The following is a 255,006-nucleotide window of genomic DNA, read 5'->3' as shown; positions in this document are numbered from 1 at the left end:
CTCCTTCTGCACTGTAGGATTCTACGATTTAGTCTGTTTTGTCTTCTCCATACAATTGTTTAGGCATCACAACAGATACATTCTTCAACCCACCTGGAACCATGCCGCATCCCAGGGAAGATGAAAATCCAGGACAAATTTGGAAATTAAATCCGACCCAGCTGGGCGATCAGAACTAGTTCAGGTGATCTGCCCAGCTCTGACTTCTGTGTGGCACCCACCTCTTGTAAGAGGTAAGGTCCATTCCAACCAATAAGAAGTCTCACAACACCAGGTTAAAGTCCAACAGGTTTATTTGGAATCACGAGCTTTCAGAGCGCTGCTCCTTCATCAGGTGAGTGGAGAGGTAGGTTCTCAAACATGGTATATATAGACAAAGGTACAATTGCAAGATAATTACAGATTGGAATGTGAAGAATGGTTGGAATGTGAGTCTTTACAGGTAATCAAGTCTTTACAGGTACAGACAGTGTGAGTGGAGAGAGGGTTAAGCACAGGTTAAAGAGGTGTGAATTGTCTCAAACCAGGACAGTTAGTGAGATTTTGCAAGTCCAGGCCAAATGGTGGGGGTTACAGAGAGTGTGACATGAACCCAAGATCCCGGTTGAGGCCGTCCTCATGCGTACGGAACTTGGCCATCAGCGATTCTGCGTTGTGTGTCTTGAAGGCCGCCTTGGAGAACGCTTACCCGAAGATCGGAGGCTGAATGCCCCGTGACCGCTGACGTGTTCCCCGACAGGAAGGGAACTATCCTGCCTGGTTAGAAACAGGTCCGACTAGAAACAGGCCCAGCTCTCACTTACTGGAATTGAGCGAATTGATGCTCTGGTGGTTCGCCGCTCTCTGGGTGGCGCTGTGGTTAGCACGGCTGCCTCACAGCACCAGGGACCCAGGTTCGATTCCAGCCTCGGGTGACTGTCCGTGTGGACCACTAGACCTGCAGATACCATCAGCTCCCCACATCACAGCTACAGACGGAAGAGGCAAAGGTGAAAACACAGTAAACATTGAAGCCACTGGGCTATTTCTGACAGTAACATGGACATCTGTATTCAAAAACAGAAAATGCTGGAAAGTCTCAGCGGGTCTGACAGCATCTGTGGAGAGAAAATAAAGCCAACGTTTCGAGTCTGGATGACTCTTCGTCAGAGCTAAGAGCAAAGAGAATCAGAAGAGAGTTATACTGTGAGGGTGGGGGGGCTGTGCTGTAATTGGACAAAGGGAATGTAACTGAGGATGATAAAGGCTGAGAAAGGTGCTAAAAGTGTCCATTAAGTGATCAGAATGTGTGAATGGCAGAACAGAGGTACAGATGGTTAAGGCAGTTACCCTGAAAGGGGGGAGGAGGGGGGGAGATGGGGCAAAATGGAGAGCGGGAATGGAGAAGTGAAAAAATGGAAGTGAGAAAGAGGGATAATAAAACAATGCATGAATGAGATGGAAAGAAGAAACAAAGTGAAAGGAAATAAATGGAAATGGGATCATAGAGAGTCACAGAAAGGTTTACAGCGTGGAAACAGGCCCTTCGGCCCAACCTGTCCATGCCACCCCGTTTTTACCACTAAGCTAGTCCCAATTGCCCGCATTGGGCCCATATCCCTCTATACCCATCTTACCCATGTAACTGTCCAAATGCTTTTTAAAAGACAAAATTGTACCCGCCTCTACTACTACCTCTGGCAGCTTGTTCCAAACACTCATCACCCTCTGTGTGAAACAATTGCCCCTCTGGACCCTTTTGTATCTCTCCCCTCTCACCTTAAACCTATGCCGTCTAGTTTTAGACTCCCCTACCTTTAGGAAAATATGTTGACTATCTACCCTATCCACGTCCCTTATTATTTTACAGACTTCTATAAGATCACCCCTAAGTCTCCTACGCTCCAGAGAAAAAAGTCCCAGTCTATCCAGCCTCTCCTTATAACTCAATCCATCAAGTCCCCGGTAGCATCCTGGTAAATCTTTTCTGCACTCTTTCCATTTTCTAGGGTGAAGGCGGAGGAGAGAGTTCATGTTCTGTATCTTAGTGCCTTAAGATATAGCCACTGACACATTTCACAGGGAACGAGCAATGATTTAAGAACACTTCAGTAGAAACATTTAATTGTGATGAATGGTGAGCATTCTAATCATTACCGGGCAATTAGGGATGGGCAATAAATGCGAGCCTTGTCAGTGCGACCCACATCTCAAGAACGAAATGAATAAAAACTTAATTAATCTAATTGTTGCTTTCATTCATTGCTACGATTTGTCATCACGATTGGAAACAACTTTAACAACTCAGTTCGCATTTACAAGCTATAATGTGAGTGCAAACTTGCTTTTCAATCTGGATTCAACTGCTGGTTTCATTGTAATATTGATACAGACTTGAGGCCTTAGGAGTTTACAGCACAAAGGTTTCTTCATCCCATTGTGCCTGTGCTTCCTCTGTACTAAAGAGTTCCAAACTAATCCAGCCACCTAGACCCCTCTTCAAAAGAGTTCATCACCAAATTCTTACACTCAATAAACAGTGGCACAGTGGTTAGCACTGCTGCCTCATAGCGCCAGGGACCCGGGTTCAATTCCGACCTTGGGTAACTGTCTGTGTGGAGTCTGCATGTTCTCCCTGTGTCTGCATGGGTTTCCTCCCACAGTCCAAAGCTGTGCAGGTTAGGTGGATTGGTCATGCTAAATTGCCCCTTAGTGTCCCAGGATGTGTGGGTCAGGGAGATTAGCTATCCTAATTTGCTCCTTCGTGTCCCAGGATGTGTCAATTAGAGGGATTAGCCAAGCTAATTTGCCCCTTCGTGTCCCAGGGTGTGTGGGTCAGGGAGATTAGCTATGCTAATTTGCCCTTTACTGTCCCAGGGTATGTCGGTTATGGGGATAGGGCTTGGGTAGGACGCTCTGTCAAAGAGTTGGTGCAGAATCGATGGGCTGAATGGCCACTTTAGGGATTCTATGGTTCCTTGAGTATCAGAAAGTAATGTGTTTGTTGTAAAGTGCTTTAGGATCTCGGGAGGACAGAAAGGCCAGTTTGTAAATGTAATTTTTTTTGCCTAATCCATTTACACCTTGTTAGCCAATTTCTTAATGGACATCTCAAAAAGTCTGCATTGGTCCTCATTGCGATAAAGCACAGGCCAGCCTTGCCTGTGGAGACCCTGGGGATTGGCGATATTGTCCTGGACGCTGTGTGAGGGAAAACCCAGGAGAAATATCACAGGCGCATTAAAAAGAGCATTTTATATTTTCACCTTCTTTGAACTCTTTTGTTTAGTTACAGAAATATTTGAGTCGAGAAAAACATTTGTTTGATCATACAAAGATGTGCGAGTTAGGTGGATTGACCGTGCTAAATTGACCCCAGTGTCAGGGGGATTAGCAGGGTAAATGTGTGGGGTTATGGGAATAGGGCCTGGGTGGGATTGTGGTCGGTGCAGACTCGATGGGCCAAATGGCCTCCTTCTGCACTGTACAGATTCTATGATTCTATACCCAGCTGCTGGTCTTATAATAAGGCTTCCAGGAATGTGTCCATCCAGAGACGGCAACCCTATATCCCACTGTATAAGTTCCTTCAGGAATACCCAAGGACCTTGAAGGAGGCGCTGATGGAGTCTTGGTTCCCACAGCCCAGCATAAGGCAGAGATTACTGGAAATGAAGGGTGGCTTTAAGGTGTCACTTTAAGTTTAAGTTAAGGTTATTTATTAGTATCACAAGTAGGCTTACTTACACTGCAATGAAGTTATTGTGAAAATCCCCTAGTCGCCACACTCTGGTGCCTGTTCGGGTAACACTGAGGGAGAATTGAGCATGGCCAACGCACCTAACCAGCACATCTTTCGGACTGTGGGAGGAAACCGGAGCATCCGGAGGAAACCCACGCAGACACGGTGAGAATGTGCAGACTCTGCATTGACAGTGACCCAAGCCGGGAATCGAACCCGGGTCCCTGGCGCTGTGAGACAGCAGTGCTAAGCACTGTGCCACTTTACATAGGAGTGATAGATTCCAAACATGCCAGAAGAGTTGGCAATCACCATTGTAAGTGTGTTGAGTTCCGGAAACACTGACAACCAGGACTTGTAACAAACAGTAGTTGATTCAGGAGCTGAGCGGCTATTTCATGTTTGTACTCGGCCCACGTTTCCGAGGGGGACTCCCACGCTCCTGCCATGTGACCCTTCTTGAGAACTGACTAGGTTGCTGATGGCAGAGGAAGGTTGCTGTGGTTTTGATCTTCAATATAGATCCTGATCCACTTGTGCTGCATCCTTTGCCATACGCAGGGAGGCAATGGCCTAGTGGTATTATCGCTAGACTATTAACCCAGAAACTCGGCTAACGTTCTCGGGACCCGGGTTCGAATCCCGCCACAGCAGATGGTGGGAATTTGAATTCATTAAAGTAAATCTGGAATTAAGAATCTACTGATGATTATGAAACCATTGCCGCTTGTCAGAAAAACCCATCTGGTTCACTTTAGGGAAGGAAATCTGCTGTCCTTACTTGGCCTGGCCTACATGTGACTCCAGAGCCACAGCAATGTGGTTGATTCTCAACTGCCCTCTGAAATGGCCTAGCAACCCACTCAGTTCAAGGGCACTAAGGGATGGGCAATCGATGCTGGCCCAGCCAGCGATGCCCATGTCCCACGAATTAATAGAAAAAAAAGACAAGTTGTTGAGTTCTCAGTGTGCTCCTGAACCGTGAAAACTTCTGTTTCAACCGCCTGGTACCTCTGCTTCTTTTCTCCGACTGCTCATTCAGCATGTGGAAACTAATGACCGCAACGTTAAATCTTTCTCTCTCAGATGATTTGATTTATTATTGTCACATGTATTAGTATAGAGAGAAAAGCATTGTTTCTTGCGCGCTATACAGACAAAGCATACCATTCATAGAGAAGGAAAGGAGAGAGTGCAGAATATAGTGTTACAGTCATAGCTAGGGTGTAGAGAAAGATCAACTTAATGCAAGGCAAGCCCATTCAAAAGCGTGACAGCAGCAGGGAAGAAGCTGTTCTTGAGTCGGTTGGTACGTGACCTCAGACTTTTATATCTTTTTCCCAATGGAAGAAGGTGGAAGAGAGAATGTCCAGGGTGCGTGGGGTCCTTAATTATGCTGGTCACTTCTCCGAGGCAGCGGAAAGTGTAATCAGAGTCAATGGATGGGAGGCTGGCTTGCGTGATGGATTGGGCTATATCCATGACCTTTTGTAGTTCCTTGCAGTCTTGGGCAGAGCAGGAGCCATACCAAGCTGTGATACAACCCGAAAGAATGCTTTCTATGATGCATCTGTAAAAATTGGAGAGAATCGTAGCTGACATGCCAAATTTCCTTAGCCTTCTGAGAAAGTAGAGGCATTGGTGGGCTTTCTTAACTATAGTGTCGGCATGGAGGGACCAGGACAAGTTGTTGGTGATCTGGACGCCTAAAAACTTGAAGCTCTCGACCCTTTCTACTTCGTCCCCGTTGATGTAGACAGGGGCATGTTCTCCTTTACGCTTCCTTAAGTCGATGACAATCTCCTTCGTTTTGTTGACATTGAGGGAGAGATTATTGTTGCCGCACCAGTTCACCAGATTCTCTATCTCATTCCTGTGCTCGGTCTTGACATGGTTTGAGATCTGACCCACCATGGTGGTGTCAGCAGCAAACGTGAAATTCAAGTTGGAGGGGAATTTGGCCACAGTCATAGGTGTGTAAGGAGTATAGTAGGGGGCTGAGGACACAGCCTTGTGGGACACCGGTGTTGATGATGATCGTGGAGGTGGTGTTGTTGCCTATCCTTACTGACTGTGGTCCAGCAGTAGGGCTGCTACCACTGCGCTACAAGGCCTCTTAGAGGCCTACCTTAAAACAACAGCAGCAGTGAGCCATTGACTTAGTGATAGCTCTCCCACCTCCCTGCTTTTCAAATGGAGACTGGAGCTGTAGCTCTGAGTTCTGGCTTAAGGCCTGGAAGGACACAAAGATCTGGTGGGTGTAGATGGCAGCCTCCCCCTCCCACCCCAACTGTTGAAGTGAGAGTTGATAAAAACCTCTCACCATGCAGGATTAACAGCCCTAACAACTGCCACATCATAGTCTGTCTATAGAGTCTAAATCCTTCCTCTACATCACACTCTCTCCAAGCTGTAGAGTGTGAAGATACAACTAGATAAACATACACCAGTCAAGTGTCACCACGGGAGAGCATTTCCTGTTAAATAAACAGGAGCCGCCATTTTTGGTAGCCCTTTTAAAGATTACATTTCTATGTAGAAGACTTGACTATCATTGTACTCTCTGTGATGGTCATTTTGGGCTGCACGGTGGCACAGTGGTTAGCACTGCTGTCTCACAGCGTCAGGGACCCAGGTTCGATTCCTGGCTTGGGTCACTGTCTGTGCGGAGTCTACACATTCTCCCCATGTCTGCGTGGGCTGCCTCCGGGTGCTCCAGTTTCCCCTCTCAGTCCGGAAGACGTGCTGGTTAGGTGCATTAGCTGTGCTAAATTCTCCCTCAGTGTAGCCGAACAGGCGCCGGACTGCGGCAACTAGAGGATTTTCACAGTAAGTTAACCGCAGTGTTAATGTAAGCCTACTTGTCACACTGATAAATAAATTAAACTTAAAAAACTAATCTTTGGAAATGTTTGCAATGTTCTTTCAATTACTTTATAACTAAACTATTCTGTTTTGCAACAAAAAGATTACATTTCTATTCAACCTTCAAAATGCATGTTCTCTACCTTCAATGATACATTGGGTTAATGCCGTGGTGTTACGTGCAGCACGGAACCACATCGTCACAGGCTTGATCCCTTGTCTTTGCTGAGTAAACCGGGGCAAAGATTATATGTTAACAATGATAAGGTAGAGGGGAGAAAAGTATTCATTACAGGCTCTCCAATGATGTGTGTTGGAAAGTACACATACAGGGTCATGAAGTGACATCATGATAGTTCCTCCCCATTCATTACCACTCTCTCCAAGGTAACAACGTACTGATATTTGGTTTAAACTAAAGTATTAGTATTCAGACTACATAATTTTCTTTTTAAAAACAGAAATCACATTGTACGTTGCACAACCTGCTCCCATTGACAATCAAACTGGTTATTTTAACGTATAAAAATTCAACTTAACCAATGTTTTGGTTAGAAGTCTCAAAGACTTTAAATAAACCATTAGCACAAGCTCTAATACAATTCAAAACATTTAGCCACTACCAGTATAAAAGCAAATTACTGCGGATGCTGGAATCGGAAACCAAAAAACGCTGAAAAATCTCAGCAGGTCTGGCAGCATCTGTAAGCAGAGAAAAGAGCTGACGTTTCAAGTCCACATGACCTTTTGTCAAAGCTTTGACTGGTAGCCACTCCCAGTACCTGGCTGTATAGTGCTGCTTGGAAACAAAGCCTATAAACACTGCTTGGTATTCCAAGAGCTTTGCTGGCCAATTTGGCCATCACAATGGATCTACATATTTGGTTAATTTGCTCTGTATTTCATGTCCTCCGGCATTCTCGCAATTCCCTCACCCAACCTACATACAAGAGCCTAAACATTAATCCCTTCATAAAACCCACACTAGAACCTGTCGCTGTTACAAGACTCCTTCTGATATATACAGGTGGACTACACTGATGCAGAACTGCTGATAAGTGATAGTCCATTCCCCCATCTAGTCTTCCAATGTTCAGGGGCGGCATGGTGGCAAAAGTGGTTAGCACTACTGCCTCACAGCGCCAGGGATCTGGGTTCGATTCCCGGCTTGGGTCACTGTCTGTGCGAAGTTTGCACGTTCTCCCCATGTCTGTGTGGGTTTCCTCTGGGTGCTCCATCTTTGGATGATAGCTGGATTGACCATGCTAAATTGCCCCTTTGTGTCAGGGGGACTCGCTAGGGTCAATGTATGGGGTTACGGGGATAGGGCCTGGGTGAGATTGTGGTCACTACAGACTTGATGGGTCAAATGGCCTCCTCCTGCACTGTAGGGTTCTATGATTCTCACCTGGGTGATGGCCATCAATCCCACCTTCCAATCAGATTTCTAATATTCCCTCCTAAGCGATGGTCTATTCCTCTTTACTTTTCATCTGGTTTTAATAGAACATAGAACAGTACAGCACAGAACAGGCCCTTCGGCCCACGATGTTGTGCCGAGCTTTAACTGAAACCAAGATCAAGCTATCCCACTCCCTATCATCCTGGTGTGCTCCATGTGCCTATCCAATAACCGCTTAAATGTTCCTAAAGTGTCTGACTCCACTATCACTGCAGGCAGTCCATTCCACACTCCAACCACTCTCTGCGTAAAGAACCTACCTCTGATATCCTTCCTGTATCTCCCACCACGAACCCTATATTTATGCCCCCTTGTAATAGCTCCATCCACCCGAGGAAATAGTCTTTGAACGTTCACTCTATCTATCCCCTTCATCATTTTATAAACCTCTATTAAGTCTCCCCTCAGCCTCCTCCGCTCCAGAGAGAACAGCCCTAGCTCCCGCAACCTTTCCTCATAAGACCTACCCTCCAAACCAGGCAGCATCCTGGTATATCTCCTCTGCACTCTTTCCAGCGCTTCCACATCCTTCCTATATAGTGAGGTGACCAGAACTGCACACAATACTCCAAATGTGGTCTCACCAAGGTCCTGTACAGTTGCAGCATAACCCCACGGCTCTTAAACTCCAACCCCCTGTTAATAAAAGCTAACACACTATAGGCCTTCTTCACAGCTCTATCCACTTGAGTGGCAACCTTTAGAGATCTGTGGATATGAACCCCAAGATCTCTCTGTTCCTCCACAGTCTTCAGAACCCTACCTTTGACCCTGTAATCCACATTTTAATTAGTCCTATCAAAATGAATCACCTCACATTTATCAGGGTTAAACTCCATTTGCCATTTTTCAGCCCAGCTTTGCATCCTATCTATGTCTCTTTGCAGCCTACAACAGCCCTCCACCTCATCCACTACTCCACCAATCTTGGTGTCATCAGCAAATTTACTGATTCACCCTTCAGCCCCCTACTCCAAGTCATTAATAAAAATCACAAAGAGCAGAGGACCAAGCACTGATCCCTGCGGCACTCCGCTAGCAACCTGCCTCCAATCCGAAAATTTTCCATCGACCACCACCCTGTTTTCGATCAGACAGCCAGTGTTCTCACCCAGAGCCACAGATGTATTTGTGCATCATCCAGTACTTCACCATCAACTCCACTTCACCCATTCACCCAGCCGCCATACCGGTACTTCACAGCTAACTCTAGATAGCACACATTTGCAGCCACCACACTGCAGCCTTATTTAGTCTACACATTTTTCAGGAGTCATTGGCTCCTGCGTTGATTCATAGAATCCCTACAGTGCAGGCGGCGATTTGGCCCATCAAGTCTGCACTGACTCTCCGACACAGCATCCCACCCAGGCCCTCCCCTGCTCTATCCCCATAACCCCACACATTTATCCCGCTAATCCCCCTAACCTACACACCTTTGGACTGCATGCAGACATGGGGAGAACGTGCAAACTCCACACAGTCACCCAAGGCTGGACTCTTTCACCCTGGTGTGTAGAGGGGCACATAAAAGATCCATGGCATATTCTAAGAGCAGGGGTGTTCTCTGGTCAATATTTATCTCTCAACTCCACAACAAACAGATTTTCTGGTCATTATCACATCGCCGCTTGTGGAAGCTTGCTGTGTGTTAATTGGCTGCCATATTTCCTACAACAGTTGGCTACATTTCATTGGGTGTAAATCAGTTTAGCAGTCATGATAAGCACTCTATAAATAGAAGTATTTGCAGAAATCTTGCCGACCCATTTAAAGCTACATTGACTGAAACCATGTAACACAGCACAATCAAAGGATCAAGACTAAAACTTCATAGAATCTCTACAGTGCAGGAGGCCATTGGGCCCAGAGTCTGCACCTACAACAATCCTACCTCAGCCCTATCCCCGTAACCCCACATATTTACCCCGCTAATCTCTCTAACCTATGCATCCCGGGATACTAAGGGGCAATTTAGCATGGCCAATGCACCTAACCCGCACATCTTTGGACTGTGGGAGAAAACCAGAGCACCCGGAGGAAACCCATGCAGATACGGGGAGAATGTGCAAACTCCACACAGACAGCGATCCAAGCCGGGAATCGAACCCAGGTCCCTGGAGCTGTGAGGCAGCAGTGCTAACCACTGCGCCACCCTGAAACGAAGATAAGCGCAGACAAAATTCATCCGTTTCCAAAATCCTTCCCTCCTTTAGGCCCTTGTATTAACACATTATTTCCCAAGGGAGAAGAATGTGTGCCTGGAACTCTGCACTTGCCAATTTGAGGGACTTCTAGAGCGATAGAATTTTCTAGAATGTACTCCGCCCACTGGGCAACGAATACCTTGAATCCCTTTCCTCAACACTACTGCAATCCCAAGGTTGTTAAAACCCCAAATAATATGGAAGGGGGGGGGCGGGGGAACCCCACTGAGAACATGTGGAAAACAATCAGGTCAGGCAAAACCTGAATGAAAGGTCGATTTGAACCTACTGCCCTCTCTCCGCGCTGCTGCCTGACCTTGGGTTCCCCAGCATTTTCTGTTTCGATTTCACATTTCCAATATCTGTAGGTCTGAGAGAGTAAAAGAAAATGGGACCTTTGCAGCTAAACCCAATCCTATCACCAATTTGCTTCCCCAAAGCAAGATTCAAGTTGTGTAGCATTTTTCACCTGCTAAAGCATTTTACAACCAACATGTTACTTTTGAAGGAATTATTGCTGCAAATTTGCAGATCACAACGTTTCAACAATTGTAAATGAATGAATGATACCACGTACTTTTGAGGTTTAGGTTGCGAGAGAGAATGTTGGCCAGGACAATTCCTAGCTCCTTTTCAAATAGCATCATGAGCTCCCTCAGTTTAATATCTAAACATGAAAGATGGCACTTCTGACATTGTAGAACTCCCTGGCCATTTACTGCACTGAAGTGCTAAGGTCTACAAGTAGGGTTGGAATGCAAAACTTTCTGATCTTCCAGCGAAGCCAAGCCAACACTTTGCTTATAAAGGTCACTGGAAAACAATCTTGTGTAATTAATACAGTGCAGGAGGCGGCCAGTCAGCCCATCAAACCTGCACCAACAATCCCACCCAGGCCCTATCCCTGTAACGCCGCGCATTTACCCTGCTAATCTGCCTGACACTAAAGGGCAATTTAGCGTGGTCAATCAACCTAACCCACACATCTTCTCCCCGTAGGAGAAAACTGGAGCACCCGGAGGAAACCCACGCAGACACGGGGAGAACGTGCAAATTCCACACCGACAGTCACCCGAGGCCGGAATTGAACCCAGGTCCCAGGGCGCTGTGAGGCAGCAGTGCTAACCACTGCGCCACCATTGTTTCCACCGATCTGTTCAAATTTTATACAACTCGGACCCACTAAAATTAAACATGAACGGCACATGAAAAGTCAGAAAATTGCCAAGTTAAAGGACATCACACACTGTAGACAATAAATCAGAATCATCAATCCATTAATATTCCAGGACAATTTTATTTCTGGCTTCTTAATGTACATTTTTATAGGCCATATTAAAAAGGCTGCTACATAACAAGTGAATGTGTCTGCAACCTGATTTTGTAGAGTATGCATGCCATTATACACAAATGAGAGGTAGAAACACTGTATTAAAGACCTAATAGTACAAATATTTTATAAATAAAAACAGTCTTCGGAATTAATGGAATCGCTTACAGATAAATAAAAGTACACATTAGATCTTCTCAAAATAAAGCGTTGTGGGTGGGGTGGGGAATAGAACGGTTTTCATGAACAAGTCAAATTCATCGCTAGGTGGGACATATTGCAAATACACTGTTTCTGGGACATTAAACATGATTGTTATGAAGGATTTAGTTCAATATTCAAGTATTCAAGCAGCTGAGTAACAAAACAAGGTAAAAAATAAAAATAAATGCTCAAGGGTGGAAAAAAAGTATTTACCAACTCCGGAAAGAAGCTGTCCAGAGAATCCAGGGTTTGGGGGCAAACCTGGTCGTAAATGCCAACGGTAAAATCTGTTCTGCTGGGCATCTAACTTCATTGTACAAACCAGTTGGGTGGGCAATTTCTTTTTTGGGTTAATACAAAAGGGACGGGGGGGGGATGAAGAAAAAAAGAACATGACTGCTGATTCTTAACCCATGTGTACCAACGGAAGTATCGGCTTCCGTTAAATGCATATTTCACTCCAAATTACCACCCGCAATTGTCATTTGATTTTAAAATTACAAAAATAAGATTTCCGGTTGAATACTCTTTCAAGCTCACAAATGCCATTGTTGGTTGCAAACCTCCACCAGCCAGTGGGAGGACCCAAACCGTTCAATGTGATCACACACAGTATAAAAATGGATCATTGTGCTTCTCCACTTGGTATACACAGATTTACATAGATGCGTAACATCATAGAATCCCCACAGTGCAGAAGGAGGCCATTCAGCCCATCAAGTCCGCACCGACCACAATCCCACCCAGGCCCTATCCCCATAAGCCCACGTATTAACCCTGCTAATCCCCACCTGACACTCGCGTCAATTTAGCATGGCCAATCAACCTAACCCGCACATCTTTGGACGGTGGGAGGAAACTGGAGCACCTGGAGGAAACCCACGCAGACACGGGGAGAATGTGCAAACTCCACACAGACACAGTGACCTGAGCCCGGAATTGAACCCGGGTCCCTGGCACTGTGAGGCAGCAGTGCTAATCACTGTGCCACCGTGCTGTCCCAATATATGTATATAATACACATACAGGACTGGAAATGAATCTTAAGATTCTTTAGCTTATATGCCAGTGACAAAAATGCCCTTCAGAAGCATAACTGGGGCTTCAAGACAGTCCGAACCATTTTTTTTTTCCTGTTGTCTAGTTCTCAGAGTCCTGATAATTGGTTTTTTCCACCCCTGAAAATACTAAATGTTACATTAGTCTGCACAACAGGTTCTCAATCTACAGGAAAGATGCTTTATTTCCATAATACTGTCCGAACAAACAGCATCGTTAGCAATATTATCAGGCCAGTGGCACAGTCACACTTATCACATGCACAACATAAAGTCAGCCCAAAAATATTGTTTAAAAGTCAGCAATCACTGGCAAAGAGAGAGAAAAAAATACTAGTTTCATTATATACAGACAGTTGCTCTATACGAACTACTCAAGTATTTAATAAGTAAAAAAAAATGGAAAGGCTTGTAATTAATACAGGCTTTTTTTTTGCAGTCTTTTTAGTTAAAGTGTCAAGCACTCTGTGCTTCTTGCTCCAAAAGCACACTTTTTTAAAATGTCTTTTGTTGAATGCATTGGAGCTTAACCTACTTTGACAGTTTTCCTTTTCCTATTTCTTCAATGCAGCTTTTAAGCTGTGCCGTTTTACAAGGAGTTCTGCGTAACATTACTGTTATCAAAGCTGTTCAAAGAATTGTAATAGTGCAATCAGAAGTGGTTGTCTGTTGGAGCAAAGTCTTTGTGGTTTCTGCGACTCCCGTGTGAGGAGCTTCTAAATTAAAAAAAACACGAAAAATGAGAAAATCCCCCTCTCTGTCCATCCAAAGTGATGCCCGGATTCCCTTCTGGTTGACAAGGTCATCGAGGTGGGCTGTAGACATCCCCTCTTGTCTCGTTGTGAACTTCCCATCCACATAAAGTGCTTAACTCCTCCATGATGATCAGTTTTCTGTGGGTTGATATGTATGTGATGCAGTCGATGATACAAGGCTATGCATGCCTTGGACTGGCTGTACGAGGGTCCTGGTAAAACTCAAAACTGCCGTGAGTAACTGTGGCTCATTCATCACACTATTAGTGTCTTTAAAATGAAAACTTAACAGTTTGACTTGGAGAAAGACAACTTTGTTAATTTGCCACAGCACTGTACTGTATATACACAACAAGGTCATCAGACCTTGGACTCCTTTGTAACCCACTTTTGTCTGAATGTAGGTTTCTAAGTACCCAGTGAGTTCTGTGACAAAAATAGAGGACAGGCTTCAGTTTTACTCTCGTGCTTGTGTTAACACACTCCAGTGATAAAGCGGCTTTGGAAGCCAAATGTAGTGAATCTGCCCCACAACTTTACCTCTTTGAGGTAAATTGAAATGAAAGATAATGCTACATCGTTGAGAGGATTTTCCAGAAATATAATCTATATTTATACATAAACGTCCTTTCTTTTGAAACAAGAACTCCTCTTTGGTAACTCTTCGAAAAAAAAAACAAACGTTCCTCACTTCGTGGGCTGGCGTGCGTGGTGAACACAAAAATAACTCCAGAATGAACAGTTTTCCAAAAATCAAGAGGGGAAGAAAAAAAAGGAAAAAGGCAACTCCAAGACTCTAGGACTTGATCCAGGAAGGGTGGTGGTCCCCGCTCTGCTGCTAGTGGTCCATTTCAGAAGGCTAGTTTTCATACAGAGCCACGGTGCCATGGCACAGTGCAGAGAGTCTGCGTTCAATGCTGGTCTTATCTGCAAAACAAGTAAAAGCATGTGTTCATTTTGTCAGCTGATCCTCGTGGAATTCCAAACCATGCACAATCCACCTTCATTTTTCACAATACCATCAGTGACATTGTTCACTCATCATGTGCACTCACCCCTCGTTAGTAGCATGTTTATCATAGAATCCCTACAGTACAGAAGGAGGCCATTTGGCCCATCGAGTTTACACCGACCACAATCCCACCCTGGCCCTATCCCCATAAACCCCACCTATTTACCCTGCTCACCCCAGACACTAAGGGTAAAGTTAACACAGCCAAGAAACCTAATCTGCATGTCTTTGGACTGTGGGAGGAAACCCACGCAGACACGGGGAGAACGTGGAAACTCCACATAGACAGTGACCCAAGGCTAGAATTGAACCCGCGTCCCTGGAGCTGTGAGGCAGCAGTGCGAACCGCTGTGCCGCCCATGTTCTCCTGGGCTTGGATGGCTCCCCATCAGCCCTCATATAGCACATCGCGGCAACCCAAGATAAAAATCAGGTAGTTCCTTCCCTTCAATAATACTCCTTGGCACGCTAGTGAGGAGTAGGAGAGGGCATCAAATACCAGCTTGGTTGTGGCAGCAAGTTCAAAAGTTCAACCTTTCTCTTCAAAATATTTAAATATTCAAACACATTTAAATATATAATTTCACTTTCCAACTGATGTGGGGGTCCTCTGAAGAAAAATACTCCCATTACTTTGTTGTCCCCAATACTCAACAAATCAAACTGCTTAACCAAATGGGACTCAAAATACAAACTGAACTAAAAGTAGATTTAGAGTATGTCATTAAATTGTGGAAATTTAAATATTCACCTACAATGCATCCACTATTCTTTAACAACAAGGCAACTGCTTACATCCCAATTAAACTTCATTAAAAATTATAATTGTCTCTGTGCTACTTAGGAAAGTGAACTTCCCAAACTGTTCAGTTTGTTTCCATTTCTCCCCTGTAAAACCTCCCGGGGAGATGACAGAGTGTGCTCGAAAATGTAGGTACTGAAGGTGCTTTTAAAGGTGGGATGAAATGTCGGGGAGGTGGGGAATGGAGGGATTTGCAAATAAGGATGCTTTGGGGTGACAGTGGTTAGCACTGCTGCCTCTCAGTGCCAGGGACCCGGGTTCAATTCCAGCCTCCGGTGACTGTATGCAGTTAGCATATTCTCTTCATGTCTGTGTGGGTTTCCTCCGGGTGCTCCGGTTTCCTCCCACAGTCCAAAGATGTGCGGGTTAGGTTGATTGGCCTTGCTAAATTAACCTTAAGTGTCAGGGGGATTAGCAGGGTAAATATGAAGGGTTACGGGAATCGGGTCTGGGTGGAATTGTGGTCAGTGCAGACTCGAGGGGCCGAATGGCCTCCTTCTGCACTGTAGGGATTCTATGATTGTGTTGAATTTGTCACAACAAAGCACTACTTTACCATTGCACCATCCCACAAAACTGCTGAGATCAATTGGTCCCAACATCTGTATTGTCAGCCTGGCTGAGAGCAGCTAACAGTGACATAACTTGGGGATCAAACCTACAATCTTCCTAGTTTGCATGGTTCAGCTTCCATAGCCTGGCCTGCTTACCAATTGTAGAGGCCCTTGATTAGCTTTCTAAAAGGAAGCTTTCATTTAAAGAAAATATTGCAAATATATGGGTAAACAGATGGGCGCGAGCCCAACATTGCGGGTGTGCCAAGCATTTGCATTTTTTCAGAACTGGCTTTCTTATTCCTCATTCCCCTGGCTGTGTTCTTTTTATCCTTACATTTGTGGATGTTGTCAATATCAGCAGGATCTTGCAGAGTCTTTGTCAAGCCTTCCAGCAACAATGCTGCTTTGTGGTACCGGTATGTGATGTCTTCTGTTTGCTGGAACATTTCATCAAGTGCAGCTGACTGCACCTACAGACACAACAACGGCATTAGCACAAACAATTGGCAACTCAAATGTTCAACATGCAGGGGGCTACACCTAGAAACACACTTTCCTTAATTGAATTACTCGTTGCTGCTAACTTTACATGAAATATTATATGTGAAACTGGAAAGTATCCAGTAAGTAATCAAACATATTTAACTGATCTGAAAAACTGATTTACCCTCCTTTTATATCACATTGAACCAGTCCAAAATGGTGGACAGAGTTTATTCTCAGACCTCTAGAAATGCGCCATTGAGACATGAAAAGCAGTTCACTACCTTCCTAATTCCTAGCTCAGCTGACATAGAGGCACTAGCTCCAGTTTGGTCCTTCTTCCACTACAATCCAGGATCGTTAGCACATTGCGTGGCGAGTTTCTGGTTCAGGGTGGTCCATACCACCAGGCCTCTCCGTACTCTTAACGGGAACAACTATTCATCCAGCATCACAAAATATAACTACACGCTAACCAATGCACTGTCCAATGAAAGTCAGTACCAATAAGACAGCAATGCGAATGTCTGGCTCATCACTATCTCTCCCCATCCCAACCCAAGAAAATCTTCTAATTTTCAAGTAACTAAAACTGATTTCAGTGAAGGATTGAAATTTAAAGTTGTCCTTTTAATATTTTCTTTTTACCTCCACTGGGTGGAATGGACAGATAATATATAGGCTGTGCAACAATAGCCATACTATCCAAGATCACTAAATACAAAGTATACATATAATTACCACCATGAAAGTTGTCCAATGATGCAAAATCTATATTGAAAATGTTATGCTTGCATTTCCTGTTGTCAACTTCTCCCGTACTAAATTCAATGACAACATTTATAATGCAAACTAATTATATAAACCAGCCATGGTGTAATTAAATCCACCTTTTAGTTTGGTCTCTCCGAGCACTGAAAAACAGCTCTTACGCTTCCCAAATTGCTGTCAGCTCTTATACTTCCCAAACTGCTGTAAGGTCAGGTTATCTCATTTAGGTTAGTTTCATTTAGTTTAGAAAAAAAATAAAGACAGATGCACAATTAAAAATTGAGCCTGATCTCCCTACCTTCAACCCTGCTTCACCTGAAGACTACATTTGATCTTGACTCAGTGGGCAATATAAACAAAATGAAGGAGATAGTCATGGACTGCAGGAAGCGTAAAGGAGAACATGCTCCTGTCTACATCAATGGGGACAAAGTAGAAATGGTCGAGAGCTTCAGGTTTTTAGGTGTCCAGATCACCAACCTGTCTTGGTCCCCCCCATGCCGACACGATAGTTAAGAATGCCCAGCAACGCCTCTACTTTCTCAGAAGACTAAGGAAATTTGGTATGTCTGCTAAAACTCTCACCAACTTTTACAGTTGCACCATAGAAAGCATTCTTTCTGGTTGTATCACAGCTTGGTATGGGCTCCTGCTCTGCTCAAGACTGCAAGAAGGTACATAGGGTCGTGAATGAAGCCCAATCCATCACTCAAACCAGCCTCCCACCTGCTGACGCTGTCTATACTTCCCGCTGCCTCGGAAAAGCAGCCAACATAATTAAGGACCCCACGCATCCCGGACATTCTCTCTTCCATCTTCTTCCGTCGGGAAAAAGATACAAAAGTCTGAGGACACGTACCAACCGACTCAAGAACAGCTTCTTCCCTGCTGCTGTCAGACTTTTGAATGGACCTACCTCGCATTAAGTTGATCTTTCTCTACACCCTACCAATGACTGTAACACTACATTCTGCTTCTTTCCTTCTCTATGAACGGTATGCTTTGTCTGTATAGCGTGCAAAAAACAATACTTTTCACTGCATACTAATACATGTGACAATAATAAATCAAATTAAAAGAGATATCAGCTGGTCATTAAAATAAACTGATCATGCTATCTTTAGCTACTCATCCTTACCACACCACTGATACTTCACAAAAATCAAATTAGACTTTCCTTCCATCCAAATACCCCTCAGAAACCTAGAAACATGTAATAGTAGTTACCATTTCCACAGCATAGCTATAAATCAGCTTTTCTGCAGTAACACTGTTGATTTCATCCACAAATCTCTGCTTATCGGAGAAGAAGCGATTCAATTTCTCAGTAAGTTTCTTGCAGAAGGAGATGCAACACTTGTAGCGATCGTTCAAGTTTTTAACAACTGTAAAAGAGAAGGAAGGAGGATTATTGGGCCATTCCTAGTACTCGCTTGTCTTATTCTGAACTTCAGACTAATATTACATTTTAAAATGGGACACAAAAGGCTGGGAAGGATGGCCACCCGAGGGTCAACTGACTTTTGTGGATTGGAATCATCCCTCCCATCTCAACAGGAACAAAAAGCAAAGCCCTTCCCGGAAACCGACCAAAAGAGTTTCATCAGACTGAATGGGTCATTCCAAAACAAAGACAGGGTCAAGGGACGCAAGCACATAAATAGCTATGTTTTCGTGAGCTCTGCCGCTATCTATCCTTTAATTCTTTCACTTATGGGGCTCACAGAGCCCATACTTACCTAATCTGGGAGTGAGAACTCCATATCATGTCCCTGAAAGATTTCTGGTTAAACATTGGTGACGAGAAATATTAAGAAAACCATCGATAAGAGAGAGCACTCAGAAGTAACTGAGGTGGAGTCTGTTCCTCAACGTGGCGACTTAGGGTACGAACAGGAATTCAATCGGGCACTTTCAAAGGCATTTCAGCTGATGAGAAATTCGGTCTATTAACGCAGGATATCAGTGCTCATGCTACAGAACTGCACAATATTGGTAAAAGCTTGATGAAGTGGAAGAGAAAATCCTTACTGTCGAAAATGAAACTTCCTCGATTGAGGCCTGCTGCTTACAATGGAAAAACAGTCCCATGGTATGACAGAATTCCTGGACGATCTGGAGAACAGAGGCCAGAGGAAAGGTGTCCACGTTGTTGGTTTACCAGAAGGAGCTGAGAATAAGTTCCCTAGTTAAATTCCTTGAGAGTTAGTTAGCACATTTTCTTTGTATTAAATTAGAGAGGGCACATTGTATCCTGTCTGAGGCCTCGGAACAATTGGCGACCCTGGCCCGCAATTGTGCGTTTTCATAACTTCAGAGATCACCAGAGTGTTGGAGGCAGCTCGACGTAATAGGGTCTTGCTCAATCATGGAGCATGGGTCTCTTTCTCCCAAGATTTCTCAACGGCGATACAAGAGGTGCAATGGCTTTGATGAAGTTACAGAATGGCTGAAGGCTGTCGGAATGCAATACATCCTACCATATCCTCCTGCACTAAGGATGACATTCAACAATTCTATAAAGATGGTCGACAATCCAGCTAAAGCCATGGCCTTTGTGAACTCCATGGAAGGCAACAATCTGGAGTACCAATCTGCTGTTCATTGTGAATTTTGGACTCTATGCCTTGTCAGTATAAATCTTTCCGAATTGTGTTATTTATCATGCTGACAGGGGTGATCTAGGAATCGAGTATTACAGAGAGTTCTTTATCCTGAAGAGTATCAGGGACTTCCATTTGTTTTTAATGGAAAGCATGTCTCAGCATGCTCCTCTAGTTAAGGAATGCACCATGCAGGTTGTATGGCACTAGGGCTGCATTACAAACATCTGTCTTTTCTTCTTATCCGTGTGCCTATAATGTTGGTATACGCTTTATGGTCTCCTTTGCTCTAATCATGATAAATATAGTAGCGTCACTGCTGAGAAGTGGGCAAGTGGCTTAACAGGAGAGGTTAGAATGCAGAAAGGGCATTTATTGAGAGGAAAGGTTCCTTGGTTAAATGGAAAGTTTGTAGGTATAGCCGTATGGTTTCTCACATTTGGTGAGGAATACCTCCTTAGAACAAAGACTTGGCATATTATTTTCTTTTGGGGTTAAAGAATCGTTAACTGGTTCTTGCAAGAGTACAGACAGGTCTTAGGTTCTAGAGAAATACTTTATAATGTGTCAATAACGCCTCTGGTGTTGTTGGGGATGTGGGAGGAACGTCTTGGTATATGCCTGAGTGGGACGTGAAAATCTCTGGCTGGTAAGCCTTTTTTTCCCTTTGTGTCAATATCCTATACGGCCTCTGGCTAAAAAAGCAATGACAGAAATGTTGCTCCTGGAATGTGCAGGGGAAAAAACTATTATCTACTATTAAAAATTTAAAATATTTCTCATTTGGATGACAAGTGTGCTCCCTTGTTACCTTTTGAGCAACTATGCCAACAATTTGATATTGCAGGTGTCCTATTTGTTAGTGTCCCTTTAATTGCATATTGTTAGTGTCCCTTTAAGAAAGTTTTTTTTTAAATCATGCTCACAGCCTTGGGTGATGTCATTGCTGGAAGGAGGAAAAACAAAAGTGTGCTAGTCAGGTGACAAAAGTCATTTTTATTTTTGTTTTGGCTGCAGTGTTAGAGGCAGTCTTAGAAGCAAGGGGGAAAAGAAGTCTCTTTCTCTCTCACTTTTGCTTTGAAATTTTTACCAATTAGCTGATAGAAAGGCTTGTTGCCATGCTGCAGTAAAGAGTCTGTGTTTTTGGCCTTTTGGGGAGCTAATGACTTCAAGCTGCCCTAAGTTTCAAGATCATTTGAAATCAGCATACAACCCAGGGACTGGATTCTGGGATTATGTGAGCTTTAGCCTGTGCTGTAATAAATCTGTTTAGGAACATCTGATATAATATTATATACATACATTTTTTTTAAGGGTTATACGTCAGTGGTTGTTTTGTTTCTTGTTTGTAATTGATAAAAGTTCTTGTTAATTTTCTTACTATACATGTTGCCTATATTCTTAAATAAACGTCGAGATAAAAATTCCCTAGTGGGTCACTTGAATCATACCTGAAGCGAAACATCTCATGTTTATCCTAGCCAAATTCAAAATGCAAAACTTATGATTCAGGTGGGCTTTGTAAAACACTTGAGTTTCTGACCTGAACCATAACACAAAATACTCATTTTTCGGGAATCTACAACTCAGACTCTATCCTTAATAAGACATCCTTGCATCTTGACGCCAACATCCCTCCAGTGGGAAAAATCCTGATATCCACAGAACCCAAGCAATTTAATCAGCAAATTTTATGACACTTCATGTTCCAGATCCTGTGTGAATATACTAGAGACTCTACGGTCTTGGGGGGGGAAAAGACCTCTCAGTGAATATTGATGAGGAGACTTGGGCAATATATGGGAAAACGCCAACCGAATCTCAGAATGAAGGCGGCTCAGCTTAAAATATTACACCTTCTGCATATTACACCAAGCTTATGACACATGATTGACCCTACCACATCCTCACTGTGCCAAAAGTGCAAAGTAGTTTGGGGCAAATACACACATTGCATTTTGTCCTGTGTCAAAATTAAATCCTACTGGTCTGGCATACTTAAAGAGCTTGAGAAGATATTTGATACGGCCTTAGAATTTGATCTTTTGTTTTTAATTCTAGGGCTCCCAGATAGAAAGACAAGGATGTACGTACTATATATACTCTGATCCTGGATTAGCAATAAATCTCCTTCAGTTCAGAATTGACATATCATGGAATGTATCCCAATGGAATTCCTAACCTGTATACTCCAGTGCAAATCGGATGCATTCTGAAAAGGATGGGGCCCCAATGGGTTCCGTAACGTCTGACTTGCTTCCACAAATTTTTCCATAAGCTATGTAACACTGCTTTTAACAAGGTGTATGAGAGGGTGTGCACCATTTTGCCATGTTTCCACGACTGTATCCTTTTTCCCCTTTCCTCACATTTGTCCTTTCAATTTTCTTTGCATAAATGGAAGCGCAGGGTATAACGTACAAGATGAATCAACCATGTTGATGTCCTCCTGTCTTTTTCTGTATTCATAGATGGAGAAATGATCATAGAATCCCTACAGTACAGAAGAAGGCCATTCAGCCCATCGAGTCTGTACCGACCATGATCCCACCCAGACCCTATGCCCATAAACCCACACATTTAGCCTGCTAATCCCCCGACACTAGGGTCAATTTAGCATGGACAATCCACCTAACCTGCACATCTTTATCATGCTGTACTGTCCCAGTTTTGAGGGTATGTTGCGTTATTTGCAAAAATGGAAAAAACACTAAATAATAAAGTTTTTTAAAAAGACACCGACTCGAATGTGCAGAGGTGCTAACGCACAACGTATAATCAACATTAACACCACTCTTGTTATTCAAAAAAGACTTTGAACTAGTGAAAAATCACGTGATGGGACAGTCATTTTTTTTAAAAATCTGCTTTTAAAACTCAAAAGCTTTTAATGGAGCGGCACAGTGGTTGGCACTGCTGTCTCTCAGCGCCAGGGACCTGGTTCGATCTCCGGCTTGGGTCACAGTCTGTGCGGAGTCTGTACATTCGCTCTGTGTCTGCGTGGATTTCCTCCGGGTGCTCCGGTTTTCTCCCTCAGTCCAAAGATGTGCGGGTAAGGTGGATTGGCCATGCTAAATTTCCCCTTTATGTTAGGGGACTGGCTAAGGTAAATGCATGGGGTTGTGGCGATAGGGCCTGGGTGGGACTGTGGTCAGTGCAGACTCAATGGGCCAAATGGCCTCCTTCTGCACTGTAGGATCCTATGATTCCTTAGACAGTTCCAGCAAAAAGGCATCAGAAGCACCAGTTTCAGCCAGTCTCTGTACCAGGCTCAAACTAAGCTGCGACACATCAAGCAGCCGAAGTACGTACCCTCCCCTAGTTTAAAGCTCACCTGAGAACAAATCTCAATAGAATTTCGACCACAAGAAACGTCACAGCCTGATGAGATTGGTTTGCTTTACATGAGCCTCGCTTCAACTTAAAAGCATCAAAACCATCCAAGAAACCACAAGCCTGCCACATGACAGACCAGAAATTGTATCAGAGACAATTTTGTCTAGGTGGTAAAGGTCACAGGCTCGGCAGGTGCTGTGAGGAGGCTTACTGAGTTTCTGTAGTGCATACACTGCTGCCAGTTGAGAAAGAGAATGTTTAAAGCAGTGGATGGAGCGCCAATCGAGTGGGCTTCTTTGTCCTGGATGCTGCCATGTTTCTTGTATTTTGCTGGAACTGTACTCACCCAGGCAAGTGGAGAGTATTCCACCAGACACCTGACTTGGGCCTTGTAGATGGTTATTAATTGTAGCCAACAAAGACATTTCCTCAATTTTATGACATTTGAGGCTGACGGAATTAGCGTACATGAAAATCTGCAATGTTTGTAAGTGATGATCCGCCGAGCTATAAGGTTTCAGTTAATCATGCTCATGAGAATTGGCCTTGTGTAAAAACGGCAATACGTTTTGCTGCATGCTTCTTTTTGCAGAAAGGTGGAGCGCATTGGGAATTAACATTTTTTTTGCATCAATTACAATTGCAAACACTGCAAGGTCAAATGAAACGCAGGGGACTGAATACAGAGCTTGTACTATGCTACAAACACTCAATGCCATAAATAGCTTGCAAATAAAGCAGGTTATTTAACTTGGATGATACAACTGGTCTGAAAGATAGGTATCAAATTGTACAGCATCAAGATAAACTATACATTGGAAGGGGCCCTCCCCCTCCCGAATACAATAGATGAGAGCTGCAATTTGCAGCCATTTCCACTCTGAAGCCTTCAATTTAACTTTGTGCTCATTAATGTGTGAAAATATTTTTCTCTTCCTCCAACTTTAACACTGATCCAATGCCTTTGGAGCCAGTACACTTTCATAGGAAAGGGCTTCAGTACCTTGCTTAACGGCTGTAGATGGGTTCAGCTTGCCCGACTTGACCTGGTCTTTTGCAAGGTGCAAAGAGGATGCCAAGAGCTGCGCGCCTTTCATGTAAAGCACAAGCTGCTCCACTTGTCTGTAAAATAAACACAGGGTTAAGTATTCCATCAAATGTCAGAATCAGCCAACAAATATCTGAAATGTCCCAGCTCCCACTATTCAGGAAGAAAAAGGTGGGCCGTGCAAAACAGCAGTATCCAGACAGGATGAAGCCTTGATCACCATTAGAATCATAGAAACCCTACACTGGAGGAGGCGGCCATTCGGCCCATCGAGTCTGCACCGACAACAATCCCACCCTAACCCCACAACCCCACACATTTACCCCGCTAATCCCTCTAACCTGCACATCCTGGGACACTAAGGGGCAATTTAGTATGGCCAATCAACCTAACATGCACATCTTTGGACTTAATACTTCAGCTCCCCAATAAGGTCACATTTTGGTTCTCGCATACAGCACACTGCCGTGAACTACCTTGCTTCCTGATCGTAGTCCAGCCAGTGGTAGACATTTTCCACACTGGCAAAAAAGGAAACTCCAGGGATTTGCTCACTCGCGACACTCCTTTGAATCACTTAGCAACTGATCAGAGTGGCAGTACCCTGGGAACTGGCTGCTCTTTCAGGTAGAGAGTGGTGCAAGAGAATGGAAAGCAGCACGTTTTTGGATGGGGGGGGACGGGGTACATTTCAGGTTTCATTCACCCTTTTCTGAGATGAGGAATGACTTGATTGTTCCAAATCACTCAAGATTTACACAGCACCATTGGACAGAAGTCACAACTTTATTCAGCAATGCCATTCCATGAACAGACAAGCAAGAAATGCCAGGAGGATCACAAGAGCTGCATTTTACTTGTCACTCAAAAGCACCATCAACAAACTGGAACAAAATATACATTGTACGACACACAAACAAGAGCTGCAGTCACCTACTTTGTGCACTGTTATCAGAAGGTACAGAACCATGCAAGCGGCTGAGTGATATAAAATGTTTCTTAAATACACTGCAAAGGCAGACACCTATGGCAGTGAATTGGGTGCTTTTAATTAAAATAAATTCAGGATAACATGTTTTGATTGACAAGATATCCAGGTTTTTGAGCAGCTCCACACAGCAAATTTGGTGACCCCCCCCCCCCCCCCCCCGACCATCATCCTTCTTCACAATCCCGCTTGTACAAAAAAATGTGAATAACTACAAGTACTAACCCCCACTCCTTGCTGAGGCGACTGATCTGGTCAACCACTACACTCTCCTGGATTTGGTAGAGGGAAGCAGCAGAGGTCCCCAGGTCCAAACTACCTCCTTTCATCACTGCAATGTCCATAATGCATTCTGCAAACGTCAGCATTGTGTTCAAGTGGCGCAAGGTATCCGTATGCTCTCTCTACAATCAGATAGACAGAAGGAAAAGTTACTTTAGTTTCTGAATTTTTATTTGAAACATGCTCAAGCCAAACTGTAATTAAGCTAACTGGAACTGATCAATTTCACTTAAATGAGCCAATGAATAAAAGCCATTAGGTCCTGATTTTAAATATCTTCGAGTTCTCGGACCCAAGGCAGATCCTTCGTGGCTATGTGCCAAACCAGAGCAAGATATCATGATTTTTTACTCCAGATACGGAAAGGAGGCAAAAGGTCTTCTAGCAGAATGAGTAGCGTCCCTGCCTCTGAGCCAGAAGCCCCAAGACTCGATGGCCACAGCAACTGCTTCATCAATGACCTTTCTTCCCTAATAAGGTCAGAAGTGGGGATGTTTGTTGATGATTGCACAACGTTCAGTACCATTCAGACTCCTCAGATACTTAAGTAGTCCATGTCCAAACGCAGCAAGTTCTGGATAGTATCCAGGCTTGGGCTGACAAACAGCAAGTAACATTTGCAACACACAAGTGCCAGGCAATGACCATCAACAAGAGAAAGTCTAACCACTACCCCATGACATTCAATGGCATTACCATCACTGAATCCCCCGCTATCAACATCCCGGGCATTACCATTGACCAGAAACTGAGCTCAACTAAGCATACAAATACTGTGACTACAAGAGCAGATCAGAGGCTTGCAATCCTGCTCTGAGTAACTCACCTCTTGACTCCCCAAAGCCTGTCCACTGTCTGCAAGGCACAAGTCAGGTGTCTGATGGAATACTCTCCATCCACATGCCTGGATGAGTGCAGCTGTGAATGTCAGTACATGAATTCACAGGGAGGAAGGGTTTAACGAAGAATGGGACATTGTTGGTCTTAGAGAATAGAGGGCAAGGTCAGTAGAGATGGATGTGAAAGTTACTTGGCACAGCAGCTGAAGGGGGAAAGCGGTGAGAATACTTCAATGAGAAACTTGGTGTGGGGCAGTAGAGAATGAGGATTTAAAGGATGAGTGGAATGAGACGAGGTGCTTAAAAATGGAGATGATACCGGGGAGAGATTTGGTAATAAGGGCTACATTGTCATCATGGCAGTTTAAAGCAGGGCAAGTGGTGGAAGGTATAGCCAAAGCGGTCAATAATACTTTATGGTCACCCAAAATAATGTGCGCGCTTTACATCTGAAGCTTGATAAATGTTGGCAACAAGGATACTTTAACAATTCAACACTTCAGAAACTGTGGTTTATAAAACCGGAAAGAAAAGAATAATTTTACGTCAAGATATTTTCACTGGCTTCCCAAGTCAAGACCATTTAAATACCAGTGACAGACTGAAGAACTGGTGACGAGTAACATGCACCATGTTGAGGAAAAGTTCTAGCTCCTAATATAGGAGCTGTTCCTTTGTTTAAATCAATTGTTCTCTTTCAACCCCCCACAGAAGTAAGTGAAGCAACAGCAGCTGATATGTGCCAAATGCCACATTCACAAAATGTCACGTGATGAGCAGACTCTGGGAGACTGGAGAACAGATTTGTTGTTTCTGGTAAACAAACTACTCAAGTCTCTCAAGCATTCAGTTGTACAACCAAGTCAAATATTATCTGTTTAAATAACCTCCACTAAACAATAGAAAATCTTCCACTCCAGTTAAAAACTTGCTTTCCGTCAGCTGCAGAGAAGAAAGATTTAAAAACCACAAAACAATCCAGAAAGCAACAGTGTGCTGCACTGTCTCCTTCCTTCCTATTGCTAGCAACGTGCACTCTTTCAAAGCATACAACTATAAATATAACTTTAGGCTGTTTCCTGTTATGGTGCATAAGAAAATAACAGCTAGAGAAACAGACTTTGTAACTGCTGTGGCTCCTCTTACGGCGCCAATGAGACAAGAGACCAAAAAGCCTCGCGTTTGTCTCAACAGTTGCAAAAGTCACAACAAACGGGAATCTGTGGAAGGTGTCAACATTGACCGTGAAATTTACATAGCGAAGATCTGTTGACAATTTCAGGAGCCCCATAATTATGCACCCTGGTTCGACAGTAGAAATTCCTCATCACTCAAGCAGCACTCTTGCGTACCGTGGTCCCAGATATGGTGCTTGGAGGTAAACAGGATGTCACTGCATGCGGTGTTGTTTAGGTGCAAAACAGCTGTGTTTTTTTGCTGAGCCTCTGGGGGCAGTAACGCGTCAGGTATCATTACACTCAGTGCCATCAACAGCAGAGACAAGAATCTTTCCTACTTTCACAGGGACAAAGTATAACTGCATGGGCCAGCACCAAGTTTTTCTACTCGCTGTTATGTATAACACCTTTGGCAACCTTTCGACAAACGGACTGTCCAATTGTGGAATTCATATCTCCCCTGTATTAGATAATCCAGAGCATAAAGAATTATGAACAATAAAACAGAACCGTTTTGCAAAGCATTTCCATAATTAGAGGGAGGTCAAACAGCAAACACCAGAATTTGTGGTGTTTGAACAATATAGAGTGAAGCACATGGAAAATTACACACAGTTCAAGGATTTTTCAGGATGATAGGGTTTTGCCAGTAACTTTCCTTTGTGAACACTGCACTGTACCCTTGGGCTTCAGAAGGTTGTCCAGGAATGGTAGGAAACCAGGCTTGAATTCCAGAGATACAAATATTGATACTGTACTAACATTTGGGATCAGAGAGATTTGCCCCACTAGAAATCAACTAGGTGAGACAGTAAGGCAAGCGGTAGGTCCAATGTCTGTGGAGGGATTCGAATTGATGGCCAGATCTCATGTTTTCTTGCATTCTAAAATTCAATATCAAGTTACATTCATTTTTACCAATAGTTCAGGAACCTCGGAAAAACAGAACAGTCCTTTCTTCGTGATTTGTAACTTCTTTGCAGTAGAAAATCTCATTGCATTTTTCACTGCAAAGTTAAACTGAACATATCATCTTTACTTGGATTCAATTATTGGGCAGGAACTGAAAATGCACTGACATTTAATATGAATGTATATAATTGAGGGAATACATGCCCAGACTTGCAGGTTGGTGACCCCGGTTTACCATTCACTAGAGTGAGTAGCACGTGTTTTAACTTCAATTCAAACCACTATGTGAGCTCACCTCCATTAACGTCTCTTCTGGCAGTTCAGGAGCTTCAAACGTGATAAATCCTTCTAAACTGGGAGGCGAGGTACCAAACGTCATGTACTTCAAACTTGAAGGAGCTTCCGCTCCAGGAGGCGAGGTGCCCATGTAAGCACCTGGCGGGGAGCCCATGCAAATTCGTCCACTATTAGAGCAGAGAGATCCAAGTGGGCTGTTTGAGCCAACTGCAAAGAAGGAGACCAAGGTTAAGCAGAAGGAATCAATGTCCCTCAAGGACATTTTACCCGTAGCTATGGAATAGCTGGAAACACGCTGTGGTTAAAATTATGTAACTTCCAAAATAGAAGAATTTCAGGCTCTTAACTTTGTGATAGAAGTATTTAAAAAGTAAACTTATTCAGTTTTATTAATGTCGTTTCAAAATACATCATAAAAGCAGATCGATTTTCAATTGGCATTGTGACATTGTAATGACTTTGTAGTCATTACAAATAATTGATAAATCCTGTTGGGTAACGTCTCATGGATAATCACACCTTTGAAGTTAACTCTCCTCCCGAAACCAGCTGACCACCTCCCCCAGGTAACCTGTGACTCAGTGTGAAAGGCTACAGGCTGACTAAAGTCACGTTATAATTTTAATTTTGTCAGCAGTCAAGTCTTACCTGACATTGTCCTTGTTCTGGTGACCATGTGACTGCTATGGGGAGGGGTGACACTACTTGGTGGTGAACCTACAGTGAACACCACAGTCCTTGGGCTCACTCCTATCACCATGGCAGGGGAACCCACTGTCAAACCAGAAGCACCTGCTGGAGCTGGGCAGAAAGAAAAATAAATCATGCAAACAGGAAGAAATAGTGCAAAATGTGCAGACTGCAAAATGCACCTCAATAGGACAGACAAAAACCACAGAATTTGCTCACACTTTGTGCACTATTTCAACTCTGTACTAAATTAAAAATGTATGAACTGGCTGGTTTCGAGTACGGTTGTACTGATGTTGTGCGCTATATAATGGCATGAGGCAAGCACATTTCAAACCTTTCCTACAACATGAGCTTTGATGGCGGCTTGGCCATCAGGGAGGGGTGACAATCAGAGGCAAGATATCTCAGGCAGAGAAGGAAAAGAAAACAAGTTCAATTAAGCTGCTGCAGGGCACCTCGATTGTGGAATATTGGCTACAGAATGCCCATCCTTCTGGGTTACAATTATACACTGGGGCTGGGAGAATGGATCAGAATACAAAGCAGAGGTGAAATACTGTCATTTTGAGCATCAGATATATGCAACAATACATGTTTGACCAATTCAATTATTCACAATAATATAGACATGCCTTTGCTCCTCCATCCCTTACTGCCTTCCCTCTCCTTCAGGAGTTAACTTGCACTCGCAGGTTCTGGGGGAGAGGAGGTGGGGGGGGGGGGGGGGGGGGGCGGATGGACTGCAGCTCTCCAATACCTTGCTCATTTAGTCATTTGTACACCCATGTGTGGGGGGCTGGGCAGTGAATGCCCACAGGTAAATTACTGTGGACGTGAAACCACAGCTGAGCCTAAAGATGTCCACACCCCAGTATCCACACTCGAGCAGTAACCACCAACATTCCCAGCCCACCCTGCCACACCGACTCCCAACCATTCCCACCCCTGTCTCCACCAACATCCAATGTTTTTCATATTTATCTTTGAAAAACCTGCAGCAGGAAAATGGAGGGAAACAAACCCAGGGTTTGAACAGGCGGCTCCAGGATGGCACCATTGGGAATATGGGGAAGGTCACTTGATTGTCCTTTACATGGAGAATATTGCTAAGCATACAGAGATGAAAAGACTTAAAAAATAACAAAGGAGCGAACTGATGGCAAAGTTCTTATGAAAGTCTTGATCTAGTTTTGAGTGGAGTAGGTACAGGATAATAAAATGAATACTAAGTACCAGATACAAATTTGAAGTAACTAGCATGCGGACAGAACTGAAGTGGTGTCCTCAAAACAGTATTGGCATGCAACCTGCAGTTTCCTTTACCTGTGTCCATGGGCCGTTCGGTATTGAGACTATCTGTGCTGCCTTGATAGGTCTGCCCTCCAAACGTGGTCTTTATCACCTGATCTGATAACCTTCCTGTGCTTACAGATCTGTAAAAAGATTAAAATCTTATTTTGTATGCCTCAACAAAGGCCGTTATAAAAAATAGTTACTGAAGCCAACATTACAAACACATTAAGTGTTTTTTCATAAATTTTACAGAAAGAAAAATCTTGCATTTGTAGAGCATCTATTAGAACCTCAATGTTTCAAACAGCTTTCCAAACAATAAAGTATTATAGTAATGAAAGAAATGTGAATTTAGCAGCTAATCTGCACACAGCAAAACCCTCCAAGCAGTCATATGACACGATACATTGTTTTACTGATGTTGTTTGAGGGCTAAATATTGCCCCAGGGAAACAGGGAAAACTCCTCTGCTCTTCTTTGAATTGTGCTATGGGATAACGGGTGACACAGTAACACAGTGGTTAGCACTGCCGCCTCAATGCCAGGGACCCGGGTTCAATTTCAGCCTTGGGCAACAGTCTGGGTTCGATTCCCGGCTTGGGTTACTGACTGTGTGGTGTCTGCACATTCTCCCGGTGTCTGCGTGGATTTCCTCTGGGTGCTCCAGTTTCCCCCTCAAAGTCCAAAGACGTGTAGGTTCCATAGAAATCATAGAAACCCTACAGTGCAGGAAGAGGTCATTCGGCCCATCGAGTCTGCACCGACCACAATCCCACCCAGGCCCTACCCCCATATCCCTACATATTTTTACCCGCTAATCCCTCTAATCTACAAACCTCAGGACACTAAGGGGCAATTTTACAACGGCCAATCAACCTAACCCGCACATCTTTGGACTGTGGGAGGAAACCGGAGCACCCGGAGGAAACCCACGCAGACACGAGGAGAATGCGCAAACTCCACACAGGCAGTGACCCAAGCCGGGAATCGAACCCAGGTCCCTGGAGCTGTGAAGCAGCAGTGCTAACCACTGTGCTACCGTGCCGCTTGGGTGGATTGGCCATGCTAAATTGCCCCTTAATGTCCAAAGATGTGCAAGCTATGTGGATTAGCCATGGTAAAAGCGTGGGTTACATGGATAGGGAAGGAGGGGCCTGGATGGGTGCTCTTTTGGAGAGTCAGTGTAGACACAATGAGCCAAATGGCCTCTTTCTGCACAGCATTAATGTAAGCCTTACATGCGACTAATAAATAAACTTTAACTTTAAATGGCCTCTTTCTGCACTAATCAGAATTCTATGATTGTTTACATTTAACCATGAGCAGATACTGCCTCGGCTTTACGCATCATCTGAGAGAAAGCATTTTTGACAGTACAGCATTCTCTCAGCACTGAGGAATCCACAGTCTTCTAACTTAGAGTTCACACTCTTGATTCCAAGACAAGGCTGACATCACAATTGAACTGAAGAATATAGCACTGCCATGTGTACTGGTATTGTGCATTCTTAAGTCAGATGCAGCCCAGCCCAGACGTAGAATAAAGCTCACTCTGATCTTCACTAAGAGATGCAAATCATCCCAGTCAACTCGGCCAGTAGCTCAAAGCAAAGTTATCTTTCTGCCCAGGAAATGTATTTAACCTTTTTTGTTAATACAACTAATTTATTAATCTGGATCGCAATGTTATCAAAGAACAAAGCAAATGGTACCTGCCAAAAGTGGTTTTATTCTCTTCAGAAGCTGCACACTTAGCACTTGCTTGCGGATAATGATAGGTGCAGAATTCCCTAGCCTCCAGCATGGCTTTGGATTGCATTGGTGGACTCTCAGTCAATCCTTGCTGCGCAGCCAAGGCAAGCAGGTTGGAAGATGCTTGCGTTTTAGGCAGCTTGAGAGGAGCAGTGGTCTATAATAACACAAACGTGATAAATTTCAATTCATCTGAAGTGCAATCATGTCCTTTTCTCAACCCTCCCAAAATAAAGTCAAGGAGTATTTCCATTGGGTGGAAGTAATTCGTATCAATACCACATATTTACATACCTTCGTTGGCGATCCAATGATGGTGGGCAACGGAGTTTTATGCAGCCAATCTGAACTCCGTGGAGATGTTCCCATGTGCTTTGTGGGGGAAGTACCAAGGCTGACTGGTCTGCTAGGCTGCGGAGAGTGGCTACATCCATACCCTGCTGATGAAGGACAGACTGGGTCTGAATGCTGCTTACGCAGTTTCTGCTTGCTCTGGTAGATGTCACTAAGAGTTGGGGTATTCTGGAGTCTGGCACCCAGAAAGTGAGACTGAGGAGAAGGTGAACCTGGAAACAGTAAAAATTTGGCATTAATCTCTCAGTGAGGAAAAGAAATATCAACACAAACCTCTACTAATATAGCATTTGCAAAACTATAAACCACATTCCTTCCTTTGAATCAAATGCACTCTGCTATGGCTACACTCATTCTGCTGCAGATCATAATCTTAGAATCCTACAGTGCAGAAGGAAGCCATTCGGTCCATCAGGTCTGCACCGACCACAATCCCACCTGGGCTCTATCCCCACAACCCCATGCATTTACCCTAGCTAATCCCCCTGACACTAAGGGGCAACTTAGTATGGCCAATTCACCTAACCCCTACTTCTTTGGACTATGGGAGAGAACCCACGCAGACACGGGGACTACGTGCAGACTCCACACAGACAGTGACACAAGCCGGGAATTGAACCCGGGTCCCTGGCGCTGAGAGGCAGCAGTGTTAACCACTGGGCCACCATGCCACCCATAATATATCCTTTAATCACAATTGTCATGGAGAAATATCAGTAAAAACAGTGATATGTTTATCAATAACTGAGCAGTTTCTTGAATTTGTCTATATATCAGAAAGCTCAGGCAAAATAAAATATTTGGTGCAAATGATACAAACAGGAATAGATTATAATCAGCTATACGAAAGAAGTAAATATCACTAAATAATACTATACACAAATAAAGAGATAAATGGTGTGGTTAAGCATGGTTATTTATTAGCTGCTATTTGAAAGAAAAGGACAATCATTCAGGCAGATATTATAACAGCATGGTACTGAATAAAGTCCTGGTATCCTGATCAACATTTCTTCTTCAATCAAGATTAAAACACATTTGCCTACACAACAGTCATTACACTTTGCAACACATCCTGTTAAAACTCTAGAAATGTTTTGATGTGAAAGGTGTCATGCAAATAGGGGTGATCTTTAGATTCTATCTAAATTGTATTCAAGAGGCGGCTGGATATAGCACTTAGGGCAAATGGGACCAAAGGTTATGGGGAAAAAGCAGGATTAGGCTATTGAGTTGGATGATCAGCCATGATCGGAATGGATGGCGGAGCAGGCTCGAAGGGCCGAATGGCCTCCTCCTGCTCCTATCTTCTATGTTTCTATGCAAGGCTTATTCTGCAAATCTGCCTCTTCAAAATTCATGAGAACTCCTTTCACCATGAACTATTTTAAATTGGATAGCAGTAATCACACACTTGATTTAGAAAGTGACGTCATAAACCTTTTTTTAAAAGCCCCTACAAAGCCATTATTTCAGCACCTCAACCCTTTATGAAACATTCCCATGGTACACCCATTTCCTAAAAAAGATTTAAGGAATAATGACTACACAGTCTAACAGCCAGGCTGATTGTTTTAAAAAAGAATGCACTGGAGGTTACATTCTTTGTTTGCCTTGACCACAAATTACTCTGACTTCATAGTCATTTTAAGTTATTTCAAATAGGGAAAACAAAAATAATTGCCCAAACATAGTTACAAATTGAGCAAATTACTTTTCCCCTAAAAAAACTGATGGCAAAAAAATGGTTTATTTCATACACTGGGTACATCATAAAACTTTCTATACCGCGCAACAATTGTTTTTAATGCGATGACTAAAAAATCTAAAGTTATCAGATGAAATTTTATATTGAACCAGATAAGGAAATATTAGGAAACCAGGTACGATCATACGAACATAGGAATAGGCCATTTCAGCCCATCGAGGTTTTAAGGAATGTTATAAAAAGAGGTGAGAGGTGGAGAAACAAAGAGAAAATTCCCTCAGAACCTAGACAGTTGAAGGTATGAATGTGAAATGGACAGCACATCTTTCAGTATCTTAAATTTTAAAAAAATCCAAGTGTGCAAAAACCAACTGCATTATCTGCCTGCCTTTATGCCAAAATGCTTTCAGTTAGACTTTTGCCAGATTCCACCAATGGTTTATAGTACGTGTTGCCTGTATAAGCTTGTCATGCTGCACTCTGACATCGAATGGCTTTGCATCCAGTCTGTAAACATCCGCACAGAACTTCTGAAAATTCAGGACTTCGCACTTTCACCTTGTTTGAATTTCATCCCTAAAGCAAATAGTCAGCAACAGGCAGAAACTTGCTTCAATATCCTTTTCACTTGATAATGTACATTCCCCTGGGACAACAGGAATGAGAGATTTTGACTCCTGCTTCCCATAACGCTCACCTGATGGGGTTCTGGACCTTGAATCGTGTCCTGGAGGCAAACCACAGCAGCAATGACTAAGTTGTTCAGGGATAGTCCCAACTGCAGAAACATGAAATAGTTAACAATTTTGCATTCAGACAATTTCAAAGTCAATTCATTTTATCATTACCACAGCTCCACTGGGGCAGCACGGTGGCACAGTGGTTAGCACTGCTGCTTCAGAGCTCCAGGAACACGGGTTCAATTCCCGGCTGGGGTCACTGTCTGTGTGGAGTTTGCATGTTCTCCCCGTGTCTGTGTGGGTTTCCTCTGGGTGCTCCGGTTTCCTCCCACAGTCCAAAGAGGGGCAGGTTAGGTTGATTGGCCACGCTAAATTGACCCCAAGTGTCAGGGGAACTAACAGGGTAAATACATGGGGTTATGGGGATAGGCCCTGGGTGAGATTGTCTTCGCTGCAGGCTCGATGGGCCGAATGGCCTCCTCCTGCACTGCAGGGATTCTAACAGCAAAAACTTTCATAAATATATCGCGAATGGTAAAAGTGGATCAAATAAATACTGATACAGGCAAGTCTATAATAGTGGACCTGTTATTTTGATACCTTGCATCATTTTTAAAGTGAAGGAAAGGACAAAATATCAATGACAAAAGAGAATTTAAAAATAAATCAAGAATTTAGTAAATTTATTACAATTTTATTTTAAATAGTATTGGAGAAAATGGGATTGAAAAAAGACATAGCTCCAATACCTGATAGTGTCCATCCCAAGGTATGAAAGGGTGTGTGATGGAATTTTGACTGCATTAGTGATAATCAAAACTCCCAATTCCAACACTTTCGCCATGCTACAATTGTACAGAACTTTGGTGAGCTGTGTACAGTTTTGGTCTCCATGTTTAGGGAGAGATGTACTTGCATTGGACACAGTGCAGCAGAGGTTCACTAGACTAGGCTGGTTCCTGCAATAAGAGGGCTGTCTTATGATGAGAGGCCACACAGACTGGGCCTATACCCTCTGGAGTGGAGAAGAATTAAAGGTAATTTCATTGAAGGGTATCAGATGTTGAAGGGGTTTGACAGGGTAGACACAGGGATCGTTTCCCTTGGCTGGGAAATCTGGAGCACCAGGGCACAGAGGCCAAATATTTAAGACTGAGATGAAATGAAACTTCTTCACTGAAAGGGGAGGGAACTTTTGAAATTTTCTACCCCAGAGTTGGATGCTCCATTGTTAAGTATATTTAAGGCTGTGGTATACAGATTGTGTCTCTCTTGAGGAATGAAGGGATATGAGAAGCAGGCAGGAAAGTGGAGTGCAGGCCAAAGATAGCCATGACTACATCGAAAGGTGGAGCAAGCTCAAAGGGCCTTATGATCTTGTATTTCTTTTGTTCTTAAGTCTGGAAAATTGCAAATGTCATTAATTATTTAAGCAGAGAGGGAAAGAGAAACCAAAGAACTAGAAATGTCAATTTAACAAGTTACGAGAATCGATCAGAGACAGTGACTGAGAACTTGAACAGTCATCTGGAACTATAATCTGTTGATTGAGAATCAGTATGGATTTGTGATGGATAGATCATGTTTGAGAAATCAGGAAGCACTTTCTCACACAAATCTCGCTATCCATCAGGCTGGAAAAAACTGGGCCAATTTAAATCAAGATGAACAGATGTTTGTTCAGTGAGGCCATCAGGGGACATGGTGCAAAGACAAGCCAATGAAGTTGAGGTACAGATCTGTCATCATCTAAAAGAACATCGAACAGGATCTCGGAGCTGAAAAGATGACCCCAGTTCAATGCTTTGTGATGTGACATATTATTGCAGGGCAAGCGTTGCTTTTTACATAGTTTGTGGTACAAGTTATATATATTAACAACTGGGAGAGAAAAATCCTGAATTCATTGCAGTTACATACCCAGAGGTGAAGGAGAGTAAGGCCGGGAGGATCCAGTGGAGAGTCTGCGGCCTGGATTTTGTGGTGCATCTGCTGCAATTGGTGACCCAGACGCTGGCTTAATAAAACCTACTGGGCTCGTGTTCGATCTCTTCACCATTCCAGATCTGAAAAGTTCATAAAGGAAACAATGAGCACAGAACAACTTGCATTTATATAGCACCTGTCATTAAATATCACAAGGCTCTTCAAAGGAGTATAATGAAATAAAATTCAATACTGAGCTACATAAGGAGATATTAGGACAGCTGACCAGAAGCATGGACAGAGGGAGATTTTAAGAAGTATCTTAAAGCATGAAAAAAGTAGAAGTTGGGGGGTGGGCACGCGGAGGGGAGGCACGCGGAGGGGACTCCAGAGCTTAGGACCTGGGCAATTGAACATACGGCTGCCAACAGTGGAGAAATTAAAGTCAGGATGTGCAAGAGGCTAGAGTTGGAGGAACACGAATTTCAAAAAGTTGGAGGTGGTTACAGACAGAGAGAGACCACATAGGGAATAGAGAATGGATGGGAATTTTAAAGGTAGCAACTATTCCTAAGGCTGTATTCCACACATGTTCAAAGCCGTTAGGTATCTCATTAGGGAGATTGTCTTTATGGGCGAGTTTAGAAAATACATGTCAGCATCACAGTTCAGCCTACTGCAGTCCTTCCCCGTTTATAGAAATACAGTTAGAATCATAGAATCCCAACAGAACAGAAGGAGGCCATTCAGCCCACTGAGCCTGCACCAACAGAGCATCTCACCCAGGCCCCATTCCCATAACCCCACAAATTTAATCCACCTAACCTACACATCTTGGGACACTAAGGAGCAATTTAGCATGGCCAATCAACCTAACCTGCACATCTTTGGAGCATGGGAAACCGGAGCACCTGAAAGAAACCCACGCAGACACGGGGAAAACATGCAGACTTCACACAGACAGTGACCCAAGGCCGGAATTGAACCCGGTCCCTGGTGCTGTGAGGCTGTAGTGCTAACCACTGCGCCACCCCGTTTGCAGAATTACAGTTTATAGCAAGAAATACTGGAGAGCAATAAACAAACCAAGTCCAAACTAATTTTCTACATTATAGCTATGGAGCATTGAACTCCACTGCCATTACTACACAAGATGCAATAACTTTGCACAGATCATGGATCGAATCTTCCCGGAGGGGAACTTTCTAGCCCATCTGTCCAAGTTTTCCTTTGGTGCCATTCCAATAACTCTGAACCCTATTTTGTTGCTAAAAAATTCCCTCAACTCCTACTCAACATCAAATAATATTTTTATCTCACCACTCATGCCATATATTTAGCACTCTTTTAGTTAAAGTCTTTCTTTTCTTGCAATCATCTTTTCAGTACATTAATGCTAACAGATGATTTGATTGATTTGATTAGTGGTTAGCACGTTGATTTGTCCTAATTTCGTCTCACATTTTAGTAGTTGATGATTACTTCTAGTATGGACATGTGAAAACCATCCTCAAAACTGTCCTCCAGGTGGCATAACATACAAGCTGCACTGTTAAGACCATTTCCAATCACTAAGGTTTACTGCTGCTGGGTGTAAGAGTGACTTTTCCCACAATGGTGGCTTGCGGATACAAATCTGCCCTACTTTACATGAAAATTTGTTGCAATTAATTTTCACTCTTATATTAGGCGTGTTTTGCCTTTTCTCTGGGCCTTCTGTGACAGACACCAATTTCTGTCTAAAGGATGGATGAAATGGCTGGGAATTCAATATATGTGGAGAAATTTCAAGTGGACAGAAACTACTCCATTGCATAGAAAATTCAAGTCTGTTAATCTGTGCAAGAGTTATGAGCACAAATCATTGAGGATAGCAGGGCAGATTGAGAAACTGGTTAAAAAAGGGATACTTGATCGGTATGGGTGGCACAGTGGCCAGAACTGCTGCCTCACAGCGCCAGGGATCCGGGTTCGATTCCCGACTTGGGTCACTGTGTGGAGTTTGCACATTCTCCCCGTGTCTGTGTGGGTTTCCTCAAGGTGCTCCGGTTTCCCCTCACTCCAAAGGTGTGCAGTTTAGGTGGATTAGCCATGCTAAATTGACCCTTTGTGTACCAAGATATGTATGTTAGAATAATTAGCCTGCCTAAATGTGTGTGCACAGTAAGAAGTTTAACAACACCAGGTTAAAGTCCAACAGGTTTATTTGGTAGCAAAAGCCACACAAGCTTTCGAGGCTCTGAGCCCCTTCTTCAGGTGAGTGGGAATTCTGTTCACAAACAGAACTTATAAGACACAGACTCAATTTACATGAATAATGGTTGGAATGCGAATACTTACAACTAATCCAGTCTTTAAGAAACAAAACAATGGGAGTGGAGAGAGCATCAAGACAGGCTAAAAAGATGTGTATTGTCTCCAGACAAGACAGCCAGTGAAACTCTGCAGGTCCACGCAACTGTGGGAGTTACAAATAGTGTGACATAAATTCTGATTCTAGGATCGCATGATAAAGACTCAGGAGGAAAAAAGCAGAAATATTTATGTGAAATAGTGTGACATAAACCCAATATCCCGGTTGAGGCCGTCCTTGTGTGTGCGGAACCTGGCTGTCTTGTCTGGAGACAATACACATCTTTTTAGCCTGTCTTGATGCTCTCTCCACTCCCATTGTTTTGTTTCTTAAAGACTGGATTAGTTGTAAGTATTCGCATTCCAACCATTATTCATGTAAATTGAGTCTGTGTCTTATAAGTTCTGTTTGTGAACAGAATTCCCACTCACCTGAAGAAGGGGCTCAGAGCCTCGAAAGCTTGTGTGGCTTTTGCTACCAAATAAACCTGTTGGACTTTAACCTGGTGTTGTTAAACTTCTTACTGTGTTTACCCCAGTCCAACGCCGGCATCTCCACATCATAAATGTGTGTGCACAGTAAGAAGTTTAACAACACCAGGTTAAAGTCCAAAAGGTTTATTTGGTAGCAAACGCCACAAGCTTTCGGAGCCTTAAGCCCCTTCTTCAGGTGAGTTCACTCACCTGAAGAAGGGGCTTAAGGCTTCTAAAGCTTGTGGCTTTTGCTACCAAATAAACCTGTTGGACTTTAACCTGGTGTTGTTAAACTTCTTACTGTGTTTACCCCAGTCCAACGCCGGCATCTCCACATCATAAGTGTGTGGGGTCAGGGAAGAGGGCCTGGGGAAGATACTCTGTCAGAGTTGGTTCAGACCTGTTGGGCTGAATGGCCTTCTGTACTGTAGAGATTTTATGGTTCAAAGATAATTAGCAATGGGCAACAAATGCAAAATTTCATGCAATCTTCATTATTCCAATGGCCCATTTTTCAGCGCTTTGTGAAACCTGCGTAGTACGCAGTCATGTTCTAAGCTGCAGGAAGTGCATTTACTCCCACTAAAGAGTGACCAATTACAAATCTCAAAGGAGGTTCAAATGCTGCATCCGGCTAACATGTTTGAATTGGAGAAAGTCTCGAATCTAGCAGGCACACCTCTGGAAGAGGTAATATACCAGAATCTTACAAAAAAAACTGGAGACTGTATACCTGCTATAAAAAAGTTGTGTCTATAAGAACATACATGTGCAATGATTGCACAGTAGCTCCACTGTTAACTAGCCAATTCAGGCTAGCCATGTAGCATCAATTACTTGACCAGCATGGGCAGATTCCAAACCTGAGGCAGAAACCAGTCAGAAAATCCCCCTCAGAACCCAACATCCCTTCCACTGGGACATTTCGGAAAAAGACAAAAATTGCGTTATAAAATAGCTCAGCCTGTTCACATGCCCTGCTTCCCATCTAATTACTTGACTTGAAGCCTTGCCAGCTTTCAACCCATTCACCCCCATGACTCAATTCCAGGAAGGTCACCAATTCATTCAACATATTTCAGTTGATAGTACAGTGATCTGCAAGCTCCAAATAAGGAGTGGATGCCTTCAACAGCAACTCAGTCCCAGTTCAACATCTGAACCAGCAAGAACACAAAAGTACTTCACACATCCCCAAATTATACAAGTCCGTGCATCAGCTTGAAATGTTGTTCCCGTTACCCTGATACAACAGTGCAGGCAATAAGAGCAAAGTCACACAGATCCTCGGGTCAAAATAACGCAGAAATCTCTCAGGCTACAGTAGTATTCTCTGAATTGAAGCGTTGGTGCATATTGAACCATTTCATTTATGATGCAGCATGAGTTAATGCATCAGCAAACATTCCATCAACTGGAATAAAGCCTTAGCATTTAGCAAATCTTATAATTGTGCCTTGTTTTGAAACTGGGGCTGAATGCAGCTGGCAAACCTTCCCTATCTAACCAAAATATGTCAAGACTATTAAATCATGACATTTAATGTTATTAAAGATGTTCATTCAGGGACTGATTAAGTGGAAGAAGAATATACGGTTACTCGGCTTAAGCCGCACCCACATCATACTAGAACACAGTATTGAAAATCATACACACAACACTGCAGGTTAGGTACTACAGTAGGCACCACAGCACTAGGTTAGGTAGAAATCTAGAAATTTAAAGAACTATTGATAAGAAGTTTGGAAAGGAAGATGGAACAGTTGTGAAAATGCTATCATAGTCTTTAAACAGTTAAAATTCTTACAAGTGGGTTCTCATGACATACTAAAGCACACCGAATGCAAATAAACATACCTGGGTGACCCATAGGGATTAGTGTCATGGCTGGAAGTGACATGCAGGTTCTGCTCAATCCGCTGGTAGTTTCGAATCTGTGTCGGGACAGGAATCGGAGCCGACTCAGTGCGAGGAGAGACTGGAGGTGGACACTGCCTGAAGTCAAAACACACAACAGCTGGCCATGAAGCAGGAGTTCCAACTCCTCGACGTATCTGCACCATTATCTGGCTACTACATTATGAGGTATTTAAAAATATCTGGAGCAGCTGCTACGAGATATCAACCTAGGCTAGCAGGAACGAACGACAGCTATGTTTCTCTCTTGTAAACAATGCTCCACTTGAAATATGACTACCGATTGCACAAAACTCCCATGAACTTCCTTTCAACTTTGTCTGGATGAACCACGTAATGAAGTCCAACTTTAACGAAAAAGAGTGGGCGTCAACGAGATTGGAAGCTCTGCGCTAAATTTGAAACATTTACACAACCCTCCCTCTTCCCCCATCCAGCTTCATCAGATTACACAAACCCTAGAAGTTCCAAGAAAACAAATACAGAGAACGTCATTGGGAACGTCGTGTTCCAAGGCAGTACCAAATGGTATACCAGAATGAAAAGGTGACGAATCAACATCACAACGGAAAATTGAAGCCAGCAACGCAGTTCAAGGCAAATACAGTTTGTAGCAGGGGCGCTTCTGAGAGGCAGCAGCTTAGGTTGACAAACATGTCACAGACTGAATGACGACGCTCAGCTCCTCGCATTCGGTTAAACTTAATGACACCTGCAAAAATACCCCTGCTACAAGTCTCATTTGCCCTCTTCTTGGCATGGAGAGATCCTTCTCAATTGACTTTTCAAGGACTTGATGAAAACACTAACTGCAGCCAAAAGAACAGTTTAAAAAAAAAGTTCAAGTTAACTCTTCAACAGCCAAATAGAAAGACTGACAAAATTGTTTGTATATCCAGAGTGCAAATGATAAACGATTGCTTCAAATCATTATGTAAGAAGTCTCACAATATCAGGTTAAAGTCCAACAGGTTTATTTTGAATCACGAGCTTTCGGAGCACTGCTCCTTCATCAGGAGGAGCAGCGCTCCGAAAGCTTGTGATTCCAAATAAACCTGTTGGACTTTAACCTGGCGTTGGGAGACTTCTTACTGTACCCACCCCAGTCCAACACCGGCATCTTCAGATCATTCTGAACCATCTGTATCTTTACCAACTCAGTTGGTCGTGGGTCCCTCCCCCACACCACCATAAATTGTGCAGTCTTAAATTTTTCAAACGATGCTGAAATGAAGTCCTTTCTATTTCTTAAATTCTGTTCGTAACATTTAGTGTAGAGAATACTGTGACCAGCTCTTATAGAACATCCTGCTTACCAAATAACAATCACACAGCTGTCAAGCTGGGGCAGGCAGAAAAGGCAAAATCATAATTATTTCAACTTCTCCACTTTTTTGACACCTAGATGATGAAGGGCAGCATAGGCATGCTGCATATAACTACAGCTCCAGCCAAGAAAAAATGAATCACCAGAGAATAGGGGTCGGAGAGAACAGAAAAAGAGGAATCAATCGGTGGCTGGCATCCATGTAGTATTTCACAGTTCCCACAAAAAAAAACAAATTAAAAAGAGTAAGATATACACTTTAAATGACTCTTTTGGAAGGAGAGATGTGCATGAGTAATTCCACCTAGCAACAAGCATGAAAACAAATGGACCATGTTTATGCATTTTGTTGAAGTCATAGTGGCAGGCAAAGTAAATCCACGTAGTTAAAATAGTTTTCTCTATAAATCCACCCCAAATAATTCTCTATAAATCCACCCCAAGACCACTCTTTGGCTGAGAAGGGTAGTATTCTGCCAAGCATAAATCTGGAGTCACATATCACAGGCCACATGCCTCTGTAACATCTCAGCTAACTAGAAATTAATTGCATACGACAAGAGCCATGTCCTGGCACCTTATACATGCACACCATGCCAGAGCTGTGTATAACAAAACAAAGTGAGAAGCAGCATTTATATTATGCTGAACAAATCGGCAAGAGCAAGTTATTTATCAAAAGGTATGCGCAGAATGGTTAAAGAAGAAGCCTTTGAAAACTGGGATCCTCATGTTGTAACCAGTGGGCTGTGGAAACTCAATCATTGAAAGCATGCTCAAGACAGAAATCAGTAGATTTCTGAACACTAAAGAGATGAAGGGATCTGGAGGTAGCACAGAAAAATGGCATTGAGGTAGTGATTAGTCGTGATCATAGAACCATAAACAGAACCACAGAGCCCCTACAGTGCAGAAAGAGGCTATTTGGCCCATTGAATCTCCACCGACTCTCCAAAAGAGCATCTTACCAAGTCCACCCCTACCTCCCCCTCGCCCCATCCCCGTAACCCCATGCATTCACCATGGCTTATCCATCTAACCTACACATCTTTGGACCGTGGGAAGAAACTGACGCAGACACGGGGAGAACGTGCAAACTTGACACAGTGACCCAAGATCGGAATCGAATCCGGGTCCCGAGCGCTGAGGCAGCAATGCTAACAATTGTGCCACCCCAACTAAATGTTAACCACTGTGCCAACCTTTTTGAATGATGGAGCAAGCTCAATGGGCCAATTGGCTTGCTCCTATGCATCAATTAAATGCCAGATAAAAAAGCAAATCTTCCAAGTTCAATCCCTAATCTTTTGAGTCTGTGCTCTATTAGCAGGTGGCAACAATGGTGGAGACAAAATTTGCCACAGCATACCTGGACATTTCTTGGTTGAAAGGACAAAGAAATCAGACTCCATTCCTGCCACTGACTCCGACTACAGAGTATGCACGTGAACTCTGGATAATAACTGACACCCTCCACATTCAACAAACATACATTTAAAGAACGGTCATTTGGGTAGAGTACTTGGAGCTCAGCCAGTGCCCATGAAACTGTAACCAAGCAGTAAGCAGCACTTCTAGAAAAAGGAGAACAGGAAAAACCAAGTCTTGAAAAACATCAGAATCTAATTAGAGCCAAGTAAAACAGGATTCAACTCTGAACAGATATCTGGAGGTGCAATAAAGGAGATTAGTTCAACTGAACAGTTATTTTATTTAAATCATAGTCTTGAAAAACAGACTGCACAACTTCCCTTCCCGAGACAGACCTTTGTAAATGGAAGCTACAGCTTCTCCTCGCAACAGAGACTGAAGCTGGGTTGATTCTAGGGATGTCAATACCTTATGCAAATGGCCATGCTTTACTGGTCTAGACACTGAGGGCGGGATTTTACGGCCTGGCTTGGGCTGGATCGTAAAATTCCGCCCGGGACTAACAGATTCCGTTCTGGGAACTTCGCCCACCCCTTCAGCCTGAATGTCATTTGACAGAATTGGGCAAAATTCGATCTTCAGTTTACATCCACATCAGAAGGTTATTGCACAGTGATCTCCAATAGGGACACTTGCTGTTTTTAACATCCCAAAACTGGAACAGCTACAGAGTTAAAGCTTTTCTAAAATGGAACTTTGTTGAGATTTGGGTTGATGCTCTTCCCCTGTTACGGTCAACAAAAATTTTCCTAACTGAGATTAGTCAATTTCTATTTGGTCAGGGTCTCGAGGGAAATGAAGCAAAGGTTAGTAAAATGAAGTGAAGATACAAATCGGGCATGATTTTATTGAATCAAAGAACAGACTTGAGAGACTGACCAGCTTACTCATGATCCTACTAATATTCCTATGCAAGAGCAATGGCGCTGAAATGTAGCACCCTCACTACAAACCTAACTTTAATTCCTTTTGTTTACAAACATATGCCAATGGATTGCATTTCTACTTCCATAACTGCAGTTCTGAATAAAGCAACGGCATAAGAATGATTGCTACTTAATATAACTATGAAAATTCATTCATGCTGTTCGGTCTGTCCAAAAACCTAAAACTCCTCTGATTACATTTAGCAGTTTTATTCAAAACAAACCAGTGAATCAGTTTTACTGCTCGTGAGTTAAGGTCACCAGGTGTTTATTCTACAGAAACCACTGACCACTCCCTAAGACAAAACAAAGGTGAATAAAATTTGCAATAGAATCACAGAATTGTTACAGTACAGGAGATGGTCATTTGGCCCATTGTCTGCACCAGCTCCCCAAGTGAGCATTTCATTTGTCATTTCTCCTGCCCTTTCCCTCTGCACAAGCAAATTGAGTTTAAGTTTATTTCTTAGTGTCACAAATAGGCTTACATTAACGCTGCAATTAAGTTACTGTGAAAATCCCCCAGTCGCCACACTGCAGCATCTGTTCGGGTACACTTGGGGAGAATTTAGCATGGCCAATGCGCCCTAACCAGCACGTCTTTCAGACTGTGGGAGGAAACCGCAGCACCCGGAGGAAACCCACACAGACGCGGGGAGAAAGTGCAGACTCTGTACAGACAGTGATCCAAGCCGGGAATCGAATCCAGGTCCCTGGCGCTGTGAGGCAGCAGTGCTAAGCACTGTGCCGCTTGCTGTAATCATCATCAAATTCCCTCTTGAATGCCTCGATTGAACTTGCCTCCACCACACACTCGGAGAGCATTCCTGTCCCTAACCACTTGCTGTGTGAATTTGTTCTTTGCTCACATCACTGCACTTTTTGCCAATTCCTTTAAATCTGAACCACCTCATTCTCGATCTTTTCACGAGGAGGAACAGTTTCCCCATACCTACTCTGGCTAGGCCCCTCATGATTTTGAGCACCTCGGTCAAATCTCTTCCTAGCCTTTTCTTCTCCAAGGGAAACAGTCCCTACTTCTCCAAACTATCTCTAAGTTTCTCATCCCTGGAATCATTTTTTTCAACCTCTTCTGCATTCTCGCCAATCCATAGTTGGCTGGGGTGAACACATTCCTTAATAATAGACTTGGGCTCAGCTGTGCAGTAAACAGGGGTCTAATGATGATCCAGTAAAAATAAACTGCTCTGTTTGTAAGCTATAATGGTTAATGCCATTGGCAGAAGTCTGTGACAAAAGAGCAAAATATAAAATCCAAATTGCTGGGGTAGACAGCAATGTAAACAAACTTGCTTGGATTCTTTTCCTACTTAAATGTTCTTCAAAACCTTTCATCATTCTCTGGCCAAAATGGTGGGTATTCCTCTTTCTCCCAGATCTCTCCACTGCTCTGCAAGCAGCTGCTATGAGAGGTGTAGGCGCAGTGCAGTTCATTCACCCACTGATTTCTTTTTCCCCACCCTTTTTATAAGGAAGCACCTTTTGTTTGGCACCTTCCCAACAACTTGGCCATAAACTGGCAACTCACCGCTATGAACATGTATCCCATTACTCCGTGGCTTACTGCGTTGATACACCAACCCATTGCGCCACAGGGGTGCGGTTCCAGTGGATTCTTAAGGAAAAACTGCATTATCTTACATACTGCACAAAAATCCACAACAGTCAGCATCGTCTCAATCTTCAACTGTAATTTCTCAGCAGCAGAAATGTACATTGTGTACATATCTGAAAAAATGTCAGCTAACCGATACTACTGAACAGAGCACTGGAGCAGTTTCCCCCCTTCAATTAAATTAGAATTTTTGCATTGCAGGGAAAGGAAGTAACTTGAAATTCTATCCTTCACAGCCTTCGAACTAACATTTCACTTGCAAATGAATACTTATCAATATGCACTACATAAAATCACCTACAAGACTGCAACACCGATTTTCTTTCACCATTCAGCCCCCATCCCTTCTGTAGTGAAGTGCCATGTGCACCTGTAGATCTCCAGTATCTCTATTAAATGGCTATTCCACTACAGTTATCAAAGGCAGGCTACTAACTGTGGGAGGTATAATAATTCACAGCAACATCCACACACACAGAGAACAAGGGGACTTTGGCTGAATTATAGCGCCGAGTGGATGCCCCAGATGTCAGCCAGGCACAGGCCAAGAATAAAAACTAGACCTTTCTGATCTGAACCACACCAGCTGGTGGATCTAACCATTGAGCCAGCCAGGAAGTTGAAGCAAAACTCACTTGCATTAATTTAGTAAAATTAAATGTTTATAGGTAGAAACAAAGTCCAGACATGTGTTGACCTCTCCAAGAAATTTTCTGCACTCCAGATACTTGCTGTATTGTCAGTTACCCGGCTAGGCTGCAACTAACATGTTTGACACAGGCCAATACCACTAATACAACAATTCAAATAACTTTGTAGTTGGAATTTAAATACCTTTGATAATATTTCACCAACTTCAGGTCACATCCTCATACTTGATGAGCAGAGGAAAGCTAACTTGGAAATGCAAAACTTCCACACAACTCATATACAGTTCCTGACAGGTCAAACAAAGCAGCAAGATACTTTCGCCAGAGAAATGTCCATGCCTCATTAATAACTCTGTTAAGTCCCATTAATAATACTGTTTTAAGAATTGAGGAAACTGAAGTAATCAATAGGATATTTAATCCTGAGGTGAGAGTGAGAGTAGCTGCCTTTGAGATAAAAGCAGAATTTGACAGAACCTGATATCAAGAAGCTCCAACAAAACTGGAGTCAACAGGAATTGGGGGAAAACTCTCCACTGTTGGGAGTCATGCATAGCATGAAGTAAGACTGTTGTGGTTGTTGGTCAGTCATCTCAACTCCTGGACATCACTGCAGGAGTTCCTCAGCGTAGTGCTCCCAGCTATAAGAGGTCAGAGGCTCAGAATCTTGTGGCTAGTAACTCACCTCCTGACTCCCCAAAGCCTGTCCACCATCTCCAAGGCACAAGTCAGGAGTATGACAGAATACTCTCCACTGGCTTGGATGAGTGCAGCTCCAATCATGTTCAAGAACCTTCACATTATCAAGGACAAAGTAGTCTGCTTGACTGGCATCTCATCCACACACATTCACTCCCTCCACCACTGGCACAGTGGTAGTAGTGTGTACCACCTACAAGATGCACTGCAGGAACTCAAAGCACCTTAGGCAACACCTTTCAAATCCACGACCACTACCGTCTAAGACAAGGACAACAGACACATGGGAACACCAACACCTGGAAGTTCCCTCCCAAACACTCATCATCCTAACTTGGAGCTAAATCGCCATTCCTTCAGTGTCACTAGGTCAAAATCCTGGAACTTATTCCCCAACAGCATTCTGGATGTACCTACACCACACAGACTGTAGTGGTTCAAGGCAGCAGCTCACCACCATCTTCTCTACGTAAATAAGGTTGTGCAATAAATCTTACCAGTGATACCCACAGCCCACGGTGAATAAAAAAACTGGACCACTCAAGTTGATGGTACTGTTGCATGCTAAAGGTGTCATCCTTAAAGCTCAGTGTTTTGATTCAGGTAAAATTAAAAGATTGGTTGTACTATTTGAAGAGCTGTCAGTTTACTGATGTCTTGATCAACATTTCCAACTGCAACCAACATCATAAACAGATTATCTGTTTTTCATCTCACTTGCCAGTTTTGACAACTCACAGCTGAGGGTGCAGAAGCCGCAATTGGTCACTCCACAGTGACTTCATTTCAAATGTAATTAAGCGGTTGTGAGGCTTTGGGACATCCTGAATATGTGATCAAACACGATATAAATTCAGATTCATTCTGCAACAGGACAGCTGCTTATTTTGGTGCAAGATGATAAAATTACCTGAGCTCCAAAATGCTCAAAGAAAACCCGTTGTGGAAAAGGCGAAATTAATGTTGGATTTTAAGGCAGCCACTGGATTACAAGGCTGAGATAAATCCAAAATGAATGCAAAGATTTTTGAAGGACTACAGATAGCACCAGTCAGTAGGAGTAAACACACCTTGCTTTACAAATAGGTGCATTTTTTTTTAAACAAAAATTTCACTACTCATACGTTATCTAACATAATAAAATGCCCCATGGAGTTTCACAGAGCATTATAAAACAGAATGAGACTGAATTAAATAAGGCGATATTACATCACATGACCATAAACTTGGCCGAAGTAGTAGGTTTTAAAGGCAAGCCCCATAGCAACAAAGCGAGGTAAAGAGGAGGAGAGGTGCTTGACGGAATTCCAGAACTTAAGGGCTTAGATATGTGAAGGCATGGCCACCAGTGGATATATGATTTAAAACAGGATGCTTGTTTTTAAATAAGTAGTTTGATATAATTATTCTGGATTTGGTGCAAATCCAAAGGTCTGGGATTTTTGTAGGCAGTGGCTATCCACAGGTGGATACAACATAATACAAGTGTGAGGCTTTGAAGGATTAAAGAGTTAGCATTTAGGAATTCCAAGCGAAAAAGTACCAAGAGTTTAAGAAATGCACAAAACTCAAGGACATGGAACTCAGTAGAAATGACTTCCCCCTCTCAAAACTCCCGACAATTACATGGAAAACAAAATATGAAGTCCCACAGAGCACTATTTGCGCCCCACAAGTCAGCTAAATTAGCAGCATGCTCTGGCCAGCACCATGAAACAAAAAAAGCATGCCCCAAATGCTCTATTTACACAATATTTATTTGACAATGACATGGATAAAAACAGCAACAGGTTTTACTGGTACAACAGATTAACAGAAACACTCATTTTGGTGGCATCCCAGAGGATTTTGTAAATCTTGACTCTTACACCAGAAGATTCCATTTCTTTTCTCAAAGGTGTATTAATTTCCCCCACAAAAATTGAGAGTCAAAAAGTGTTCTGATCTGAAAAACTAACAGTTTAAACAATTTTTTAAAAATATAAATCAGTCAACCCTCAGGTTTTAATAATACCTGTGCACAAATGTCAAACATTTTGGTTCCTCCCCGGTCTTGTCTCAAATGACTTCAAGGTGGCTCTCTAACAGATAATTAAAATACTGGGGGGAGTTTCTGCTTGTTTTGTGGACAGATTTCTGTACAAGTTGGCTGAACTAGTGCCAAAACTTGGTAAATTAAAAACATTGGTGAATCATGCCCAGAAGCACTTACACTCATATTTTCCACAATCTTCTTTGTTGGTTCACAATTTAATTTGGCCCAATCAGGCCCAGGTTGCATTAATTGGCCACACCAAAGTCAAAATTGAGAGATTTGCCAGTTTCATTGGTTTGGGAAGGCTTTTCAAATTCCATTTTCTTGGACACATGTTTTAAATATTTTTAATGTGGAAAAAATAACCTTTTAAATGGTTATGTATTTTTTTTAAAAGACATTTTCAATCATCTTAAAATCAGGTTACCCAGAGGGAGGACTGGACACCCACATTAATATACCGTCACTAGGTTACCATTCTTTAATGCATAAGAATACTCTTTTTTAAAAACGGAAAAGAAACAGTTGTGTTTAATTACACTGCCTGATCGGGCTTGTTCACAAAATATTTTACATTTGTAAATATGCAAATAAATTTTATTGGGAAGTTGAAAACAGGAAAATTTCAAGCGCAGTGTGTGTAATTACTCGATTTTGTCCAAAGCAGAAACTCTACCCCCGATGCTTATTCCTTTGTAAACTCTACATGAAGGTCCTACCTGTTGGCCGAGCTAGAAGAGCTTGACCTGGATGAGGCTGAGGAAGGTCTCTGCAGAGCTGCTGAGCCCCCAGAAGAGGTTAAAGGTGACTGCCTGATAAGTTGGTGGAGACAGAAAAATCGAAGATGCTGATTTAATTCTCTATTTTGAATCTAGTGTTTGTCCTGTGAATCTTTTTGAGTGTTTCAGCCTCAAGGCTCATACCCCCAACACATCCTCCTTCTGGCCGACTGAGATTAAACATCTGCCGTGAACTTTTCCTCAGGTCTTTCTTCGGAATACAATGTTAGAATACTGAATTTTATTTTGCCACTGAGTTACATATCTTTCACAGGAGCAAAGTCAATAGTCAACAAAAATTTGAACTTTGGTAGTGAATGGATTTCTGCTTTTTCTAGTCTCCATAGCTTGGACCATTATTTGCTCCTCAGCAGTTAAAAACTTTCAAAATATATTTCCTAAAATGTTTATTATTCAGCCATTGATGCCTAAATTATTAAAAGACTGGAAGGAACTTGGAAACTGGTATGAATAACAAATGTTACTGAATATTTATTGTACTGAGATGCCACGCTGCATTCTAATCTTTGCAAGAATTCAGCATACGTTTTTGTATTTTAACAATATTGCTTTACTCGAGTGAAGAATATGTTTAGACATCCACAGTTTACACAAGAACACACATTAGGGTGCCATGCAAAGCAACATAGAGGTACGTTTATTACAGAGCAAGATGCACTCCTGTTTATCTTCCAAGACTGCAAATCCTGGTAAAGAAATACATCTCACAAGGAGGCTAAAGTAACCGTCGTGTGCATGCCTGACAATCCCCAACATCACATTTTATCAAGTGAGCAAATGTTGAATTATGAAATTGTAACTCAATATAGTGAAATATTTTTATTGCATGAAGTGTTTGCAGACTTATTATACAAACATAAGCTCAGATACTGATTTAGGCATTGGATAACACAGCCCAAAGTAAAGAAAGCCTTTGGCCCAACCCACCTATACAGCTATATGTTGTTTTGTGAGCTCCAATTTTCCTCACACCACCCAATCACACACTTGATATTCCAAAAAGCACAAAAGCCTGAAAATTACTGCTACAAATATTAATAGAAAAGTATTTATACAGCATTCCCCTTTGTATGGTTTTATTGAAAAGATCAAATCAGGTTTTGCAAATGGGTGAACACCTTTGTTAAAACAACAAAGTGCAAGATCCCACATTTAACTGGCACTGCTGTTATTTCTACACGCAAGTTCCCTGTCCTATCCCTTCTGGGGAAAGGGAATCAAACAAGCTATTAATCCCCAATTCTCAATCAATGTTGATTCAACTCCCTTTAAAGCCCATTCCAAATCGGCAACATTCTCTGCGAGTTCACATTTCCACCACCCTGGGAGTGGGGGCAAAGGGACAAATCATAGTTTACAGCTTTTCTCAAATATGGTGAATTTTGAACTTGTGCCCCTTCTAATCCTTAAATCACGAAGTAACAAACTTAATCGACTGCAACTGGTTTTACCTGCAGTTTTAAAATAAAGTCTTTCTATATGCATCCTGTTCCTGACATCTATTCCAATGAATGTAGCATTATTCCAAATCATTCCTCCATCACTTTTGAACAATCACAAACAACAGAATTTTAGTTGATTTGTACGTACCCTCCACACATCAAAAATTCACTGGAAGCTCGTCTGCCAACCGTTCCCAATGGCATGTCATCTGCACAAAGTTTTAGAACAAACTTAGAAGAATAAACTTTGTCAGATACACCAAACTCTTTCCATTTGAATACAATGGTTCAGGGTAGCTAAATGTTTACATGTTTCGATTCAAGTGAGTGATAACTTTGAAAGAAGAGTTGGACCTTTAAAAAAACTATGCAATTATGTAAACAATACATCTGATAGGTACTTTGATTCTCTGGGTTACAACACAAAGCTTTGTGATAGATTATGGGAGTGTAATTAATTAGGAACAAATAGCAAATCCAGTTTTAAACTCAAAGTAGCTGTTGAAAAAGACCGAGTTTGAGCCAATTCAGCCTATTACAGCTTCAGCATTTGCCACAGAGGGAGTGCAGTGGAGGTTCACTAGGCTGATACGGGGTTGATGGAACTGTCCTATGAGGAGAGGTAGGTTCAACTGGGCCTGTACTCACTGGAATTTGGAAGGTGGAGAGGAGATCTGACTGAAAGGTATAAAATTCTAACAGGATGGGCCAGACTAGATGCAGGGTGGATGTTTTCCCCTGGTTGAGGAATCTAGAACCAGGGGTCACATTCTCAGGATACCGGGCAGACCATTTAGGACTGAGATTAGGAAAGATTTCTTCACTCAAAGGGTAATAAACCTGTGTAATTCTCTACCACAGGAGGAAGTGGTGGCCAAGTCATTGAATGTATTCAAGAAAGAGACAAATGATTTTTTAGATTTTATTGATATCAAGGGATATGGGGAGGAATATGGCCTTGAGATAGTGGATCAGCCATGGTCTGATTGAATGGCGGAGCAGGATCGAAGAGCTAAATGGGCTACTCCTGCTCCTAGTTTCCATACCGCGCAGTTTTCAAGCCCTCATAGCCTATGTTGCAACAGTGCAGTCAAGCTGCTTCTGGAATCCTCAGGTTTTTTTCCCCCTATGTGTAGGTAGATATAATGGCAAACTTGAATATTTGAAGCAAAGAGCAGCTGCTTACATGACTGATCTGAAGAGATGCTATGCGGAACTAGAACAAAGTCATCTGTGTCACATGAAGAGTTCTTACTGCCACTGCTGGCAGAGTCTTTGGAAACCTGTAGATAGTTAGGTGGACCCAGAGGTGGGGAAGGCAGAGTGTCCTCCTGTATACGTTGCATATCTGGTAATGACTGGAAAAAAAGGTTATATTTTAATAACCATATCAGAAGGTAAGGTTATATTTTGTCTTTACATTCATGGAGCTGCATTAATAAAATTATAAATTAGAGCTTATTCTGTTATTTTGCAAGGTTTCATGAACACAAAACAGTTTAATATTTATGTTTGCTTAAAATATTACCCTTCAGAGGATCGAGATTGTATATTTACTATACCACAGGAGAAGACTGGACTGGTCTATTTTCTCTGCTATTTTTAATTCCTCCATTCACCACATCACAACCATAATTTAGGATGGGCTCTGAAAGGTGTATTAAGGTAAAGTTATATTAAGGATGCCAAAAAGAGACCAAAACACAACCACTATTTTGATGATGAGCCAGGAAGGTATCTCCAGCATTTGGGCCAATACTTATCCCTCAACCAATATCATATTATCTGGTCATTATCATATTGCTGTTTGTAGGAGTTTGCTGCATACAAATTAGCTGCCTCTTTGCCTGCATTACAACAGCGACTACACTTCAAAAAATACTTTATTAGCTGCAAAGCACATTGAAACGTCCAGTGCTTTACAAATCCAAGTCATTTTTTGGTTTCTTGAAGTGCATTTTTATTGCGGAAAAGCAGTATTTGGTCCCAATCATACATGACCTTTACAGTCTGTCACTGCCTGATTTGACGAGTTGGGCACCATGTCACACTAAACTCAAGACCACACAGCACACCAACTTTAGAAGGAAGAATTTACTTTCATTTGGCCACAAAGCCAAACATCCCATGTCAAAAGATGGTGCCCTATTATCACAGAGGGTTGGCACAGCAACTATATTATTGATCACCTACCGTTTTCAAGTTAAGTTATCTAGTCATATTTAGTAGCTACAGCAAAACACTAAAGATTACATGCTTAAAGATGATCCAAGGGCTTGGGAAGCCAGGTAACAATGAACCAGAAGTGAGAGTTGCGATTTTAGAATTGTTGCTATCAAACAGTGTCTCAGTTCTTCATGGAAAAATGCACAAAATTCCAATTCAAAGTTTAGAAATATTTGTCACAAAGCACCAGGAAATCTCAATCTGGACTACTACTCTTGATCTGAAATACATATATCAGAACAAGCTGTGATTACGTGATTGGACTATAATTTAAATCGACATGGGTGGCATGCAAGAGAAAATGCCATCATTCCAACTGTGCTATCCAAACTTTGGGAAGCTGGCTTTCACCGAAGAGAAGAAAAAGGTTGGTTTGGTGCACAACATGTAGCCAATTGTATGGGTGCTTGGCTTACAAGAACACTGACAAAATAAAGCAGAGATCAGGTTACATACAGGAATGTATAAAACAAATAGTTATATGTGTTGGTTTATTCTACAGCTAGCTGATACAAAACAAATGCAAACTTAGCTGGAATGCAAATTTAATTGGCACAATGCAAATTGGAGTTATTTGGGCTATGAAAACAGTATCAAGCTAATTTCCCCACAAAAAAATTAAGAGCATGTGTGTAAGTCAAGGTTAACAATTGTTCCAGAATATCTTTCTATTAAATGGATATTCTTTGAATGGAAATGAAAATTAGCCTTGCTAATCTAAAACTGGTGTAAAAATTGGGTTTCTAAGACTAAATGTTGAGTCAAAAAAAATAGTGGGTCAACTTTTATGAACAATATTTACTCTCGCCCATCATCTTGTGATCAGAGTTGCCAGGTATATGACTGTTCCCAGAGTCAGTGCAAAAGGAGCCAAAAGTATTTTTATTACATTTTTATTTACAAATAATAAGCTCCCTTGAGACAGAGATAAATGTCATTTATACAAATTCATATAATTTCACTCAGGTTTATCCACAGTTCAGAAAGAGGAGTGCAGGAGAGCATGCACTGATTAAAATGCATAAAAAATTACCCTCGTCTTCAAAACCAAATAAAGTGCCTCAATCGGTATCTTGAACGGCATCAGATGGATCATCTACATCATTTTCAACAACAATCATATCATCACTGGCCATAGCGTTCCGCAAATAATCATCTTCATGTGCCATCAATTCACTGGATATCCCTCTTACATGACTTGACGACAATTTCCTTTCTGATTTCATCCCAGGCCTCTACAACCTATTCACTGGATTACTAACGTTGGGGCCTGCATGCTGCCACCTTAATGAAGGTCTTTCCTTCTGGTCATCCAGTCATTCCACTTTCTTCTCATGCTATCCTTGAAGGGCTTCTTTAGCAAAACATCCAATGGCTTATGGTTAGACCACTGGCAATCACGGCAACATCACTGTTTTGCAATCCAACTTCAGCAACATCATCAACAAGGTGGAATCTGAACATATCCCAGATTATTGAAATCACAGAAACCCTACAGTGCAGAAAGAGGCCATCTGGCCCATCGAGTCTGCACCGACCACGATCCCACCCAGGCCCTACCCCCATATCCCTACCCATTTACCCGCTAATCCCTCTAACCTACGCATCTCAGGACACTAAGGGGCAATTTTAGCATGGCCAATCAACCTAACCCGCACATCTTTGGACTGTGGGAGGAAACCGGAGCACCCAGAGGAAACCCACGCAGACACAAGGAGAATGTGCAAACTCCACACAGACAATGACCCAAGCCGGGAATCAAACGCAGGTCCCTGGAGCTGTGAAGCAGCAGTGCTAACCACTGTGCTACCGTGCACAGTGAGGACCTTTTTCTTTATATAATCCCCTTCATCGGAAACTCCAAACTTTCCTCTGCCATATTTTCAAGCCACCTTTGTCTACCCATCCTTTATCATGAACATGGATGACTATTCTCCTCGTGTCTGCGTGGGTTTTCTCCGGGTGCTCCGGTTTCCTCCCACAGTCCAAAGATGTGCGGGTTAGGTTGATTGGCCAGGTTAAAAATTGCCCCTTAGAGTCCTGGGATGCGTAGGTTAGGGGGATTAGCGGGTAAAATATGTGGGGGTCGGGCCTGGGTGGGATTGTGGTCGGTGCAGACTCGATGGGCCGAATGGCCTCCTTCTGCGCTGTATGATTTCTATGATTTCTATGATTCCTGTTTTGGGAGGAATTTTCTCTTTAATATCACATTTGGCTTAAGCTCTGTCCCATCAGACATGCACAACAGCACAATGGTGAATCTGCTCTTTTCATGAGCTGCTGTCTTCACAAACACTGTTTGCTCTCCAACTTTGCTCACCATTTTACTGGATAGCACGTCAAAATGAACACGAGTCTTATCCATGTTTCCAAATACAGGCCAATGCGTATCCATTTTTTTGTCAATGTTTGATTATAAACTGCTGAAATGCAATAATCCTGTCATCAAGTTCTGCGGAGAGACGCTGTGAAATCTTCGTCCATTATCGCAGTACAAAATACAATGCCTTATTTTAGGAACATAAGAAATAGGAACACGAGTAGGACATTCAGGTTTTCAAGACTGCTCCGCTATTCAATAAGATCTTGGCTGATCTTCTACCGCAAATAAGAACATAAGAAATAGCAGCAGGAAATGAGAAATAGCAGTTTTCTTGTTATTTCAGGGCAAAGATTCGGATAGATCTTCGAGAAACTGAGTCCATTCTGATCATTTGCACTGATATATTTTGCAACTTTGTCTTCCAAATGTGGCTACATGCTAGGCTTTTCTCTGTGCATCTATTCTTAGGCTTTATTCTTATCCTTGCAAGCTGTGTAGCGAGCTTCCTCCAATCTCTCATCACTCCCTTGAATTCTCTAGCTACTGCACAATTATTTGTCTGCCCTGCGACTCAACGACTTCAAGTATGAACTGAGGCGTGTATCCCTTTGTTCCTTCTTGATAGCGTGCTGCCATATTAGAGGATGGGCTTGCCAGGAACACAGTGCCCACCAGTGAGGCGGTAGCCTTGATTTGTTGATGTGCACAGACATGAGAAATTGAATAGTCACATTAAGTAGTGTGCTATTCTATGATTCTACAAGGAAGTCTGCACCAGGCTAAGCTTGACTTCAGCAGCGAGTAGGTGGAAAGTACAAAGAGCTTGGATTTTTTGGCTAAAGGTCAGGGTCGATTTGGTTTAGATAGGATGGATAGTGATAGCCTTTTTCCTCTGATGGAGAAATCCAGCACGAGGGGGCATGGCTTTAAATTGAGGGGGGGTAGTTATAGAACCGATGTCAGGGGTAGGTTCTTTACCCAGAGGGTGGTGAGGGATTGGAATGCCCTGCCAGCATCAGTAGTAAATGCGCCTAGTTTGGGGGCGTTTAAGAGATCCGTAGATAGGTTCATGGACGAAAAGAAATTGCTTTAGGTTGGAGGGTCACAGTTTTTTTTTTTAACTGGTCGGTGCAACATCGTGGGCCGAAGGGCCTGTTCTGCGCTGTAATGTTCTATGTTCTATGTTCTACACAAGATTGACCATTACGTGAGTGTATATGGTGAATATAAAATATATTCAAGCAAGTCATCTTTACAGCAGTTTCAAGTCATTCACTTACCAATGGTTATCTATTAATGGAACGAGTGATAGTCAGATTCATTCATCATTGACATAATGGCAGAATTTTAGGCAGAGGTTATGCGGAATGAATAATGCATCAATAAAATAAACTACTTACAGGAGGAGAGGCAAAATGACAAGATGGAGAGCTGCCACAAGAGCTACCAGAAACGGAACCAGGGCACGTGGGTACAGGCACAGGACACGCTGCAGATGTAATCGTTCCAATCCATTAGGTTTAAGTACTAGATTTCATTATGACTTTACATTAGAACACCCAATTTAATTGATCAAATGCATTTCAAGCGCACTCCCTATCGTTCAACTCTGTCCCGATTTAAACAGGGCATGATGAGATGGCAGAATATAAAGAATGAAAGGGCAATTTCCATAAGAGCACATTTCCACTTCCTTTGAGGCCATTGTGCAGAGAGGTAGAGTGAATCTTGAACAAAAATGTCAGCAGTGAGAATGACACTAACTACAAGCTGCCATTTTAAGCTTGCAGCAGAAAAATACCACCCAAATCACAGAAATTATCTTTGTGAAATAATGCCTATTGTCAGCTTCAGCCTCTCCCAATCTGACGTTAATTTTGCTGTTTCCTCTGATAGGTAATTTACAATACGCTGGGAATATTCATAGAGTCATATAGTGCAGAAGAGGCCCTTCAACCCACTGAGTCTGCACTGACACGGGTAAAACACCTGAACTCCCACCTAATCCCATTTACCAGCACTTGGCCCATAGCCTTGAATGTTATTATGCACCAAGTGCTCATCCAGGTACTTTTTAAAGGATGTGAGGCAGCCCACCTCTACCACCATCCCAGGCAATGCATTCCAGACCGTCACCACCTTCTGGGTAACATGTTCTTCCTCTCACCCCCCTAAACCTCCTGCCCCTCACCTTGTATCTATGTCCCCTCATGATTGACCCTTCAACTAGGGGGGAACAGCTGCTCCTTATCCACTCTGTCCATGCCCCTCATACTTTTGTACACCTCAATCAGGTCACCCCTCAGTCTTCCCTGCTCCAACGAAAACAATACAAGCCTACCCAACCTCTCTTCATAACTTAAATGTTCCATCCCAGGCAGCATCCTGGTGAATCTCCTCTGCACCCCCTCCAGTGCAATCACATCCTCCCTATAATGCGGCAACCAGAACCGCACACAGTACTCCAGCTGTGGCCTCACCAAAGTTCTATACAAATATTAGTTAATAAAACAATACTAGCAGCAGAAGCTATAGCTAAAAAGCTTTGTTTAACTTTCCTGTGCTACCTAAGAATTTATTTGTCCAACTGCCTTCAGACTCTAAGGACTGCTAATAAGTATGCTCATTTTGGAGAGTAACTTCCGAGTACAATGCAATTTTAGGTGTCAAAATGAACACGTCATCCAATATATAATTTTATTGGCTCAAAAAATTCAGCTCAAGAGAACGGCTCAAACCAGTGAAAACCCTTTATTTTAAATGGCTGTTCCCACCACTGAAATATGCAATGACGGTCAATAGGAGACCACCAACAGACAACAATAAATTGGCAAAGGCCACAAATATCTTTCACGATACTCCTCAGACTAAAATCACATGCCAAACAAATGAACTGCAGATGGTTACTAGCATGAATACAACGCATACAAATTGCATCTGCCTCCCTTCCCCCAAACCACACCCTTCCCAAAAGCTCCTCACTAAACAGCCAGGAGAGCGCGAGGCCTTTGTGTGGTCGCGATCTATCATGATTGATGGGCATGCAGAGTGAGAGGAACAATGTTATGATCTGCACAACTGAATGCAAAAATAGATTAAAGAAACAGCTTGAAGGAAATAGGAGGGGTTGTGGCAGGGGAAAGTTTTACGACCATTTCCAACAAAGTGAGCTGGATTAAACTCAATAATAGCCATTTGAGATTAAGTATGATGCTCAATAAATACACGTTGTTAATTTTCATTGAAATATATTGAAAGAACATCCATGTGAACATCACACTCAAGAAAGAACCCAAGTATAAACATTTGACGGAGGCCACTGCACTGCTTTAGCTGCGCAGCGGGCCGGGAGACTCAAGCGTAGACCATTTAGCAGGCTTCCCGCTGGACCCCACGGCCTCTGCGAGTCTCCGGCCGCCGGATTTCCAGCGCCATCAGCTCCACACCGATTTCGGCATAAATTATTACAATGAAGATCTGCACATAATTAGCAGGCATGATGTGGAGATGCCGGCGTTGGACTGGGGTAAACACAGTAAGAAGTTTAACAACACCAGGTTAAAGTCCAACAGGTTTATTTGGTAGCAAAAGCCACACAAGCTTTCGAGGCTCTAAGCCCCTTCTTCAGGTGAGTGGGAATTCTGTTCACAAACAGAACTTATAAAGACACAGACTCAATTTACATGAATAATGGTTGGAATGCGAATACTAACAACTAATCCAGTCTTTAAGAAACAAAACAATGGGAGTGGAGAGAGCATCAAGACAGGCTAAAAAGATGTGTATTGTCTCCAGACAAGACAGCCAGTGAAACTCTGCAGGTCCACGCAACTGTGGGAGTTACAAATAGTGTGACATGAACCCAATATCCCGGTTGAGGCCGTCCTTGTGTGTGCGGAACTTGGCTATCAGTTTCTGCTCAGCGACTCTGCGCTGTCGTGTGTCGCGAAGGCCGCCTTGGAGAACGCTTACCCGAATATCAGAGGCCGAATGCCCGTGACCCGAGGCATGGTACATTGGGGAAACTATGCAGACGCTGCGACAACGGATGAATGAACACCGCTCGACAATCACCAGGCAAGACTGTTCTCTTCCTGTTGGGGAGCACTTCAGCGGTCACGGGCATTCGGCCTCTGATATTCGGGTAAGCGTTCTCCAAGGCGGCCTTCGCGACACACGACAGCGCAGAGTCGCTGAGCAGAAACTGATAGCCAAGTTCCGCACACACAAGGACGGCCTCAACCGGGATATTGGGTTCATGTCACACTATTTGTAACTCCCACAGTTGCGTGGACCTGCAGAGTTTCACTGGCTGTCTTGTCTGGAGACAATACACATCTTTTTAGCCTGTCTTGATGCTCTCTCCACTCCCATTGTTTTGTTTCTTAAAGACTGGATTAGTTGTAAGTATTCGCATTCCAACCATTATTCATGTAAATTGAGTCTGTGTCTTTATAAGTTCTGTTTGTGAACAGAATTCCCACTCACCTGAAGAAGGGGCTTAGAGCCTCGAAAGCTTGTGTGGCTTTTGCTACCAAATAAACCTGTTGGACTTTAACCTGGTGTTGTTAAACTTCTTACATAATTAGCAGGCCCAGGACTGAAATTTCTTCCTCTCCCTCCGGCCAGGAGTGTTTCACTCCAGCAGGGTTCATAGTAGCTCCCGATTAACGGGGAGCTGGCAACCCGACCCCGCTGGAGTGAAGGGGCGGGGGGGGCGGGCAATCACTCTGGGCATTGCTAGCTTGGCACTTCCCAAAGGGCAAAGTGGCAATGCCCATGGGGCACTGACACTGCCCACCAGGCATCAGGCATGGGGGCAGAGCCTCTTTGGGGGATGGGGTGAGTGAGTGAGATCATTGGGGGAGCGGGGGGAGGATACAAAGATATGTAGAGGGACAGGTAGTGTTGAGGAAGTGGGGAGGCTGCAGAATGACTTGGACAGGCTAGGAGAGAGGGCAAGTAAGTGGCAGATAGGATACAATGTGAAAAAGTGTGTGGTTATGTACTTTGGTAGGAAGAATAGAGGCGTAGACTATTTTCTAAATGGGGAATGGCTTCGGAAACCTGACACACAAAGGGACTTGGGAGTCCTGATTCAGGACTCTAAGGTGCAGGTTCAGTTGGTAATCAGGAAGGCAAATTCAACGTTAGCGTTCATTGCTAAAGGGCTAGAATACAAGAGCAGGGATGCTGAGGCTGTATACGTCTCTGGTCAGACCCCATTTGGAATAATGTAAGCAGTTTTGGATCCCATACCCAAGGAAGGATGCGCTGCCCTTTCGAGGGGGTCCAGAGGAGGTTCACAAGAATGATCCCAGGAATGAAGGGCTTGCCACATGAGCAGTTGTTGAGGAGTCTGGGTCTATACTCAATGGAGTTTAGAAGGCTGAGGGGGGGATCTAATTGAAATTTACAGAATACCGAGAGGCCTAGATAGAGTGGACTTGGAGAGGGTGTTTCCACTAGTGGGAGAGACTAGAATTCGAGGCCACAACTCAGAGTGAAAGGATGCTCCTTTAAAACTGAGATGGAGGAATTTCTTCAGCCAGAGGGTGGTGAATCTGTGCAACTCATTGCCAGAGGGCTGTGGAGGCCAGGTCATTGAGTGACTTTAAGACAGAGATAGATAGGTTCTTGATTAATAAGGGGATCAAGGGTTACAGGGAGAAGGCAGGAGAATGGGCATGAGAATCATATCAGCCATGATTGAGTGGCGGAACAGACTCAATAGGCCGAATGGCCTAATTCTGCTCCTACATCTTATGGTCTCCCATCCACTGACACTTCCTACTGCCTCGAAAAAGCAACCAGCATAATCAAGGACCCCACGCACCCCGGACATACACTCTTCCACTTTCCGACAGGAAAAAGATAAAATGTCTGAGGGCACATACCAACCAACTCAATCATAGAATCATGGAAACCCTATCGTGCAGGGGGCCATTCAGCCCATCGAATCTGCACTAACAACAATCCCACCTAGGCCTTATCCCTGTAACCCCACATATTTACCCCACTAATCCCTTTAACCTACACACCCCGGGACCTTAAGGGGCAATTTAGAATGGCCAATGCATCTAACCCATACATCTTTGGACTGTGAGGGGAAACCGGAGTACCCAGAGGAAACCCACACGGACCCATGCAGTCTCCGCACAGCCAGTGACCCAAGCCGGGAATCGAACCCAAGTCCCTGGAGCTGTGAGGCAGCAGTGCTAACCACTGTGCCACCCCAAGAACAGCTTCTCCTCTGCTGCCATCAGACTTTTGAATGGACCTACCTTGCATTAAGTTGATATTGCTCTACACCCTAGCTATGACTGTAACACTACATTCTGCACTCTCTCCTTTCCTTCTCTATGAACGGTATGCTTTGTCTGTATAGCGCGCATGAAACAATTTCCCAATACATGTGACAATAATAAATCAAATAGAACTCAAAGGGAGATGTTAATCATTAACATTCTCTGCCTTATAAATCAAAACAATTTGCATCAATTCCCCCCACAATTTAGAGATGACCACTCACAAATAATAAAACAAAACCACTGACTTACATTTTTTGACTGACAATGTTTGATCCATGAAAGGATGGTTAAAGAATGTTTCTGCAAAACAAAAATTCCTTTTGTTTTAGTCTTTGAAACTCACGGTGATTGAGAGCTGCCTCTGAGTCCTTATCAGCAAGATTTCAATGAGCAAATATTAAAAGCTACAAACATATTTTCCAGCGAAACATTTTAAACTCCACATTTAATATTCATACGAATATCCGCAGCACCATTTACAACACAACTGGTGATTGGAGACAAATCAAATCACCAGTTGGGATTAAGTATGCAGTCCAAAGTATACTGCTAATTTCTACAGTACAGAAATCACAAGAACACCCACTTGAACCATGAAATTAGACTCAATTAACACATGTATGAGCTCTAGCATTGGAAGGCATTAGCTTTCCCCTATGGGATTAATTTGTCGACCAGAATCAGTTTCTCACGGAATGTGATACAATACAGAATAAAAGAACGCGAGGAAAGCAGAGACACAGGACAAGAGAGTGCGAGGATCTAGGTCTTCTCATGCATGAATCGCAAAAACCTAGCAAGTAGGTCCAACAAGTAGTTAAGGTGGCAAACAGCATTTTGGCCTTTATTGTAAAGAGGTTGGAGTTTAGAAATAGGGAGGTTTTGTTCTAATTGTACAGGGTGTTGGTGAGACGTCACCTGGAATACTCCATGTTGTTTTGTTCCTCTTACCTTAAAAAGGATAGTCATATTGGAGGCAGTCCAAAGGAGATTCACCAGGCTAATTCCTGGGATAAGAGGGTTGTCCTATCAAGATAGACTAAATAACCTGGGTCTGTATTCCTTGGAGTTTAGAAGAGTGAGAGGTGACCTTATTCAAACATATAAGATCTTGAAGGGGCTTGACAGGGTAGATGGAGAGATGTTTGCACTAGTGGGAGAGTCTCAAACAAGGGGACATAGCTACAAGATAAAAAGCCAGTCATTTAAAACTGAGGTGTACAGAAATGTTTTCTTGCAGAGGGTGGCGAATCTCTGGAATTGTCTGCCCAAAGAGTGGTGGAGGCTGAATCTTTAGAAGTATTTGAAGTGGAGATGGATAAATATTTGATAGATCGAGGAATAGAGGGCTATGGGGAAATGGCACAGAAAAGGAGTTGAGCTTGGCATTGATCAGCCATGATCATACTGAATGGTGGGGCAGGCTAAAGGGCCTGATGGCCTACCCCTGCTTCTATCACTTGTGTACTTGTGTGGTGGGCCCCTTCTCTGTGTGGCCTAAGTGGGCCTGTAAGCAGGTTGCCATTTTAGGATGGGCCTTTCCTACCTCAAATGAAGAAAATTCAGGATATAGGTAGAAACTGTGCTCCTTCGCAATGATATGTACATCACAACAATAGTGCATGAACTCTAATTTAACCATCTATCACAGATTAACATAATACAATGATCTGCATCTTCAACATCGAAAGGTGTTCCAGCCTCCTTAAAACCTACCTTTGACCAAGTTTTTGTTCACCTGTTCTAATGCATACTTATGTGGCTTGATGCTCCTTGTTAAAGCTCTGTGAAGCAGCTTAACAAGCCTTACCATGATAAATTAAATAAAGTAAAGTTGCTACTGTTAGGAGAGGTGACCAAAGGCTTAGGCAAACAGCTAACGTTTAAGGAGCATCTAAAAAAGCAGAAAAGTTTAGGAGGGAATTCTTTAGGATCTAGGAAACTGAAGGCATGGCTGCCAGAGCTGGAGTAGTGACCACTGGGTATGCACAATAGATAAGTATTGAAGGAGCGTAGAGATCTTGGGAAGGAGAGTGATTATAAATATAGGAGGAATCTGAAAACAAGCACAATAGCTTTAAAAAGCGAGCCATTGCTGGACCAAGAGCCAATGTAGGCCAGCAAACAGAGGAACAATCAGTGAATGGGATTTTGCAGGAGTTGGGATATCAGCGTCACTGCTTCGGATGAGTTCAAGTTCACAGAGAGTGCAAGGTCAGCCAGAAGAGCATTAGAACAGTCAACCTATGGCAAGTCATGTTGCAGCTATATAAAATTTTGGTTATTTGGAGTATTACGTGCAGTTCTGGTCACCAGACTACCAGAAAGACATGGAAGCTTTGGAGAGAGTGCAAAGGTGGTTCACCTGGATGTTGCCTGGTCTCGAGGGCATTGGCTATGAGGAGAGGTTAAATAAATTAGGGTTGTTCTCAGTGGAAAGGCAGAAGCTAAGGAGAGACCAGATAGAGGTCGACAAAATTATGAGGCAGAGACAGGGTGGATTGTCAGAGGTTTTCTCCAGGGTGGAAGTGTCAGTTACAAGGGTGCACAGGTTCAAGGTGAGAGGGGGAAAGTTTAAGGGAGATGTGCAAGGGACGTTTTTCACATGGAGTGGTGGGTGCCTGGAAAGCACTGCTAGGAAAGGTGGTGGAAGCAGGCACATTAGCAACATTTGAGAGGCATCTGGATGGGTACATGAGTAGGAAGGAAATAGAGGGATACGGACCGAGTAAGGGCAGAAAGCTTTGTTTTTAGTTTAGTTAGAGCATCATGATTGGCACAGGCTTGGAGGGCCGAAGGGCCTGTTCCTGTGCTGCACTTTTCTTTGTTCTTTGAAACAAACACATGGATGAGTGTTTGAGCAACAGATCAGCTGAGGCAAAGGTGGTTAGAGGTAAATACAGCAACAAAGTGAATGACTGAGATCAGCTGGTTCTAAAACTTATTAAAGGATATGAAATAAGAAAACTAAAAACTAAAACCAGCAACTCACCAAAATCCATTCTGTCCTTCTGGTTTCTTTGAAGCAAACCAAGCAATAGGCCACCCAGGTGACTAGAAGTTTCACTTGGGATGCTGTTTGATAGATAAATCACCATCATCAGTAGAAAATAAAGGGAGGCAGTAATGCAAGACCAAATAACAAAATTAAGCAAGTTGTGCCTTAATACTTGAGTGAGAAAAAGTAATGCTGTCACTGAAGCTCATCACACATGGAGTTGCACCATATTCGTTGGCGCATCTGCCCCATCGATTAGTTAATAATTCTGAAGCTTCTTCTCCCCATATTTACCAAGCACACTTGATAATAACATCAGCACATTAAACAATGCAATAATTTCCTATTTAAAGCGGTCAGCAAAGGCTGTTGGGATTGAAACTTTTGCTTTTGGCATCAATGGTCTTATGTAAATTCCACATGGGAAGGCTGCCTTTCTACAGCAGAGAACTGTCTACAATTTAGCAAGTTCGTCTGGAAAGGTCTCAAGGGTAGATGATGTGTGAAATAGGGAAAGTTCAACTTCTTAGTCAGAGTTGAGGCTTTTTAAGCGTTTGAAAGGGTTTTTATTCTGCCTGCAATAAATGCTGTAACAAATCCATTAGCACTCAGCAATGACATGACCAAAATGGCAGTGTTCAGTTTCCCAGCTCCACAAGTTCAAAGAATTAAGGTGCTTAAAAGCACAATAATGCAGTGGCAAAGCAGTGGTATACTCCTACTCACACTAAATAAGAGTGTAAGTGTAAATTTGCTCGACAGTACAGAGTAAATCTCAAAACAAAATTAACAGCAGAAACTGCTCAAAATATGGTAATCAAAAAATTCCGTTCTTGAGGCAGAGTCTTTCACTTTTGGGGCAGTTCAGACTGAATTCTATAATCTGTGCAACAGTCCTGGACATAATTCAAAGAAGAAAATTACAGCACAGGAACAGGCCCTTCGGCCCTCCAAGCCTGCACAGACCATGCTACCCAACTTAACTAAAACCCTTCCGGGGACCATATCCCTCTATTCCCATCCTATTCATGTTTTTGTTAAGACGCCCTTTAAAAGTCACTACCGTATCCGCTTCCACTACCTCCCCCGGCAACGAGTTCCAGGCACCCACCACCATCTGTGTAAAAACTCTGCCTCGTACATTTCCTTTAAACCTTGCCTTAAACCTGTGCCCACTAGTAATTGACTCTTCCACCCTGGGAAAAAGCTTCTGACTATCCACTCTGTCCATGCCCCTCAATCTTGTAGACTTCTATCAGGCTGTCCCTCAACCTCCGTCGTTCCAGTGAGAACAAACCAAGTTTCTCCAACTCTCCTCATAGCTAATGCCCTCCATACCAGGCAGCACCCTGGTAAATCTTTTCTGTACCCTCTCCAAAGACTCCACATCTTTCTGGTAGTGTGGCGAACAGAATTGAACACTATTCCTCTAAAATTGTACCAAGTCCCAGCACTGAAACAGGTGGCAGTAAAGCTTTGTGGGCACAAGTTTTCCAGAATCTATTACGCATATTCCCACATGTGAAAACAGCTTCACACCTCAGAGAATGACCACAACACATCTAAAAATAAAACTGAAATAAATTTGACCCAGGAATAAATAGGTAATCACTTACTTAGGCACTAAGGTCTTGTTCTTCTCATAGAAGAGCCGCAAATCTTGTGGGCTGTTGGCCTACAACAGAAAGACATTTTAAATGCAAAATAGGTGTTGGTTCAGTTACTCGAGAGAACAATAACCATTCCGAACTTGCCCTGGTTGGTGTAAGCATCAAGTAATTTGCTACATATTTCAAATTCTATATTTTAAAACACTGAACTGTTGAGCAGAGATTGCAGAATAGTTAGTCATTAGTTGAAGGTGACCTAATTCTGATGTCATAATAAGCTGACGAATGTTAATCGGCTTAATACTGCAGTGTGTGAAAATAAAACATATTATTCCCTTTTGTGTTTTGTGTGCGCATGCATGGACGGCATGGCAGCAATATTCAATCCTTCTAACTGATCCGGAGGGATTTATTGATCGTGGGCATGCACATTCCTGAAGGTATCGCATGCAATCCATGTTATCCAGAATTCAAAATTAAGGTGGCCCTTAGAAAAATTGCTTTCATCGTAGAAGAGAGAGCTCTTCAAAGGAGGAAATTTAGAAAATCAAGCTTCACATAAGCAGTGTACACTAATGCCATTAAAATGTTATTCCTGCTCTCAATCCCTGCAAGGCATTCCCAGCTAATGAAGTCCATGTGTAAGGTTGATTGCCAAAATTTTGATCCACTTGTTTATCTGCCAACTTAGCAACTGTGATGTTAGCAAGATGAGTTTCAATATATTTTAACCTCTACCACCCCCAATTCAAACACCTTTTTCTCACAGGACAAAGCCTTATTGCAAGATGTCACATCATTACATGGTGATTCACATGGATGCACAAAACTACATAATGAACTTTTGTCTTTATACCCATGCCTACCATATTGCTGTACCATAAGTGCAAGTGTAAAACTTGGGTATTCTTGGTTACTTGATGTCCATTATCTCTAAGTTGGTGGCAGGTGGTCCTTTTTATCATAGCAGATAATGGGATTTCTACAGCACTTCAGACAAACTACTGCACCACTTGAAACAAATACAAACTATCTCAGAACATTCAAAGGTAACATCCTATAAATGCATCTTTCTCTCAATGTACCTGGAAAGGAGGCTTGCCAACAAGACACTGAAATATTACAGTGCCTATACTCCAGAGGTCTGCCTTGGCGTCATAATGTTGTGACATAATGACCTCGGGTGCCTGAAACACAAATAAATATAAATAGTACCATGGAGTGAAGGGTCAATAAATCTTATCGCACTCTCCATTTTAGTTTTAATTACGTATTCTCTTAAATGCATGGTGTAATTTTACAACCTCAAATTATTTTTAATACCAAAACAAGAAAACAAAACATTTTCCTTCTGGAAGTGACTGTGCAAATTCTTCTTTGGCTCCTTGAGTGGCCAATCCAATTTCATCATCAATCACCTGCTTAAGAGTGACCTGTCATTTCCCCAATCATACGATTACCATCTCCATCATGACAGCCTGTCTCTATTGACAACAATATTCAGGTTCTGTGCTACCAAGCCACAATAAACTAAAATTTGTACTTTATGTACAATAAAAATAGATTAATACTGTGCATTAGGTATAAAAGTTTTACAACACTTGCCAGCTTAAAGATCTCTGTATCTTGCATGCTCCGGGGCAAGCACTATACTATGCAATACAGAACTATCAGTACTCAAGTGAAGTAAAATTCTGCACAGTTTTACAGTGGACATGGTGTGAATAGCATGGTAATAATTTCCTACATGACTATTTTGCATCAAGGTGTGCCACATTTCCACTCCCACCTCCATTCAAATTTCAGGAATGGTGTGAAAAAACAAACAGATAGATATCTCAAAATCCCTTAAACCAACTGTCCAACAAAAACACTTCCTTCAGAAGCTACATTCAAACCCAAAAACATCATTCCCACCACTGCACTCACCAGCTATTTGCTTCCATCTCCAAATTTTCTCACCTACTCTTTAGAATGGTTAGTGCACAGGAGGCCATTGAGCGTGAGCTGTTCAGATAATTATCCAATTCCCTTTTGTAAGCTATGATTCAATCTGCCTCCCCTTACGTTCTCAGGCAGCACATTCCAGATCCAAACAATTCACTGCGTAAAAATGATTTTCCCTCGATCTTTTGCCGTGCACCTTGAATTTGTGTTTTTTTTTAAAAATAGAACCATAGAATCCCTACAGTGCAGGAAGCCATTTGGCCCATTGAATCTGCACCTTACTCTCCAACAGAGCATCTTACCCAGGCCCACCTACCATCTTATCTCTGTAACCCCACATATTTACCTCACTAATCCCCCCAATCTATACACCTTTGGACACTAAGGGGCAATTTTAGCATGACCAATCCACCTAACCCGCACATCTTTGGACTGTGGGAGGAAACCAGAGCACCCAGAAGAAACGCACGCAGACAGGGGGAGAATGTGCAAACTCCACACAGTCACCCAAGGCCGGAATTGAACCCGGGTCTCTGGCACTGTGCAGCAGCAGCGCTAACCACTGTGCCACCATGCTGCCCAAATTAATGTCCTCTGGTTCTTAATATCACATTTAAGCTCACTGAATCAATTCCTTTGCGCACAGCAACCAAGTCAAAAAGTCCATATAACAATCCCCAAAAGTAACTTCATACAGGATTGGGTGGGATTTTCCAGCCATGCTCGCCCCAAAACCAGAAAATTCCGTCCAAAGTCAATGGACCTTTCCACGGTCCGCCCCTCGCCTGCTCCAATTCATGCGGCAGTCGGAACGGGAAAATTCACCCCATTATATCTCGTGTACTCCTGCTCCTCACTCCCACTCCTCCCTCTCATAACCTCAGTAAACACAGGTTATATTCTTGCAACAGGGAGAGGAAATATGATGAAGCAGGACACAGAAAAAACAATGAGTGACATCAAAATGCAGCATTGTAATGGATTTTTACTGATCAAGTTGAATTTGTTAATTATATATTTATCCCTCCTCATTCTCTTGTTACAAGTGTCCAAACATACCACACCATTGTCTAGTCAAGAAGGTAGACAGCCAGTCACTGATGTTATTCAGCTTTGAACTGCCCCCTTATAATGGATGTAATTTGTCTCCCCCGCTCATCCATCACAGGTTCTGAACCACAAATCTGGATCATAACATCCTGTGACTGCCCAAATTGAATTTCCTACTATCTGAAAGGGTGGTGGAGGGTTGGGACAACATACAAGTCGTACCATACAAGTACAAATTGAAGAAACAAGTACATATAATTACTCAATTGTAAAAACAGTGCTGTACAAGTTATGCAACATTTTCAGAACAATCTACATCCCATTTAGTAGACAAGCTGATACATTACTCACCATGTACATGGGCGACCCACAAAGAGTGGCAGCCATCATATTACTCTGTAAATACCGAGCAAAGCCAAAGTCAGCTGCAAGACAATAACAAAGAAATGCTTTCAATAAGTTGATTGCAATATCTGACTAAAGAAAACGCATAAAGGAAATTTTGCAATTATATAGCTTCTGAGCATGTCTAAATGTTTTAAAGCTTTTACGATGCAGCGAATCACTGAATTAGCGGATTACTATGTAGTCACATATTGAAGCCATTTTGCACTACTAAAGCAGCAGGGAATGCTGTAAAGGTTCTTACTGTGTCTCACAGTTGTAACTGAAGCAAAGCACCATCATAAACTTGTAATTTCATGAGATAACATGGCTGATTTGCAATGAAACCTTCTCAGTAACTGAAAAGGATCAGATTCAAGAAACTGGAATGAAATGACAAACCTACATACAAGATGAAAGGTTAAAACTTAATTAGAATGTTTGCAATATGTCTGGGCAATTAGCTCAAAGGGCATTTTTCCATGATTAACTAAACTGGGAGATGGTTTAAGATATTTCGTCTGAGAGTGCTGAGGGATAAAAAGGTAAAGGTGTATTGTAAAGTTCATGCATTTGTATTGAGTGGCTATGGTGAGCTTAGATTTACTAGTAAATAGGTTGGGTTTAAAATCTGCATTAAACAGGTAGAGACTTGATTTTTCAGCTGCTGAATTTCAACAGGGATGTTCCAAAATGACACGGGGCTTTTAAAGCTTACAAAGGTATATTAAATTTTACTGACCCAAAAGTGGAAGCAAAATACGAAACATGAAAAATTCTTATATTTAGTACCGTGAATTCAAAGAGGTGCTCAAAGACAATGAAATTGGAGAGGAAAGGGCAAAAAGATATTTAAGTGAAGAGGTTTAGCGGAGTTGAGAACTTTGTGACCAGATCTTTGCTAGGAAAAGTTGCAAAAGTTGCAAATTAGAATCAGCCACACAGTTAAACCAGTAAAATTAGTTTCAGAATAGAGTCTGTTTCTGAATCTCTCTTTTGGATTTCCACATCACAGTGGAGGTATTTGAGAAGCCATGTGATATGCCTTTGTTAAGGTGACAGCAGTTCTTTGCCTTGGAAAATACTACTGGATTTTTATGACTAAAAATCAAGGGGTGTTGCTGCCAAGCAGACAGTTTATGGTATTCTGATCAAATGGATTTTCTTTTTGGGGGGTGGGGGTGGGGCGCAAGAGCAGTTCTGCAAGACTGTTTTAACTGCAACTTTAATTTTATGTGCTTTAAGTTTTGTTCTTGTTTTTTTTTAATTCTAAAGGTGTTACTGATATTCTACACTTTTGGGATCAGTAACTTTCCCTCCTAGTTTTCAAAACCCAAAACTAAAGGTTATGATCAGGGAGACAGGTTTCCCTCTAGGATTTGGCTTGCTCAGCAAATAACACTTGCTGTGTCATAACAGGCAGCATCCACAAAATTACATATTTAAGGAGCATTAATCAAATCTGTGCAGGAGTTGAGAGGCTCTTTAAGAAACTTGCTCTTGGACAACGATAATGGAGTCAACCAGATAAAAGACAAATTTTGAGGAAAAAAGGAATCGATAATACTGAAAATACACAAGTTCAACAGTCTTAAATTACAGGTTACACATCGTAATTTGAAGTCCTGGAGTATTTATTTTCATTTACGCAGTATGGACTGAATTATTCTGTTTACCAAATAATTGCAACAAATGAAGCATGACGGTTAAAGAGTGTGATGCCTCTGTCTATATCTGAAGCACACTCATATTTGCCTTTCAGCAAAGTTGTAAATAGTCTCTATGTACCAGGAATTACTCAACCCAGATGGAAATTCTTGGAACTTCCCAGGAGAAGGTGTAGTGCCAGTAATAAAAAAAAAGCCTTGTGTCAAGTTTCTCAGAGAGCAGTCCTAAAATAAACACATTATGCCACGTGAATTCGCTATTGCCAATTCAGGTGTCAGTGCATCTGTTGTCATTTTGTAAGTTCTTTGATATAAATGAAAACTCGCCTTCTCTCCTGATGGTCCTAGTCCTGATGTGGAGATGCCGGTGTTGGACTGGGGTAAACACAGTAAGAAGTTTAACAACACCAGGTTAAAGTCCAACAGGTTTATTTGGTAGCAAAAGCCACACAAGCTTTCGGAGCTCCAAGCCCCTTCTTCAGGTGAGCCCTTACAGAGGATGAATTCCTCTAGTGCCAGTTTTTAGCCCAGGAAGAATTTGTCATGTGAGAATCTGGACCGCGAGTGTTGGAAAGTTGTTCAACTATCATAGCCAAGCAACTCTGCAGTCACCAGACACCCACGCACTCTCTAGCAAGAGTCACTGGATACCAATCATGCCTACTTTCCCTGGACCAGTAGCATTGAGGAACACTGAAGCACATGACTGCTGTTTGTGCCCATTTCCTTTCAAAGCAATTCAAAGTAGTTCAGCCCTTTAAAGTGTTTCAGACATGTCGTAAAATATTTAATTCTGTCCTCTAACTCAGCATAAAGAGTGAATTGAACACAAGACTTTGCTGGACTCTGATCTTACCGAAAGCTTCACACTGCGGCAAATGATCCATTTTTGACCTTTGAATCTAACAATTCTAGCCACACAGCTCAGGCAATTCTGTTCAGTTTAAGCTTTTGATTCTTATTTGTTCCTTTATGCCAATTACATGGTTTAGTAAGAGCTGTTCCCTCATTGGAAATACCAGAATCTGCTGAAATCAGCAGTTTGAGATGAGTGCAAATTAATAGGGACATCTGTGTAAAAACAGTACCATCTCCAACTTTTCAAAAGGATGGGGCTCATCCTTTGTAATGTTCTGCACAAGACTGACTTTGCTCAAGAGAACAACACTCTTAACTTTACCTATTTTGACACGAATGCCATTCATATTAGATTTTTTCCGGCTGACGTAAGACAGTAGAATATTCTGTGGTTTCAGATCCCGGTGGATTATTCCTTTGTTGTGAAGGATTCGCATGGCAGCTGCGATCTGCTGGAGAAAGACTCTAATGGTGTCTTCGCTAAGGGTCCCTTTGGCTATTCAGAACACAAAAAAATGTTACCGGTACTTCAAAATCTGGGATATAATGTTCTAACGGAAACTTCTGATGTCAGAGGCTATATATGACTGCAAGACTATTTCCAATTAACTAGATTTTTGAAATTAAAATTAAAAAGAGCCAATCTCAAAGTAAAAGCTGCAGACATAGGAAAATTGAAAGAAAATAGTGAATGTTAAAAACACTTGAGCCAGGCAGCATCAGTATGAAGATCAGCGTTAATGATTTGGGTACATCATCACACATTGCATTTGATGAAGGTCCCATTATCAAAACCATTAATCCACCTGCTCTCTTCATAAATGATGCCGGATCTGCTCAGTACTCCCAGTATTTTCAGTTTTTGACTAACAATGTTTCATCCTGCTCATTTACGAGATGCACTTTGTACAGAGCAACATCAAGGAACATTTGTTCAGATCCAAACATCAAAGCATTCCTGACAATCAATATAATTGCAAAGCTGTGGAGAGAATACTGTTTACTTCTCCAGAGTTAAGACTTCAGCATGAAAAACTCCTTTGCCCCCAAAACGATTACAATATTTTGATTACATGCTCATCTGAATGACAAAACATTCTGATCCAATACTGATGCAAGGCAAATCACTTTCTGATTTAAAGCACAGGATCAGTTATAAACAGCAAGATGCACCCACTGAAGACAATGTTATTTTCCAGCTTGAGATTTGGGAGAAGTGGGAAGTCACGTATTAATTACCCTGTAGCTTTATAAGAGGAATTTCAAGAACAAATGCATACTACTGTTGTGGTATTCTGAAGTACCAGTTTTTCCAATACTCGGGCCATAATCTTGAATTTGCTGAATTGAAATCTGAAAAGACTTTCTCAATGCTTGTGCGAAAGTTACTGTTCAGCAATTATTATACAAATATTTTCAGAGCATTCAACTTTTCCTCAATCTCCTTATATCCACGAAATTTCCACAAAGGCTTTTCTGTTGCAGATTCTGTTTAATACACAGTAACAGATACCATGCCCTGGTCTGCCAACGCTGTAGCAAAGTGAAGAGTTAAGTATAAATCAGGCAGCATGAACAATAATGCAAAACTGAATATTTTCAGTTAAGCAAATATATTCAGGCATCTGAAACATTAGAATCCAACAATGCGCATGATTAAATTGCAGCTGATCAATACGAGGGTCTACAACTGAATTCAGCTCGAGTTGTTCCAACATAAATGGGCTCTGCTCACTTTTAACTGTGCTGAATCCTGATATTAATAGCAAGACTGGGAGAACAGAATATTTCAAACAAACTTAAAGTACAATACAAATGTCCAAGGAATATCCGAGCAGTATTTTGCAGCACAGAAATTGACAAAGTTACCGATACCCTAGTCTCAAATTTTCAATTTACAATTCCAAAGTCTCAGTAAACAAGCAGATGTATTTAAGCAGGGAAGTGCTGAATTGGCCTCTTTCATATTGATGAGGCCAGCAGTCACTCTTGCATCAGAGTTTTGACTATTAATCCTCTGAACAATATTTACTCTCAGAACTACAGCTAACATCAACTGTAATGAAGAATATTTTAACATACCTTGCAGATAATCTGCCAGGTCACCTCCATTGCAGTACTATGAAGTGGAAGGAAAACAAAAATCAGCATAATATTTAAGTTTAAAATACTACGTTTATTACTCTCTCATTAAAGGAAATAAACTGTGCATCATCTCTCAAATCTAACCAAGAAAGTGAAACAAGCACAACTCCAGAGTACTCATTAACTTCACTTATTTACCAGGGGGCCACCCCAAAGCACTGCCAAATCATGTAGTCACTAAATATTCAGTGTGTTGCATTCCTTCTGTCTGAAGATTGGTCAGTCTAGTTGTGCGGCCAAAAAATGGCTGTTTCATGAAAAATATGAAAGATGAAAGGTGATAGACCAAAGGTGACGGTCAAACAAAGCTTCCGGTGATGTTAAGTAGCTGCGTTTGAATATCTTTAGTTCAGAAAATAGTTAAAGCGCAGAAGTGCAATTCCAAATAGAAAACACTGTTGAACTTAGATCAAAGTATCAGTGAAATTAAATATCATAGCAGTACAAATGCTGAGGGCTAAAAAGATGTAAAGGTTTTGCACGCCTGGAAGCAAACTGCAGTTGGTAGCAGATTACTCGGATAATAAAAAGCGCAAAATTAAAGATACCCAAAAGAATTTAAAGATAGCAATTTATAAAAACTGCACGAACTATCAGTTAAATTAACTTCCACCCACACTTCCCTAAAATCAGACAATAAGATTTCCCTCCTCAGACTCCTGTTATCACTGTCAGCAGGCACTTACAATGCACGGAGACTACCAACTCAGTGACATGCAGGCACAAACCAAGACATCAGCACAGTCACAGAGCAGTTGCTGATAGTGCTGGGGATTGTTAGAGGATAGATTGGAGACTTGGGCCCAGAAATGGCAGATGGAATTTAATCCAGACAAATGCACGGTGATGCATTTTGGAGGATCAAATTTCGGTGTGAATTATACTGTAAATGGCAGAACCCTTAGGAACATTAACATATGGAGGGAGCTGGGTGTGCAGGTCCACACTTCCCCAAAAGTGGCGACAGGTAACCAAAGTGATTAAGGAGGCATATGGCATGCTCGCCTTCATCAGCCGGAGCATTGAGTACAAGAGTTGGAAAATCATGTTGCAGGTTTACAAAACATTGGTTAGGCCGCATTTGAAGTATTGTATACAGTTCTGACCGTCACACTACCAGAAGGATTTGGAAACTTTGGAGAGAGTGCAAAGAAAGTTCACCAGGATGTTGCCTGGTCTCGAGGGCGTTGGCTATGAGAAGAGGTTGAATAAACTAGGATTGTTTTCACTGGAAAGATGGAGGCTGAGGGGAGACCTGATAGAGGTCTACAAATTTATGAGGGGCATAGACAGGATGGACAGTCAGAGGCTTTTTCCTAGGGTGGAAGTGTCATTCACAAGGGGCACAGGTTCAAGATGAGAGGGGGAAAGTTTAAAGGAGATGTGCGAGGGAAGTTTTTCGCACAGTGGAGGATGCCTGAAACGCGCTGCCAGAGGTGGTGGTGGAACATTAGCAACATTCAAGAGGCATCTGGATTGGGTACATGAATAGGGAGAAAATAGAGGGATATGGTCCAAGTAAGAGCAGGTGGTTTTGTTTTTAAGTTTAGTTAAGGCATCATGATTGGCACGGGTTTGGAGGGCCGAAGGGCCTGTTCCTGTGCTGTACCTTTCTTCGTTGCTTTTTTGCATTGACCAATGTTCACTTTAAAATTTACTTGTGCATGGTTTCTTCAAATGTTTTGTAATGTGATCTTACGCACATTTTTTAATCAAACAATGATACCCTTCAAGCTGCTGTGCAGCCATGCCACTTAGTGGGAACAATGTTGACCGTACCAATTAAAATAAATCTGTTCTTGGAAATTATCTAAATTCATACTTGCAGATCTTACATTTTACTCAAGTACCAAGATGGTCAGCCCCTGATTTATTCTTGGCATTTATTGTTTCTACTAATTTAAAATGGATTGGTATATGATCATAAGCTTATGGGAGCAGACATAGGCCATTCAGCCCATCGAGATTGTGGCCGATGATCCATTTTCCCGCCTTATCCCCAAAACCCTCTATTCCACTACTGATTAAAAATCTGTCTATATATTCCTTGGTCATAACAGAAATAAAGTGTTTGAGCCTGCACACCAACATGAATTATAGAATCCTACAGTGCAGAAGGAGGCCATTTGGCCCATCGCGTCTGCACCAACCACAATCTTACATAGGCCCTATTCCCATAGCCCCATGCATTTACCCTAGCTAGTCCCCCTGACACCAAGGGACAATTTAGCATGGCCAATCCACCTAACCCGCACATATTTGGACTGTGGGAGGAAACCGGAGCACCCGGAGGAAACCCACGCAGACACGGGGAGAATGTGCAAATTCCACGCATTCAATGACCCAAACTGGGAATCAAACCTGGGTCCCTGGCGCTGTGAATCTTATTTTCTCCTCCCAGCATAATCACCTGCAGTCAGATGAACAAGCAGGTGAGTTGCTCCCAGATCTCTGCCAATATTACTGAATCAGGCAATGGGGTCACAGTGATTCCCCCTCCTCTGCTTCGGTTATCACTGTCAGGAAGCACTTACAATGCAATGGAGGCCGACATCTCAGTAACATGGATGGAAGTAATTCCCGTTTCTCCGTCTGATAGGGCAATACAATGCGGTTCTCTAACACACATCACAACAACAGAGACATATCATTTTAGGGTTGCCGACATTAACAACTATTGTTCAATCAGTTGGCTAATCCTGAAAACCCTTTATTGGATGGTTGAGACCTTAGGTGACAAAACTGGACAACCAGAATCAAGATGCCAAACATATCCAAGTGGATAACTCGTATCCATTCAGCTGATCAGTTGGGTGAGGTTGTAGTGATCAGTTTTATCAATTACAAGAGATCTATGACTATAAAACGTGAATGTTCCATCACACTGCATACAGAATGAACAATATCTGAATATACAATAAAAGCATCCTTCATGCTTACCTCCATCACTAAGTGGACAGAGTTGGGAGTCTCCTAGAATGGAAAAAAAAATGAATTACTCACTTCTGTTAAGAATCATTTTATAAAAATAGAAATAATACCTGAAGGGATGAAAAATACTGACTTGCCTAGAAACATGTTGCACTGAAATGCATTCTGCAGAAAAACAGCTTACTTCAGCTGAGAAAGTATTTCAGATTGAAAGCTGTGCATTTCTTCGGCCAATTAATCTTAGAAGCACTTCTACACAATAATTAAGTTGAGCACCAGCAATAATAGGTCAGAGCAACTAAGGGCATGTATTGCTTGTTTGACTTTGCACGTCTAGGTTTATTATTGAGTGTGTAGCAGGCTGCTGAAAGTACGAGGTGATAATCTCTCCAGCTGTATGTCCCAGCCTCTAGTCTTGAATGTATTACTGCTGATTTCCCACCCCCTTAATTCCATCAGAGACCAACCTTGCGAGTCTGCTTGCTGGAGGTCTCCCCGAAACTACTTCAGCGCTCTACTTCATTCTCTGCCTTCAAAACTCTCCTGAAAAGTCAGTTTTTCTACTCACTTGTTCTCTGCCACACAAAACTCTTTCTTTCCCTGATCAGTATCAACCTCAGATTGTCAAGTGCTCTGACAGTTTGAGAATTGCATGCGACTGCCAATGTTTTCACAGAGCCCAGTCAAAAGTAGAAACTATAGAAAAATCTGACCCAAATCACTCAATTCTCAAAAATGAATGGCAGAATCTGAAGATAAAAATAAAATACCTGTTAGTTAAAATGTTCTCCTTAGCTATTTAATTTACAGCAACATTTACAATACCAAGCTGAAGAATGATGGTCACAAACTGACTGATGAATACTGAAGCATGGTTTATTCATTCATTTTGCTCCACTAGCAACTATTTAAATCTTGTCACTTTGGTCAATACCAATTCTATTAGACTGTAAATAAAGGCAGACTTCAGTGATAACCGGTCTCAGATATAGTAAAAATTCAGGATTGTCCTATGGAGTGGTGAAATGCAAGTCGATGTGCCCCATACCAAGCTCTGATACAACCAGAAAGAATGCTTTCTATGGTGCATCTGTAAAAGTTGGTGAGAGTTGGAGCTAACATGCCAAATTTCCTTAGTCTTTTGAGAAAGTAGAGGCGCAAAACTCTGCTGTTGCTCTGCTCGAGCTGCTGCTCAACACATTTTGCTTCTGGACAGCCATAAATTGGGACAATAGACGATGTGGAATAGTTTAATATTAAAGCATCTCAAATATTTAGCCAGAACTATTCATTCCGGACAGTTTGAATGGCCAAGGATAGGGAAATTTTGTTTATCCAAGAGCTAACTAATTTAAAACTCAAGAGCTGAAATTTGTATCAGGTTCAGGGTACAAACCTGGACTCCGTTATAAAAATAAGTGCTGCTAACCTTACTGTGAAACTTGGTCACATTTACATGTTTGCATAGCAAGAGCACATTTTTTTCAGATCACAAGCATTATTGGCTTACAGTTGAGCCTCGCACTGAGAAGTGGGCAAAGTACCAACAAAAGCAGCTGGCAACCAACTATAAATATCACTTCCAGCAGTGTGCATGCACGTGATTAGTCAGAAGGCAGATTGTGCAGAGCTTTTCCCAGTATTGAAACAGATTCCATTCATAGCAATTACCTGCATACAGTACACCTACATTATTCATTTGTGTGTATATATTTGTCTTTTTAAAGTCTGTCACCAATTTGAATTTCCATTCACACACCCCCTGATGGATGCGTAAGAAACAACAAATAAATAAAATACCTGAACCACACTTCTCTAACAAAATGACAGCAGGTGAACAAAAACAGATGTGGAATATATTGAAATAAAAGACAAATCAACTTGTCAAAACAGCAACAAAAACAAAGTTTACAAAGTCAAGCGATATTAAGCAAGCCTCAGGCACAGAGGAACCCAAGAAAAATGGAATTCAATGAAGGGGAAAGGGAAATCCTTCCAGTAGCTGAAATCTTAACTGACACCAAGGAAGATGGCTGCCAGATACCAATCATTGCAGGCCAGGACATTGCTGCAGGAGTCTCTCAGGGAGGCGGCCTTGATCCAACATCTTCAGCTATTTCATAAGGTCAGGAATGAGGCCGTTCTCTGACAATTCCAGTGTTCAGTTTCATTCATAACTACTCCATTGATGAAGCAAAGCAAAGCAACCTACTGCAGAACCTTGTCAACATCCAAGCTGAGGCTGACAGATACGTAACAACTGGATCACACAGGTGCCAGGTAATAGTCACAGGAACATTGGATCACCTGAAATAACAGAAATGGCAATCATCTTTTCCCAAATCTCAATGGAATCACCATTGAGACATACTCAACTATCAAAGTCTTTGGGTTTGCCAATGATCAAACGGTTAGAATGTACCAGCTTAATGCATTGGTGACAACAGAGTAGGGAAGACATCATCCTTGACCTAGTTTATCTCCTGACATTTAAAAACTATTGATCTCATATCAAATGCTGCATGCAGCTTGGTATTTTTGAGAGGCATGAATATGTCCCACAAAGCACATATAAAATGTTGTCACATTTACTTTTTTGGCTATGCATCCCATGGGTTTAAATTATGGGCAGTCACCCCATTCTGCTAAAACCATGAGTCAGTTGCCAGATGGACTGTAAATTACAGCCCAGGACAACTGATCCTTGTTTCCCCTTTTTCCCACCTCCCAACAGGATATACAATAAACTGTGTGCTATCATACAATACCAACTAGAATTCTCTACTGACTGGAATTTCTGATGTTCACCTAACACAAATCGTTACCTTACCAACTGGAAGCAATTGCCTGGAACTTGTGCATATACTTTGTATTTTAATGTACTGTTGAGAATTGAAAGAAAAAGAATATTGTTCTTTCTTTACTTCCTGAGTACTTCCAAATTAGTTCACGTATTGTGGTGTATTCCATTGGTAAATGGAAGTCTCCATTAACCGGCATTTTGGATTAACCAGCCCCACCCATTCCCCTCGCAAGCCGGAAAGTAAAGATTTTACTGTATTATGGTCATGAGGAGGAGCTTATTTTACCACTTTCTGGTACTAAACCAGGCTGAACTATGCTATGCAATCTCCACTGTCATCCACACAGAGTTTTCATGTGCGTCAACTGCATAACACTTAGTCAACAATGCTTTGGAAATAATTTCTCAGAGTAACACAACACAAACTTTAGAACAATGTCATCCAAGTAATCCTGAGCCAACAAGTTTCCTGCTTTTCCTTCAATTCCATTGGTGAACATTTTTCCTCTCTCTCCAAAAGCACCAACTGCTGAAGTACAATTCCAAAGATGCCAGCTCCCTTTTGTCTCTCCCAACCAGCCACTCTTAATGACAGCACTTAGACAGGCCACAGGCAAAATATTCCAATTGGAGCAGAGAGTGACAGTGAAACTCATGGTCCACACTGAGCACTGATCATAGCTGGTTTATTTTTATAATGTGGAGATGCCGGCGTTGGACTGGGGTGAACACAGTAAGAGTTTTAACAACACCAGGTTAAAGTCCAACAGGTTTATTTGGTAGCAAACACCATTAGCTTTCGGAGCGCTGCTCCTTCGTCAGATGGAGTGGAAATGTGCTCTCAAACAGGGCACAGAGACACAAAAATCAAGTTACAGAATACTGATTAGAATGCGAATCCCTACAACCAGCCAGATCTTAAAGATACAGACAATGTGGGTGGAGGGAGCATTAAGCACAGGTTAAAGAGATGTGTATTGTCTCCAGACAGGACAGCCTGCAAGTCCAGGAGGCAAGCTGTGGGGGTTACTGATAATGTGACATAAATCCAACATCCCGGTTTAGGCCATCCTCATGTGTGCGGAACTTGGCTATCAGTTTCTGCTCAGCGACTCCTAAACCGGGATGTTGGATTTATGTCACATTGTCAGTAACCCCCACAGCTTGCCTCCTGGACTTGCAGGCTGTCCTGTCTGGAGACAATACACATCTCTTTAACCTGTGCTTAATGCTCCCTCCACCCACATTGTCTGTATCTTTAAGATCTGGCTGGCTGTAGGGATTCGCATTCTAATCAGTATTCTGTAACTTGATTTTTGTGTCTCTGCCCTGTTTGAGAGCACATTTCCACTCCATCTGACGAAGGAGCAGCGCTCCGAAAGCTAATGGTGTTTGCTACCAAATAAACCTGTTGGACTTTAACCTGGTGTTATTTTTATAAACCAGGAGCACAGGAATTTCTTTTCATAGCATTCCACGCTCAATGGAGGCCCCTTAGATTATCACACTCCCTGTTCATAAACAAGAGACTTGCATTTATATATAGCACTTTTCATGATCACTGCCAGATGTCTCAAAGCACTTTATAACCAACGACGTACTTTGAAGAGTAGTCATTAAAGTTCTGTAGGAAACGCAGCAGCCAATTTGCACACAGCAAGCTCATAACTAGCAGTGTGAAACGCAAAACCTATTTTTTTGTGATAGTGGAGGGATAAATATTGGCTGGGATACCATGGATAACTCCCCCTACTCTTCTCTGAACTATGTCCACTTGACAGGCCAGATGGGTATCTTTGTCTAATGTGTCATCCAAAAAACAGCATCACCAACCCAGCATTCTTTCCATACTTCACTGGCATGGCAGAGCCTTGATTTTTGCGCTCAGGTCCTAGAATGGGGCTTAAACCTGGAACAATGTGACTCCAAGCTGCTTCAAATTGAATCATGGCTGACAATTGAATCGAATGCTAGAGGTGGAGGAAAACACATATTTGCAACCAAGGCGGCTATAAGTCAACCTGTAAACTGTCAGGATCAAGACCTATTGGAAGAGGTGTCCTTAGCACAAAATAAGTCATGTGGAAATGGGAACTATGAAATGGAATAGCATGTGGAACTGTGACCTATAAAAAGGGCAAGCAAACACCACTGCTGAATAATGTACGAAAACAAAGTGGCACATTAGAACATTCAGATGTGAATTATTCCTCTGAGTTAGAAGCAGTTTTTATTCCATATTTAGCCTGACTGGTGGACTGGCACTGCGGCCCATCAGTGGCTTTTGTTTTTATAGCAACACTTGTTTCTGCTATAGGCACAGTAGAATCCAGAAGTGTCAGCAGACTTGCACTGTTTCTCTATTCTGTATCACCTAACAGATCATAAACATTTCATTCCATTTTATCTTTCATCCACAGAGTCTAAGTTCTTGTTCTAAATAGCTTAATTACAAGTGCAATACACCTTGTGATGACCTCATGCAGGTAGCTAGTAGCATCTTTTGTCATTTACTTTTTGACAATTAGGAATCATGTCTGTGGCAATATAGTGAACTAAATGGAGCAAAAAACAAATCACATTTGTCAGTTACAGCTTGCAGGCTGTCCTGCATTTGGAGTCAAAAAAAGTGTTGAAAAAGTATCCTTGGACACAATAGTTCAGAAGCATGTGATTTAAGTTGTTTATGTCAGATTCAAGCCAATTGCTCCTTTTAGTTTATATACTGCTCTGCCATTGCGTACATCTTCCAAGAAAAACACATCAGTCTTTCTTGTGCAGAAAAATACTGCAGGGCAACAGAGAGAGAATTAAATAATGAAACAGGTGCTCTCAAACAGTGCTAGGACTTGGATAATATATTTACTACCTAAAGGTACATAACCTTGGGTTTCAGGGATCTTTCATAAGTACTCAGTGATGAACAGTTTGTATCAAACACTTGCCTTTTAATAAACTTTACACCCAAGCTAGGGCAGGACACTATTTATTTCCTCAACACATGACCCAGTTGTCAGTTGCAAACTATTTATTTCTTAGGTGTTTGCAGGGGACTTTAACATTGAAGCAAAATGCTAATCATAGTTCCCTATGCTTCTGTCAATTCAAACTACACAGAAGAACAATAGGGCTGTATTCAACAGAAAGTGCCCAGGCCCAAAATTGTCATTGCTGATTTCCAAATAGTTTCACAACTGTACAATTACCACCAAAAAATACAACATTATGAACCATAGAGAAGTGCTAGGTAATAACTTGGAATAAAAATGGATTGACATTTTGCCAGCTTATACATATATACCTCGTCTTCACTCTGACTTGAAACATTGGCTCTATTCTCGAGGATTTTCACAGTAATTTCATTGCGGTGTTAATGTAAGCCTACTTGTGACACAAATAAATAAACTTTTTAAAAAAACTTAAACTATTCTCTCTCCATATATGCTGTCAGGCCTACTAAGATTTTCCAACATTTTCTGTTTCTGTTTGTGGTAAACATGTGTTCAGTTATTTCACTCGCATGTACAATCTAGCCTCAAGTTTGTCAATCCAGTCCAAAGTTTTCTTCTATGCTTCCTGAATAAAACAGCATCCCTCACACATCTTTTTCTGCTTCTTTGACAAGTCCTATTTTATACAATTGCTGTGCTTTCGGCCTTGGGTTACACGTTAACTAATCTTTTACTGATAATTTGCTACTGTCCCCCATGGTTATTTATCTACTAATTTTATAAGTGGAAAGGAACACTGAACCCATTCCTCCAATCCATCTTTGGTTTACAACTCAGCTGCATTTTTGAAGAGTGTTTTGATGCAAGGAAAATATGGTGTTTTTTTGATACAACTCATTATGGTCATGTGATTATCATGGTCCAATAACATGAGACTTTCCAATCACACTGTGCCCACTCAAGAGGGTCACACAGTGGCACACTGCTGCCTCACAGCACCAGGGACCCAGGTTCAATTCTGGTCTTGGGTGACTGTCTGTGCATTCTCCGTGTCTGTGTGGGTTTCCTCTGGGTGCTCCAGTTTCCTCCCACACTCCAAAGATGTGCAGGTTAGGTGGACTGGCTATACCAAGTTGTCCCTTAGTGTCAGGGGGATCAGCAGGGTAAATATGTGGCATTATGGGGAAAGGGTCTAAGTGGAATTGTTGCTGGTACAGGCTTGATGGGCCAAATGGTCTCCTTCTGTGCTGTAGGGATTCTATGATTCTAGGTCAAATGGTTACTGTTGGCCAGTGGGACTTCTAGAATGTGACTGATATTTGGAAAATTTACATCAAGTTGAAAGGCCAATGAGGTTGCTTGAAAAGGATCCTCAGCATTTTTGGAAAATGTCAAAACAAGAAACAATAACCATAAAACACAAGGTCACGGTTGTCACTTTATGACGCACAATATCTACAATAATCTTCTATAATGATGCAAGTAACCAAGGAAGGTCAAGATTACTTATTCTGCATTCATATAATCAATACCAAAATTAGAACATTAGTCCATCAATGCATAAATACCAAAAGGGTTCATTTGAACATGCTAAGTGGACATGCACGCAAAGTATTTTGAGTTCTGATGAAATATTATTGACCTGAAAAGTTGACTGTTTCTCTCTCCACTGATATTGCCAAGCCTGCTGAGTGTTTCCAGCATTTTCTGTTTATATTATATTGCAATGTAGTTGTTGGTGTATTTCCATTCATTGCTTGCAATATCACTTGGACCCTGTATGGTATCTAACTTTTTTGCTGTTTAGGTAGAACCCAAACCTGTCCTGCTACCATGTTATCTCAAAGGATAAATGACTTGTGCCCAGGGCTCATTCAACAACGCTGATATTGTTTAAGTGAAGGTTCACTTGTTAAAAAATTTTCCTCTATCTCTGGCTGTTCAGCTGAAGCTTGGCACCCAGCACAAGAGCAACCCGACCTCAGTTTATAATTCGATGCATCAGGATAAAGTATATCCTCTTGAAATACTCTTGCGAGCCTCAACTAACTAGACTTAACAAGGGGAGTAAGCAATCTAAGGCAATGTGCATGTGAAAGAGAAGAAAACATGCAAAACTGCTGCCAGAACATTTTGTTCTTGCCCATTAGTTAAGGTGCAGCTAGAGGTCGAGATGCAACCTTCCCATTACTATTCTATCTGGCCACATGACTGATTACAGCACAAAGCTCAAGTCCGTAAACATTAAATGAACAGCGTCATGGCTGGGAATATTCAGGCACAATTAATGGAAAGCCTCACAGAGCAATAAGGATTTCTACTGCCATTCTAGCACAGCTTTGTACAATATATAGCACAATAGCTGATGCAGTGCAATTATTGCACGCTTTTCTTCATTTTTCTTATCAATGCAAAGACAAAAACAATTCACGTTAATGCTAAGCATTGGAAAGACTTAATGCTATGTTATAATTCTCAGCCTTCCACCATGACAATTATCAGTCTCTTTTTTTTAAAAAAAGCAGCAAGTTTTTCCCTCCCAATCATTCACATTTGGGATATCGGAGAATAAGCTGATAGATGCAAATGTACTTTTTGGAAATCCTTCAACCATATGCAACTTTCTCTGAACCTCAAAACTCTCCAGTTGACTGCAGTAGAAAACAAAAGATTCAGAAAACAAATCATAAGAATTATATTGGAAGTTACTATCATATTAGCAATTTAAAATATTAAAAAGTGAAGTATTCAAGGTTTCCATTCTCTGGCAGTGAAGTTGGGACAGTAAGAGTTTTAACAACACCAGGTTAAAGTCCAACAGGTTTATTTGGTAGCAAATGGCATTAGCTTTCGGAGCGCTGCTCCTTCTTGCCACCTCCCCATCTGACGAAGGAGCAGCGCTCCAAAAGCTAATGCCATTTGCTACCAAATAAACCTGTTGGACTTTAACCTGCCTGGTGTTGTTAAAACTCTTATTGTGTTTACCCCAGTCCAACACCAGTATCTCCACACCGTGAAGTTGGGATTCAGAGTCCCACAAAAAGAGAACCTAAATACAACATTATCTTCAACCAGCAAGCATTTTCACTGATAAAATAGTTTTGTTATACTTTTCCCGGGTATAAAACACAATGCCTTAAGTTCTAACATCTGGTGCTGGTTAGGTGCATTGACCTGAACAGGCACCGGAGTGTGGCGACTAGGGAAATTTCACAGTAACTTCATTGCAGTATTAATGTATGCCTTACTAGTGACTAATAAATACATTTTAACTTTATCTGGAACATCATTTTTTTGTCTACTTCAAATTTAAAGTTCATACTCCTTAAATATTACTTCATTTCAAATTACATAGGAAGATAGGAATTAGGAGCAGAAGTAGGCAAATTCAGCTCTTCGAGCCTGCTCCGCCATTCAATCAGATCATGGCTGATCTCTCCCTGGTCTCAATTCCACCTCCCCATCTGTTCCCCATATCCCCCTAAACTTTATTAGAAATATATCTTACAATTCATTAATCCATGCACTCGCCCCACATGAATTTCAGCAAATGCATGTATCTTTTAATCAACACATCTTTTTCCATTTCCAAACTGCCACACTGAAACAATCAATAAATGTAGTGAAACACCACAGAAAGCATATTTGCTTGTTTAATCACTGTAGTACCTTGTTAATATTCCAATCTAGTACTCTCTAAAACTATAAAAAACATCAAATCTGCAGTCATCAAGAAAACAATTCCTTGCTGACACGAAATGTTCTTTTTATTTGAACATTAGCCTAGAACAAAGCAACTTCAATATCAGAACATAATATCTACAGGGATTAAAAGCTGCCAATTTAAAACCCAAATCCTTTGTTTTACTTTGAAGCACTAAAAATCAATCAAAATATGTTCAGGAAAATGCATTCTATACAGAGGGAAAAAAATGATTGAAAACTGTCGGAGCAATTTTCTAATTAAAACTGCATGATTTGCAGCATTGAGGAAAATAGTGAAATCTACTTTCTGCACAATTCTCCAATGACATCCTCAGTGGCTTCGACCATGAGCCTGGGTGGGATTGTCATCAGTGCAGGCTTGATGGGCCAAATGGCCTCTTTCTGCAATGTAGGGATTCTATAGTATTTCAATCCACTCATTCCCGTGCTTAATATTGGGAAGTCTGAAACCTTGGATTTCAGCTCAAACCACAAACTCCATAAGCTAACCAGACTCAATTTCTTTCCCTGGCCACTGTGTCAAGTTAAATCGGATTATGTTCTAATTCTCAGTCTTGTACCATGACAATTATCAGTCCATTATATAAAAAGCAGCAAGACGAAGTTTTATTCCCCCCGCCCCGCCTCCCTCCAATCGTTCACAATTGGGGAGTCTGAGAATAAGCTGGGTATTCCATTCCGTCAAATCAGAAAATGAACTCCTAACCCCATAATCTCTCCATCACAATTTCACTTTTGTACTATTGTCCATAATCATCTTTATCTCAGCCCACATTCCAATAAAACCCTTCATGCATGCTGTCATCAAACTAGATTAATCCAACACTGGTTGGACTGGATTTCTTTACTGCACAAACTTCGGTTCTTCCAAAATTCTCCTGTATGTATCACATACCACACCAAGTCCTGCTTTACCCCTCAAATCTGCCCTCAGTCATCTACATTAGCGCCAAGCAAACTCAGCCCCTTGCCCACATACCTCAAGTGTCAACATTTTCATCCCGGTGTTGAAATCTACCCATTGCTTTACTGATCCTCATCTCTAACCTCACCAAGCCCTACACCCCCACCCTTTGCTTGCTGACTCAGTGCCTGATATCTTTTCCCTCACGCCACCACGATTGCCTCAGGATGTTTTTATGTTAAGTGTTACATCTAAATGAAATTTGATGATGCTTGTGGTGCTACCCCAGGCCATAAATCACCGCTAACAAACATGTCTGTTCTTTTACAATCATACCAGCATTATTTTAAATTTATCCTTAAAATCCTACAGCCAACCACAAGGTAAGGCAAAATCCAGGCTATGCAACAATTTACCAAATAAAAAAGCCTACAAAAAATTACATAGCTTGTAGAATGAAAATGAGTTATTACCTGCAGAATGTGGAGCTATGACTTGCAAATGGCTGTTCAAACCAGCAACTCTTGATTCAATTACCTGAATAATTCACTGGAACGATTGCCCAACTATCTGTTGGCACCACAGGCAGCAGAATAATGCACATTCCTGGTCATATCTTGACTATACAATGTACATGCATAAAATATTGTTTACAGCAGATTTCAATATTGAAGGAAACCGATGAACAAGTCACCTCTATTGTTTGAATTGTGCATATTCTAATAACTAAATGCCAGAGTTTGAATTTGACTAAAATTTACAATGAGGTCAGAAATGAAGTTAGAGCGCTAACAACAAACACACTTTAAAAGGACACTGTGTCCTTTCAGTAATTGTTTTATTAAAATTAAAATCCACTCACTGGTAAAGCAAAGTCTAAATCCTGAGCTTTCTCCAAGAGTAAGAAGTTTAGCAACACCAGGTTAAAGTCCAACAGGTTTATTTGGTAGCAAAAGCCACAAGTTTTCGGAGCCTTAAGCTCCTTCTTCAGGTCTTTTTCACCTGAAGAAGGAGCTTAAGGGCTCCGAAAGCTTGTGGTTTTTGCTACCAAATAAACCTGTTGGACTTTAACCTGGTGTTGCTAAGCTTCTTACTGTGTTTACCCCAGTCCAACGCCGGCATCTCCACATCTTTCTCCAAGAGGCCATGATGAACAAATTGTAACTTGACAAACAACATTGCGGGAAGTTTGCTTAATTTGGGAGATTCCAGAGGACTGGAAATGGGCCAAGGAACACCACACCATTTAAAAAATAAGTTGAGAAATATAACTGGAAATTAGTTTAACATTAGTTGCACAGAAAATAAAGTTTAACAACTGACAAAGCAATGACTCACAAAAGGGATATCTACTTTATTTATCAAAGGTTTTCTGAAACTATTACCAATGTTGCGCAGCTGACACTTGAATTTTCAAAGTTTCTGACAAGGTCCCACATGCGTGATTAATAACAAGGTCACAAAGCGAGAAGATCAGAGAATATAAAATTGAGGTAGAACAGGAAACAGAAGGCATCTATAATGGAGAGGCTCAAGCGAAGGCGAGGCTGCGCACAGGTTAATTTTGTGACTCTTGCTTTTTGATGTGCGATTGTAAGGGAAATTTTCAAGTTTGCAGAGGATGCCAACATAAAAGTAACTAAAGAGCATAAACGTAACTATGCATTGCTGAAAAAAAAGACGTCAAAGCTTATTGTCTTGGCCTCTCACTCATCAGGTCATTTCGCAATACCGTTACAAGGGGAAAACAACAATTTGTACTGCATGAGAGGAGAGTGCTAACTGTTGGCAAGTGGACTCTTATTGGAAAAGGTTTTCACCAATACTCAAGTTGTATATTGCCAAACGACTAAAGATAGCTATGCTCAGAAGGAGCAGAGTTATATTTATGTCAGCAGTTCCCCAAATTGTGGTTTTTACCTCAATTGGGGTCAGGGAAAAAGCAAATGGAGTTGAGAGCTCTCCCTCATCTGAGACTATGCCCCACATTGGCACAAAGGGCCAGGCAGTGTCCAGTGCAGTCCTTGCCCTGCCCATCTCTCGGTTTCTCTCTCCAGGCCTTGGGTTCCACCCGTGGCCACTTCAGAGTCTTGATTTCAAGATTTTCAACCTGCTCTGTTGCTGTTCCCTGACCAAGGTCAATGAGCCGGAGCAACTTAGATGAAGTACATAAAATAATATTTTTACAAAGTACTTTAAAAACGTAGTTTCCTTATATGATAATGTGTATATCTACAGCTCCCACCTTGAACCCAATGGCAGAGAAAATAAAGTTTAACAATGGATGCAGAAAATGAAGATCTGCTTTATTCAGAAATTTATGGCTGAACTGCGGCTCTGTCTGAGCCCAAGCCTGTCACTGGGCTCTAACATCAGCTACCTCAAGATTTTCAACCTGCTCTTTCGCTGCTCCCTGGCCAAGGTCGATGAGCCGGAGCAGCTTAGATGAAGGACATAAATAACATTTTTATAAAGTACTTTAAAAATGTGGCTCTCTTATTTATATGATTACGTGTATATCTACAGTAAGCAAACTTTAATAATTCTATACTGCATGTTACTATGCTGCTTTATTGTTGGCATGTGGGATCGCATTAATTTTCAAGTGCTAAAATGGAGTCACACTGGAGAGTAGTTTGGGAACTATAGTGCTGTTTTAGGTCATAAATTATAGCTACAATGTGAAGTATAAAACAATTAGAAATGAGAGAAAGGAGTCAAAAACAGGCAGTATTGTACAAAAAAATTGATACTGCATCAAGTTTTAGAAGCATCCCCAAAGAGCTTCAGATGGAAGGAATTTTATTGTGCAATTACTGTTAGAGGTCAGTATGGCAGCTATTTTGTACGCAGCAACATGGTCTCAAAACAATAATGGCACCAATTAAGTCATTTGTTTTTAGTGGTGTTAAGGGAGAAGTATTGGAATCGCCAGAAAACCAAGAGAACTTTCTTTTCTATAAACTTTAATATGCACCTTTAAGCACCCGATTAAGCAAATGGAGCCACAATTTTTCACTGACTTGTTCAATTCAGCATTTCCGCAGTACTATACAAAGCATCAAACTCAACTTTGTTCTCAAGGCTGCTGAAGTGAATAGAATAAATGGGTTCAAACTGTGGTGACATAAACTTGGAGAACAGATTCAGGGGCATGCTGAGAAGATATATAGACCGAGATCAAATGGCCTTTCTTAAAAAAAAATTATACTGCATATGAAAAGCTTAATGTACTGTTTGGAAAACATTTCAGGCAAGTTCAATTCTTCAACACTCGTAAGGCAACAGAATGACTACTGGGACATGAATTTTCAGACACCATTAAATAAATTGTGGCAATCAATTCACAGTCCCATGATATAAAACAGCAATTAGATGGTAGTCACATTTAAGTGACTGCTACAACTCTCAATGAGACCTGAAAACAAATATCTGCTTGTGATCTACAATCGCACAATGCGACAGCTTTCACAGAAAGCACCAGCTCTTCTGAAAGGACCAGAATTTTTGTACAAGGCTGGGATCACACCACCGCAATATGAATACATTCTACTTTATATAAGCCTCATACTCATCATTATTTGATTTGTTTTGGCTAGCATGCCAACACGTTAGAAAGCACATAGGAAATTTACCTGAACATCCACCTGAAGAAAAGCGACACCTAGGAAGGGAGAACTGACACAAGGGCCAGGTCCCAAAATTTAAAACAGCATCCAACTCGCACTCTAGTTTGCAAATGATCCCAAAGTGGGAGGGACTGCCACTTTTTCACTGTCATTTAGTATAGAACTTGAGTATCGCTGAAAATAAAATCCACTGGTCAACCAGTCAACATTCTTATACGGCATAAATTTGCTGATTTCACTTGTATTATATTCTTGCAAATATCCTGAGTGCAAAAAGCTTTCACAAAAAAATCTTATTTCTCAGCAGTTTCGAATTGCGTGGGAATGAGGCTCTTACTTTTGACAAAGGGCTGAATGTGCAGTTGAATCAATGAACATAAGATTTAATACAGATATCTCCCTTTAGGCTTGAAGCCTGTTGTCTGATAACAAAATTTGATAACTAGAAACAGGTTGCTAAAATTGATAACCATCAGAATAGTTTAGGGAGCTAAGTTAAAAATGCCAACTGTCACAATGTTGACAAATGCAAAATCAGGAGATGGTTAAATGGTAATAAGTGATAATATAAGTTAAATAGAATTGTTTTACAATCCAAGACACAGATAGATTCAGGGTGCTGGTTAATATATCCAATGAAGCTTCGAGCACAGTGCATTTCAACAATGTCAAACTCGATAGCCACAGCACTGCCTTCAAGAACTGATTTGACGTTTATGCAGTAGGTGGTCATACTACAGTGCTGTGTTCAACTCATAGTTGGATCATGGGAAATTAATCTAGGCAATTGGAAGCTTGCAATAAAAGAACAATTAAACTTAGCTAATAATGGACACCTGAGTTACAAGGAGCGGCCATTGCAGATGGGAATTAGGTCTGTTCCAACTAAAGTGTTCAAGATTCTAAAGGATTGCACATGAATCCAAGCAGTGCTCTGAAACTTTAACTCAGGTGCTATTTTTGGCTCAGCAGCCCTGCTGCATAGACAGAAATTTCAATTCAATACAGGTAAAAATCTAAAACACTGCTACACTTAAAATAAACTGTACATGTCAAAAGTATGTAATGCCTCCTTAGAATTAAAGTGATTAGTGGTGAAAAGCAAAACTAAAACTGACTGGTATCAACTGGAACTGGGACTTCCATCATCTGGGAAATTACAGCAACAACACTTAACAAATGTCTTAGCTCTGGTGATAAGTAATTGACCTGAAACAGTGACCCTGTTTCTCTCATCACAGATTCTGCTCTGGTCTGCTGAGTGTTTTCAGCATTTTTATTTTCTTTGGATCTTTTTAAAAATTGGACTCCATTCTTAAAGTTATAAAGCCAATGCACAGATTGGACCAGGAAAGCCCACAATCCATCTCCTTGCTTGCTCCTATTAGATGTACAGAAAATCTTGGATTCAGATTGAATCCAATTCATGATCCTCACAAGTGAGAGACATATAAGATCCAAGCTGACAAAAGGCCTGGCACCCGATCATGGGCTTTATTTGGCCCTTGATGTTACACCTCTTCCAAAAGAGGGTGGTTTTCAAATTTCAAATGGTTCCCAAGCAATTAGTCATAATCATGCACTTCTAGGGTCTCCTGAGCTAATTTCCAAAGCCAATGTCAGCTCGTCAGAGGAAAACAATGGGAGAACTAATTTATATGTTTGAAAAATAACATTCTGGTAACAGAACAAGTTTAGTAATCTCATGAAATCCCTTCAGACTCTCCAGAACCCAGGGACCCAGTTTGAAAATCTGTGTACCAAAATACAAAATTTGAGTTAACACAAACTCACAACTATGCAAGTTCTTTCAGAGTTCAAGCACGTTTACACTCAGAATTCTGCACAAACTGGTTGGTTTTCACTTGCCAGGATGACCTGTCTGCCACATCAATGCAAAATAATCAATATTTTGAAAAAAGAATGTTGGAAAACAAAATTTATTTCTGATATAGTTCTAGTTCTTGTTTAAAGTCTGCAAGGATGTGCAAATGTAATAAAACAAAACTAAGAAAAATACAGCCATTGCTTGGGACAAAATTCCTTTAAAAATCAACTCTCGCCATACCTGAAGCGTGAGCTTGTTCAATTACACAAATTCTCCGGTATTACACTGATGGCAACATGTTTGAAAAATATTACAACAGTAAATTGGCAACAATATATACATGTGTTATACCAACTCTGCTGCTGCACGATAATGAAATGCCCAACAAACTCAGAATATCTGTAGCATCAAACCATCTGTGAATTTAATTTTGCAAATTGGAAGAAACAGATTTTTAACTCATTTTGTTACAGAGTTGCGTAGCTGAGCAACATCTGTGCCTTAAAATTTATGAGCTCATGTTACACTGCGCATAAACAAAAGCTTAGAAAAGTGAAAAGGTTTTCCATACATTTTATTTTACCCAAAACTATACAAGATGAGTAATAAATCCACTAGCTTTCTGCTCATTGTCTGATCAAGATAACATGGAGAGATTGTGATAACAAATCAAGGATCCAGACAACTGCAACTTCCAACAACAGTAGCCTTTAACTGATGTCAGCATCCGCTTTCGGCCACTACCCCACAGGGGAACCTGAGCAGTGGCTTTAAAAGAACAGGCTAGCAGCTAAACATTACTACATTACTCCAAATCTCAGACTACCTACAAGATCTGCCTATATGTATTAAAAATAGTTTTACAACCAGTGCACACTTTGTGGAAGACACAATGTTTTGTTTTACTTCCCCACCATTCCATCTGTCCTCGTTGTTTCTGTTGAATGATTTCTTTTATTTTCCGAGGCTTCAACAAGTCGAATGCTGAACCTAACTTTCTCTTCATCATTAGTGATGCAGGAGATGTTAGTCATTGAATGAGCGGTATTCCTATACATTAGTAGGAATTGATTAAGGCATTTGTTCAGTGAACCTTGTTCCCTGGTTGCTTTCAATGCACGTTTCACGATTTGAACGAAACATTCTGCTCGCCCATTCATAGCAGGTTGGTACGGTGCAGACCTAGTATGTTGAACACCACTCTCAAGAAACTTTTCAATTTTTGAAATACAAGTTGAGCTCATTGTCATTTACCAATTGCTCAGGGAATCCAAACCTATTAAAGACTTCTCCTAACCTCGTGATCATCTTTCTCTGGCACTTTGAATAAGCATCAACCGTTATTAGGTATGTTCTGCAAAAGGTTGAGAGACGTTGACTTGGAGCTGTTGCCAAGTCCCTTCCGACCATTCCCTAGGATGCAGCAGTGTTAACTGTGGCAAATTACGTACCTTTGCACATGAAAAACATGTTCCAGCTTTCTCTTCAATCTATACATCCAATCCAGGCCACCAGAAATAACTCCTCACTATTTCTTTCATGCTCACAATTCCGCAATGGTCCTTGTACAAAACACTCATTTTATCAATGGTGGCAGAATGATCACTGAGCCCCAAAAGACGACATCCTGAATGTAGAGACGGCTCCAATTTCTGGTGGAGTACAGTTTCAAGTCAGATGTTCATAGAATCTTTACAGTACAGAAAGAGGCCATTTGGCCCAGCGAGTCTGTACCAACCACAATCCACCCAGGCCCTATTCCCGTAACCCCACACATTTACCCTGCTAATACCCCTGACATTAAGAGGCAATTAACCATGGCCAATCAACCAAACCCGCACATCTTTGGATTGTAGGAGGAAACCGGAGCACCTGGAGGAAACCCACGCAGACATGGGGAGAAAGTGCAAACTCCACACAGACAATGACCTGAAGCCTGAATTTAACCTGGGTCCCCGGCGCTGTGAGGCAGCAGTGCTAACTACTGCGCCACCGTGCCGCCCCATGTTCTGAGGTCTTGCCTTGTAGCACTACATCCATTACTTCAGCGAGTATCAGATCACTAAGTGTACTTCTTCACTTGTCCACCTTCTCAAAGTAGAAGATGCTTCTGCTCGTGTAATCTGCCGAACTACTTGCTAGTGGTAATCGTGAAAGTCCATCTGCATTACAATGGAGACTTGAATGCTGATACTTGATGGAACAAGTATGTGCAAACAAAAGCAGAGCCCATCTCTGCAATCTACTTGCAGCAAGTGATGGAATTCCTGTGTGGGTCCAAAAAATTGTTGTTAATACACAATGGTCTATCAACAGTGTAAAGCTTCTTCCGTACAGGAATTGATGGAATCTCTTTACTCCAAAGATAATCCTTAAAGCCTCATTTTCGATTTCGGCGTAGTTACTTTCAGCTTTGCTCAATTTTGCAGAGGCAATGAGTCTTTCTTCACCCGACGGCACAATGTGGGATACCACCATTCCAACATCATAAGGAGAAGCATCACACACCAACTGTAGGGGTAGGATAGAACCGAAATGCTAAGGACTTCAGATCTGAGCAAAGCTTCTTTGGTTTGCACGAAAACATTACTGCATTGATCAAATGCTACCACTTCTTGTTTTGGCACAACAGGTTATGCAATGGTTTTTCAATGGTTACCAAATTTGAAAAATCTTCCGTAGTAATTCAACAATCCTAGGAAGTATCGTAACTGGTTAATATTCTGAGGTGCTGGCGCCTCTATGACAGCTTTAACCTTTGAAGGAGATTTGTGAAGGCCTATGGCATCAATCACATGTTCCAAATACTCCAGAGGACAAAAAACTCACTTGTCCTTGCGGACTCTCAGTTCATAGTCTTCCAATCTCTGAAGAGTGACATCCAAATTCTGAAGATGCTCCTCTTTGTCTTTTCCAGTGACCAGGATGTCTTCCAGATAGCATTGGACTCCACTTAGTCCACTCAGGATTTGGTCCATGACTCTTTGAAACAATGCTGGAGCTAATGTGATATCAAATGGTAATCTTCGGTAATGAAACAAACCTTCATGTGTCACTATTGTCAGAAGTTCCTGTGACTTCTGGTCATTATTCATTTGAAAGTATGCTTGGTTTAGGTTGATTTTGTTAAAACGCCAATCCCACAAACAGGTCATCAATGTGAGGTAATGGGTATTGTTCTGCACACAGCACTGGATTAAGGGTGGCTTTGATGCCTCCACAAATCTGTACGGATCCATCCTTTTTGTTGACTGGTACTATTGGTGTAGTCTAGTCATTAATTCCTAGACTCCTGTCTTCACAAGTCGTTCCAAGTCAGCCTCCACTTTCAGCTTGATAGCATAGGGTTCTGACCGTATCGTCAAGAATTTGGCTTGGCTTCCTTCTTTAATCCTCAATTTAACTGTGATATATTTCATACTCCCCAGTTTTCCATCAAACACAGCCGTATGCTTCTTTAGAATTTTTGTAAGGCCTGATTCTTTATTAGTCATCAGGTTGACTTTGGCCAAGTTCAGTCAAATCTTTTCTAACCATGTTTAACCCATCAATGCTGGATAATTACCCTTTACTATATGCAGAGACAAATCTGCTGTTTGCCCATTAAGTTGCACAGCTATTTCAATGCAGCTCTTCAGTGGAACTACTTCACCCATGTATGTCTTCAACACTATTCAACATGGCTTACAAGGGAAATCAAATTCAAGGAAGAAGCATGCAAATTGGCAAGAAAAAGCAATAGGCCTGGGTTGGCATGGTGGCACAATAGTTAGCACTGCTGCCTCACAGCACCAGGGACCCGGGTTCGATTCCCAGTTTGGGTCACTGTTTGTGTGGAATTTGCATATTCTCCCCGGGTCTGCGTGGGTTTCCTCCAGGTGCTCCCGTTTCCTCCCACAGTTCAAAGATGTGCGGTTAGGTGGATTGGCCATGGTAAATTGCCCCTTAGTGTCAGGGGAACTAGCAAGGGGAAATGCATGGGGTTATGGGGATAGGGCCTGGGTGGATTTGTGGTTGGTGCAGACTCGATGGGCCGAATGGCCTCCTTCTGCACTGTAGGGATTCTATGATTGGGAACAGTTTAAAATTCAGCAAAAGAGGACCAAGGGATTAAGAAGGGAAAAATTGAGTATGAAAGTAAGCTAGTGGGGTACATAAAAACTGACTGTAAAAGTTTCTATAGATATGTAAAAAGAAAAAGATTGACAAAACCGAATGTAGGCCCCTTACAGTCAGAAACAGGAGAATTCATAATGGGAAATAAAGATAAAAGCAAATTACTGCGGATGCTGAAACCAAAGAGAAAATGCTGGAAAACCTCAGCAGGTCTGGCAGCATCTGTAAGGAGAGAAAAGAGCTGATGTTTCGAGTCCAGATGACCCTTGGTCAAAGCTTTGACAAAGGGTCATCTGGACATGAAACATCGGCTCTTTTCTCTCCTTACAGATGGGAAATAAAGAAATGGCTGCGGAATTAAATTTGTACTTTGCTTCAGTCTTCACAAAGGAAGACATGAATAATGTACCAGAAGTGTTGAGCGAAACATGTTTTAGTGAGGTGCTGAAAGAAACCAGCATTAGTAAAGAAATAGTTTTGGGGAAATTAATGGGATTGAAGGTGGATAAATCTCTGGGTCCTGATAATCTTAAGGAAGTGGCCCTGGAAATAATAGATCCATTGGTGGTTATTTTCCAAAATTCTTTGGACTCTGGAATAGTTCCTACAAATTGGAGGGTAGCTAATGTAAGCCCACTATGCAAAAAGGGAGATAGAGAGAAAATAGGGAACTATAGACCAGTGACCCTAACGTCGGTACTGGGGAAGTTGCTAGAGCTGATCAACAATTTCATAACTCGGCATTTGGAAGGCAGTGGTATAATCAGAAAAAGTCAGCATGGATTGATAAAAGGGAAATCATGCTTGATGAATCTATTGGAATTCTTTGAGAACGTAACCAATAGAATTGACCGAGGAGAACCAGTGGATGCGGTTTAGACTTTTAGAAGGCTTTCGACAAAGTCTCACATAACAGACTACTATGTAAAGTCAAAGCATATGAGATTGCAGGTAATGTCTTGAGCTGGATAGAAAGCTGGTTAGCAGATAGGAAGCAAAGAGTTGGCATAAATGGGTATTTTTCTGATTGGCAGTCAGTAACTAGTGGGGTTCCGCAGGGAACTGTGCGAAGACCCCAACTGTTCACATTATATATTAATGATTTCAAAGAGGGAACCAAATGTACTCTCTCCAAATTTGCAGGTGATACAAAATTGTGAGCTACGAAGAGGATGCAGAGGTGCTTCAGCGTGATTTAGACAGGCTGAATGTGTGGGCATTGCATGGCAGATGCAGTATAATGTGGATAAATGTGAGATTATCCACTTTGGCAGCAATAATAGGAAGACAGATTATTACTTGAATGGGTGTAAATTGAAGAGAGGTGGATACTCAACGAGACCTTAGAGTCCTTGTGCATCAGTCACTGAAAGCACGCAGGTGCAGCAGGCAGAAAAGGAGGCAAATGGTATGTTGGCCTTCATCGCAAGAGGATTTGAGTATAGGAATAGGGATGTTTTGCTGCAATTGTATAGAATGTTGGTGAGGCCACACCTGGACTGTTGTGTGCAGTTTTGGTGTTCTTATCTGAGAAGGATGTCCTTGCTATAGAGGGAGTGCAGCAAAGGTTTACCAGGCTGATTCCTGGGATGGCAGGTTCAGCATATGATAAGACTAAATCGGTTAGGATTATATTCACTGGACTTTAGAAGAGTGAGGGAGTTCACGTAGAAACTTATAAAATTCTAACAGGATTAGACAGGGTAGATTCAGAAAGAATGTTCCCAACGGTGGGGGAGTCCAGAACTAGGGGTAATAGTTTGAGGATAAGGGATAAACCTTTTAGAACTGAAGTGAGGTGAAACTTCTTCACCCAGAGAGTGGTGAATCTGTGGAATACACTGCCACAGAATGTAGTTGAGGCCAAAATGTTGTTTGATTTCAAGAATAAATTAGATATAGCTCTTGGGACTAAAGAGATCAAGGGATACAGGGGGAAGGGGCGGGGGGGTGGATCAGGATATTGAATTCGATGATCAGCCATGATCAAAATGAATGGCGGAGCAGGCTCGAAGGGCCGAATGGCCTACTCCTGCTTCTCATTTCTATGTTTCTATTCTTGAAGCTTCCAAGGGAATATGTCTGGTTTTTCCTCAGTCTTCTTCACCAGCGAAACTGCTGCCCCAGTGTCGACTTCCATCCTTATTGGCTGTCCATTCAGCAAAGGAGTAACCCAGAATGTATTCGCAGCACCAAGAATGGCAAGCACACTCAGTGATAATTCACCAAAGGCTTCAGTGAATAGCATGCTTGCAGAATCTCTACAAGTGCAAGTTTTAGTGCCTGGCATCTCCAATTGCACTAAACTACTGAGGAGATTGAATGTTCCTCCCGGCCCCCATCATGCTCAGGAAAGTGGGAACTCTAATATCTTCTGCTATTTTGTTTGCCTGCACAAAATAGTTAAAACGCTCAGCATAGCAGCCCCATAGCTCCACATTTTCATCAAAGGGTCCCATGGCGCCAAAAGCTCCCACCATTTTCTTCCTAATGGAGGTCCCCTGTATGCACACTTTGCAATGTGTTTTCAGCAGCTACCTTGCTTTTCCTGTTTAAGGAAGGCAACAATCCAAGCTTCAGCCTCTTTTTTTTTTTAAAAAGCATCCCCAGCTCTATAAATGCTCTGGAGAGGATTGTTACTCCTGCCCACCTTGCCTGAGATGTCTGCAGCACATGACAGCTTTTCCTCCAAATCTTCTTTTCCGATTTTTCATAAGCAGGTGCCAAAGCCCTCGTCACCAGGTTTTGTGTTTTATTGTGGTACTGACGCCTAGGAAATACGGAGGGTTAAAAACTAACAGTTTTATTTACAAGGTGTGTCATTACAGGCTGCTTCTTCACTCAGACACTTCCCTGCGCTAGTGACCTGTAACGTCACTTCCAGTGACGACATGCACAGATTAATACACAGCGTTTACTGCACCTACCGAGACTCAATATAAATACATAACAGTAAAGACTTTCAGTCATTCCATGCTTGTTATTAATACCTTTTGAAAATCTGGTCTCTGCAATGCTTGGTAGTTTTGCATAGCTACTGAAACTACTCCCACCCCATACACAGCCCAAGCTGGATAGCTCAGGCGAGAGACCACTCCATTTAAACAACTAAACAACAAAAGACCATGCTCTAGACGCACAGACTACCCATGATCAATGTCACAGAGGTCAGCTGGAATTTAATTTAAAAATGGAATCCTCTCAATTAGATTAGTGCTTTGGAATAATTCCCATTATTTTCTATTTCACATGCAGCATGGTGAGTTTATTTCCTCAACATCCTCTTCTTGGAAAATACAAGGCTTCCAGCATGAACTGGGGGGGGGGGGGGGGGGGGGGGGCACACAGAGACTTGCACAGATCAAGCTGAAGCACAGTTTAATGGATCAACTACAAAAAAAGGCTACCGCAATTTTTATTTTGTTCCCACACTGAAGATTAACATCTTGGACTGCATATGTGTCAGAGCCTGAGAACCAAGCAAGCATGGGAGAATGCTGAAATTCCTGCCTTCTAAAAAAACCACATCAGCAATTTTGTTCTGGCAACCAGCATGAAGTTCGATTTTTGCAAACAGGCTGGAGCTGAGAGAATGAAAACAATAAACGCTTCTGTAATTTTCCTACCAAATGCCCTTAAAAATGGTACTTCCAGCTAACGAAGAAAGGTTTATGTAATTACGTTTTACTTAATTCCCTTCATATCCTGACTAATTCCTGCTGTCAAGACAAGACTCCTCCGCAGCCAATTTTATACCTTGTATTAGCTGCTCAACAGCAGGTACTCTTCTGGCCCATTTGTAAACATCTCTGTCTGTTGTCAGATGCAGCACTCTGCTGTGAAAATCTTCACCCAGCAACCCAGTGGGGAAACTGCAGTTTTTGGCATCAAAGAGTGGGCAACTTCACAAGCAAAATATGTTCATAAGTTCATAAGATACAGAAGCAGAATTAGGCCATTGGGCCCATCAAGTCTGCTCCGCCATTCGATCATGGCTCATATCCTCCTCATCCCCATTACCCTTCAACATATTACCAATTAAAAATCTGTCTAACTCCTCCTTAAATGTACTCACTATCCCAGCATCCACCGCACTTTGGGGTAGCGAATTCCATAGATTCACAACCCTTTGGGAGAAGTAGTTTCTCCTCAACTCTGTTTTAAATTTGCTATCTCTTACCCTAAGGTCTATGACCTCTCGTCCTAGAATGTCCCACAAGAGGAAGCTTTCGCTCCACGTCTACTTTATCCAAAATTTATACATAAACTATCTTTCACCACTAGATTGAAAAAGCATACAAAACAGCGCTAAGCACAATACTGATGGGAATAACACCAGAAAATGCCAGAAAAACTCAGCTGGTCTGACAGCATCTGTGGAGAGGGAATAGAACCAATGCATCTGCAGCATTTTGCCTTTACAATACTGATGGGCATTGTTTAGATTTGCTCTTCAGTTTCTTAGAACTGCCCATTGTTCAAAGAATTGCTCTCTGCTGCTGTTCTCATGCTAATCGCAACAATTTACCATCTCTTGCAATGTTGATGACATCCAGATTTAGCACTTAACACCAAACCGGCAAACCTAGTTCAGGTAACCTGTTCCTTCTGATTTTTGACAGTTACCTGAACTCCCGGATAAGTATTTGCATACAGTAACATCTGAAATAGCTGATCCTAGGTTCTTGCATTCAAGCATTCAATCTAACCAGACAGAAGAGATTCAAACAAACTGCCCATCTCAAATACTGAGAAAGCCTCGAGTCTCTCTTTCCTTGTAGTAATGGAGGCAATTTAAACCATGCCTCTCCGCATATTCAATGCATACAAAATAAAGTTATTAACTCAAAATCTTTTTTTCATTTGTGCAGTTTTACAGTTTTTCATGCTAAAAGTTTTTAGGTGTCTAGATCACCAACAACCTGTCCTGGTCCCCCCATGCCGACACTATAGTTAAGAAAGCCCACCAACGCCTCTACTTTCTCAGAACACTAAGGAAATTTGGCATGTCAGCTATGACTCTCACCAACTTTTACAGATGCACCATAGAAAGCATTCTTTCTGGTTGTATCACAGCTTGGTATGGCGCCTGCTCTGCCCAAGACTACAAGAAACTACAAAAGGTCATGAATGTAGCCCAATCCATCACGCAAACCACCCTCCCATCCCATCCATCTACACTTCCTGCTGCCCCGGAAAAGCAGCCAGCATAATTAAGGACCCCACGCACCCTGGATTCTCTCTTCCACCTTCCTGTGTCAGGAAAAAGATGTAAAAGTCTGAGGTCACGTACCAACCGACTCAAGAATAGCTTCTTCCCTACTGCCAGACTTTTGAATGGACCCACCTCAAACTAAGTTGATCTTTCTCTACACCCTAGCTATGACTGTAACACTACATTCTGCACTCCTTTCCTTCTCTATGAACGGTATGCTTCATCTATATTGTGCACAAAAAACAATACTTTTCACTGTATACTAATACATGTGACAATAATAAATCAAATCAAAAACAAAGGATGTCCAACAATCTTGATATTACATCAGAAGCACATTAAGTTAGCTAATAGTCCATAATACTGATCTAATTGCTATCTAAACCAAATCCTCCCAACTTCTAATTATATTCCACCTTCCTTATTGAAATACATTTTAAAATGTTGCAAAAATATCAGCCCAACCCGGAGAGTGTTTTTGCTGTACAGGATTGGTCACATGGGAGTGGTTGCAAAATATATAGATCTAGCCCCAGATTAAATTAATGTCTAGTTTCCTTGTAAAAATAAGGTAATATATCACAAGCAACTGTGCAAACATGTATAACGCCAGTGGCCCTATCCAGTATCAGCAGACATAGGCCAGAATTCTGCAATGTTGTACTACTACCAACGCGAACGGAGAATGTGGCACTCAACCAAATTGCTATTCACAGCAGCAGGACCGGAGAATTCCAGCCGCGGATGAGGTCAGGGAATCCTGCCCATGGTATTCAACATGAATTGCCTTGACTCGTTATGCCAAGTGCTGCAAAAAATAAACATGTCATGCTGATGCAGCACAAGGTTTCTTTGCGGCTATTGTTAAAGCACTTAATTATTGGGACACAGCATCCAGCATTGTACCTAATCAAAAATACTTTGCCCTGGAAGTGTGAAAAGATAATGATGTGGCAAGCTAGGTGAATGACAGGGCCTAAAGTGCTTTTCCTTAACTAATTAGATTTAAGGATTAAGAAATAAACAGCAGGGGAACTGAGGAGGTAAGCGAATTACAAGAGAGGATTTCAATGTCAAATCATGTCCCGAGAGAGAAACAGAGAGAAGGAAAGATTGGATAAAAAGAGAAAAATGAAAGGAATTCACGTCAAGATTGCACTCTTAATTCAAAAAACAGAAAATGCTGGCGAAACTGAGCAGGTCTGACAGCACCTGTGGAGTCAATACAGCCAACGTTTCGAGCCTAGATGACCCTAAAGTTTCTCCATCATTTTCAGTTTTTGTCTCAGATTCCAGCATCCGCAGTATTTTGCCTTAATCTTAGTATTGCACTGTTGACTTTTTGGGCCAGAGGTTGATTGACAGGTTGACTGATCAGTAATTATCACATCTTCAAAATGGGCACCTACTCTTAATTAGCAGACAATTTTGTGTCCTGAGTTTAACAGGTACAAATGTACAAATGCAGCAATTCATGAAACTCACCAGGAGACTAAGGGACAGACACTTTCCGTGAAAATTATGTTAGAGCAGCACAAATCGTCTAGCAACCCAAGGCATAAGCAATTAATAGGCTCTTCATTCCTCAATAAGTTGCTGACAATTTGCTCATTAATAATGGGATGTGTTGTTCACGTGGTTATTTTCTTCAGCAAATAATATGGAATACATCCTAAAGTAGAAGTTCAGCACAATTTACAAAGAATACACTGAAATTCAAGAAATGTTTTATAACTAGGATAGATTGAGGTAAATTCAGGGTTAATGGTCAAAGTTATCAGACAAAATATAATTAGACTGAGAAATCGCATACAAATCATCTGCTAAAGCATCTGGTACTTCCATGACTCCATGCTCTGGTGGCAAAACACTGACGCAATGAATCTTGTTAACGTTACACATTAAAACACGAAACCACCATTAACAAAGGAAAATATTCCTTAAAAAAATTTGGAATACAAAACATTTCTCTTCTGTCATGTTCGTAAGATATGAAAGAGATCATTAAACTGTTTAAAACAAACACTTCTTTCCACTCATTTAAAATTGGCTTTGCTGGACCAAAAGCATGGCTGCTGCAGGTCAGGGTGGAACCTTCCAACAGTAATCACAGGACAAAACAACTCTCATCCTTATAGAATCTCACATCATCGTATGGACTGACTGCAATCAACATGACAAATTAGCAGCAATCTGAGGCCACAGCCTAGACTTGTAACAAAGATAGGACCATGAAACTAGTTATACCCGAGGATGCACAAATAGCCACTATCCATCTCCTACAGAACAATGGATTTTGACCAGAAACATAGAAATTGATTGTTAACCTGAAACTCTCTCATTACTAGGCAACACCACATGGACCAAGCTCCTTTGACCTTTGTAAAGTTTTTGGTCTCCCAGAGCAGTAGGCTGTGTTACCATCCAGCCTGCCAACACCAGAGCAGGACTCCAGGCTGACAACAAAGCCTGCCTCAACATCTAAAGCCTGGGTCTCTGAAAGATTCCTGCCATCACCTGCAGAGTGGACCAAGTTTCTGTACAACAACCTCATCCTGCTGCGTCAGCTTTCAGCTGAACCTGCCTGAAATTTAACTCCTATATGAAGGAGTCCTTGGGTTTTTTTTAATTTCAAGTTATTCCTAGTTGTAAAATTATTTTCTTTCCCATCTCCTTCTTGTCTGTTTGTGTGTGTATATGCAGTTGTGACGACCATCCCCAGATTATAATGCATCAATAAACAATACCTCTCAATTAACCCTAAAGAGAGATTGCTGAGAGTCACTTCAAAATTGACTTCACCACAAGAGGGTTTGGGGAACCACAGCACAGTCTATTTCAAAATCAAAACACCTCTGTCTATGGATAGACAGTGAAAAAAAATTTAGTTCAGTTTGCCTCTCTCCCCTGTCCATAACACCTGCCCCTAAGTAATAAGTTAAAGTTGTAAAATCAAATTAACCCATGCCCCAAAGAGACAGATGCAATCGTTCTTAGGTACACTTACAATAATTAATTTATATTTTTAACTAGGTTTGAGTGGAAATGATGGCTATAATAAATTATCTTTGAAAGGTTATTTATTACTGTAATTGACAACAATAAGCCAGCCAGAGTGATATCAAGTTTCTTACCTGAACATCATAAAGTGCTACGATGTTCTCATGTTGAAGCTCCTAAAATCAAAAGTGCAGAATTTGTAAATTAAGTAATGTATAGGGGAAAACACTAAAGTTCTTCCTCCCTTTCGTTATCATAAGAGCAAGTTAGAATCTTAAGTCCTTTTTTTCCCTCAAAAAAGGTATTCATTTCTTCATCAATCAAACACTACTGAATATATGTAATAGCCACATTCCAAGCATCTGTGAACAAATCATTCGCCAAAACTTTAGCAACCAGAGGTGTACAACACATTAATTTGACAATAATCAGAGGGTAGTCTGTATTTCTGGTGCTGCACCCCACTCTTTCAAAAAGAAGCCAATTAAAGAGCTCAGAATTCAGTAGGCCTCAACATAGAAAATCATTCTCATTAAGAACATTAGCAAAGTCAGGCAGAGAAATATAACTAGATTAATATTTACATTACATCAATGTGGCGCTGCAAGCTAAAAATAATGCATGAAAAACTATACAAAAGGAATCTTTTCTTTTGAAGTAGGGAACCTGGAAAATTGGCATATTACAACTAGTCAAAACGGTTGAACTTCTGAGAATGTTGACTTCTCAATGTCTATTAACGCAGCTTTGTAAACACTTTATCCAGAGTGCAACAAGAGGTGGTGGTGCTGATGGAAACATAGGAATTTGACCGATATAATCTACATCAAATGTAGTTGTTCAAGCTAACTTCCTTACATCAGAAGGATTACCAAACGGAATTGATCAAAGGTGAGCAGCATTCATCTGCTACTTCCACATCTACTTCTGCAGTGTTTCATAGGAATAAATAACTTAGCCTCAAAATCTCTAGTTCCCAATAATAATTGGATTCAATATTGCAACAAAGCAATGCCCATTCAATGACAGTGGCAAAGAGTAAAAACACAAGTAGGCGATTGCACAAATTGAGCACCCATATTTTCAGTGCAATGAATGTTCTATTTCTGTTTATTACAGGTAATTTGGCAAGTATTTTGGAAAACAACAAAGATTACTTTAGATCTACAGGATTATCCTAAGAATGTTTTAAATGGGGTGCACCACATAAGGAATGCAGGAAGGGAACTGAAAGGGAAAAACAAAATCTAAGTGCTGCTGCCAGGTGTAAATTATATTGGCATTAAATATAACCCACTTTCACGTGCCAGCAATGTTCAAAGAATTAAACTGGCCAATTGACAATATAAATAAAACACATCACTAAATGTCACTGGCATATTTAGAAATTACATCATACCACATGGTCCATCATTACTCAATCAATTTGAATCCAGTGTCAGAACTTGGGAGTGTGAGGAGACTTTTAAAATCAGTAACCAAACTGTAACATAGAATATCATAGGGTCCCTACAGCGTGGAAAGAGGTCATTCAGCCCATCAAGTTTGCACCAACCACAATCCCACCCAGGTCCTATTCCCATAACCCCACATATTTACCCTGCAAATTCCATAACACTAGGGTCAATTTAGCCAATCAACCTAACCAGCACATCTTTGGGCTGTGTATCTCTGCGGTGAAGAAAACTCCTCTATGGGCTACTGCTATTTATTGTGTTTGTGTGTTCATACTGACTCAGGAGCTGTCTCATGACCACTTTTGAGACGAAGGTCCTGGAGACTAGTGCTTCTTAATATTATTGAGCCTTGACTTTAGATCATTGAGTCTGCGCTGACTCTCTGACAGACCAATAGGGGTGGCTCGGTGGCACAATGACTAGCACTGCTGCATCACAGCGCCAGCGGTCCGAGTTCGATTCCTGGTTTGGGTCACTGTCTGTGTGGAGTCTGCACATTCTCCCTGTGTCTGCGTGGGTTTCCTCCGGGTGCTCTGGTTTTTTCCCACAATCCAAAAAATGTGCTGGTTAGGTGCATTGGCCGTGCTAAATTCTCCCTCAGTGTACCCAAACAGGCGCCAGAGTGTGGCGCCTAGGGGATTTTCACAGTAACTTCACTGCAGTGTTAATGTAAGCCTACTTGTGACACTAATAAATAAACTTTCAGCTTTAGAGGGCAGTGGCAATGTGGAACTTGCTGCCACAGGAAGGATCTGAGGCAAATATCACTTTTCTTTTGTCTCAATGGGATGTGGGTGTCTCTGGCTGGGCCCATCCCTAATTGTCCCTGAACTGAGTGACTTGCTGGACCATTTCAGAGGGCAGTTGGGAGTCAACCACATTGCTGTGGCTCTGGAATCACATGTAGGCCAGACCAGGTAAGGACGGCAGATTTCCTTCCCTGAGTGACATTCATTCATAGAGGGGTTTTTCAGTCAATCAATGATAGTTGTCATGGTTACCATTACTCGGGTTAGCTTTTCAGTTCCAGATTTATTAACTGGATTTAAATTCCACCAGCTGCTGTGGTGGGATTTAAACTCATGAAATTCTGGGGCTCTGGATTACCAATCCAGTGACATTAGCACAGTGCCATATCAACCCCTAACCATAAATACATTTAAGGAGAAAGTAGAGAAAGACGTAAAGGGGGAAGGAATTGATTGATTTGCTGATGGGGTGAGATGAAATAGGATGGGAGGAGGTTTGAGTGCAGCATAAACACCATCATGGAGCAGCTGGGCTGAATGGCCTGTTTCTGTGCTGTAACTTCTATCAAATTCTATGTAAAAACTGGCTGCCACACAGTAAGGTGTGTGATAGAAGTGACTAATAAATAAAACTTTAATCTTACCCAGGCACTATCCCCATAACCCCACATATTTACCCCACTAATCCCGCTAACCCACACATCTTTGAACACTAAGGGGCAATTTAGCATGGCCAATCCATGGAGGAAACCCATACAGACACGGGGAGAATGTGCAGACTCCGCACAGACAGTGACCCAAGCCAGGAGTTGAACCCGGGCCCCTGGCGCTGTGCGGCAGCAGTGCTATCCACTGTGCCACTGTGGATGGGCAAACAAGAGCCACTTACTTGAATGGCTATTTTCAGTGGTAAAAATCAACATCCATGACAATTTCTCACCTTTTATTTCATCTAGTGATAATTCAAAGAAACACTGTACCTTTAATATTTTGATTTCTTTCCCAAGCAGGATTTGCGACTTGGACAGATTTTTCTTGTTTATGCATTTCACAGCTACTTCCCAATCTGGTTTCTAAGGAAAGATAAACAAGGTCATTTACAAGTGCAGATGAGGGGTTAAACTTAAAGTTGCAAAACAGCATCTCGGAAAAGGTGTGGCAGAAGTAGCGTTACGAGATGCAGATATTGTTTTCTTCACTGAGATGCATATAACTTAGATCCAACCATACAGCATTAATGGTGTGCAATTGGATTTCACTGAATGCATGACAAAACCTGCTATCACCCTCCTGGGCTGCTGGCAGTATTTAAACACTGAACACATAATGGAAGAGGGTGTGGCTCTTTGAGCATGGCAATATCTTAACGCCAAAACAAAAATACATTTAATATTTTTGTTTATTCCAGGAATTCAAAGAATGAACACCGACAGGTTGCAGTCTATAGTATCATAAAATCATAGAATCCCTGCAGTACAGAAGGCGGCCATTCAGCCCATTGATCCTGCACCAACAACAATTCCACCCAGGCCTCATCCCGTGTATTTACCCTGCTAATCCCCCTGACAGTAAGGGGCAATTTAGCAAGGCCAATCACCCTATCCCACACATTTTTGGAGTGTGGAAAGAAACCAAAGCAGAAGAAATCCATGCAGACATGGGGAGAATGCACTAACTCCTCACAGAGTCACCCGAGGTCAGAATTGAACCCAAGTCCCTGGCGCTGCGTGCTAATCACTATGCTACCGTGCCGCCCTAATATGGAAATTTTATGCAATGTAGCACTTTTACAGAAAAGTTATTTTCAATGCTGAAAAATCTGCTACAGCCCATCAGTTCCCTTTCTTTCCTCCTCCCATTTTCACATTTATTTATATTCAGACTTATTCTTCAGTTTTCTGTGCACTTCATCAACCATTAGGTGGTGATTAACCCCAACTCTCAGTATGGCATTATGCACAAGGGGTCTGGGCACTTTTTCTCCCTTCTGCAACTAAGCGCTTGATCTCTTTTCAATGCCTTCCAATTTTAGCTGTGCAAAGAAATTAACAAAACGTTATTTGTTATTCATGTGTATATAACTAATCTTTTAAAAGACATTCAAATTAAATATCAGTTTATGATTAATGTGCAGACATTACTTGTTTAAACTGTTGTAATAAGCACACTTGCTCTCTTCCCTATCAAAAGCCAATTAACCTTTTACATAATTTTGCAAGGAACTCAAAGTCTAATACAGTATAATTAAGACTGTAAAACTGGAAGACATTTTTAAAAATTATTTCATGGTTTGAGAGCATCGCTGGCAAGGCCAGCATTTATTGCCCATCCGTAACTGCCCTTAAGGTGGTGGCGGTGAACTGCCTTCTTGAACCGCTACAGTCAATATGGGTGTAGGTACGCTCACGGTGCTGGTAAGGAGGCAGTTCTAGGCTTTTGAACCAGTGACAGTCAAGGAACGATGATATATTTCCAAGCCAGGATGGTGAGTGGCTTGGATAGGAACTTCCAGACAGTGGTATTCTCATGAATCTACTGCCCTTGTCCTTTTAAACAGTAGAGGTTGTGGGACTGAAAGGTGCTGTCTAAGGAACTTTGGTGAGTTGCTGTACTGCATCATGTAGTTAGATGGTACACACACTGCTGCTACTGTGCGCCGATGATGGAGGCAGTGAATGTTTGTGGACAGGGTGCCAATCAAGCGGACTGCTTTGCCCAAAATGGTGTCAAGCTTCTGGAGTGTTGTTGGAACTGCATTCATCCAGACAAGGGAGAGTATTACAGCACACTCCTGACTTGTGCCTTGTAGGGGGCGGCACAATGGCACAGTGGTTAGCACTGCTGCATCACAGCACCAGGGACCCAAGTTCAATTCCCGGCTTGGGTCACAGTCTGTGCGGAGACTGCGCGTTCTTCCCGTGTCTGCGTGGGTTTCCTCCGGGTGCTCCGGTTTCCTCCCACAGTCCAAAAGACATGCTGGTTAGGTACACTGGCCATGCTAAATTCTCCCTCAGTGTACCCGAACAGGTGCCAGAGTGTGGCAACTAGGGGATTTTCACAGATCTCATTGCTAATTTAAGTGTTTGATTTCAGTGTTAATGTAAGCCTACTTGTGATTAATAGATAAACTTTAACTTTTTAGATGGTGGGCAGGCTTTGGGGATTCCTAGCCTTTGACCTGCTCTTGAAGCCAAAATAGTTATATGGCTAGTCCAATTCAGTTTCTGGTCAATGGTCACACCAAGGGATAGAAATGAAAATGTCAGACTCAGTGCTTCACGTTAAAGAAACTTTACAGAAATCTACTGGATAAACTTTAACTAGATGAAGATTACACTACTATGATTGTAGGTTATCACTAAAATCAATTCATTGATCGAATAGTCCCACTGGACATCAACGTCAACAAAACGAAGGAGATTGTCATCGACTTCAAGAAGCATAAAGGAGAACATGCCCCTGTCTACATCAATGGGGACGAAGTGGAAAGGGTCGAGAGCTTCAAGTTTTTAGGTGTCCAGATCACCAACAACCTGTCCTGGTCCCCCCATGCTGACATTATAATTAAGAAAGCCCACCAATGCCTCTACTTTCTCAGAAGACTCAGGAAATTTGACATGTCAGCTACAACTCTCATCAACTTTTACAGATGCACCATAGAAAGCATTCTTTCTGGTTGTATCACAGCTTGGTATGGCTCCTGCTCTGCCCAAGACCGCAAGGAACTACAAAAGGTTGTGAACGTAGCACAATCCACCATACAAACCAGCTTTCCATCCATTGACTCTGTCTCCACTTCCCGCTGCCTTGGCAAAGCAGCCAGCATAATTGAGGACCTCACGTACCCCGGACATTCTCTCTTCCACCTTCTTCCGTCGGGAAAAAGATACAAAAGTCTGAGGTCGCATACCAAACGACTCAAGAACAGTTTTTTCCCTCCTACCATCAGACTTTTGAATGGACCTACCTCTACACCCTAGCTATGACTGTAACACTACATTCTGCACTCTCTCCTTTCCTTCTCTATGTCTGCACAGTGCGCAAGAAACCATACTTTTCACTGTACGTTAATACACGTGACAATAAATCAAATTAGGCTTTTACTTAATCAAGTGTTTTTAACAGACAAGCGTTAATGACGAACACAGTTTTTTCTCAGATATTTCTAAGCACTTCACAGGAATATCATCAAACAGAATTTGACACCAACTTTCAAAGAAGTCTCATATCGGACTCGAAACACTAACTTTGTTTCCCTCTCCACAAATGTTGCCAGACCTGAAGTTTTTCAGCACTTTGTTTTTATTTCGGATCTACAGACGCAGTATTTTGCTTTTATTAAAAGTTGACACCAGGCCACATAAGGAAAAGGTAGGTTTCATAAAGGAGAGAGGGGAGAGACAGAGATATAGGGAAGGAATTCCAGAGCCCAGAGTCAAGGCAGTCGAAGACACGGTCACCAAATTTGCAATGATTACTAGTAGAGATATGCAAGAGGCTAGAACTGTAGGAGCTCACATATATGGGAGGGTTGTGGGACTGGAAGCTACAGACATCAGGAGTGACGACACAGAGGCATTTGAAAATAAAATTGAGAATTCTAAAAATCGGTGTGTTGTGGACTGGAAACTAGGTCAGTGAGCACAGGGTGATAGGTATGTGGGACTGTGTGCAAGTTAGACCAAGTTTTGGACAAGTTCAAATTTGAGAAGGATGGAAATGGGACGGTGGCCAAGAAAGTATTAGAATCGTAGGGTTGAGTTAAAAAAAGGCATGAATAGGAGATCCAACCGTAGAAGAGCTGAGGTATAGTTGGTGACGGGTATTACTGTATTGGAAGTAGGCGCTATTGTTGGAGCAAGGTACTTTGGAAGTTTACCTCAGCCAAATAAGATGCCAATGTTATGAACAGTCTAGTTCAGTTTCCAACTGTGGTGAGAGAGAGAAATTAATTTATTCAGAATCAACTACAAGCACCCCCATGGTTTGCTGTAACACAAGTTCAATGGAATTATGCTTTTGCTGTACTGGAAATATCACACCTATCGTTCATGTTGTTGTAAATTTGAAACACTAACACTGCTACAAGGCAGCCAGTTGATCTGTCTTGCTTCCAGCAATGCAATCTTAAGTAAGTTGTTCGAAGCCAGAAAGAGCTACGGGGTTCAAGAAACAAACGTGGCAAATCTGCACTCAAAATCAGACGACAAGGAGTGCAAACCTACCCATTCACATCATCATGAATCAACTAACTTGGTAAGTGTACTCTGGGACACAGTAGTTGTTTCCCCCCCCCCCCCTAGCACCCAACTACCACCACCAAAAAAGAAACCCCTCAATTTATCATCAAGAATCAAGGCTGACATCTCAATGCAGCACTGAGGAAACATTGCACTGCTGTCTTTCGGGTGAGATGTTTAAACCAAGGCTCCAACTGCCTGCACGGGTGGATGTAAAAAATCCCAAGACACTATTTCAAAGAAGAGTAGGGGATTTATTCCCTGTGTCCTGGCAAACATTTATCCTTCAGTCAGCATCACAAAGCAGATTCTCTCATCATTACCACATTGCTGATAGTGGGAGTTTAAATTAGTTGCCTGATTCCCCACATTCCAATAGCAACTACATTTCAAAAAGTACTTTACTGGTTGTAAAACACTCAAGATGTCTGGTGGTCATGAAAAGCGCAAGATAAATGCAAATCTTTCTTTTTTTTTAAGATACCTCTTTACAGCATGATGCGCTATTCAAACACGAGGCTTGAAGCTCAGTAAATGAAAGGCTTTTATTTACTGTAACGAAGCTACCAGAACTTATATACACTATCCCAGACTGAAGGGGTCCCGGCCAGAGCAGGGACTCTTATACCTCTCCCAGGAGGCGGAGCCCGACTGGGATGTGCCACAACACTACAGTACACAGGTGTAACAACCCCACCCTAACCCCAACAGCAACAATAGCACAACCCAACAGTAACATATGTACATCCTTGTAGTACTGGCCAGCCCCTGGCTCAGCACTATCCAGTGGGAACCAACGATGGTTCACCACACAGCAGTATTCCATGTTTCGGAGGAAAGCAAAACACAACAAACCACAATCAGTTTCAGACAAGAACAAAGCAGCCCATCATACAACACTGACGATGTCTAACAAAGGCTCAAACCTCTATCTAAAATATTTCAAATGCAATTTCAAGATTGCTTATTACATCACTGTAACATTTCCACTCTCACATTATAATCTTCAGAGATTTCCCATTAGTGTTAAACTGAATGTGATTTAGAGTCAGAGATATTTAGTTACTCTCTCAAGTAACTGATTGAGCCTCCTAAAGTACGAATCGTGCAACCAACAGAACCATTTTCATCTCTATGTGCCTGGAGGTTAAAATATTGCACAACCCAAATCCCATGAATGGGTTCAATTCAATTCAATGGAAATTGGCTGGCATTGTTCTTTCTTTCCTGAAAGCCATGTCTGAAACCAAAATAAGATACTTTTCCTATGACAGTCTGCATGGGTTAACATGAAAACTGCAATACACAACATATTCATTCAACAACACTGCTAGTGACTAGAAATGAAGACAGGAGAATGTAATTCTGATGTCGCAGGAAATGCTTTGAAGACCATAACCTGCAGGCAATTACATCACATTTAATTAGGAAAAAGTAAAATCACATTGAGAGTTGCATAAACTCAAATCTTCATTATTCTGAAGCAGGAATGAACATGCACTAGTCTGCTTTCAAATTTAGACACAATAGAAATGTGACCTAACCAATTAGGTTCAAAACCTGTTCGTGCTGAACAGTTAGATATATATCAAAACTCTAAACCCAGGAAGAAAAGTAGAATATTATTTAAATGAAGCGAGACTGCAGAATGCTGCAGTATAAAGGGATTTTGGACATCAGCATGGAGGTACAGTCAGTAATTTGGATGGCAAACTGAATGTTGGTCTTTATTGCAAGAGGAATGGAGTACAAAAGTAGGGAAGTTTTACTACAACTGTACAGGGCAAAATCAAACCTAGAGCACCGTGTACAGTTTTAATTATCTTATTTACAGAGAGACATTATTGCTTTGGAAGCAATTCAGAGAAGGTTCACTAGGCTGATTTCTGTGATGATGAAAGGTTGAGCAGGTTGTGCTATACTCATTGGAGTTAGTGGTGATCTTACTGAAACATAAAAGATTCTAAGGGGACTTGACAGAGTGGATTCCAAGAGGCTGTTTACCCTATTGGGGTTTGCAGAACTAAGGAATTCAGTTCCATAATGAAGGGGCCTCCTATTTAAGATGGAGGGAAAATTGTTTCTCACCGAGGGTAGTTATTTGGAATTCTTGTCCCCTGCAAGAACTGGAAACTGGATTGTTTAATATATTCAAGTGTGTTGACAGATTTTTGATTGAGAAGGGAGCCAAAGGGAGCAAGGAGAAAAGTAGCCAAGGCCACAATCAAATCAGCCATGATCTACTAAATGGCAGAGCAGGTTTGAGGGGCTGAATGGACTGTCCCTGCTCCTATTTCTTATATCCTTAAAAACAGAAAATGTTGGAAACACATGGCAAGCCAGACAGTGTCTGTGGAGAGAACCAGTGTGCAAATTCTTCTGTTGTGGACCCTCCCTCAAAATAGTTTTGACTAAGGGTCCATATCCAAAATGTTTTAATTCATTTACTGTTTAATTCATCCATTTGGTCCAAAAGACTCTGCCAGACTTGCTATGCATTTCCTACTTTACAATGTTGACTGCACTTCAAAAATAATTTGAGATATCCTGAGGTTTGGAACGGTGCTATATAAAAAAACTAATATTTTTCTAACACTGGTTGCTTTTTAAAAATGTTTAATCTCTATTTCAATGCTGCAAGTCACTCACAAATCCAACAGCATCAACAGAAAGAATGAACCGGTATTTACAGAACACAATCTTGCTTACATGGTAGAGTATGCCCTAAAGCTCCTCACAACCAATGGATTGCTTCTGAAGTGGAGTGACTGTTTATAGTCAAAAGGTGATGCTGACTTGCATACCAACTCCCAAAGGCCACAAAGAGATGGAGAATTAGTTTATCTTCCTTTGGTGATATTAATTACTAAGTGTTGGCCAGGACACTTGGAGAACTTTCTCCTCTTCTAAAGGCACTTTAAGGATCTATTACATCTATCGGCGGCACTATGGCACAGTGGTTGGCACTGCTGTCTCAGTGCCAGGGCCCGGGTTCGATTCCCGGCTTGGGTCACTGTGTGCGCAGAGTTTGCACATTCTCCGTGTCTGCGTGGGTTTCCTCTGGATGCTTCGGTTTCCGCTCACAGTCTGAAAGACGTGCTGGTTAGGTGCATTGACCTCGAACAGGTGCAGTAGTGTGGCAACTCGGGGAATTTCACAGTAACTTCATTGCAGTGTTAATGTAAGCCTCCTTGTGACTAATAAATAAACTTTACTTTTATCTGAGCAACCTAATAGACAGGACTTTGGTTTACAGTCTTAATTGAAAAGACAGTAACCCACTTCCTCAATTCAGCAATATGTTAAACTAGATTAGGTATTCAAGCCCCGTGGTACCCTCATATCTTCTCACTTGGAGGCAAAAATGTAACTAAATGGGTCAAACTGATAAAGCACTCTAGTGATTATAGCTTTTACACATTTTGATAAAGGACATAATTCAAGACATCCATGTCCAAAAGAAGAGAAAACAAGCCAATTTTAATTGCAAATGTAAGTAGGCTCAATTCTTTTAGTAATTGAAACTGTTCAGGCTCAAAAAATTGCAGATTTGATACTCTGGATGCATTGTCAGTTGATCATAACACTGAAAACTGTCAAAAGTTTCGAAAAAGATTAAACATTTGAGAATAAATGTAGGCATATTTGATTGAATCAAAAAAATGATCTACTTTTAACAAGTCATACACACAAACACTCAACCAGCCTGCTTCCTAAAGTTATTCTTATTCAGAGTGGCCAAAAATAGTGGAGAAACAAGTGATTGGGAAAAATTTAAGAAACAACAAAGAGAGACTAAGAAAGCGATAAAGAAAGGAAGGATAGACTATGAAGCTAGGCTAGCAATTAATATAAAAAATGATAGTAAAAGTTTTTATAAATATATAAAAAGGAATAGAGTGGCTAGAGTGAATGTTGGACCCTTGGAGGACGAGAGGGGGGAGTTAATAGTGGGAAATGAGGATATGGCTGAGTCTTTAAATAAGTTTTTTGTGTCGGTCTTCACGGTGGAGGACACAAATAGTTTGCCAAATATTAACGATAGAGGGTTGGCAGCAGGAGAAATACTTAATACAATTAATGTTACCAGAGAGGCAGTGCTGGGTAGACTAATGGGACTGAAGGTGGATAAGTCCCCGGGTCCGGATGGAATGCATCCCAGGGTATTGAAAGAAATGTCAGAGGTAATAGTGGATGCGTTAGTGATTATTTATCAAAACTCGTTGCATTCTGGGGTAGTGCCGGTTGATTGGAAAACGGCTAATGTTACGCCGCTGTTTAAAAAAGGAAGGAGACAAAAGGCGGGTAACTATAGGCCGGTCAGCTTAACGTCTGTAGTAGGGAAAATGCTGGAATCCATTATTAAAGAGGAGATAGCAGGGCATCTGGATAGAAATGGTTCGATCAATCAGACGCAGCATGGATTCATGAGGGGAAAGTCGTGCTTGACGAACATGTTGGATTTTTATGAAGATGTGACTAGGGCGGTTGATGGAGGAGAACCGGTGGATGCGGTGTTTTTGGATTTCCAAAAGGCGTTTGATAAGGTGCCCCATAAAAGGCTACTGAAGAAGATTAGGGCACACGGAGTTGGGGTAGTGTGTTAAAGTGGATTGGGGACTGGCTATCCGACAGGAAGCAAAGAGTCGGAATAAATGGGTGTTTTTCCGGTTGGAGGAAGGTAACTAGTGGCGTGCCGCAGGGATCGGTACTCGGGCCGCAACTATTTACCATTTATATAGATGATCTGGAGGAGGGGACGGAGTGTAGGGTAACGAAGTTTGCAGACGACACAAAGATAAGTGGAAAAGTGAATCGTGTGGAGGACGGAGAAGATCTGCAGAGAGATTTGGACAGGCTGAGTGAGTGGGCGAGGATATGGCAAATGGAGTATAACGTTGAGAAATGCGAGGTTATACACTTTGGAGGAAATAATAACAAATGGGATTACTATCTCAATGGAAACAAATTAAAACATGCTACCGTGCAAAGGGACCTGGGGGTCCTTGTGCATGAGACGCAAAAGCCCAGTCTGCAGGTACAACAGGTGATCAAGAAGGCAAATGGGATGTTGGCCTATATTGCGAAGGGGATAGAATATAAAAGCAGGGATGTCTTGATGCACCTGTACAGGGCATTGGTGAGGCCGCAGCTGGAATACTGTGTGCAGTATTGGTCCCCTTATATGAGGAAGGATATATTGGCATTGGAGGGAGTGCAGAGAAGGTTCACCAGGTTGATACCGGAGATGAGGGGTTTGGATTATGAGGAGAGGCTGAGGAGATTGGGTTTGTACTCGTTGGAGTTTAGAAGGATGAGGGGGGATCTTATGGAGACTTATAAGATAATGCGGGGGCTGGATAGGGTGGAGGCGGAGAGATTCTTTCCACTTAGTAAGGAAGTTAAAACTAGAGGACACAGCCTCAAAATAAAGGGGGGTCGGTTTAAGACAGAGTTGAGGAGGAACTTCTTCTCCCAGAGGGTGGTGAATCTCTGGAATTCTCTGCCCACTGAGGTGGTGGAGGCTACCTCGCTGAATATGTTTAAAGCGCGGATGGATTCCTGATCGGTAAGGGAATTAAGGGTTATGGGGATCAGGCGGGTAAGTGGTACTGATCCACGTCAGATCAGCCATGATCTTATTGAATGGCGGGGCAGGCTCGAGGGGCTAGATGGCCTACTCCTGCTCCTATTTCTTATGTTCTTATGTTCTTATTCAACCAATAGCTGCAGCTGGGTAAGAGGACATTCCAGGCTTGCTCCTTTCCTTCTTGGTGAATCTGTCCTATAATTTCTCTCCCATCTCCTAACCATCTTTCGACCGGATTCTTATTGATCCTTATTGAAACCTTCAATAAGGTTTAGAATGTGGAATTTCCAAACCCGAGGCTTCATATTAGAGTCCTGCTTATATTCAAATTGTCTTGATTGTGTTATTTCCTCCAGCTTTTAACAAGGTTGTTTGATGAACACTGTGCTCAAAAGATGGGGCCAGTTCCATCTCTCAGAGTCACAGCTCAATGAGGGAACATCATTAGCGTTGGCAAAGGTGGCAAGAAATAGCATCAAATCATGGGCTGACAAAACCAAGAGCGAGCTCAGGGAAAAGGAAAATGTTAAAAATTAAATCATATGGTCAGAAGTGGAAGGAGTGATTATGTCAGTCCTACATAGCCTGAGTTCAATTAAAAGTTCAGGGGAGGCAATGGCCTAACGGTATTGTTAGACTAATAATCCAGAAACTCAGCTAATGCTCTGGCGACCCAGGTTCAAATCCTGCCACGGCAGATGGTGGAATTTGAATTCAATTAAATATATCTGGAATTAAGAATCTACTGATGACCACGAAACCATTGTCAATTGTCAGAAAAACCCATCTGGTTCACTAATATCCTTTAAGGAAGGAAATCTGCCGTCCTTACCTGGTCTGACCTACACGTGACTCCAGAGCTACAGCAATGTGGTTGACTCTCAATTTGCCCTTGGACAACTGGGGATGGGCAATAATTGCTGGCCAGCCAGCGATGCCCATGTCCCACGAATGAATAAAAAAACAAGAAGTGGAATATAAAGTGGAAAAAAATGACAAGAGCTTTAAAATCAAAGCAACAGACTAAAACGGAAGTGGATTTTCCAGCCCTATAGGATCTCAGCACGTTGAGAAAGGAAAGATGCTGCAGAATGATGCATCTTACATAGTGATAAATGTTCTGTTCCCTGAAAGATACAACCAATGCTCCAACGGTCAAATTAAGAGGAAATTAACCAGTTACAACTTGGTGTCATGGAATACTGTGACTAATGTTCTGATTTTCTGCAATAGTATTTTATATACTCATTAACCTACCATGGCACCGCTCAAACAAAAACATTGAAAAATGTCTCAACTTTTGCCTCATCTTCTTTTGTCTTCCTCTCCGCCCACTTATGTTCCATTCTTTATACGAACCTCCCATTCTCTGACACTGGGGAGATGTGCACAGCAGGCTCAGTTGAGTCATCTTTGATTTATTCTCCTAGGTGAGAAAGTGCTGTCCTTGAGATGTAGATATGATTAATTTACTATGTGGTTGATGAGGACAAAGTATCTTAACGATGTGGCACAGTACATACATTCAGGCTAATCAGCAAATTAGACCAGACTTTCTTTCTGCTGGATACCAGAGACAAGAAAGAAACTTCTTAAAATGCAGCCAAAAATCTGATTGAAATATGGTTACTAGAACACTAAGCTTCAATAAGCTGAGTGGTTTCACTTTTCCTGACTTTTTCCATGTTATTGATTCATTGTGCGTTGGAGCAGCACTTGAATTATACCACAAATGGAGATGCTATCATTCAGCTTATCCAAAATCTCATCTGTAATGATTAATTTGTTGACTGATATAAAAGCACAGTACAGCTAGTTTACTGTAATTTAAACTAGTATAATATATTAAGTTTTAACAATGCTGTGAAATAGTTTACCATTATTTACCACAACAAAGCTCGTGCTAAATCAGTGTTGGGAATCAGCCAGTTGTGGATGGTAAATATTGAATATTGCACAGGAGAGCACAATAATGCCAGACTGACCTTCGGGTGACACCCTCTCCAGACTCTGCTTAAAATCACCGATTTCAGCAAATTCATTAGCAGTACACAAAATCCATGTCCAAAGTGGCTGTCCAATGTCACCAGAACAGAGGAGGATGGATAACCTTCACTTCTGGCACAGTGGATCCTGTTCCAAATTCTTCCTCATCTGCTCCAGTTACATGCCTGATCACCACAAATGTGACTTCAGCACTTCCTAACAGAGGCTGCTCACTGATGCAGCTCAACTTCCTCGACTGACAAGAGCACCAGGGACCCAGGTTCAATTCCAGCCTCGGGTCACTGTCTGTGTGGAGTCTGCACGTTCTCCCAGTGTCTGCGTGGGTTTCCTCCGGGTGCTCCGGTTTCTCCCCACAGTCCAAAGATGTGCGGGTTAGATTGATTGGTCATGCAAAATTGCTCCATAGTGTCAGGGGGATTAGCAGGGTAAATGGGGTAACGTGGAGAGGGCCAGGTGAGATTGTTGTCGGTGCAGACTCGATGGGTCGAATGGCCTCCTTCTGCACTGTAGGGATTCTATGGCTACAGCATTCCAGGGCTCTACTGCAAGATGCATTGACAAACTACATGTTACTGAAACTATTCCCTTAGAAAATAGCAACGTTTAGAGAAGTTAACTTTGGAAAAATAATTATACATGCACACAACTGAGAGGAGAATTAAGTTATACCGCAGAGACTACAACGGAAGACTCCAATACTCTTTCCTTTGCCCACCAAATTGATCTTGCAACTGAACTGTACCATCGACAGATCATAAATAAGCAAATCTTCCCATGCTATTGGAAATCTGAATCCCACCAGATCGTTTACACAGCACTCAAAAGGGTAATTGGACTCAACAGTATTCAGTTCCGTAGAGCAACATTTTCAAAGCAAAAAGCCATTATCCAGGAAAACTAAGCAGTGTGTTAGTGGTTACACAAGTATCAAGAACATCATGGTGAGAATCAGCATTGTTGATTATTGATCCAAAATAACAAGAACCAACTATGGTTAAACCAAGATCAATTACTTTTGCGTCAGATTTTCGCCTCTGGCACAAATCCAAGAAGAAAAAAGTTATGACATTTGCGCTGTATTTTGTGCAGTTACTGAAACAAAGGAGCAAAAAAATCAGACTGCAGCAGGAATTCAGTTCCAAGCCAAATCTCCAATTATTCCAACCCTGATTAACAAGGGTGGATGACAATACGTAAAAGAAAGCCATTTCACGAATGGAAGGCCTCACTTTGATTTGCAACAAAGTGAATCCCTTTATTGCCCTTTGAACGGATGTACAATCTTTAAAACATGCACCAGGAATCATATGGCACGATTCTGCAGGTGCCTCTTCAAACATCAGGTTGGCTCAGCAGACAGCACACTATCTAGGAATTCTATGAAAAAGGTTGTGGACTCCACGTCAGGAATCAGATATATGCTTGAGTCAAGCTGACATCTGAGTGCAGTATTGAGAGAGTGCTGCACTGTCAGGGGTATTGAGTCTTGGAAATATCCCAAGTTAAGGCTCCATCCATCTGGTCTGATGGTTTAGGTGGGCACAAAAGAACCCTAAAACAATGAATCAGAACAGAATTCTACCAAGATCCAGGCAAAACAATATTCAATCACCTAACTTGCTGTTTGTATTGTGCATACATTGACTGCACTCATAAATGTGATGCATTTTCATCAGGTGACAGATCCCATACGCATACCCTGCGAGTCATTAGACAGGCCCGCAACTCATGGGATCATTCCTTACGGAACATGTCAAAATAATGTTAATTTTCCTTATATTTTATAATCATCACTCTGTTGAAACCTTTCAATCAAGTCTCCCTTTAAAATAGAAATGAATCTGGACAAAGCTAAGTGACATGACAATTGTGGTACACCAATTATTTTACAACAGGGGCGAAAGTACAGATTATGCAATTTCTCAGATCTAGTCCTGCCCAAACAAAGAAAAATTCAAAGATGTGATATCCTAAACTATTCTTAGATCCTTAACACAGATTTGGGGAGGCAATGGTCTATTGTATATTATATTCTCGACTATTAACCCAGAAACTCAGCTAATGTTCTGGGGACCCGGGTTCGAATCTCCCCACGGCAGATGGTGGAATTTGAATTCAATAAAAAAATCTGGAATCTACTGATGACCATGAAACCACTGTCAATTATCAGAAAAAACCCATCTGGTTCACTAATGTCCTTTAGGGAAGGAAACCTGTCGTCCTTAGCTGGTCTGGCCTACATGTGACTCCAGAGCCACAGCAACGTGGTTGACTCTCAACTGCCCTCGGGCAACTTGGGATGGGCAATCAACGCTGGCCAGCCAGCGACGCCCAAGTCCCACGAATGAATAAAAAAAGTAACATTAGTGGATCTCTGCTTATGAGTCTTTTATTGAGGAATGGACATTAGTGATGAAACAAATCAAAAATTGGAAAAATTGGATCTCCAATAACTTGAATGGATAAACCCATCATTTGTGTAGCTAGATGGGCCATAAAGATCCCAGCATCAGTCCATGATCTGTACTAGATAGATAAGATGTGGAGATGCCAGCGTTGGACTGGGGTAAACACAGTAAGAGTTTTAACAACACTAGGCTAAAGTCCAACAGGTTTATTTGGTAGCAAATGCCATTAGCTTTCGGAGCGCTGCTCCTTTGTCTGCTCTCAAACAGGGCATACAGAGACACAAAATCACGGTTAAACCGGGATCTTGGGTTTATGTCACACTATCAGTAACCCCCACAGCTTGCCTCCCGGACTTGCAGAATCTCACTGGCTGTCCTGTCTGGAGACAATACACATCTCTTTAACCTGTGCTTAATGCTCCCTCCACTCACATTGTCCGTATCTTTAAGACCTGGTTGGCTGTAGAGATTCGCATTCTAATCAGCATTCTGTAACTTGATTTTGTGCCTCTGTGCCCTGTTTGAGAGCAGATTTTCCACTCCATCTGACAAAGGAGCAACGCTCCGAAAGCTAATGGCATTTGCTACCAAATAAACCTGTTGGACTTTAACCTGTTGTTAAAACAGAGCAGCACTGGGAACACTAACTGAACACAGATTTCTGGGTTGAGAGAACACAGTGACAGTAAAAAACTGATAAAATTGTTGATTTTTGTCCTGTAAAAGATTTCCACATGGATAGGTCTGGTCTTGATTGTGACTGCTGTCCATGATCAAGGTATCCAGTCACTATCCACTATTAAGGGCAATGTAAGAATGATTATTCGTTGAGATACCAGGAGGTTACGAGTGCAGTGCACCCCCCAACATAAAATGACCACCTTCAGGAGGAGTCACTAATATAAAAAGGCAAAAATAAATTTTAAAAATCATACTCACTAGTCATTAATCAAATGGTAGGTCAACAAATTAGCAAAGCTCAGCATGAACTTCTGAATGTCACTCGATCTATTTATGCTTTGTAGCAAAGCAGGATTTTTGCTCCTTGCTGAAGCCGGCTTCCACAAATACCAGGTACCCTCTTGTACCTCCCTCATGCCCATGTGTGATCCATAATAGCAAGGGCATCAATAGGGACAATGTAACTTTACTCAATGCTTCCCTTTTTCAACCAACGTTCACATATATACATTACAGCAACACATTTCAGACTCATGAACACAACCCAGACAGAAACCAGTTTGCACGTCACTGACAGTATTCAATGGGGCAAGGTTGGATGCAGGGTGGGACGGTCACAGTTCCTGTCACATGCTAACGCTGATTCCTGTATGGTAAGACAGCCAGAAAACAGTGATCAAGTTCACTGGATCGACCCTGAAATCATCTCTGTGAAAATGAATAGGCTACATCCTCTGGAAAGGTACAACATGTCCAACTACAATCCAACTGATCCACAACCATCAATGTCAAGAGACTTTGTATTTAACCATGAATTACCTCTCCAATTTTGCTTCTGGATTATCAAGTTATGCATTGCTATACACCCAAGTGGAAATTTTCACCCAGCTTTAGCGACCTGTCACATCTACTGAGCCTTATACACATTGCACCACTCGAGAGTAGATACAGGTAAAAGATAACTCCAAAACATAAGATCATGCCAGCAAAAAATAGAGTTAACAACAATCAACTGGCAGAGCAAGTTGCAGCAATCATGAGTGACTGTAATCTACTTGCATTTCAAAGCTGCATTTATTACAATTTAGCGCTGTACGTTAAAGCTGTATCGTAACTTAGCGCTGTACATTAAAACTCTAGGTAGCGGGTGGCATGGTGGCATAGTGTTAGCACTGCTGCCTCACAGCGCCAGGAACCCAGGTTCGATTCCTGGCTTGGGTGACTGTCTGTGCGGAGTCTGCATGCTCTCCCCATGTCTGCGTAGGTTGCCTCCCACAGTCTGAAAGACATGCTGGTTAGGTGCATTGACCCAAACAGGCGCCGGAGCGTGGCGACTAGGAGAATTTCACAGTAACTTCATTGCAGTGTTAATGTAAGCCTTACTTGTGATTAATAAACTTAAAAAGCTATAGTGTAACTTAGCACTGTACATTAAACTATAACGTAGCGCAGTGCATTAAAACTATAACGTAACTTAGCACAGTACATTAAAACTATAACGTAACTTAGCGCAGTACATTAAAACTATAATGTAACAGCACAGTACATTAAAACTATAACATAACAGCACAGTACATTAAAACTATAACGTAACAGCACAGTACATTAAAACTATAATGTAACAGCACAGTACACTAAAACTATAATGTAACTTAGTGCAGTACATTAAAACTATAATGTAACTTAGCGCAGTGCATTAACTATAACGTAACTTAGCGCAGTACATTAAAACTATAATGTAACTTAGCGCAGTACATTAAAACTATAACGTAACAGCACAGTACATTAAAACTATAACATAACAGCACAGTACATTAAAACTATAACGTAACAGCACAGTACATTAAAACTATAACGTAACAGCACAGTACATTAAAACTATAACGTAACAGCACAGTACATTAAAACTATAACGTAACTTAGCGCAGTACATTAAAACTATAACGTAACAGCACAGTACATTAAAACTATAACGTAACAGCACAGTACATTAAAACTATAACGTAACTTAGCGCAGTACATTAAAACTATAACGTAACAGCACAGTACATTAAAACTATAACGTAACAGCACAGTACATTAAAACTATAACGTAACAGCACAGTACATTAAAACTATAATGTAACTTAGCGCAGTACATTAAAACTATAACATAACAGCACAGTACATTAAAACTATAACGTAACAGCACAGTACATTAAAACTATAATGTAACTTAGCGCAGTACATTAAAACTATAACTAACAGCACAGTACATTAAAACTATAATGTAACTTAGCGCAGTACATTAAAACTATAACGTAACAGCACAGTACATTAAAACTATAACGTAACTTAGCGCAGTACATTAAAACTATAACGTAACTTAGGGCCTGATGGAATCTATCCAAGGCTGCTCAGGGAGACGAGAGGTGAAATAGTTGGGCCTCTGACGCAAATCTTTGTCTCGTCACTGGACACAGGTGAGGTCCCAGAGGATTGGAGGATAGCCAATGTGGTCCCGTTATTTAAGAAGGGTAGGAAGGATAACCCGGGTAATTATAGGCCGGTGAGCTTGACGTCCGTGGTGGGGAAGTTGTTGGAGAAGATTCTTAAAGATAGGATGTATGCGCATTTAGAAAGGAATAAACTCATTAACGATAGTCAACATGGTTTTGTGAGAGGGAGGTCATGCCTCACGAACCTGGTGGTGTTTTTTGAAGAAGTGACCAAAATGGTTGACGAAGGAAGGGCCGTGGATGTTGTCTATATGGACTTTAGTAAAGCGTTTGATAAAGTCCCTCATGGTAGGCTAGTGAAAAAGGTTGGATCCCATGGGATAAAGGGGGAGGTGGCTAGATGGGTGGAGAACTGGCTTGGTCATAGAAGACAGAGGGTGGTAGTGGAAGGGTCTTTTTCCGACTGGAGGCCTGTGACTAGTGGTGTACCGCAGGGCTCTGTATTGGGACCTCTGCTGTTTGTGATTTATATAAATGATCTGGAAGAAGGAGTAACTGGGGTGATCAGTAAGTTTGCGGACGACACAAAACTGGCAGGACTTGCAGATAGTGAGGAACATTGTCAGAGGCTACAGAAGGATATAGATAGGCTGGAAATTTGGGCAAGGAAATGGCAGATGGAGTTCAATCCTGATAAATGCGAAGTGATGCATTTTGGTGGGAATAATGTAGGGAGGAGCTACACGATAAATGGAAGAACCATAAAGGGTGTAGAGACGCAGAGGGACCTGGGTGTGCAAGTCCACAGATCTTTGAAGGTGACGTCACAGGTGGAGAAGGTGGTGAAGAAGGCAGTGAAGAAGGCATATGGCATGCTTGCCTTTATAGGACGGGGCATAGAGTATAAAAGTTGGGGTCTGATGTTGCAGATGTATAGAACGTTGGTTCGGCCGCATTTGGAATACTGCGTCCAGTTCTGGTCGCCACACTACCAGAAGGACGTGGAGGCTTTGGAGAGAGTACAGAGGAGGTTTACCAGGATGTTGCCTGGTATGGAGGGGCTTGGTTATGAGGAGAGATTGGGGAAACTGGGGTTGTTCTCCTTGGAAAGACAGAGGATGAGGGGAGACTTAATAGAGGTGTATAAAATTATGAAAGGCATAGATAGGGTGAACGGTGGGAAGCTTTTCCCCGGGTCGGTGGTGATGTTCACGAGGGGTCATAGGTTCAAGGTGAAGGGGGGGAGGTTTAACACAGATATCAGAAGGACATATTTCACACAGAGGGTCGTGGGGGCCTGGAATGTGTTGCCGGGCAAGGTGGTGGAGGCGGACACACTGGGAACGTTTAAGACTTATCTAGACAGCTATATGAACGGAGTGGGAATGGAGGGATACAAAAGAGTGGTCTAGTTTGGACCAGGGAGCGGCGCGGGCTAACTGTTCCTGGTTTCTCGTTTCAAGGCTTCATTCTACGATCATCTTGCTGGTGCCAGTACAGAGTGAGACTGCGGATAGTTGGGAACCTGTCTCGGGGGCAGGGAATTCATATGGTGTTCGTGGAAGTGGAAATGACTAGGGTTGGGAAGCATTTTCCGATCGGGGCCATTGTGATCTCCTGGACTCGTTTCGATCGCCTCAGGGGGTCGGAGAGGAATTTCCCAGATTTTTTTTTCCCCATATTGGCCCTGGGGTTTTTCACTCTGGGTTTTCGCCTCTCCCTGAAGATCACATGGTCTGGAATGGGGGGGTGGGGGTAAGTTAATAGGTTGTAATGAACAAAGCATCGTAGCTGTGAGGGACAGCTCGGTGGATAGGATATTGGTATGTAGATAGGCTGGAAAATTGGGCGGGGATCCTGGATTCAGGATTCAATCCTGGACCGGGGAGCGGCGCGGGCTTGGAGGGCCGAAGGGCCTGTTCCTGTGCTGTATTGTTCTTTGTTCTTTGTAACTTAGCGCAGTACATTAAAACTATAACGTAACTTAGTGCAGTACAATAAACCTATAACGTAACTTAGCGCAGTACATTAAAGCTATAACGTAACTTAGCGCAGTACAATAAACCTATAACGTAACTTAGCGCAGTACATTAAAGCTATAACGTAACTTAGCGCAGTACATTAAAGCTATAACGTAACTTAGCGCAGTGCATTAACTATAACGTAACTTAGCGCAGTGTATCAAAACTATAACGTAACTTAGTGTATTAATACTATAACGTAACAGCGCAGTACATTAAAACTGGAACGTAACAGCGCAGTACAATAAAACTATAACGTAACTTAGCGCAGTACATTAAAACTATAACATAACTTCGTGCAGTGCATCAAAACTATAACGTAACTTAGTGTATTAATACTATAACGTAACAGCGCAGTACATTAAAACTAGAACGTAATTTAGCGCAGTACAATAAAACTATAACTTAGCACTGTACATTAAACTATAACTTAGTGCTGTACATTAAAGCTGTAGCACAACTTAGAGCAGTACATTAAAACTATAACATAACTTAGTGCTGTACATTAACACTATCCTAACTTAGTTGTACATTAAAACAGCACAATTCAGTATTTGACATTAACGCTTTATCTTAGCTTAGCACTGCATTTATTAAAATTCTCTACAAGCTGGTCTAGAAAAACTGTGCGTGAGAAGCATTAGCAGAAGAACCCAAAAGTTTGCACACAAGGTGACAATTCAAAAAGCAAGGCTGGCAACTTTTTTGAAAAAAAGACATGCTTGCAAAACATTCCCAAAACATTGAGACAATCCCGTGGCCGGCTCATTACCTTCCTGTGGCGGCCTTTAAAGACCACAGCAAAGGCTCCGTGTCCGATCAGGTCCTTCCTGTTGTACTCGAAATCCCCCACCACCTCCATGGCCAGCCAGTGCAGAGAGACAGAGAGGGAGTGAGGGACAGAGGGAGGGAGTGAGGGACAGAGGGAGGGAGTGAGGGACAGAGACAGGGAGGGGGACTGAGGGAGAGAAGGACAGAGGGATTGACAGGGGACACAGAGGGAAGGAGTATTGAGGAGGACAGAGGAATTGAGGGACACAGAGAGGGAGTGAAGGGCTATGAGGACCCAGGGAAAGCGCTGAGTGAAGAGGCGGAGGACGGAGCTGTCGCCGGCAGTGTTTCTTCCTCCCTCAGAGAATCATTCGCAGGACGAAAGCCGGTGACGGCCAGCAGCTGTGAAGAAGCAGCAGCAGCTCTCCCACCATAATCCCACTCCACTGGAGCCTGGTCCCTGCGCATACTTAGCAATTCTATATATATATATATATATCATATATATCAATGTAAAAGCGGGTGGAGTGTTTTTTTTTAATCCCCACTCTCTCTTGTTGCTACGGAGATTGGCGCGGCGTTTTTATTGTTTCTTTTGTCATGGTCGCTGGTGGTTTGTTGTGAATGTGGAAGCCGCTCTCTCTCGCCCTTCCCCGCCCCCCAACCCGCTCTCCACCGCTGCCGACCCAACTAAGCGCAGCCGCCGCCGCAGCGCGCTTTATATAGTGCCGCGGCACCCCACCCCAACCTCAGCGTCTCCCTCCGCCCCCGCCAAAGAGGGCACCCCTTCTCCCCCCTCTTTCAGCGATTGGAGTCCACCTGCCCCTCATCTTCCTGTCACCAATTGGGCAAATACGAGGGCTGGCTACTCGTTTCTCCCAGTCTGGGATGGGGAAAGGGTCGCAGTTGGAAGATGAGTCTTCCTGTCTCCCCCCCCCCCCCCCCCGGATTCCCCAACGGTTTTTATTTTTCTCTCTCCCTCCGCCAGTCCCTGTTCACCCTCCCAAATCCCTCCGCCAGGTTTGTTTACATGGCGCGCTCCGGCCGTGCCCCTCCGCCGCCTACAACATAGTTCACCCCCTTCTGGAGCAGAAACAAGGCAAGGGCAGGAGAAGGGGCTCTTAACATCCCTTTCACTTGATGCATTGGCAAACTTGTTTTACTCAGCAGGTCGCTGCAGATGGGGCTGCAGCAGAGCTGAGGCAGAATAAAGCTGTTCATGTGACTTATTGCAGCTTTGCAATGGTTTGTTTTTGCAGAAAGAGCTGGCCTTGTGCATCATTTCCGGCCCTTATGTAAGCCTGGGGTTTGATTGACAGGACTTAAAGGGCCAGCACCATCCCCACTGGGGCTATGGCTCCCCCCCCCCCCCCCCCCCTCCGCACTGGCCAAAGGAAAAGGACACCTGCCCTCACTCAATGCACCTCATACCTCTCATTCCTCAGCAACATGGAAACAGAGGAAACTTATAGCACAGAAGGAGGTCCATTGGGTCCTCTGAGTTCCTGCCAGCCCAAAAAACCTCTCCCACTTTCCACCCCTGATCCATCAGTTATAACACTTAAACAACTTATATTTTCATAGCACCTTCGATCCTGACAGGGTGGCACAGTGCTTAGCACCGCTGCCTCACAGCGCCAGGGGACCCAGGTTCAATTCCATCCTTGGGTGACGGTCTGTGTGGTGTTTGCACATTCTCCCCGTGTCTGCATGGGTTTCCTCCAGATGCTCCGGTTTCCTCCCACAGTACAAAGATGTTGCTTCTTCTTCACAGCCGCTGCTCCACACTCCAACGACTTGCTGAGTAAAACAAGTTTGCCAATGCATCAAGTGAAAGAGATGTTAAGACCATAAGACATAGGAGCAGAATTAGGCCACTCGGCCCATCGAGTCTGCTCCGCCATTCAATCATGGCTGATATTTTTCTCATCCCCATTTTCCTGCCTTTTCCCCATAACCCCAATCTCCTTATTAATGAAGAACCTATCTATCTCTGTCTTAAAGACACTCAATGACCTGGCCTCCACAGCCTTCTGCGGCAAAGAGTTCCACAGATTCACCACTCTCTGGCTGAAGAAATTCCTCCTCATCTCTGTTTTAAAAGATTGTCCCTTTAGCCTGAGGTTGTGCCCTCTGGTTCTAGTTTTTCCTACTAGTGAAAACATCTTTCATTGCAGTGTTAATGTAAACCTTACTTCTGACTAATAAATAAACTTTATTTTTTTTTCCTTACAATGCTGAAGGAGGCCATTTGGCCCATCGAGCCTGCACCGACAAGAATCCCACCCAGGTCCTATCCCCGTAACCCTACCTATTTAATCCCCCTGACACTAAGTGGCAATTTAGCATGGCCAATCAACCTAACCCACACATCTTTGAAGTGTGGGAGGAAACCGGAGCACCCGGAGGAAACCCAAACAGACACGGGGACAACGTGCAAACTCCACACAGACAGTCATCCAAGGCTGAATCGAACCTGGATCCCTGGTGCTGTGAGGGAGCAGTGCCAACCTGCCGCCAACATAGTGAGGTATCCCAAGGTGCCTCACAGCAGCAGTGTCAAACAAAATATGATAAGAAGCTGAGTAAGAATTAACCAAAGAGGAAGGGTTTTAAGAAGTGTCAGAAATGAACAAAGCAAGGTAGCATTGTGGGGAGGTGTAGGGAAGTAATTCCAGAGCTAAGATGAGGGTGTTGCTGGCCATGCAGCATTTATTGCCCATTCCTGAATGCTGTTGAGAAGGTGGTGGTAAGCTGCTTGGCTGCCACTTGCCCCTTGGCCTGGAGGACCAGAGAGTTGGCAAGAGCATGTGGAAGCTGAATGTCAAACTGTTGACCCCAGAAAGCACTGAGGAATTCAAAAGGGAGGCAACAAAGGTTGGAGAACCGTGAAACCCCTCATGGATCCTGACATGCTCCCAGCCAGAAGCATGCTCTCGTACACTTCCAGCAGGTCCGGGTCAAACCAGTCCCACAGAGTCGAATGCAACTCAGCCAGTAAGTCATGGCTTCCGGGAGTTTTACTCTTCTCAAAGGACTTGGAGGCCTTAGTCAAGTCTATGTGTCCCTGACACACAGATGGGAGGCAACAAAAGCAAACATCAAGAGGATTTTCATCCTCAAAGGTATTCAGAAGATGAGAGAGAGAGACCGATGGAGGGGGGAAATGTCCCAACCTCAGAAAAACTTGCAGAATCTGCTCCAGCTGTAGTCGATGTCAAGGAGGACCTCCAGGAGGTGAAGGGCCAGCGAACCTCGCTCTTTGTTATGGAGGCTTCCAAGATCAGCTTCCGGTCCAGAGTCCATTCCGCGCAGCAGGATGAGATGTGTTTGTGTTTCTTCTTACAAAAGGTGCAGAGGAGGGAGCTCGGTGATCAGCAGCCTGAAGGAAGAAGATGGCTTAGTCTGACATTTTGAGGATCCTTTTATCCGGACTGTATGATGTGAAGCTCACAGACAGTTCGGCCTCCCCAGTCCTTTCTGTCTTCTATCACGGAGGTCTTAGAGGACAGCGAGCAGGGGAACCTGGCCAAACCGATATGCCTGGATGACTTGGCTAAGGTCCTCAAGTCCTTTGAGAAGAGTAAAACTCCCGGAAGCCATGACTTACTGGCTGAGTTGTATTCGACTCTGTGGGACTGGTTCCACCCGGACCTGCTGGAAGTGTACGAGAGTATGCTTCTGGCTGGGAGCATGTCAGGATCCATGAGGAAAGACATCATCTATGATTCTATGATTACCCTTTTCTACAAGCAGAAGGAGGAAAGGGAAGAAATTAGAAATTGGTGTCCCATTTCACTGCTGAATGTGGACTATAAAATTCTGCCCAAGGACATGCATTTGGAATACTGCGTCCAGTTCTGGTCGCCACACTACCAGAAGGACGTGGAGGCTTTGGAGAGAGTGCAGAGGAGGTTTACCAGGATGTTGCCTGGTATGGAGGGGCTTAGTTATGAGGAGAGATTGGGGAAACTGGGGTTGTTCTCCCTGGAAAGACGGAGGATGAGGGGAGACTTAATAGAGGTGTATAAAATTATGAAAGGCATAGATAGGGTGAACGGTGGGAAGCTTTTCCCCAGGTCGGTGGTGACGTTCACGAGGGGTCATAGGTTCAAGGTGAAGGGGGGGAGGTTTAACACAGATATCAGAAGGACATATTTTACACAGAGGGTGGTGGGGGCCTGGAATGCGCTGCCAGGCAAGGTGGTGGAGGCGGGCACACTGGGAACGTTTAAGACTTATCTAGACAGCCACATGAACGGAGTGGGAATGGAGGGATACAAAAGAATGGTCTAGTTTGGACCAGGGAGCGGCAAGGGCTTGGAGGGCCGAAGGGCCTGTTCCTGTGCTGTATTGTTCTTTGTTCTCTTTGTTCTATCTCCAATCAGGTCAGGTTTGTCCCTGAGTCGGTGATCCACCCGGACCAGACCTGCTCTGTTCCCGGCAGGAGGATGTCTGATAGCTTCGCGCTACTCTGGGATACGTTTACCTATGTGCAGGACGGGGGTGTGGACACCTGCCTTATCAGGCTGGACCAGGAGAAGGCTTTTGACAGAATATTGCACACCTACGTGTTGGATCTGCTCTCCAAAATGGGCACGGTAAGAAGTCTCACAACACCAGGTTAAAGTCCAACAGGTTTATTTGGAATCACAAGCATTTGGAGTGAACCCTCTCGTGACTCACCTGATGAAGGAGCAGCGCTTCGAAAGCTCGTGATTCCAATTAAACCTGTTGGACTTTAACCTGGTGTTGGGAGACTTCTTACTGTGCCACGCCCCAGTCCCACGCCCGCATCTCCACCTCCAAAATGGGGTTTGGGTAGAGAATCCACAATTGGATCCAACTGCTCTACACAAACTTCAGTAATGCAGTTTCAATCAATGGGTGCAAATCTGAAAGCTTTCCAATTAAATCTGGAGTCAAGCAGGGCTGCCCTCTCTCTCCTGTCCTTTCTGTGTGTTGTACAGAATCTTTGCTGAGTATATCAGGAAGGATTCAGGCATAAGTCGTGTGTTGATCCCAGGCAGCGGAGGTACTCAGGTCAAAGTCTCTCTGTACACGGACAACATCGCTGTTCAAACTGGCCTTGGGTGCCAAGGTAAATCATGGCAAGAGCAAGACCAGGTTCTTTGGGAACTGGATGGACCAATGCTTAGTCCCCTTTACTGTCAGGTCAGACAGCCTGAGGGTACTGGGGATATAGTTTGGAAGGATCAGGGCACGCATTAGAAGCTGGAAAGAGCGAGTAGGTATAATGAACCAAAAGCTGGGTATGTGGGAGCAACGCTCCCTCTCCATTGCAAGTAAAAACCTGGTCATCAGATGTGAGGCATTCTCGGTGTTGCTGCATGTGGCACAGGTCTGGCTCATTCCTCACTCCTGCACTATGGCAATCACCTGAGACATTTTCCACTACATCTGGGGGTCAAAGATGGAGCGTGTTTGTAAGGACGCAAAATGCGCAAACCTCTGAATAAAGTGGGAAAAACATGCCCAGCATCGTCCTAATCCTGATAGCCACCTTTATGTGTGGCTGCACCAAGCTGTGCGTAGATCCTCGGTACAGAAACACCAAGTGTCAGTACGTACTGAGGCTGTACCTGTCCCCTGTGTTGTGAAGGATGGGTCTGGCTACACTGCCACAAAACGCTCCAAGTAATTGGACTGTGCTGTACCACCTGTCCCTCACGGATAAATTTATGCAGAAAAACACTTTTGACCACAAGTCCCATCAGGCAGTGATCTGCGCATAATGGCCTCGAGGCCCTACGGGAAAAGGAGTTGGTGGATCCTGTCGGATGGTTCCCTGATCAGACTGTTAGAGACATTTGGCAGAATGCCTGACCACCAGAACGTTCAAACAAACACCAAGGCCTAGCTTGGCTGGTGGCGAGAAAGGCCCTCCCCATCAGATCCGTCCTACACAGCCAGAGTCTCACCTCATCTGCATGTTGCCCTCGAGGTGGCTGTGGTGGGGAAGATATCATTGTCTACCTCCTTTTGGAATGTGCCTTTGCAAAGAAGGTCTGGAGAGAGATGAGGTGGTTTTTGTCACGCTTCATCTCAAGGACTCTGTGCTGTTTGGACTGTTCCCAGAGACGTACTCTGAGACAGACATCAGATGTTGCTGGAGGATCATCAGCTTGGTGAAAGACACTCTTTGGTTTGCCTGTAACTTGTTAGTCTTCCAGTGCAAGGAGTTGTCCTGACTGAGTGTTGCAGACTGGCACATTCCAAAGCCCAGGACTACATGCTGAGGGACGCACTAAAGCTTGGGGCAGCAGTCGCAGTGGCGCAATGGGGAAGGTCGCTGTTTAAGACCTTTCATGATGTGGAGATGCCGGCGTTGGACTGGGGTAAACATAGTAAGAAGTCTCACAACACCAAGTTAAAGTCCAACAGGTTTATTTGGCAGCACAAGCTTTCGGAGCGCTGTCCCTTCATTAGGTGAGTGGGAGTTGTGTTCACAAACAGGGCATATAAAGACACAAACTCAATTTACAAAATAATGGTTGGAATGCGAGTCTTTACAGGTAATCAAGTCTTAAAGGTACAGACAATGTGAGTGGAGAGAGAGAGTTAAGCACAGGTTAAAGAGATGTGTATTGTCTCCAGCCGGGACAGTTGGTGAGATTTTGCAAGCCCAGGCAAGTCGTGGGGGTTACAGATAGTGTGACATGAACCCAAGATCCCGGTTGAGGCAGTGCTCGTGTGTGCGGAACTTGGCTATCAGTCTCTGCTCAGTGATTCTGCCTTGTCGTGTGTCATGAAGGCTGCCTTGGAGAACACATACCCGAAGATCAGAGGCTGAATGCCCGTGACAACGCAGAATCGCTGAGCAGAAACTGATAGCCAAGTTCCGCACACATGAGGACGACCTCAACCGGGATCTTGGTTTCATGTCACACTATCTGTAACCCCCACGACTTGCCTGGGCTTGCAAAATCTCACCAACTGTCCTGTCTGGGGACAATACACATCTCTTTAACCTGTGCTTAACTCTCTCTCTCCACTCACATTGTCTGTACCTTTAAGACTTGATTACCTGTAAAGACTCGCATTCCAACCATTATCTTGTAAATTGAGTTTGTGTCTTTCTATGACCTGTTTGTGAACAGAACTCCCACTCACCTGATGAAGGGGCAGTGCTGCCAAATAAACCTGTTGGACTTTAACCTGGTGTTGTGAGACTTCTTACTAAGACTTTTCAGCCATAGTGAACCGAGGGGAGCAGAGTCCTCTCGGGTTGAATGACTCACTGAAAGCATTCAGTGTATATTACATGTAATGATGTGGAGATGCCAGTGTTGGACTGGGGTAAACACAGTAAGAAGTTTAACAACACCAGGTTAAAGTCCAACAGGTTTATTTGGTAGCAAATGCCACACAAGCTTTCGGAGCTCCAAGCCCCTTCTTCAGGTGAGTGAATCCTGTCCTCGCGTCCTCACCTGAAGAAGGGGCTTAGAGCTCCGAAAGCTTGTGTGGCTTTTGCTACCAAATAAACCTGTTGGACTTTAACCTGGTGTTGTTAAACTTCTTACTGTATTACATGTAACCCAGTTGTGATGAAGCACCTCAGAGTACAATTTGTTCTATATGGACAATCTCTAAACACCTTTGCACCATTTGGAAATGTCTGTAATGTTTCTTTGACTGTTTTGAAGCGTCTCAGAGTGTCACACGATATATGTAAAGAACCTAAATATCATCGCACTTTGTGTGACGGCCATTTTGGAATGTTCTTTCAGATATTCAATAAATGAACTATATTTTTGCAAACGAAAGGTGATGGTGAGCTGCTTCCTGGCCTTTTGGCTAAGATCAAACCCAAGATGGGGTGCGATGCCTTATCTTCTCACCGTGGATCTTGCTTGTCTCTCTTGTGGGGACACATGAATTGGATTCAGTTTGAATTTAGTTTTTGGAGCAAGCAAGGAGATGGATTCAAGTCTGTCCAGTCCATTCTGAGCATTGGCTTTGTAACTTCATGGGGTAAACATTTTTTTTTAAATCAAAAAAAAAGTGATGGTCGTGCGCTGCCTTCTTGAAGTCCTATGGTCCATATGGTGTAGGTACACCTACAGTGCTGTTAGGGAGGGGAGATCCAGGACTTGGACCCAGCGACAGTGAAGGAACATCGATGTATTTCCAAATCAGGACGGCGGATGGCTTAAACCACCAGGATGTTGATAGTAGGGGTTTCAGCGATGGTAATGCCATCTAATGTGGAATTGGGGGTGGCACGGTGGCACAGTGGTTGGCACTACTGCCTCACAGCACCAGGGGCCTGGGCTCGATTCCTGGCTTGGATCACTGTCTGTGTGGAGTCTGCACGTTCGCCCCATTTCTGTGTGGGTTTCCTCCGGGTGCTCCGGTCTCCTCCCACACTCCAAAAATGTGCTGGTTAGGGTGCATTGGCTGTGCTAAATTCCCCCTGGCGCTGGAGTGCAGCGACTAGGGGATTTTCACAGTAACTTCATTGCAGTGTTAACATAAGCCTACCTGTGACACTAATAAATAAACTGAACTAAAAAATAGAATGTCAAGGGGTGGTGGTTAGATTCTCTCATTGCCAGTTTATTGTCAGGTCATTGCTTGGTCAAGCCAGTGGACATAACAAACGATTTTACCTTGCTGCCTCACAGTGCCAGGGACCCGGCTTCAATTCCCAGCTTGGGTCACTGTCTGTGCGGAGTCTGCACGGCACGTTCTCCCCGTGTCTGCATGGGTTTCCTCTGGGTGCTCTGGTTTCCTCCCACATTCCGAAAGACATGCTGTTAGGTGCATTGACCCGAACAGGCGCCGGAGTGGCGACTAGGGCATTTTCACAGTAATGTCATTACAGTGTTAATGTAAGCCTTACTTGTGACTAATAAACTTTACTTCCATCCCGTAACAGACCATCTCCTTTGTTCTTCTTACGTTCCTGGCTTAAAAACTCTTACATTTCTTTCTTCAGTTGTTGGCCTGAAACGTTAACTCTTCTTTCTCTTCACAGAAAGCAGCTGACCTGCTGAGCTTTTCCAGCTGTTTTTGTTAGACAGAATTTGTCCACAGCATTTAATCCTAGCAATGTGTTACAGCTTATAATTTGGGGGCGGCACGGTGGCACAATGGTTAGCACTGCTCCCTCACAGCGCCAGGGGCCCGGGTTCGATTCCTGCCTCGGGTCACTGTGTGTGTGGAGTTTGCACGTTCTCCCCACATCTACGTGGGTTTCCTCCCACAGTCCCGAAAGATGTGCGGGTTAGGTTGATTGGCCATGATTTAAGGTGAGAGGGGAGAGATACAAAAGTGTCCAGAGGGACAATTTTTTCACAGAGTGTCTGGAACGAGCTGCCAGAAGTAGTAGTAGAGGCGGGTACAATTTTGTCTTCTAAAAAGCGTTTAGACAGTTACATGGGTAAGATGGGTATAGAGGGATATGGGCCAAATGCAGGCAATTGAGACTAGCTTCGGGGTTGAAAAAAAAAAGAGCAGGTTGGGCCGAAGGGCCTGTTTCCATGCTGTAAACCTCTGTGACTCTTTGATAAATTGCCCCTTAGCGTCAGGGGGACTAGGAGGGTAAATATGTGGGGTTATGGGGATAGGACCTGGGTGGGATTGTTTCAGTGCCGGCTCGATGGGCCAAATGGCCTCCTTCTGCACTGTAGATTCTATAACTGTGATAATTCAATCCAACCCAATAGTTTGTTTAATGTGAGTTTTTTCTTTGTAAATGAAAGTGTTGACCGCTTGGCTTTGTACTGTCCAGATAATGTTGCCGTGAGTCTTCTGAAGACAACAACTTTTTTTTTAAACATCACAAGGTAATTTAATAGGGGGGAAAACTTTCAGCCTAACTCAGTCTCGCAGAATAACAACCGTGTCATTCTATTGCAATATGATTCATGTGTTTACAATGAAGGACAAACACATGAGACAGTGAGGCTGAGACAGTTGATTTATGCCCCTTATCTGAGAAAATAAGCTACCTCCAAGTAGTCTATTGGTTGTCAACTACTTTGAGTGATCTTAAGGGGTACCAGTCAACAGTTCTCTGCCACAATATTCCCTAAAGTGAGATTAGTGTCAAAAATTAATAGAACCTGTGCTATTTTGCCACAGCTCCTTGCACTCCACAGCTGCGATGGCAGGGGTCACAACTCTGCCTTGTTAACAGGAGGATGAAGCCGGAGAGAGAAAAATATGGCCGAGAAAGGAGAGGCATTATAGATTTCCCTACCAACCGCACAGTGGTTAGCACTGCTGCCTCACAGCGCCAGGGACCCGGGTTCAATTCCAGTCTTGGGTAAATATCTGTGTGGAGTTTACATGTTCTCCCCGTGTCTGCGTGGGTTTCATAGAATCCCCACAGTGCAGGAGGCTATTCAGCCCTTCGAGCCTGCACCGACAACAATCCCATCCAGGCCCTATTCCCGTAACCCCACATATTTACCCTACTTTTCCCCCTGACACTAAGGGGCCAATCCACCTAACCTGCACATCTTTGGGACTGTGGGAGGAAACCGGAGCAGCCAGAGGAAACCCATTCAGACACGGGGAGAATGTGCAAACTCCACACAGTCGCCCAAAACCAGTGGTGAACCCGGGTCCCTGGCACTGTGAGGCAGCAGTGCTAACCACTGTGCCACCCAACATGAAGGATTTTAGCTTGGATCTTTTATTTATTGATTTGTGGGACATGGGCGCCGCTGGCTGGGCCAGCATTTATTGCCCATCCCTAGTTGCCCTTGAACTGAATGGCTTGCTAGGCCATTTCAGAGGGCAGTTAAGAGTCAACCACATTGCTGTGGCCCTGGAGTCACATGTAGGCCATGTGAGGATGGTAAGGATGGCAGATTTTCTTCCCTAAAGGGCATTAGTGAACCAGATGGGTTTTTCCAACAATCAACAATGGTTTCATGGTCATCAGTAGATTCTTATTTCCAGATTTCTTTTAAATTCAATTCAAATTCCACCATCTGCCGTGGCGGGATTCGAACCCGGGTCCCCAGAACATTAGCTGAGTTTCTGGATTAATAGTCTAGCAACAATACCACTAGGTGATTGTCTCCCTGTTTCCTCCGGGTGCTCCAGTTTGCCCCCGCAGTCTGAGGATGTGCCAGTTAGGTTGATTGGCTATGCTAAATTGTCCCAGGATGTGTAGATTAGTGGGATTTTGGGGAGTAAATAAGTGGGGTTACAGGGATAAGGCTTGGGTGGGATTCTCTGTTGGAGAGTCAGTGCAGACCCGATGGACTGAATGGCCTCCTTCTGCACTGCAGGGATTCTATGAACATCAGTCGGGCAACTGCCACCTGCCAGAGCTAACAGCTCACAATTCCAACAGAGAAGGCCCAGAATATTCCGGAAGACACAAAACCTGGTTGTAGTTGAGAGAGTGACTAAATTCTATTTTGTTAATGAGCAGGAATTGTATTTATTTGAATAGCATACCAGTAGAATCTTGTTTTATTTGGGAATAGTTAATAGTTAGAAGGGATTTATTCAGTTTGTTAATAGTTTAGTTAATTTGCTCACTGTTAATTAGATAAATAAATTGTTAGGTTGATTTCAGAGAGTCAGGGAGTTATTTTGATTTAACCACTCGAAGTTACTGAAGAGCAGGTCACACCACTTCACACACACCTTTTACAGATTATAGAGTGAGGGACTCCTCTTTGGGGGTTTCGGGGTTAGTTCTGAGAGGGGGGGGATCAACCTCTGCTTTATAACACTACAGAATTACATATAACACTATTTGCTACCAAATAAACCTGTTGGACTTTAACCTGGTGTTGTGAGACTTCTTACTGTGCTTACCCCAGTCCAACGCCGGCATCTCCACATCATTATAACACTACAGCAGCGAATACACATCGTAAAGTGCTTCATTACCTGTGGAGTGCTTTTGGGATACCCTGAAGTCATGAAGGGTGCCTTATATATATATATACACACACACACACAAGTCTTTCTTTTACTGCACTTGTGCCCGACAAGGCCTCATGACCTTCTGTATAAAAAGAGTTGCTCCTGCTCTCTACCCTACACTGTCTGCAATTCTCCTGACTGTGCAAGAGACAAAAAGCGGGAAATTTTAAAAATCTGTAAATGCAACATTTACCGCCAAGCTGAGGAAGTCAGTGTGCATATATATCAGCCACCAACAAAACTGCAAGTGTACAAGACAAGGTAAATGAACTTTTTTATTTATTCTTTCATGGAGTGTAGACATCGCTGGCAAGGTCAACATTTGTTGCCCGTCCCCAATTGCCCTTGAACTGAGTGGCTTGCTTGGCCATTTCACAGAGAGGTTAACAAGTAAACCACATTGCTGTGGGTCTGGATTCACATGTAGGCCAGATCAGGCAAGGACAAATCGCCTTCCCTTGAGGACATTAGTGAAGCAGGTGGGATTTTCCAACAATTGACAATGGTTTCATAGTCTCCATCATCAGGATGAATCTTCAGTTCCAGGTTTTTTTTATGAATCGGATTAAAATTTCACCAGCTGGTGGGATTTGAACCCATGTCCTCGGAGCATTAGCTGGGGCCTCTGAATTACTTAGCTGGTGATATGACCATTGGCTCCCCCTGTAGGGTAGGTAGAATTGCATAAAGTCCACACTATAGAAACAGGCCATTCAGTCCAACAGGTCTGTCCCAAGGTTTGTGCTGCACTCAAGCCTCCTGTCAGAAAACTCACTCATCTGCACATCCTTCAATTCCCCTTCATCTATTTATCTAGCTTCCTCTGAAAAAACACCAACTTTCTTACTACCACTAGGAGTGGTTGAGAGTGAGTTCTACCTTCTAACCATTCTAACCAAGTGCCTCCTGAATTCACTGAATTTATCAGTGCCTATTGATGATCTGCCCGCATCCAAATCAGAAACAGTAGATTGGTTCTAGCCGGCTTGGGTTTTTGAAAGAATCCTACAGCGCAGAAGGACACCATTCAGCCCATCGAGTCTGCACCGACAACAATCCCACCCAGGCCCCATCCCCATAATCCTACCTATTTACGCTGCTAGTCCCTTGACACTAAGGGTCAATTTAGCATGGTCAATCCACCTAACCCACACATCTCTGGAGTGTGGGAGGAAACTGGAGCACCCGGAGGAAACCCATGCAGACACGGGGAGAACGTACAAACTCCACACAGGCAGTGACCCAAGGCAAGAATTGAACCCGGGTCCCTGGCGCTGTGAGACAGCACTGCTAACCACTGTGCCACCATGTCGCCCAGATTTTAACAATGTTAAAGGCATGAACAAAAGAACAAAGAACAAAAAACAATACAGCACAGGAACAGGCATGACACAAAATCAACTCGTTGTTCTCATACACGATGGCACAGTGGTTAGCACTGCTGCCTCACAGTGCCAGGGAGTCGGGTTCGATTCCCGGCTTGGGTCACTGTCTGTGCAGAGTCTGCACGTTCTCCCCGTGTCTGCATGGGTTTCCTCCGGGTGCTCCGGTTTCCTCCCACAGTCTGAAAGCCGCGCTGGTTAGGTGCATTGACCGTGCTAAATTCTCCCTCAGTGTACCCGAACAGGCACTGGAGTGTGGCGACTGGGGGATTTTCACAGTAACTTCACTGCAGTGTTAATGTAAGCCCACTTGTGACACGAATAAATAAACTTTAAAAACTTTGTAGGAAAAAAAAGCGATAACGAGAGGGAGATGGGGAATTCAAAGTTACAGATTCCTGGGAATAGGGACCATGTTGTGATGAATCTGGACGAGTAAGTTGATATTTTAGCTATCACATACAATGACCTTTATTAAAATACGGAATCACAATGCAGCAGACCATGCTTTGTGTTTTGTCACCTCTTGTATGTACAAAGATTTCTGGCTGATTATCACGATGAGATAACGGGGCTGTCACAAGGCAGGAAACTCCAGAAATCACAAGCAAGATCTCCTTTCTGAAGACAATGGATAAAACTGTGGCATTCTGACACCACACACACCCACGTCCCATACAATTAAAAAGACTTTAAGGTTTATTCGGTCGCTCCAAAAGTGACGCCAATCCTTTACTGAACGTTTCCTGTGGTGATGGATATGGTCGGCAGAGGTGAATCCCAGGGAAAAAAAAACCAGGGATCTCTTCAAAACGGTTCTGCATTCTCACCACCTCCAGCTGAAAAACACAAGCAAGCTTTGCTTAACATATATTGACAATTGCCTTAAATACTGCCCCAGGTTTGTATCCTTTGGTGTCCCCAACCAAAGGGGTAGATTTGATTTATTATTGTCACATGTATTAGTATACAGTGAAAAGTATTGTTTCTCGCGCGCTATTACAGAAGAAGCAGACTGTTCATAGAGAAGGAAAGTAGACAGTGCAGAATGTAGTGTTACCGTCATAGCTAGGGTGTAGAGAAAGATCAACTTAATGCAAGGTAGGTCCATTCAAAGGTCTGACAGCAGCAGGGAAGAAGATGTTCTTCAGTCGGTTTTTTACGTGATTTCAGACTTTTGTATCTTTTTCCCGATGGAAGAAGGTGGAAGAGAGAATGTCCGGGGTGCGTGGGGTCCTTGATTATGTTGGCTGCTTTGCCGAGGCAGCGGGAAGTGTAGACAGATTCAATGGATGGGAGGCTGGTTTGAGTGATGGATTGGGCTACATTCACGACCCTATAGTTCCTTGCGGTCTTGGGCAGAGCAGGAGCCCATACCAAGCTGTGTATCAACCGGAAAGAATGCTTTCTATGGTGCATCTGTAGATGTTGGTGCACGAACTGCCCCAAAGTGTCATCAGATAGTGCTGCCATAGGCTGGGTAATAAGAGGTATGCAGTGCACCTAACTTTGACCGTTATATCTACTGATCTTCCCCATATGGTAGTAATCACATACTGTGCTGCTGTGCACTCAAAATCTAAAACATTGCAATTATTTCCTTGCTCTGTCCCTTCTTCCAAATACTAATCTCGCACTTTTCACTCAACCTATTGTCACCTCTCACATGATTATTTTATCATGTTAACTTCAAACAAGACTTGGGCTACAAACTTCACTAGTTTTGTTTAAAATATATGTTATTAGACAGAGGTGGAGAGAGACAAAGAGAGGGAAAAGAAGGGTGGGGGCGCAAGGCGGGGCGGGGGCACGGAGGTGCGAGGGGGGAGGGGAAGGGGAGGGCAGGGAGGGGGAGGGGGAGGGCAGTGAGGGGGAGGGGAAGGGGCGAGAGGGGGCGAGGGGGGGCGAGGGCGAGAGGGGGCGAGGGCGAGAGGGGGCGAGGGCGAGAGGGGGCGAGGGCGAGAGGGGGCGAGGGCGAGAGGGGGCGAGGGCGAGAGGGGGCGAGGGCGAGAGGGGGCGAGGGCGAGAGGGGGCGAGGGCGAGAGGGGGCGAGGGCGAGAGGGGGCGAGGGCGAGAGGGGGCGAGGGCGAGAGGGGGCGAGGGCGAGAGGGGGCGAGGGCGAGAGGGGGCGAGGGCGAGAGGGGGCGAGGGCGAGAGGGGGCGAGGGCGAGAGGGGGCGAGGGCGAGAGGGGGCGAGGGCGAGAGGGGGCGAGGGCGAGAGGGGGCGAGGGCGAGAGGGGGCGAGGGCGAGAGGGGGCGAGGGCGAGAGGGGGCGAGGGCGAGAGGGGGCGAGGGCGAGAGGGGGCGAGGGCGAGAGGGGGCGAGGGCGAGAGGGGGCGAGGGCGAGAGGGGGCGAGGGCGAGAGGGGGCGAGGGCGAGAGGGGGCGAGGGCGAGAGGGGGCGAGGGCGAGAGGGGGCGAGGGCGAGAGGGGGCGAGGGCGAGAGGGGGCGAGGGCGAGAGGGGGCGAGGGCGAGAGGGGGCGAGGGCGAGAGGGGGCGAGGGCGAGAGGGGGCGAGGGCGAGAGGGGGCGAGGGCGAGAGGGGGCGAGGGCGAGAGGGGGCGAGGGCGAGAGGGGGCGAGGGCGAGAGGGGGCGAGGGCGAGAGGGGGCGAGGGCGAGAGGGGGCGAGGGCGAGAGGGGGCGAGGGCGAGAGGGGGCGAGGGCGAGAGGGGGCGAGGGCGAGAGGGGGCGAGGGCGAGAGGGGGCGAGAGGGGGCGAGGGGGCGAGGGGGCGAGAGGGGGCGAGAGGCGAGAGGGGGCGAGAGGGGGCGAGGGGGCGAGAGGGGGCGAGGGGGCGAGAGGGGGCGAGAGGGGCGAGGGGGCGAGAGGGGGCGAGGGGGCGAGAGGGGGCGAGAGGGGGCGAGGGGGCGAGAGGGGGCGAGGGGGCGAGAGGGGGCGAGAGGGGGCGAGAGGGGGCGAGGGGGCGAGAGGGGGCGAGGGGGCGAGAGGGGGCGAGGGGGCGAGAGGGGGCGAGGGGGCGAGAGGGGGCGAGGGCGAGAGGGGGCGAGGGCGAGAGGGGGCGAGGGCGAGAGGGGGCGAGGGCGAGAGGGGGCGAGGGCGAGAGGGGGCGAGGGCGAGAGGGGGCGAGGGCGAGAGGGGGCGAGGGCGAGAGGGGGCGAGGGCGAGAGGGGGCGAGGGCGAGAGGGGGCGAGGGCGAGAGGGGGCGAGGGCGAGAGGGGGCGAGGGCGAGAGGGGGCGAGGGCGAGAGGGGGGGAGAGCGAGAGGGGGGAGAGCGAGAGGGGGGAGAGCGAGAGGGGGGGAGAGCGAGAGGGGGGGAGAGCGAGAGGGGGGGAGAGCGAGAGGGGGGGAGAGCGAGAGGGGGGGAGAGCGAGAGGGGGGGAGAGCGAGAGGGGGGGAGAGCGAGAGGGGGGGAGAGCGAGAGGGGGGGAGAGCGAGAGGGGGGGAGAGCGAGAGGGGGGGAGAGCGAGAGGGGGGGAGAGCGAGAGGGGGGAGAGCGAGAGGGGGGGAGAGCGAGAGGGGGGGAGAGCGAGAGGGGGGGAGAGCGAGAGGGGGGGAGAGCGAGAGGGGGGGAGAGCGAGAGGGGGGGAGAGCGAGAGGGGGGGAGAGCGAGAGGGGGGAGAGCGAGAGGGGGGGAGAGCGAGAGGGGGGGAGAGCGAGAGGGGGGGAGAGCGAGAGGGGGGAGAGCGAGAGGGGGGGAGAGCGAGAGGGGGGGAGAGCGAGAGGGGGGGAGAGCGAGAGGGGGGGAGAGCGAGAGGAGGGGAGAGCGAGAGGGGGGAGAGCGAGAGGGGGGAGAGCGAGAGGGGGGGAGAGCGAGGGGGGAGCGAGAGGGGGGGAGAGCGAGAGGGGGGGAGAGGAGGAGCGAGAGGGGGGGGGGAGAGCGAGAGGGGGGGAGAGCGAGAGGGGGGGAGAGCGAGAGGGGGGAGAGCGAGAGGGGGGGAGAGCGAGAGGGGGGGAGAGCGAGAGGGGGGGAGAGCGAGAGGGGGGGAGAGCGAGAGGGGGGGAGAGCGAGAGGGGGGGAGAGCGAGAGGGGGGGAGAGCGAGAGGGGGGAGAGCGAGAGGGGGGGAGAGCGAGAGGGGGGGAGAGCGAGAGGGGGGGAGAGCGAGAGGGGGGGAGAGCGAGAGGGGGGGAGAGCGAGAGGGGGGGAGAGCGAGAGGGGGGGAGAGCGAGAGGGGGGAGAGCGAGAGGGGGGGAGAGCGAGAGGGGGGGAGAGCGAGAGGGGGGGAGAGCGAGAGGGGGGGAGAGCGAGAGGGGGGGAGAGCGAGAGGGGGGGAGAGCGAGAGGGGGGGAGAGCGAGAGGGGGGGAGAGCGAGAGGGGGGGAGAGCGAGAGGGGGGGAGAGCGAGAGGGGGGGAGAGCGAGAGGGGGGGAGAGCGAGAGGGGGGGAGAGCGAGAGGGGGGGAGAGCGAGAGGGGGGGAGAGCGAGAGGGAGGGAGAGCGAGAGGGGGGGAGAGCGAGAGGGGGGGAGAGCGAGAGGGGGGGAGAGCGAGAGGGGGGGGAGAGCGAGAGGGGGGGGAGAGCGAGAGGGGGGGGAGAGCGAGAGGGGTGGGGGGAGAGCGAGAGGGGGGGGAGAGCGAGAGGGGGGGGAGAGCGAGAGGGGGGGGGGAGAGCGAGAGGGGGGGGAGAGCGAGGGGGGGGGAGAGCGAGAGGGGGGGGAGAGCGAGAGGGGGGGGAGAGCGAGAGGGGGGGAGAGCGAGAGGGGGGGAGAGAGCGAGAGGGGGGGAGAGAGCGAGAGGGGGGGGAGAGCGAGAGGGGGGGGAGAGCGAGAGGGGGGGGAGAGCGAGAGGGGGGGGAGAGCGAGAGGGGGGGGAGAGCGAGAGGGGGGGAGAGCGAGAGGGGGGAGAGCGAGAGGGGGGGAGAGCGAGAGGGGGGGGAGAGCGAGAGGGGGGGAGAGCGAGAGGGGGGAGAGCGAGAGGGGGGAGAGCGAGAGGGGGGGGAGAGCGAGAGGGGGGGAGAGCGAGAGGGGGAGAAAGTGAGGGGGAGAAAGTGAGGGAGTAAAAGAGAATGAGCAAGAGAGACTGAAAAAAAGAGAAAGAGCGAATGAGAGACAGCCATCAGAACAGAATTTAATGCTACCTGACTTGCTGAGTGTTTCCATAGTAACGATCTAGAAATAACTTTCAGCTCCTCATGTCATTGCTGTGATTAGGGGGACTTTGAAAAGTTACAGAATTACATCAGTGCTTTTACAAATTTAAATAAAATAGCATTTGAAAAGTTTGGAGAAAGTTTCGCTCAAGTTCCAGTTTCTCGCCCTTTCTCAATCCAACAATCCCACCTCCTTTCCCAACTTACATTCTCAGGACTTTGTCCTTTCCACCACTGGCGACTCTTTGTCCATCAGGACTCCAATCTACAGCGTAAACCTGCAAGTGTAGAACAAGGACATATTTATTTTCTGAAACAGGTGGTTATCGTACAGACCCACAACCTTCAACCCATCAGCCAAGCGGCTGCAGTTTGCCAGGTTAATTACAAATGGTTCTGGCATCTATCAAACTGGCACAGAATGGAATCCCTAGAAATATATTCAGAATCCTTTCTGAAAACAGGCTTTCCGAAATCAGTAAATTGATAGAGATAGAATCATAAAATCCCGACAATGCGGAAGAGGCCATTCAACCCATTGAGTCTTCACCGACTCTCTGATAATCATATCTAAGCCCTCACCTCGGCCTATCCCCATAACCCCAAACATTTACCATGGCCAATCTTGCTAACCTACACATCTCGGGACACTAAGGGGGCAACTTAGCATGGCCAATCCACCCAACCTGCACATCTTTGGAGTGTGGGAGGAAGCCGGAGCACCCAGGGGAAACCCACGCAGACATGGGGAGAACATGGAAACTCCACACAGACATGATGTGGAGACGCCAGCATTGGACTGGGGTGGGCACAGTAAGAAGTCTCACCACACCAGGTTAAAGTCCAACAGGTTTATTTGGTAGTACGAGCTTTCGGAGCGCTGCTCCTTCATCAGGTGAGTCCTCGGGTGAGCAGGAGTGCTCTGAAAGCTCGTGCTACCAAATAAACCTGTTGGGCTTTAACCTGGTGTGGTGAGACTTCTTACTGTGCCCACAGACTGGCACCCGAAGCCAGAATTGAACCTGGGTCCCTGGCGCCGTGAGGCAGCAGTGATAGCCACTGTGCCAGTGTGCCACCCATAAAATTCCCTGGAAAGCTACAGATAATTCAATTCACCCAAGGATTATAGGGTAGGAGAGCTCCGATAACATTCTAATCATGACTTCAAAGAACATAAGAACATAAGAAATAGGAGCAGGAGTAGGCCATCTAGCCCCTCGAGCCTGCCCCGCTATTCAATAAGATCATGGCTGATCTGAAGTGAATCAGTTCCACTTACCCGCCTGATCCCCATAACCCTTAATTCCCTTACCGATCAGAAATCCATCTATCCGTGACTTAAACATATTCAACGAGGTAGCCTCCACCACTTCAATGGGCAGAGAATTCCAGAGATTCACCACCCTCTGAGAGAAGAAGTTCCTCCTCAACTCTGTCCTAAACTGACCCCCCTTTATTTTGAGGCTGTGCCCTCTAGTTCTGGTTTCCTTTCCAAGTGGAAAGAATCTCTCCACTTCTACCCTATCCAGCCCCTTCATTATCTTATAGGTCTCTATAAGATCAAAAGATTGAACAGTTTCCAGTCTTTCTCAATGAGAATGACAGTTTAATGATCATTTTTGGACTGACTGTGTCAGAGGCTCACACTGCTTGAGGGCTTTGGTTCAAAGTACCTTAAACTATTTCACTGATGGGCAGAGGGAGCGACTTGTATCAGGGATGTGAATTCAGGCACAGTTACCAAAAGGTGTCACCTCGACATGTTTAAAAACATGTGGTCATTTCAAATAGCAACCTCCACTTATTTATTTTACTATTCGCTCACGGGATGTGGGCATCACTGGCTACACCAGCATTTATTGCCCATCTCTTGTTGTCATCGAGAAGGTGGGGGTGAGCTGCCTTCTTGAACCCACAGTAGTCCCTGAGGTGTAGGTACATCCACAGTGCTGTTAGGCAGGGAGTTCCAGGATTTTGACCCAACAACAGTGAAGGAACGGCGATGATGTTCGAGATCAGGATGAAGTTTAAAGTTTATTTATTAGTGTCACAAGTAGACTTATATTAACACTGCAATGAAGTTACTGTGAAAAGCCCCTAGTCGCCATACTCCAGCACCTGTTCGGGTACACTGAGGGAGAATTTAGCACGGCCAATGCATCTAACCAGCATGTCTTTCGGACTGTGGGAGGAAACCAGAGCACCTGGAGGAAACCCACGCAGACATGGGGAGAATGTGCAAACTCCGCACAGTGACCCAAGCCGGGAATTAAACCCGGGTCCCTGGCACTGAGAGGCAGCAGTGCTAGGCACAGTGACTTGGGAGGTGGTAGTGTTCCCAAGTGCGTGTTTCCCTTGTCCTTCTAGGTGGCAGAGGTTGTGGATTTGGAAAGAGCTGTGGGAGGAGGTTTGATGAGCCACTGCAGTGGGTCTTGTAGATGGTGCAGACTGATGCCACTGATGATGTGTGTGTGTGTGTGTGTGTCTGTATGTCTGTGTGTGTGTCTCTCTATGTGTGTGTACGAGTTGATGAGATGCCAATCTTCTCTAGCATAGGAAAACTTCCCAAGGTGCAGGAGTCACCACCAAACAAAATTCCATTCCGCGTCATCTAAGGAAATACCAGGACAGATGACCCAAAACTTGGCGAAAAAAATAGGTTTTTAAGTAGCATCTTATAGGAAGCCAGAGAGTTAAGGCAGAGATGTTTAGGGAGGGAATCCCAGAGTCTAGGGCATACCATGGCCACCGACTGTGGAATGATTAAAATTGGGGATATGCACGAGGCGAGGATTGGGCCAGTCACTATTAAACCCAACAGGGAACTCGGGGGAAGCATTTTTTAAACTCGGAAAGTAGTTAGAATGTGGAACTATGTACCAGAAGGAATGGTGGAAGAGAACTGCAGGGATGCATTTAAAGGGAATCTAAGTACAAGACTGAGAAAGGAATAGGATATGTTGCTGGGATGAGCTGAAGTAAAGTGGGTGGAAGGTATTTTTTTCCATTCATTCATGGAATATAGGTGTTGCTGGCTAGACCAGCATTTATTGCCCATCCCTAATTGCCTTTGAAAAGGTGGTGGTGAGCTGCCTTCTTTAAACCGCTGAAATTCCTGAGGTGTAGGTACACCCACAGTGCTGTTAGGGTGAGAACTCCAGGAGTTTGACCCAGTGAAGGAATGATGATGTATTTCCAAGTCAAGATGGTGAGTGACTTGGAGGGGAGCTTATAGATGGTGGTGGTGTTCCCAGGTATCTGTTCATATGGGAGATAAACTCAGGCGTAGACCAGTTGAACCAAACAGACTTTTACAGCACAGAAACAAGCTATATGATACAGAGCTGCCATGGTTAACGTAACAGAAAATCAGACTCAATGGGGCCAATAATCAACATCCATTCCAATTTTTAAACCCATTCAATTCTTTTGCTGTCTTGTTACCAACTGGACAGAAGTTTTTTTTTCAACTCCTGTCCACACATCGTTTCAGTTTAACGGGGAACGTATTTCCTGCTCAGGGAAGATGTCTCACCTCATCCGCATGACCAGGAAGATCGACGGACAATTTCCGGGTCTTCACATCCCACACCTTCAACGTGCTGTCACTGCTGCCACTTACCAGCAGCCTGCTGTCCGCTGACCATGCAATCTGGTACACCGCTGACACGTGACCTCGGAGAGAGGCCAGGTATCTGGAAACAAACAGAAGACTGGGTTTTATTTAAATCAAATGGGAAATGGCATTGGGTGGCACGGTGGTTAGCACTGCTGCCTCACAGCGCCAGGGACCCGGGTTCAATTCCCGGCCTTGGGTCACTGTCTGTGTGGAGTTTGCACGTTCTCCCCATGTCTGCGTGGGTTTCCTCCAGGTGCTCCGGTTTCCTCCCACAGTCTGAAAGATGTGCGGGTTAGGTTCATTGGCCATTCCAAATTGCCCCTTAGTATCCCAGGACGTGTAGGTTAGAGGGATTAGCGACGTAAATATGTGGGGTGACAGGGGTAGGGTCTGGGTGGGATTGTCAGTGCAGACTCGATGGACCGAATGGCCTTCTTCTACACTGTATGGATTCTATGCTTTCTATGAAAGCAGTAATCTGGATAATTAACCATTTCAAATAACTGTTTCCTGGGGGCCAACAACAAAATCCTGCACCTATAACTCCAGAGCCACAGCAATGGGCGGCATAGTGGCACAGTGGTTAGCACTGCGACCTCCCGAGTTCAATTCCTGCCTCAGGTGACTGTCTGTGTGGAGTTTGCATGTTCTCCCCGTGTCTGTGTGGGTTTCCTCTGGGTGCTCTGGTTTCCTCCCACATTCATGATGTGGAGATGCCGGCGTTGGACTGGGGTAAACACAGCAAGAAGTTTAACAACACCAGGTTAAAGTCCAACAGGTTTATTTGGTAGCAAAAGCCACGTGAGGTGGCTTTTGCTACCAAATAAACCTGTTGGACTTTAACCTGGTGTTGTTAAACTTCTTGCTGTGTTTCTCCCACAGCCTAAGGATGTGCAGGTTAGCTGGATTGGCCATGCTAAATTGCCCCTTAGTGTCCCAAGATGTGTAGGTTAGGGGGATCAGCGGGGTAAATGTGTGGGGGTTACAGTGATAGGGTGGGGGAGAGGTCCTGGGTAAGATACTCTGTCAGAGAGTTGGTGCAGAGTTGATGGGCTGAATGGCCTCCTGCACTGTAAGGATTCTACAATTCTAGTTAACTCTCAATTGCCCTCGAGCAACTAGAGATGGGCAATAAATGTTGGCCAGCCAGCGACGCCCATGTCCCATAAACAAATTTTTAAAAAGTGGGCGTTATTGGCTGGGCCAGCATTTATTGCCTATCCCTAATTGCCCTCCATTTCAGGTGGCTGTGGCTCTGGAGTCAAATATAGGCCAGACCGGGTAAGAATGGCAGATTTCCTTCCCTGAAGGACATTAGTGAACCAGATGGGTTTCTCTGACAATCGACAATGGTTCCATGGTCATCAGTAGATTCTTAATTCCAGATATTTTTTTTATTGAATTCAAATTTCACCATCTGCTGTGGTGGGATTCGAAGCCGGGTATCCCAGAATATTATCCTGGGCCTCTGGATTACTAGCCCAATGACAATATCACGAGGCCACTGCCTCCCCTAGAGGGACACTTTCCAAGGCATTTCACAAGAGCCATTATCAAAAAGAAATTGAAAGCCACAGATAGAAATAGGACAAGCTTGGTCAAAGCGATAGGTTTTAAGGAGTGTTTTAAAGGAGAGAGAGACAGAAGGAGAAGTGTAGAGAGAATTCTAGAGCTTAAGGCCTCAGCAACTGAAGGCAGGGCTGACAATAGTAGAGTGATGAAAATCAGTTATGCACAAGGGGCCAGAATTTGGAGGAGCACAGAGATTCAAGGGAGTTGCTGAACTAACTACAGAGTACAGCTAGCTCTCTCAGTCCTGCCCCTCAATCTCAGTCAAGCCCCGGAATGAACTTTTCACTTACAAGTCACTCTCATTGAATCATTGAATCCCTACAGAGCAGAATGAGGCCATTTGGCCCATCGAGTCTGCACCGACCACAATCCCATCCAAGCCCTATCCCCATGCATTTATCCTAGCTAGCCCCCCCTGACACCAAGGGTCAGTTTATCATAGCCAATTCACCTAACCCGCACATCTTTAGATAGTGGGAGGAAACCAGGGCACCCGGAGGAAACCCATGCAGACTCCACACAGACAGTGACCCAAGCCAGGAATTGAACCCAGGTCCCTGGCATTGTGAGGCAGCTAACCACTGTGCCACCATGTGACCCATGATCTTTCTGAGTTAGTCTGTGTTGGGGGAAGAGCAGTTTTGAACTTTGGGCCGACAGACAATAAGCTTGGATCTGGATTTGAATCAATATCTGAATCGCTGAAGTGATTCTGTGCCAAACCGACCCATCCAATTTAACCCTCACCCATCACTTCGTTGTTTCTGGAGTCTTGCTGTGCGTAATTTGGCTGCCACTTTTCCTGCAATCGTATTTTTATATTCATTATGTGGGACATGGGCGTCGCTGGCTGACCAGCACTTACTGCCCATCCCTGGTTGCCCGAGGGCAGTTGAAAGTCAACCACATTGCTGTGGCTCTGGAGTCACATGTAGGCCAGACCGGGTAAGGACGGCAGATTTCCTTTCCTAAAGGACATTAGTGAACCAGATGTAGTTTTTCTGACACTGAGGAAGGAAATATGACTGTGGAAGCAAGTCTTGGTAAATACCTTGTCCAACACCAAGAGAGAAATGGAAAGCACTGAAGGTGGATAGGGGGAGAGAGACATATGGAAATCCTGTCTTCAGGGTAGGCATTCCGGGAAGAGAAGTGGCAGTGAGTTAAACTCTAGATAAAAGCAAATTACTGCGGATGCTGGAATCTGAAGCCAAAAGAGAAAATGCTGGAAAATCTCAGCAGGTCTGGCAGCATCTGTAAGGAGAGAAAAGAGCTGACGTTTCGAGTCCAGATGACCCTTTGTCAAAGCCGAAGGACTCGGAACATCAGCTCTTTTCTCTCCTTAAAGATGCTGCCAGACCTGCTGAGATTTTCCAGCATTTTCTCTTTGGTTTTTTCCAACAATTGATAATGGTTTCATGGTCATCTGTAGATTCTTAATTCCAGATATTTTTTATTGAATTGAAATTCCACCATCTGCCGTGGCGGGATTTGAACTCAGATCCCCAGAACATTAGCTGAGTTTCTGGATTAATAGTCTCACAATAATACCACTAGGCCATAGTGACAACATTTCAATATGTATTTAACTTTGCTGAGAAGGGCAGTGTGATAACATGAGGTGGTGAAAGGCGCTATAGGAATGCCTTTCCTTTCTGCAAGTTGAGAACCTTACTTGCCAGTCCTGCTGTCCCAAAGTTTCACCGATTTGTCGAACGACGCACTGGCAATAAGCCGAGTGTCGGGGGAGAAGCAGACTTCGTTTATCAGAGCTTGGTGGCCCGTCAGCCGTGCCAGAGGTTTCTTATCCTCTGCGGGAGTCCAGAGGAAAAGCGTGAAGTCGTCCGACCCTGAAACCAGCCTCTCCTGCCCCTGAGCCTGAAGAGAGGGAAAGGAAGAGAAGATGTTAGGGTCAGTATGGCGACAGGGGCATCAATAACATTAAGTCAGTCCTGAAATGGACTCTGACCGTACCCCACCCTGACCGTACCCCACCCTGACCGTACCCCACCCTGACCGTACCCCACCCTGACCGTACCCCACCCTGACCGTACCCCACCCTGACCGTACCCCACCCTGACCGTACCCCACCCTGACTGTAGCCACCTTCGATACCACACGCTCTCCCACACTGCAGAATATAAAAGCCTGATGGATGCTGCTCTAATGTCGCTGCCACAAAACACGCCAGCCCGGGTCTCTGGCAGTTCAGTAACTTTCCAAACCTCCCTACAATGAGACACCCAGCCTTCAGCTGCTGTGCTGCCTGATGGCTGGGATCACACTGTCCCAGAGGCAAGAGGGGAAGGAGCTGTGGAAGGCCAGTCCTTTCCCGCACCACACAGAACAGCAAAGCCCAACATTGTGACAGATCATTCACGTGGGATGGAGGAAGTTGCATTCATATAGCACCTTTCACAACCTCAGGACATTCCAAAGAGCTTCACAGTCAATGAAGTCCTTTTGAAGTGTACCCACTGATTTAAAACGTAGCAATATACAAACATGATTGGGCCATTTGGCCCCTCAAGCTGGTCTGTCACTCATTTAGACCATAGCTGACCGGTATCTTAATCCCAATCCTACCTTTGAGCCACAATCTTTTATAACCTTACTTATTAAAACTCATGGGCGGCACGGTGACACAGTGGGTTAGCACTGCTGCCTCACAGCGCCAGGGACCCGGGTTCGACTCCCGGCTTGGCTCACTGTCAGTGTGGAGTCTGCACATTCTCCCCGTGTCTGCATGGGTTTCCTCCCACAGTCTAAAGATGTGCGGGTTAAGTGGATTGGCCATGCTAAATTGCCCCTTAGTGTCAGGGGGACGAGCTAGGGTAAATACATGGGGTTATGGGGATAGGGTCTGGGTGGGATTGTAGTCGGTGCAGACTCGATGGGCCGAATGGCCTCCTTTGGCACTGTAGGGATTCCATGATTCATGAATTAAAAAATTAGATTGACACAGTGTCTATTAGGGAAAACAATTCCACATTGCCACAGGTCATAGTGTGACAAAGTGTTTTCTGATCACAAATGGTCAGGCTCAAATTTTAATCTTAATCTCCCATCAGAGAATAAACCAAGTATATGCAATCTGACCTAATAATTTCAACTCTTTACAACCTGGTATCATTCCGCAATATGGTTGACTCTCAACTTTCCTCAGGGATGGACAGTTAATGCTGGCTCAGCCAGTGACGCCCACATCTATGAATGAATATTTTTAAAAATTCTTATCGAAGTCACGGATTGTCTCCACCCTTGTAAGCAGCGAGTTTCAGCTCATTACCACACGCTATGTAAACGTGTACACTAATGGATATATTAAAGAATAGAGGTCCCATTACAGATCCCTGGGAAACATCCAGAATAAGAGTTTTAACAACACCAGGTTAAAGTCCAACAGGTTTATTTGGTAGCAAATGGCATTAGCTTTCGGAGCGCTGCTCCTTCGTCAGATGGAGTGGAAATCTGCAGATATCCACTCCATCTGACGAAGGAGCAGCACTCCGAAAGCTAATGGCTTTTGCTACCAAATAAACCTGTTGGACTTTAACCTGGTGTTGTTAAAACTCTTACTGTGTTCACCCCAGTCCAACGCCGGCATCTCCACATCAAAACATCCAGAACCCAGGCTAAAGGGACAATCTTTTAAAACAGATGAGGAGGAATTTCTTCAGCCAAAGAGGAACAGTTGAGGACTCTGGGTCTGTACTCGTTGGAGTTTAGAAGGATGGGGGGCGGGGGGGTGGGATCTTATTGAAACTTACAGGATACTGCGAGGCCTGGATAGAGTGGACGTGGAGAGGATGTTTCCACTAGTAGGAAAAACTAGAACCAGAGGGCACAACCTCAGGCTAAAGGGACGGTCCTTTAAAACAGAGATGAGGAGGAATTTCTTCAGCCAGAGAGTGGTGAATCTGTGGAACTCTTTGCCGCAGAAGGCTGTGGAGGCCGGGTCATTGAGTGTCTTTAAGACAGAAATAGAATGGTTCTTGATTAATAAGGAGATCAGGGGTTATGGGGAAAAGGCAGGAGAATGGGGATGAGAAAAATATCAGCCATGATTGAATGGCGGAGCAGACTCGATGGGCCGAGTGGCCTAATTCTGTTCCTAAAGTTTATTTATTTGTCACGAGTAGGCTTACATTAACACTGCAATTAAGTTACTGTGAAAATCCCCCAGTTGCCAATGCACCTAACCCGCACATCTGCGGGAGGAAACCGGAGCACCCGGAGGAAACCCACGCAGACATGGAGAGAATGTGCAGACTCCACACAGACTGTGACCCAAGCCGGGAATCGAACCCAGGTCCCTGGAGCTGTGAGGCAGCAATGCTAACCACCGTGCCACCGATGTCTTCTGGCCTTAAGTCACATCCCACTAATTAGGGTGCGTTCCCTTTAAGCTCGCACTGTTGTTTCCTATCTCCCGGCCAATTACCAACCCACGTCACCAGGTTGCTTCCAGAACCTTTCATTTTTCTGTGAACCTCTCCAGCTTAACCTTATCGAGTGTAAATTAAATGTCAGGCCACCTACAGCAGCTCTTAGAAATCAATAGCTTTGAACTTTCATTCCGCTCCCTTACCCTGGTTTGCTCATATCTCTGCAAAGCTTTTTGCTTCAGTTCCTCCACTGAAAAATAAACCAATGAGGAGAGAATGAGAATGAGAGAGACTGGCAGTTTCACCAATAGACCTTTACCCGGTTGTCGGCCACACACTGAGCAACTCGCAGCTCCTCGAATTAATTTAAATATATTTTAACTGTGCTAACACGCGAGAAACAGACCTTTATTTGCACTGTTTCCTAGTTCCCCACATGACGTGAGCAAGCTGGGCTATATTTAGAACATGTTGTGAAACGGGGAAGAGGCGCCAGCTACTTATACAAGGCACTGCAGGCTTAACAACAACAGTATGCATTTACCATTGGGTAGAATAGAATGATGGAATCCCTACAGTGCAGCAGAGGCCATTCAGCCCATCAAGTTCGCAATGACTCTCTGACACAGTATCTTGCCCAGGCCCTTCCCCATCCCTGTAACCGCACACATTTATCATGCAATAATAGGGTGGCACGGTGGCACAGTGTTTAGCACTGCTGCCTCACAGCGCCAGGGACCCGGGTTAAATTCCGGCCTCGGGTCACTGTCGGTGTGGCGTCTGCACATTCTCCCCGTGTCTGCGTGGGTTTCCTCCGGGTGCTCCGGTTTCCTCCCACACGCCAAAGATGTGCGGGTTAGGTTGACTGGCCATGCTAAATTGACCGTAGTGTCAGGGGGATTAGCAGGATAAATATGTGGGATTGCGGGAATAGGGCCTGGGTGGGATTGTGGTCGGTGCAGACTCGACGGGCCGAATGGCCACCTTCTGCATTGTAGGGATTCTGTGAATCTAATCCATCTAACCTACACACCTTGGAACACTAAGGAGCAATTTAGCATGGCCAATCCACCAAACCTGCACATCTTTGGAGTGTGGGAGGAAAGCGGAGCACCCGGAGGAAACCCACGCAGACACAGGGAGAACGTGCAGACTCCGCACAGACAGTGACCCAAGCTGGGAATTGAACCCGGGTCCCTGGCGCTGTGAGGCAGCAGTGCTAACCACTGTGCCACCGTGCCACTCCAATCTGGCTCCTTGACTGTCATGAGGCATTTCATGGCTGCGTTATCAAACAGAATTTGACACTGGGCACTTAAGGATTGCTAACCAAAAGCTGATAGGTTTTAAGAGTAGAAGAGCAAGATGGAGAGATGTCGGGAGGGAAATCCAAGGTTCAGACCTTGGGAAGCTGAAGACTTGGACACCAATGGTGGAGCAATGAAAAGTGAAGGAGCACAGAGATCTCAGACAGTTGCACAGCTAGACGAAGTGATAGAGGTTAGGGACAGGCGAGGTCCAGGGTAGGATTTGAACATGAGGATAAACATTTTTAAATCAAGGTGTTGCCAGACCCGTAGCGTATGAAGGTCTGCAAGCACCTGGGGGATGCATGAAGAACTAAGAGCTTTGAGGAGCTCAGGTTTATGGAGTGAGCAAGCTGGGAGGCCAACGAGGAGAGATTTCACCTTGCTACGTCAGAACTATCGAGCAGGCAGCACAAGCTCTCTCTGGGATAAGGGAGTCAGATTTACAGCGAGCATACCTGTAGCCCCCTCGATCCCACATGGATATACAGAGGGACACCGGAAAAGGTGGAAAAGCAGTTTACATGGACAACTCCAGACCTGAGAATGTGTAGCAATGTTCAGCACCATTTGCAACTTCTCAGATGCTGAAGCAGTCCATGTGCAAATGATTCAGAACTTGGACAATATCCAGGCTTGGCTGACATTCACGCCACACAAGTATCAGGCAATGACCATCTCCAACAAGAGAGAATGTAACTATCGTCCGATTCCGCTCTTAGGTGACTGTGTGGAGTTTGTATGTTCTCCCCGTGTCTGCGTGGGTTTAGAATGCCTACAGCACAGAAGAGAGCCATTAGGCCCACCGAGTCTGTACCACCTACAATTCCACCCAGGCCCTATTCCTGCAACCCCACACATTTACCCTGCTAATCCCCTTGACACTACGGTCAATTTAGCATGGCCAATGAACCTAACACGCATATCTTTGGGTTTCCTCCAGGTGCTCTGGTTTCCCCCCTCCACAGTCCAAAGGCTTGGTGGATTGGCCATGTTAAATTGCCCCTGAGTGTCCAAAAATGTGTAGGTTAGGTGGATTAGCCATGGTAAATGCACGGGGTTAAGCCTGGGTCAGATGCTCTTTTGGAGAGCTGATGCAGAATCGATGGGCCGAGTGGCCTCCTTCTACACCGTAGGGATTCTATGGTTTTATGGGCATTTAATGGCATTACCATCACTGAATCCCCCACCATCAACATCTAGGGGTTACCATGGACCATCATAGATCATAGAAACCCTACAGTGCAGAAGGAGGCCATTCGGCCCATCGAGTCTGCACCGACCACAATCCCACCCAGGCCCTACCCGCTAATCCCTTTTTTTTTTACCCGCTAATCCCTCTAACCTACGCATCCCAGGACTCTAAGGGGCAATTTTTAACCTGGCCAATCAACCTAACCCGCACATCTTTGGACCAGAAACAGAACTGCACTAGCCATATAAATACAGTGCCGACCAGAGTAGATCAAAAGCTAGGAATCTTGCGGCGAGTAACTCACCTCCCGAATCCCCAAAATCTGTCCACCATCTGCACGGCACAAGTCATAGAATCCCTACAGTGCAGGAGGCCATTCAGCCCATCGAGGCAGCAGAATGGGGTGATTGAATACTCTCCACTTGCCTGGATAAGTGCAGCTCCAATAACACCCAAGAAACTTGACACCATTCAGGACAAAGCAGCCTGCTTGACTGACATCCTATCCACAAACATCCACTCCACCCATCATTGGCAGACAGTGGCAGCAGAGTGTACCATCTATAAGATGTACTGCAGGAACTAACCAAGGCTCCTTAGGCAGCACCTGTAAATGTGAGGTCATCCATTTTCATAGGAATAACAGCAAAATGGATTATTATTTAAATGGTAAAACATTGCAGCATGCTGCTGTGCAGAGGGACCTGAGTGTCCTTGTGCAGGAATCTCAAGGAGTTGGTTTGCAGGTGCAGCAGGTAATTAAGGCGGCAAATGGAATTTTGTCCTTCATTGCTAGAGGGATGGAGTTTAAAAACAGTGAGATTATGTTGCAGCTGTATAAGGTGCTGGTGAGGCTACACCTGGAGTACTGTGTACAGTTTTGGTCTCCTTACTTGAGAAAGGATATACTGGCACTGGAGGGGGTGCAGAGGAGATTCACTAGGTTGATTCCGGAGTTGAGAGGGTTGGCTTATGAGGAGAGACTGAGTAGATTGGGGCTATACTCATTGGAATTCAGAAGAATGAGGGGAGATCTTATAGAACAATATAAGATTATGAAGAGAATAGATAAGATAGAAGCAGGGAAGTTGTTTCCGCTGGCGGGTGAAACTAGAACTAGGGGACATAGCCTCAAAATAAGGGGTAATTTAACATGGCCAAAATTCCTTCATGGGATGTGAGTGTCGCTGAGCAAGGCTGGGTCTCTTTTCTACAGAAAAATGAAGGTTTGAAGAGTGACCTCTGAGAGGTCTTTCTAATCACGAAAGAATTTCGTATTGTAGACATAGAGAAGATCCGTCCACTCATGGTTAAGAAGAAAAGTAAAGGCATAAACATAAAATAGGCTACAATAAGTCCAACAGACTCAAAAGATTGTAGGTTTAAGCCCTACTCTCCAGCCTTGAGCACCGAGGCTGAGACATCAGTGCAGTTGTAAACCGTCAGACACGTTTAGGAGGCAGCTCCAGATCCTCGACTGACTCACCTGTCCTTGACGATTCTAGAGAGTAACAGTTTTAACAACACCAGATTGAGAATTTTATTCCTTTTCTAGAGAGTGCAGGACATGTGAACACAAAGCGAAATCCCTCCATGGTGGAATGGTGGGAGGGAGTAAAAGGAGCAGCTTGTCTTTTGGCGTAAATTTGAAGACAAACATTGGTTAAGGAAACACGGGAAGGAAAGGCAACGCGATTACCCACAAGAATCATTCCTGTCCTGGGGAACCACTGTGGCTTCAGCTGGTTCGAAAGCTCCGGTTCGCAGTACGTAGTCGGTGCTGAGTGCCATCGTATTGACCCAGTGTGCATGACCCTGGAGTGTTCTACACATGACCCCCTGAAAATAGACCATACAAACAGTTACCAAACTGTCCTCAGTATATTCCTCATGGAAACAAAAAAAAATAATGACTAAGACATTAATATACAGTGCAGTACATTCACAAGGTCATGTGTGTAATCTAAAATACATTATGTACATGAACACAGTCTGTACACAAACTTTTTCCATACACCATTTTAACACACAACACTCTGATCCGCAACTGTTGACACACAAATAGATGGAGCATTTTGAGAATGGTCGTTAATGACATTAAAGAACCCAGGTTGTTGCCAATGAGAATGTATCTAAGGAAATTCACCTCAGAGTGAATGCAGTCAGGTAAAACTGACCTAATAAAAGCCTTTAAGAGGCTTTTGATAGGATCGACGCTGTAGCCATTTACAGGACACCCAAAGCTAGAGAACAAAAGTAGAAGATAGTAACCAAACAATGCAAAGAGGAATTGCTTTGTCCAGGTGGCATGGTGGTTAGCACTGCTGCCTCACAGCGCCAGGGACCCGGGTTCAATTCCCGGCTCGGGTCACTGTCTGAGTGGAGTCTGCACGTTCTCCCCATGTCTGTGTGGGTTTCCTCCGGGTGCTCTGGTTTCCTCCCACAGTCTGAAAGACGTGCTGGTTAGGTGCATTGGCCGTGCTAAATTCTCCCTCAGTGTACCCAAACAGGCGCCAGAGTGTGGCGCCTAGGGGATTTTCACAGTAACTTCACTGCAGTGTTAATGTAAGCCTACTTGTGACACTAATAAATAAACTTTCAGCTTTAGAGGGCAGTGGCAATGTGGAACTTACTGCCACAGGAAGGATCTGAGGCAAATATCACTTTTCTTTTGTCTCAATGGGATGTGGGTGTCTCTGGCTGGGCCCATCCCTAATTGTCCCTGAACTGAGTGGCTTGCTGGACCATTTCAGAGGGCAGTTGGGAGTCAACCACATTGCTGTGGCTCTGGAATCACATGTAGGCCAGACCGGGTAAGGACGGCAGATTTCCTTCCCTGAGTGACATTCATTCACAGAGGGGTTTTTCGGTCAATCAATGATAGTTGTCATGGTTACCATTACTCGGGCTAGCTTTTCAGTTCCAGATTTATTAACTGGATTTAAATTCCACCAGCTGCTGTGGTGGGATTTAAACTCATGAAATTCTGGGGCTCTGGATTACCAATCCAGTGACATTAGCACAGTGCCATATCAACCCCTAACCATAAATACATTCAAGGAGAAAGTAGAGAAAGACGTAAAGGGGGAAGGAATTGATTGATTTGCTGATGGGGTGAGATGAAATAGGATGGGAGGAGGTTTGAGTGCAGCATAAACACCATCATGGAGCAGCTGGGCTGAATGGCCTGTTTCTGTGCTGTAACTTCTATCTAATTCTATGTAAAAACTGGCTGCCACACAGTAAGGTCCCAGTATTTCTGGATCCCCTCTCACTTCCCTTAAAATGCTGACTTGTACACATTAAAATGGCCATGACTTTGAAAGTCTGATTCCGTCCCTTCCAGTGGTTTACTGCCACTCCTTATTGCTGCACAGGTTATGCTGCAGGACCCCAATGCTTCCAGTCGATAGCTTATTCTCATATTGAACTCTGGCAATTGTACAATGCGTCACCAGCCGCCAGCAGGCGCGCACACACAGACGCACGCGCACACACAGACGCACGCACACACAGAGACAGGCACACACAGACGCGCGCGCACACACAGACAAAGACACACAGACAGGCGCACACAGACAGGCGCACACAGACAGGCGCACACAGACAGGCGCACACAGACAGGCGCACACAGACAGGCGCACACAGACAGGCGCACACAGACAGACGCACACAGACAGACGCACACAGACAGACGCACACAGACAGACGCACACAGACAGACGCACACAGACAGACGCACACAGACAGACGCACACAGACAGACGCACACAGACAGACGCACACAGACAGACGCACACAGACAGACGCACACAGACAGACGCACACAGACAGACGCACACAGACAGACGCACACAGACAGACGCACACAGACAGACGCACACAGACAGACGCACACAGACAGACGCACACAGACAGACGCACACAGACAGACGCACACAGACAGACGCACACAGACAGACGCACACAGACAGACGCACACAGACAGACGCACACAGACAGACGCACACAGACAGACGCACACAGACAGACGCACACAGACAGACACACACAGACAGACACACACAGACAGACACACACAGACAGACACACACAGACAGACACACACAGACAGACACACACAGACAGACAGACACACACAGACAGACAGACACACACAGACAGACACACACAGACAGACAGACACACACAGACAGACAGACACACACAGACAGACAGACAGACACAGACAGACAGACAGACACACAGACAGACACACACAGACAGACACACACAGACAGACACACACAGACAGACACACACAGACAGACACACACAGACAGACACACACAGACAGACACACACAGACAGACACACACAGACAGACACACACAGACAGACACACACAGACAGACACACACAGACAGACACACACAGACAGACACACACAGACAGACACACACAGACAGACACACACAGACAGACACACACAGACAGACACACACAGACAGACACACACAGACAGACACACACAGACAGACACACACAGACAGGCACACACAGACAGACAGGCACACACAGACAGACAGGCACACACAGACAGACAGGCACACACAGACAGACAGGCACACACAGACAGACAGGCACACACAGACAGACAGGCACACACAGACAGACAGGCACACACAGACAGACAGGCACACACACACACACAGACACACACCGACAGGGTGTCCCACTGTTCAGAGTTGCCGCTTTAAAAAGTAAACCCACTCACATCTTGGGCCCGCCACACTTTTATTGTCCGGTCCTGCGACGAGGAAAAGATGAGACCGTCACCACCCCATTTCACACAGGTCACTGACTGTGTGTGCCCGGTCAGGATCTTATCGCAACGTCCCAGCACCGTGTCCCATATCCGGACACTGCCGTCTTTCGATGCACTGGCCAGGTAACGGCACTGCGGATTTCTAGACACGCGGGAGAAAAAAGATTAAAGAACCAAATTCCAACCGGAGACAAATAAACATTCCTCGCGGTGAATGAGAAAGAGGAAGTTCAGGGCTCTCAGCATTGGGCACACCGTGACTTTATCCCATTCTGAAGACCAATCCACTCTGACCACAGAGTGGCACAGTGGTTAGCACTGCTGCTTCACAGCGCCAGGGACCCGGGTTCAATTCCCAGCTTGGGTCACTGTCTGTGTGGAGTCTGCACGTTCTCCCCGTGTCTGCGTGGGTTTCCTCCGGGTGCTCCGGTTTCCTCCCACAGTCCGAGACATGTGCTGGTTAGGGTGCATTGGCCGTGCTAAATTTTCCCTCAGTGTAACCCGAACAGGCGCCGGAGTGTGGCGACGAGGGGATGTTCACAGTAACTTCATTGCGGTGTTAATGTAAGCCTACTTGTGACACTAATAAATAAACTTTACTTTACTTTATATTCAATTCCCGCCTTGGGTCACTGTCTGTGCGGAGTCTGCACATTCTCCCCATGTCTGCGTGGGTTTCCCCTGGGTGTTCCGGTTTCCTCCCACAGTCCAAAGATGTGCGGGTTAGAGGATTAGTGGGGTACATATGCGGGGTTACGGGGATAGAGCCTGGGTGGGATTCTCTGTCGGAGAGTCAGTGCAGGCCCGATGGGCCGAATGGCCTCCTTCTGCACTATAGGGATTCTATGTTCTATATAATGAAGACACTTCTAGGCAATGTCTGGTAATAATAGAATATAAGATGTGGGATAGGATTGAATCCCACTTTGAATGCTCAAAAAAACAGGCCATGAACACAGGTCAGTGAAGCACTGATAGATAAACCATCAATAACTCTCCCCACAGAGTGCTCTGTATCCTCCATTAGTTCCCACCCACTTTCTGCTCCCACTGTATAATGCATTATCCCTGACGCACAACAGCAGATGGAAGGCAAGGAATCTCTTCCCAAAATCCCTGCTTCTCGGAAGCAATTGTTAATGTCATATCAATATCACTGTGGAGGGAAACGGGACATGGTTATGAATTGTCTTTGAGCACAAAAAGGGGAGGAGGCGTCCAGGATCTCATCACCCCCGGAATGATATTTTAGTTTGATTTTGTACATTTTCTTCTGAAATTTTGATTTTTGTTAATTTGTTTTGCATTTACCCAGCTAATCTCCTCAACCTACACATCTTGGGACACCAAGGGGCAATTTAGCATGGCCAATCCACCTAACCTACACATTTTTTTGGGGGGTTGGGGGCTGACACCCTCCTTCATTAGTTGAATTTATTGACTTTAGATTGATGCTAGAGTATAAATAGGGGAGGGGCTATCCGCCCCGTCCATTAGTTAATTCGCTTTGACCATTTGTTTTATGGGGATGGCTGGGACACTGGGTTGAGTGGGAGGAGAGCCATGAGACTGAACAAGTCAATAAACACTCTCGATAAAGAAAAGCTCCATGCCTTGGCTTCAGCTTCACCAACCAGCTTGGCTCCTATTAACAGCAGTCACCCACTTTGGGGTGGCATGGCAGCACAGTGGTTAGTACTGCTGTCTCACAGCGCCAGGGACCCAGGTTCAATTCCGGCCTCCGGTCAGTGTATCTGTGGAGTCTGCACGTTCTCCCCATGTCTGCACGGGTTTCTTCCAGATGCTCCGGTTTCCTCACACAGTCCAAAGATGTGCGGGTTAGGTCATTCTAAATTTTCCCTTGGCGTCCCAAGATGTGTAGGTTAGGTGGATTGGCCAGGCTAAATTGCCTCTCGGTGTCTCAAGGTGTGTAGGTTAGGGGGATTGGCAGGTAAATGCATGGGGTTTTGGGGATAGGGTGAGTGGTGGGCCTGTGTAAGATGGCCTGTGATGATGGGCTGAATGGCCTCCTTCTGCACTGTCAGGATCCTATGGTCCACTCAAAGTTTCAGTTGATCTCACTGTCACCTGAGTCAGAAGGACTTTGAGCACAGGAGTCTGTGCTGTCGTTCCCAGTGCAGCACCAAGGGAATGTCACTGAGTCTCAGTGCCGAACACTGTCTGCAGAAGATCCACTGGTCCCGCTGGCTACTCAAATTAAAACCCTTGCTAACAGGACGACTACATTTGGTTGTTGGCCAGGAAATGTTATGAATTATTCACTCACATATGCAGCGGTTCCCAGCAGAGATACGTAATCCACTTCGAGTGCCCTGCCAGGACCTTTCCCATTTGCTTGCCAGTGCTGGGGTCCCACAGGAATATCTGAAATTAAACAGGCAAAGTGCAACTTTACCCAGAGGCAAGAAAGAAAGTCCATGCACTTGTCGACGCTTCCAAAACTGACCTGCCATTAATCTCTCCCCAGACTCCAGTTTGTGTATTCAGGCCAGACTCGACAAGTCAACACGCTTTCCTGAGACAAGCAAGGTGCTCGGGTGAAACGTGAAAGGTGGCGGCAGTTTGTTAAAATGCATAACCTTTCTTTTTCAATCTTCTTATTTTAACAGCATTTTCTCCGCCTGCCATTGCTATTGAAATGGCAAACGGCAGTTTGAGAGTAAATGGTTAATTAATGACCAGAAAAAATATAGCCACGCACTGACAGCTTGATAAATATTCAGCTTCTTCCCTGCTGCCATCAGACTTCTGAACGGACCGACCTTATATTAAGCTGATCTTTCTCGACACCCCAGCTATGACAGTAACAGCACAATCTGCACCCTCTCCTTTCCTTCTCATAGAATAGAATCATTCCTACAGTGCACAAGGAGGCCATTCAGCCCATCGAGTCTGCGCCAACAGAGCATCTCACACAGGCCCATCCCCGCAACCCACATATTTACCCTGCTAATCCCCCTAACCTGCACATCTTGGGACACTAAGAGGCAATTTAGCATGGCCCATCAACCTAACCTACACATCTTTCGGCTGTGGGAGGAATCCGGAGCACCCGGAGGAAACACACGCAGACACGGGGAGAACTCCACACAGTCACCCGAGGTCGGAATCGGACCCGGGTCCCTGGCGCTGTGAGGCAGCAGTGCTAACCACTGTGCCACCATGCCATCCTAAAACTATGTACGGTATGCTTTGTCTGTATAGCGCACAAGAAACAATATTTTTCGCTATATCCCAATATATGTGACAATAATAAATCAAATCAAATATAGACAAACCTTGAAGAGGAGTTTTTTTTCAATGGATTAAATACCTGACTATTCTTGCACCCAGAAGCCAACTTCTTCCCATCTGGGGACCAGGATATGCTCAATACCCAGTGCCGGTGACCTGAGGAAAAGAAATTACAACTTCTTTCAGGCAGGTTAACTCCCGACTCCTCCGCCGCCTTTGATTTATTAACGAAAAACACACATTACTCAATGATCTCATTCACGGTAATTTTTTGAGGATTTTTTTTGGTTAGTTAATGGTGGCAAGGGCCCGATCTCATTTCGCTCGCTGCTATAAACATTCCGTCAATTAAAGCGAGACAGATAATCAGAGAGTAGGCACAGAAACGGAGGGAGTTAAGAGGAAGCTTAATTTGCAATTGCTCAGAGCAGGACCATAAAGACCTTGAAATGAGGCTTTTCAAAGAGTGGTGTGGACAGGATTAACCCTGTCCACCATTTTAAATAGGTTGATGCCCCCATTACAAAGCAGTGGAATTAGATACACATAATGAGTAGCAATGTTCAAAGAAGCCCGACCCAACATTATTACATCTTTTCATGGTTATTAACTGATGGCAGAACAGAGAGCCAAGCCAGTCGTAGAATCCCTACAGCGCAGGAGGAGGACATTCGGCCCATCGAGATTGCACCGACAACAATCCCACCCAAACCCTCTCTCCCCATATATCCCCACGTATTTACCCTAGCTAGTCCCCCTGACACTAAGGGAAAATTGAGCATGGCCAATCAACCTAACCCGCACATCTTTGGACTGTGGGAGGAAACTGGAGGAAACCCACGCAGACACGGGGAGAAGGTGCAAACACCACATCCGCAGTTACCCGAGTCCAGAATTGAACCCAGGTCCCTGGTGCTGTGAGGCGGCAGTGCTAACCACTGTGCCACCTACCCAATGTGCCACTGTGCCGCCCACCCACTGTGCCACTGTGCCACACAGTGGGTGGCAGTGTTGAACATAAAGAAGAACTTGCATTTACAAAGCACCTTCCATGACCTCAGAATGTCTCAAAATGCTTTAGGACAACACGGTACTATTTTTTTTTGTGTTGTGGCTGTTGCTTTGTAGGAAGCACAGCATCGAATTTGTGCACAGCAAGATCCCACACAAAAAAATGACCAGGTAACGTTTTGGAGTTTCTGTACAGAACTGCCACTAGGTTTGGGCGACTACTCAAGGGTTACAATTCCCTTGTTGTTTGGGTGCTGGTGGAGGGATAAACATTGGCCAGAACACCGTCGATATCTCCCCTATTCTTCTTCGCAATAACTCTGTGGGATTCACCAGAGGGCGCAGATGGGGCCTCCGTTTAACATCTCATCTGAAAGGCAGCGCTGGCAATGCAGCACACCCTCAGTACTGCACTCTGAGGTGTCGGCCTGGATAATGCCTCAAGTCTCCAGAGTGGGTCTTAAACCCACAGCCTCCTGACCAACTCACTTGAGTCACACTTAACACAGCGCAGAGTAAATAGGACCAAAGATCACAGGGCGGCACAGTGGTTAGCACTGCTGCCTCACAGCGCCAGGGGTCCGGGTTCAATCCCGGCCCTGAGTGCCTGTCTGTGTGGAGTTTTCCTCGTTCTCCCCGCGTCTGCGTGGGTTTCCTCCGGTTTCCTCCCACAGCCCAAAGATGTGCGGGTTAGGTGGATTGGCCGTGCTAAATTGCCCCTTAGTGTCAGGGGGATTAGCAGGGAAAAATGTGGGGTTACGGGGATAGGGCCTGCGTGGGATTGTTGTCGGTGCAGGGCTCGATGGGCTGAATGGCCTCCTTCTGCACTGTAGGGATTCTGTGATCACCAGAAGAACTCTGATTTTTCTCTTTTTAGCGGTGGGGGTGAGTATTGTGACTCATTGCGGAGTCTGCGCTGGGAGATGGGACTCTCTCTGTTTCCCCTGCATCGTACACGCCCAATAAGGACACAGGATGGCTTCACGCCAAGTTCACTTTCTCTCCACTGTGCCCACAGTCCCAACTGGAGAAACAGCACCACCTGCTGCCTGTGGCATGGCATTTTTCTAACTCCTCTCACCTGCTGAAGGCAAAGCATTAAGGATTTCTATTATTAAAAAAGAACTTGTGTTTATATAGCAATGTTCACAGCCCCAGGACAATAAACCCACAACCTTCTAACTCAGAGGCCAAGAGTGCGAGGAACCCACTGAGTCACAGTTCAAAGTTTTTAAAATTTATTAGTCACAAGTAAGGCTTACATTAACACTGCAATGAAGTTACTGTGAAAATCCCCTAGTCGCCACACTCCGGCACCTGTTCGGGTACACTGAGGGAGAATTTAGCACGGCCAATGCACCCTAACCAACACGTCTTTCGGACTGTGGGAGGAAACCGGAGCACCCGGAGGAAACCCATGCAGGCACGGGGAGAATGTGCAGACTCCGCACAGTCACCCAAGCTGGGAATCGAACTCAGGTCCCTGGTGCTGAGAGGCAGCAGTGCTATCACCGTGCCACCGTGCCTCACATGAAGTTATGGGGAATTATTAAGATTGTAGGGCGTGTGTGTTTGTGGAAGATTCAAAAAGACAAAATCAAAATGTGCAGGTTAACATACAAAGTTAGCAGCAAAACAATAAACATTGTCATGGACAAATGTACGAAGGAAGACTCTGAAAACTAACTGAATAAAAGGGGCTGGGAGGCCATTAGTTTGGGTTCTGAAAGGAGAGAGAGACTTGAATCCAGAACCTTCTGATACAGGCGTGCCAACAACTGACCCAGGCTGGCAAATTAATTAACAAATTAATTCAATATCCTTTGGTCTCACCCCCCAGTATGAAATTGAATTTATATCACAAGTAGGCTTACATTAACACTGCAATGAAGTTACTGTGAAAATCCCCGAGTGGCCACACATTACACCTGTTCGGGTATAGAATCATGAAATCCCTACAGTACAGGAGGCCATTCGGCCCATCAAGCCTGCACCAACAACAATCCCACCCAAGACCTATCCCTGCAACCCCACTTATTTAGCCTGCTAATCCCCCTGACACTCAGGGGCAATTTAGCACGGCCAATGCAGCTAACCAACACGTCTTTTTGGACTGTGGGAGGAAACCGGAGCACCCGGAGGAAACCCACGCAGACACGGGGAGAACGTGCAGACGCCACACAATGACCCAAGCCAGGAATCGAACCTGGGTCTCTGGCACTGTGAGGCAGCAGTGCTAACCACTGTGCTGCCACGATTCAAAAGTATATTTTTGTATTCATTCGTGGGACATGGGCGTCGCTGGCTAGGCCAGCATTTATTGCCCATCCCTAGTTGCCCTTGAGAAGCTGCTGGGGAGCTGCCTTCTTGATTCGCTGCAATCCATATTCTGTGGGTTGACCCACAATGCCGTTAGGGAGGGAATTCCAGGATTCTGACCCAGCGACTGTGAAGGAATGGCGATATATTTCCAAGTCAGGACGGTGAGGGGCTTGGAGGGGAAATATGCTCGCAAAGACAAGGCCGGAGAGAAGGCCGGTCACCTTCCCGGGAAACGCTGTGTGTGCATCAGGATCCTAAAGCAGGAAGGGAATGGGATTGGTGGCAGGAGGAAGGATAATATTGAAATGTTCAAAGTGAACTTGCCTTTAGCTGTAAAGTGAGGGGTTTCCGTCGACAGATCCCAGAACCGTACCGTGGTGTCTCCTGATCCACTTGCGAGATACCTTTAACAGCAGAGTTACTGGGTCAATACTGCACACAATCCCACCCTATCCCCATGACGCTACACATTTACCCTGCTAAAGAGACAATTCAGCATGGCCAATCAACCTAGCCCGCACATGTTTGGAGTGTGGGAGGAAACTGGAGCATCCGGAGGAAACCCACGCAGATGTTTTGAGTGTGGGAGGAAACTGGAGCATCCGGAGGAAACCCACGCAGACACGGGGAGAATGTGCGAACTCCACACAGACAGTGACCCAAGCTGGGAATCGAACCCAGGTCCCTGGTGCTGTGAGGCAGCAGTGCTAACCACTGTGCCACCGTGCCCGCCCCATTTGTTTGAAATCATGCCAGGGGATTTTTTACATCCACTTGAGTCGGTGCATAACGCCCTGGTTTCTCATCAACCCATCTGAAACACCGCATTCAACAGTGCAGCACTCCCTCAGTATTCCACCGCAGTGTCAGGCTTCATTCTGGGGTGCTTAAGTCCTGGAGTGAGGCTTGACCCAGGAACCTTGTGACTCTCAACTGAGCCTAAACTGACATCAAAGGGAGAGACTGGAATAATCTTTCAGGAGTTTTTTTTCTTTGAGAGACTTGCCTTCCAGTGGGGCTGAAGGCCACAGAAATGACAGCCTCCGTGTGGCCTTCCAATGAGCTGGTACAACGTGTCACAGCCCGCACGCGAAACACTGCCTGCGGCTGATAAATAATGTCGATCACATTTTCCGTTTCCACCTTCTGCTCCTGCAGCGCCTTCTCCAGCGAGGTGACAATTTCCGTCTCGTTCACGTAGAAGGCCAAAGGCAGGGGATCATCCTGAAAATAACAGACCAGAAATAAGGATGATAACAGGATGACCAAATACATGAAGGAGGAGGGAATAGAGAGATACGGACCGAGTGAGGGCAGAAGGATCTTTATTTTGTTTAGTTGGGGCGTCATGATCGGCACAGGCTTGGAGGGACGAACGGCCTGTTCCTGTGCTGTACTTTTCTTTGTTCTAAACCTAAGGCTGCATTTATGTAGCACCTCTCAGGGCATCCCAAAGTGCTTTGTAGCTAATTAAGTACTTTTGTGGTCACGGTTGCATTGTAGGAAACCTGGCAGTTAATTTGCAGGCAGCCAGATCTCACAACCAACAGTGTGACTATGACTAAATAATCTATTTTTAGTGATTGTTGGATAAATATTAGCCAAAACACCAGGGATAAATCCCCTGCTGTTGTTCAAACTAGTGCAATGCTTCACATCAAACTAACGAGAGGGACGGCACAGTGGTTAGCACTGCTGCCTCACAGCGCCAGGGACCCGGGTTCGATTCCCAGCTTGGATCACTGTCTGTGTGGAGTTTGCACCTTCTCCCCGTGTCTGCGTGGGTTTACTCCGGGTGCCCCGGTTTTCTCCGAAAGACGTGCTGGTTAGGTGCATTGGCTGTGCTAAATTCTCTCTGAGTGGACCCGAACAGGCACCGGAGTGTGGCCACTTGGGGATTTTCACAGTAACTTCATTGCAGTGTTAATGTAAGCGTTACTTGCGACTAATAAATAAACTATAAAAAAAGAAAGAGCTTTGGTTTAATGCCTCATGCGAAAGACTCCCTCAGCACTGCATTAGAACAGAGATCTTAGAGGCAGCTGTCGGCCATTCAGCCCATCAACCCTGCTCCGCCATTCAATAAGATCATGGCTGAGGGGGTTGTGGTCTCCCCCCCATAACCCTTGACCCTCTCGTCCATTAAAAATCTCTCTAACTCAGCCTTGAATAAATTCAATGGCCCAGCCTTCACCACTCTCTGAGGAAGAGAATTCCCAACACTCAGCCCCAAGAGAAAAAATTCTCCTCGTCTCAGTCTTAAAAGGTAGACCTCTAAGTGTCCTCTGGTACTAGTCTTTTCCCAGTAAGAGTTTTAGCAACACCAGGTTAAAGTCCAACAGGTTTATTTGGTATTATTTGGTTTATTAGGGCGGCACGGTAGTACAGTGGTTAGCACTGCTGCTTCACAGCTCCAGGGACCTGGGTTCGATTCCCGGCTTGGGTCACTGTCTGTGTGGAGTTTGCACATTCTCCTCGTGTCTGCGTGGGTTTCCTCCGGGTGCTCCGGTTTCCTCCCAAAGATGTGCGGGTTAGGTTAATTGGCCATGCTAAATTGCCCCTTAGTGTCCCGGGATGCGTAGGCTAGAGGGATTAGCGGATAAATATGTAGGGATGTGGGGATCGGGCCTGGGTGGGATCTTGGTCGGTGCAGACTCGATGGGCCGAATGGCCTCTTTCTGCACTGTAGGGTTTCTATGATCTATGATGGTAGCAAATGCCATTAGCTTTCGGAGCGCTGCTCCTTCGTCAGATGGAGTGGAAATCTGCTCTCAAACAGGGAACAGAGACACAAAATCAAGTTACAGAATACTGATTAGAATGCGAATCTCTACAGCCAACCAGGTCTTAAAGATACAAACAATGTGAGTGGAGGGAGCATTAAGCACAGGTTAAAGAGATGTGTATTGTCTGCAGACAGGACAGCCAGTGAGATTCTGCAAGTCCAGGAGTCAAGCTGTGGGGGTTACCGATATTGTGACATAAACCCAAGATCCTGGTTTAAGGTTTATGTCCTTAATTTAGAGTCCTTAGAGTCGAGAAAAAGACACAAAAGTCTGAGGTCACGTAGCAACCAACTCAAAAACAGCTTCTTCCCTGCTGCCATCAGACTTTTGAATGGACCTACCTTGCATTAAGTTGATCTTTCTCTACACCCTAGCTATGACTGTAACACTACATTCTGCACTCTCTCATTTCCTTCTCTATGAACGGTATGCTTTGTCTGTATAGCTTTCACTGTATCCCAATACATATGATAATAATAAATCAAATCAAATCAAAAAGTATTTCAGAGAACTGGAACCCCAGGAGGAGGAGGTTTCAGGAAGCCAGCAAGTCTCATGGTACAGTGGGGTAGTCGCCACCTCTGTCTGGGTCAGAGGTTCTGGGTTCAAGTCCCACTCTGGGACTCCTCCAGGTACCATGCCCCCAGAGGGTGTTGGTGGCCAGGGGTTTCCATTGCATTGCTCCATGGTTATGGAAGATTAGGAAGTTAAAAGGATCATTCTAAACATAGAAACATAGAAGATAGGAGCAGGAGGAGGCCCTTCGAGCCTGCTCCGCCATTCATCACCATCATGGCTGATCATCCAACTCAATAGCCTAATCCTGCTTTCTCCCCATAACCTTTGATCCCGTTCGCCCCAAGTGCTATATCCAGCCGCCTCTTGAATACATTCAATGTTTTGACATCAACTACTTCCTGTGGTAATGAATTCCACAGACTCACCACTCTTTGGGTGAAGAAATGACTCCTCACCTCCGTCCTAAATGGTCTACCCCGAATCCTCAGACTGTGACTCCTGGTTCTGGACCCCCCACCATCAGGAACATCCTTCCTGCATCTACCCTGTCTAGTGTGGAGAGTGAACAGAGAGGAAGCGACAGAGCGGCTTAGGAAGGAAATGGATTCCAGACCCTCATGTTCTCTTCTAGAAAGCAAGGTGAAGGGTAGAACTTGACTCTGATCTTTACACACTTTATAGACACTTATTTACAGAGATACACATTACAAACATACGCCTCCTAAACCCAACAAGCACAGTTTCAGTTTGCTCCCATATATAGGAAAACAAATGAATCCCCAATTAAAGTACCACCAAAACACGGTGGCACAGTGGTTAGCACGGCTGCCTCACAGCGCCAAGGATCCGGGTTCAATTCCGGCCTTGGGTCACTGTCCGCGTGGGTTTCCTCCGGGTGTTCCGGTTTCCTCCCACACTCCAAAGATGTGTGGGTTAGATGGATTGGCCATGGTAAGTTGTCCCTTAGTGTCCCAAGATGTGTAGGTTAGTGGATTAGCCATGGGAAATTTATAGGGTTGCAGGAATAGGCCGGGGGAGAGGGCCAGGGTAAAATCCTCTTTCAGAGAGTCGGTGCAGACTCAATCGGCCAAGTGGCCTCCTTCTACACTGTAGCGATTCTAAATGAGTTAAATACTCAATTAAGAAACATAGAATCCCTACAATGCAGAAGTGCATCTTACCATGGCTACACATCTTTGGACATGAAGGGGCAATTTAGCATGGCCAAACCACCTAACAATTATAGAATCATAGAATCCTTACAGAGCCGAAGGAAGCCACTGGGCCCATCAAACCTGCACTGACAACAATCCCACCCAGGCCCTATCACCATAACCCCACATATTTACCCTGCTAGTCACCCTGACACAAAGGGGCAATTTAACATGGCCAATCAACCTAACCCGCACATCTCTGGAATTACTGTACAACTAACACTTTGGGTCTAGATGGCTGAAGGCCCAGCCACCAATGGTGATGTGACGAGTGGGGAGATGTATAAAGTGCCTCGGTACCCTGTGTGTGTGACTGCATCAAAATATGAGATGGTTTTACCTTGGGCAACAGGACGTTGCACACAAGCTGTAACTTGTCGGGTGTAATGTCAACCGGGACATCAAAAGGTGTGCCCAAGATTTCGCCGCCCTCATCCTTGAACTGTATCAGCAGCCGCTGGCTGTCCTCCTTCATCGCTGGACGCTGCATAAGAGCTGGAAAAGAGAGCGGGAGAGAGGCTGATCCAATATCCAAACTCCTGAAACCAGCACCACACTATTTCCAAAAACACATCAAATAAACACTCTCCAAAACAGGAAAGTTAATATCTGGCAAGTAGAGTTTTGCTTTGTTGTCATGAGTAAAGCAATCTGCTTACCCGATTCTTCCCAATAATCCTTCATCTACATCGATTATTAATAATAAACCTTGAGAATACACACAATGCCTGCTCAATACGTTGTAGTTACAACCTCTGCTTACATCACCAATCAACAATGAAACTCCCAATGTGTTTAGAATGGAACTCCTATTAGTGAAAATAAGAAACTGAACTGGACTAGCCGTATAAATGCTGTGGTTACAAGAGCAGGTCAAAGCTAGTAACTCAGCTCCTCATAAAGCCTGTCCACCATCTACAAGGCACAAGTCAGGAGTGTGATGGAATGTTGCCCATTTACCTGGATGGGTGCAGCTCCAACAATATGTCAGCTACGACTCTCACCAACTTTTACAGATGCACCATAGAAAGCATTCTTTCAGGTTGTATCACAGCTTGGTATGGCTCCTGCTCTGCCCAAGACAGCAAGAAACTACAAAAGGTCGTGAACGTAGCCCAATCCATCACGCAAACCAGCCTCCCATCCATTGACTCTGTCTACACTTCCCACTGCCTCAGCAAAGCAGCCAGCATAATTAAGGACCCCACGCACCCCGGACATTCTCTCTTCCACCTTCTTCCATCGGGAAAAAGATACAAAAGTCTGAGGTCACGTACCAACCAATTCAAGAACAGCTTTTCCCCTGCTGCTGCCAGACTTTTGAATGGATTTACCTTGCATTAAGTTGATCTTTCTCTACCCCCTAGTTATGACTGTAACACTAAACAATACTTTTCACTGTATGTTCATACATGTGACAATAATAAATCAAATCAAACCAAGATGCCTGATACCATCCAGGACAAAGCAGCCCACTGGATTGCCACCCCTTCCACAAACATTCAATCCCTCCACCACTGATGAACAGTGGCAGCAGTGTGTACCATCTACAAGATGCAACTGCAGGCTCCCGCCGAGACACTCACCATTCTTAGTTGGAAAGATATCACTGTCTCTGAGTCTAAATTTTGGAATTTCCTCCCTAACAGCACTGTGGGTGTACCCACACCTCAGGGTCTGCAGCTGTTCAGGACGGCAGCTCACCACCACCTCTCTCTGTGGAAAACAATATTCACCAAAACATTTTTTTCTCCCAAAGGAAGGGGAGATTGTTCAGAATGAGTTAACAGGCCTTCCAATTAAGCCCTAATTTGATGTCAATTATTCGATAGAAGTCACTGACATACAAAGGGGCCACAGGTGGCACTGGGTGTCGGTGGAGAATTATGTGTGAAGTTGGATGAGCAGAGTCACAGTGAACATAAGGAGAAAATCAACAAGGAAAAAAAACCCCAGGGACTAATACCTAGAGCACTATTAAATAGAGAGATGCTGTGCCATGCACCCCACCGCACCCCCACGCCATCCCTTCCCCTAATCAGTGGGTATCAACTCTTGTCAGAAGGTTATAGGTTCAAGATCCGCCCCAGAGCCTTGGGCACAGAATCTAGGCTGACACTCTCAGTGCAATATTGAAAGGCTGCTGCACTGTCAGAGGTACCAACTTTCAGCCAAGACATTAAACCAATGCCCGATCTACTCCCTCAAGGAAAGGACCCAGCTGCTGAAGGATAACAGGGACTTCTCCCCAATGTTCTGGCCAATATCTGTCCTTCAGCCAACATCACTTAGAAAGAGTATCTGGTCACTCATTGCAATCTGTGGAATCTTGCTGTGCGTGGACTGCCTGACATATTTCCCACATTATAACGGTGACTACTGTCATCGTGTCAATGAATTTCAAAGCCTGTGCGATGCCGAGCATGTCGATTGACAGATCAAAGTGCTCCTTTGGTTGTTTCTAACAGGCGGAATACAGATCGTATTCAACCAGCCCACGCCTACAAAATGCAAATCAAAATGTCCAGTTAGCTGGGATTTGGCAATTGGGCAGCACTTGCTGGACAATCCTGAGTGTGCTGATAACTACACTAACAACCAATTTTAGATATTCAAACTTGTAACATGGCTCATTTGCATAGTCTAGAAGCGACACACATTCAGACACAGGGAGCCATACTCTGCAAACAAAAGGAAAACGTTCAAGCATTGTGCCTTTTCTGAATTGCTCGAAAAGCCTATAATTCCCGGCTGCTTTCTCCAAGCACCGCCACTTTTAAAAACTTCATTCGTGGGACATGGGTGTCAGTGGCTGGCCAGCATTTATTGCCCATCTCTAATTGCCCGAGGGCAGTTGAGAGTCAACCACATTGCTGTATCTCTGGAGTCACATGCAGACCAGACCGGGTAAGAACAGCAGATTTCCTTCCCGAAAGGACATTAGTGAACCAGATGGGTTTTCCCGACAATCGACAATGGTTCCATGGTCATCAGTAGATTCTTAATTCCAGATATTTTTTATTGAATTCAAATTCCACCATCTGCCGTGGCGGGATTCGAACCCACGTCCCCAGAACATTAGCTGAGTTTCTGGCTTAATAGTCTAGCGATAATACCACTGGACCATCACCTCCTCTAACTAATCAAAATTGGTTTGCAAAACAATCAGCACACTCTCCTCCCACAGTATAAATTGTTTTGATCATTTGAAATTTGATATTCTCACATTTGTCCTGATGAGTGCAAGACGAAAAGCTTCAGGAGCATGTCTCTTTTCAGCAATAATAGGGACTACTCCTCATAGGTACGTCACCGGTCAAATAGAGCATCCTGAGGCTGTGATTTATACACGCAAGCTCCTTCTTCAACCAAGTGATTTACTTCTTCAGTGTCCAAGAGTTAATTGAATGAGATGCTAACACATTCTGAACATAGAATCATACAGGGCAGAAAAGGTTCTTCAACCCATCGGTTCTGCACCACCACGCGAGAAACACCTGACGCCACACAACAGAGAATCTGGTGAACTGGTGCAGCAACAATAATCTCTCCCTCAATGTCAACAAAACGAAGGAGATTGTCATCGACTTCAGGAAGCGTAAAAGAGAACATACCCGTCTACATTAATGGGGGTGAAGTAGAAAGGGTCGAGAGCTTCAAGTTTTTAGGTGCCCAGATCACCAACAACCTGTCTGGTCCTCCCCATGCCGACACTATAGTTAAGAAAGCCCACCAAAGCCTCTACTTTCTCAGGAGACTAAGGAAATTTGGCATGTCCGCTACAACTCTCACCAACTTTTACAGATGCGTCATAGAAAGCATTCTTTCAGGTTGTATCACAGCTTGGTGTGGCTCCTGCTCTGCCCAAGACCCCAGGAAACTACAAAGGTCATGAATAAAGCCCAATCCATCACTCAAACCAGCCTCCCATCCATTGACTCTGTCTACACTTCCCGCTGCCTCGGAAAGGCAGCCAGCATAATTCCCTGCGCACCCCGGACATTCTCTCTTCCGCCTTCTTCCATTGGGAAAAAGATACAAAAGTCTGAGGTCACGTACCAACCGACTCAAGAACAGCTTCTTCCCTGCTGCTGTCAGACTTTTCAATGGACCTACCTCGCAATAAGTTGATCTTTCTCTATACCCTAGCTATGACTGTAACACTACATTCTGCACTCTCTCCTTTCCTTCTCTATGAGCGGTATGCTTTGTCAGTATAGCACGCAAGGAACAATACTTTTCACTGTATGTTAATATTTTGGCAATAATAAATCAAATCAAAATCCTATCTATCAGCACTAGGCCCATAGCCATGAATGTTATGATGTACCAAGTGCTCATCCATTAAAGGATATGGGGCAACCCGCCTCTATCACCCTCCCAGGCAGCACATTCCAGATCGTCACCACCCTCTGGGTGAAAAAGGTTTTCCTCCCAACCCCCCTGAACCTCCTGCAGATGGACACTTCTGTGCTTTTTTTTATTGATTCATTCATGGAGTGATCGTCATCACTGGCATTTTATTGCCTTTCTCTAACTGCCCTCTTGGACTGTTGCAGTCCCTGGGGTGTAGGTGCACCCACCATGCTGTTAGGAAAGGAGTTCCAGGATTTTGACCCAGCGACGGCAAAGGAACGGCCGATATATTTCCACATCACCAGATCAAAATCCTGGAACACCCTCCCAACAGCACAGTGGGTGCAGCTACACCAGATGGACCGCAGAGATTCAAGACGGCAGCTCACCACCAGCTTCTCCAGGGTAATTAGGAATGGCCAATGAATGTTGGTCGAGCCAGTAACACCCACATCCCGTGCAAGGGCAACAGTGGTTAGCACTGCTGCCTCGCTACACCGGGAACCGAGGTTTAATTCCCAGCTTGGGTGACTGTGCGGAGATTGCATGTTCTCCCTGTGTCTGCGTGGGTTTCCTCCGGGTGCTCCGGTTTCCTCCCACAGTCCAAAAGATGTGCTGGTTAGGTGCTTTGGCCATGCTAAATTCTCCCTCAGTGTACCTGAACAGGTGCCAGAGTGTGGCGACTAGGGGAATTTCACAGTTACTTCATTGCAGTGTTAATGTAAGCCTTACTTGTGACAATAATAAATAAACTCTAAACCATCACCTCCAGGACAATTAGTAATGGGCAATAGTTGATCGAGCCACCAATGCCTGCATCCCATGAATTTTTTTTTCAAGTACCTGAAGGGGAGTGGGGGGGGGGGCAATTGCAGTCCTGCGACCCTTGTGCACCATCATCCTCAGAAGAGTTTTTTAAAAGTTTATTTATTAGCGTCATAAGCAGGCTTACATTAACACTGCAATGAAGTTACTGTGAAAATCCCTTAGTCGCCACACTCTGGCGCCTGTTCGGGTACACGGAGGGAGAATTTAGCACAGTCAATGCACCTAACCAGCACGTCTTTCGGACTGTGGGAGGAAACTGGCGCAACTGTACGAAACCCACGCAGACACGGGGAGAATGTGCAAACTCCACACAGACACTCTCTCATTTCCTTCTCTATGAACGGTATGCTTTGCCTGTATTGCGCGCAAGAAACAATACTTTCCACTGTATGATGATACATGTGACAATAATAAATCAAATCAAATCAAATGAGTGACCCAATCGAACCTGGGTCCCTGGCGCTGTGAGGCAGCGGTGTTAACCACTGGGCCACTGTAGCCAGTGATGCCTCCATCCCATGAAATTAATTTTATAAAAATGTCTAAAGGGTGGGGGGGGGGGGGGGTAACTGCAGTCTTGCATCTCCCTTGTGTATCCTCACCCTCAGAGGAGAGAGGATTGAGGGGGGTTTGAAAGAAGGGCAAGGCAGCAATACTGGGATTGGTGTGGGGATGGGGATTGTTACTGTATCAGAATGTGGCAACAGTAACAATTCAGATCGTTACAGTCACAGCGTTCCAAAGCCAGCAGCAGCTGAGAAGCCGAGACCATGGCAGAGTCCAGAGGAAGGGCTCTCTGACAGAGATACACTGAGGAGACCATTTAAAACACTGCCAATATTAAAGGAGATATTTCTCCCTCCCCAGCCCCTTGCTTACTAACCCGGGAATCCGGCAGCCGCGGGGATCTGGGGCTTGGAAACTCTCGCTGTCCCCCGGAGCGCGAATTGCTCTTTAAACTTTAGCAGCAGCAGCAGCACATGGAGTAACTGTGTCTCCCCCTCCACACCGAGCTGACAGGGGCAGAAAGAGTCTCCCCCACACCCTCAGCCCGCCAGCAAAGTGCACCCTCAGCGCCCCCAATGCCTGGGAGGACCAAGCAGCAGGAAGAGGCTTTCAATTACATTTTAGCTCTTACTCTTGAAAAAAAACATTCTTTAACATCCCCTGCAAGAGCCAAAAATTGATTTTCTTGAAGCAAAATCTCTTAACAATGTGTTTGTTTTGTTCACCTGTCCATCCTGTGCTAACTGGTCTATATTAGCTCCCAGTTAAATAATGTCTCCGTTTGAAAATTATTCTTTCTAAATCCTTCTATGGTCTCATGCCTCCTTCTGTCTGTAACCCCCCTCCAGCCCCACTCCCCCATGTCTGTAACCCCCTCCAGACGTCACCTCCCTATGTCTGTAATCCCCTCCAGCCCCACTCGTCCCTATGTCTGGGGGTGGCATTGTGGCACAGTGGTTAGCACTGCTGCCTCACAGCACCAGGGACCCGGGCTTGATTCCTGGCTTGGGTCACTGCCTGTGCGGAGTCTGTATGTTCTCCCCTTGTCTGCAAGGGTTTCCTCCGGGCGCTCCGGTTTCCTCCCACTGTCCGAAACATATGCTGGTTAGGTGCAATGGCCATGCTAAATTCTCCCTCAGTGTACCCGAACAGGCGCCGGAGTGTGGCGACTAGGGGATTTTCACAGTAACTTCATTGCAGTGTTAATGTAAACCTACTTGTGACACTAATAAATAAACTTTAAAACTTTAAACTTTAATCTCCTCCAGCCGTTCCCTCCCTTTGTCTGTAATCTCCTCCAGCCCCAGCACTCCACTGTCTGTAATCTCCTCCAGTCCACTAACTCCCTCCCCACCCCCCACCCAACGTATCTACACTCATCTAATTCTGGCGTCTTGCCAGAATTGTAAATGGGCGACATAGTGGTGTAGTGGTTAGCACTGCTGCCTCACAGTCCTAGGGATGCGGGTTTGATTGCAGCCTTGGGTGACTGTGTAGAGTTTGTGGGTTTCCTCCGGGTGGTCCGGTTTCCTCCCACAGTTCGAAAGACATACTGGTTAGGTGCATTGGCCATGCTCAATTGCCCCTTAGTCATCCCAAGATGTGTTGCTTGAGTTGATTAGTCATGGTAAATGTGCAGGGTTACAGGGACAGGAAGGGTGGGGTGGGTGGGCCTGAGTAAGATGGTCTTTCGGAGAGTCGGTGCAGACTAGATGGGCCGAATGGCTTGCTTCTGCACTGTCGGGATTCTATGATAATAGCTCCTCCGTTGGTGACTCTGTCTTCAGGCACGAAACTCTGGAATTTATTCCCTGCTACATTTCTCTGCCTCTCCACCTCTCTTTCCTCCATCAAAACATTCCTTTAAACCTACCTCTTTGACCGATCTTCAGGTCATCTGCCCTAGTATTGCCCCTGCGTGACTCGGTGTCACATTTTACATCGGAACATTCCTGCAAAGTGCCTTGGGATATTTCATTATGTTAAAGGTGCTATATAAACGTAAACTGTTGTTGGTGACCATCTTAAAAGTGTATGAGTCAAATGACTAGTCCTGCTCCTATTTGATTTGATTTGATTTATTATTGTCACACGTATTAACATACAGTGAAAAGTATTGTTTCTTGCGCGCTATACAGACAAAGCATACTGTTCATAGAGAAGGAAACGAGCGAGTGCAGAATGTAGTGTTACAGTCATAGCTAGGGTGTAGTGAAAAATCAACTTAATGCAAGGTAGGTCCATTCAAAAGTCTGACAGCAGCAGGGAAGAAGCTGTTCTTGAGTCAGTTGGTACATGACATCAGACTTTTGTATCTTTTTCCCGAAGGAAGAAGGTGGAAGAGAGTATGTCCGGGGTGTGTGGGGTCCTTAATTATGCTGGCTGCTTTGCCAAGGCAGCAGGAAGTGTAGACAGAGTCAATGGATGGGAGGCTAGTTTGCGTGATGGATACATTCACGACATTTTGTAGTTCCTTGCGGCCTTGGGCAGAGCAGGAGCCATACCAAGCATACAGCCAGAAAGAATGCTTTCTATGGTGCATCTGTAAAAGTTGGCGAGAGTCGTGGCTGACATGCCAAATTTCCTTAGTCTTCTGAGAAAGTAGAGGCGCTGGTGCGCTTTCTTAACCATAGTGTCGGCATGGGGGGACCAGGACAGGTTGTTGGTGATCTGGACACCTAAAAACTTGAAGCTCTCAACCCTTTCTACTTCGTCCCCTTTGTTCTCCTTTACGCTTCCTGAAGTCGATGACAATCTCCTTCATTTTGTTGACATTGAGGGAGAGATTACTGTTGCCGCATCATAATTCATGGGTTCCAGTGTTCAGGCAACACAGAGGAGTGGGAGGTGTATAAAAACATAGAGGATAGGAGCAGGAGGAGGCCATTCAGCCCTTCGAGCCTGCTCCGCCATTCATCACCATCATGGCTGATCATCCAACTCAGTAGCCTAATCCTGCTTTCTCCCCATAACCTCTGATCCCGTTCGCCCCAAGTGCTATATCCAGCCGCCTCTTGAATACATTCAATATTTTGGCATCAACTACTTCCTGTGGTAATGAATTCCACAGGCTCACCACTCTTTGGGTGAAGAAATGTCTCCTCACCTCCGTCCTAAATGGTCTACCCCGAATCCTCTGACTGTGACCCCTGGTTCTGGACACCCCCACCATCAGGAACATCCTCCCTGCATCTACCCTGTCTAGTCCAAAGTGTAAGTGTACATTTATATAAATGTACATGTACATTCTAAGTGTACACCTGTCACCCTGTATTCAGCAAATCTTCCAGAGCACAGGAGAAGGCCATTCAGCCCCTTGTGCCAGTGTCAGCTCCATGAAAGAGCTCTGCAATGACTCCACCTCTCCTCCCCTGTGTAATTGGAGCCAGTCAGTGGGTAGGCAATGCAACCTTCAAACTCTGCTTGACAACCAATGTGCCAAAGCCCCTTGTTTCCACTGCACTCTCTATTTACTCAGTTGCAGGGCTTTGGCTACAGATTGCTCCATAGAATAACAGACGCATAATTGCACACGTCCACCTTGTGAAGGATTGCTGTACGCTGAAATTGGTAGTGAAGGGAGCAACCAAGGTTTAACTTGTTCACCTTGTATCAGCCTGGGAGTTGCATGACACAATGATATTGGAGCTATTGATTAATTGCAACAATCAATCTCTATCAATTAGCCGACAACAGACTCAGAATGAAGGAAAGTCCCAGCGGTGGAGGGCCAAAATCTTGTGTTCCGAAAATAATCGATCAAATTTGCATTTCAATGCATCAGAACGAGCTGCCTCCACTGTGTCCTGAGGGGGTTTGTTCCATAGTTTGTCCACTCACTCAGTCAAGTGTTGATTCTGCAGATCTGCTTTGAGTTTGCACCACCCTTTCTCACCCTCAGCCCCTCCTCACACACACCCTGCTACCTCCTACTGTGTCCTTTAGCTCCACTGTTCCAGGTTCCCTGCCATTTATGTCCCAGTTGTACGACACATCCACTTTAATGATGACACTAATTAAGAGTGTTCCTGTTTAATGACAGTATTTATCACAGACACAAGATGGAGGCTGGGAACGCTACTTTTCCATTGGCTTGAGGCGGAGATTTTGGCGTTGGACTGGGGTAGGCACAGTAAGAAGTCTCACAATGCCAGGTTTAGGACAGTGGGCAGCACGGTGGCACAGTGGTTAGCACTGCTGCCTCACAGCACCAGGGACCCGGGTTCAATTCCCAGCTTGGGTCACTGTCTGTACAGAGTTTACACATTCTCCCCATGTTTGCATGGGTTTCCTTTGGGTGCTCCAGATTCTTCCCACAGTCCAAAGATGTGCTGGTTAGGGTGCATTGGCCGTGCTAAATTCTCCCTCAGTGTACTCGAACAGGCGCCGGAGTGTGGCGACTAGGGGGATTTTCACAGTAACTTCGGGTCCCAGGGACTTGGGAAATTCACCAAATTTGAGGCGATGGCCTAGTGGTATTATCGTTAGACTATTAATCCAGAAACTCAGCTAATGTTCTGGGGACCCGGATTTGAATCCCACCATGGCAGGTGGTGGAATTTGAATTCACTTCAAAATATCTGGAATTAAGAATCTACTGATGACCATGAAACCATTGTCAATTGTCGGAAAGACCCATCTGGTTCACTGATGCCCTTTAGGGAAGGAAATCTGCCATCCTTACCCGGTCTGGCCTACATGTGACTCCAGAGCCACAGCAATGTAGTTGACTCTCAACTGCCCTCGGGCAACTAGGGATGGGCAATAAATGCTGGCCAGCCAGCGATGCCCATGTCCCACAAATTAATAAGATAAAATAAAAAATTCCCTTTGAGTTGGAACCCTGATCATTCACTGAAGCCAATAGAAAAAGCAGTCCAGCTCAGAAAACAATTACCTAAGGTTACCAACTCGCCCGCATTCTCCTGAGGTCTCCAGAAATTGAAGCTTAGCCTTCTAGACACCATCAGCAGCTCAGGAGAATCATTAGATCAGTTCTGTCAGCTTTGGCTCAAGGGATAACACTCTCACCTTTAAATCAGAATGAAAGGTCTGACACTGGGAAGTTCCGAAGAACAAAGGGACCTTGGCGTGTTTGTCCATAGATCTCTGAAGGTGGAAAGGCAGGTTAATAGGGTGGTGAAAAAAGCATACGGCACACTCAACTTCATCAGTCGGGGTATAGATTACAAAAGCAGAGAGGTCATGAAAGAGTTGTCTAGAACTTTAGTGAGCCCATAGCTGGAGTATTGTGTGCAGTTCTGGTCGCCACATTATAGAAAGGACGTGAATGCACTGGAGGGGGTGCAGATGGGATTCACCAGGATGCTGCCTGGGATGGAACATCTAAGTTACAAAGAGAGCTTGGATAGGCTTGGGTTGTTTTCCCTGGAGCAGAGAAGACTGAGGGGTGACCTGATCGAGGTGTACAAGATTATGAGGGGTATGGATAGGGTGGATAAGGAGCAGCTGTTCCCCTTAGTTGAAGGATCAGTCACGAGGGGACACAGGTTAAAAATGAGGGGTGGGAGGTTTAGGCGGATTTGAGGAAAAACCTTTTAACTCAGAGGATGGTGAGGGTCTGGAATGCGCTGCTTGGGAGGGTGGTGGAGGCGGGATGCCTCACATCCTTTAAAAAGTACCTGGATGAATACTTGGCACCCCATAACATTCAAGGCTATGGGCCAAGTGCTGGCAAGTGGGATTAGGTGGGCAGGTCAGGGCCTTTCATGTATCAGTGCAGACTTGATGGGCCGAAGGACCTCTTCTGCACTGTGGTATTCTATGATTCTGTGATTGTAGATTTAAGTCCCACTCGAGGACCTAAATACAAAAGTTCAGGCTGGTGTGATGCTGGGCCACTATCAGAGGTGCTGTTTGCTGATACTCTGGTGTGATGCTGTGGGAGTGCTGCACAGCCAGAGGATCTGTTTGCTGCTACTCTGGTGTGATTCTGTGGGAGAGCTGCACTGTCAGGGGTGCTGTTTGCTGATACTCTGGTGTGATTCTGTGGGAGTGCTGCACTGTCAGAGGTGCTGTTTGCTGATACTCTGATGTGATTCTGTGGGAGTGCTGCACTGTCAGAGGTGCTGTTTGCTGATACTCTGATGTGATTCTGTGGGAGTGCTGCACTGTCAGAGGATCTGTTTGCTGCTACTCTGGTGTGATTCTGTGGGAGTGCTGCACTGTCAGAGGTGCTGTTTGCTGATACTCTGATGTGATTCTGTGGGAGTGCTGCACTGCCAGAGGTGCTATCTTTTCCATAAGATATTTAAACTAATGCCCCATCTGCTCACTCAGTTCGAGATACAAGACCCCATTCTTCTACCTTGTAGAAAAGCAGGAGAGCGTTCCCCAGTGATCTGATCAATTCCTCATTCCACATCACAGAAACAAATTAAATGATTATGACCACAATGTTGTTCGTGGGATCTTGCTGTGCGCAAATTGTCTGCTCTGTTTCCTACATCATAACAGTGACTACATTTCAAAAATTACTTCATGGACGTTTATTGCCCGTCCCTAATTGGCCCTGAGAAGGTGGTGACGATCCATCCTCTTAAAACGCTGCAGTCCATGTGGTGTAGGTACATCCACAGTGCTGTTAGGGAGAGAGTTCAAGGATTTTGACCCATAGAAACCTACAGTGCAGAAGGAGGCCACTCGGTCCATCGAGTCTGCACCGACCACAATCCTACCCAGGTCCTATCCCCATAATCCCAAGCATTTACCCGAGCTAGTCTCCCCTGACACAAAGGGGCAATTTAGCATGGCCAATGCATCTAACCAGCATAGTCCAAAGATGTGCAGGTTAAGTTGATTGGCCATGCTGAATTGACTCTAGTTTCAGGGGGATTAGCAGGGTAAATATTTGAGGTTACGGGAATAGGGATTGTGATTGGTGTAGACGTGATGGGCCGAATGGCCTCCTTCTGCACTGTAGGATTCTATAATTCCATGGATTCTCTCTTTGGGACTGTGGGGGGAAACTGGAGCACTTGGAGGAAACACACACAGACACAGGGAGAACGTGCAAACTCCACACAGACAGTGACCCAAGCTGGGAATCGAACCCGGGTCCCTGGTGCTGTGAGGCAGCAGTGCTAACCACTGTGCCTCCACCCAGTGACAGTGAAGAAATGGTGATTAATAAGGGGATCAGGGGTTATGGGGAAAAGGCAGGAGAATGGGGATGAGAATAATATTAGCCATGATTGAATGGCGGAGCAGACTCGATGGGCCGAGTGGCCTAATTCTGCTTCTGTGGGCTGAATGGCCGACAGCTGTCTCTAAGACCTCTGTTCCAATGCAGTGCTGAGAGAATCTTTCGCACGAGGCATGAAACAAAAGCTCTTTGTTTTTTTAAAGTTTATTTATTATTGTCACAAGTTAGGCTTACATTAACACTGCAATGGAGTCACTGTGAAAATCCCCTCGTCGCCACACTCCGGCGCCTGTTTGGGTACACTGAGGGAGAATTTAACATGGCCAATGCACCTCACCAGGATGTCTTTCGGACTGTGGGAGGAAACCGGAGCACCCGGAGGAAACCCACGCAGACACGGGGAGAACGTGCAAACTCCGCACAGACAGTGACCCGAGGCCGGAACTGAACCTGCGTCCCTGATGCCGTGTTTAAGTTTTAAGTTTTTTTATTAGTGTCACAAGTAGGCTTACATTATTTGATTTGATTTATTATTGTCACACGTATTAACATACAGTGAAAAGTATTGTTTCTTGTGTGCTATACAGACAAAGCATACCGTTCATAGAGAAGGAAAGGAGAGAGTGCAGAATGTAGTGTTACAGTCATAGCTAGGCGCAGAGAAAGCTCAACTTAATGAGAGGTAGGTCCATTCAAAAGTCTGATAGCAGCAGGGAAGAAGATGTTCTTGAGTCGGTTGTTATGTGACCTCAGTCTTTTGTATCTTTTTCCCGATGGAAGAAGGTGGAAGAGAGAATGTCTGGGGTACGTGGGGTCCTTGATTATGCTGGCTTCTTTGCCAAGGCAGTGGGAAGTGCAGACAGAGTCATTGGATGGGAGGCTGGTTTGCGTGATGGATACATTCACGACATTTTGTAGTTCCTTACAGCGTTGGGCAGAGCAGGAGCCAGAGCAAGCTGTGATACAACCAGAAAGAATGCTTGCTATGGTGCATCTATAAAAGTTGGTGAGAGTCGTAGCTGACATGCCAAATTTCCTCAGTCTTCTGAGAAAGTAGAGGTGTTGGTGGGCTTTCTGAACTATAGTGTCAGCATGGGGGGACCAGGACAGGTTGTTGGTGATCTGAACCCTAAAACCTTGAAGCTCTCGACCCTTTCTACTTCGTCCCCGTTGATGTAGACAGGGGCATGTTCTCCTTTACGCTTCCTGAAGTCGATGACAATCTCCTTCATTTTGTTGACATTGAGGGAGAGATTATTGTTGCCGCACCAGTTCACCAGATTCTCTATCTCATTCCTGTGCTCGGTCTCGTCATTGTTTGAGATCCGACCCACCACGGTGGTGTCATCAGCAAACGTGAAAATCGAATTGGAGGGGAATTTGGCCGCACAGCCATAGGTGTATAAGGAGTATAGTCGGGGGTTGAGAACACAGCCTTGTGGGGCATCGGTGCTGAGGATGATCGTGAAGGAGATGTTGTTGCCTATCCTTACTGATTGTGGTCTGTGAGTTAGGAAGTTCAGGATCCAATCGCAGGGGGAGGTGCCGAGGCCCAGGCCACAAAGTTTGGAGATGAATTTTGTGGGAATAATAGTGTTGAAGGCTGAGCTGTGGTCAATAAATAGGAGTCTGACATAGGTGTCCTTGTAATCTAGGTGTTCCAGGGTTGAGTGCAGGGCCAGGGAGATGACGTCTGCTGTGGCCCTGTTGTGGCGATAGGCGAACTGTAGTGGATCCAGGTAGTGCGGGAGGCTGGAATTGATTTGTGCCATGACTAACCTTTCGAAGCACTTCATAATGATGAATGTCAGAGCCACCGGCCGATAGTCATTAAGGCACGCTGCTTGTTTTTTCTTAGGTACTGGGAAGATGGTTGTCTTCTTGAAGCAGATAGGGACCTCAGGTTGTTATAAAGAGAGGCGAATACCCCCGCCAGCTGATCCGCGCAGGATCTGAGTGCACGTCCGGGTACCCCATCCGGGCCAGTCACTTTCCGTAGGTTGACCTTCGAGAAAGCTGCTCTGACATCTGCAATGCTGACCTCAGATACAGGTTCGTCCAGGGCTTCCAGGATGGAGGGCGTGCTCTCGCTGACCTCTTGCTCAAAATGGGCGTAGAATGCATTGATCTCATCAGGGAGGGGTGCGTTGGAGCTGGCGATTTTACATGCCTTCATCTTGTAGCCTGTTATGTCTTGCAGACCTTGCCATAGTCGGTGGGGGTCGGTGTGGCTAGCCTGGGACTCTAGCTTGGTCTGTGAAGTCGGGAATGGGTTAATGAACTTTGTCACACTTAAGCATTAAGACCCGAACTCTGTGATTTCGTTGAGAACACTGCAGAGTTCATGTTTTTGTCAGAGTTCGGTGTTTTTCATGTCTGTGCCAGATAAGAGGCACAGCTATTCTTGTTGTCTCCACTGTTATTCAGAAATGCGATTAACCCAGCTCGAAATAAGCTGAACAGTCTCCATTTTCATGTACCTTTGTTTAACACGATGGAGTTGACATGTATGCCTTCTGTGATTGTATAACCATAGATTCATATATATATATATATTCATCATACATTATTCATCTTATCCTGATATAAAGTATTATACAAACCTGTATGTATATTAGTTAACTTGTTTGTGCAAAACCTGTGATGTTGTTTCAAGGATATAAATGACGAACAATCGTGGCCTTGGAGATCGAACAAACTACGCAGAGGAAGATACTGCTAATACAACAAGAATCTCACCATGAACAATGACAGACATCTTAGAGAATTGCAATGTAATGAGGGCGGGGCCCGGGACATATATAAACTCTGTTCTTACTTGTGTTCGATGAGAAGGCTGGGGGTCCACTGTTAGGAACCTCACTTCTCCCACAATTGTGAAAATAAACCTGCATTTTGATCCACTAATAGTGTCAGAGGTTTTTTACCTACAACAATTGGGGGCTCGTCCGGGATAATCTGTTTACGGTCCGGTCGAATGGCCACATCCGGGACACCGGAATAGATTATCGAACTTTAAATAGAGTGGGTCAAAATGCAGTGGGTAATCATCTGTGATAAGAGTGTGTGATGTTCAGACGTGAGTGAGATAGAGACTGTCTGAGTGATCGCCGGGGTTTGAAGGAAAAGCCTTCATGTGTAAGAGTTAGAAGGAAAAGCCTTCTGAGGAGAAGCCGGCTTAAACAAATATATAGTATAAGCGGTGGTACGGAGGGATCTGATCACCCCTTACAGGTATCACCAGACTCCGATAAGAGCGACCTGGGAGAGGGAGAGCGAGAAGGGAGAATAAGTCACTCCAGGTGGTGAGTATAAACCTATCAGTGTTACGGCGGCACAAAGACAGCGGGGACCCCCTGGGTACCTGATAAATGAATTTTTGATTAAGAGGGACAGACTCATAAAACAGATGATAAAAGGGGGATGGGATTTAGACCATCCACTAGTCCAATAACGAAAGTGGTTGGAAAAGGAAAAGCTTTGAGACACCTTATATCCCAGGGGGCAAAAGAAATGCCATTGGACAGGAAAACAGCCATACAGCAAATGCCAAGACCAGTAACCGACCAAGGGGTAAGGAAGGTTTTGGGGTTGTTTAATTACAGCCGCAACTTTATACCAGAATTCGCAAGGCTCGCCGAACCAATACAAAGGCTAGTAAAAGGGGGGAAACCCGCTCTAGAAGTTATAGAATGGGGATCAGAACAGGGAAAGGCATATAGTAAACTAAAAGTAGAACTATTGAAGGCTCCAGGACTTGGACTGCCCGACGCTAGTAAAGATTTTCATATCTATTGTAATAACGAAGGGGGGTTTTATTCGGCAGTAGTCACACAGGTCCATGGGGACAAGCAGCGACCCGTGGGTTATTATTCCACAGCGGAGGGCCCCGTATTAACCGGGTTACCCAGATGTATAGCCGCACTAGATTGCGCGGCATGGGCAGTAAAGGTCAGCGAGCCCATCATAATGACGGGGAATATTGTTTCACACACCAAACATACCTTGGTGGAAATGCTGAACACAGGAAAATTGCGGTCTGTCTCAAACATGAGAAGGGTGAAGTGGGAGGCAGTGCTTCTCCCACCCACTAAGTCCATCACCATTGTATGAGACATGGGAATGAACCCCGCAGAAGGAATGTTAGGTGAAGGGTCTCCCCACTCATGTGGGGATGTAGACGAAGAGGTAGAGGAGAGTAGAATAAAAGATGTGCCCCTGGAGGCACCAGATTTGGTCCTGTTTGTGGATGGATCACGGAAATATGCAGATGTAGGCCCATTACGGGACAGGATTAGACGATATGTATTAGAGTTAAGCTCCCAATTAAAAGATATGCGGAAAACAGTACGGGACAAACAAATAGTGATAGATGAGCACAATAAACTAGAACAGACCCCGGAGGTACCCCCGGCGGGCAGCAAGGTTATGGTAAAAACACTACCAGGAAAACCTGGATTTGCCCCCAAATGGAAAGGCCCCTATGAGGTCATTATCAGTGGAGACACCTGTGCCTGCATAGATATGCAAGGTAGGGGTGTCTGGAAGCATTGGACTCAGTTAAAGGAATACACCAATTGCCGCAACAAAACAGTTAAAAGGGGAATAAAGGGTTAAAAGAAAACAAGCAGGCTATGAATCTCTCTCTCTCACTCGAGGGAGAGAGAAAGAGAGATGTAAGATGTAATTGCGATCGAGAGCCTCATGTGGTGGAATGGGGTATAGCAGATCAATGCGAGTTTAATAAATTACGTTCCCCAGTAAATTTTACGATAATGCATCGGACAGAGATTTGGGGAATGTGGGAATAATAGCATTAGATTACATCTGAAGAGTGGTAAGGAGAGTTAGCCACTTAAGCACACAGTAGATTCGATCTTGCATCTGCCTGTGTAAAGATAATTATTTTAGTAGGGATATTTAAAAGTGATAAAATAAATGGATTATTTGGATCAGGCTTTTGTTAAATTTGAAAATGTATTTTTGATAGAACTGACAATGAAAAGATAAATAGAAAGAATTATTCCTGCGTATTTGAAATGATGATTAATCACTTGTTTATGTTCCTCTGAGTTATAAGACTTGCAGTAATTTTAAGATATAGTCAAAATTTAACAGAGAAGGGAGTTGCATAAGGCAGAATGGGAGTGTGTGTGTCATACTGGGAATTATTATACTGCCATAATGCATTCTAATTAAAATGGGTTACATGGATCAACCATGAAACTGTATTAAATGACAGACGGGCTAAAAGGGAGTGCCCGCCTATAAATACCAAATTGACAAATCAATATAATTAGAGATGAGGGAAATAATTCAGTGGAATAAATGAGATAAGAAAATTCTGGGGAAGTATTTGTTACAAGCGGTTAAAGATTAAAGTGATAAGATTTCTTGAATTTACTTCTGTTTTGAGTTGAATTACAGTTTGGAAGGCAGCAGCATAAAAGCGACTGTTAATCAAGGGTCTGTATTCTTAAATGTTTTACTTCCATCCCAGTTTAAGATGTTAAGTCTGAATAAATGTTGGAAGCTTCCATGTGTATCTGTGTGTTTAACAACGTGATTGCGTGAATGTTTTGTAGTTTGTCGTTTTAATGTTGAGAAAGGAGTTAGACCGTGGAAGGACCATGTGCTCTTTCCGTGTCTTGAAGTTGAAATTATAAGAGTGTAGTTGAGAAGTTAAAAAAATAATAAGTAATTTTGTGAAAAATAGAAAAGCAGGAACAAAAGAATGAGGTGAATATACTGTCTATGAGTCAGTTTAAAGTCTATCAAATCAATGAATCGTAGTTCCGATGATCCCAAGTTACAGCAGGAGATTAAATCAGTTAAAACCTCAGTTGTTAATACAAATAAAGATGTTGTCCTTGAGTATTTTTAATTTGCATTTGATGCCAACCATTGAAAACCATGAATTATTGGAACTTGTGTTGCGAGTTAGTTACCGATGTGAAATTCAAGACTTGTGTGATGTTCCGATAACATGCAACAAATTACATCATTTAAATCATCTAACATTGATGATAGTTCTGATAGTGTAACTAGTTAAAATTATATACTGCCGTTGGAATTGTGCCATCTATTGTTCAAGGTTTTCCAAATCTAAGAACACTGTGTGGTGAACCATAGATGGTTACCACTATGGGTACTTGTACATATGTTACTCTTGTTGCTGTTGGGGTTAGGGTTGGGGTGTTCCACCTGTTAGCATTGTTCTGTGGTACACTCCGTTTGGCTCTGCCTTCTTACAGGAGTATAAAGGTCACTGCTACTTCCTAGTAGCCCTTAGTCTGGGATAGTATTGTTAAGCAGTGTGCTCTATTCTTGTTGTGAATAAAAGCCTTTATTCCCGGGTACGACCTTGTCTCCCGTGTGAATCAATCGCGCCTCACACTGCAAAGCTTAAAACCTAGGAAGCAAACCAAAACATTTCTAATCAAGTAACTCCTGTTATTGTTATATGTATTGTGCTTGTTATTGTTCTAAAAGTGCAAGGAATTCTGATCTGGAGCTCAGTTTAAAAATGGAAACAAATTAATTTAAAAATTAAATTAAGAGGGTTTTGAGATGCCTGATATAATATATATTGTGTATTGATAAAAACATAAGTCTGTGAAAAAAAAGGCTAGTTATTCCAAACATGTAACCATTCTTTGCCATAATTTGTAATAGCTTGCACAATTAATATTAACATGACAGGAAGTGAAACCGGATTACTTAAGAGAGAGAGAGAGTAAAAGAGTTGGAGACTGGCTTTGCAGCCAGACTCAAAAATCTTGCAGCATTCGACTGCACACAACAAACGGCTTATTCGGTTATCTGTGTTTTTAAAGAGCTGTGTATGGCAGCATAAACTATTGGCATCGATGACCACGAAACACTGGTGTTTACCTTATGAGACAATCTGTCGATAGAAGAATCATTTCTGCTTAAACATTGCACTTTCAAATGTGGACAAACAAAATGATCAAATTAGATATAATGTAAGAATACATCATACAAAGATCGGAGTTGTATGGTATGTGATTTAAATGATAAAAGCGATGCCTTTTGATAGAATGTCCGGCTGCAGCCAGTGCAAAGTGTTGTGTGATTCGCACCAAGCCAACTGAAGGGTCTGTTTACTTCTTCAGAATAAACTCGACTGATCTGAAGTAAATATGCCTTTCTTTAAGCTTTCAAAATAACGGTTATTTTAGAGAAAGGAGAGAGGGAAAGCAGCCAAAAACCAGCCTGAGATTGAACAAAACAAAACATCTGTTTCTAAAGCATAACTAAATTAGATATTATTATTACATACAAGCAGTCTCCAGCTACATCAACAACTTGGCCATGAGAAAGTTTGTTTACCTTACATTGTACTATCAGAGAATGCAGCTAAGTTTCTAAGTTGGACTCAGGATTCCAAGCTGATGAGGCCAAATTAGCTTCAATTAACTTAAAGCATAGCACAATTAATTACATTGGGCAAAAACACTTTGCACTGGCGAAGGCCATACAGACATCGGGAAAAAAAAAACGTGGATGAAGGTATTGCCCACCATACTAAATGAGATTAAGGGTTGCTACAAACCAAACAACCGGATTAACCCCTTATGAGCTAATGACAGGCCAGACGATGCAATTACCAAAAAGCATCATAACAGGTGGGACCGATGTTGGTCCACTCAAAGATAAAATCAGGAGATATGTTTTGGAACTAAGCACCCAACTAAAAGGGATGCGCAAATTGGTAAAAGACAATCAGGAAATAAGAGATGCAGAGAGAGAGCTTGAAATGCTCCCTGACAGTCCCAACAGTGGGATTTCCTAGTAAAAATATTACCTCACAAATCAGGGCTTGTACAAGAATGAAATGAGCCGTATGAAGTTATAATTAGTGGAGATATCTGTGCCTGTATATACTCAGTTGAATATGCTGAAATTAATTGGAAAAATATGTGATATACTCCAATTGCAGATATAAACAAACAACAACTGACCTCCAAGCAAGCCGAACGGGTTCGCGGGTTCGCGGTGTTGCGCGTGGGCGATATAGCCTTTGGACCATTGTATAACGGTCGCGCGGGATATTAGTCAGTGATAAGATGCTTCTCATGCTGATACTCACGACCCTGGCCCTGTTAGCCATAGCAGGAGAATATAAATTGAATTATGAGGAGTTAGGGATGAAGCACAGTGATCATCTCTGTAACGGTGACTCTGTCTATTGTATGAACACCTTAGTGTATATGTCTTATCTGTATGCATCACAATCGAATCTGAGCAAGTGCTGGGTCTGTTCACACATTCCCACGCACGGAGGGAAGGGAGGAATTCCCTTATTTCCTATCCCTTTATCAGCTCCAGAAGTAATTGAATGGGTTTTAAATCAGAATGGAACCCAGAAAGGGACATGGAAACTGACATTTAAAACCCCATCGGGTACCACAATGCAGGGTATCAGCAACAGTGATGTTGTTTCAAGGCTAGGGGGCGGAGGGTGCACTTTATCGTCCTTTAAGAAGAATTACCAGCCCAGCTACGACAGATCAGGATCCCCACCCTACTTTGTTGTGAAAAATAAACAGAGGGGATCTATCTGCCTGATAAGAAATGGAACCATACCTCTTGGCCGTAGCTACTGTATACAGCAGGTTGATATCACTGATGACGCTGAGGCCATGATACAGGTCACAATCCAGTGCCCCATAGCCACCGTCCCGGTTAGCCTCTCCGCGGCTTATGTAAGCGAGGTGACTGCATATAATGGTACCTATTTTGTCTGTGGAAACAATGCCTATCCGTGGCTTCCCTGGAATTGGACAGGATCGTGTTATTTGACACATGTGGTGCCTTATATTCACCATTACACTGACTTATGGGACCACCCGAGATACACCTGCTTAGGGCTAAGCGAGCCATTAGTGAGACAGAACGATTCTTCATGATAGCCTACCCATTTTTTGGGACGGCAAAGGCAGCACAGGAACTTATACAGATGGCCTCAACCCTAGAGAAAATTGCAAATGAGACTAAAAATGGGTTCGAGGAGGTGAGCACGGCCATCTCTGAAATGTCAGCAGAGGTCGTAGCTATTCGAACTATGGCGTTGCAGAACTGATTGGAACTTGATTATGTGCGAGCCTCCCAAGGTGGAACATGTGCCATAGTTGGCTCGAAATGCTGTACGTATATTCCCGAAGCTTCGGAGAATATAACTCGCTTAGCAGATCATATTAAACAAGTAGCAAAAGCAATACAGGAAGAAGGGAACCAATATCATGATTATAACCCTCCGGGCTGGCTGGGGCAATAGTTCGGGTCGTGGGGTTCATACCTGATGCATGGATTGATTGTATTAATTGTAATTGTAATTACTTGCTGTGTTTGTATGGCATTATTGAACGCCTGTTGCAAAACAGTAACAGCGCGGATTATGCCGGGCGCAAGAGTACAGGCGGAGGGGGCAGACCTCCCGACTAAGGAGCTGGGCCCATTCCCCGATAACATGTGGTTCTAAGTTGGTCATAGGTGCCATGTTTGGACCTGGCATCCGACCAAAAGGGGGGAGTGAAGTCGTGAATGGGTTAATGAACTTTGTCACACTTAAGCATTAAGACCCGAACTCTGTGATTTTGTTGAGAACACTGCAGAGTTCATGTTTTTGTCAGAGTTCGGTGTTTTTCATGTCTGTGCCAGATAAGAGGAACAGCTATTCTTGTTATTAAGAAATGTGATTAACCCAGCTCGAAATAAGCTAAACAGTCTCCATTTTCATGTACCTTTGTTTAACACGATGGAGTTGACATGTATGCCTTCTGTGATTGTATAACCATAGATTCATATATATATATTCATCATACGTTATTCATCTTATCCTGATATAAAGTATTATACAAACCTGTATGTATATTAGATAACTTGTTTGTGCAAAACCTGTGATGTTGTTTCAAGGATATAAATGACGAACAATCGTGGCCTTGGAGATCGAACAAACTACGCAGAGGAAGATACTGCTAATACAACAAGAATCTCACCATGAACAATGACAGACATCTTAGAGAATTGCAATGTAATGAGGGCGGGGCCCGGGACATATATAAACTCCATTCTTACTTGTGTTCGATGAGAAGGCTGGGGGTCCACTGTTAGGAGCCTCACTTCTCCCACAATTGTGAAAATAAACATTCATTTTGAACCACTAATAGTGTCAGAGGTTTTTTACCTACAACAGTCTGAAACTGTCTTTTGGCATCTTTGATGGATCTCCTTAGATCTTATCTGGCTTTCTTGTATAGGTCAGTATCGCCTGACTTGAACACCTCATACCTGAACTTCAGCAAGCAGTGGATATCCCTGATCATCCATGATTTCCGGTTGGGGAACACACGGATTTGCTTCTTTGGCACACAGATTAACACTGCAATGAAGTTACTGTGAAAATCCCCTAGTCACCGCACTCCGGATGCCTGTTCAGGTACACTGAGGGAGAATTTACACGGCCAGCACATCTTTCGGACTGTGGGAGGAAATCGGACCACCCGGAGGAAACCCATGCAGACATGGGGAGAATATGCAGACTCCAGACAGACAGGAACTCAAGCTGGGAATTGAACCCGGGTCCCTCATGCTGTGATTTGATTTGATTTATTATTGTCACATGAATTAACAGACAGTGAAAAGTATTGTTTCTTGTGCGCTATACAGACAAAACATACTGTTCATAGAGAAGGAAACGAGGGAGTACAGAATGTAGTGTTACAGTCCAGCTCGGGTGTAGAGAAAGATCAACTTAATGCAAGGAAAGTCCATTCAAAAGTCTGACAGCAGCAGGGAAGAAGCTGTTCTTGAGTCGGTTGGTACATGGCCTCAGACTTTGGTATCTTTTTCCTGAAGGAAGAAGGTGGAAGAGAGAATGTCCGGGGTGCATGGGGTCCTTAATTATGCTACACTACATTCTGCACTCTCTCCTTTCCTTCTCTATGAATGGTATGCTTTGTCTGTATAGCGCGCAAAAAACAATACTTTTCACTGTATGTTAATACATGTGACAATAATAAATCAAATCAAATCAAATCAAATAATGTAAGCCTACTTGTGGCAATAATAAATAAACTTAAAACTTAAAACACGGCGTCAGGGACTCAGGTTCAATTCCAGCCTCGGGTCATTGTCTGTGCGGAGTCTGCACATTCTCCCCGTGACTGCGTGGGTTTCGTCCGGGTGTTCCGGTTTCCTACCACAGTCCAAAAGATGTGCTGGTTAGGGTGCATTGGCCATGCTAAATTCTCCCTCAGTGTACCCGAACAGGCACCGGAGCGTGGGGACTGGGGGATTTTCACAGTAACTTCATTGTTGTGTTAATGTAAGTCTACTTGTGACTCTAATAAATAAACTTTAACTTTGAACATAGGGGAGAAGGAAAGGAGAGGGTGCAGAATATAGTGTTACAGTCTTAGCCAAGGTGTAGAGAAAGATCAGTTTAATATTAGTTGGTACATTCAAAAGTCTGACAGCAGCAGGGAAGAAGCTGTTCTTGAGTCGGTTGGTACGTGACCTCAGACTCTTGTATCTTTTTCCTGAAGGAAGAAGGTGGAAGAGAGAATGTCCGGGGTGCGTGGAGTCCTTAATTATGCTGGCTGCTTTGCCGAGGCAGCGGGAAGTGTAGACAGAGTCAATGGATGGGAGGCTGGTTTGTGTGATGGATTGGGGCAGCAATGCTAACCACTGTGCCACCCCAAATCTGCATCAAAGCTGCTATCACGGAAATAGAAATGGAAAAATGACAGAGGGTGTATAAATGGAAGGAGGACACTGGGAAATATCAAGATAAGCACAAACAAATTCATTTCCTATTCACCAGCCTTTACCATGCTAATACCAAGGAACACACCACTATTGCACAAATGCAAACCATTCAGTTATAAAGCAGAGACACTCTCCAAAAATACTTTTCTCATCTTAGCATTGTTTAACAAATTCATTTTATAACTGAGATAAGCAATGTTTTATTCCAGCAATTTATCTTCTTTGTTGGAGAGCTTATTGCTTCTCCATTCACCCCCTAATCTTTTCACTGAACTCTTGACTTCTCCAGTCACGAAAATAACGCGGCAATTATTCCTTGTGTCAAAACGTAATTTAATGCATCACCAGTGATTAGAATCTTGTTTTACATCAGTTCCTCAGTGAACTTCTTTCACCCATATAACAAAGTCTTCCTGACCAGAATCTCGCTGACGCACGGGCCCAGGCTCACGTTGATCTGCATTCGTAGAAAGAATCATAGAATCCCTACAGTGCAGAAGAAGGCCATTTGGCCCATCGAGTCTGCACCGACCACGATCCCACCCAGACCCTATTCCCGTAACCCCACATATTTACGCTACTAGTCCCCCTGACACTAAGGGTCAATTTAGCATGGTCAATCAACCTAACCCGCACATCTTTGGATTGTGGGAGGTAAACCGGAGCACTGTCTGTGTGGAGTTTGCACGTTCTCCCCGTGTCTGCGTGGGTTTCCTCCGGGTGCTCCGGTTTCCTGCCACAGTCTGAAAGACGTGCTGGTTAGGGTGCATTGACCCGAACAGGCGCCGGAATGTGGCGACTAGGAGAATTTCACAGTAACTTCATTGCAGGGTTAATGTAAACCTTACTTGTGACTAATAAATGAACTTGAAAGCCGGGAATCGAACCCCGATCCCTGGCACTGTGAAGCAGCAGTGCTAACCACTGTGCCACAGTGCCGCCCATTGAGACATTCTGTTAAAGAGAGTCACACTATATTCCACTGCTCAGACCTACACTGTGAAAGGTAGGATCGAACACGTCTAGTGTATGGCATTGTTCTGCCCTGAACCACAATGACATTGTGGTTCAGGGCAGAACAAGATAAGGTGGCTTTTCGATCATGTGTGGCATCACAGCCAAGGACAACACAGTCAATGTCCCCCACACATAACGCACGCATCACTCAACACTACACAGGAGCATTGACATTGGATATCTTTTCAGTTTAGGGTTGGGATCAGCCGCACTTTCCCTGCCATCAACGTGACTGAAGAGCAAAGGTGCTGAATACACAGAGTGTCAGTGCCACAGGAAAGGAGATGATTCAGCTCCCGGCGTAGGACCCCCAGCCACAGTAATATTTATAACAGGAATTACACCAGAAAAAATAAAATGCCGGCTCTCCTAAGATGTCAATCCCATTCTGGAAACGTGTGGTTCTCAATTTATCACCAAGTCCCAACAAATTCCAAACTCATGTTATCAGTTTCAGATTGGAGGAATGGGAACCCAAGGCAACACAGCCCCCCGGGTACGGAGCAGCTTTCAGTATCTCATCTAAATAGCCATTCTTCATGAGATTAGACAGGAGGCTCCGCCTTCTCAACCTTGCCCCCTCGCCTGAGGTGTGGTGACCCTCGGGTTAAATCACCACCAGTCAGCTCTCCCCCTCAAAGAGGACAGCAGCCTACGGTCATCCAGGACAAGTAGTTTGACCCATGAGGGAGGGGTGGGAGATGGAAATGTCCAAGTCTCATTGAGTGACATTTCTAGTAACAGTCCACGTAGTTTATCAAGAAAGGAAACTGGAGCAGATTTCTTCACTCTCTGGCTCGCTCAAAGGGCAATTGTACCTCAGAATCCCTACAGCGCAGGAGGAGGCCATTCAGCCCATCGAGCCTGCACCAACAACAATCCCACCCAGGCCCTATCACCGTAATCTCACAGATTTACACTGCTAATTCCCCTGACACTAAGGGGCAATTTATCATGGCCAATCAACTTGACCCGCAGATTGTCGCACTGTGGGAGGAAACCCACGCAGACACGGGGAGAATGTGCAGACTCCACTCAGACAGGGACCAAGGCCGGGAATTGAACCCGGGTCCCTCGCGCTGTGAGGCAGCAGTGCTAACCACTGTGCCACCGTGCTACCAGTCACCCTGGCAGTGTTCAGATAACTCAAATGCAAGCCGGTGACCTTCCTAGGCTGCCACACTTTTCACCTGCATTTCCTTCACACACCAACCCATTCAGTTTCTGAGCAAGATGTAATTACCTTCAATTAGTTCAGTCCCAGTTCTTCTTACCCACTCCCCAAACCAGAGAGAAAATAACTGATTGCAAACACCCAATGGCACAAAGCGTTGGCTCTCCATTCACCAGAATAACTCTGTAGCTGCCCATCTTATCAACCGCGCTGCCTTTGATGCCCTGGTCATCAGTAACTTCTGCTCTCTGTCATCCTGGCTGTTTCCCTGGCATGACTCCCATTAAATATTCCAGTCAGCAGTCTCGGGGGAGGATCAGACAATCACGTTGCCAGCGACAACAGCATTGACAGAATCCTAGAACAATGGTAGATGCACAATCGACAGTCAGACACACACCTCCTTCCCAATTTCCCTTCCGCTACGGCTTGACATTCGGTTAAGGCAAGAAACCTAGACAGGTTATAAGACCATAAGGTATAGGAGCAGAGGTCGGCCATTTGGCCCATCGAATCTGCTCTGCTATTCGATCATGGCTGATATATTTCTCACCCCCATTCTCTTGCTTTTTCCCCCCACAACCTTCTGTCCCCTCACCAATCACGAAGCTCTCTCTATCTTAAATACATAGAACATAGAACATAGAACATAGAACATTACAGCGCAGAACAGGCCCTTCGGCCCACGATGTTGCACCGACCAGTTAAAAAAAAAAAAACTGTGACCCTCCAACCTAAACCAATTTCTTTTCGTCCATGAACCTATCTACGGATCTCTTAAACGCCCCCAAACTAGGCGCATTTACTACTGATGCTGGCAGGGCATTCCAATCCCTCACCACCCTCTGGGTAAAGAACCTACCCCTGACATCGGTTCTATAACTACCCCCCCTCAATTTAAAGCCATGCCCCCTCGTGCTGGATTTCTCCATCAGAGGAAAAAGGCTATCACTATCCACCCTATCTAAACCTCTAATCATCTTATATGTTTCAATAAGATCCCCTCTTAGCCGCCGCCTTTCCAGCGAAAACAATCCCAAATCCCTCAGCCTCTCCTCATAGGATCTCCCCTCCATACCAGGCAACATCCTGGTAAACCTCCTCTGCACCCTCTCCAAAGCCTCCACATCCTTCCTGTAATGTGGGGACCAGAACTGCACACAGTACTCCAAGTGCGGCCGCACCAGAGTTGTGTACAGTTGCAACATAACGCTACGACTCCTAAATTCAATCCCCCTACCAATAAACGCCAAGACACCATATGCCTTCTTAACAACCTTATCTACTTGATTCCCAACTTTCAGGGATCTATGCACACATACACCTAGATCCCTCTGCTCCTCCACACTATTCAAAGTCCTCCCGTTAGCCCTATACTCAACACATCTGTTATTCCTACCAAAGTGAATTACCTCACACTTCTCCGCATTAAACTCCATCCGCCACCTCTCGGCCCAACTTTGCAACCTGTCTAAGTCTTCCTGCAGACTACGACACCCTTCCTCACTGTCTACCACACCACCGACTTTGGTGTCATCAGCAAATTTGCTAATCCACCCAACTATACCCTCATCCAGATCATTAATAAATATTACAAACAGCAGTGGCCCCAAAACAGATCCCTGAGGTACACCACTTGTAACCGCACTCCATGATGAATATTTACTATCAACCACCACCCTCTGTTTCCTATCCGCTAGCCAATTCCTGATCCAATTTCCTAGATCACCCCCAATCCCATACATCTGCATTTTCTGCAGAAGCCTACCATGGTGAACCTTATCAAACGCCTTACTAAAATCCATATATACCACGTCCACTGCCTTGCCCCCATCCACCTCCTTGGTCACTTTCTCAAAAAACTCAATAAGGTTAGTAAGGCACGACCTACCTGCCACAAAACCATGCTGACTATCACCTATCAATTCATTACTCTCCAAATAACTATAAATCCTATCCCTTATAATTTTTTCCAACATCTTGCCGACAACAGAAGTGAGACTCACCGGTCTATAATTCCCGGGGAAGTCTCTGTTCCCCTTCTTAAACAATGGGACAACATTCGCTAACCTCCAATCTTCTGGTACTATACCAGAGGCCAACGACGACCTGAAGATCAGAGCCAGAGGCTCTGCAATCACTTCTCTTGCCTCCCAGAGAATCCTTGGATAAATCCCATCCGGACCAGGGGATTTATCTATTTTCAGACCCTCCAGAATATCCTGCACATCCTCCTTATCAACTGTAATACTGTCTATTCTACTCCCTTGCAACCCAGTGTCCTCCTCAGCTATATTCATGTCCCCTTGCGTGAACACCGAAGAGAAATATTGGTTCAATGCTTCACCAATCTCCTCCGGTTCCACACATAACTTCCCTCTGCCATCTATAACTGGCCCTAAACTTGCCCTAACCAACCTTCTGTTCTTGACATACCTATAGAACGCCTTAGGATTCTCTTTAACCCTATCCGCCAAAGTCTTCTCATGTCCCCTTTTAGCCCTTCTAAGCTCGCTCTTCAACTCCCTCTTAGCCAATCTAAAGCTTTCTAGTGCACTACCCGAGTGCTCACGTCTCATCCGAACATAAGCCTCCTTTTTCTTTTTAACCAACAAAGAAACTTTTTTGGTGCACCACGGTTCCCTAGCCCTACCAATTCCTCCTTGCCTGACAGGGACATACCTATCACAGACTCGCAGTAGCTGCTCCTTGAAAAAACTCCACATGTCGGACGTTCCCAGTCCCTGTAATCTCCTAGTCCAACCTATGTTTCCTAATTCTCTCCTAATAGCCTCATAATTACCCTTCCCCCAGCTAAAACCACTGGCCCGAGGTTCATGCCTATCCCTTTCCATCACTAAGGTGAACGTAACCGAATTGTGGTCACTATCACCAAAATGCACACCAACTTCCAAGTCTAGCACCTGGTCTGGCTCATTTCCCAGCACCAGATCCAATATAGCCTCACCTCTAGTTGGCCTGTCTACATACTGAGTCAAAAAACCTTCCTGCACGCTTTGAACAAAAACTGACCCCTCTAACGAGCTAGAGCTATAACAATTCCAGTCAATATTAGTCAAGTTAAAATCCCCCATAACAATTGCCCTATTACTTTCACTCCTAAGCAGGATTGACTCCGCAATCCTTTCCTCAACCTCTCTAGAACTTTTAGGAGGTCTATAAAAGACTCCCAACAGGGTGACCTCTCCTCTCCTATTTCTAATCTCCGCCCATACTACCTCAACAGATAAGTCCTCATCAAACCTCCTCTCTGACACTGTGATACAATCTCTGACCAATAATGCTACCCCTCCCCCTCTTCTACCTCCTTCCCTACTTCGACTAAAACATTTGAACCCCGGGACCTGCAGCATCCATTCCTGCCCCTGCTCTATCCATGTCTCTGAAATAGCCACAACATCGAAGTCCCAGGTACTGATCCACGCTGCAAGTTCACCCACTTTATTGCGAATACTCCTGGCATTGAAGTATACACATTTCAAACCCTGCTCCACCCCACCTCTGCAATGCCGTGCATTGCAGTCCCCATCCATGCATCCCTCACTTTCAGCCCCACTACTCAGGATCCCTCCCCCCCCCCGAATCAGTTTAAACCTCCCTGCATGGCCTTAGCAAATTTACCCCCCAGGATATTGGTCCCCTTCTGATTAAGGTGTAGACCATCCTTCTCATAGAGGTCACACCTTCCCCAGTACGAGCCCCAATTGCTTAAGTACCTGAACCCCTCCCTCCTGCACCATCCCCTCAGCCATGAATTCAAACCTTCCCTCTCCTTATTCCTCTCTAAACTATCCCGTGGTACAGGCAAGAGTCCAGAGATAACCACTCTGTCAGTCTTGGCCTTTAGTTTCCACCCCAACTCCATAAATCCCTGCCTAATATCCCCTTCCCCTATCCTCCCTATGTCGTGTGTCCCCACATGTACAATAACTTGTGGTTTATCTCCCTCCCCCCTAAGAGTCCTGAATACCCTGTCAGACACATCCCGGACCCCAGCCCCTGGTAGGCAACACACCAACCCTGAGTCCCTACCTTTAGTTCCGACCCTCCTATCTGTCCCCTTAATTGTGGAGTCCCCAATCACAAGGCCCAGTCTTTTACAGCCCCTAACCACCTGAGCTTTCTCACTCGGCTCACCCCCAGAGATCTGCTCTCTATGCTCAGTTGATTCCTCCTCAACTGTAGCCTCCAGCACCGAAAACCTATTATGGAGGGGAACCGCCCCAGGGGATTGTCTTCCCGATTGCTTCTTACCCCTCCTCCTGGCATTGACCCAAGCCTCATTTCTAGGAGTTACTATTTCTCTATAACTCCTATCAACTTCCACCTCCGCCTCCCGAATTATGCGGAGTTCCTCTACCTCCCCCTCCAGCTCCTTTACACGCTCCTCCAGAAGCTGCAATCTAATGCACTTCTTACAACTAAAATCTCCTGAAACACTACTGGATTTCCTCACCACATACATCCCACAGGAGATGCAGCATACTGCCTGAACTGCCATCCCTGAAGCCATTACCAGCAAGAAAAAAAGAAAACAAAAAACTTCCCCACACTTCCCCAACTGTCACTCTCCACTGCAGCCCGAGCAGCACTCCCTCACTGAGACACCAACTGTCACACTCTACTGCAGCCCGAGCAGCACTCCCTCACTGAGACAGCAACTGTCACACTCTACTGCAGCCCGAGCAGCACTCCCACAGTGAGACACCAACTGTCACACTCTACTGCAGCCCGAGCAGCACTCCCTCACTGAGACACCAACTGTCACACTCAGTGACCTGGCCTCCAGAGCCTTCTGTGGCAATGAATTCCATAGATTCACCACCCTCTGGCTGAAGAAATTCCTCCTCATCTTGGTTCCATAGGGTCATCCCTTTATTCTGAGGCTGTGCCCTCAGATCCGAGTCTCTCTGACTAATGGAGACACCTTCCCACATCCACTCTATCCAGGCCTCTCAGTATTCTGTAAATTTCAATGAGATCCCCCATCATTGACCAGATAGAATTTCCCAGGTTAGAGAGGGCCGGAAGAGTTGTGAACGCCCACAGCTCCTTCCCATTGTACAGGACTAACCAGCCAATGGGTTGGTGTGAAGATGGTTAAGCCTATGGAAGGAGTATTGGTTTTGCTGTCAGTCAGGCTGTTAACCAGTCGCAGATCCTTCCACGAACACACTCTGTTGTTCAGGGTGCGATGGAACCAAATTAACACTCCAGACTGGAGAGCAAGTAACTGAAATACTTTTAGCAGCGGAGGGAAACATGTCCAATTATCATCGCCACCCAGGGAAGATTGCGAAGGGGTTTGTGCAACCTGGCTGGACGCGTGTCAAGATGTGGTGATGCCGGCGTTGGACTGGGGTAAACACAGTAAGAAGTTTAACAACACCAGGTTAAAGTCCATAAACCTGTTGAACTTTAACCTGGTGTTGTTAAACTTCTTACTGAAGGAACAAGCACAGGAGCGGAGGCAGTGATGGAGGAAGAACAGAATGTAACATCGGTCCCCACTATTCAGGCTTAGACTCCTTCACATTTTGTAATACATCGCAGAGATATTTAATTGGAGGAAACTGAAATATCATAACGCCAACTTTGTAAAAATTATGGGGTTACGGTTTGAGAGACAAAAAAAAACTTCCAACTGGCCACAACACCTGCAATTTCAAGACGACCAAAGGAATGTCAGAACCCTCTGATCAATTGCACATGTTCTACCCTATTAATTGTTCTGTTTTGCCTGCTATTGAGTGTGAATGCAAACACTTTAGGATATTTTATCCGAGTGAGCTTTCAAAACAATAAAACTAATTCCTTACTTGTTAAGTCAAGAGGTCTGGTTCGCTTATTTCTTTATGTAGCTTTGCAAGCACATAAAGAAGGGATGAGGGATTCCTTACCGCTCTAGACATGGTCATGACAGCTACCTGAGATTACAATTGCTACTACCATGGACATGTAGAGTCACAACCTCATGGCCATGTCAATGCCCACACCACAATGCTGCGTTGCTGTTTCTTGCGTGGCCATGAATTGCCCTTCCGAGAGATGTTTGCTCGTTACATCAGGGAAGTGTGTGTGATGCCCTCGATTTCCCATTGCCTGGTGATGATGGGAGGGCAGCACGGGAGCACAGTGGTTAGCACTGCTGCCTCACAGCGCCAGGGACTTGGGTTCGATTCCCAGCTTGGGTCACTGTCTGTGTGGAGTTTGGAGTTTGCACATTCTCCCCGTGTCTGCATGGGTTTCCTCTAGGTGTTCTGATTTCCTCCCACATTCTGAAATGCGTGCTGGTTAGGTGCATTAATCTGGTTCTGGAGTGTGGCGACTAGGGGAATTTCACAGTAACTTCATTGCAGTGTTAATGTAAGCCTTACTTGTGACTAATAAACTTTTTCTTCGTTGCCATCCAATCACTGGTGTCGTAGTTTTCTTGCAGCAGATGGGAGGCGATGGCCTAGTGGTATTATCGCTAGACTATTCATCCGGAAACTCAGCTGATGTTCTGGGGACTGGGTTCGAATCCTGCCATGGCAGCTGGTGGAATTTGAATTAAATTTTTTTAAAATCTGGAATTAAGAATCTACTGATGACCACGAAACCATTGCGATTGTTGGAAAAACCCATCTGGTTCACTCATGTCCTTTAGGGAAGGAAATCTGCCATCCTTGCCTGGTCTGGCCTACATATGACTCCAGAGCCACAGCAATGTGGTTGACTCTCAACTGCCCACAGGCAACCACTGCTGGCCAGCCAGCGATGCCCATGTCCCACGAATGAATAAAACAGACCAACCTCGGCTGCCTCTACCCTCAGGATCGGGAACACCTTGGAGCACGTGCCCGACTCCTCATCCAGCAGGCTGATGTCAATCAGTGGAGTCATGGGATTCCAGAGTCAGCACCCAGGACCACCTTCCTCAATCAATAACCAGGAGGAGAAGGAGCATCACCAAGCAAAGCCGAGGAGACGGTGCAAAGTACAGCAGACTGGGTAAAGCAGTGAAGGAGAGATAAACAAGGATGGATAGAGTTAAAAAGGCAGAGAGACACAAGCAGCGGCAAATTGGAACAACTCCAAGACACTGTACAGGAGCTGCCTGTGTGCAAGGAGCAACACCACGGTACCAATCGTGGGCAAGGATGGCAATTCTGGGCGTTGACTTTGGGATCCCATGACAACACTGATTGACGGACCTGAACTTTGCAGGTGACATCACCATGCTGGCCGAGAAATTGGGCATGTTCTCCAAGATATTCCCAACCCCGAGGGCAGTGACACGCATTTTGATTTATTAATGTCACATGCATTAACATACAGTGAAAAGCATTGTTTCTTGTACGTTTATACAGACAAAGCATATCATTCAGACAAGGAAACTAGAGAGAGTGCAGAATGTAAAAGAGTTAGAATGAAGTTTTAGAAGCATAGAACGAGAGTAAAAGATAGAATTAGAGGGTATGCTGGGCACAGCTTGCAAGAAGTTGCCTTGCCCCGACGCCATCAGACCCTCCCACCATCACCAGGCAACGGAACATTTGAGGGCACGGGCCACTTCCCCTATTGACCAACGAGCAGTGGGAGGCGAGGTGGGTGGAACACTCGGATCCTCGCTCCCTGTTCAAGTTCAATATAAAGGGAAAGACTCTTAGTACGGTAGAGGATCAGAAGGACTTGGGGTCCGAGTCCATAGGACTCTGAAATCGGCCCCGCAGGTGGAGGAAGTGGTTAAGAAGGCATATGGTGTGCTGGCCTTTATCAATCGAAGGATTGAGTTTAGAAGTCCGGGGATAATGATGCAGCTATATAAGACCCTCGTCAGACCCCACTTGGAGAACTGTGCTCTGTTCTGGTCGCCTCACTATAGGAAGGATGTGGAAAAGATTGAAAGGGTGCAGAGGAGATTTACAAGGATGTTGCCTGGATTGAGTGGCATGCCTTATGAGGATAGGCTGAGGGAGCTCGGTCTTTTCTCCTTGGAGAGACGAAGGATGAGAGCAGACCTAATAGAGGTGTATAAGATGTTGAGAGGCATAGATCGGGTGGACTCTCAGAGGCTTTTTCCCAGGGTGGAAATGTCTGCTACGAGAGGACACAGGTTTAAGGTGCTGGGGAGTAGGTACAGGGGAGATGTTAGGGGTAAGTTTTTCACACAGAGGGTGGTGGGCGAGTGGAATTGGCTGCCGTCAGGGGTGATGGAGGCAAACTAAATAGGGTCTTTTAAGAGACTCCTGGATGAGTACATGAAGATTAATAGGATGGAGAGTTATAGGTAGGTCTAGAAGGTAGGGATGTGTTCGGCACAACTTGTGGGCCGAAGGGCCTGTTTGTGCTGTAGTTTTTCTATGTTATGCCCCCCAGTAACAGCTACATCCACCCGAGGAAATAGTCTCTGAACGTCCGCTCTATTTATCCCCCTCATCATCTTATAAACCTCTATTAAGTCGCCTCTCAACCTCCTCCGCTCTATGTGCCTATCCAATAACTGCTTGAAAGTTCCTAAAGTGTCCGACTCCACTATCACAGCCGGCAGTCCATTCCACACCCCAACCACTCTCTGAGTAAAGAACCTACCTTGGACATCCCTCCTATATCTCCCACCATGAACCCTATAGTTATGCCCCCTAGTAACAGCTACATCCACCCGAGGAAATAGTCTGTGAACATCCACTCTATCCCCCTCATCATCTTATAAACCTCTATTAAGTCGCTTCTCAACCTCCTCCGCTCTAAAGAGAAAAGCCCTAGCTCTCTCAACCTTTCCTCAAAAGACCTACCCTCCAAACCAGGCAGCATCCTGGTAAATCTCCTCTGCACTCTTTCCAGCGCTTCCACATCCTTCTTATAGTGAGGTGACCAGAACTGCACACAATATTCCAAATGTGCTCTCACCAAGGTCCTGTACAGTTGCAGCATAACCCCAAGGCTCTTAAACTCAAACCCCCTGTTAATAAACGCTAACACACTCTAGGTCTCCTTCACGGCTCTATCCACTTGAGTGGCAACCTTCAGAAATGTTGGGAAATAAACTGATGAGCAACAGTTTATGATGTTGACTGCGAGAAGATTTTGCTGTGGAAACAACAGAGATTCAACAAGATTGGGAATGTTCAACAGCCAGTTAGATTCTACGGTGAAGAATTGCTAATTGACAGCTCTTATCAGTGAGGACAATCATATAATGTTCATGTCACGGTACATTAGAACAAAAGGACACGATTACAGGAGATCAAAGAACAGATACCATAAAGTTAATGATAGAATGAAGGAAGAATCTTTGTTTCATTCCAAGTGATAGTGGAATGAGGAGCTAAACGCTGGATCTTAAAGGTCAAACGAGGCACATGAAATCCATAGAATCCCGACAGTGCGGAAGGAGTGCCATTCAGCCCATCAAGTCTGCACCGACTACCCCACACATTTACCGTGGCTAATCCCCCAAATCTACACATCTTTGGGATTAGGTGGGCGTGTCAGGGCGTTTCATGCGTTGGTGCAGACTCGAAGGGCCGAAGGGCCTCCGCTACACTGTAGTACTCTATGATTCTGAGATCCCTCTTGCATAGTTCATACTCCACAAAGTCCAAGGGGAGATCTATTAATGACGCCCCCTTTCCCTCGTGGCCACTATTAATAGTGGGATTCGATCCCATATTCCCAGAGTATTAGCCTGGGCAGCTGGATTACTCGTGCAGTGATAATACCACTAAAACACCGTCAGCAACTAACGGCAGCAGTAGGAACAGAAACGTGTTTCATCTGATAATTAAACTTTATATAATGATGAATTGTAACATACCCTCTGGTTCTCCCAGCCTGTGGCACACAACAATGCTTTGCTTATCGTGATTCATGTCCTCCCCTACTGCCAGCTGAGAGCTACGTAAACCCCTAGGAATGGCAAATCCAGACCGGCGTCAGGACAAGTTCTCTCCAGCCCACTGGACAATCAAAACTAACTCAGGTGGATCACCCTGATAAAATGTTACAATATTTAAGTTTATTTATTAGTGTCACAGGTAGGCTTACATTAACACTGCAATGAAGTTACTGTGAAAATCCCTGAGTTGCCACACTCCAGCGCCTGTTCGGGTACACTGAGGAAGAATTTAACATGGCCAATGCACCTAACCGGCATGTCTTTCGGACTGTGGGTGGAAACCGGAGCACCTGGAGGAAACCCACGCAGACACGGGGAGAACGTGCAAACTCCGCACAGGCAGTGATCCAAGCCGGGAATCGAACCCAGGTCCCTGGTGCTGTGAGGCAGCAATGCTAACCACTGTGCCACCCTCTGGGAGAGGTGATCTCTGCTCCTGCCATAAACAGGTTAGCTCACGCAGGAAGGGATTTAGAGAATCAGCAGTGAAAGTACACAGGGGAAGTCTGTTCTAGAAAGTCACTATTCTCCCAAAAAAAAAATCGCATCCTGACGTCTAATCCACATCTGGTTTTGCCTAACTCAAAACTGTGGCCCCACCACCGCCAATCTATTTTGTCGAAACAAACTGTCCACACCAGTACACTTACTCCTGTCATCAAATCACCCCCGAGTCTATATTTCCCTAAAATGGAGCACAAAATGAAAGGAAAAGAACCCAATTTAGCAAAGGATGGCACAGTGGTTAGCACTGCCGCCTCGCTGCACCAGCGACCGGCGTTCGAAACACAGCTTGCGTCACTGTCTGTGTGGAGTTCGCACATTCTCCCCGTGTCTGCGTGGGTTTCCTCCGGGTGCTCCAGTTTCCTCCCACAGTCCCAAAGACGTGCTGGGTAGATGCATTGGGCCATGCTGAATTCTCCCTCAGTGTACCTGAACAGGCACCACAGTGTGGCAACTTGGAGATTTTCACGATAACTTCATTGCAGTGTTTGTAAGCCTACTTGTCACACTAATAAATAAAAACTTAAACACTTATCTCCTTCTTTGGGATACTCCTGCTCCTGTTTCTTATGTTCTTATGTCTCTCCACAGGCGCTGCTGAATCCCCTACCCCAGGGATTTCTATTCTCATTTGCGAACCCCTGCTGTATTCTATATCACTCTTTTTGAAAGATGTATTTTCGCTCGGTTTGTTAATAAGGAAAGCACGGAAACAAGAATTGTGGAATGTGATCCCGTTTTGAGTTGCCCCGTGGTTTGTCCCTCTCGGGCTGCCGCTGTCCTGTTGTTGGTTACTAGTCTAGCCCAGGCCAGGCCATTTAAAACAGCAACAAGTAGCGGCACCAAGCCGGAGATCAGCTGGAGTGATTGTAGCGAGCGAAGTCCAGAGTGACAGAGCTACAGCAGCGCTCCCTGGGGACTGAGCGCTGTACAGGTACTCACAGAGACACTGCTCTCTCTCTCTGTGTCTCACTGACTGAACAAGTTCTGCTGTTCCTTTCCAGAACTGTAAGTGACCTCTCTATTTCTCTCTCTTTATCCAGCCGCAGTCTCTAATTACTGGGAAAGGTCTAAGTGTCATTTTATAGCCTGCCCGGGGGAAAGATGCTGTGTTCCTGTGGGTAAGATGGGTATAAAGGGATGTGCGTAATTGGGACTAGCTTATTGGCTATTTAAGAAAAAAGGGTGGCATGGACAAAAGTTTTGACAAAGGGTCATCTGGACACGAAACGTCAGCTCTTTTCTCTCCTTACAGATGCTGCCAGACCTGCTGAGATTTTCCAGCATTTGGTCTTTTGGCGGCATGGACAAATTGGGCTGAAGGGCCTGGTTCCATGCTGCAAACCTCTATGACTTGTGTTCCTCACTGAGGACTTGTCCTGGGTTGTATGTAAACCACCCCCACCTGATGCAAACCCGTCTTCCTCTCATGCCCAAACCTCGGATACCCGATAAGCTTGTCGAGACATTCTGACGGTCAGATATCACAGGTGCCAGAAGTTTACCATGAACTTTCTTGAGAGCAGCCAGACTGTGGTATCTCTGCAATCTGTGCGGAATGGGGAAGGAAAATCCTCCATGGGCTACTCCTACTTTTTGTGTTTGTGTGTTCATACTGACTCAGCAGCTATCTCGTGACTACTTTTGAAATGAAGGTCCTGGAGACTAGTGTTTCTTGTTGAGCCTTGATTTTTTTTTAGATCATTGAGTCGGCATCAACTCTCTGACAGAGTATTAGGGGTGGCACAGTGGTTAGCACTGCTCCCTCACAGCACCGGGGACCTGAGTTTGTTTCTGGTTTGGGTCACTGCCCATGTGGAGTTTGCACATTCTCCCTGTGTCTGTGTGGGTTTCCGCCGGGTGCTCCGGTTTCCTCCCACACTCCAAAAAAAATGTGGTTAGGTTCATTGGCCATGCTAAATTCTCCCTTTGTGTACCCGAAAAGGTACCAGAGTGTGGCGACTGGGGGATTTTCACAGTAGTTTAATTGCAGTGTTAATGTGAGCCTACTTGTGATTAACAAATAAAACTTTAATCTTACCCAGACACTATCCCTGTAACCCCACGCATTCATCCCACTAATCCCCCTAACCCATACATCTTTGAACATTAAGGGGCAATTTAGTATGGCCGATCCACCTAACCTACACATCTTTGGAGTGTGGGAGGAAACCAGAGCACCTGGAGGAAACCCACGTAGACACGGGGAGAACGTGCAAACTCCACACAGTCACCCAATGCAGGAATCGAACCTGGGTCCCTGACGCTGTGAAGCAGCAGTGCTAACCACTGTGCCACCCTTTCCAGTAGTATCTACTGTTAGATTTTACAAAAAAACTTACTGTTCTCCCCCTGCTCTGTGTCTCTCAAGCTCCTCAAACATAACCTCTTTTGCCTAGGTTTTAAAATTCTCAATCTTGCATTCAAATCCCTGGGCTCTCCTTAAATCTCTGCTGCTGTTCCTACAGTTACCTTGATCCTAAACTTTGGGATTCCCTTCCTGAAGATCTCCTTTTTAAGATTTTTCTTAAGACCTCATTCTTTGACCAAATGCTTGGGCACCGGTCTTAATATCTGCTTGGGTGGTTCAGTATCAAATTTAATTTGACTGTTAATGCTTGTGAAGCATTTTGAGACACTTATACTTTTGTTAAAGGTTGCCGTCTAACTCCACGTTATGAGTGTAATTTGTTTAAAGTTGTTAAGTGGGCTTACATTAATGAAGTCACTGTGAAAATCCCCTAGTCGCCACACTCCGGCGCCTGTTCGGGTACACTGAGGGAGAATTTAGCATGGCCAATGCACCTAACAGCACGTCTTTCGGACTGTGGGAGGGAACCGGAGCACCCGGAGGAAACCCACGCAGACACGGGAAGAACGTGCAGACTCCGCACAGACAGTGACCCGAGCCGGGAATCGAACCCGGGTCCCTGGCGCTGTGAGGCAGCAGTGCTAACCACTGTGTCATGGTGGAACCATAAAGAAGGAGATAAGTGTTTAAGTTTTTATTTATTAGTGTGACAAGTAGGCTTACAAACACTGCAATGAAGTTACTGTGAAAATCTCCTAGTCGCCACACTGCGGCGCCTGTTCGGGTACACTGAGGGAGAATTCAGCAGGGCCAATGCACCCTAAATTTCACGTCTTTGGGACTGTGGGTGGAAACCGGAGTACCCGGAGGAAACCCACGCAGACACGGGGAGAATGTGCGAACTCCACACAGACAGCGACCCAAGCTGCGTTTTGAACCCGGGTCCCTGGTGCAGCGAGGCAGCAGTGCTAACCACTGTGCCATCCTTTGCTAAATTGGGTCCTTTTCCTTTCATTTTGTGCTCCATTTTAGGGAAATATAGACTCGGGGGTGATTTGATGACAGGAGTAAGTGTACTGGTGTGGACAGTTTGTTTCGACAAAATAGATTGGCAGTGGTGGGGCCACAGTTTTGAGTTAGGCAAAACCAGATGTGGATTAGACGTCAGGGTGTGATTTTTTTGGGGGAGAATAGTGACTTTCTAGAACAGACTTCCCCCTGTGTACTTTCACTGCTGATTCTCTAAATCCCTTCCTGCGTGAGCTAACCTGTTTATGGCAGGAGCAGAGATCACCTCTCCCAGAGGGTGGCACAGTGGTTAGCATTGCTGCCTCACAGCACCAGGGACCTGGATTCGATTCCCGGCTTGGATCACTGCCTGTGTGGAGTTTGCACATTCTCCCCGTGTCTGCGTGGGTTTCCTCCGGGTACTCCGGTTTCCACCCACAGTTCAAAAGATGTGCTGGTTAGGGTGCATTGGCTACGTTAAATTCTTCCTCAGTGTACCCGAACAGGCGCTGGAGTGTGGCGACTCAGGGATTTTCACAGTAACTTCATTGCAGTGTTAATGTAAGCCTACCTGTGACACTAATAAATAAACTTAAATATTGTAACATTTTATCAGGGTGATCCACCTGAGTTAGTTTTGATTGTCCAGTGGGCTGGAGAGAACTTGTCCTGACGCCGGTCTGGATTTGCCATTCCTTGGGGTTTACATAGCTCTCAGCTGGCAGTAGGGGAGGACATGAATCACGATAAGCAAAGCATTGTTGTGTGCCACAGGCTGGGAGAACCAGAGGGTATGTTACAATTCATCATTATATAAAGTTTAATTATCAGATGAAACATGTTTCTGTTCCTACTGCTGCCGTTAGTTGCTGACGGTGTTTTAGTGGTATTATCACTGCACGAGTAATCCAGCTGCCCAGGCTAATACTCAGGGAACATGGGATTGAACCCCACTATTAATAGTGGCCACGAGGGAAAGGGGGCGTCATTAATAGATCTCCCCGTGGACTTTGTGGAGTACGAACTATGCAAGAGGGATCTCAGAATCATAGAGTACTACAGCGTAGCGGAGGCCCTTCGGCCCATCGACTCTGCACCAATGCATGAAACGCCCTGACACACCCACCTAATCCCAAAGATGTGTAGATTTGGGGGATTAGCCACGGTAAATGTGTGGGGTAGTCAGTGCAGACTTGATGGGCCGAATGTCGGGATTCTATGGATTTCATGTGCCTCGTTTGACCTTTAAGATCCAGTGTTTAGCTCCTCATTCCACTATCACTTGGAATGAAACAAAGATTCTTCCTTCATTCTATCATTAACTTTATGGTATCTGTTCTTTGATCTCCTGTAATCGTGTCCTTTTGTTCTAATGTACCGTGACATGAACATTATATGATTGTCCTCACTGATAAGAGCTGTCAATTAGCAATTCTTCACCGTAGAATCTAACTGGCTGTTGAACATTCCCAATCTTGTTGAATCTCTGTTGTTTCCACAGCAAAATCTTCTCGCAGTCAACATCATAAACTGTTGCTCATCAGTTTATTTCCCAACATTTCTGAAGGTTGCCACTCAAGTGGATCGAGCCGTGAAGGAGACCTAGAGTGTGTTAGCGTTTATTAACAGGGGGTTTGAGTTTAAGAGCCTTGGGGTTATGCTGCAACTGTACAGGACCTTGGTGAGAGCACATTTGGAATATTGTGTGCAGTTCTGGTCACCTCACTATAAGAAGGATGTGGAAGCGCTGGAAAGAGTGCAGAGGAGATTTACCAGGATGCTGCCTGGTTTGGAGGGTAGGTCTTTTGAGGAAAGGTTGAGAGAGCTAGGGCTTTTCTCTTTAGAGCGGAGGAGGTTGAGAAGCGACTTAATAGAGGTTTATAAGATGATGAGGGGGATAGAGTGGATGTTCAGAGACTATTTCCTAGGGTGGATGTAGCTGTTACTAGGGGGCATAACTATAGGGTTCATGGTGGGAGATATAGGAGGGATGTCCGAGGTAGATTCTTTACTCAGTGGTTGGGGTGTGGAATGGACTGCCGGCTGTGATAGTGGAGTCGGACACTTTAGGAACTTTCAAGCAGTTATTGGATAGGCACATGGAGCACACCAGAATGATGGGGAGTGGGATAGCTTGATCTTGGTTTCGGACAAAGCTCGGTACAACATCGAGGGCCTGTACTGTGCTGTACTGTTCTATGTTCTAACAGACATCACAAATGACTCATCAGGTGCTTTGGTTGGGTGTAGAACTTGCATTGCATCCCAAAACCACCCAAACCTTACTAAGGACCGCATTTATAGATAGTCATTAATGCAATGACGCTTATTCTATTCCAAACCCTGTATGCTGTGACTTGGGGGTATTACATCTGGGTCAGAAATGTCAAATAACTAATCCACACTTTTTATAAGCCTTTCTTGTTTTTATCTTATTCAGCCAAGCATGAGGAAGAGGCTGGCTTGCGTGCATTCACGCACAGACAGAGGAGCAGGCACCCCACTCTCATGTACATTTTCTTCAGCTTATAGGCTGAGCTTACTCCTTTGTCCAGTATTTTTAATTCCCCTCCTCCCGCTCTCTTTAACCTTGTCCTTCTATTCCACCAAGTTGCTTCTCGTTTTATATCCACTAGCATCTGGGCTACACAACCGTCGGCGTGTACTAATACAGACTGACTTATTTTACCCATAATATCCTGCCTGTGTCAGCAGTTTTTGTCATGATTTTCATGCTAAAACTAACCTCATAGTGTGTATATTTTCCAGGTTTACAGATATTCATTTGCGCCTGGTTTTCTTTTTCTCCCACTCGCCCAAAGAGCCTGGAAACTGGGAGGAAGAGAGTGCACAAGGAAGAAACCTGGTTCACACGACTGGGGGGAAAAGGGTCTTTCCATTATCCTTGGTTTTATATCCGTGGTGTCTATACTAGTCTTGGTGCAGCAACTCAAGTTGCCATACAAGATTTTAAGATGCTAAAATACCAGCGCGGGGCGTCACGTTGGCAGAGTGGTTCGCACTGCTGCCTCACAGCACCAAGGACCCGGGTTCAATTCCCAGCTCGGGTCACTGTCTGTGTGGAGTCTGCCCATTCTCCCCGTGTCTACGTTGGTTTCCTCCGGGTGCTCCCGTTTCCTCCCACAGTCCGAAAGACGTGCTGGTTAGGTACATTGGCCATGCTAAATTCTCCCTCCGTGTACCCGAACAGGCGCTGGAGTGTGGCGACTAGGGGATTTTCACAGTAACTTCATTGCACTGTTAATGTAAGCCTACTTGTGATTAAAATTAACTTTACTGCTCTGGGATGTTGTACCGTCCCACAATGCACCAGAGTGACTGCTGATAGATGCTGGCGGAAGCCCTCTTGAAATGATTGAAGTTAATAATGAGTGGTTTCTGGTACTCTGGTCTTTGCTCTGATGTACCTGAGTGTAGAGGTTTGCTCATGGCATGATCTGCTGCCCCAGAAATCTGCCTGTCCTTTATGAATGAGTCAGTCTATTCCTGTTTTCGGTCCGTTGAGGAGCACTGTGTACCTTTTTATGTCCCTCCACTTAATGGCTGTTGTTGAGTTTCCCTTTCTTTAGTAGCTTGACAGTGACCCCGCACCATCGGGGATGTCCTCTGCGCTCCAGATCTTGTTGGTCAGGACCTTGAGCTCTGTTGTGACTGTGTCTGTGCCGTGTTTCATGCTGGCACCTCATTGATCCCAGGTGCCTTGTCGTTCTTCAGACTCTTGTTGGCTCCTTGGATCTCTGGCCTGGTCACTCCTCCCAGGTTGACGTTCAGCTGCTGCAATGCACTCATTGAACTTGAACAGGGAGCGAGGATCCGAGTGTTCCACCCACCTCGCCTCCCACTGCTCGTTGGTCAATAGGGGAAGTGGCCCGTGCCCTCAAATGTTCCGTTGCCTGGTGATGGTGGGAGGGTCTGATGGCGTCGGGGCAAGGCAACTTCTTGCAAGCTGTGCCCAGCATACCCTCTAATTCTATCTTTTACTCTCGTTCTATGCTTCTAAAACTTCATTCTAACTCTTTTACATTCTGCACTCTCTCTAGTTTCCTTGTCTGAATGATATGCTTTGTCTGTATAAACGTACAAGAAACAATGCTTTTCACTGTATGTTAATGCATGTGACATTAATAAATCAAAATGCGTGTCACTGCCCTCGGGGTTGGGAATATCTTGGAGAACATGCCCAATTTCTCGGCCAGCATGGTGATGTCACCTGCAAAGTTCAGGTCCGTCAATCAGTGTTGTCATGGGATCCCAAAGTCAACGCCCAGAATTGCCATCCTTGCCCACGATTGGTACCGTGGTGTTGCTCCTTGCACACAGGCAGCTCCTGTACAGTGTCTTGGAGTTGTTCCAATTTGCCGCTGCTTGTGTCTCTCTGCCTTTTTAACTCTATCCATCCTTGTTTATCTCTCCTTCACTGCTTTACCCAGTCTGCTGTACTTTGCACCGTCTCCTCGGCTTTGCTTGGTGATGCTCCTTCTCCTCCTGGTTATTGATTGAGGAAGGTGGTCCTGGGTGCTGACTCTGGAATCCCATGACTCCACTGATTGACATCAGCCTGCTGGATGAGGAGTCGGGCACATACTCCAAGGTGTTCCCGATCCTGAGGGTAGAGGCAGCCGAGGTTGGTCTGTTTTATTCATTCGTGGGACATGGGCATCGCTGGCTGGCCAGCAGTGGTTGCCTGTGGGCAGTTGAGAGTCAACCACATTGCTGTGGCTCTGGAGTCATATGTAGGCCAGACCAGGCAAGGATGGCAGATTTCCTTCCCTAAAGGACATGAGTGAGCCAGATGGGTTTTTCCAACAATCGCAATGGTTTCGTGGTCATCAGTAGATTCTTAATTCCAGATTTTAAAAAAATTTAATTCAAATTCCACCATCTGCCATGGCAGGATTCGAACCCAGTCCCCAGAACATCAGCTGAGTTTCCGGATGAATAGTCTAGCGATAATACCACTAGGCCATCACCTCCCATCTGCTGCAAGAAAACTATGACACCAGTGATTGGATGGCAACAAAGAAAAAGTTTATTAGTCACAAGTAAGGCTTACATTAACACTGCAATGAAGTTACTGTGAAATTCCCCTAGTCGCCACACTCCGGAGCCAGATTAATGCACCTAACCAGCATGTCTTTCAGAATGTGGGAGGAAATCAGAACACCTAGAGGAAACCCATGCAGACACGGGGAGAACGTGCAAACTCCAAACTCCACACAGACAGTGACCCAAGCTGGGAATCAAACCCAAGTCCCTGGCGCTGTGAGGCAGCAGTGCTAACCACTGTACTCCCGTGCTGCCCTCCCATCATCACCAGGCAATGGGAAATCGAGGGCATCACACACACTTCCCTGACCTAACAAGCAAATATCTCTTGGAAGGGCAATTCATGGCCACGCAAGAAACAGCAACGCAGCATTGTGGTGTGGGCATTGACATGGCCATGAGGTTGTGACTCTACATGTCCATGGTAGTAGCAATTGTAATCTCAGGTAGCTGTCATGACCATGTCTAGAGCGGTAAGGAATCCCTCTTTCCCGCTCCTGGGGTTGAGTTTGAATTTTTAAAAGTTCAGTTCTATGTTATGTGCTTGCAAAGCTACATAAAGAAATAAGCGAACCAGACCTCTTGACTTAACAAGTAAGGAGTTAGTTTTATTGTTTTGAAAGCTCACTCGGATAAAATATCCTAAAGTGTTTGCATTCACACTCAATAGCAGGCAAAACAGAACAATTAATAGGGTAGAACATGTGCAATTGATCAGAGGGTTCTGACATTCCTTTGGTCGTCTTGAAATTGCAGGTGTTGTGGCCAGTTGGAAGTTTTTTTTTGTCTCTCAAACCGTAACCCCATAATTTTTACAAAGTTGGCGTTATGATATTTCAGTTTCCTCCAATTAAATATCTCTGCGATGTATAACAAAATGTGAAGGAGTCTAAGCCTGAATAGTGGGGACCGATGTTACATTCTGTTCTTCCTCCATCACTGCCTCCGCTCCTGTGCTTGTTCCTTCAGTAAGAAGTTTAACAACACCAGGTTAAAGTTCAACAGGTTTATGGACTTTAACCTGGTGTTGTTAAACTTCTTACTGTGTTTACCCCAGTCCAACACCGGCATCTCCACATCTTGTTTCTTCACCCAGAAATCTCCCTCTTCACACCCAACTCTGTAAACCTGACTCCGGTTTCCAGTCTGCTCACTCCTCCTGGACCCCCCACAACACGTTCCCAGTTTTAAAAATAAGAGCAAATGACGGCAGATGCTGGAATCTGAAACCAAAAGGGAAAACGCTGGAAAATTTCAGCAAGTCTGGCAGCTTCTGTAAGGAGAGAAAAGAGCTGACGTTTCAAGTCCAGAATTCCCAGCTTTATCTTCGTCATTTCATTGAGAACAATCTCTGAGCCTGGAATTATATTGAGTTCAGTTCCTTCAGACGAAGGAATCGGGTTAGAGCTGAAACGTTAACCTCGTGTCAGTTACAGATACTGACTGATCCAATGTGCGTTTCCTGTTTTGGTGACAGGACCCTCCCAAATCTGCCGCTGACTTTACTGCTTTATAACATGACTCAGCCGAACCTACTCCACCCATTCATATCGGTCGGCCACCTCCTGAATCACCAAAATAACACCCAAATACACAGCATTCCCTCTGTTTGTTTATTTTTACATTATGGCACTCCCAAATGTGCTTGAAGAAACTTAGTGTAATCACTCAGGAGTCAGCTGGAAAGGAACGGTGCCCCATTGCACAAAGTAAAACAAAACCCCCACAAGCCTGTAGTGAACGCTATCGGGTCCCAACCAGGATGTTACAATAATGGACCCGCTCAAGGGCCTGCTTTATAAAGGGCTCGGGATATGAGTTCCACCTGGTAAGGTAATTACCAATCACCCAGGGAGCTCGTATTCTGAGTCCTACTGGGAGGTGAGTCAGGGATTTCCCCCCCCCCATGTAAGTCCTGGGGTTTATCACACTGACCATTGCTTTGTCTTCCTTGGCAGGGGTTGTCGCATCATGGACCAGATCAATCTCGTTGTATCCGGTGCGAGAGACGCCTACAATCAGGGGAAAACCCGGTCTCTGGAATTCCGCATTCAGCAGCTGAAGGCATTGGAGAGAATGATCACAGAGAGAAAGGAAGAGTTCTCACTGGCGCTCAAAAAGGACTTGCACAAGGTTTGAAACCGCTCTTGACACGCGTTCAGCCAGGTTGCACAAACCCCTTCGCAATCTCCCCTGGATGGCGATGATAATTGGACATGTTTCCATTCACTGCTAAAAGTATTTCAGTTACTTGCTCTCCAGTCTGGAGTGTTAATTTGGTTCCATCGCACCCTGAACAACAGAGTGTGTTAGTGGAAGGATCTGCGACTGGTTAACAGCCTGACTGACAGCAAAACCAATACTCCTTCCATAGGCTTAACCATCTTCACACCAACCCATTGGCTGGTTAGTCCTGTACAATGGGAAGGAGTTGTGGGCGTTCACAACTCTTCCGGCCCTCTCTAACCTGGGAAATTCTATCTGGTCAATGATGGGGCATCTCATTGAAATTTACAGAATACTGAGAGACCTGGATAGAGTGGACGTGGGAAGGTGTTTCCATTAGTCAGAGAGACTGGGATCTGAGGGCACAGCCTCAGAATAAAGGGATGACCCTATGGAACCAAGATGAGGAGGAATTTCTTCAGCCAGAGGGTGGTGAATCTATGGAATTCATTGCCACAGAAGGCTCTGGAGGCCAGGTCACTGAGTGTATTTAAGATGGAGAGAGGTTCATGATTGGTGAGGGGATAGAAGGTTGTGGGGGAAAAAGCAAGAGAATGGGGGTGAGAAATATATCAGCCATGATCGAATAGCAGAGCGGACTCAATGGGCCAAATGGCCTACTTCTGCTCCTATATCTTATGGTCTTATAACCTGTCCAGGTTTCTTGCCTTAACCGAATGTCAAGCCGTAGGGGAAGGGAAAGTGGGAAGGAGGTGTGTGTCTGTCTGTCGATTGTGCATCTACCATTGTTCTAGGATTCTGTCAGTGCTGTTGTATCTGGCAACGTGATTGTCTGATCCTCCCCCGAGACTGCTGACTGGAATATTTAATGGGAGTCATGCCAGGGAAACAGCCAGGATGACAGAGAGCAGAAGTTACTGACGACCAGGGCATCAAAGGCAGCGCGGTTGATAAGATGGGCAGCTACAGAGTTATTCTGGTGAATGGAGAGCCAACGCTTTGTGCCATTGGGTGTTTGCAATCAGTTGTTTTTCTCTCGGGTTTGGGGAGTGGGTAAGAAGAACTGGGACTGAACTAATTGAAGGTAATTACATCTTGCTCAGAAACTGAATGGGTCGGGGTGTGGAGGGAATGCAGGTGAAAAGTGTGGCAGCCCAGGAAGGTCACTGGCTTGCATTTGAGTTATCTGAACACTGCCAGGGTGACTGGCACAGTGGTTAGCACTGCTGCCTCACAGCGCCAGGGACCCGGGTTCGATTCCCGGCTTGGGTCCCTGTCTGAGTGGAGTCTGCACATTCTCCCCGTGTCTGCGTGGGTTTCCTCCCACAGTGCGACAATCTGCGGGTCAAGTTGATTGGCCATGATAAATTGCCCCTTAGTGTCAGGGGAATTAGCAGTGTAAATCTGTGAGATTACGGTGATAGGGCCTGGGTGGGATTGTTGTTGGTGCAGGCTCGATGGGCTGAATGGCCTCCTCCTGCGCTGTAGGGATTCTGAGGTACAATTGCCCTTTGAGCGAGCCAGAGAGTGAAGAAATCTGCTCCAGTTTCCTTTCTTGATAAACTACGTGGACTGTTACTAGAAATGTCACTCAATGAGACTTGGACATTTCCATCTCCCTCCCCTCCCTCATGGGTCAAACTACTTGTCCTGGATGACCGTAGGCTGCTGTCCTCTTGGAGGGGGAGAGCTGACTGGTGGTGATTTAACCCGAGGGTCACCACACCTCAGGCAAGGTTGAGAAGGCGGAGCCTCCTGTTTAATCTCATGAAGAATGGCTATTTAGATGAGATACTGAAAGCTGCTCCGTACCTGGGGGGCTGTGTTGCCTTGGGTTCCCATTCCTCCAATCTGAAACTGATAACATGAGTTTGGAATTTGTTGGGACTTGGTGATAAATTGAGAACCACACGTTTCCAGAATGGGATTGACATCTTAGGAGAGCCGGCATTTTATTTTTTCTGGTGTAATTCCTGTTATAAATATTACTGTGGCTGGGGGTCCTACGCCGGGAGCTGAATCATCTCCTTTCCTGTGGCACTGACACTCTGTGTATTCAGCACCTTTGCTCTTCAGTCACGTTGATGGCAGGGAAAGTGCGGCTGATCCCAACCCTAAACTGAAAAGATATCCAATGTCAATGCTCCTGTGTAGTGTTGAGTGATGCGTGCGTTATGTGTGGGGGACGTTGACTGTGTTGTCCTCGGCTGTGAAGCCACACATGATCGAAAAGTCCCCTTGGGCGGCCAGGCCCTTTCTTTTAAAATGGTCGCCGCAGAACAATACCCGATTCACCAGGGAGGGAGGAAATGGATAAGGGGGAGGCTGTGAATGGGAGAGATCCTTAAAAACATTTTTCTTTCTTTTTGAATTTGCAGAATGCATTTGCTGTGGAGGTCTTTGAAATGACAGGCATTCGGAATGAATTGACTTTGGCTATAAGCAAACTGCCCGAATGGACCGCCCCAGAGCACGTGTCCAAGAACATGATGACGTTAATGGACACTGTCTATATCCATCGAGAACCTCTGGGAGTGGTTCTGATCATTGGGGCCTTGAACTATCCATTGGCCCTTCTGATCCAGCCTTTAGTTGGAGCAATTGCAGCAGGTAAGCTCTGGCTTCATCACTTCCCAATCTCTGTCAGAAAGATCAAATGATAATCAGTGAATTATAGAATCCCGAGAGTGCAGAAGGAGGCCATTTGACCCATCGAGTCTGCACCGATCACAATCCCACCCAGGTCCTATCCCTGTAATCCCATGTGGGTTGTGGTTCATTTTTATTTTGATTGCTTACTTCCTTATGATTTTCCCAGTTATCTATCTCTGCTGGATTTGATTTGATTTATTATTGTCATATATATTAGCATACAGTGAAAAGTATTGTTTCTTGCAAACTATACAGACAGAGCATACCATTCATAGAGAAGGAAAGGTTTATTTGGTAGCAAACGCCACTAGCTTTCGGAGCGCTGCTCCTTCGTCAGATGGAGTGGAAATCTGACGAAGGAGAAGCGCTCCGAAAGCTAGTGGCGTTTGCTACCAAATAAACCTGTTGGGCTTTAACCTGGTGTTGTTAGACTCCTTACTGTGTTTACCCCAGTCCAACGCCGGCATCTTCACATCATACACAAGCTTGCCCAGCAATCCAGAGGACTGCAGGAGTGTTGCACTGTCAAAGATGCTGCACTTTGACTGAGATATTGAACCAGCTTGCACTGGATGTTGAAGGTCACAATAAAACAGGGGTATAAGAACATAAAAAATTTAGAGTGGGAGTGGGCCATTCAGCCCCTTGAACCTGTTCCGCCTTTCAGCTGGATCATGGCTTTCTTGATTTGATTTATTGTCACCTGTACTCACAGTGAAAAGTATTGTTTCTTGCGCGCTATGCAGACAAAATGTACCGTTCATAGAGAAGGAAAGGAGAGAGTGCAGAATGTAGTGTTACAGTCATAGCTAGGGTGCAGAGAAAGATCAACTTAATGTGAGTTAGGTCCATTCAAAAGTCTGACAGCAGCAGGGAAGAAGCTGTTCTTGAGTCGGTTGCTACGTGACCTTAGACTTTTGTATCTTTTTCCCGCCAGAAAAAGGTGGAAGAGAGAATGTCCGGGGTGCGTGGGGTCCTTAATTATGCTGTCTGCTTTGTTGAGGCAGTGGGAAGTGTAGACAGAGTCAATGGATGGGAGGCTGGTTTGCGTGACGGATTGGGCTGCATTCATGACCCATTGTAGTTTCTTGCGGTCTTGGGCAGAGCAGGAGCCATACCAAGCTGTGATACAACCAGAAAGGACGCTTTCTCTGGTGCATCTGTAAAAGTTGGAGAGAGTCGTAGCTGACATGCCAAATTTCCTTAGTCTCCTGAGAAAGTAGAGGCGTTGGTGGGCTTTCTTAACTATAGTGTCGGCATGGGGGGACCAGGACAGGTTGTTGGTGATCTGGACAGCTAAAAACCTGAAGCTCTTGACCCTTTCTACTTCATCCCCAATGATGTAGACAGGGGCAGGCTCTCCTCTATGCTTCCTGAAGTCGATGACAATCTCCTTCGTTTTGTTGACATTGAGGGAGAGATTATTGTTGCTGCACCAGTTCACCAGATTCTCTATCTCATTCCTGTACTCTGCCTCGTCATTATTTGAGATCCGACCCACTATGGTGGTGTCACCAGCAAACTTGAAAATCGGGTTGGAGGTATGATTGTGGGGAATTGGAGCTGAGTCTGGCCTTGCCCTCCCTCTGAACTTGTGTTCATCACCCTGCACACAGTGGAGGCTTGGATAGTGATCAGGAGCCCAGAGGCTGGCTGATTTTTCTTCTTCCCTCCTCTCTCTCCAGCCCAACGACACTGGGATTGGCTGGATTCCAAACTGCTCCTTGGACACAGGAGAGTGAGTGGTGGAGCAAGAAATCCATGTATGCCTCAGCAATCCGTATTGCAGCAAATGAAGGCATCAGATCAGCCCGGCCAGAAACTCCAAGGAGTTTTATGAAGTTAGACTCAACCCTAAGTTTTACACGTTGATTTTGGCATGGGTGAGCCATTGGTGTTCCACTCCGGCTGTGATTCAACTGACCCACTGGGAAACTTTTATCAAACAAACTTTATTTAAGAACACGGTTAAAATCTAATAAAAATTAGCGTAAGTTTGACCATTTACATGAATCAACCACGATATAATATCAACCTTAACAGTTAGGGCAGCACAGTTGGTTACTACTGCTGCCTCACAGTGCCAGGGACCCGGGTTCAATTCCAGCCTCAGGTCACTGTCTGTGTGGAGTTTGCACCTTCTCCCCGTGTCTGCGTGGGTTTCCTCCGGGTGCTCCGGTTTCCTCCCACTGTCAGAATGACGTGCTGGTTAGGTTGATTGGCCATGTTAAATTGCCCCTTAGTGCCAGGGGGATTAACAGGAGAAATATGTGGGGTTATGAGAATAGGGCCTGGGTGGGATTGTGGTCGGCGCAGACTCGATGGGCCAAATGGCCTCCTTCTGCACTGTTGGCATTCTAGTTCACTATGATGTTCCGAGTCAAACAACACCCCATAAACAGACTTGGCACAAAATAACTAGTACGTTTAAAACTTATTTATTAGTGTCACAAGTAGGCTTACATTAACACTGCAATGAAATTACTGTGAAAATCCCCCAGTCGCCACACTCTGGCGCCTGTTCGGGTTACACGGAGGGAGAATTCAGCACGGCCAATTCACCCTAACCAGCACGTCTTTCAGATTGTGGGAGGAAACCGGAGCGTCCGAAGCAACCCATGGGGAGAACGTGCAGACTCCGCGCAGACAGTGACCCAAGCTGGGAATCGAACCCGGGTCCCTGGAGGTGTGAGGCAGCAGTGCTAACCACTGTGCCACCGTGCCACCCCAGTGCTTGCGTGTTGCTGGATTTTACAGCTTTTCATCACCTGCTGCAAATTGGTCCTTTGACACGTAGGATGAAAACTCTGAGGCTTTCCAGTCCTGGAACTCTCAGCACACCTCTGGAGGGACAGAGACAGACACTGCCTGCCTCCACCAGCTTCTAGCTAGCAACTTACAGGCAGCAGAATTTCCAACTCTTCGAGAGGGAAATGGGAAACAATGTTTTCTGTCGCAAGTTCAAATAACTTCTGAACAAAATGAAACTAAAACCTTGGGGTGGAATCTTCCCATCCCACCCGCCACGGGAATCGTACCGGGCGGGATATGGACCATGCAAAGGCGCAACTGGAAAATTCTGCCCTTGGACTTTTCTGTGGGAAAAAAACTGTTCCCCAGGCAGTACCTGATCTTTCAATCAATCCCAAAGGATCATTAAAACCCCAGGATGTCGTACATTATGTTGCCTCGGTAACAATTAGAGGTTGCCGCTTACCGACATTTCAGCAACAATGGGCGTCACGGTGGCACAGTGGGTTAGCACTGCTGCCTCACAGCACCAGGGACCCGGGTTCAATTCCCGGCTTGCGTCACTGTCTGTGTGGAGTTGCACATTTCCCCCCATATCTGCATGGGTTTCCTCTCACACTCCAAAGATGTGCGGGTTAGGTTGATTGGTCATGATAAATTGACCCAAGTGTTGGGGGATTAGCAGGGTAAATATGAGGGGTTACGGGAATAGGAGCTGGATGGGATTGTGGTCGGTGCAGACTCAATGGGCTGAATGGCCTCCTTCTGCACCGTAGGGATTCTATGAATCGAGCAGGGCTTGTCTGAAATAACTGCACAGTGTTACAGTTCAGGTCAGAAACTCAAGTGTTCTATGGAGCCGCCTAAATCTTAAGTTTTGGCTCTTAATTTGGTTAGGATAAGCCTGAGATGTTTCACTTCAGGTTTGATTCAAGTGACCCACTAGGGAGCTTTTAGCAAACAGTTTATTTAAGAATATAGTCAACATGTATAGTAAGAAAATTAGCACGAACCTTTTCAATTATAAACAAGGAACAAACAGTCATGATGATGTATAACCCTTAACCATGCTATCTACAATGTTCCAATCAAACCAACCTCCATAAACAACCCTTTAAACAGGTTCAATACAGCAAAGTCTACTGCTCACGTGATAATGGAAATTGGGTCCTTTGGTTGAAGTTTGCAGTTGAAAGTAGACTAAGATTGTGATGCTTGCTAAGAGAATTAAGCCTCAAGATTCCATGGGTTTTGTATGAACAAAACATAACTTTACAAGATCAGAAAGATAAAGCCATCTACTATGGGCCGGATTCTCCGACCTCACTCGCAGGCAGGATTCTCCAGTCCCACCGCAGTGAATGAAGATTTGCCTGAGTGTCAAACTCTCTGATCTCGCTGGCAGTGGGGGACGGGGTGTCCCATGTCGGAGAATTCCGGCCAAAATCTATCTTCTTAACCCTGAATGTTAGAGGATATGTGGTACATGTGAATTTATAGACAAACTTTGTGGTTGAGAACACACCACCCTGCACAATAACTGGTAGACGCAACCAAGACAGATTCCATGGATTTCACAACAATCCCAAAAACTATATCGTCTGTTGGGTCTTGGAGTTTTCAATGGCAAGGGAAGTCAGTCTTTCATGACATCTGTTTATCTTGGTAAGTACAGAAGGGAGAAAGGAATAAAAGGAAACTGATAGATTTGGATGAGGTCTGGTTGGAAGGACGCCCACATGGAACACACCAGCATGGATATATTGGCCCGAATGTTCTGTTCCGGTGCTGTATTTTCTACATAATACTTTGCCGGTTGCCAGTAATTACTTTTGTTTTACAATCCCGTTCTCAGGGAATGCCGTTGTCCTGAAGCCGTCTGAAGTGAGTTGGAATACGGCCCAATTACTGGCGGAACTCCTCCCTCAGTACTTGGACAAGGTGAGTGCAGACTGGGGGGAGGGGCATTACAGTGATGGGAACACGTCAAGAAAACCGATTCGACACTGAGGACTGTTGTGTTATTGGCTTAGATACTGTGCAAGGCACCAATCACTCATAAGGGATTGGGTAAACACGTGTGGGTTCATTCAGTAAGGGGCGGCACGGTGGCACAGTGATTAGTGCTGCTGCCTCAAAGTGCCAGAGACCCGGGTTCAATTCTGGCCTTGGGTGACTGTCTGTGTGGAGTTTGTACATTCTCCCCGTGTTTGCGTGGGTTTCCTCTGGGTGCTCTGGTTTTCTCCCACAGTCCTAAGATCTGCAGGTTAGGTGGATTGGCCATGCTAAATTACCCCTTCGTGCCAGCAGATGGGTAAATAAGGTGGATTACCCGTGGTAAACGCATGGGGTTACGGGGATAGGGCAGAGGGGAGGGTCAGGGTGGGATGCTCTTTTGGAATGTTGGTGCAGACTCGATGGGCCGAATGGCCTCTTTCTGCACTGCAGGGATTCTATGATTAGTTCGATGAGAACAGTTATACTTATGTAAGGAGCTAGAAGATATCAAAACCGTGCTTCTTTTATTCTAATCATATCAGCAAATTGAGGGATAAGTTAAAAGGCAGCTCCTCAAATAGATACTGTATCAAAGTAAACGGAATCCCTAATTAAAACTGAAACATCAAAACAAAGTGTGATTAAAGGGGTCGATAATATACCCAGTCCCCATGGTGCCCGCTGGGCGTGGAAGGCCTCGATCATGCCAGCGGATGCTGTCTGTTCCCTTTCCGGGAACACCCGGTTGTGAACATAGCGGGGCTGACAGTCGGGACTGTTGGTTCTGACCGTGAAGATGTGGATTCTTGAGCTGTGCCTCCCTGACGACCGCCGCTATTCCGGATGGGGGGAAAAGCTGCGGCTCAAAGCAACCGCGCTTCGGACTTTTATCGAGTCCTGGTAAAAGACAGGCAATGCCAAGAAGGAATTACAAAGATTCCTCTGGTCTAAAAACAGGAGCTGCACGTCATAATTCAGGCCATGCACCTGGTGGAAGAAATACATCGGCAAGGCACACCGTCTAGGAGGGGGAATCAATGTAAAGGTATCGCTGCAGGGTCTGAAGGCAGAAGGTCACAATCTGGGTGCGAAGGCACACCGGCGCCTGACCACCCTCCCGAAGCGGGAGACGCAGAATCTCAGCGGTGACCCAGTGCAGCATTTTGTCCCAGAAGTCAACGTCCATCTTTAGTATTTTTGTGACAAATCCGGGGTGGGGGAACCAGCTAGCGGACCAGCTAGTATGACAGAATGGAGGCTATCAGCTGCTTTATGACCAACTCTTGACCCCTGTACGACAGCACTTGGAGCAGTCCTGTCCAGCCTTTGAGGCGAGCGGTGACTTTGGCCTCCAGCCCCTGTCCGTTCACCGGCTTCAATTCCTTAGCAGGGTAAAGATGGACTCCCTGGTAGCAGAGACTGCTCCTGCTCCAGATGAAAGGCCTGAGCTCCTCCATAATGGGATCCATCCGCCACAGACCGACCAGGAGCCCGGAACAGCTGTGCGTGTGTGCTCTGCTCAAAGCAAAAGTGAAACTAAGACTGGATCACATGACACCTTTACCTTCTAATGATGTCATGGGAAATTTGTCCAATGTTTAACATCACTCGCCCGCGCTGCTGCTGTTGAGGGAGAACTGAGAGGTGAAATTGTGTTGCCTTTGAGAGCGCAACTTGACGTAGGTGAGTGGGGAGGAGGGAAACAGGGGACAGAGACCTGATGAGGGTCCATTTTGTTCCCAACCGTAATGACATCAGGCCCCTCTAAAGAGGGCAAAGAAATTGGAAATCGATGCAGAAAACAATGGGGCAGCCTGTAGACCCCTCAGTGTCTGAAAAGGCCAAGCTATCGATTTGAGTGCAGACTCTCTTCACACTGAGAGAGGCTACGGACAAAAGATGAACTTGCCTCAAACACTGCTCTTTGGCAACATTTCCTGTTCCTGTGTCGGCAAACAGCAATGTCCTGGCGAGTTCTTACGCCAACTGTTTCCGAGTGGATGCTGCTGTTGTGAATTTTGAATTCATAAAATTGACGGCAGTCTACCTCACTGTGTTTTTCTAAGTTAGTGACCCGAGCTACAGCTCCTGTCCCGTCCCTGTCCTCCTGACACCTAACGTTGGAAATCGGAGCCCTCGATTCTTTGACCAGAGTGAGACTTTGATCCATTTTCAGATCCACCCCAAATTCCCCAAAATCTCTACTGATCCATAATAACCTCTCCGCTGATGGGAACATTTTCCAATCTTGTTGTTCGTTGTCTGAGAGCCTTGTTGGCTGAGCCTTGCTGCTTGATTGTTGCAATGTTGTGTCTCGGGGTGGGGTTGCCTCTGGTGGGGCTGACGTTCTGTTACCCTGACAACGTGGTGGGCCATGTTGCACCGTCAGCCATGGCTGAGTGCGTGGCACATTCTCCATTCCGAGTCAGACACACGAGTACACAATCTAGGCTGACGATGCAGCGCAGTGCTGATGGAGTGCTGGACTGTCAGAGGTGCCCTCTTCTGGGTGAGATATTAAAATGAGGCTCCCCCTTCACATTCAGGAGGATGCAAAAGATCCCAATGGTACTCTTCAACGAAGATCAGGGCAGCGATTACTGGTGTCACGGCCAGTGCTTCTCCTCAAACTAATATTGATTTAAAAACAGGTTCTCTGGTCGCCATTTCACTGCTGTGTATAAATTGGCTGCTGTGTTTCCTACATTACAACAGTGACTATGCTACCTTGGCTGTAACGTGCTGTTGGATGTCCTGTGGATGTGAGAGGTGCTGTGTCAATGCAAATTTGTCTTTCTTGGACTGCTGTAGTAGCAGCTTGATATAATTGACCCACAAAGAAAAGTACAGCACAGGAACAGGCCCTTCGGCCCTCCAAGCCTGTGCCGATCATGATGTCCCAACTAAACTAAAGAAAACCTTCTGTCCTTACTCGGTCTGTATCCCTCTATTCCCTCCCTATTCATGTACCCATCCAGATGCCTCTTAAATGTTGTTAATGTGTCTGCTTCCATCACATCCTCTGGCAGCGTATTCCAGGCACCCACCACTCTGAGAAATGTTCCCCACACGAATCCCTTAAACTTTCCCCCTCACCTTGAACCTGTGCCTCCTGTAATTGACACTTCCACCCTGGGAAGAAGCCTCTGACTATCCACCCTGTCTATGCCTCTCAGGGCAGTTAAGATTCAACCATCTGGGCCTGTGGCTGGAGTCTCGCACTTGTCCCGGTCAAGGTGAGTGTGACGAGTATCCTTCTCTAAAGGATGTTAATTATCCTGTTGGGTTTTTGCGACAATTGAAAAACTTTATGGTCATTTTTCCCGATGCCAGCCTTCGATTTCCCACATTTTGATTTTTCCCTCAGCCTGGCTGAATGGGGTTTGAACCCATGCGTGTTTTCAAGATTAATAGTCCAGTAACTGTGTGGGGGATAAAACATTTACCAGAACTTTCCTTTCCTTTTATCGGTCTTCAGTTCACTGGAATTTACAAGAATGAGTGGGGATCTCACAGAAACTTCAAATTCTAACAAGACCAGACTGGGTAGATGTAGGAAGGATGTTCCTGATGGTGGGGATGTCCAGAACCAGGGGTCACAGTCTAAGGATAAGGGGGTAAATCTTTTAGGACTGAGATGGGGAGAAATGTCTTCACCCAGAGAGTGGTGAATCTATGGAATTCACTACCACAGAAGGTAGTTGAGGCCAAAACATTGTATGTTTCCAAGAAGGAGTTAGATATAGCTTATGGGATAAAGGGGATCAAAGGATATTTTGAAAGGTGGAAGCAGTCTATTGAGTTGGATGATCAGCCAGGATCATACTGAATGGCAGAGCAAGCTCGAAGGGCCGAATGGCCTTCTCCTGCTCCTATTTCCTGTTTCTATATGGAGCTATGGCACGGATCTACCAGAATGGTGGAGTAAGTTTGAGGGGTGGAGTAAGTTTGAGGGGCAGAGTGGCCTAACCACGCCCCCTGTTGAGCGATTGACAGTATAACTGTGATCCTTGGGGGAGGGTAAAGTGATTTTATTGTTTTTTTTCTATCTTTACGCACCCTCCTCCATCAGGACCTCTACCCGGTCATCAATGGAGCAGTGGAGGAGACGACGGAACTCCTAAAGCAGCAGTTTGATCACATCTTCTTTACGGGCAGTACCAGCATTGGCCGGATTGTAATGGAGGCTGCGGCCAAACATCTGACCCCCGTGACCCTGGAACTTGGAGGCAAAAGTCCCTGTTATGTCGACACCGACTGTGATCTGGACGTCGCCTGCAGGTTGGTTTCTGGTTGCAAAGTTGTCACACTGCTGCAGTAAGCGGTGGTACAGTGGTTAGCACTGCTGCCTCACAGCGCCAGGGACCCGGGTTCGATTCCCGCCTCGACTCCCGTCTGTGCAGAGTCTGCACATTCTCCCCGTGTCTGTGTGGGTTTCCTCCGGGTGCTCCGGTTTCCTCCCACAGTCCAAAGGTGTGCGGGTTGGGTGGATTGGCCACGCTAAATTGCCCTTAGTGTCGGGGGACTAGCTAGGTTTCCTCCCACAATCTGAAAGACGTGCTGGTTAGGTGCATTGACCCAAACAGGGCGTGTGGCGACCATGGGAATTTCACAGTAATTTCATTGCAGCGTTAATGTAAGCCATACTTGTAACTAATAAATAAACTTTAACTTGAGGGTAAATACATGGGGCTGCGGGGATAGGGCCTGGGTGAGATTGTGATCAGTGCAGACTCGATGGGCCGAACAACCGCCTCCTGCACTGTAGGGATTCTATGATTATGACTTGACTTTGGGCTTGAGGTTCATACATTTGCAGCAGTGCAGAGGGAACATTATCCAACCTGTGTAGAGCTTGCAGAAGCTATATTCTGTTCCCTATCTAGCTCTCCCCATAACCCACTATCAAACCCATGCTATGTCCATATTGGGAGTGTATGGGCAGGGGTGGCACAGTGGTTAGTGCTGCTGCCTCACAGCGTCAGGGACCCAGGTTCGATTCCTGGTTGGGTCACTGTCTGTGCAAAGTCTGCACGTTCTCCCCGTGTCTGCATGGGTTCCCTCCGGGTGCTCCGGTTTCCTCCCACAGTCGGAAAGACGTGCTGGTTAGGTGCATTGGGCCGTGCTAAATTCTCCCTCGGTGTACCCGAACAGGCACCAGAGTGTGGCGGCTTGGGGATTTTCACAGTAACTTCATTGCAGTGTTAATGTAAGCCGACTTGTGACAACGATAAATATGAGGCACAAAGAGGTGAATAAACTTCTTGAATGCTGTAAACGTTCTGCAGTTATAGACTCAGTGTTGAACAGCACAGAGAGAGGTCCTTCGGCCCACTGTGTCCGTGCTGGCCACCAAGTATCTATCTATTCTCATCCCATTTTCCAGCACTTAATCCATAGTCTGGTCTGCTGCAGCATTTCATGGTGTTTTTCAGGTTCTAAGAGCATAATTTGAATTATAAAAACGTTACGCTTGGATAAGATCACTTTGTGAATAACTTGTTTATTCTTTGTAGACGTATTGCGTGGGGACGGTTCACTAACTGTGGACAGAGCTGCATCGCTCCAGATTACATCCTGTGTGATAAAAGTATCCAAGACGCAGTGGTGAAGAAGATCAGCACATATCTCTTTGTGAGTTACGAAGAGGGTTCGTGCCAGTGGGGGCTGGGTCAGTTACACAGATACCTGAGTGACCAGGGAGACGAGGGATATGGAGGAAAGGCAGGAAAATGGGGTTGAGACCACAGTCGAATCATTGAATCCTACAGTGAACAAGGAGGCCATTCAGCCCATCGAGTCTGCACTGACAACAATCCTAGCTAGTCCCCCTGACACTAAGGGGCAATTTACAATGGCCAATGCATCTACCCACACATCTTTGGACTGTGGGAGAAAACCGGAGCACCCGGAGGAAACCCACACAGACACGGGGAAAACGTGCAAACTCCACACAGACAGTAACACAAGCCAGGAATCGAACCCGGGTCCCTGGCACTGTGCGGCAGCAGTGCTAACCACTGTGCCACCATGATCTTGTGGCATGTGGAGCAGGCTCGATGGGCTGAATGGCCTATTCCGGCTCTTCTGTCTTGTGGCAGGGTCAACAGGTCAACTGGGACCTGAAAGAAGAAAATGTGGTTTGGGTGGGAGTCGTCCTCGGAAGCGAGTTGTCCTCACACTCACTCACTCGGGTCTCCTCACACTCACTCACTCGAGTCTCCTCACACTCACTCACTCGGGTCTCCTCACACTCACTCGCTCGGGTCTCCTCACACTCACTCACTCGGGTCTCCACTCACTCACTCGGGTCTCCTCACACTCACTCACTCGGGTCTCCTCACACTCACTCGGGTCTCCTCACACTCACTCACTCGGGTCTCCTCACACTCACTCGGGTCTCCTCACACTCACTCGCTCGAGCCTTCTCACACTCACTCACTCGGGTCTCCACTCACTCACTCGGGTCTCCTCACACTCACTCGCTCGGGCCTTCTCACACTCACTCGCTCGGGCCTTCTCACACTCACTCACTCGGGTCTCCTCACACTCACTCACTCGGGTCTCCTCACACTCACTCACTCACTCGGGTCTCCTCACACTCACTCGCTCCAGTCTCTGTGTTGAGGAGGGTGTGATAACTCTGCAGTCGGGGTTTAAATCTCAGCGTTGACATGATGCTGTAATAATTATGGTGTTCTGTCGGTTCCTGAGGATATATCGGAGAATGACAACACAAATAGACCCAGCCAGTCTGTGTTAAGTGTTTATCCTTCACACACATCCTTATCCCATGTGCCTGACCTTTTATCCCTCCTTTTCCCTTAAACCACTTTTCAAACCTCTTCCTAAACATTGATGTGGCTCCTGATCCCATCACTAACTCCACTGGAGTGACCCCAAAACCATCACCCGTGTCAAACAAACAGCTCTCCCCCTCTCTGCCCCGACTCATTCGGTTTAACTTGATTCTAACGTTCCTCATGATCCTCTTTCACCCACGGGAATTTGCCAGTTTCCAACAAATTCCATCGCTTCATAATTTTAAACCAATCTCCTCCGTAATGTGTGTCGGATTGAACAGGGTCCCAGTGTTTGAAGTATCTGTGGACTGTCTGCTGTTGCAGTCTTGGACTGCAGGGGTTCAAGAAGGCTGCTCACTCCCACCTTCTCGAGGGCAATTAGGAATGGGGATGGGTAATGAATGTTGGCCGCGCCAACGACGCCCACATCCCGGGAATGAATAAAAAGAATGGCCACCAATTACTCACCCTCAAGGAATCGAATTGGGAATGAGATTCTTTGAATGGGAAAGGATGGTCGATGCCCTGTGTTGTTTAACCCGGTCCCAGGCTGTGGGCATTGCTGTAAGACTGGCATATTAACCACCCAGAGATGCTTTTGAGAAGATGCTGGGCTTCCTTCCTGAGCCTTCGGTAATAATTTGCTCGCAGCTGATTGGTTCACTCAACCATCTCAAAGGGCAGTTAAAGGTCAAGCGTGTTGGTGCGTGTCTGGAATCATGTAGAGTCCCAGACTGGGTAAGGATGGCACCTTTCCCTCCGGGAAGCACATTGGTGAACCAGTCGGAGTTTTCCAGCAATCCAACAGCTTCATCCTCACTTTTCCCGATTTGTTAAATCTAATTCCCAGAATTTTAATGTGGAATTCAAATTCTCCCAATGCTGAGGGGAATGGAAGAACTTTATACAAAACTCGAATGTGTGTGGGGTCACCATTGATTTCACTTTGATAAGGGACTAATTTTGGCAAAAGGCTGTTTGTCTGCCCAGACTTGCTGCCATCTTGGGTCTAATTCCTTATTATTGATCCACTCAATTAGACGTTGCCCCCTCACGTTGCAGCATCAAGATGGCCATTGGGGTGTTTCCCTGTCTGACCATTCCTTACTCGGTCTGTTCCAGGAATTCTACGGAGCTGATCCCCAGAAATCCCCGGATTATGGGCGTATTGTCAACCAGCGACATTTTAAGAGGCTGATGTCTTTGCTGGAGGGAGCGAGCGTTGTGTACGGTGGTCAAAGTGATGAAGAGAATCTTTACATAGGTATTGTATAGGCTGTGGGAGGTGAAGTGTGACCATTAACCCAGCTGCTCTGGATGATGCAGTCTGGGTGAATATTATCTCATGGAACTGAGTTGACCTCTGTCACACTCTTCATAACTCTCTCCTTTTCTTTTAAAATGCGTTACAGCCAATAAATTCATAGACGTTTACTGCACAGAAGGAGGCCATAAAGCCCATCTAGTCTCGGCTAGCTCTCCATGGATAAGTCATAGAATCCCTACGGTGCAGAAGGAGACCATTCGGCCCATCAAGTCTGCGCCGACCACAATCCCACCTAGGCCCTCTCGGCCCACATATTTACCCTACTAAACCCCCTGATACTAGGGTCAATTTAGCATGTCCAATCAACATAACAGGCACATCTTTGGAGTGTGGGAGGAAACCGGAGCACGCGGAGGAAACCCACGCAGACACGGGGAGAATGTGCAGACTCCACACAGATAGTGACCCGAGACCAGGAATTGAACCCAGGTCCCAGGCGCTGTGAGACAGCAGTGCTAACCACTCTGCCGCTCAGTTCAGTCAGTCCCATCTGCCTCCACTCTTATCCCTGTGGCCCTGCAAGTCTACTTCCTTCAGGTGCCCATCGATTGAAATGAGTTGATTGCCCACGAGGGTGACAGAGACAGCGAGTTCCAGATCCTTACCACTTTATAAACAAACAATTCTTCCTCAAATTCCTCCTGCACCCCTTTCCCAAAACCTTGAATCTGTATTTGTTATTCCTTATATCGACAGCTCATGGGTGTCTTGGGAAGGGCGGGGAGTGGGGGCGGGGGCAGGTGTCCAGGTTGGAGCACAGGCTGAGGGTGCGCTAAGCTGTGGATCGGGGATGGGCTGGGAGGAAGAGGAGAAGCTGGATGTTGTACACCGACAGCTGAACTTTAACATCCTCTCACCCCCATGTTCTATTCCCCATCCTTATATTGGTGACTTCTCCCTGGATATGGTGCCAAAGAAGCAGGGACTGGATTTTCCACATCCCATTCTGCTAATGTCCCAGTGCTGAGCATTCTGATACGGAGAGGCAGATGGACATAGGAACAGGGAGCGGGAGGATGCCATTCAGCCCCTCGAACCTGCCATTTAATAAGATCGCGGTTAATCTGACGGTAATCTCAAATCTGCATCCCCCCCGCCCCCGATATCCTACTGTCCACTCACTGAACTTATTTATATCTTTCTGTAGCCTCCTCATGTCTACTTCACAACTTACTTTCCATCTCTCTCTGTGTCATCAGCAAATTCCGCAACCATCCCTTCATGCAAGTTATTTCTATAAATTGTAAACAATTGAGGTCCCAGCACTGATCCCTGTGGCACATCACTTATTACATCTTAGCGACCTGAAAATGACCCACTTGTGCCTACTCACTGCTTCCTGTTCACCAGCCAATCTTCTATCCATGCCAATATGTTGCCCCCTATACCAGGAGCTTTTATTTCACACAATAACCTTTGATGTGGCACTTTATCAAATGTCCTCTGGAAATCTAAGTACAGTATATCCACTGGTTCCCCTTCATCCACAGCAGATGTTACTTCCTCAAAAAACTCCCATAAATTGGTTAAACATGATTTGCCTGTCACAAAACCATGTTGACTCTGCCTGAATAAGCTCAAAGTAATCAAGTGCCCTGTTGTAACCCCTTTAATAATGGATTCTACCATTTTCCCTGTGGCTGATGTTAAGCTAACTGCCCTGTAGTTTCTGGCTTTCTGTCTCTCTCCTTCAATGAATAATGGAGTTACATTTGCTATCTTCCAATCTAATGGGACCTCCCTGAATCTAGGGAGCTTTGGGAAATTGAAATCAATGCATTAACTATCTCACCAGATGCTCATTTGGTCACTGATTGGAGAGAACTTCTTAAATTACTAAACGGAGCCTCTTGTTAATATTTGCTCAGCTCCCACAATCGTGACGGACGTGGATCCCGGCTCCAAGATCATGCAGGAGGAGATCTTTGGCCCCCTGCTGCCGATAGTCACGGTCGGTAGTGCCGACGAAGCCATTAGCTTCATCAACAAGAGGGACAAGCCTCTGGCTCTCTACGTCTTCTCTCACGACAATAAGGTGAGGATTGCAGCCTCTGGAGCTGCTTTGTGTTTGGTGCGTTGGTCTCCGAGACCGGAACCTTCTGGCTGCTCCCTTCCCTTTAGCAGTTTGACGTGTATCGCTCTCTGCGTTTTCTTTGAACTAACTGCTGTCACGGTGCGCGCAGAGCCGGGGAGACAGGGAGTCGGTTCATCCAGTGTGTGGCCAACACAGTCACACCAGGAACAGGCCCCACTTTTAACCCTGGGTCTGTGACCAGTTTCCTGATCTGGGGCTGGCCCCGTGCCTCAGCGGCCCTGGGTTAGAAAGGGACAAATTAACCAGGGTCCGTCCCTCCCCCCCCCAAAAGGGACAAATTAACCAGGGTCCCTCCCCCCCCCCCCCCCAAAAGGGACAAATTAACCAGGGTCCCTCCCCCCCCCCCCCCCCAAAGGGACAAATTAACCAGGGTCCCTCCCCCCCCCCCCCCCCCAAAAGGGACAAATTAACCAGGGTCCCTCCCCCCCCCCCAAAAGGGACAAATTAACCAGGGTCCCTCCCCCCCCCCCCAAAAGGGACAAATTAACCAGGGTCCCTCCCCCCCCCCCCCCCAAAAGGGACAAATTAACCAGGGTCCCTCCCCCCCCCCCCCAAAAGGGACAAATTAACCAGGGTCCCTCCCCCCCCCCCAAAAGGGACAAATTAACCAGGGTCCCTCCCCCCCAAAAAGGGACAAATTAACCAGGGTCCCTCCCCCCCAAAAGGACAAATTAACCAGGGTCCCTCCCCCCCCAAAAGGGACAAATTAACCAGGGTCCCTCCCCCCCCCCCCCCCAAAAGGGACAAATTAACCAGGGTCCCTCCCCCCCCCCCCCCCCAAAAGGGACAAATTAACCAGGGTCCCTCCCCCCCCAAAAGGGACAAATTAACCAGGGTCCCTCCCCCCCCCCCCCCAAAAGGGACAAATTAACCAGGGTCCCTCCCCCCCCCCCCCAAAAGGGACAAATTAACCAGGGTCCCTCCCCCCCCCAAAAGGGACAAATTAATCAGGGTCCCTCCCCCCCCCCCCCAAAAGGGACAAATTAACCAGGGTCCCTCTCCCCCCCCCCCCCCCCAAAAGGGACAAATTAACCAGGGTCCCTCTCCCCCCCCCCCCCCAAAAAGGGACAAATTAACCAGGGTCCCTCTCTCCCCCCCCCCCCCCCAAAAGGGACAAATTAACCAGGGTCCCTCCCCCCCCCCCCCCAAAAGGGACAAATTAACCAGGGTCTCCCCCCCACACGGTCCCTGCTGAGTGAGCTCGATTATCCTGTCCGATTCCGAATGGAGAACCAATGGGGGTCTGACACCCGGGGAACTATAATCACAGCAAGGACGGAATTCCTTCAGGAAAGTGGGAAATTGAGCTTTTAGAAGTCGTGTTTGAACCTTCGAAACCCTTCAACCGAGAGGACAGGCCACCAACACCTCCCAGGTCTCCCCGGAAGGCCAAATCGTGGTCTAGTGGCCATCCTCAGCACCTCCCATTGAGAGAGAACTTTACCTCCAACTTCCAGCCTCGCTGCAGCAGCCCGGCTGAGATCAGGAACTGACTGTGAAGGAACTGTTCCTGCGAACTCCAATACGTGACGCTGCCGCGCAGCCTTCATTTAATCCGGTTTCTTCTTCTGGCGCTCCCACTCATCCTGGACACGCTGTGAAATGAACCAAGCCCTGGATGAAAATCCTGGGAGACGGGATCGCAGTGGCTCTGACACGGCTGCTGTGAGATGGACCGTGGTGAAGGTGTGAGCACAGTAAGAAGTTTAACAACACCAGGTTAAAGTCCAACAGGTTTATTTGGTAGCAAAAGCCACACAAGCTTTCGAGGCGCTGAGATACCAGACCTGGTCACATTTAGGAACTCTGCCTTCAGCCATATCCATCCTGAGCTCAGGAATTCCGAACCCCCCCCCCCTCCTACCCCCAGCCCAAATTACTGCCTCTCCCCCATCCCCCAGGCCAACCATTGCCCCCACCCCCCTCCTCACTCTTGTAACGCTGTTTAAAGCTACGTCCATGACTAATATTTTCTTCACTTGTTTGGCTCGCTCTGTTCCTGTGTCGCGATTGTTTGGGGATGATTTATGATAAAGTTGTGATTATAACTACGCGTGGTTTTATTAATCCACGTTTTCACAGCAGCGTCATTTAACATTGAGAAAACAGGTGTAACTTTTTGTATTCATTGACTGGATGTCAGCATCACTGGCCACTCCAGCTTTAACGCCCTTGAGAATGTGCTGGTGAATCTTGTTGAAACGATGCCGTCTGTGTGGTGTAGGTACATCCACAGTGCTGTTAGGAAGGAAGCTCCAGGATTTTGACCTAGCGACAGTGAAGCAATGGCGATATCGTTCCAAGTCAGGGTGTTGTGCGCTTTGGGTGGTGGTGTCCCCTTGTATCTGCCGTCCTTGTCTTTCCAGGTAATTGAGGTCCAGGGTTTAGAAGGTGCGGTGAGTGGGGCCTTGGTGAGTGGCTGCACCTTGTAGATTGTACACACTGCTGCCACTGTGTGGTGGTGGTGGAAGGAATTCCAATAAACCAAGGCTGTTTTGTCTTGGATGGCATTAAGCATCTTGGGTGTTGTTGGAGCTGCACTCATGCAGGCAAGTGGAGAGTATTCCACCAGACCTCTGACTTGTGCCTTTGTAGATGGTGGACAGGCTTTGGAGAGTCAGGAGGTGAGTTACTCGCCAATCCATGGTTGATTGGCCATGCTAAATTGACCGTAGTGTCAGGGAGATTAGCAGGGTAAATATGTGGGGTTATGGGGATGGGGCCTGGGTGGGATTGTGGTCGGTGCAGGCTCGATGGGCTGAATGGCCTCCTCCTGCACTGTAGGGATTCTATGATTCAACTGGTGGACAGTTGTAGTAGACAGTGAGTGGTAGACAGTGAGGAAGGGTGTCGTAGTTTGCAGGAAGACTTAGACAGGTTGCAAAGTTGGGCCGAGAGGTGGCGGATGGAGTTTAATGCGGAGAAGTGTGAGGTAATTCACTTTGGTAGGAATAACAGATGTGTTGAGTATAGGGCTAACGGGAGGACTTTGAATAGTGTGGAGGAGCAGAGGGATCTAGGTGTATGTGTGCATAGATCCCTGAAAGTTGGGAATCAAGTAGATAAGGTTGTTAAGAAGGCATATGGTGTCTTGGCGTTTATTGGTAGGGGGATTGAATTTAGGAGTCGTAGCGTTATGTTGCAACTGTACACAACTCTGGTGCGGCCGCACTTGGAGTACTGTGTGCAGTTCTGGTCCCCACATTACAGGAAGGATGTGGAGGCTTTGGAGAGGGTGCAGAGGAGGTTTACCAGGATGTTGCCTGGTATGGAGGGGAGATCCTATGAGGAGAGGCTGAGGGATTTGGGATTGTTTTCGCTGGAAAGGCGGCGGCTAAGAGGGGATCTTATTGAAACATATAAGATGATTAGAGGTTTAGATAGGGTGGATAGTGATAGCCTTTTTCCTCTGATGGAGAAATCCAGCACGAGGGGGCATGGCTTTAAATTGAGGGGGGGTAGTTATAGAACCGATGTCAGGGGTAGGTTCTTTACCCAGAGGGTGGTGAGGGATTGGAATGCCCTGCCAGCATCAGTAGTAAATGCGCCTAGTTTGGGGGCGTTTAAGAGATCCGTAGATAGGTTCATGGACGAAAAGAAATTGGTTTAGGTTGGAGGGTCACAGTTTTTTTTTTAACTGGTCGGTGCAACATCGTGGGCCGAAGGGCCTGTTCTGCGCTGTAATGTTCTATGTTCTATGTTCTATGTTCTAACTGGGAATCTGGAACCAACTGGATTGTTCAATGTTATAAACTGATTATTTCTGCCTCTCTCTCTCTGCAGCTAATCAAGAGAATGATCGCACAGACTTCCAGTGGTGGTGTAACTGTAAATGACTGCATGATCCATTACACCATCGACACGTTGCCGTTTGGGGGTGTTGGTGAGTTCAGAACGTTTGTTTACATTTCTGTCTGTCCTGCAGGGAGGGTCAGACTGAATGAGCCACATTGGAAAGAGGAGAACAAGATGCTTTGATGAAAGGCATCCTTGGTTATTGTTGCAGGACTAGTTCCCCATGTTAGTACCTATATGGACAGTAAGTAGTCTCTCAACACCAGGTTAAAGTCCAACGGGTTTATTTGGTAGCACGAGCTTTCAGAGCAGGTGATGAAGGAGCGACACTCTGAAAGCTCGTGCTACCAAATAAACCTGTTGAACTTTAACCTGGTGTTGTGAGACTACTTACTGTGCCCTCCCCCCAGTCCAACGCCAGCAACTCCACATCATGGCTATCTACATGGAAGCCATCCTTGTGTACAGGGGGTAGGAGAACATTCTTACTCTTTCAATTATTGGGCGAACACTATTTTGAGGGAGAGCAGGAAGTGTCCGAGTCGGTATTTCCCCCTCGATCCATATCACAGAACGATAATGCAAATGTGATGCAGTGGTATTGTCACTGGACTCGTAATCCATCGACTCAGAGTAAAGTTCTAGGGACCCGGGTTCGAATCCCTCCACTGCAGATGGTGAAATCTGAATTAGAATTTGGGATTAAAAGAGATGCCACAGTGTGAAATATAGTTTGTATCATCATTACATCAATCCCTTTGTGGACAGCACGATGGCACAGCGGTTAGCACTGCTGCCTCACAGCGCCAGGGACCTGGGTTCGATTCCCGGCTTGGGTCACTGTCTGTGTGGAGTCTGCACGTTCTCCCTGTGTCTGCGTGGGTTTCCTCCCACAGCCCGAAAGATGTGGTGGTTAGGTGGATTGGCCATGGTAAATGTGTGGGATTACAGGGATAGGATGGAGGAATGGACTTGGGTCAGATACTCGGTCGGAGAGTCGGTGCAGACTCGATGGGTCGAATGGCCTCCTTCTGCACTGTAGGGATATTACGACTCTATGAAAGAGATTATCTGGTAACTAGCTCGGGGGATTAGCGAGGCTAAATACATGAGGTTACGGAGATAGGGCCTGGGTGGGATTGTGGTCGGTGCAGACTCGATGGGCCGAATGTTATCCTCCTGCACTGTAGGGGTTCTATGGTGATTGGCCCCTGCATTTCCTGTGTTACCACAGTCGCTTTCCTTTCCCCCGTGGCTCTGTTTCACTTCCCGTTTGAGTGGGATTGCAGGGTGTGACACCGGAGTCAAGGAGAGAGCACTGAAAGCTGCACCGTTTTTACATGAGAGAGTCTGGTTCCTGCAATTTATTCCTCATTAACTGGGCATAAACATTGCTCTGGTATCCAGACACCTTCAGCTGTTGACCCATCCCACTCTGGAGTTGGGAATCTGATGGGAGTGAATGTGGTTGCTCCAGGAACGCTGTTAATCCAGTTGTTGGCGTTCGCCCCAGCTGTGGGATGCCTGGTTGCAGAAGGCATTTTCTAAATGGGAGTTCAGAACTGTGGATAGAGTCGCTCACAAAATAAATGCAGGGGAGGAAGGCCATTCCGCCCATTCTAGCCCATCCAACTTTGCGAGGGAGGGGTGTGGGGGGGGGCCTGGTAGAGCTGGCATCACCTGATACGGCCAAGTGCTTCCTGGAATTCCCCAGGGTTAGAAAACGTCTTCCAATCCCAATCCCACTTTATTCTTGTCCGAAAAAGCCACCCTGAAACTCTAATTGACCTGAACCTGCATTGACGTAACAATGAAACTTTGTGGTCTTAAAGGGACTGAGCTCCATCTTCGCAACATGAGGCCTTTCTGATGATGGGTCACCACAGAAGCTGTGCTGGTGTTTTATACCATGTTCACGTTCAGGGTGGCACGGTGGCACAGTGGTCAGCACTGCTGCCTCACAGCGCCAGGGACTCGGGTTTGATTCCCGGCTTGGATCACTGTCTGTGTGAAGTTTGCACATTCTCCTGTGTCTGCGTGGGTTTCCTCCTGGTGCTCCAGTCTCCTCCCACAGTCCAAAGATGTGCGGGTTAGGTGGATTGGCCATGGTAAATTGTCCCTCAGTGTTAGAAGATTAGCAGTGTAAATATGTGGGGTTACGGGGATAGGGCCTGGGTGGGATTGTGGTCGGTACAGACTCGATGGGCCAAATGGCCTCCTGCATTGTAGGAATTCTGATTCCTCTGGTCTTTACCCCCAGGTAAAAGTGGCACGGGGGCGTACCACGGCAAATTCACCTTTGACACATTCAGCCATCGCCGTGCTTGCGTGATGAGGTCGCTGGGTTTCGAGAAGATGAACAATGTCCGCTACGCGCCAGCCACTGACTCGAAGCAAAAGATGACTCTGTGGGTGATGACTAAACGTAGAAGATGCACAGTAATGTGACTCGTTGGCGACTGTCGTACTGGGAACACTAGGTGTCAATGCCAGGTCGGTCTTTTTCATTCAATCTCTGGGTGTGAGCAAGAGCAGCATTGATTAACCATCCCTAGTTCCCTCTTGAGAAGCTGGTGGTGATCGGCTGCCTTGAACTGCCGCAGTTTCAGCTGTGGAAATTATTCCCACAGTGCTGTTCAGCAGAGAGTTCCAGGATTTTGACCCAGTGACAGCCACGGAACAATGACTGTATTCCCAGGTCAGGAAGACCAATGCAATATTAGCATTCATGTCGAGAGGGCTGGAATACAAGAGCAGGGATGTACTTCTGAGGCTTTATAAGGCTCTGATCAGACCCCATTTGTAGTATTGTGAGCAATTTTGGGCCCTGTATCTAAGGAAGGATGTGCTGGCCTTGGAAAGGGTCCAGAGGAGGTTCACAAGAATGATCTCTGGAATGAAGAGCTTGTCGTATGAGGAACGGTTGAGGACTCTGGGTCTATACTCGTTGGAGTTTAGAAGAATGGGGGGGAATCTTATTGAAACTTACAGGATACTGCGAGGCCAGGATAGAGTGGACGTGGAGAGGGTGTTTGCATTAGTAGGAAAAACTAGAACCAGAGGGCACAACCTCAGGCTAAAGGGACGATCCTTTAAAACAGAGATGGGGAGGAATTTCTTCAGCCAGAGAGTGGTGAATCTGTGGAACTCTTTGCCGCAGAAGGCTGTGGAGGCCAGGTCATTGAGTGTCTTTAAGTCAGAGATAGATAGGTTCTTGATTAATAAGGGGATCAAGGGTTATGGGAAGAGAAAAATATCAGCCATGATTGAATGGCGGAGAAGACTCGATGGGCCGAGTGGCCTAATTCTGCTCCTATGTCTTATGCCTTTGAGGTTAGTGTTCAGCCTCCTGCCCTTGTCCTTCAAGGAGGTCGAGGTTGCCGGTGTGGATTATGTTTGAGGTCTGATATCGAGGCTAATAAAAGGCCACAAGGTAAATGGAAGTAAACTAACTGGAACTGTTTATTGACATGTCTATTCTCTCACACTGTCTGCATCAGGCTGGCAAGGCAAGCTTCAGCAGGGTAGAGCTTGAGTCCTGGGTCACCTGACCCATTTCTCTTAATGGGGCAATCCCCCTACATCCATAATAGTTATATTAAAAGAATCCTGGGCAGTTTGCTACACTGCATTCTGCAGCTTGTATGCGCTGCAGACAGCAAACCCTGGAGAGAGAGAGAGAGAGAGAGTGTCAATCAAATGGATCTCCTTATGGACTAAATATTCCAAGATTTATTGATGTGCCTGTGTGGCCATCACCATCTTGAACTCCAGGCTGAAGGAGTGACTGCTTGGACAAAGTACCCCTCACGAGAAGCTGACACATCTGGGGTGGAGGTGAGTCGCCGCTTCCAATTGCAAGAGTTTGGTTAAAGAAAATTCATTTGAATTCTGTTTCTCTTCCAGGTTTGCTGCTTAAAGACCCACGGGAGAGAGACAAGGTGACGATGCTACAATGACCTTCTGATGAACCTGGGAGGCTATGATGTGAACTGAGCCTCGGAATCTGGGAGTGGGGGGGAGCGAGTGGGAGTTGATTGAAACCTGGGAAAAGCTGTGACCCACAGTGGGTGTGTCTCCAGCGCCCGCTACCTCGTCTATTTCAAACACCCCCAACTCACCACTACAACCTCCCAATCACAGTGTGATAATCCTCGTGGGAGAGCTAGCACTGGCACAGCCAAGATGGGCTGAATGGCCTCCTATCCTGTTAATTTCTCTGACATTCTTTATTTGATGTTTATCGGGTTTTAACTAATTAACAATGGCATTTATTTTTGAACCTTGGTTTTTATTTTTACTGGGGTTCAATCACTAATCCATTTGCAATAAATGATACTTCCTGTCCTGTCACTCCCTCTATCGAGGATAGCTGCTCCTAACTAGGTTAATAGCCTACACTTGCTCTACCCTCTGGCCATTAGCTAGAACTGTTTTGTATGTACGGGGCAAACTGAACCACATTCAGAATCGTGTTAGGCCCTCCACGCCCCCCCCCCCCCCCCCGCCGACCCCTCCCTCAAACGAAACCTGTGTGCCTCGCCCAGGAAGTAAGGACTGGAGGAGGAGCTCAGCAGAGTATCGCTGTGGGGTGTAATGTTCCCCATGAGGGAAGGTCACTGTTTCTATTCCAGCTCTCCTGCCTCAACATCTCACCTCTTCAGAAGTGTCAGGCAGAATATCAGAAACTTTGGCTTGCATCTCTGCTCAGGAGTGGCGGAATATTGCTGGAAGAATTGTGTCCAAGTCTTCATTGAACTGCTCAATATTTCTCCCCCTGATCTATCTACTTCTAGAGAGAGAAAGGGAGTTAATGTTCCGAGTCTCATAAACTCTCCTGCTTCACAGAGTCCTATTGGACACAGAACCTTTCTCTCTCTCCGCCCTGTTTCCCAGCACTCTCTCTTTTCATTTCCGATTTCCAGCATAGAATCATAGAATCCCTACAGTGCAGGAGGAGGCCATTCGGCCCATTGATTCTGCACCAACCACAATCCCACCCAGGTCGTATCGTCACAATCCCACATACTTACCCCATTAATCCCTCTAACCTTTGCATCCCGGGACACTTAAGGAGCGATTTAGCATGGCCAATCCACCTAACCAGCACATCTTTGGGCTGTGGGAGGAAACTGGAGCACCCGGGGGGAAACCCATGCAGACACGGGGAGAATGTGCAGACTCCACACACAGTGACCCAAGCCAGGAATTGAACCCAGGTCCCTGGCGCTGTGAGGCAGCAGTGCTAACCACTGCGCCACCGCAGCAATATTTTGCTTTTATGTATACTAATTTCCTCGATCTTGGTATCCTGCAGTATTCATAGGGATGTATCTTGTCTGTTAATTTCCCTTACATCCAACAAAGACCAACTGTTGAAGATGTATCTGACTCCAAACACCAACAGTTGCCGAGGGTAACGCTGAAGCAGCAGATAGGGCAACACCGGCTATTGAGATCTTCAATTGGCTGCCAGAAGCTGCTGTTTAAACTCCCCTCCTGCTAACTCCTGCCTTTAGTGGAGCTTCTATCCGTCACTGAGCTTCACTCCAAATCAAACAGACATGTTTGGCAAAAGAAAATAATTGTTGACTGCAGTTGTTTCTCCTCCAGGCTGACGGCTCCCTCAGCTGACTGTGACGCGTTCAGCATTTCTGGATTGTTGTTTTTTATCCCCTGCTGTAATCCGGAAACTCATTACTGAGAACACGCCTCGTGCTTTGTCGCGAGACGTCTCACTCGTATCAGACAATTCAAGCTGGGCTCCAGAGACCTGAGCACAAGATGAAGGCGGACACCTCCTCCGGTGCTGTGCTGAGGGAGTGCTGCACTCTTGGCAATGCTGCCTTTCGCATGAGTCGCTGAACCAGAGTTACGAGGGCCCCCGCCGCAAGATCCCGTGCTGCTGTTCGGAAGGAGAGCAGGGGATTAGCCCTGGTGTCCAGGCTGAGATTTATCCCTCAATCAACATCACAGAAACACACTGTTCTCAGCAAGCTCTCCCGAGCAGCAGTTTAGTTGCTGTGTTGTCCTGGATTACAGCAGTGACTGCACTGCAGATACTTCATTGTCTGCAAAGTACATTGGGAAGTCCTGAAGTGTTCTGAAGTAGCCTGGCTCCAATGGGAACAGCCTGCACCCTGGGTCTGTGGATTCTGTCCCCAACACCTCGTGCGCCACAGAAGGAGGCCGTTCGACCCATCAAGTCTGCACCACCTACAATCCCACCCAGGACCTATCCCCGTAACCCCACACATTTACCCTGTTAAATTGCCCCTTAGTGTCAGGGAGATTATCATGGCCAATCCCCCTAACCCGCACATCTTTGGACTGTGGCAGGAAACCAGAACACCCGGAGGAAACCCACACAGACACTGGGAGACTGTGCAGGCTTCACTCAGACAGTGACTGAAGGCCAGAATTGAACCTGGGCCCCTGGCGCTGTGAGGCAGCAGTGCTACCCACGTGCCACTGTACCGCTCCTTTAATTCCATGTAATGTAGCAAAAGTTGCAAGTATCTTTTCCGTATTAATAAAAAATGATGCAATTAAAACATGTTTTTTTTTAGTGACTGTGAAATGTGGAGGGGCAGAATGGCCCAAATGTGGAGGGGCAGAATGGCCTGTCCCATCCTATGGACATGTGGGAAGAGGACGTTCTGTTAATGTTGACTCAGTTCAGTCACGGTGTTCGACGGACAGGCTACGGAGCGATTCCTGCTACACTAGGCTTGGGAATGAGTGACACGGCAGGAAAATGTTCTGAGGAGCTCCCTGCCTACCTTCCTCCCACCCCGCCCCCCTCCCCGCACCAGCTTTCATCTTAAAGTTATAAATATTGTATTGTACAAAGAGCTGCGAGTTTCTAAAGCAGTGTCCCAGACACTTGCCACATGTGGCGAATCAGTCAGACACGCTCTGAATTCAGGCCCTTCATCAGGGGAGAGGTTTTAATGATAGGAAATGGTGGGGGTGATGTGGGTGGGGGTGGGGTGGAGTGGGGGGGGGGGGGGGGTGTGGGGCGGTGATGGTATCACTGGATTAGTGAGCACGCAGCCCAGGCCAGCGTCCCGGGACATGTGTTCAAATCCTTTTTGATTTGATTTATTATTGTCACATGTATTAACATAGTGAAAAGTATTGTTTCCTGCGCGCTATACAGACAAAGCATACCGTTCATAGAGAAGGAAAGGAGCGAGTGCAGAATGTAGTGTTACAGTCATAGCTAGGGTGTAGAGAAAGATCAACTTAATGCGAGGTAGGTCCATTCAAAAGGCTGACGGCAGCAGGGAAGAAGCTGTTCTTGAGTCGGTTGGTACGTGACCTCAGACTTTTGTATCTTTTTCCCGACGGAAGAAGGTGGAAGAGAGAATGTCCGGGATACGTGGGGTCCTTAATTATGCTGCTGCTTTGCCGAGGCAGCAGGAAGTGTAGACAGAGTCAATGGATGGGAAGCTGGTTTGCGTGATGGACTGGACTACATTCATGACCTTTTGCAGTTTCTTGCGGTCTTGGTCCTATCCTTAAATTCAATGAATATATCTGGAATCTGCAGCAATTCTCAGTAATGGTGGATTCCCAAGGGAGTGTCTCCATTTCTAATTATTGTGACCAAAGGCACTGGGATGCTGTGGGAGGTGTGGGTGTGTTTGAGAGGATGGAAACCAACTTTGCAGCAACTGTAAATGTGGCTTCTCCTGAGGTCAACGAAAGAAATCCTTCACCTTGACTCCGTTTGCTTCCAACAAGTTATTCCACTGAAAGCCAGTTTTATTGATAATTGAAGTCGCAATTGCTACAACAGCACACAACATGGAGGTCACTGTTGAGGTCAGATTGCTAGTGGACTCTCCTCTGTGGCGCAGTGGTTAGCACTGCTGCCTCACAGCGCCAGGGACCCAGGTTCAATTCCCAGCTTGGGTCACTGTCGGTGCAGAGTGTACACATTTTCCCCATGTCTGCGTGGGTTTCCTCCGGGTGCTCCGGTTTCCTCCCACAGTCCAAAGATGTGTGTGATGAGCTGCCGGATAAAGTGGTAAATGCGGGGTCACTTTTAACATTTAAGGAAAACTTGGACGGGTTCATGGATGAGAGGGGTGTGGAGGGATATGGTCCAAGTGCAGATCAGTGGGACTAGGCAAAAAATGGTTCGGCACAGACAAGAAGGGCCAAGAGGCCTGTTTCTGAGCTGTAATTTTCTATGGTTCTATGTGTGGGTTAGGTTGATTGGCCATGCTACATTGCCCTTCGTGTCAGGGCAATTAATGGATAGATAGAAGTGCAGAAGGAGGCCATTCAGCCCATCGTGTCTACACCAACCGCAATCCCACCCAGGCCCTATCCCCATGTATTTACCCTAGCTAGACTCCCTGATACTAAGGGGGCAATTTAGCATAGCCAATCCACCTAACCTGCACATCTTTGGACTGTGGGAGGAAACCGGAGCACCCGGAGGAAACCCACGCAGACACGGGGAGAACGTGAACACTCCACAGTGGTGACCCAAGCTGGGAATTGAACCTGGGTCCCTGGCTCCGTGAGGCAGCAGTGCTAACCATTGTGCCGCCCATTAGTAGGCCAAATACGCGGGGTTACAGGAATAGGGCCTGGATGGGATTGTTGTCAGTCCAGGCTCGA

General features: G+C 45.1%; 3 protein-coding genes across 6 annotated transcripts; 1 reads left to right on the top strand and 2 right to left on the bottom strand.

The window, feature by feature from the left end:
* Positions 1 to 11,532: 11,532 nt before the first annotated feature.
* Positions 11,533 to 131,464, bottom strand: ulk2 (unc-51 like autophagy activating kinase 2). Of its 2 annotated transcripts, XM_078224678.1 has the most exons (28): positions 130,791 to 131,464; positions 110,614 to 110,706; positions 107,562 to 107,603; positions 79,265 to 79,297; positions 76,262 to 76,298; positions 74,502 to 74,675; positions 71,622 to 71,695; positions 69,359 to 69,460; positions 68,280 to 68,338; positions 66,658 to 66,740; positions 63,915 to 63,965; positions 58,755 to 58,843; positions 53,992 to 54,163; positions 52,954 to 53,014; positions 51,283 to 51,375; positions 41,800 to 41,937; positions 37,111 to 37,256; positions 35,208 to 35,288; positions 32,743 to 33,014; positions 32,409 to 32,605; positions 30,727 to 30,836; positions 29,359 to 29,511; positions 28,709 to 28,917; positions 25,428 to 25,606; positions 24,170 to 24,288; positions 18,455 to 18,612; positions 16,308 to 16,443; positions 11,533 to 14,529 (listed from the first exon to the last, which is right to left on the bottom strand). In XM_078224678.1, the coding sequence occupies exons 1-28, from the start codon at positions 130,878 to 130,880 to the stop codon at positions 14,462 to 14,464; spliced, it is 3,219 nt and encodes a 1,072-aa protein (XP_078080804.1). In that variant the 5' UTR covers positions 130,881 to 131,464; the 3' UTR covers positions 11,533 to 14,461. The 2 variants fall into 2 exon arrangements, with proteins under 2 accessions (XP_078080804.1, XP_078080805.1); XM_078224679.1 differs by lacking the exon at positions 51,283 to 51,375.
* A 13,081-nt stretch (positions 131,465 to 144,545) lies between these two features.
* nle1 (notchless homolog 1 (Drosophila)) lies at positions 144,546 to 183,332 on the bottom strand. 2 transcript variants are annotated; one of them, XM_078224692.1, is made up of 13 exons: positions 183,198 to 183,332; positions 177,471 to 177,625; positions 173,618 to 173,835; positions 172,936 to 173,015; positions 169,358 to 169,434; positions 168,311 to 168,408; positions 165,973 to 166,165; positions 162,920 to 163,055; positions 158,918 to 158,964; positions 156,002 to 156,204; positions 152,671 to 152,830; positions 149,343 to 149,413; positions 144,546 to 144,929 (listed from the first exon to the last, which is right to left on the bottom strand). In XM_078224692.1, the coding sequence occupies exons 2-13, from the start codon at positions 177,618 to 177,620 to the stop codon at positions 144,917 to 144,919; spliced, it is 1,446 nt and encodes a 481-aa protein (XP_078080818.1). In that variant the 5' UTR covers positions 177,621 to 177,625; positions 183,198 to 183,332; the 3' UTR covers positions 144,546 to 144,916. The 2 variants fall into 2 exon arrangements, with proteins under 2 accessions (XP_078080818.1, XP_078080819.1); XM_078224693.1 differs by having other exon boundaries at positions 156,002 to 156,198.
* A 31,861-nt stretch (positions 183,333 to 215,193) lies between these two features.
* Positions 215,194 to 252,919, top strand: LOC144501232 (aldehyde dehydrogenase family 3 member A2-like). Of its 2 annotated transcripts, XM_078224694.1 has the most exons (11): positions 215,194 to 215,383; positions 224,720 to 224,894; positions 227,327 to 227,558; positions 232,207 to 232,292; positions 236,422 to 236,630; positions 237,866 to 237,983; positions 240,275 to 240,416; positions 242,348 to 242,514; positions 246,358 to 246,457; positions 248,630 to 248,862; positions 250,276 to 252,919. In XM_078224694.1, exons 2-10 carry the CDS (start codon positions 224,733 to 224,735, stop codon positions 248,815 to 248,817), a joined length of 1,404 nt encoding a protein of 467 aa, XP_078080820.1. In that variant the 5' UTR covers positions 215,194 to 215,383; positions 224,720 to 224,732; the 3' UTR covers positions 248,818 to 248,862; positions 250,276 to 252,919. The 2 variants fall into 2 exon arrangements, with proteins under 2 accessions (XP_078080820.1, XP_078080821.1); XM_078224695.1 differs by lacking the exon at positions 224,720 to 224,894.
* The last annotated feature ends 2,087 nt before the right edge of the window (positions 252,920 to 255,006 follow it).

This window comes from Mustelus asterias, chromosome 12 (genome assembly GCF_964213995.1).
Source record: "Mustelus asterias chromosome 12, sMusAst1.hap1.1, whole genome shotgun sequence".
Lineage (NCBI taxonomy): Eukaryota > Metazoa > Chordata > Chondrichthyes > Carcharhiniformes > Triakidae > Mustelus > Mustelus asterias.
The sequence above is the reverse complement of the archived record's forward strand: the minus strand, read 5'-3'. Positions and strand labels throughout refer to the sequence as shown.

Excerpts from the sequence above, each read along its gene's own strand:
- ulk2 (XM_078224678.1), bottom strand. The coding sequence starts at position 130,880 with ATGGAGGTGGTGGGGGATTTCGAGTACAACAGGAAGGACCTGATCGGA. Across the intron at positions 76,299-79,264 it reads CTGTCCACTTAGTGATGGAG|TACTGCAATGGAGGTGACCT; the intron begins GTAAGCATGAAG and ends TCCACTTCATAG. Across the intron at positions 54,164-58,754 it reads GTCATTTTGCCTCTCCTCCT|TCATTACCAGATATGCAACG; the intron begins GTAAGTAGTTTA and ends CTTTTTTTCCAG.
- nle1 (XM_078224692.1), bottom strand. The coding sequence starts at position 177,620 with ATGCAGCGTCCAGCGATGAAGGAGGACAGCCAGCGGCTGCTGATACAG. Across the intron at positions 173,016-173,617 it reads GCCTTCAGCCCCACTGGAAG|GTATCTCGCAAGTGGATCAG; the intron begins GCAAGTCTCTCA and ends CTGCTGTTAAAG. Across the intron at positions 158,965-162,919 it reads CCAGGACAGGAATGATTCTT|TGGAGGAACTGAAGCAAAAA; the intron begins GTGGGTAATCGC and ends TTTATTTTTCAG.
- LOC144501232 (XM_078224694.1), top strand. The coding sequence starts at position 224,733 with ATGGACCAGATCAATCTCGTTGTATCCGGTGCGAGAGACGCCTACAAT. Across the intron at positions 242,515-246,357 it reads TCTTCTCTCACGACAATAAG|CTAATCAAGAGAATGATCGC; the intron begins GTGAGGATTGCA and ends CTCTCTCTGCAG. Across the intron at positions 246,458-248,629 it reads GTTGCCGTTTGGGGGTGTTG|GTAAAAGTGGCACGGGGGCG; the intron begins GTGAGTTCAGAA and ends CTTTACCCCCAG.